Source organism: Sphaeramia orbicularis, chromosome 21 (genome assembly GCF_902148855.1).
Source record: "Sphaeramia orbicularis chromosome 21, fSphaOr1.1, whole genome shotgun sequence".
NCBI classification, from domain to species: domain Eukaryota; kingdom Metazoa; phylum Chordata; class Actinopteri; order Kurtiformes; family Apogonidae; genus Sphaeramia; species Sphaeramia orbicularis.
The window spans coordinates 29,363,598-29,635,598 of NC_043977.1; the positions used below are offsets into that span (position 1 = coordinate 29,363,598).

Below are 272,001 nucleotides of genomic sequence, written 5' to 3' on the forward strand. Positions count from 1 at the left end.
TGAACTCATCCACAGTTCTTGGTCGAGTCGTGTACACTTTACTCTTGAGATAGCCCCACAAGAAAAAATCACAAACGGACAAATCCGGCGATCTAGGGGGCCAGGGAACGTTACCGAATCTTGAGATCACACGGTTACCGAACAATTCTCGCACAGCCGCCAATGGTTACTAAAACGGGGGTATGTTTATTTGCTCAAGGTCACTGTCTCGCAGTGCTGCCACTTGCTCATGTCTGCCAATACGCACTTCAAAAATTCCCGTTTATTTGGGTGACCCTGTAATTTAAGAAAAATGAAAATTCCATCATTGTTTCTTAAATGGCATGTTTTAAGGTTTCAATTACTATGAATAAAATATTTTTCTTCCATCACTCTTGGTTTTATTGGATTGTTAAAAAGTTCCCGTTTTTTTTGTCACCCTGTACTTTGACATAATTTCTAAGGTATTTTCAATCACAGTAGATGTTTCTCCTCATGTTGGCGTATTTGGCTGTCCAGAAGATTCCAACAGATATAATTCTAACCAGTTGGAGGTTATCGCTTTCACCTCATTATTGGCAAGACGCCACCTTCTCCTCCATTGGAAATCCACAAGGAGTCCCTCCAGTACTCAGTGGCTTAAAGATATTATGTCTTTCTTAAAAATTGAAAAGATTGGGTATTCTTTGAAAGCCATCCCTTCTAAGTCCTATAATAAATGGCAGCCCTTCTTAATTTTCTTTGAATCACTTCCTTCCTTTTCTTGTGATTGATGGACCCCCCCCCCCCTTTTTGTGTGTGTGGGTGTGGGTGTGGGTGTGTCTAGCTTTTTGTTTTTGTTTTGTTTGTTTTTTGTTTTTTGGTATTTATATATATATATATATGTATATATTCTTTGCATGGAGTCTATCCCAACTGCAGGTTCAAAAAATGAATGAATAAAAGAACACATATCCGTTTTACAACAAAATTTCCTTTCCTGTACATATGTGATTTTACTTCTGGGTTTCAGGGTAATGTTTTTTGTTTTTTGTTTTTTTTGTTTTTTTCATTGTGGGTTTGGTTTTTGTACACTTTATTCTAAAAAAAAAAAAAAAAAGAAAGAAAAAAAAGAAAAATGCTAAGTGTGGCTCTGAATTCAGGGTTTTTTTTTGTTGTTGTTGTTTTTCTTTTTTTGACAGGACAGTGACTATTATATTTTTCTGTCAGATTTGTACTGTCTGAATTGTTGAGTTTGTCTTTGTTGTGCCATAATTTTCAATAAAAAAAACCCAAAACAAAACAAAACAAACTTAAGTCTTGATTTTCTTTAGTCTTATGGATGACTTTTACAAAATTTTTAAATTTTATGTAATAATAATGTAATGATAATTTGATGCAGTGATTCTTTATTCATTGTCCTAAAAGTAGCTGAAGTCCTGCAGACTGTTTCCAAAGAGCAGACTGAGGCTTACAGAGTCTAGGTGAACGTGTCCTCAGCCGACCTCCACATCAAGTCCTGCGTTTTTGTGATTTCAATCAATCCAAGTGAGTGATTAGGACAAACTGCGGCCTGAACACGGCATTTTACTGTTGCATAATCCCATAGCATTACCCTGTGAAAAAGGAGGCTCTGCTGACTGAGGGCAACTCTTTAGTTTTTTGGGTCTGAATACAGATCTTATGTTACCTCAGTTGCCACTAGCATACTGGAATGAGGTGAATACCAATACACAGACAGAAGGGCTGATGGGAAAATGCCTCAAAAAACTAGCCACAAAATTCTTACTTTTTAAAAAATTTTATTAGATCTTTCAAGCAAAATCCAAATGAAAAAAATCCACCGTATCATTTTGTTTGTTATATATCTTTGTATCACATTTGATAAGCCTACATCCCGTTATACTGTATAGCCAACCTGCATTTTTAACACAATTTAACTGTACTATAAAGAATCAATAATCAAGTAACTATGCATTGTTTTAGTACATGAAGTAGTTATTTCAAAAGATTAATAACAATATAAATTTCCTCAACATAACTTTTTGAAAATTACAAAAGATTTTCCTGCAAAAAGTGTGTAGATGATTTAACAAGCGGCCATATTTAAAGAGACAAAAAAAAGCCCATCCACTGGCTACAGTAGGATGATAATCCACCAGGGGACAGAAAACATGTATTGGGTCATATGCAACAGGTTTTTAAAGAAGGTATTCATTTTGTTAATAAGATAGAGGTCTCAGAAACTGGTGTAGTAAATATGATCTAAATGGTTTCATAAGGTTGATATACAAACACTGCCTTATTTTAATACTGATGATAGTTCATGTTGTTTTAATAAATCTCCCTTGTGAAAATACAGTTACTGAAACTTTAAATCAGGGGTCTCAAACATACGGTCCGGGGGCCAATTGCGGCCCGCCAAAGGTTCCAATCCAGCCCGTGGGATGTTTTTGCCAAGTGCAAAAATTCCACAGTCTTGAATTGAATTAAGCAAAAAAATAATAATTAGCTTGACTTAAGGAAAAAATTTAAGTAAGCCAAAAAAAATAAAAATAAAATCTTGAATTAAGTTAAAAAAAAAAAAAAAAAAATCTTGAGTTAAGCCAAAAAAATCTTCAATTAAGTAAAAAAAAAAAAATCTTCAATCAAGCCAGAAAAAATTCTCAAATTTAGCAAAAAAGCTTGAATTAACAAAAAAAAAAAATTTAAATTAAGTAAAAAAAAAAATAAATCTTGAATTAAGCCAAAAAAATAAAATCTAGAATTAACAACTTCAATTTTGTTTTCTTTGTTTTAGTGCAAAAAATAACATTAAATTATGAAAAAAATATATTTACAACCTATCCTGTAAAAATAAAATGTGAATAACCTGAACAAATATGAACAACCTAAAATGTCTAAAGAAAATTAAGCACAGTTTTAACTATTTTCTGCCTGTTACTAAGTGTTTAGTGTCTTTGAAGATCCGATCCATAATGCACATGTAGAAATGATAAGTTGAGGCATAATATTGTTAAAATTGCACTAAATAAATCTCAGTTTTTTTTTTTTTTTTTTTTTTTGTTTTTTTTTTAAATAGTTTATAAAAGCAAGTATTTTCATAATTTATTGGGTTGGGTTTTTTTTTTTTTTTTTTTTTACACTAAAACAAAGACAAAAAATTTGGAGTTGTCATTATTCATAGGTTATTCTGTTATTATTTTACTGGTCCGGCCCACTTTAAATCAAATCAGGCTGAATGTGGCCCCTGAAAAAAAATGAGTTTGAGACCCCTGCTTTAAATAGAGCCATAGCGAGTTTAAGTTGACTGTTAAGTTAAATATCACATTATTGTTAAATTAATCAAATGTGTGGGACTTCAGCATTTGTGCACTGCAACTGCTGGTCACTTATGTGCAAATAACAAGCAACAAGTAAATGATTAAATTTATAATGTAGGCCATTATAAACAAGAGATAAGATAAGATAAGATAAGATAAGATAAGATAAGATAAGATAAGATAAGATAAGATAAGATAAGATAAGATAAGATACATACAGTTATACATAGTACAATACACAGTGAAAAGTAGTTTTGTACCAGCAGCCAATAGTAACATAAAATAATAATTACACATGCAGCACACTGGATAAAAATAGAAATTATAGCTAAATATAGACTGATCACAATATTCTTGAAACTACATGAACGGCTGAAAGACTTATGTGTTAACATTAAATCATTGTTTGGTCTACTTCTAGAATGTGCAATCAGTGATCACAACATTCATTGTTGGTTTACCAATTGAATTAAAAAAAAAAAAAACACGCTTCACATGTTGCTTTTTACAGACTGCAATACTGTTTTTAACCACACAAACACTGGGGGCGCTGTTTCTTCAATGTGAGGAGACTCCTGCAGAGAGCCATCAGGATCTCCCAGCTCTCCATATAATCCTGATAATCCTTTTTTTTTTTTTAAAGCAACATATTAACACCCTGGTTATCACTGAAGAAGTCATGAAATATGTAACTGAGCTGAGCATGACCTCCGTCTTTAATTTTATCCAATGAATCTTAATAAATGCCTCTGTGTTTCCAGCTTATCACACCCATCCTTCATCAGTTTAGTAATTGGTGTTTTATTTTACGTCCTGTTTTGATGTTGGAAGTCCGTAATACATGTGGTCAAAGTGAAAAACGTGAGGTGAACGTGTATTGAAGTAATCCATGCGGGAAAAGCTCCTAACAAAGGGAAATATTGCAGCTTCTCTTTAAAAGGATAAATCCACCATTATGTCACACAAAAGGGGGGAAGTATATAATATTTACCCAATGGATTTATCCTGTTGTAATCTTTGTTACTGATGATGTTTATGTTGGTCACTTATAAATTCCTGGTCTAATTCAGGTTCTCACGTGAGGTTTGGTGGTAGACCTGTCCATTTGGGACAAAAAAACAGAAAAAAGAAATCAGATTTTACTACTGTTGAGTGGTTTTAAATGGTAGAAGTTGAGAATGAAGTACTAGAATGAAAACAATGATGTACAATTTGCACAATAGCTCCCTTTTATAATAGTATTTCATATCCTTAATGCAAGAAAACCTTTAAAAATCTCATTAACCCTTAAAGAGAAAAATACCTGCCAATGACCAAAAGCAGCTATTGATCTAAAATGTCTCATACCTGTTGAACTCTTAATCTTACCAATACATTTGAATAATTCAGGTAAAATGCAGTTTCTCAGCTTTCAGCAGCATTAGATGTGTCTTTGATGGACGTTCAGAATCAAAAAAGTAAACGTGGAAATATTGTAATTTTATGTAACATTAAAACATCAGTAAAACACATGTAATTTATTTAAATATTATATCATTATTAAGTGTTATGGTCATAGAACAGTTCTTGGTCATCAAGCTTTAAAGTAATATAACCTGCTCATTTTGTAATTGTTTCACAAAATATGTATTTTTCCTGTCATTACTTAGATTTTCTCAACACCATCAAATTCAACAAGAAATTAATTATTCCTATTTCTTAAGTCTTATATGAATTTTGAGCTTTAAAATAATTGCGTGCAAAACCATATGTACATATAGATACATGCTACTAAATGTTGAATATTCAGTTTTGTTTATTTTTTTACTAGTTCACTTGGTCTCCTTAACCATGACACTTTCATCTTTAGCTTTAAACAGAAAAAGACATCAATTAGTCACAGGTGAGGTATTTCAGACTTTTTAAACCATTTTTAAGGGGGTAATTTTTGACCACCGGTGAAAAAAATCCTAAGGGCGCGCGATATGAACAAAAAATAGATTTTGGTCCAAAATTTTCTTTGCTTAAAAATACTTCTAAACAATCCCAAAGGCATCAATTAGTCACATGTGAGGTATTTTAGACATTTTGAAAACACTTTGAAGAGGGTCATTTTCTACCACCAATACAAAAAATTGTAAGGGTGCAGAATGAAAAAAACCTAGATTTTGGTCCAAAATTTTTTATGCTTAAAAATACTTCTAAACAATCCCAAAGGCATCAATTAGTCACATGTGACGTATTTCAGATGTTTTGAAATCATTTTTCAGGGGGCCATTTTTTTACTACCGGTATTAAAAATCGTAAAGGCGCGATATGAAAAAAAATGTGATTTTGGTCCAAAATTTTTTTTCTTAAAAATACTTCTAAACAATCCCAAAACCATAAATAAGTCACATGTGAGGTATTTCAGATGTTTTGAAACCATTTTTCAGGGGGCCATTTTTTTTACTACCGATATAAAAAATCGTAAGGGCTCGATATGAAAAAAAAAAAACCCGATTTTGGTCCAAAATTTTTTATGCTTAAAAATACTTCTAAATAATCCCAAAGGCATCAATTAGTCACATGTGACGTATTTAAGATGTTTTGAAATCATTTTTTAGGGGGCCATTTTTTTACTACTGGTATAAAAAATCGTAAGGGTGCGATATAAAAAAAAAAACGCCATTTTGTTCCAAATTTTTTTTTGCTTAAAAATACTTCTAAACAATCCCAAAGGCATCAATTAGTCACATGTGAGGCATTAAAGACTGTTTGAAAGAATTTTAAAGGGGGTCCTTTTTACCACCGGTATTAAAAATCGTAAGGGCGCGATATGAAAAAAAACGCGATTTTCGTCCAAATTTTTTTTTGCTTAAAAATACTTCTAAACAATCCCAAAGGCATCAATTAGTCACATGTGAGGTATTTCAGATGTTTTGAAACCGTTTTCAGGGGGGCCATTTTTTTACTACCGGTATAAAAAATTGTAAGGGCGCGATATGAAAAAAAACGCGATTTTGGTCCAAAATTTTTTTTGCTTAAAAATACTTCTAAACAATCCAAAAGGCATCAATTAGTCACATGTGAGGTATTTCAGATGTTTTGAAACCGTTTTTCAGGGGGCCATTTTTTTACTACCGGTATAAAAAATCGTAAGGGTGCGATATAAAAAAAAAAAACGCGATTTTGGTCCAAAATGTTTTTTACTTAAAAATACTTCTAAACAATCCCAAAGGCATCAATTAGTCACATGTGAGGTATTTCAGATGTTTTCAAACCCTTTTTGAGGGGGGCATTTTTTTACTACCGCTTTAAAAAATCGTAAGGGCGCGATATGTTAAAAAAACGCGATTTTGGTCCAAAATTTTTTTTTCTTAAAAATACTTCTAAAAAATCCTAAAGGCATCAATTAGTCACATGTGAGGTATTTCAGATGTTTTGAAACCCTTTTTGAGGGGGCCGTTTTTTTTACTACCGCTTTAAAAAATTGTAAAGGCGCGATATGTTAAAAAAAACGCGATTTTGGTCCAAAATTTTTTTTGCTTAAAAATACTTCTAAACAATCCCAAAGGCATCAATTAGTCACATGTGAGGTATTTCAGATGTTTTGAAACCCTTTTTCAGGGGGCCATTTTTTTTACTACCGGTATAAAAAATCATAAGGGCGCGATATAAAAAAAAACGCGATTTTGGTCCAAAATGTTTTTTACTTAAAAATATTTCTAAACAATCCCAAAGGCATCAATTAGTCACATGTGAGGTATTTCAGATGTTTTGAAACCCTTTTTGAGGAGGCCATTTTTTTACTACCGCTTTAAAAAATCGTAAGGGCGCGATATGTTAAAAAAACGCGATTTTGGTCCAAAATTTTTTTTTCTTAAAAATACTTCTAAAAAATCCCAAAGGCATCAATTAGTCACATGTGAGGTATTTCAGACTTTTTGAAACCATTTTTCAGGGGGCCATTTTTTTACTACCGCTTTAAAAAATCATAAGGGCGCGATATGAAAAAATACGCGATTTTGGTCCAAAATTTTTTTTTCCTTAAAAATACTTCTAAACAATCCCAAAGGCATCAATTAGTCACATGTGAGGTATTTCAGATGTTTTGAAACCCTTTTTGAGGGGGCCATTTTTTTTACTACCGCTTTAAAAAATCGTAAAGGCGCGATATATTAAAAAAAACGCGATTTTGGTCCAAAATTCTTTTTGTTTAAAAATACTTCTAAACAATCCCAAAGGCATCAATTAGTCACATGTGAGGTATTTCAGATGTTTTGAAACCGTTTTTCAGGGGGCCATTTTTTTACTACCGACATAAAAAATCATAAGGGCGCGATATGAAAAAAAAAGCGATTTTGGTCCAAAATTTTTTTTCCTTAAAAATACTTCTAAACAATCCCAAAGGCATCAATTAGTCACATGTGAGGTATTTCAGATGTTTTGAAACCATTTTTCAGGGGGCCATTTTTTTACTACCGGTATAAAAAATCATAAGGGCGCGATATGAAAAAAAAAAGCGATTTTGGTCCAAAATTTTTTTTCCTTAAAAATACTTCTAAAAAATCCTAAAGGCATCAATTAGTCACATGTGAGGTATTTCAGATGTTTTGAAACCATTTTTCAGGGGGCCATTTTTTTACTATGGCTTTAAAAAATCGTAAGGGCGCGACATAAAAAAAAAACGCGATTTTGGTCCAAAATGTTTTTTACTTAAAAATACTTCTAAACAATCCCAAAGGCATCAATTACTCACATGTGAGGTATTTCAGATGTTTTGAAACCCTTTTTGAGGGGGCCATTTTTTTACTACCGCTTTAAAAAATCGTAAGGGCGCGATATGTTAAAAAAAAGCGATTTTGGTCCAAATTTTTTTTTGCTTAAAAATAATTCTAAAAAATCCCAAAGGCATCAATTAGTCACATGTGAGGTATTTCAGATGTTTTGAAACCATTTTTCAGGGGGCCATTTTTTTACTACCGCTTTAAAAAATCGTAAGGGCGCGATATGTTAAAAAAACGCGATTTTGGTCCAAATTTTTTTTTGCTTAAAAATACTTCTAAAAAATCCCAAAGGCATCAATTAGTCACATGTGAGGTATTTCAGATGTTTTGAAACCATTTTTCAGGGGGCCATTTTTTTACTACCGCTTTAAAAAATCGTAAGGGCGCGATATGAAAAAAAAAAACGCGATTTTTGTCCAAAATTTTTTTTGCTTAAAAATACTTCTAAACAATCCCAAAGGCATCAATTAGTCACATGTGAGGTATTTCAGATGTTTTGAAACCCTTTTTGAGGGGGCCATTTTTTTTACTACCGCTTTAAAAAATTGTAAAGGCGCGATATGTTAAAAAAAACGCGATTTTGGTCCAAAATTTTTTTTGCTTAAAAATACTTCTAAACAATCCCAAAGGCATCAATTAGTCACATGTGAGGTATTTCAGATGTTTTGAAACCCTTTTTCAGGTGGCCATTTTTCCGTACCGGTATCAAACATCGTAAGGGCTCGATTTGAAAGAAAAACGCGATTTTGGTCCAAAATTTTTTTTGCTTAAAAGTACTTCTAAATGAAACCAAAGGCATCAATTAGTCACATGCGAGGTATTTCAGATGTTTTGAAACCATTTTGAAGAGGGTCATTTTTGACCACTGGTTAAAAAAAAAAATCGTAAGGACCCGATATGAAAAAAAATGAGACTTTGGTCCAAAATTTATTTTGCTTAAAAATACTTCTAAAAGATACCAAAGGAATCATTTAGTCAAATGTGAGGTATTTCAGACATTTTGAAACCTTTTTGAAGAGGGTTCATTTTCGACCACCAGTAAAAAATATCGTGGAAAAAAATGAGATTTTGTTCCAAATTTTGTTTTGCTTAAACATACTTCTAAATGATACCAAAGGCATCAATTAGTCACCTGTGAGGTATTTAAGACATTTTGAAACAATTTTGAAGAGGGTCATTTTCAACTACTGGTTAAAAAAAAAATCGTAAGGACGCGGTAAAGAAAAAAATGAGATTTTTTTCCAAAATTTTTTTTGCTTAAAAATTCTTCTAAACAATTCCAAAGGCATCAATTCGTCACATGTGAGGTTTTTCAGACATTTTGAAACCATTTTGAGGAGGGTCATTTTTGACCACTGGTGAAAAAAAACGTAAGGACGCGGGATGAAAAAAAATGAGATTTTGGTCCAAAATTTTTTTTGCTTAAAAATACTTCTAAAATATCCCAAAGGCATCAATTAGTCACATGTGAGGTATTTCAGACATTTTGAAACCATTTTGAAGAGGGTCATTTTCGACCACCGGTACAAAAAATCGTAAGGGCGCGTAGTATGAAAAAAAATGAGATTTTGGTCCAAAATTTTTTTTGCTTAAAAATACTTCTAAATGATACCAAAGGCATCAATTAGTCACCTGTGAGGTATTTCAGACATTTTGAAACCATTTTGAAGAGGGTCATTTTTGACAACAGATACAAAAAATTGTAAGGGCGCCGTAGGAAAAAAAATGAGATTTTGGTCTTAAGTCTTTTTGGCTTAAAAATACTTCTAAATGATCCTAACGGCTTCAATTAGTCACAGGTGAGGTATTTCAGACATTTTGAAACAATTTTCAAGGGGGTCATTTTTGACCACCGGTACAAAAAATCGTAAGGACGCGGGATGAAAAAAAAATAAGATTTTGGTCCAAAATTTTTTTTGCTTAAAAATTCTTCTAAATGATACCAAAGGCATCAGTCACCTTTTAGGTATTTCAGACATTTTGAAACCATTTTGAAGAGGATCATTTTCGACAACCGGAATGAAAAATCGTCAGGAAATCGTTTGAAAGAAAAACGAGATTTTGGACCAAAATTTTTTTTGCTTAAAAATACTTCTAAACAATCCCAACGGCATCAATTAGTCACATGTGAGGTATTTCAGACTTTTTGAAAACTTGTTTTAAAGTGGTCATTTTGGATCACTGATATGAATAATCGTAATGCCGTGGTATAAAAAACTCAAGATTTTGGTCAAAAAGTTTTTTTGCTTTAAAATACTTCTGAACAATCCCAAAGGCATCAATTAGTCACATGTGAGGTATTTCAGACTTTTTGAAACCACTTTGAAGAGGGTCATTTTGTACCACCGGTACGAAAAATCGTATGGGCGCTGTATGAAAAAAAACAAGATTTTGTACCAAAAATTTTTTTGCTTAGAAATACTTCTAAACAATCCCAAAGGCATCAATTAGTCACATGTGAGGTTTTTCAGACCTTTTGAAACCATTTTTTAAGGGGGTCATTTTAGACCACTGGTACGAAAATCGTAAGTAATCGTACGAAAAAAAAACGCGATTTTGGTCCAAAATTTTTTTTGCTTAAAAATACTTCTAAACAATCCCAAAGGCATCAATTAGTGGAACACACTTTGGTACCATACCATTGAGAGCATTATTCTAACAGTATTGTACTGCAGACGGTAGCGTGTTACAATAAAAATGGCGAGGAAAAGGCAGTTCATGATAGAAGAGAGACAGACCATCTTAACACTTAAAAATTAGGTCTTTCCCACAGAGAAATTGCCAAGAAAGTCAAGGTGTCCATAAGTCCAGTTTCCTTCACCATCAAAATGCACTCAGAAACTGGGGGAAATGCTGACAGGAAGCAGTCTGGCAGAGCCAAAGCCACAACAGAATCAGAAGACAAGTTTCTGAGAGTCACCAGCTTGTGTGATAGGAGACCCACAGGACAACAGCTTCAAGCGTTTGGATGACCAGGATGACCAGGATGACCAGGATGACTGTTGCTGCTGCATACATCAGCCGACTGGTCTTGGCACTTTTCTTAGTGGAACATTTTTTTCCAAAGTTTTTATAATCAGTTAAAATTAAAATTACATTATTAAAATGTTTACATCTGTAAATGATTCTTTTAAAAATGTGAATAACATGAACAATGAACAACCTGAAATTTCTCAAAGAAAAATAAATGAAATTTTAGCAATATTATGCTTAAACTTATTTAAACATGTGCATTTTAACTTACAGATCACAGCGGAGTTACAAATACACAAAATATTTAGTAACAGGCATAACATTGTTAAAATTGCACTCACTTCTCTTACGACATTTCAAGATGTACATATTTGCTCAAGTTATTCACATTTTTTTGTGGAAGGATGGTTTGTGTATGTTAACATTTTCATGTAATTTTGTGTAATAACGTGAAAGCGAGTCTTACTTAACCTTTAAAACAGAGTGTTACTGGGTCTTTATCACATTACAGCTGCGATACTCACAGCTCAACAAGCTGTTCCGATGAGCATAAAACACGGCTTTCATTTGATCTGCTCCTGATAAATTACCGATGTTCTGAACTTTATTACATTTCTGCAGCGGTCCAGGATAAAACCAGCTACATGTGAACGGTGGTAAATGAGGCGGATGAGATGCAGCATCCAGCCTCCCAGTTGTCTTAAAAAATCCCAACCTAATCCCACATTAAAGGGTGAACAGGGCAGAGCACAGATTAACTGGTGTTCAGTTCACCGCTACGACAGAGCTGAGGCTGAAAGGACCAGCGGTGGAAGAAGGATCCAGATACCAGAAACCTCATTTATGGATAATCAATGAAATGCACCTAAGGTATGGAAAGTAAAATGTGGATGGGTTTTATTGATGCATTTAGGCTGAGCTTGTGTAACTGTTGGATTCATGTACAGCAATGCAGTAATCTGAAACAGTAAAACACACATGAAAACCTGTCCAACAAGCACAGAGCTATACTACTGCAAACAAACCAGAAGAAAACACTTCATGTAGCAGTTATTGATTATCTAATTTAGTTTGACATATACAGTACTGTGCAAAAGTCTTAGGCCACCTCTAGGTTTGTTGTCTTTGAAGGGATAAAATGAGCACGCATATTTATTTCTCATTTTCTTTTCTTCAAATACAACACGGAAATAAAGAAAATACATGCACAGCCTTAAAAGACAAACAAAAAACTGAACTACATACGTTCTAAAAGTCACTATGACCTCTGACCCCATGGCAAGAAGGAGCACGAACAGTAAGAAACATCTGACATGTGTTGAATGAAACCTGGAATAAAACATCAGAAATGGAATGTAGTAAATATTATTGTCTGAACAAAAGGATTTAGGTTAAGAGAGGCTGTTTTTTTTTTTCGCTGAAACTTTTGCTTTTACTGCTGTACATACTTCACATATCCAGATTAGATTTTAATACAGAGACTGAGAAACGTATATGTGGTCATTAGAACTTTATTAAACGAACAAACCTAACGTTGGACTTTTGCACAGTTCTGTATGCCAAATATTGTCCAAATTGATCATTTTTTCACCAGATTTGCAGGTTGGAGGGAGATGAAAACCTGCAATTTGTAAAGTAAATAAAGCAGTGAAACCAATGCAATGGAATATAAAGTGTAATATTTGCCTGAGATGTAGCAGAGAAGTTGCTGAGCTTAAATATCTTCTGTTTGTAGACATTTGGTCCCGACTTCACAAAGAACAAGTGAATCATATCATATCAAATCTGTTTTTATGTGTGAGTTTTCCTTCTTTGACTTTTTCTAACATTTTTTCTTACATTCTGTATTAATCTATACTGAAGAGGCAGCAACATCCAAAGAATTCCTTGTATGTGTTTACTTATTTGGAAAATAAAGCTGATTCTGATTTTGAAATCCAAATTGATAACACTTTTGAACACTTCAACATTTTGCCGTCATTGTTGCAGGCTGAATCCCATTCTTACTTGGTCCATCTATAAAAATGTGAAGCCTCTACACAGAACTCTTTATTTTTTTTCCAACATTGTATCAACCACAATGCAACATTAGGACTTAGTGCCTTTTTCCTTTGCAAAACTCAGTTTGCATTTGTTTATAATATCTGCTCCAACACATGCCAGTGGATTGCTTTGTTGTTGTTTTTTTTAATTACACAATGAATCAGTTCTGTAAGTTTTGGGGAAAAACTCTTAGCTGTTTTCTTGTACTTGCATAATTTCATAAATGCACCAAATATTACATTATTGTAATGGGAATGCTAAGTTAACAAACCAAATAATATTACTGTGGAGTAACAGAAGGGGTGAAAAAAAAGAATCTATTTTAATTTTGTTATTTTTTTGGGTCAAAAATGTCTTTTCAGATTGTGAAGTTCGCTGACCACTGGGTTAGATGAATTAGGTTCACCACAAAATTGTACAATCAACTCATCAGCATGATATTCATATTAATACCCAAGTATTAATGTGTTTTACAGCTTGTTGTAAGTTTTGCTCTGAAATAACTTACAGTTAATGAGTGAAGTTGTTTTATGAAATTGCATAAAATAGAAAATACCCAAAAAGGAGAATTTCAAATTAAGTACATTCCACTGCTGTAAATAAGTTTAAAATGACAAAGTTCATACATTTTTATTTAGAAAAAATATAATGTGACAGAGCTTCATGTCTAATAACACTCCACTGAACTGGATCACTGGCTGTTCATCAAACTACGTACATTCAGAGTAAAAAGCAGTGGTTGTGTTGGAACAGGGAAATTATTTGACACAAAAGACGCCATTGTATATCTATATATATATATATATGAACCAGTACATGGAATATACTGTAAATTAAAAACAGCTCAGATGTGTAAGCATTTGTACCTGAAAGCTTTTTTTTATCCCCACTATTGCCTCCTCAATCCACGACTGGACATATGGCGGTCACACCTACAGCAGCCGCCTGTACGGACAGAGATCATGTCCAGAACAGAAAACACTCCATCCATAGGAGGCCGAGGCAGTGACAATCCCTCCATTACATCGTCCCACACACCCACAAGGGCGGCACTGAGCTGCATGCAATAAGAAGATTAATGCATTTATGGAAAAGCTGCAGAACCTACATTTAGAGTTGTTGAATAAAAATGAGCAGCGAGGACATCTGCTTAGGAGATAACTACAGGAGCAACTGCTCTTATCCCCTTTAACTTTACACATAGATGTGAATGACAATTCACAACACTGGCAACAGACTATGTAATGCTATGAGTATTACATAATATTAATTAAAATTGAGCATTATGCAACAAAAGGTAGAACTTTACATATACATTTTCATCACATTGCCACGCTAATCCACAGCTTTAAAATCGACACCAGCCTCATAAACTGTAGAAATGAAATTTGCAAATGATATATAGCTTCATGAACCAGGAGAAGAGATACAGCAAATGGACAAAAATACCAGGACACATTAAATCTACAGTTAGCAGGATGCCCTATTCCCACTGAATGGGAATATTATCATGATAAAATATATAATTATTACAATAAATATCAAATCAGTATTTCAAGTATAATAGTTTAAAAGATGATTTTTCTTGTTGAGTGAGAACTGAGGAAACCAGACGGTGACATGTGCTTTCAAATGATTATTTACAGACAGAATGTGACAGAAGCCTCGAGGTTAGACATTACAGACTTTTATAATGATACAATATTTCAACATTAAAATTAATTAAAACCAAACTCTGATGCATTTTGTGCAGACTACCATGTAAACATAGTTAACCCTAAAAACATGTATTGCAACAATATTTATTACAGTATGAATTTATATCATGACATTTGTTCAGCCTCCTGTATTCAATATGTCCCAATACTTTTGTCCATATAGTGTATGTCTTTGTGATTCTTAAAGTTGATTTTGCAATATATCAGGTTACAGATACTAATTAACATGTTAAAAGATGCAATATACTGTATAAGTATTATATTATTTGGCTTTTTGATTAGTTTTCTGAGATTTTTTAAATTGGTTAATAAATATGAAAAGTCCTAAAAATGTAAATTTAATACAGTAATCTTCGATGTTGATTTGAATGAAAAAAATATAGAATTTCCATCTGTGAAAGACATTTTTATCCAAAATGTTCTCTGTTCAGTTGTAAATATAAGCCTTGTATGTCAGAAAACATCATCACTGGATTATCATCAATCACTGAATCACTAACAGTTTTAATAAAAATGTTTCTGAATCAGTCAGTTTCTTGTTTAATAAAGCGGTGCTCTTCCATGTGACTAGTTAGTCCTTGACACTGATGAATACACAGATTGAGTTTACGTCACAGAAGCAGCTCAAGTGAAAATAAAAACGGCCATGTCATTGTCACTGTTGCTGTTCTTTACAGATTACTGAAACAATCAGTTTGACGTACTGGTATTTCAATAGAAAAATATCCCAAATCCTGTATTTGGCAGAGCAGACTCACACCAGAAACCACATAGGTCATCCTTGGCGCTCCTCTGGAAAAAAAAAAAACATCTCATCGGCATTTTAAAAACCTACTCGCTGGTTCCGCAGTTTCATGTGCAAGACACGTCGTAGACATTCATATCTGACAGGAGAACTAAACCAATAATGAGCCACAGCACGAGGAAGCAGAAGAACGACTGGTCTGCCAGAGCTCTTTGACCTCTGACCCCTGACAGCTCTACTTCCTCAGAGTCCAGCAGGGTCCCGTTGCGGAGGCTCTCGGTCCCGTTCCCTATCTCCTCTCGAAGCTCTTGTTGGAGCAGTTTAGAAATGAGGCTGTTGAAGCGGTTCTCCGTGGTGGAGGCGATATCCGAGGAAGCGGTGGTCAGGTTCAGCTCCGCGGGGTCTATGCATGTGCCATTGACCTTGGCGAAGACCACCTCGCTCAGATCCAGCCCCGCCACGGAAGAAGGCGAGGCACAGGGGACGTCCCGCACCAGCTTGTAGCTCTCCATCCAGTCCTTCAGCCACTCCAGACCGCAGTCACACTCCCAGGGGTTCTTGAAGAGGAACAGGCGGCCCAGGAAGTAAATGGGCTGGAAAACCGGGAACGGAAGCGTGGTGAGGTTGTTACTGTTCAGATGAAGCGTGATCAGGCTGGTCAGGTTCTCAAACGCACCCTCCTCAATATTCACCAGCTGGTTCCGGTCCAGGTACAGGATCTCCAGCTCAACCAGGTCGCTGAACCAGGTCCTGGATACGTTGGTCAGCTGATTTCCTCCCAGGTTCAGCATCTTGAGGCGGGTCAGGCCTTTGAAAGCCAGTCTCGGCAGCTCGGACAGGAGGTTGTCATTGAGGTAGAAGTTCTCCAGCCGCACGAGGTCCTGGAAGGCCTGGTCATGGATCACGTTGATGCGGTTCTCTTGCAGGTTCAGGTACCTCAGATGAGACAGAAAAACATATATTAACCCTGTCATGCATGAATTGTGAGAACCTTAGTCAAGATTTTTTTCTTCAGTGTTTTTATTCCTCCTTAGGCATGAAAAAAAACAATGCGATCGAGTTTTTTTTTTTTCCTATGGAGTTACAAAAATATCCATGTACTTAATTTCTGAAGTAAAGAAACATGTTTAAAACCCAATATCAGAAAGTGATACGAAAACAATGAAATAAAAACATTTTTAATGCTGCTAATCTGATGTCTTCTCACATTTTAACATGTTCTAATGCTAGTAATTACTCACTTCATGGAGATAATATGCAAAAAAAAACCTTCTTGTCTAACAAATAGCAATTGATTTACACTTAAACATGTTAGTGCAGATCAGGTTTATCAAGAACGGCAAAGTTCTTGGTCTGAATGTGGTCTGAATGTCAGTGTATGGGATGGTGCGTAAGTGTCCACTGTGTTGGCAGATATGGAACTAAAACAACAAAACCCATGAATATACAAGAGAACAGCTGGAGAAGAACTGTCCACTGGAGTGACCTATGCATGAAAGGGTTAAAGGAGTGATACTTCACTTTTTTGAATGGAATTATGCATTTTAAAAACATTTCCCTGTGGTCTACATAAACTGTAAATGCTATACTTGGGTCTGAATTCTTCATTAATTCAACTCCACAGGTCCATCTTCAACAATATTTCTGACTAATGACACCAGAAAGGTCCTTTTTAGCGCTGGCCCTTTAAATGCAAATGAGCCACATCCTGCCCCACCCCCTCCAGGTTGTTGACCGTCCCGTTCAGCCACTTGTGTTCGTTAATACAACCAACAAATGAACATTTTAGGTAATCGACTCAAAATTTGGACATATTTTCAGTACGGACTACAACCGCTGCTGCTGACAAACAATTATGGCGTACTCAGAGAAATGTTCATCTTGGCCTTATATGTGCAAATGTTGAGACGGAACTAGTTATAAAACGTAACAAATTTAAAAAACGGAATTGTAATGAGTTGTAGAAATCCACTCAATTTTTGCCGGAATGGGTGGGGTGTCCAATCCTGGTCCTCGAGAGCCACTATCCTGCATGTTTTAGATGTTTCCCTCTTCCATCACACCTGACGGTCATTATCAGGCTTCTGCAGAGCTTGGTGATAGGCTTATCATTTGAATCAGGTGTGTTGGAAGAGGGATACATCTAAAACATGCAGGAGAGTGGCTCTCAAGGACCAGGACTGGACACCCCTGGAATATAAAGATAGCTTTGCAGCACCTGGAGGGTTCAAATTCAAACTTTTTGAACTATTAGGGTCCAAATACACAAATAAATATAATAAAAGTGGGTTTAGGAAAATACTAATATTAATATTTAAAGTTATTTTTTGCCATTATCACCATATTCTCCCAGGCTAAGGTGGTTCCTGATGACATAATCCTACCACAGTAATCCATGTGGATCCAGTAGCTATAGATGAATGACAAGTCTATGGTATCACAGATCAGAGATCAAATTCAGCTTAAGCTTGAATCCTTGCCCTTTACGCACTGAAAAACATCCGCATTCCTTGAACCTTCTAAATCTGTCCCGCAACACGAGGCTGAAATATAGACAGGAATATCCCTCCTGATCTTTATTTAAGGTACGATGATTAAAAACATTTCAATAATTCTCTCACACACTAACAAACTGATGATTCTCAGTCTGGTTTTGCTCATGAAGGACTGGACTTTTCATTCATGCTTCTTGTACTATGACCGGTCACTGGGTGTTCTAATGATGTACAAGTATGTGGTAAGTGTGTGTAAATGTATGTATAGGTGTGTATGTGTGTGTGTATATATGTAGGTGTATATGTGTGTATAGATCTGTGTATGAATATGTATTTACATATATGTGTTATTGTATTATGTGTTTATGTAAATCATATTATATTTGTTCATAATAATATAAAACCAGAAACCTAATTATTTACTAGTAAGTACCAGTCATATTATAGTATATAGTATAGATATGCTTAGACTAGGAAGGTTATTGTTGTTATTAATTATATAAGGAGAAGGGGTGGGAGTTTATAAGTTGTACTTCTTCTCACTCCTTTTCGAATATGTATTATATGTCTTATGTTTAAGTGTTTTGTTTATTTATTTTCTTCTGTTTGACATTCATGTTCGAAATAAATACATCAACCAATCAATCAATCAATCAATCAATCAATCAATCAATCAATCAATCAATCAGACCGGTCCACATGACCTATTTCATATCACAGTTTTATTATGTTTATTCTATTATTTTAACTCATTATTACCACTAAAGTACTATTGCCTCAACTTTTTCTTGATTGTGTTGCAGCCTGAATGTGATGAACGGTCATATGATGTTGAAGTATACGGTGAAAACAGATTTGGATGAAATTTTCAGGGTTTGTTGGAAATGGGATAAGGAAGAAATGATTAAATTTTGGTGGTGATCGGGGGTGGGGGGGGGCCCACGGGGGGGCCCATTTCCAACAAACCCTGAAAATTTCATCCAAATCTGTCCATAACTTTTTGAGTTATGTTGCACACTAACGGACAGACAAACAGACAGACAGACAAACAAACAAACAAACCCTGGCAAAAACATAACCTCCTTGGCATGGGGGGGGGGCCCACAGGGGGGGCCACTGATCAGCCTTGGCGGAGGTCTGCGCTCTCCGAGTGCTTCTAGTTTTAAATGTCATTTTCTGCTTTGTTTTTGTTTTTGAGGAGATTTATTGATAACACTGGTCAACAACAAATTTATTGTTTAAGTTTTTTGAGCTGATTTAGGATCATTTTGGTGTGCTGAATCCAAAAATCACATTAATTTTGCTCAATCAGGTCAACTTTCTGAACTATGCTACATATTGTTTTTTTTTTTAACATTTTTGCTTACATTTATGCACATTTTCACATCATATGATACAAAATTCTTTCATATTTCTTGCAATAAACGAGTTCTGAAGATTTTACTTTTGCCAATTTATGATTAATGTTTTTTTTAATATTACAGGTGAATGAAATGGCTTCGACTAGAAGATCTTGCAAAAATAAGTCTGACGTATTCTGCTACATCTGCGGTGAATACACCATTGTACCTAACAGGAATCCTGTTAGAAAATGATTTTTTTTTCTCTTAAAACCTATTTTGGGTGAGAACTATATAAAAATTCAACTGATAAAGTCACAAAAATGTAATCAATTTTGTGAGGAGACCAAATTTTTCAAAATCAAATTAGCAAAAAAACCTGACCTGATTGAGAAAAACAGATGTCATTTTTGGATTTAGTGGTGCAAAATGGTCCTAATTCAGTTGAAAAATCCTAGACAACTTGCAAAAAACATTTTTTTGTAACCCAGTGTTATTTGCTACAGTCTTTTTGCATTTCATTCAATCTATCCTTTTCCTTAAGGAACGCCTGATTATTTTTTTCACATGTACATCATCACTTTTTTTTTTTTTTTGCTTTTGACATTCTGTAGGGCCCACCAATAAAGATTTTTTCTGTAAAATATGCTGTATTCATTCTGTTTACAATGAAAAACTGTTTTTTTTTCTCTATTACTGTGCCAACTATTTGCTATAGAGGACAGTATAAAGGCTTAATTTATATTTCACATATATGAACCAGGTTTCTATCTTTATCAGCCATAAATTAAACCTGATTTATCTGGATTTTTACCTCCGCCAAGGAGGTTATGTTTTTTGCCAGGGTTTGTTTGTTTGTTTGTCTGTCCGTTAGTGTGCAACATAACTCAAAAAGTTATGGACAGATTTGGATGAAATTTTCAGGGTTTGTTGGAAATGGGCTAAGGAAGAAATGATTAAATTTTGGTGGTGATCGGGGGGCCCACGGGGGGGGCCCACTGATCAGCCTTGGCGGAGGTCTGCGCTCTCCGAGTGCTTCTAGTTACTTTTTTTTAATGTTTATTAAATATGTATCACTTCTAGTTTCTTTGTTTATATTAAAGCTGTAGAATCCAAATTTTTCTAAATGTGATTTTCAGTTACAACACTAAACTTCTTCTACATTTTTATTGTTACACAGACCATCAGTACTGATTTAGCACCAGTTACAGTCTGTGACTCACTTGAGGCTGCCCAGACCCAGTAGGGAGTTGTAAGCCACCGCCTCGATCTTGTTCCTCTCCAGGTAGATGTGCGTCAGGTTCTCCATGCCTCTGATGGCTCCAGGGATCCTTCGGAAGTTGTTTTGGAAGCAGAGCAGCTCCTTGAGTGCAATCTGCTCGATGAAGATACGGTCAGGGATGCTGAACAGGTTACAGTCCGATAAATCGAGGCGAACCAGCTTTTTCAGGCCCGTGAAGGTCCGCGTGTGAAGGTAGCTGATGTACTCGTTATGGGCCATTTTCAGCTCCACTAGGTTTGAGAGGCCCTGCAGACAGAGAGGACATGAATACTGAAAGAGGAGAAGAGGCCTGATGGGGTTCACACACAGACCTGTTTGATGTACCAGATCAAGGGTGTCAAACATGTGGCTCGTGGGCCGAATGTGGCCTGTGGAATGAATTTATAAAGTGCAAAACTGACACTGAAGACATTAACCCTTTCATGCATGAACTATGAGAACCTTAAAGGGTCAAAACACAGTAGTATCCAGTCAGAGAGCGAACTTTAATCGATTGCCATTCCAACATTTATTTCAATATAAAGTACAAGGGGTTGGACAAAATAATGGAAACACCTTCACCTCAAGATGATAATGCCCCAATCCATACAGCTAGAATTGTTAAAGAATGGCATGAGGAACATTCTAATGAAGTTGAGCATCTCGTATGGCCGGCACAGTCCCCAGACCTCAACATTATTGAGCATTTATGGTCAGTTTTAGAGATTCAAGTAAGACGTCAATTTCCACCGCCGTCGTCTCTAAAAGAGTTGGAGGGTATTCTAACTGAAGAATGGCTTAAAATTCCTTTGGAAACAATTCACAAGTTGTATGAATCAATACCTCGGAGAATTGAGGCTGTAATTGCCGCAAAAGGCGGACCTACACCATATTAAATTATATTTTGTTGATTTTTTTAAGGTGTTTCCATTATTTTGTCCAACCCCTGTAGCTCCTTGTTTTGGATAATCCCTTATGGTCCAACTAAAGCAAAAATGAATGTAAAAGTAAAAATGTGGGTCAAATTGTCTCTAAAATGTCCCGTCAGAGAGATTTTGAATACCGCGTTTTGACCCTAATCAAGATATTGAGTGTTTTTATTTTTCTTTAGGCATGAAAAAAGCAATGCGATTGAAAAAATTTTTATGTACCTATTTTTCATGGAGTTGCAAAAATATCCACTCAGCTTGACATCATGCATTTAATTTTTTAAGCAAAGAAACGTGTATTTACTGATATACAGGGTGTCCCATAAGTCTCCATACATAGGAGACATAATACATTCCATACATATATGGTTCTAACATGTATTTCTTTATATTTCTTCTTTATAGTTCTTCAGCAGACACGCATTGAAATGTGTTCCTGACAAAATGGCAGTCATATAGAGCATATTATATAAATAAAAATGGTTTATGTCAAGAAACGTTTATTTTTTCCTATGTATGGAGACTTATGGGACACCCTGTACTGAGTGAAAACTACAAAATAATTTTTGTAAATGCTGCTAATCTGGTGTTTTGTCACATATTAACATACTGTAATATTAGTTATTACTCACTTTATAAAGATAATGTGCAAAAAAAAAAACTTTTTGTTTAAGAAAAATGGTTATTTACAGTCTATTAACAATAACAAGCAATTGATTTACACTCAAACATGTTAGTGCAGATCAGGTTTATCAAGAACAGCAAAGTTACAGTAATGGTGTGAATTGCAATGCATGGGATGATGCATAGGTGTCCACTGTGTTGGCTGATTTGGAACTAAAACAACAAAATCCATGAATACACAAGAGAACAGCTGTGGAATAGATGTCTACTGTAGTAGCCAGTGTGCATGAAAGGGTTAAATGTTAAGGCTGTTTTATGTTGTTTTAGTTCAGGGACCTAATGCGATCTCAAGTAAAATAATAACCTATAAATAATGACAACTCCAAATATTCTCCTTGGTTTAATGTGAAAAAAGTAAAAAATGACATTATGAAAATAAAACTCTGTTCACAATAAAATGTAATTAACCTGAACAAATATGAACAACCTGAAATTGCGAAAAATAAAAAAAGTGAAATTTTAACCATATTATATTACATTATATGTTACCAATTGTTTCGTGCATTTGTACATCCACTATGAGCTATAATTTGTGTTAATAATAAACTAAGATGTAATGTTATTAAAAGAAATTTCAAATTGTACACAGTTGTTCAGGTTATCCACATTTTCATATGTGATTTTACTTTTTTCACACTAAAACAAAGAGGAAATATTTTTGAGTTATTATTTATAGGTTATTATGCCTATGGTTTAACTTTTCAGGCCCACTTGAGATCATATTGGGCTGAATGTGGCTCCTGAACTAAAATGAGTCTGATACCCCAGTCCCAAATAACACTACCTTCAGCTAAACAAAACAAAAAACAAAAAAAATTTCATACTTCAGCATCACAAAGACATAATATTTTACCATAGTGGTTTCTAATTATTCACATTATGTTGTTATTAGATCAAATTTTCTATTTAGATTTTATTTTTAATCAGTCTTGGGGAAAGACATGATGTACACCTGCAAAAAAGTAAAGAAAACATCAATCATTGTTTATTAAAGATCCAGTTTTCTGCAAAGACATTTTATTCTTGTTCACGATGAACTCAAAACATGGCTCAAAACTAGGCGCTAACAGCAGAAATTAGAAATAAAATCAAATTAAAACTGATGGAATTTTAGATTGTGTTACACTGTTCACTGTACTTTCTCTTCAGTTCAGAAAGCTCTTCTTATTTATTTACGTATTTATTTATTTATCCATTTATTTATTTATGGCTGTCAAAATTATTTTTTTTCACTGTTAGTTTTAGTTTCAGTCTTAGCTTTTGTTAATAAGAAGAACCTAGAGTTTTATTTTTGCAACTTTGGAATTATTCATCACAAAATATTATTTTTATATAAATTACTAAGAAAGTTTTTAAACCCTCCACCAGAGCAACTTATTCATTCTGATTAAAAAGGATAAAACATTACTATTTTATTACTTTTTAAAATTACTTTATTAATTTATTTTATTACTATATTATTTATGTCAGATGTAGTTGTTTGCGTTAAAACCAGCAGAGATCTAAATCAGTAAATAAATTCCAGAAGTGGACACTAGAGGAAAAGGGTGATGTTTGTTCTGGATATAAATGTGAATATGTTATGTAATGTAAACTAGACACTAGGATTCAGGGTTATCATATATTAAAACTAAATAAAAACTACTATAAACAATGTAATACAAACTAATAGAATTGCACATAACATCAGCTTTTCAGATTAGCAGGTATTTCCCCAGCGTTAATGGTTCATGGTATTCAGGAATGGAATGGGATCTATTTTTAGAAATCATACATTCATATAACATTTATGTAACTTATGTATCATTTACTATCTTTTATTATATCTTTTTCAGGTTTTCTAAATCTACAATTCAAAATAAATGGAAGAAAACCTGAAAACTACATAAAAATGTAAATAATTTATTCCTCAAAATGAAAATAGAAGCACCTCCGCACACACAAAAGTAAACTGGAATGAAAGACCTTAAATATATGAACTGCATCCTTCAGACATCCCCAGTGTTCTGTGCAATCATGCGGGGAGATGGATGTTGACCATTCTCATGTTTTTTGGAAATGTTCAAAACTTTCAGAATATTGGGAAATGATCTACAATATCCTATGTCAAGTATTAGGGTACACAATTCCAAAGAAACCTGAAATTCTTTATTTGTGCAACTTTAGCGATGGCACTATATATGAATGCGATAAGTATTTGGTAAAGGTGATGTTGATAGCTGCAAAAAAATGTATAACAAGGAAATGGGGGAAGATGAAAGGATCAATGGATAACTACAATTGAGGACATATTTCTAACGGAAAAACTACCACACAGATTGAGACTACAAGAACCACAAATGAGCAAAAAGTGGAAAAAATGGACATTATATAAGCAAAATAATTGGTAAGACTGTGCTACCCAGACATGTTCAGGTTGTTGTGTTTTCATTTTGATGTTTTTTTTTAATTACAGGGTGGAGAAGCAAAATTTACAATATTTTTAGGCAGGGATTGAAAGACAGTGTATGACCAATTAGTTTATTGAAAGTCATGGGAATTTATTTGCCACAAGAAAATGTACATAATAGAAAATGTTTTTATTCTATGTGTCCTCCTTCTTTCTCAATAACTGCCTTCACACACTTCCTGAAACTTGCGCAAGTGTTCCTCAAATATTCGGGTGACAACTTCTCCCATTCTTCTTTAACAGTATCTTCCAGACTTTCTCCTAATAGTTTTGCTCATAGTCATTCTCTTCTTTCCATTATAAACAGTCTTTATGGACACTCCAACTATTTTTGAAATCTCCTTTGGTGTGACGAGTGCATTCAGCAAATCACACACTCTTTGACGTTTGCTTTCCTGATTACTCATATGGGCAAAAGTTTCTGAAAAGGTATGGATAATAGTGTTAGGTATGATTATGACATCAGTATATGTTTGGTTTCAAAACAGTTGACGTAGTGCCTGCTGAGAAAAAACAACTAAATGTTCATTGTAAGTTTTGCTTCCCCACCCTGTAATAAAATATAAGTTACAAAAAAAAACAAAAACAAATGAGTGACAGAGGAGGTGCATGGAGCCGGACCGGGCCAGACCTTGAACGCTCCGGGGGTGATGAAGGAGATGTTGTTGTGGTCCAGGGACAGAGACTTGAGGGACGGCAGGGTCCCGAAGGCCCGTTCTGACAGGAACTTGAGTCTGTTCTTGTCCAGGTTGATGGCGGAGGCCTCGCAGGGGAACTCTTTGGGCAGCTCAGCCATGCTGGAGCGGTCGCACAGCACGCTGCAGCTCCTCTCCTGGGTGCAGGAGCAGGAGGCGGGACAGGCCCGGACACAGGCCCAGCGGGACAGCACCGCCTGGGGCAGCAGACACAGGACAGAGACTGGAAGAGACGCAGAGGGACGCATCAGAACCACTGAGTCCAGAAGACACGTCTGAAATAGTCAGGAGTTCACCGTTTAAGTCTGCCAGGTTATCAATATGAGTATTAGTAGTATTGTTAGTATTAGTTGTAGTGGTAGTAGTAGAGTTATTATCATGTTTTTGTTAAATTTGTGTTTCAGTAGTTTTATACTGTTTATAGGAATTGGCTAATTTTAGCTGTTATTTAATTTTTCATGTTAGTTTTAGTTGGAGCAGGATGAAGAAAACCCTTAACTCAGGGGTGTCAAACTCATGTTAGTTCAGGGACCACATGAAGCCCAATATGACCTGCAGTGGGCCGGACCATTAAAATAATAACATAATAATACATAAATAGTATCAATTCCAAAATCTGTATGTCTAATTTCTATGTTTTAGAGTGAAAAAAGTAAGATTATATTATCAAAATTTCTATATCTACAAACTATCTTTTAAAAAAATATGGAAAAACATGAACCATGACCAAAATGAAATTTATTACGAAAAAAAAAGGGCAATTTTAACAATTTATGCCATTATTTGGCCTCAGCTTCTCATTTTTACATGTTCATTACAACATACAGATCACAGTGGATCTACAAATGCACAAAATATGAAATAATAGACAGAATATTGGTAAAATTACTCTTAATTCTCTTCAGACATTTCAGATTGTTCATATTTGTTCAAGTTTTTCACATTTTTTATAAAAGGCTAGTTTGTAAATGTTAACATTTTTGTGTAGTTTTACTTTTTTTACACTAAAACAAAGAGAAAAATATGTGGTTTTCATTATTTATACTTTATTATAATAGTATTTTACTGGTCTGACCACTTTAGATGGAATTGAACTAAATTTATTTTGACATCCTTGATTGTTAACATCTTCAGTGTAAATTTTGTATTTCACTAATTCATCCCAGGGGCCGGATTTGGCCCCTGGGACACATGTTTGAAACCCCTGCCTTAACCCATAAAGACCCAGTGTTGCTTTTGTGGCAGTTCAATTTTTTTTTCTCTATATTTAACTCTGAAGTGATTTATCACAATTTATTATGCCATAATCCTCTGTATGTTGTGTTTTTTCAGTGAACATCAGGTATTTTTCTATATTTAATTTACTGACCATGTAGATGTTCATAAAAGCTCAAATTAAACTTGAGGGTGATTAAATCAAAAACAGAGAAAACTGAAGAAAAATTGACTTTTTCAGCAACATGTATCACTAACTGAACATAAACTTCAGATTCAGATTCAGACAATTTTATTTATCCCATATGGGCAATTCATATGCAGCTTACCACAGACATCAGCCCACATCCAAAGTGCAATGTAACAATGCAATGTAAAGTCCTGGTGCATCTATAGCCTGTCCGTCCATGGGAGTGGATCTCTCCTTCACTGTGGTTCTCCCCGAGGTTTCTCCCTTTTCCCACTGGGTTTTGAGTTTTTCCTTGCCGAGAAGGAGGGTCTAAGGACGGGGGATGCCCTGGACACTACTCATTTTCTTGCTGTTCATTTGACTGTTGTTTACTCTAACTGACTCTGTAAAGCCCTTTGAGATAACCTTGTTGTGATATTGGGATATACAAATAAAGTTGAATTGAATTGAATTGAATTAACAAACATAAATAAATCAGTGCACAAATACAGGACTATTGAAAGCAACTACGAATAAATGCATTTAAATAATCAACAATAAATAATCAATAAATACCAATGCAGACTAAAAGACTAAAAGACCCTATTGGTTCTGCTAATATTTAAAAAAAGAAAAAAACAACAACAAAAATCATATAAAATGACTAAAATCCAGTGTCTTCATCCACTGTTATTTATCAAACTGTGTGGGTTTTACTAGTGAATCAATGTTGTAGAAGATGACGGTGTTTCCACAATAACTACGAAGCCTCTGAACATCCAAATGGGTCATATCTGATGACCATAAAAGATGGCAAACTGCATTTTACACCAATTATTTACATGTATTGATAGGATTAGTGGATCAGACGTTATTAAACATTTTAGATCAGTAGATGGTTTTGGTCGTCGGTGGCTGTTTGGGTCTTTATGGGCTAAGACTGAGTCATTTGTATACAATTAAACTTTAATTTCACTGCATCAGTTGTTTAATATGATAATTTCCATAATTATATTTAATGGTTGTATGGTTTTATTGCCTTGACTTTCATTGATTTCATTATCATTATCCTTTTTTTTTTTTTTTTTTTTTTTAATCTTTCTTTGCCACTCAATCAAGCAATTAATGAGTATTTTTGAGAAATTATGAGGAAAGCTCCAGTGAGAAATTTTAAGATACCCCCTCTGTCAAATTAATGTAAATCCAGTGTTTGAAGCTACATAACGTCCACAGCTGTAGTTGGTCCTCAGTGGGCATCTGCAAATTTTATTTTTAAGCTTCTTGTTCTTGATTTACTATGTTTGTTTTTTTTTGTTTTTGTTTTTTTTTTGCATTTTTGCGCATAAAAACTACATTATTGTTCTATTTTAAAAGTTTTGTTATGAGAGGATTCACAAAACACCACCTGTGACTTGAGTCTTTAACAAACTTGGCCTAAAATAATGTACCTTTTGTAGACATTTAAAAACACAATTAAGAAACATGGAGAACACCCTGAATTTAACATGCATGCAGTGTTTTGAAAGGTGTTCAACTCACTTATTATTTTTTATTTTTTGTTTTTACTTTGATTAAAAAATGGAAGCTAAAACTAACATTTTTATCTTATGTTACACGCTGTTGCAGTTGCAGATGAACAGAACAGAGACACTGATGAACTCATGAGCAAACGAAAGCATTTTTGCAGAAAAACTGGCATAAGTTCTCTAAATGGACATTGGTATATTGAAGCTGTTGTCATGGATGTCAGCAGTAATGCAAACAGAAAACAGCACAAAACACACTACAACACAAGCTACACATAAGTACATGAACATACAGAAGTATTAAATGTTGATTTTATTGCAGAAAATAATAATAGTTACCCTAATTAATGTTTTTTTTCTTTAACCCATAAAGACCCAAACGTCCACTTGTGACCAAAATCATGTAGTGATATACAAAGTTAAATAACTGTTGATCCATTAATGTTATCAGTACGTGTAAATAATTGGTGTAAAATACAGTTTGTCTTCTTTTCATGGTCATCAGATATGACCCATTTGGACATTCAGAGGCTCCGTAGTTACCGTGGAAACACTGTCATCTTCTACAACACAGGTGTCAATCAAACATGCGGCCCGGGGGCCAAAACCGGCCCGCCAAAGGGTCCAATCCGGCCCATGGGATGAATTTGCAAAATGCAAGTTAGGGCATCAAACTCAAAAATAATATCCTAATAACCTTTAAATAATGACAACACCAATTTTTTCTCTTTGATTTAGTGCAAAAAAAATAAAATTATGAAAATGTTTACATTAACAAATTATCCTTTAATAAAATGTGAATACCCTAAAATGCCTGAAGTAAATTAAGTGCAATTTTAACAATACTCTGCCTGTTACTGAATGTTTTGCGCCTTTGTAAAATCTGATCTGTAAAATGCATATGTAGAAATGATAAGTCGAGGCAGAATATTGATAAAATTGTAATCACATTTCTTAACAAATTTCTTTTTTTTTTCAGGTTATTCACATCCTTTTTGTTTGGATAGTTTGTAAATGTAAATATTGGCATAACTGAATGTTTTTTTTTGCACTAAAATAATTTGGAGTTGTCATTATTTATTGGCTATCATGCTATTATTTTACTGGTCCAACCCACTTCAGATTAAATTGGGCTGAATGTGGCCCCCAGAAGAAAATTAGCTTGACACCCCTGTTCTACAACCAGTAAAACCCATGGAGTTGGATCAATGACAGTGGATGGAGATGGGTTTTTTTTCTGTTCAGTTGATATATTTTACTGAAAAAGTTACATTTTCTTACATTTTCTCTGTTTTTGATAAAATAACTCTTCACTTTAATATAAGCTTTTATGGACATCAATGATAATCAGCAAATTAAATCTAGGAAAATACCTGATTTTCATTTAAGAATGCAAAAATACTGAACATAATATTAGAATAAATGGTGGTAAATCACTTAAGAAAAGTAAAAAAAAAAAGAGAAAAAATAATTTAGGAACTGCCACAAACGTAACACTGGGTCGTTATGGGTTAAAGGGTGCAGAGGTTGAATTTTAAACCCTCAAAGTCAAAAATTCAGCAAAAACGTACTGAAATAAGTGAATGAAGTAAATCAATATGCATTTAGTGCAGTTTCCCAGACTGTAATGATTGAATGTTTGCAGTAAGGACGTCGGCGGAGTAATAATTTGATGCCAGAGTCACGTTGACTGGCAGGTTGAGGACTAAACTGCCTCTTTTCCAGCTGCTGCTGAAACGATGATGTGATTAAGAAAGGACAGCTTACACAGAGATTAGCTCCACAACAATAGGTATTGTCTAGGGCTGCCTGGGATTTCACAGTTCATGTCAACTCCAGTTTGAACCAGACTTCGATCGATCGGTCTGAAGTTTTCTATGAAGACAAAGCTGCTGTTTTTTTCCAGTTGTTTCACTGGAAAAAGCTCTTATTTTGCAGAAGAAACCAGTCTTAACTATGGGATTGAGTGATGACTGACAGAGAAGTGAAATTCCTTATGTAGGCCAACTGTGAGGCAGTTTTTACAGCTGAAGAGGGAAAAGAGAACAGTAAAGCAAAGAGATTGACACTGACCAGTGAAAGTGATGGCGGTCATTACTGTTGTCTCTCATGTGGGACATGCCAGGATTAACGGGCTGAAATGGCACAAAAAAGAGCACTTGTGATAAGCTACAGCATTATTATGAATTACAGCTCTGGAAAAAAATAAATAAATAAAGAGACTCTTTTACTCCACAGAAATATGTGTCATTTTGAGTCAATTTTGGCTCATTTTAAAATCTACAACCATATTTCTTCCAAATTCCAAGTGAATATATAGACATTTAGAACATTTATTTGCAGTAAATGACAACTGTGATACCTTGAATAGCTTGTTTGACTTTGGAAAAGTTCAGAAATAACTGTTTGGTGGAATTTTTATTCAGTTTTCATGCATTTTTTCATGCTCTAATCCAGTCTTTGACAATTTATTCCACTTGTGGCACATTAGTTTTCCTCTTGATCACATTCCAGGGGATTCCCATGAGAGCCAGGTCTCTACATGTCAAATTGTTTTTTTCCAGAGCTGCGTATAAAAACATGATACACCCAGTTATTGGAGTTATCTACAACTGATCTAACTTCAAAGATGTCATTTTCATTTTGCTTATAAATGATACAAATGTCTTTATTTAACCAAGTCATAGTCTCACTGAGATGTGAATGGACAAGAGAGCAGCTAAGACATGGCTACAACAATAAAATAATAATAATAATAATAAAGACAGCATCCACATCTCACAAATGTCTAGTTATGTGCAATAAAAGCTGATGAACTAATTAGGCAACATCTAAATATAGGAACAATTTCACTGACCAAGACTACTTTGTTCTCCAAAAAAAATTACATTCCCCCAAGGTAAAGAGCTCAGACAGTTTCAGGTCATTCTATGAAGTATATGAGGAAGACGGTAGGAGACATATTGGACATTTTGTCTCAGGGCATCGATATTTATAGCACAGACCAGACTGAATTAGACTTTTACACACACACACACACACACACACACACACACACATATATATATACAGTTAGAAAGGAATTAACCAAAGTAGAGGTTGATAGATATATGCAAAAGAGGAAAAAGAAATGGGTATAGTGTATGTGAAGGTTGTGATAAAGCTGGAGTCAGCAGAAATTTAATGCAAAGTGTAAAACGTCACCTTTTCATGACGTTTAAATGAGATATTAACATGCAAAATATACAAGCACAGCGATCTGACATTCTCTGCAATATGCTGAGTGGTTGTTATGGAATTGGAAGTGGAAGAATGCCTACCCCAGCTTTAATCCAGCACCTACATACTGTACGTGCGAATAAACAAACATACCTGCAGATCTTTCCAGACAGTTGCATCCATGTGTGTTGAAAGCCACTTTCGACATATTGCATGGGTCCATCCTGCTCATCCCATATCAGTCCACACAGAGCACCTCCAGCGACATAACTGACTCCTCCAGAAGACCCGTACGAGGCCGTGTTTGTGCGTTCAATCCCTCTCCGCCGTTGCTGATTTTGCCGTGTTTCTGTGTGTTCAACATAAACACACACCCAGAAAAGCCATCTCTTAATGGCAGTCAAATCCCCTGGATGGAGAGATGGAGCGAGGGATGGATGAATGGATGGATGGATGGATGGAGATGGGCGGTTGGCGGGATTACAGAAGTAATGCGAAGCTCTCAGCCCCAACGACTGAGGCGGAGCAGTAACTTAGAAACACACAGATTACACCCCGAGCAATACACACATGCACACACAAAGCATGAAGTTAAATATAAAAGTTGTCAGAAATGCAGATGTTGAAATGGATTAGGGGATGAGTGGGCCATCAGTGGTGTGATCTGATGTGAGAGATGATCGATACAATTTGCAGAATGAGATTAGTTTGAGTCTTGAAGCTGTATGGACCAGTTCTGCACTCAGCACATCCAAATGCCCTAAAAACCCTATTTTATAAAAGAAAGAAAAAAATGACACAGAAATTATACAACAAGGCTCTAATGGGTGTCACTGGCTCGGTTGTTACGAAACAGCACATTAGGGACCATGTGACCTTTCGGGAGTAACATGCAGACCTCCCAAAATCTAGGTAAACATGGCTTTCACGCAGGATGAGAGATGTAACCACTGTTCCCCCCCCATGTCTGTGTCTAAAAGGCTTCTAAGTACACGCCATCTGTGGAGGCATAAAATACAGGTCAGCATTCACTTCATAATTGTACCCATTTTATCAGAAAATCTTGACAAAAAAGGAGATCGGTCTTTTACAATGTTCAATGTTGAGAAAACACGGAAAAATCTTGTCTACAGAGTACTTTTAGAGGCGTCTATTATGTGTTATTGTTTGGTTTGAGCACTTCAAGGCTCTAAAATCAGGTCATCTAAGAGACAAAGTGCGATGAACTCAAAACCAAGGCTACAATTCCTCCATTTTACACAGCTGTGCTCATTTGCCATAAAGGATTAAAATGTCAAAAATTCTCCTTCTGTAGTAAAATGAATTCTAGAAACGTCCTGATGGATTTGCTGGAAAATGCATTGTCATAAAATAAAAGCTGAAAACAGGCCTGATCTCATGAAAAGTTTATGATACAGAGATAAGTAGTTGTCACTGGAAAGCAATGCCGCAACCATATGATCTTATAGAATATGACGCATTATTGTAGATTAAAGTACCAACAGTGGATAAAGTAGTTCAGATGAGCTCAGACTTAAACATATGCAGCAGTGAAGTGCAACATACACATTAGTGCATCAGTAATATGAACACAAAGAGCATAACAGTGACATGGATCACATTACTGCACCATGAATACTTTACTTTTGCATTTTATTGATAGTACTTGAATATTTTTTTTACTTCAATGAGGTTTTCAGTGCAGATCTCTGTTGGATGTTCAAACATATCCAATAGTGATTCTGTGGATTGTGGTACTAACTTGTCCTTATCAACCATATTTGTTACTGTACACAACATACTCCACATTACCACCACTGGTCTACAATTTACAAATCATCTGACTCGGGGATTAAATGTGTTAAGTCTTACATTAACATGAATTGGAAAACCAATGACAAAAGTACTGGTTAGCTAATGTTTTCTATGTATATAATAGATTACATATATATATATATGGGTTTAAGTACATTTATACAATAGATTTATAAATCTGAGTGAACGTATTGTAAAGTGCAGACTGTTTTGAAGTTGATGTGAAAACTCCAAAGATAAACATTCCTTATGAGTAAAACCCATTCCCATTAGGTCTCAGTATTCCACATTTTAACCCAAAACTGTATTTTGTAAACTACAGCCAACTAACATGGCTAATTTCTTTACTTTTTGCATTTTACTTGTAGACCAGTACAATTTGAAACAAAACGGAGAAAAGTCCAACATCTTGCCGCTTAAAAACTAATTAAATCAGAGGTTTGGGGGGAAAAAAAAAGACCACTGACACAGTTGAATGTACAAATGAAATCTTTATATTTTTTCTTTCAAAAGAAACGAAGCCCATCCAACCAATATCAAATTGAATTTTGCTGCCTGTCGGCCATGTATCCACACAAGGAGGCAGGCTGCTTGCTACAGGTCGTTTCTGCACAACTACAGTAAACAAGTCTTCATGAAACATGCTTGATTTTGCCAGGTACTTTTGCATTCAAACATTTTATTTTGGTAAAACCATACAATTGCACAGCTGAGTATTTCCCATGCAGTGCAGTAGCCTATAAGCTAATACATAAAGCAAAGTCTACATCTAAAGAGCTCTAGGGTTCTCAGGTGGACGTGGAACAAGTCTCTGGGTCTGCCCGCACAGAACCGAACGCTCACCGCGGCTGCAGACCCGCTCCACATTCAAGGAGAACTCGAGAGCCGTCATATATGCAAATACAACAATGAGAATAAACCACATGTTTGTTTCTTTAAGGATTGCCATGTGCCAGACATTCACTGGAGAAAAACAATTCAGGTCAAATTAGAGTAAAGAATCAATAATGCACACAATTGGAGAATCTGAACACTTCTGCACTGATATGCTTAGGAATTTTACTTGCTTTTTGACAGCTTTATTCCAAACCTTGGCATGATTGATCAAACTTTTTTTTTTTTTCCTTTTTCAAATTTTGTTGACCAATTGGTTTTATCTAATCGAGATGACAGGCCCTGAGGAGGCCCTGAAACAGCTGTGGATATTATTTACCGAGTCCAATGTATCTTAAACATTTAAAAAGCTCACACTACCCCGAAATATATAAATTTCACGCATACAGGTGACATTCAACATTCAAGTGCCAGTGTTTTTGTACTGTCTTTTGGTCAAGTTTCTGAAACTTTCAAAGAATCACTTTGAGGCTTACAAAAATAAATATTTGTCAAAAATGCTTAATAAATTACACAAAACTAGCAGCAAAAGTAGAATCTAGAAATCTGTGCAAATGGCTAAATTCCCCCGACTGCTAAATCCCCTGGTCCCAAATAAATCCTGGTTAAACGTTGAGAACCCTTCCCCTTTGTAAACAAGCTGCGTTTTTCCACAATCTCCTCACACACAATATTTGGAAGCTTAAGGACACATATCCAAGACATCTATATAAAACTCTAGATGTGCAATAAAATAACTTTTGTAAAACTTGATGGGCACGACGTACAAGGGCCTACACACCTAAATCAAGTAGCACCATTCAATCTCAAGTTCTCAACACTGTCAGTGCATCTGCTTTTAGATCAATTTCTTAAAAAAAAGGTTTCAAGGCACAACACACCCAATGAGAAAACTGGGGCATCAAGGTTTGACGCCCCACGTCTCCTCCTCTCGATGGCTACTCCTCTTCGAGAGGAAGAGCCTGCTCTGGCTTCATGAAGCCACAGATTTTATAAACACGTCTGAGCAGATGAACTCCCAGAGGACCTGCCAGTACTCATGTCCTGTAAAGGAAGTGGACGACCCCCCCCCCCCCCCCCCCCCCCCCCCCAACCCAACCCAACCCCCAAATCTTTGGCCACCTCCACAGTTAGACTACGCAGCAATGGAAACCAAAGCCACTGACAATAGTGGTGCACTGAAATCCGCGCCCCACGCCTACCCTCTGTCCCCCAACCCCAGTGGTCGGAGTGCTGCTCTACCCTTGCTCTGTTCCGTTTAATTGATAAACCTCAGTGATCGTTCAAATGCCTGTCTCTTAAAGATGAACCATGCCTCCAACGCAGCTTGAAAAGAGAAAACGTTTGTAATTAAGTTAAGCCTGCGACTCAGTTCACATGTCCTTCCTTCTTGACCAAAAAACAAAACACTTGCAAGCGTAGAATACCATCTGGGCCTTGTGGTTGTCTGCTGATTCAGTAAACACTAATGCCACAGTATGCCCTCCCGATGCTGTGGTCCTTTATGCAGCCATTTTGAACTTCACTTTCAAGATGGCAGGCATTTTTTGTTTTGATACATATTTGTAGAGAAACAATTCAAAAATCAAAAAACTGACTCAGTTTTTCAATTTTGTACACACCTGCACCAAAAATGTCTCAAGTAAAAAGAAACCAAAAACACCGCCCACTTAATGTAGCTAGCACTTGGTAACATACTAGCTGCCGTAACACTGTCAAGTCAATTGAAAAAACGTGGAGTAACAAGTTCCAGCATTGAATATTCGGTTTCAGTCTCAGCGAGTGTTGGCACTGAGCTTAATGACTTCTGTGTTTCTTAAGATTACAATAGGAATGGCTATTTTGAAGACTACCATATCCATAAAAAGGAGCCTGTCCAGGATAGAGTGAGCAAAAAACAAAGAAAAAAAACAAATGTAACTTTGTCCCTTAGGATTAAAATACGGTTGCTTCACAGAGTGGCCCAGGTTATATTAGACATAGTAATGGCTCCATTAGCTGTTTGACTGTAGAAAACGCTACGTTATGTTCCTGCAATAAATTTGAAGTTCAAATGGAATCATGACTCTGAGAGCCACAATACCCCAGTGTTTGCCAAGGTTTGATCAAGTCCAAGCTTAGTTTACCTTTAATATTTTTCAACAAACAAAATAATAAAAACAAATTTAGAGCTCTTGGCCATGTTCATCTGGTGAAATGAAAACACAGATTTCCTGTTTAAATTCAAAAGGCACAGTACATTAACATACAAATGATCCTCAGGTTATTCGATTGGGTTTTTCCACAAAAAGAACAAAAATACTTTTAACAATGAAAGTCCGAGGTTGCTATCGGACAATGCATGTCAGCATCCATGCTCACTCTGAGGTGTGCGAATCTCTGCGGTCTCCAGTGCTTTGCACGTGCTGGTGACTTTCCTTTGCGTCGTGCTGCACTTCCATTTAGAGAGAAGCGAATGGCAGAGAACCAGGGTTGGTAATGTACTGTGTGTCAGTGAAGCTACACAGGGAGGGTTGTTATGGTCTGGCTTAAGTTAACATGTGGTTTCCATTGGGTTGGGTTGACGTGGCAACCTATTCCTATGGCGACTAATTGCCCCACCAATCCACACTACCAGAGTGGCTGTAATTTCCTCCATAGCCGTCATTGCTGTAGAAGTTGCCACCAAAGCCACCTGTAAAGAGAATGGTCAGATCTTAGCACTAAATGTAAAATTAAAGTTTAAACATATTAAACTGTTTAAAGGATGAACAGAATTTTTCTGTCTGCTCTTAAATTTAATAAAACTGAACCAGAATGTGTAGAAATCTATGTTACATTACCTCCGCCAAAACCACGGTTTCCTCCGGTGTTGCGCCCTGCACGGTTGGCACTGAAGTTTCCAGAACCAGACGTCTGACGGTAGTCTCTGGCTCCAAAACCGCCAGAGAACCTATACCACAAAAACTGTGACTTTAGTTTACACAAGCATTTTAAGTTTCAAAATGTACTCTAAGCAATATAAATTTTTCTTTTAGTCAAAACTACACATTGTGTTTGTGTATGGACTGGATCTCTGTTAGATGTAGATTCGCATCAGAAGAGCTAGATCTGATAAAACATTCTCAGTCATAATTACTTAAACAGGCTTACGAGGTACAGTTCCTGTTCATCTGGCAGATCAGATTGTAATGATGTGGCAATGGGAGCCAACAAAAAGACTAAAACTCTGAAGAACTGCTTGTAAAATTCTGAACAAAACTCTAAGCAGACTGCGAGAATTTGGGAACAGTTGGACATTACCTTCATTTTTACTTTTTAATAAATGGATGAACGGGTCATTTGGGTTTTAATTCAACATGTGATGGTTTTACATTTATAAAATTTGCTTTTAAATGTATGCAGATGTTGGAAAGTGACTGCATTTCCCTTTCAAAAAGCACATTGTTAAAATGTATTTTATCCAAGGGTGACAATTACCTCTTGGAGCGTCCACGGTTGCTGCTTTTGTGCTGGTGCTCATAGGCCAGGCTCTCAAGCCAGGAGGGAACCTCCTGCTTGGCCTCCACCAAAATGTCCAGCAAATCTTTGGTTATGTTGCTGTTTTTGTCGTTAAAGAACGACGTGGCCAGACCTGCACAACATTGGAGAGCAAGAGTGAGATTATAGCGTAACAAGTTGACAATGAACGCACATTAAAGGATTCACAAGTCTGACATCTTCATACCGAGGTTGCCCACACGTCCCGTACGGCCAATACGATGGACATATTCCTCAATGTCACTGGGCAAATCAAAGTTTATCACATGCTTCACATTGCTGATGTCCAGACCTCTAGCAGCCACCTGGCAATGGTAAGAAAAAATATGATCAGGGATGTAAATTTGAAGAAAACATAAATGACAGCAGCCTTGAGTTTTTTGTCAACTGGCCAAGATAACTACATTAATAATTTGCTGCAGTCAAGTCTGCCGGTTCTGTTACACAGGTCTGGCAGTCTCTCTATGACCCATTTGCAAGATTCCTCCTGAGCTTTTTCAAAACCATGGCTACAAATAATTAGTGCTCCACCCTAGATATTTTGAAAAAGGTGGTATTTCTGAGTTTGCAGTCACGTACTGCTGTAGCCACCAGGATGGGGCAGCGTCCGGACCGGAACTGATGCAGAGCCTCTTCTCTGTCTCTCTGGGAGCGATCCCCATGGATGCTGGTGCAGGCATACCCTTCATGGTAAAGGAAGTCTTCCAAAGCATCTGCTCCTTTCTTGGTTTCCACAAACACCAAAGTCAGCGAATCCTTACCTACACAGCCACAAGAAAAGAGCATGATGAGCAAAATTGAAGGGGGGGGACTCACACTGACAAACAAGGAAGTAGATGGTTTTCAGAACTGAAAAGAGATGGGAGCAAAATTAAAAACGGTCATAACAACAAGTCCAGAAACGGCAATATCATGAAGTCAAAACAAGCAAAATGACAAAACTGAGAAATGGAGACAGGGGTTGCATAAAAAGCTTTGCATTCACTGACAACCATTAATTGACAATCGGTTCAGTTTTAATGTACATAGCACTCAAGATAATAACTATATAACTACAATGTATAAACCACAATTAAAATGGATTACACTTAGAATTCACATATTTTCACATTAATGGCCATCAGAATAAAAGCTTGACATAATAAAAAAAAGGCTAAGGGGTGATGGGGTAGGACAGGCCATTCAAGTCAACAGTGGTTATACCCTGCTAACCCTGCAACTGATTGCCAATGCACTCTGGTACAAGCCAGGGAAAAGAAAAGATACATCCAAAGCTCCATCCTTTCCTTATTCCTTCAACCTACAAGTCTGACTACCAAAACTAGTTTAACCCTCTTTAGTATGGGCTGGATTAGAGCTCTACAACATCAAGCTAACATCTACAATCCTCTTTATCACCTTGGAGTCTTTACATTGTTGTTAATGTGCAAGTGTGAATTTGAGCAATGCTGCTCCTGACATAAATTACATCTTGTTGTAGTTTCTGAAGAGGTAGCTGCACAAGTCACCATGGAAACATTACAGAGGCAGGGAGACAGAATGAAAAAGTCAAATTAATACTTTCACTGTATGTAAAGACATCTCTGGCAATTTATTTCATTTCAACTTAAAAAGCAGGTTTTTGGTTTTTTATGGGCTTAGTTGCAATGATGATTCAGCTAAATACCATGCACTTCTGCAGTTTTGGATGACATGCATTTCTGCAGAGATAAAGGACCCACTAATTCAGACACACTTCCAAAAACTCCACTAGTAATAGATGTAATCATATCTTTTAAAAATAGCTATGTTTTCCCCACATTTATTCACGCTAGGTGCCTTTTGCCCAAGTCCTCTAATGGTAGGGAATTCCCAGTGCAGTTGTAAACAGTTGTATTCTGTCCACTGAACAAACACGTCGGTGGCATTTTATCTGTCACAACCACCTGACTCATGGAAACTAAATGCTCTATGACAACCAGCCAACATCATGTCCAGCCAGCTGACTTGTGTTGACAATGGATCACTACATTCAAAAGGCCTCTTTAATGAGAAGAAATTAAACTGTACTCAACATTTAGTGCAAGGCAACCGTTTCTGTTGGTCCTACAAGTTCTTATAGGAAATGACAGGAAAAAATAAACTGAGGCAGCATGTCAGCTTGGGAGCAGAGGGACAGGATGAGCTGTGGGATGTGATGTTTCTGGCTTGTGGGTCAGAGTGAAGTATGGTGTTCTCACACTTACCCGGCTTCTCTGGGGGCTCTGCCACATTTTCCTGAACCTCACTGGGAATAACTGAGATAAAACCAAACCAGCCAGTAAACTTAAGGCTGCTTCAGTTCACAACTTTCACAGCTTTACATCATTATTTTTACAGAGACCACAAGAGAATTTAAGGCCTTTAATATGGAAACTTATTTCAGTGTTTGTTCAGCCCTGCATGATATTTTACCTTCCACTCGAAAATCCTAATATTAGGAACAACATTTTTATGCAGAGATGTAGCAAGTCAATATTAGCTCGGTATGGGGCACACTGACAAACACAGAATGATGGGTTAGAGCCCAATGTGACCTGCATGAGAGAAAACAAGCATTTGTACCCAAATGGTATTTTGCATCCGCTTCTCACCTGTGGCATTGAGCAGGTCAAGGAGGAAGGACCTCTTATCAGTCTCTTCGACCCAGACAACCTTCTGGGTGATGTTCTCTGAAGTGGAACCAACACGTCCAACAGCCAGGAAAATGTAATCTTCCAGGAAATCACGAGCAAGGATCTACAGTCAAAGCAGAATATGAGTATATGTCACTGTGAACAGCAGCCATTTAAAGGGGTCATATTTTGCTAAACCCACTTCTATTAGTCTTAATAACTACATTTACTTGTGTATTTGGGGACGCTAATAGTTCAAGAAGTTTGAATTTGAACCCTCCAGGTGCTGCAAAGCTATCTTTATATTCATTTTGGCAAAAATCAAGTGTATTTCTACAAACCGTTTTAATTCCTTCCTAATTAGTTGTGTCTGTAACTAGTTACGTCACAACATTTGCACATATAAGGTCAAGATGAACATTTCTCTGAGTACGCCATAATTGTCAGCGGTTGTAGTCCATACTGAAAATATGTCCAATCTTTGAGACGATTACCTAACATGTTCATGTTGTATTAGTGAACACAAGTGGCTAAACGGGACTGAGCAGCACAGTCAACAAGCTGGAGGGGGTGGGGTGTGAGGTGGCTCATTTGCATTTAAAAGACCAGCACTAAAAACGTCCTTTCAGTGTCACTACTCAGAAATAGGGTTGGAGATGGGCCTGCTGAGTTTAATTAATGAAGAATTCAGACCCAAACATAGCATTTACAGTTTATGTAGACCAGAGGGAAATGTTTTAAAATGCATAACTCCATTTTAAAAAAAGCAAAGTATCAGTCCTCTAACACTAAAAGTAATGATTATTTTGTAAACATCCATATAATATTTTAATGCCAAACAAATTAGTCTTGTATACTTAACTACAATTTTACTGTACATTCACAGTGTACAGTTTTTACAGTTAAATTTTACTGCTGGTGTTGTGTAAGTATGCATTCAGATCCTAAATGTTGAAAGGTTTTATGAGTATGAGAGATGACCGAACATTCTGTTTCAGGGTAGCAGCAAATCTTGTTTTCCAATCAATGGATGATTTGTGTTTTGAAAATTGCTGATCATTTCCCAAAGAGGAATAAAGAACCCAGACAATGTTCATATTTCACAACCTACAATCAGATAATTCTGTTGTATATTTGGTTATTGTTTCATTGTACCTGAATTTCCTTGGGGAAAGTCGCGCTGAACATCATTGTCTGACGAATGCCTTTAGGTGGCATTGTATCCTGCTCCACAATACGTCTGATCTGTGGCTCAAAACCCATGTCCAACATGCGATCTGCCTCATCCAGGACTAAGTAGCTACAGAGACATTTCAAATTTAGTCGACATATCAAATAGATGTTGGGGTCGATTCTTTAGATATGGAATCCTGGTGCTGCACTCACTTGCAGTAGTCCAGGCCGATCTTGCCCCTCTCCATCATATCAACCAGACGTCCAGGTGTGGCTACGAGCAGGTGACAGCCTCTCTCCAAGTCCCTGATCTGCTGGCCAATATCTGCACCTCCGTACACTACGCAGGGACGCACACGAGAACGATAGGCGAACTAGATGGGGAGGAAAAAAGTAAAACAAACCAATGTCAGTGGTGAAGCAAAAATGTTACTATGCTATACAGTGGTGTCAGATTCTGGTGTAAATTAGCTCACCTTTCTTGCCTCATCATAGATCTGCAATGCCAGCTCTCTGGTGGGAGCCAGGACAAGCGAGATTGGGTACTGCTTGCGACGACCGTATCTTCCATTCTCCTGAAGATTTAAGAAAAAAAAAAAAAAAATGCGGTGCATATCAGCGTCAATTTGATTATTATACATTTTTGCAAATGCACAGTTCAAACAAAACTTGTGTATTTAGACTGTATTTCTGATATGCATTTCATTATTCATTATCCCATTTGTATTTTGTTACTGCTGATACATCTCATCTTACCTGTCCACTGTTTTTGACGGCCTGAAGAGCATCTCCTGGCCCATCAGTGTAGATCTGACTCAGCACTGGCAGCAAGAAAGCAGCAGTCTTTCCAGAGCCTGAAAAAAAAAAAACAAAACCAAACAAAAAACCCCAAAACATAAAAATTAGATCTTAAATACAAAGATATGGAGCTACAACTGATGCATTAAACATTCACAAAGTAGAGATAAACCTGTCAAAATAAGACCTTAAAGTCAAAGGTAGAAAGGGCACACATTAACTATTAAGAACTCACCAGTCTGGGCACAGGCCATCAGGTCTCTCTTGGACTTGATGATGGGGATAGCATGCTTCTGGACAGGTGTGGGCCGAGTGTAACGACTCAGGGTGATGTTGCCCATGATAATCTCCCCCATGTCCACATCATGGAACTACAGATTGATTGAATGAGGAATATTTAAGTATGACACATATTCTCATCTCAGTTTGGAAAATTAAAAAATGATTTGAGCTCTGCAAAGTTTACAGACGTACACTTTCGATGTGGGGTGGGCAGTTGCTTCCTGTGGCCTCCACAGGAATGTCATCATATTTCTCAAAGTTTATCCCAGTGTTGCTTCCAGAGAAAAGCTCACTAAAAAAGACATTTACACAAGATTAAGTACTATGTTAAAGTGATTTAATGTCTTATTACAATTAGAGTACCAGTAGGTGCCTTACTGTTCCAAGCGCTCGTTGGGGGCAGTGGGCTTAGACCAATCATCATCTCTGGCGTCTTCCACCCAGCGGCTGTTTCCTCCACCTGAAAACCCCCCGCGCTCATACCTGTATTGACAGAGTGTTTACAGTTTTCAGGTTGAACAAGTAATGAGTCAATGCAAGTTATTTAGAGACTTAATTTCAGTCTGAAAGGTCAGTTTGAGTGACTGCCTTTACATGAATCCTGAAACGCATAATTTATTACTTCATGTACACACCTTCCCCGTGAGCCTGCCCCACGGTCATTGAAGAAGGAAGACTTGTTCCGATCTGTACGTCCTCCAAAGCTGTTGTAGGCAGCATCTCTGGGAGCGCCTCCCCATCCGCCATCTTTGTTTTCATAGGTTCCAAACCCTGCAATAAAAACATGCAGAGTCAATATTACGAACCGAGGTAAATGCAAATAAGCCATCACCAAGAGCTGGTCAGACATTACCAGGTCTTTAAGACCAGGAGCACCACGGTCACTTTCCTGTCAAAACGATACCTTGGGTTGTTACATTTTTATTGATCAAGTACACAGCTAATGTAGTTAATGACTTTTTACACTATTGAAAACTAAATCATACATATGTAGCATGAAATGGCACTGATATAATTATATGAAAAAGGGTGGGGATGGTAGAATTTAACACTACACTGCAAAAATCTATGGTTCAAGTCTAAGTTGAATATCTTAAAGCATGACAGGATTTCCCCACCTGCATTTTGTAATGGTTGATTAAACGAGCCTCCACCCCTGTTACCACGGTAGGCGCCACGCCCACCTCTATCATTGCGAGGGGGTCCACGTCCTCCAAAGCCCCCATTAGAGCGGTTGTCATGGTAACCATTCACAAATCCATTGCTGCGTCCGTTGTCCCATCCAGGTGAATCTTCAATTGGGGAAAAAAGAAAATGAGCCGTGTGAAGACAAATATGGTGCTACTTATTATAGTCATATCTGTGAAGATGAACAATTAGACTAATTTTTGTCCTCTGTACTGACTAACAGTAAGTTTCTTCCAATTATTTTAATCCAATACAAAGAAAATATTTAGGCCATAAACACTTCTACAGTTGACTTGGACCGAAACTATGATCTTGTATATTTTATCTAACAATCTGTGCCACTGATGCCCAATACAAACAACTAGGCAGTGCACAACAGCAAAGCACATTTTTTGATCTGCAGAATCAAATGCAGTAGAATCAAGCATTGTAAGATTACAAAAGTCTAACCTGTCATCTTTAAAATTAACCACCAAATCAATTACCATCTTAGACCCACTAAACCACATCTCTGCCTGTTGAGGACATTTACCACAACGATCTGCCCAGCTTTGGACACTGGCTGTGTCATCGTTCCCATCGGTGGCCACACTATTATCAGTGCAGGCTGATGATGAGGCTGGTGGGGCACAATGGACAGTTAGCGCTGCCATGGTACGGGCTCGCCAAGTAGCTTAATCTACGCAGCCATAGTAGCAAAAAAAGGGGCAGACCACCCACAGATCTAGGCTCATATTAGTCCTACTGGTGAGGGAAGTTAGACTTCACTATTGTGGCCATCACTAGATCTGTGGTGAGAATGATCCAACTTGTACCTGTTTAACAGGTAAATGCCCCCGCCAAAGACAAAGCTCCACACAGACACTCATCTATGTATTTCAGAACAGTCCATACGATATACAACCAACAAAAGATGCCAGATTTTGTCTTAGATACTAATCTGAGTAAATTATCAAAGAAAAAAAAAAGTGTAAATTAATTTGCAATTTGTGATACTTTACTACCTTGATGGAAGTAGGATTCACCTGTAAGGACTTGTGTATAATGCTCTTCCCTTTAGTGTACCACGCAGATACGTCTATACTCTGGATTTCATTTCCACCACGGGTATGGAACATCAAATAATTTTCCACAAACTACAACAGTAACAGAGTTGGGTCTTGGTACAGTTTAGCAACTCAGACTGGTATCTGACAAAACAGCTCTTATGTGCACTCTGTGGACATGGCTGAACACACCATGCAGAAGTGGCACAGCCTGTTGGTCTGACAAAGTAATGCAATGTCTTCAAATCAAACCAAACCACCAAGATAAACAAAAGCAAAAACTTCCCTTTGATCCAATCTTAAAATACACCACATCAGTGATGGTTTGAAATAAAAGGCAAAATGCTTATCCTTTCAAAAACAGTTACTGCACATTATGGTGGGACTGGTTGAAATGCAAAAAAGGCCAGGACAGCACTGACACATTTCTGTGTGCCTGATAATTTCTCAACACCAACAATATAAAACTCAATATTTTGAGGCTAAAAGGCGTGTGCACATTGTGTAAGTAATGACTGAGACATTTTCACTTAAAAGTACAGCTAAACTGACTGGTTTGGTGAAAACAAGTCAGAAAAGGAGGATTAACTGCACTAACACTGTCTTATGCTTGTAAGTGCTTTGGATTCACTATTTGATCACGCCTTTATCTGCACCAGCACAGAAAACATTGTAACAGCTGATTTTTAAATTGCCAATTGTGCAGTAATATGAACAAGAAGACGTGTTGCAGGGTTCCTTAGAATTTTATCAGAGACATGTTAAATCATCAGCCTAAATAGCTCTACTGTAACAATGCCCAAACATCCCATGCTAGTGATCTTAAGACAACAATACGCACCAACTCAATATCAAATGCTAAAGACGACGCCAAGTTGAAAACCCAGCAACCATTGTGGAAAAAACCCACAGATGCAAGTCATCCCTTAACAAAGTAAATAATGTGCCCAGGGCAGGTTTCGGTTTTGCCACTACATGAACCATTCAGTTTTACTTAACATACTCAATGTGCAGAACTTGCAGTAAATGCAGTCTGCATTTATTCAATATCTTAACACACTAGTCAATAATCAGTCATCTTAAGTACTTCTATTGATAGCATAACACTTGACCAACATGTTGTAAAATCTTAAGTAGAATAGAAAGGTTTGTGTTTTTAATAATGAATGTGACAGTTATACCAACACAGCAATGTGAAGCACTGCTCCAAAGCCAAACAAAAACCCTGTTTTTATTGCACAAATGCAACCAATGGCAGATATTGATTCATTAGTTAGACAGCCACACTAGTGATGCAGTGCAGTGTATTCAACGCACCATCACCATGCATCAAAAGCAACTTCATTTGCAAGCTTTGACAAACACTGGGTTAGGCCCACATTTCTGCTGCCATTTTCAAGTGACCATGACAAAGCAAGGACACATTGATTCTGTTCCAGTGTTCAACTATATACACCATGAAACTCTGCCAACAAGTAGATGGCATGCAGGTAGAGGTCAAGGTATACCACATCTGTTTCGCCAACCCCCACTGTAGGCATGGTAAAAGGCAAGCTCTTGAGAGGCCAGTCTTGGGTAACCTGAGCAAAGGTAGGGAAGCAGGCTATAAAAAGACTCTCCCATAATTACTGGCTCATGCAATATGAGTGTTGGGCTTGACTTTACACTAATAGTTACCAATCTTACAGTCATCCCATCCTGAAGTATAGTTATTTCTTTGTCTTTGCTGACACTCTGCCTGCCATGGTTGTGGGCACTGCTTAGAAGAAACTTGGGGGACATTGCAGGTAAAATACGGGCTTGAATAAACAATGAAATTGTTCTTTTTCAATCACAAAACCTTCAAGAAATTAAATGACAATGAACACGTAATTGTTACATCGAATTGCCTTTTATCACTAACATCTTGCTCTCATTTTGACTGCAAGCATCCCAGCAAAGAGAAGCACATAAATTAATCATTAGCCCATCATCAAAAATAAATGAATATATATATATATGTATAACTCTAACCCTCTACCCCTTCGCACTGGCTTTGCTGGTGTGTAAATGGCTATTTCATGCATCTGAAAATGCAGGTTGCCCTCAGCGAAAGCAGACAGAAGGGACTTACAGAGATTTACTGGTGCCACTGAATAACCGCACTGTCTACCAGCGGAATAAGCATTTCCTGCTGTGGAATAAGAAAACAGCAAAACGAGAAAAACGTCAAGTGTGCAATGACACAGTGCCATAATTAAAATATATAAAATGTAAAATGATCTGAGTATGCCAAAACCACCTACTAAACATTGTAGTAAGTCTAAATGTGTCTGATACAAGCACCAACCCACCCCCCACCCACAATTCCCTTTATCAGAGCCGTCAACAGCTAGCACTCACCAGCCAAAAACACTCATGAATTGGGCAGTTATAAAAAATTTGCCACATTCTCATTCATCTCATTGGTTATGGGTATCTTAGGCAGAAATTTTGAGGCTACAGATGTTTTCTAGAAGTGTTTGTCCCACTTAATCAGTGCCAAAATAAGCCGTCATGCACAGACACAGAAACCATTCAACATGGCTCTCTCACGTCTTCTGTGCACCAGCAAAGATGAAACCACTGCTATTGTGGTTCAAAGTGCAGCAAATTTACTGCAAAATACCATCTTTATCTTGACAGATAATGTCCAATGTGTCAAGAAATATATGGTTAAAGCCTCACCAATTTCTATACCGTGCTTGCTTTTACCGTGCTCTGATGGGTTTCAAGATAATGAAAAACCACCAGTAGTAAAACCTGTGAAAAACAGTGTGGCTGTGGCTCAGGGATGAAATGAAGACTCACCATTTTTGGAAGCATCTTTGTTCCTCAAGTGAGGCGGAATGTAACGCCCTGAAAGAAGGGAAACCAATGTTATAAGCCAAATATAAATACACAATTTATTCTAGAGATTAATTTTGCATACACACCTAAAAACAAAAAAGTGTGATCATTCAAGGAACATAAGTGTACTACATGGTATACAGTCATTATGCAACTTCCCAGACATGTTAACAGCAGCTACATACAAGTAAAATATGATGCACTACTTACTGCCGGTTCCTCCGCCTTGACCGTCAGCAGAGTTTAAGTCTAGGGCAGCAAGCTACAAAAAAAAGAAAAAAAAATCAATGTGTATATTTAATCAGGTGAGCAACGACAAAAGGATTAAATTAGACCCAAAACAACAACGCCATTTGACAAAAAAGGCCCGTAACGTATTTTTCGTTTAAATACTATTATCAACTCATTTGCATGCCTGCCAGGTGCATTTAAGATGGTGTTAAACCTGTATCCTTCATGGTTAAAGTATAACACGACGCTAAGTCATCACATAATTATGGCCATTAAACAACAGACGACATCGCATAGCAGTGATGGTGAACCGAGAAAATGCTGACAAACGAAAAAGAAGTAGAGTATAAGGCATGTTTAAGTCGGTTACGATAGGATATTTTAATGAATTAGGAGGATGTAATAATCGAGTGGGTAAGTTTAAAGTAACATTATAGGTTTGTAAAAGCCGCTGCCAACACTTTTTTTTCTCCTGCGCCACGTTTCAGGTTGAGAAGGCCCGACGTTAGCCGGCTAAGATACCAGGATACCGGCCGGGTAGTTACTGTTAGGTAACATTCGAAACCGCTTTTAATACCAGCACAAAAATCAAATTAAATAGTTTGTCTGTTACTGATATGCGAATTTGTTGTGTTCTCAGCCTACTCTGAAACACACAAAGACGTGAACCGGCTGGATGGTTCACTTCGCTGGCACAACGAAGTGGCGAGCTCCGCCATCACAATCTCTCAACGGCGACATCATCACCTCCATTTTAGCAGCACCAACGTTAGCATGGCTCCAGGCTAGCACACACAGCGTCTTTTTCTACCGAAACTACATGTGCCTAATAGCAAAATGTCACGTTAAAATGCGGGAAATGAGAATGAAATAGCTAAAAGTACTTACCTGCTGATCTAGACCGTGTGGATTATCAACGACCACATGACTCATAACTAAAGAGAGTAGTGGGGGGATTATTTCTGAAGAGAAAGGATTTTCTTTGTTAGCACGACCGGCTATGCTGAAACGATAATTTAGCTCTTCTTTTCTATATAAATTACGATCCAAGTCCAGCGGCTGCCGATGAAGTTAGTAAGACTGCTACGTTTACTTCAAATAAATAAAAGTGCGGTGTCTTATAAATATAAATTCCGTTCAAGTTTCCAAATTAAATTATTTCTGTGGAGCTGTTGAACAAAAACCCCCTCCCGGCAGGCTTGACCGTGGTGGAATGAGACACCGAGTGCTCAGGTAGCGCGAGATATCGCCTGTGTAACCCCGACCAGTGGTCCGGTGACTAAATATCGCGATGTTTCTCTTAATCTCGGATTGGTATGAGCAAAAAGAGAAACAAAGTACAAATTGTACGTTTGAAAAACGAAGGAAATTTTCTTTCACTAGCAGTACCTCAATCCTGTCATAAAATATTGCATAAATATTCCTAATTACAAAATACACTGATGTTGTTCCTTGGTCCTGGCATTAATTTAATATTAATATTCTTTAATGCAAAATAAACGGATGTTGTCCCTTGGTCCTGACATTAAATATTATATTAATATTCTTTAATGCAAAATAAACGGATGTTGTTCTTTGGTCCTGGCATTAAGCATTGTATTAATATTCCTAAATACAAAATAAACTGATTTTGTTCCTTAGTCCTGGTATTATGCATAGTATTAATATTCCTAAATACAAAATAAACTGATTTTGTTCCTTGGTCCTGGCATTAAGCATTATATTAACCCTTTCATGCACAAATTATGAGAACCTTAATCAAATTTTTTTCCTGAGTGTTTTTATTCCTCTTTAGGCATGAAAAAAACAATGCAATTGAAAAATTTCATCTGAAAAATAAATTTAATAATTTTTTTTTTTTTAAATTAAAAAATACATTAAAAAAAATAACAATGGAAAAAAAAAAAAAAAAAAAAGATGAACCTATTTTTCATGAAGCTGCAAAAATGTCCACTCAGCTGGACACCACATGATTAATTTTTGATGCACAGAAACATGTATTTACTGATAAATTCTGTGAAAACTATGAGGAGGGCTTGTGATTCTGGGGATTTATGCTCAGGAGAGATCTACATAATGTTACCAATTCATGTCAGAAAAGATATGTAGTGTCTTAAAACTTTAATAAAGATTTGTGTGGGGAAAAAAAGCAAACAAACAAAAAAAAAAACCCAGAACAAAATCCATGAATATACAAGAGAACAGCTGGAGAATAGCTGTCCACTGTAGTGACCAGTATGCATGAAAGGGTTAATATTCCTAAATCCAAAATAAACTGATTTTGTTCCTTGGTCTTGGCATTAAATGTTCTATTAATATTCCTAAATACAAAATAAACTGATTTTGTTCCTTAGTCCCGGTATTATACATAGTATAAATATTCCTAAATACAAAATAAACTGATTTTGTTCCTTGGTCCTGGCATTACACATTGTATTAATATTCCTAAATACAAAATAAACTGATTTTGTTCCTTGGTCTTGTCATTAAATGTTGTATTAATATTCCTAAATGCAAAATAAATTGATGTTGTTCCTTAGTCCTGGCATCAAACAGTGTATTAATATTCCAAAATCCAAAATAAACTGATTTTGTTCCTTGGTCTTGGCATTAAATGTTTTATTAATATTCCTAAATACAAAATAAACTGATTTTGTTCCTTGGTCCTGGCATTACACATTGTATTAATATTCCTAAATACAAAACGAACTAATTTTGTTCCTTAGTCCTGGCATTAAACATTGTGTTAATATTCCTAAATAAAAAAAACAAACAAACAAACTGATTTTGTTCCTTAGTCCTGGCATTAAACATTGTATTAATATTCCTAAATACATAATAAACTCATTTTGTTTCTTGGTCCTGGTATTAAACGTTGTATTAATATTCCTATACTGGGGTTTTTGGTCCCATGAAAAACTATAACTTTGAACCCCACCACTTCAATACCGCAGACCATGCAACCCCTAAAAACATAAGACTGATCAATATTCTGCTTACAATAGATTATATGATTTTATGCAAGACTGGTGAGAAAGGTGTAAACCATCTTTTACAAATGAATAATATTTTTAATGACAGTTTTATAATTATTTTTTTTTACATTGATATAAAATTACAGATAAAATATAGTTTTACTCCTTGGATGGATGTATATTTACTAGAATCATCTAGGAGCTCTGGCACTTGGAACAAATCATATTGTGAAATAAGGAGGAGGAGGCAGGGGTCAGGCTGGATTTTATTTACCCCCCCCCCCCCCCCCCAAGCAAATGTACTGCACAGAACTAATATGTTTAATGTGCATTGTGAAGCAAACATTCTTTTATGGTTATAAATTAACTAATGTTCTGCTATTCTCCCCTGTCAGTCATGGGCCTTTAGAATCATCATCATTTTCTCCCCATTATGGAGCCCCTGTCCCTAAAATAAAATAAAATAAAATAAAATAAAATAAAATAAAATGATTTATAGTGTGAGAATATACATGTTTAAAATTAACTCTCAAGTTATTGGAACATTACATGTGAAAAAAAGGAATGAATTTTCTGTTGTTAAATTAAGAACAGGGTTATGTGACAACCTTTATTTCTGGAGATGATGGAAATTAGACAATTCTCTCTTTTCTATTCCATCACCTTTACTTTAACTCTGTATAAACCCTTATGTATTAATTGGAAAATGCTTTGTCACCAAATTGAAAACAGATCTCTTTTTTTCTTAGCCCATGCAATGATACAATGATATGATGCCTTGATGTAAATTAAACCACACAGAAATATACAAAGTAGTTAAAATGAGCTCAGCTTTAAATATCTACAGCAGTGAAGTCCAACATGCACAATAACAGTTATATGAATCCAAAAATATCATATATACAATCATCATCATATCTGTACATTTTACTGACAATATATAGATACTTTTAGATGCAGAACTTACTTAAAGTGTGATATTAGTTATTTTTCTGAAGTAAAGGAGCTGAATATCGATATTTAGACCAGTAATCAACAAAGAAAATGTAAGAAATAGAGGTGGGATTTAACTGATCACTAGATTACACTGGACAGTTATAATGTATAAGGTAAAACAAGAATAAACATAAAGAATACAGACAGGAAAATACCGAGCAACTGCAGTACAAAATAAACTCCAGCATGATCTTCCTCATCTTCCTCCACCACAAAGGCACTAAGGCAGTGGTACACATACACAAAAAAGGTTAAACTCCAGAATAGTAAATAAAACAAATGAAGATGAGACATGCAGCTGATTCTTCTGTTTGAGCATGAAGATCCAGATTAGAAATCTGTATTTATTACATGTTTTCCAGAAAGGAAGATGTGACATCTGGAGTGGAAGACTATGACCTAATCTTATGGATTCAAATGTCCTTCGAAGGTCAGGCTGGGTCAGGCTTTAGCTTAGCCAAAGCCCTCCCGCATCCTATACCCTTTGCCTCCACTTCTCATCCCACCCGTGCCCCTCTGTCTTTTCTCTGACGTTAAGCCTTCTGTCCTGCATACAGTGCACAGTGTGTTCTTTGGCCATTTATCCCTTGCTTTGTGCTGTGCTGAGAGGCTGAACACTGAGGAGACCATATGTTGTCGTTTGAAGGTTCACCATAGTGTAATTAGCTACTGGGAGAAAGGTCAAGTAGAGGGAGATTTACAAAATGAGACACGTGAAGTGAAAGACCCCCAGATGAATGCTCCAGCAGAGGTTTCACAGATTATGTTTATAGTGTAACTACATGTCCCAGAGGTGACAGTTTCATGGAAAATTTAACCTACTTCTCAGACTGTCTGTAAATCATGAGTAAACACCTTCTATATTAGTCAATAGCTATGAGTCATTCACTGACTGGGCATTTACACGGCAAGTACATGAGTGCACCTACCTAATGAAAAAATGTTGCTCAACTTGTTGATACAATTGATAGAAAAGGGTGTGAAGTGGAAACCAGTTACGTATATATTGTACCGGCGTTTGTGTTCCTCATCTATCTCTGCCAGAGATTATGTAACAACCTGCAGTTAGTTGGTTTATTTGACTCTCAACATGATTACGCAAAAACACTACTGCACTGATATTCAGGAAACGTGGTGGAAGCGGAAGGACATGATAGGACAAGGACAAACTCCTTACATTTTGAAGCAGATATCATAAAATGCCTAATCTAGTTTGCTTGTGTGGATATTTAAAGTTGCTTATGTCTTTGAATATAAAAAAAATTATGACACAAAGTACATGAGTTCTACTCTGTATGTATCCTACTTCAACATAATTGTTGTTGTACTTTATGATGCTAGAAATCTGGCTCCATCTACTGGGGAAAATAATATTCCACACTTAATTAACATTAAAAAATAAATAGAAATCAGCAGAACAGACAGAACGCAAAATAATGGACAGGAGAAGGCTAAATATGAATCATTTTTGTCAAAGAAACATCCTCTAATATTTGGATTATTTTCTCTAAAAGCAGAGGATTGAGACAACAAAAACTAATCACTAATGTTTTTGTAAATCACTTGAAAAAAAAAAATTCTGATGTTTTGTAACCTTTTAGTATGTCTTACTCCTGTTTCACGATTGTGTTAAAATAAATAAATAAATAAATAAATAAATAAAAAAATTTAATTAATTAATAAAAAAAAAAAAAAAAAAAAAAATATATATATATATATATATATATATATATATATATATATATATATATATATTTTTTTTTATTTTTTTTTCCTATACTTCTGTCTTATATGTGTTAAAATGTGAAGACCTTGTTGCAAGTGTGTAACACTCCTCTAACAGTTATTTGTAACCAAAAACAAAAAACAGAAAATCAACATTAATAGGTAGAATAAATAATAAAATACAATGTAATGTAAAGACAAACAAATTAACCTTTATATTTCTTGCCATAAATTTAAAGGAACGTGGTTTAATTCATATTTATCTAAAACTAGAGCAATCGATTACTCTTGGTAGCTTACTCAAATGTCTGCCTACAATTCCCATCATCCACTTCGGCCATTTCTCCGGAAGAAAACCTCCGCTTTTCCCCTGAACTTCCTCTTTCCGTCAACGGAGTTTAGGTAGGGCAGCTTCTGTGTTATTCCCTTCCCAAAATCTGCTTTAAATCATGGTTTTAGCAGGCCATCCACTCTACAGCACCGTTTATAAATATACAGCATTTACAAAAGAATGTGATATAATGACTATTTTGACAAATGACCGTAATTTTGATGCCTTTTGGTAGTTGTGTGTAGCTTATTGGTGACATGGCGCTGAGAGCGGTGTGTAGCGGCTAAAGGCCGGCTGCCGCATAGAGACACGGTCTTCTTAATGTAAGCCACTGAGTGATTTTAGACGTAAATTTCGAATTGATGTTTAATGTCAACCAGTTACGCAGTCAAACTTGAGTATTTCTAGTAGAGTGTTTCTGTGAAAGAGTGAAATTGGAAGTCTCGTTAGCTTGCTAGCAGGAGCTAAAGCTGAGAACTAAAAGTAACTGGTCAACTCATACTCATCACTTACATTATTTGTAATCCTCAAGGATATCCATTTACGTTGTTTGATGTTGGTGGAAACGTGCTAAACATGTAACATCAGCTGACATAAAGAGTCCTCATTCACATGTTGTGGTCTATAACGTGACCTGTCTTGTATTTCAGTACACGATGGGACGTGTGATCAGGGGACAGAGAAAAGGTGCGGGCTCAGTGTTCAAAGCCCACGTCAAGCACAGGAAAGGTGCTGCTAAACTCCGTCATATTGACTTCGCTGAACGTCATGGTTACATCAAGGGGATTGTGAAGGTGTGTAACATCTCCCTCTGGTCTGAGTATAAAGGCCAGTGTCTGTTTCAGCAGCTGGTGCTTGTACATTGTCACTTTGTGATCCTCTGGTGGTGTTCTCCCCTGTAGGACATTATCCATGACCCTGGCCGTGGTGCTCCCCTGGCTAAGGTGGCCTTCCGTGACCCATACCGCTTCAAGAAGAGGACAGAGCTCTTCATTGCTGCTGAGGGCATCCACACTGGACAGTTCATCTACTGCGGCAAGAAGGGTAAGAGACTTTTTTGAAGTATGGCATCACTTGCTCTAAGAAAAAAAATGTCTATCATCACTGTGTTGATTTTACGCTGCTCTGAAGTCTGCTGTAGTGCATCATTTCATCCTTACTGGAAACTAATCTTGTTACCTGATATTGCATACTTGTGCAGATGTGTTTGCATTTAGAATTGAAATGAGGATTGATGTGCTTATTAAGCCGTGATTCCAATAGAAGAGTGTTCTTCTGATGAGGCTTTTTTATTCAGATTGAGACATTTACTTTAGGTTTATTTACTCTGATTGTGCAGTTCTTCTGTATTATTGTAATTTTAGGACCCAAATCAATTGTGACTTTGCACAAAACTTTAATATTTTGTGGATACTAGAGAATAAGATATCTTGATGTAACATTTCAATATCAGCAACAGTGCGTATAGTAGGCTACATATTCATATTACACAATATGCATTATTCATATATACGTGTTCATGTTTGGTAAACTACTTTGTGTGGAATGTCAGGAAAGTTTAGTAGAGGAAGAGATGCTGAATCATATTGTATTGCACATATGTATGTTAATCTGTATAAAAATGTCTGCTAGGTCTTAAGATAACATAATTTTTGTTCAAGAACCTTCAGTATCAAAAGCAATTATCTCCAGCAACCCAGCCTTGATGTCAATGCCATTTTTGTGATATTCATGTGTATCAAAGCCCTTTAACCAGGTTGTGTTGTAATTGGACTGATGTTTGATGCATCAGTGTGAGGCTACTGCAGCTAACAAGGGTTCATCTTTCCTCTCACAGCTCAGCTCAACATCGGCAATGTCCTGCCTGTGGGCACAATGCCTGAGGGAACCATCATCTGCTGCGTGGAGGAGAAGCCAGGAGACAGAGGCAAACTGGCCCGTGCTTCAGGAAACTATGCCACAGTAATCTCTCACAACCCAGAGACTAGGAAGTCCAGAGTCAAGCTTCCCTCCGGCTCCAAGAAAGTCATCTCCTCTGCCAACAGAGCCGTTGTTGGTGAGTAGAGCTGGGATTTGCAACCATTGCCACTGAGACACCCTCTTAAAATGTCTTTATAAAGTAAGGGAACTTAAGATTTGACGGCTCTATCTTGTTTCAAGGTGTTGTTGCTGGAGGTGGTCGTATTGACAAACCCATCCTGAAGGCCGGTCGCGCTTACCACAAGTACAAGGCCAAGAGGAACTGCTGGCCACGTGTCCGTGGTGTGGCTATGAACGTAAGTGCATGGGAACATGATGAAACTGACTGTATTAACAAACCCAAGACAGGCTGGATAATGAGATGGATTGGGGGTAATGAATGCAGTGGACATTGTTTTATGTTTAATTGTAAATGGCTGTCTAATAGGTCATGTTATTTCTCCCTCTGACAGCCTGTTCATTTTAGTGAGTGGTTTCTTATTGAACAGTATGTGAGAAACTGAAAGAACTTGTAAATAGATCTCAGTCCTGTTTAATTGGAGCAGAGGAAGGGTACAGACATGTCAAACAGATGGATAACTGTCCAGCTTATTCTCCATGTAATGTCAGCAGATCCTCAGTACATGTGGAAATGTCTGTGTTGGAGTTGTGATTCTATCTGTAGAATCCCAGTGTTTTTTTAGTGGTCAGGATGTATCTTGAATATTGAAAATTGCACTGAGGATTTCTGGGGTGGATTTTCATTTTGGATGTTCACTACGAAATCTTACTTGGATTATGAGTGACGGAGTTATACCATGCAAGAATGTAATTGCAGAGAAAGGTAGACCTGTGTCTGAAAGTGAAACCCAATACACTACCAATACAATGACCGAAATTACATCTAAAGCTGCATAATTAATGGTGTCACAATGTTGATTAGTGCAACTACGTAACTGCGAAAGGATGTGATGTTCAAGTGGAGTGTATATGGTGATGTTTTGGGTTTAGTGTTAAACAACATGCACAATTTCATTTTTAAGACTATTTTTTAAATGCTAGTTTATCATTTCACAATGATCAGTAAACTGAGTTTTCCTTCACAACCAAGCAAGTAGAGTTGAATCCAAACATTGTCCAGTGATTTCAGTGTGACTCACAATATCACATACAGCCTGAATGACACAATTTAATCAAAGAATGATATTGGTATGCGAAGTGACTGGTACACAGGAAGAATGCTATTTTGTACGTCTGAAATGCTCACTTTTACTAGAAGAATGTGTATTTATCTTAACATAGGTTGCACATGTTGTGTCATTAAGTGGACAGAACATGCAGAGTTGTTTGTGTGGATGCTTATAGTGGTTTTATTATCAAGGCCATTTAATCTCAGAATGGACAAGGTTGGGGATTTTGACTGAAATTCAAGCTAGTCAATACTCTTAATTGTTCAATATTTTAGACAAATTCTTCGCACTTCAAGTCCACATGAATTGAGCAAACAGTTTGTTTGGCTGGTATGAAATGAGAGCTGATGTTGTAGAAGGGGTTAATATAAAAGAAGTGTAAGGCACTGCATTATCAGTGCTGAGACTATATATGTTATAGAGCAGGATGAGGAGCAAGAAGTTGGTTTTTTAGTGTTATAATTTTGTCATCTGTCCATTCGTCCATCTCTGTTCATTCAACGACATAATCGCATTATCTGAAGACTCTTGAGATATCTGCTCCAAATTTACACAAAGACAGTAATGTAAATTATAGGGCAGTAACTTTCAATGGAATCTTACACTATATTTGGCCGAGGGGTATTAAAAGTGTGTGGCACGTTATGTTATGGGTCTTGTATTGATGCATTTTCATCACATTTCTGGTGTTGAGACTGACACGTCTTTGTCTCTCTACAGCCCGTTGAGCATCCCTTCGGTGGTGGTAACCATCAGCATATTGGCAAACCCTCAACAATCAGGAGGGATGCACCTGCTGGTCGCAAGGTCGGTCTTATCGCTGCCCGTCGTACAGGCAGACTGCGTGGAACAAAGACCGTCCAGGAGAAGGAGAACTAGGTCTGAGCTTCTTGATAATAAAATGTGTTCTAAAAGAAAATGACCTGTTTTTGCCTTTTTATTTTTTACGTTTCTATAAAAATCAGGCTGTAAAACATGGTCTAAATTAGAGGTTTATGTTGGTTGATAGTTCTGTCAGAGTACAGATTTATTTTCACAGCTAATATGAAATTAGATAATTTTAATTTTGGACCCTTCTAAACATGTTGTAATTGATAAAACAATGTTTTAAAATCTTGGATATCAAACAGGAAAACCTTGGTTCCAGATGTAATGTCTAATCTAAACCTACAGAAAGCGGTGACATTGAAAACTAATAATTACAGTAAGTGCCATGTTTTCCATCACCTGTCAACTATCAAACCCTCTTGAATTGGCTTAGGTATATTGTCTAAGTAGAATAAACACCTTTTAAGAGATTTGTGCTTCTTACAGAAAAGAGATGATATAAACGCGCTACCAGATTTTATAGACCGATGCGTTTCAGTATCTCAAACCAGATGCAAATTTGATCACATGAGCTCAACCTGTGATGTGCAGCTGTAAAATGGAACATCAGCTATGAACAGGAAATATCTTATTGCTTAGTATTGATGGCTTTTCATACTCTATGTTTTGCTGATAGACTAATTGATGTTTCTTGAGGTTTTAAAAACAACTGGTAGCTGAACTGGGCTTATTTTCAGTGTGATGTTTGTGATTCGAGTAAAATAACCGAATATTAATCCGTTCACAAAATCAGGCCCAGTTTGACTACAATGAGGTCACATGAGGTAATGTCTTTAGAATTTCATTCACCATGCAATAAACGTCTAAATGTCACTGAGATTCATCATTCAAGAGCCATAGATGTCCAGCTCCCAAAACTGAAAACACCTGATGTAGCACATTTTATACACTAGGGGGCACATGCATCACAGTTGTAATAGTTGCTGTCAGGCCTGAACATGAAACTGCTTAAATAATTGTCCAAATGGGTACATAAAAATGCCCTTAAGGAGGTATTGGTGAAAATTTTGCAGTACCTAGGGAGCGACTTTTTATGAATCAAACATCTTTTAGATTTCCAAATGTATCCCTTGTAAGTTCTTGTGTTCATGAAGCAGGTCAGAATTGCTTCAAATTCAGGATTAACAGATTTTTTGAAACTAAAAAAACAAGGCTAAAACCTCCCAGAACTGTTAACTATCTGACATTTACTTTCAAGAAGGGTGTTAACTTTCAAGATATTTTACCAACAGAATTCTTTACTTTTATTAGTAATCTAGACAAGAATACAGCCACCAAAAACAGGATTTAAAAAACATTTTCTCCTTTTCTACATTATTAAACCACCAACCATCCACAGGTCATGACCCATGTTTGTTGTCCTCTGGGTCACTTGGTGCTACTGGTGGGTGTAAATGATTGTTACCATGGTAACAAAGATCTTTGCTCTGAATTAGGTTGGGATTCTGGGCTCTTAACTTGGAATATTAGACCTACCAAATTTGGTTCACAGGCCACTTTAACCCTGATCTGGTTTAGAACACCTTCATGAAACCAGAACTCCATGGGTGGGAGTGTACATGAGTCGTGACCAAATGACAATGACATTTATCTTCAGAAGTTGTTTCATATGAAGATCACCAGCTGTAGTTTACCTAATGCCAGTCATGCACATAATAATAGTAACAAGTTATTTAATCACATCATATTTGATGAAAACACACCTGATACTCAGAGGTTTACACGTCCACAATGAAAAAGACACAGGCAAGATTCCATGTTCTTTATTTGCTAAGGGCGCAATGCTTTTTTTTTGTTATACTTCTGTGCACAAAAAACCTCACAAAGTGAAAGTCCACATCGCGACTGTAGCTCCAGAATTCAACGTCACACCATGGCCAAAACAAAAGTCGGCAAAAAACAGGGCGCAGAACTCTGTACAGTCAATATCTTCTTTAAAAATAACACAAGGACAAAAATGTTCCTCTTAAATCAAATTCTATTTTTAGTGAAATACAACAAAATAAATTCTATAAAATAAGAGCAAAATATTTAAATATAATACGGTGGGCAGAATATTTTCATTTGCAGGAGTATTTGGTATGTTTTGACAAAAAAAAAAAAAAAAAAGAAATTCAAAAAATACACGCATTCAAGTTACCAATTAAATACAGTATTTACTGATGTTTACCTTTACTCCTACAGAATTACAAGTTAGCTCAAGTTGCAACATGACTAACCAGCCGCTATTCTTACGGTATAACCCTGCTGAGGAACCTATTCTCCATCGAGGGACAGGGCGGGAGGCCCCGCTGCTGCCCAGGATTCTGTCATCCCAAGCTGCAGCCAGACGCCAACCCCAGCCAGCTCCATGGCAGAATGGAGGCCGATGGGCAACAAGTCTGTCTAAGACTAGGCTCTATTGAAGAGACAGAAGCAAACCACACAGTCTATATTACACCAGATAGCCCAGTGCAGCAATTCTGTTGCATATGTGTTTCATTTTTCAGAATTCCTATAGATGAAAAGCTAAGCTGTCTATCCCACCAAAACTGACTGCCAAATGTGAAGTTGGAGGATTATAATGTGCAATTGAAAAGCCACTTATTCATACATTGGTTCAAAATATCGCCCTCATCATAGATAGGGTAGATGAGTAGAAAAAGAACAAAAACAAAAAACCTAAGGGTAACACCCCTCTGGAGATGTGGATTAAGAACAGCTTTAGGTTGTTATGATCACAAGTCTTCCCTTGGGCTACACTATTCTGGTGAGAAGCCATGCTAAATGTTACAGCATATTAACTAGAGCTTCAAAAAGGATTGAATTAATTACCAGAACAAACAAAAAAGAAAAAAAAAGAAAGGCAATGAGTTTCAGAACAATGTTGCATCACTGCTTTTTCACATCAACCAAACACCGTAAAAGTCCACCCAACCATTCCATATCTCACACTAAAACCAACCACAGCTCGTGAGTTGATTTGGCATGGGTCATAAGGTTGCCAAGGAGCTTAAGAATAATAATATAATTATGATAATAACAATGCGTCCTTCTACAGTTGAATGACCAGTAACCGTCCGATGGTAGAACAAACTTTACTGCTGAGCATGGGTGATAAAACAAAGAGGTGTTGTCTTCTTACAGTTTTTTTTGGGCATTTTTATTATTTATAATATCCATTTTGTTTTTCATAATATCTGCAACATCTCCCAACAGCAAACCACACGGAGTTATGCTACTGGAGGATTTAAACAGTCAAAAACATTAACATACTATGTACACCTTTTCGTCGTGTAGACAAGCGCATCAGCATCGTCAGCTCCGGGTAAATTTGTTTTTCTGTTAGAACTCTGATCCACTCCCTCGCCTCTGCAGCTGCCAGCAGGCCCCTGTCACACGTCAGGCAGCCCCAGGCCAGGGGAGAGCGCCTCCATCAGGCTGACGGGACAGAATCTTACAAGTGGCCTGGAGAGGGGGGTGGGAGGCCTGGCTCTGCCCTGCCCTGGGGCCAGAGAGAGAGAGAGAGAGAGGCCCGATGAGGAGCTCTGTTGACCAAAGGATGAGAGGAGGAAGAGCGGGACGATGGAGGCTCGAGGCACAGCAGAGGGGGGAGGGGACGTTACTCCTTAGGTGGGGCAGGCGCTGGGGTAGAGGTGGGGGCGGGGGCGACCTCCTCAGTGCTCTCCCAGTTCTCTTGTGCTCGCGGGCCTGGGCCAGGAGTGGGACCGGGGCCTGGGGTGGGGGTGGGGGTCTGGGTCTGGGTAGGACCTGGAGTCGGGGCCGAGGCGGGACCGGGACGCTGGGGGTTGTTCATGTGCTGAGCAGCGGGTCCAGTGTACGGCTGCCCATGGGGGTGGTTGTTCTGTGTGGGGGGAGAAACATCGAAAACTTAGCAAAAATAAGTTCAAAGGGAAACTGATCCGAGTGACGCATTGTTCTATAGATTCACGTCACCTCTTTGTCTGCAAAATAAAATGAGGCACATACAGATGTAGTAGTTTGTAGCCTTCCTGCTACAGGTTTACCACCATTTTTGTCTGATAAACAAAACAACAGATTGACACTTATTTAATCTTCATGGACATGTAGAATCCATTTTACCTCAACCAGCCAATATAGAACTCACTTCAGCTAATATGGTTATGGCTAACCTAGTAACCAGTCTGGCAACTCAACCACTGCACATTGCATTATTTAGGATACATTTTTTTTTTTTTTTTTTTTGTCCTGTGATATTCATAGTACATGATCGTTCTTATTTACCAGGTCGATAGAATACTAAAGGAAGCCACTTCATATTCACCCATTTCACTTGTTCAGGTTCGTTCTTTGTTTTCTTTGTTACACCAGGCAGTACGACTGCAAATTCCAATGATGTGACTGTGATAAGTGTTATTTGTTGCCAAAAAAGTGGCAAGCAGACCAGTGGGTGCAACAGCATTTGCAGTTTTCCTGAGTATTGGTGAAAATGTCACTTTTTCTGATGTAGAAAGTGAAAATGGCATGTGCCTCAGTTTTCATCACAGAGGAAGAAGTGAAACACAATCAGCCACTTTTTTTTGTCTCTGTTTTCCTAAATTTTGTAGCTGATATTAAACTTGTGAAGTGTTCACACACTCATGCAGGAGTTATTGCCAGTTTCTCTGGCTGCACTGCATCTCTGTTCCTTTGGTCTGTGACAAACTAAAAGAGGATTTTAAAGATGTGTAAATCACTCCTATCTGACTTTATAAACAGATGACCATTGGCTTTATTTGCCTCAGGTATATTCTCCATGTATAATTGTTGGTGTTGTGAATATAAGTAAAAACAATACGGTGTTACTGACAAGAAAATTTATTTAATCACTTGGATGTACAATATCCAGGGGCCTAAATCTGTGTTCCTATAGTTACTGCTCCACGTCATGGGTGAAACTAGGTATGGGGATTGACACCACTTCCATGGTTTATGTTTCTACTTTATTTACAGTAAATGCAAACATGAGAGGCTGTGACGCTCTTTCCTAAATCACGGTGAATTATTGATTACCTGCTGAAACTGTGTAGTTCCAGGAGAATGTGGGTACAGAGATGTGTCCTCGGGCGGTGAGGAGTCTTGATCATCAGGTGCTTCCTGTTCATCTGGCTCCTGGGAGATGAGACATAAATGTAATTAAACATAAATTCATTCCGACAGACACAGAAGTATATGAGACTAATGTGATATATCAATTCATAAATTATTTGGGAAGAAAACACTGCATATGATGTTAAGCTTTGGCATTTCAATGTGAAACAAGTAGGTTGCGTGGGTAAAGTCAAGTGTCCTGCTGTGTTTCGTTATCAAGTAAATTAAGATTAAATGAGATCTGAGTGTGTGTGTGGGTGGATTCTGCACTTGAGAGCATCCTGTCAGCAAGAGAGCTGCTAGTTATTCTCTACAAAACAAAACATCTCTAATGCGAATGTTAACTCCATATTTTAACTGTTGATGCGTTTGCAGCATGGAAAGTTAAATAATCACAATGTAAAGTGTAAACTGATAATAACACATACCATCCTCAGGTTATTTATTCATTTATTTTTTAATCACAGGAAGTTAGCTATTATTAACACTCAAAATTTACTGGCTACTAATTTTTATTCAACATAATGGAAATACAGAATTGGTGACAATGTGTGCTAGTGGTTGTTTTCTCAAACTGTCTCTATAAAAATAAAAGCTGCGTCACCAACTCTAATGTCACCTAATGAGGAGTACAGCGCTACTTTTACTGTAAAATAGTGTCATTCTAACTAGAGGCTGAAATAAAGCTGGAGGTCAGAGTTTTAATCAAATGCAAGTGGCTGGCAGCACCGCAGTTGGAGCTGAAGAGGAAGCAAACATTGGCATGGGTTGTTAAAAGAGCACTAGACTTGGATGAAGAGTAGCTGTATCAGTGCTGATGCTTTGGCAAATTGCTGTGACTGGGCGACAAGACAGGAAGGGAACAAAGGACTGTTCACTCTGTGCAGCTGCTTAAGATGATTTCTAATGCCAGTAACACTACAGCGTCTCGTGTCTTACCAACAGACTGCCTGTCTACCTTGCCTTTCACTATTCTATTGGGGTGGAGGATGGCAATTTTTAGTTTCTATTTTGCTAACAATGTCACAAAGGGGTGATATACTGAAATAAAACTAAGAAAACTAACAACTCAGTGTTACTACATCATTAATTTCAGAAAACCACATTGTAGCCAGTTTTGTAAAGACACTCATATTGTTTCCTTCATTCTCTTACACAGTACATGTTTTATCCTGAATGAACTGAATTGGTGTTATACATTGGAAGCCATGATAAAGGCTGTTACTTCTCTGCAGTTTCATGAGATAAATTACATTTTTTTTCCTTCCTTTATGTTGTGTTGCCTGGAATACTGACCTTCCCTGGGCTTCCCTGTGTACACTTGAGCTGTGTATGGAACATTACAGGAGAAGTGTGTCATTTGACTGGATTTTTTCAACATTACAAAAGTACAAGTAACTTAGTTTAAGTGACACAAAAATTGCTTGTATTCATCGTGTATGGCAGCCAGCATGGACAAAATTCTTGATCAACATTTGTCATACAATTGTAATTTCCTGGATTTGCAACAGGATCAAAAGGAGCTAAAATGTGTAGTCTGAATACAGATTTTAACTCAACTAAACAATTAGAAACATTGGTGCACATGAACTACTACAGCAGCTGCTGTTTGTGCACATATTCACATTTAATAGCATGTTTCAAAGACGAGAAGTTAAAAGGGTCCAATTAGTTAAAAATTAAGTCTTATCAGAAATATTTTTAATTTCCTTATTAGAAAAATGGAAATCTTGAAAATTTAACAGAATATGAAATGATTTGTATTAATGGTAATTCTACGCACAGTAATTATGACTAAAAGCATATATTTTTAACATTTTTGTGTCTTGCAGAAGGATGTGATGTTAATATCTTTACCTCTTCGGGACAGAGTTCACAGGCCTTGGCCAGTGTCATACGTGCACTGTGTGAACGCTCCAGGAAATAGCCGTTGGAGGTCTCGTTGCTCTGGACCGGAGGGGACCAGTTGTTGTAGGTGTACTGAGGGTTTCCTGTGTATGGCCTCCTCTCTAGCTCATCCCCTAACCACTCAACTGCCCATGTCCACTTTCGTTTCAGGTCACCGTTACTCTGTATCCACACAAACACAGCACAGATTAGCAACAGACTTCACACGATAGAGCCATGAATGACATTTGATTTTGAAGTGACTGTAAACGTGTTGTATTTAGATCAGTGTACTAAAGTAAAAGTATCAATACAGCAATGTAAAAATATTCCACTGTAAGTCAAAGTCCCTCATGAAAATTATATTTAAGTAAAAGTAAACAAGTAGAAAAGAAAGTATGACAAATGTTTTGGTGAGTTTGACTGATTTTGTATTATTAGATTATTTTTACTAACACATCAATATTGTATTTACTTCTGCTGGAACTGAAGCTAGTTTGACCTAAATCATATCCAGGGATACAAAACCTAAATGGCTGAGTGGGTTTCTAGCTGCTCCACCAACTAAATAATGACAAATGGACACACAGGCTGATTTCTATACTCTTGTCATTATATTCCGGGGGGATGAAAATGTTCATTATGTAAAACAAATTATGTAATTACATCTGTAATGTAACAACTAACTCAGAGCCTCTGAAATGTACTTAGTAAAGTTACACAAAATAGAAACACTCAAGTTACGTATAAGTATCTCAAAATTAGACTTCAGTATAGTACTAGAGTGTTTATACATAGTTTTTTATCACTTATATCACTGTATGTCTAAAGTACCACTGGCATGTAACCTGTGTGATATGGGAATTATTTTATGCTATTTCACTGTAAACAAGTGTTTATTTGCCTTTCACTGTTTTACTCATTGTTATGCCAATCTTATATTTTGAACCATGTGGTTTATATTTGCCTGTTTAATGACGGCAACAATAAAGATGTGTCAGTTCCAACTAGGAGGCATTAAGATACAGTGCTACATTTAGTTTCATCAGTATGTGTACCTGTAAGATCTGGTAGGCCACAGAGCAGTTGCTGAACAGGGCTACCATGCATTTGATGCACTGGTAGGCTCGTTTCTGGTAGTGGTTCTTGGAGCGCTGGATGGTATCAAAAAGCCCATCTCTGTCATCAGGAATGCCTTTCAGCACATTGTGGATCCTACAAAACCAAATCACACACACATAAAAAACTCATTTTAGCTACAAATAATTAGAAACAACAGACCAGTTACAGTTTACACAATGGCCAATCAGTCTGACCTGTGTGTCTGCCAGGAATCCTCGATGAGCAGAATCTGTAGCAGCAAGTCCAAGTAAGGCCTCAGCTCATAGGTGTAGGAGTATGCCACCTGCAAACACAAAATATATACTTTCTGAAAACTGACTTCAAGAAATACACAAGTATACAGGGGCTTCTGTGAAAAATATAAACTTTAACACTGTGCACTGCAGACCTATTTTGAGCTTTTTTGGGAGTTGTACTTAAGTTCTGGCCTCAGTGGAGAAATGGGAGGGGAACCTCCACATCAGCTATAAATGTCAGTGCTCCATTTATTAGACATGAACATGCTGTATTACAGACTCCCTAAAACAGTGCATCACTGAGACATTTCACACAGTCTGTGTTGAATTCATTTTTCCTTTGAACAATTTGTGATCCATTTTCCCACCACTGGTTGCTTTATGATACTCAGGAGATGAGAAGTAGAACACCTCTAATGTAAGGAAAAATGCTAATGTGATATAGGGTGTTTACAAAGACAAGGGCCACTATGTACAGAATTGCATTCTGGAATATTATTAAAGTACAAAAATGCTTTAAAGCCACTCAAGAGGAGGACAGACTTATCCGAGTGAATATGATGAAATTTAAATCATTGATATACGTGTGCGATGTACTTTTTGTAAAACTGTCCTACATTTGTTTTTTTCTTTCAGTTGGAAAACAATACTTTGTTAAAGACAGAGCTGTAAAGAACCACTATAAAGGGACTGGTTATTCCTTACATTCACTAAAGTGTGGATGTAAGGAGTAAAAAAAAAAAAAAAAAAAAAAAAAAAAAAAAAAAAAAAAAAATATATATATATATATATATATATATATATATATATATATATATATATATATATATATATATATATATATATATATGATAATGTTCCTCATAACGCATTAGAAGATGCCTCAAACATTTACCTGCCAGAGCAGCTCACTAAGCACAGTGGAGGAGAACTGGGGATTCTCCCAGCAGCTGAAGCGAAGCAGCTTCACCGTCTCTTCAGAGTTGCTGCAGTCCTCAATAATCTTCTTCACGTAGCTGGTCCTTACAAAGAGGATCTCTGCAACCAGCTGCTGGACAGGCATCACCGGGGCTGTCAGGTTGGTGTCACCATATGGATTTGGGAGAGGAGGGTTACCTGGAGTACAGAGGGGCAAGACATTTAGAGCAGTGCAAATGAAATGCATCACTGCATGTAGTTAAAATACATATGGATACCTTAACATGTACGATTTATGCATGTTTGTATACTTTGCATGTCTGTGAAGCTTCTGTTGGGAGTTTATTTTGTGCTGTGAGCTTGTTGCTTAACTCAATTTCTAACCATTTGACAATAGCCTGAAAAACTGAGTTCTACATAAAGAACTGGGATTATTTTGTCATCTATTCCTTTGTTTGTACAATACTAGCCACTGTGGGCTTACAAATGAAGGCTGGCTGTCAGCACAGCACAAATTCCAACATAAACTTCATTTGAACATACAAGAAATGTTACATATTTAACCTCTAAGTCACACTCATTTGTTTTGAGATGAAAGCCCTCAGCTCCAAGCTCCGCCTACACAGCAAAGCTCAGAGTGGCTAGTTTGTCAGTCACTAGATCCTGAGCAAGGATGAAAGTCGTCATCGGGCTCTGATTCCTTTATTATAAGAATTAACAAATCTTATGTAGCTAACGAGACAAATACTCACCATTGATGGAGGACTGCATGCGTGAGGAGACGTCACAGCAGCGAACGAGCTGGGACACCACAGTGTAAAGTTTGCCCAGTTCAGCATACTGGTACTTAATTGGAGGACCGGGACCCTCATCCAGAGCGACCAACATGAAAGTGGCAGGGACATTCAGCTTCAGCAGCTGGGTTTTCTCTGCAAGGCCTGTGAGTGTACAAATTGTGCAGGGGTAAGAGGAAAGAAAGGCCAAACAAGTTGTATTTTGTAAAATCTATCAGTTCATCTTTAAAGTCAGACTGAGGAGCAGCTGAACATGACAGGTGGGTGACATCTGTGTGCTCCTTACCCAGATTGGCATACATGACAAAGAGGTTGAAGTACTGCTGCAGGTGACGGCCATGTTCAGAAACCTCTCTTCTGAGCAAGTTGAGTACAGCTCTCAACAGGTGGTCACTTAGACTGAGGTTATCACAGCCCTGATATACATACATAGAAAACAAGCCAGCCCGTCAGTCACAGGACAGACAGTAAGATGACGTTATCTAAATTAAAGCTGAAACTCAAGTGTATCTTAAACTCCTACGAAAGCCTGTTGTTTTTTTTTTTTTTCTATAAATCAAATGGTAGCTGCAGAATTGTACCAACCTGAGCAGAGGGTCCTGGAGAGGCAGTGGGTGAGGGGCAAGGGCCATCTTGCAGGGAGAAGTGAGCAATGAAGACAATGAGCTTGGCAAATGCACCACGGACCTCAGCGCTCGGGCACTCAAGCAGGTACTCAGAGAACCGGTTAGGGTAAGCAAACAGGACGTTGTGTGCAAACCAGTAGCGTACATTCTTACTGTGTCTCAGCAGGATGCAGAGGGCGTCATACCTAAAGGAAAGTACAAGATCATTTAGCTCTAAAGAAACAAAGAGAGAAATGGCTTTCAAACCAGACAGAAACAGATCTTACCAGTCACTGGCAGGACCTCGTACGACTTTCTTGGTGTGGAAACCTGTGCTGAAGAGGAACCTAGCAGCCAGCTGAGCACTTATCATAGCAATCTCTTCTGCCTCAGGCAGAAGATGGTCTTGTCCTGGTGAAAAGCAATAAGATATGAGAAAAGCACAGTAGGAATTTTCAAAGTAATCTGCATGGGTTTTTCTAATTGGCAAACGACCAATAAAGCTTCATCTAAGTGCCACTTAAAAAAACATTTTGTCACCATGTACATATTTTGTCAGTTAATCATACATGTATGTATGTGTGTGTGTGTATATATATATGTGTAAATTTTAAGAAAAATAACTGCACTGTATGCTCATCTCATATATATATATATATATATATATATATATATATATATATATATATATATATATATTATAAGAAAAATAACTGCACTGTATGCTCATCTATAGACAGGATACAATCCACAAGTAAGAGATAGTTACTCTTTTTAGTTTTATATTTGTGCTCCACATGAATACTAATATCTAACAACTGCAAAATGCAATGCCTCACATTTTACAGATATGAGTTAGGCAATTCCGCAGCTGTCACATGTTAAATGACAATGATGACTTGCTGCTCACTAGTTAGAGTATATTATGTAGGGAGTACTGAATGAGAGAGAGATTTCAGACCAAATCAAAGAAATATGAAACACAAAATAAAATATAGTTGTAGTGTCCACAGTCTAGTACATCCCAGCTATTATACAGGGTCAATTTGTCTAGTCAGTAAGTAGAGTATTTCTAAATCTAGGTTCAGAAAAAAAAAATCACTTTGATGTTACTAACAAAGATTTTGTAAAGTGTTATATTAATATCTACTGGTACATTAGTCCCCTGATGGTATAAAATAGAGAAAAAACATTATGGGCATCAATAACTCGTACTTTGAATGATCTGAATCATTCAGTCTCAATCAAGTTCATATGAAGGGATGGCTGCCCTCAAAAATTAAGTTTCTTGCAAAATAGTACTGGCTCCATTAATAATACACTGGTGCCTTTAATAGCTGATGCACAAACAGTGCAGTTCTCGGCAATCCAAGCGGAATACAATCAATTGATTCTCTCGACAGGGACATGATGTACTTTGAAAAATAAATTCATTAGATGATCGGGTCTAAAATCAGTGACAAAATGATAAAAGCAGCCTGTATATCTTCCAGAAAGAAATTTAGAGTAGAGATATGACTAATCACCATTCAAAAGAACAAATAAGCCTTCCCAGGGCGTTTCACTGCAAAATAATGTGGTATTGTATATCTATAAGAGATCATATGACTCACATTTTGTCACACTCATAATCACACATACCCAAAGGGCTGAACAACTACATGAACCACTGTCAATCACTTCTTATGAGGTACATTCTAGGTTTAAGTGCAAATCCGTAGTATGAGGAATATAGAACTGCATTACATAACATCTTACTAATGGAGATGGTCTAATTTTTTGTTTAAGGCGCATACAGTGTGGTTTGAAAACCTCCAAAACAACTTAGTTGGAAGATCAGTGGCTAACATACCTAGACACAAATTCAAATAATGAAAACTTTAGCATAACAATACAGTCAATAACAACACCAAACTAGTTCTTAATTTCAAAATGGAAATTAAACCCCAGTTCGGACCAAAGATTCACAACAAAATGAAGCCAATCTGGGATGCTGTAAGAGGGTTGCAGTGATGGGACCTGGCTTGTGTCAGCTTGTCTGACAGCGTCCTCTGGGACTCAGCAAGTCAAGTTGCCGGCAGCTGATTTTAGAACCAAGTGTTACACGGGTTGCTTTTTCCTCAGTATTTATCACCAAGAAGCTGATCATTATCAGCCTTTGCCATGGTGAAATGATGTCTCGTTTGCGATTGGTTTCTTTGCTTGTTGTAAGTGATACTCCTCTAAACAATGTAAAATCTCCAGGAATAGATTGGAGAAATTCTTATATCTTGTAATTTCATCAATACTGTGCTCATCGTCACTATCCTCATTCATATTATAATATGCTGCAAATTATATCTTGAGACAACAAAGCCTGAATACCAGTAGTTAGAGACTAAATACAGAGAGCTTTTGTTATGGAAATAATATACCAGTTTGTCTGCAGACTAGTGCAGTGCATGTGGATTCAAGTTTCAACTGATCTCATTGTGAATCTTTGGTCTCAAGAGGGTTTTAGTACCACAGAGACACATTTGCGTACCTGGAGGAGGATTTAAATAGACACTGTTACAGGTCAGAAGTTTCTTAATGAACTGGAAATATTCCAGGCTGTATTGCATTCGGTTGTGCATGAATTGGACGTTCTGCTTGCGGACGCTGCACTCAATGACACCAGGCATCTTGACCTGATGTGGTTTGGTGGAAGAGATGGTCAACTCAGAGATGTATTTGACAAGCTCGCTGTCCTTGTCCAGTGAGTCCATTCGCTCATAGAATAGGATGTAGGCGTTCCACCAACGCTTCTGCCTCCGGTATGACATCCTTTTCATCATATGATCAAACACCTCGCCCATGTACTCTCCTCCAAAGCACTGGTTCTTCATCTCCTCCTCATCATCCATCTTGCACTCTGTCACATCCCCATCATCGAACTTATACCAGCGGTTCTTCTCTCCATCACCCCCATTCCTCTGGATTATGTAGGAATAATAGTGTCCGCCACTGGCTTGGCCCGAGTGAACTAGCACACCCACCAGACGGTACTTGGAGCTGCCTTGTGGCGTGGGGTCCGAGGGCTCATTTTGTTGGATCACCTGGTTTTCTGGGTTAACATCATCCCCTTCTAATTTGGCCACACCTGCTACGGTGTATGGCTCCATGTCCAGCTCCCTGGGGAACTCAAAGTAGTCATTGAACTTGATGGCACACTCCCTCTCCCAGTCATAGTCAAAGCGTTTGAGCTGTATGGCCAGGACAGGTGGCAGCTTCTTGATCAGCAGGCGCTTCACTGTATCCACCTTGACAGAGAGAGTAAACACACACACACACACACACATACATTACATTACAACTTATTTTAAGGAGATGAATCTTGTGCACAGTAATGATGCCAGTTATTTTGACTAGAATGATTTCTGAAATAGGACAGGATGATCTAGCCAAACACACCGTACGACAACAGTTTTGGGAAGAATCATAATTTGTGATCTGAATCACAATTTATCACCTCTTGTACACGGTAGGCTTGGTACAACCAAACTATAACAGTTTATCTCTACATTTGTGCTCACTGATGAACACTGTAAAGTGGGACATCTACAGCCACCAGCAGCTTCCCAAGTTCCTACAGGAAGTTGAGTTCTCTGTTTCTGACAGTCTGTTGTTTTCACTCAGTCTTTCAGAGCTCATCATCTATGATCTCTAGTTTCTTCATTTCTGCAGTGAAGATGTTGCTACAGATACATTTCAGTCATCATGACTACATTTCCTTAGTATCAGGAAAACAAACTCCTGCAGATCAAAGTGAAATAATTTAATAAAGAATCACTACATTTAATATTAGTAGAGGAGGAAAGTGATTTTTAATAAAATGATCTGTACAAAAGCAGATCATATGCCAAATTAAAATCATCCTTTGTTCCACCATGAGTCTAAAGTGGCAGTACATGCATCTCAACACAGGCTGATAACCAGGTGTGTGCTCTATTCTCACCTTCTTATTACACTTCTCACAGTGGTAGGCATTGGCTCCCTCCAGAAGATCACCTTTGACATACTGTTCCATAGAGTCTAGCAGATTCTGGTGGTTTCTAATGTCTACATTGAGTGTTGTGAATGATTCTTCACACTCATACCTGACAACACATAGCATACAGTTATTAGACATCAGGCCAGTTCAAGTCAACACCTCAATATTAATTTCCTCTAACTTGGAGCAAAAATACACTCAGATACTGACCTGTGGGGGCACCCTTGACAGATCTTTTGGTCAGCAAAGGATCCTCCCAGCACCTTGCTGAGCATGGCTGGGTGGCCCAAGGCTTTCAAAGCTTCATCCAGACTATCCACCAAAGAGTTGAAAAACTCTAGTGCATCATGCTGCTCCCGCAAGTTCACTGGCTCACCCCATAACCTAAGAGAAACAGAATGGATGGAAACCACAAACAATCAAACGAGACACGATCAACTGATGACAATGAAAATGAATGAAAGAACTCAAATGACAGCCTTTAAAATACCTGAACTGTTTCCAGAATCCCCTAGGGACATAGTACTGCAGTCTGGATGCAGCCAGATGTCCAAATATAACCTGAAGGTGACGCAGTACACCTATGTTGTACTCTTTCCTGTCCTCTGACTTACTGGAGGGTTTATCATCAAACTGGTGGTGGTAACTAAACACCTCATCACGAGGATCCACATTACTCTGTGGAGACAATAGACAAAACACATTTGGCCTAAATTGCAACATTTTTAGATGTGTCATAGTGCACTGTTATTGTAGAAACATTACTTAAAACAATGAATATCAGATTGGAAACTAAAATACAGTTCCAAAATGCCATTTATCACATATCCTTTAGGAGTTTTTGTCTTCTTCTTTTTTTGATTCCTTTGATTAAACCTTCATAATGTAAAACAACAGCTGCCTATCCGCAATGATGTAAACAACTATCTGCCAGACCTCTGACATTACATCACACATCAACTGCAATTTCTTTAGATGAGTGAATATGCATGACTAACAAGAAAAAGACATGGACCACGGTGTTGTTTCACTCCAGAGAGGAAAGCATAAGAGGCCAGGGTTCATTTCAGTTAGTTCTAAGTCATTAGGTAATTTTAAGTGTGAAAAAAAGGTGTTTTCTTCATCGTCGGGGAGCTGTTTGTTGACTGTGGAAGATGTGTGTGAAGTTCAGAAGAGGGAGAGGGAGTGGAGACTGTCCCGTAGTTCATATGAAAACACTATTTACTTTGTCAAAGTTTACCTGATAATGACACCTAACCACACATGAAGGGAACTCTGGACCTTCATTTTAAAACTTGGAAAAGGTTTTTTTTTTTGGTAAGATGCCCTCAGCTCCAAGATTTAAAGACAAAGCCTAAAGCCTGGAGTAAAACAATTTTTCAGTCACTGAATGATGAGTAAGAATGAAAATCTTCATTAATTTCACAACATAAATTCTGATAGTACCTCATTCTCTTGCTTCTCATCCCCTGACATGTCATCGTCCACATCAGTGCCTGTGCCCTCAATGGCCAGGATGCCGTTGCGAATTGGAGGGATCATGTACAGCTGCTGAATGACAGAGTTCATATAACAGGTGGCCCCAGCATTCTTCAAACCTACAAAGCCTTTGTTGGGACGTGGCCCTACTGGAGGCAGGTACTCCCACTCTGTCAGTGTGTCACACCCTGGAAATATGAGGAAGGAAAAACAGTCATGTAAGCTGTACTTTGTAAACTGTCTGTAGGAAAGCATTTCTGAAATTTTGTGTGACGTTTCCTTACCCAGGTAGTACATGTCAGTCAGAGTGTCGACTATTTGTTTGAGGTTTCTGACACAACCAACAGCCAGGGCCACCAGGAGCTCAAAGCCAGCATTGATGGAAGCAGGAGTGCTACAAACTGGGATTGCCTGCTCGGTGGGGAACTCCCCACTCTTCATGTACTGCAGGTAAACATTAGATGCTGGGAAGATGAAGTCATCGATCAGCTCCTAATTAAAGGAAAAGGAGAAATTATGGCTTAGAGAGGAAGAAACAAACGAGTGGGTGGTTTTACAATTTTTGTTCAGTTAAAATTCAGTTTTTAAAAGCATTTTAAGAGAAGGGAGCAGCTTTGAAAGATGCAACATTCAAAACGTAGGATTCTCTGACAAAATGGTCAGTCTTGGTTTTTATGTCCCACTGACCACAAATCTGAGATACTGTTGCTTTATTTGATTTGTCAGAATGAAGGCATCTCAACTGTTTTGTGGAGTTACTAAAAAAACTGATACTAAGCTTTTCATTTTATCAGTTTTAATAATTTCATTAGTATTGACCTAGCGGGGGAAAAAAAAAAAAAGAGTACAGTTTAAGAGCCACTTAATGCTCCATCGCAGTGGTGAAAGATTCTGAAAAGTCCTGACAATTGAATTTTAGACTTTTCAAGCATTTGTGAAGAGCTCTTTCCTTTGTTATTATTAGATTAGTCGTTTCTAACTTGTTTTGCCTGCTGTACCTTGATGAGGTTTGCGCCTCCTTTCTCACAGCCGATGTAATACTTCTTCTCTGGTGTTTGGAAGGCTAGAAGCTCTTTGGTGACCCCAAGGTGGCCCTCCAGAATAGTTTCTTCCACACCAGTCTCCCCTGTCCTCTTAACCTCATCCTAGAGAATGGAAACACAGTGTGCTATAAACTCAGAGGACATAATACACATAGTGTTTAAGATGACAAAGGTTAAACCAATAAACAGTGTGAAAATACTGGTTTGTTTTTTTACCCTTATTCGTTTGAGCCAGTCAATCTCATTGTTAAGCAGCACCTCAGCATTTGGCAAGTTAATGTTGCTGTTATAGGCATAATTCAAGAGATGCCTGAGCAGAGTGAAGTAATCCCCAGCGTGTTTGGCTCGCTCCTTGGCTGTACTCTGGACAGACACATTGAAAAATTGAAATGAGCCTTTTATGAAAAGTGCACTGGTTTGTATTTCTGAGTCTGACACTGTTTGAGATGTACTCAATTTTTAATACAATCAAAAATAAAAGAAGAGCAGCAACATTTCAAGACTGCATCTCATTACTTACTTCCATACACTATATACTGTTGACACATTACAATTGAAATAAATAAAATGAGTGAAAAGTCATATTTAACAAAAAGGAGCACATGTCCACTCACCCCGAGCACTGTAAAGAGGAGGGTGATAAAGAAGAGGAGGGGTCGATGGCCCATGCAGCACCTAGTTGCCATCAGGAAAAACTGCTCTTGTGCCATCTGACGCACAGATCTGTTCAAGTAACATTTGATCATGAGGATCGTTACATTCAGATTAAACACTAAGAGAGGAGGAGGAAAACTTAACCAACTAAAGATAGTTCATTTATGCTTTGGTAATTTGTGAACTCACTTGCTGTGGCAGTGTAGCAGCAAGTCTATGATGAAGGTCTGCCATGCCTTCTCTTTACTGAGTGTGTCCAGAGCTGTCGGCATGAGGGCAAAACACAGTGTCATCACTTCCAGGGCCTCACAGCACACCTGCTCATCTTCCCCATCTGGTTCCTTAGCTGCATTTGTCTAAGAGGAAGACATAAGAAAATATTAAGACACACAGATAAAACAAATTAAAACATGAACCAACCGACAAATAATAACATGAATATTTACCTTCTCGTATATCTTGCTGATTTCTTCATTTGAACTGAAGACAAGCTGCACGGTACCACAGCCTGATGCCCACACGATCTTCTGTACCGCTCGGATCACGCAGATATCTGGGATATACTTAGAGGCTTGGAAAAAGTTCTGATGGAAAAAGAAAGGTTTTGTTAAAGTCATTATTGAAGACTGTATCAATCAAAAGAATTAACATCTTTTTCCACATTTGAATAAACATTGTTACCTTTACTTATATTGTGATTGTTTAGTGTTAAATTTATACAGTGTCTCATATAAAAGTTATTTGTAAAATCATTCCTCTGTAGTTCCTAGTAAAATAATTACAAAGGCTCTGTTACCTCATCAGAAATCTGCTGAGCCAGACGGATGGCTACGTTGCGCAACATGCATTCTGAGGCAGGGTTCGGGATATTTTGCAGAGCACTCTGTAGGACCAGGGCCTGGTCATGAGTAGCCTGATTTATCTGTGGACAATGAAGGTATGTAATGGGGTTGTGGAGAAAGAAAGAAAACCCATTAGAGGAAGTATGTGAAGAAATCAGATAAACCAGTTTTGATGTCATGTCTCTGAGTGAGTTATGTGTGTAGCCTAACCGGTGAGACTGGAATATTTCCCTCAGCGTTTGGTTGGCAGGCCTCTGCCACAGCCTTCACGTGTCCGAAGCCCACAGCAGTGAGGAGGAGCTTGGCGATCTTCAGTGCATTGAGGTAAGCTCCACGCCGAGTCTCCATGTCTGCTGATGGCAAGAAGTTGTTCCTGGTGAGCATACTCAACACTAGGGGCAACCCACCACTCTTAAGGAAGTTGTACTGGAAATCACTGGCATCTTCTCCCAGAGTGGCGCTGGCTGGCATCAGCAAAGCATACACAACCTAAAACAAGGACAAATAGTGTCAAACATATAGATTTTTGTAGATTAAAATACCATATATAAATACCTATCACTGGGTTTTAGACATCTTTGCTGCACTGGAATTCCCACACTAACCAAAAATCAGATGTTATCCAACCCTCAAAAATAAATGCATGACAATGACAAAAAAGTAAACAAATCAGTAAAATTATGATTATTTATGTCAGTGTATTTATGTCAGCATTGGGCTATATTACAGTGAGTAGATCTTGTCAGCATATGGAAGACTGGTGGCTAACCAACACCACCAACTCTGTTACAGTCAGACTACTATACCAGATTCTAATTAGGATAATAATGGCAAGAATGTGGTTATTAGGACACAAAAAATAAACTTATATCACATAGGGACACGGAGACTCACCTCGATGAGGTAGAGCACTTGTGAGGGTGAGGGGCCAAAGAAACGTGAGTCCAGTGAAGGACTGAGGCTGTTCTCACCAAGCTTGGCATGGTCCAAACACACCGCTCGCAAATTCTCCACTGTAGTGTTATCTAAACACAAAAACGACACGAAGAGGACATTAAGCCAAAACTACATTTATCTGTTTTTGTAGGCAAATGTTTTCATCAAGTTAACTAGCTGAATATATCTCCGTGGGAACACAGGGTAGTGCTTACCTGGGGGCATGAGTTTCATGAGAACACGGGCTCCATCTCTAAGAAGAGGCATGTTGAGGTTGCAGCCCAGGTCAGCCACCTGCCACAGGAAGGAGATGTATCGCAGGTGCAGCGACATAATCTGTAAAATAGGGTAGAGGGGGTAAGAAGAATGGTGTTCAAAGACACACAGAAACACTAACATATTTTACGTACAGAACTAAACAACACGTTCTCATACATTGTTTGGAGTTGATAATACATCACAATAAAACGTTTTATTTCAGGTGATATTGATAATTACTCATGATTTTTAATAATGTTTTCATGAAAGACCAAGGTGGAAAAAAACAGAAATGTACCACTTAACATGTAAACTAAATAATGGAGCATGCATACTACCCCTACACATATTGTGCTGAGTTGACAGTTCTGTGCGAGAATGAAATACGAGTATAATATACTGTATACACCTACTTTATCTACCACATACCTTAACTTTCAAAGCATTCAGACTTTGTGTATTTATCATCTGCTTTCATGCCAATTTCCATTTTATACAATTAAGTGTGACTATTATTTGGCTTTAACATGGCAGCTGTCTTCTGTGCAGAATGAATAAAGTATCAGTACTGCAGACTCACCACACCAGGAAGACAACTCTCCACTTCAGGGTTGGGACCATCACTGTAGTGGTTGCCATGGTTACCAGGGGAGCCAGTGGATGAGTCAGAAGAACTGTCTGGGCTTGAGGGCATGTTGGCACTCACCTGGGTCAGCTTGGCGGTTATCAGCTGTACACGAAAGTAAATTAATGGACGGGAAAATTAACTATGGTGTACATCAACAAGAGAAATAGAAATGTTACTTTTGATAAAGACACAACTGGTTAGATGAAATCAGTTCACGGATTACTGATTAGCATTAAAACGTAAAGCATCAATTACACATACACCAGCACCGCACAAATATTTTTTGATGCAAAAAATAAGCTCTATTGTAATTTCCTCACCGTTTTGTCTTTCAAATTGAGCTGACCAATCAGCTTCCTGTCATCAGCTGGATCAACGACCTCTCCACCAATGAAGAGCTCTATCTTGGTATGTGCGGCATTAGCTTTGATCCGGTTTAAGATGCCACGCCTAACTGACCCGATTGTGTCATTGGTGTGTGACCAGATATCCAGGTCATCTACCTGACGCCCCTGGTTGGGGAAACGTACGATCAGTGTGATATGCTTCCCTCGGAACGCTCTGTAAAAGAAGAATGAGGATAAGACAAGTGAAAAAGTGTAGCATCATTTGCATACTACATTTGCACGCCATCCAGAGAGGTTCTTCACTGGAAAGAAAGGCACTTTTGAAGCATCTGTGACTTGTCCAACATATTTATGATACATTTATCACACAGGTATTGCAACTGTACCTGGACATGGGCAGTATGGTCCTCTCCTCATGGTAGTCACTGTCACACTCATTTATGTATTCCTTGAGCACAGTGAGAACTCGCACCATGCGAATAGCCTCCTGACGGGCACAGTTGATACTGTCTTTGTCTCCATCTAACACACAGAGGGTGTCATAGGATGCCTTCAGACGATCAAAACACGACTGGATGAAGTCTTCATGAATTTCCACCTATGGCAGAGGAAAAGAACCATTATGAAGAAAGGCATGTTCTTATTACACTACAGTTACAAATTATTTTAAAAGACTGATTTGGCTTCTAAAGCAGGAAAGAGAATAGAAGAAACAAAATAGTTACAAGCAGACTAGAATGCTGCCCTTACTGACAGAAACAGTCTTTGTACCTGATTGACTTGTAGTTTTGGTCCAAGGTTTGTATAGATCTCTTTGAGCAAATCAATGGCTCGACTGGCAATGTCATCACTTCCTTGGATTACCACCTAGAGAAGGCAGACAGTAAAATAATTTTTTTTCCACAAGAAAAAAACCTCATTCTCATAGTTGAATATATTTTTTCATTGACCTTAAGTTATTCAAGCATGATACAAACATATTCTTTAATCCACAGATGGTAGAAAAGGAAGGAATATTAGTCGTCTATTAATAGTAGAAATGTAGTTTGTGTTCAAAGTTATACATAAAAATGTTACAGTTTTGGAATGTTGTAATAAAACACTTACTAAACACTTTCTGAGAAAAGCTACAAAAGGCAAAAACTTCTGTCACTGTATGCCAGTTGCCACGAATCCCCTTACCCTCCAGAGGTAGTCCAAGCCTATTAGTTCCAGATCATCCATCATGTAGGCCCGGCGTTTTGCTACCAATTTGCCCTCCCTGCAGTTGACAGCCTTGAAGAACCTCTCAAAACACTTCATGCCATTCTCTGTCAGCAAAGATGGGTCCAACTGCAGAACGTTGTTTTCAAAGAAGTCCTTGTTGATGTCTGGGTCCAGGTCTGGCTCATCGCCCATCAGTTTTGAGTACCTATTGGATGGAAGGATAGAGACATCAATTAGAGCAAAAATGCATGTCAAATAACAAAAACAGAAGCAATGAACTTTATTTAAGTCAAGAGCAAGAAGAACTCAAACCATTTGAAGCAGGCTTCACGGTCACAGAGGAAGACCGCGTTTTCAGCCAGACATTTCCAGATCTGCTTTGCCTGAGGGGCACACAGCCACAGCTGGCCATCTTTCAGCAGGAACCTGGCAAAAAATGGGATGGAGTGGGTGAGCTGGTGGCCTGAAGGATACAGAAACGTATCTGAGAAGGGCAGTTGGGTTCAAATCTTGCATTATAATTAATGGTGGTGGTGGTGGTGGGAGGGGGGGGGGGGGGGTGTCCACTGGGTAGCACCTGATCCTCTCTAATTACCCAAAAGCGTCATTCAACAAGGAACTTAAATGGAGTGTCTACGAGTAGTCGGTTGCTGCCTTTGCATGAACACTTCAGCCTCATTAGCTGAAGTTCAGTCTGAATTGTATTTGTCCTATTTACATTAAAATACAGGGGCTGGACAAAATAATGGAAACACCTTAACCTCAAGATGATAATGCCCCAATCCATACAGCTAGAATTGTTAAAGAATGGCATGAGGAACATTCTAATGAAGTTGAGCATCTCGTATGGCCGGCACAGTCCCCAGACCTCAACATTATTGAGCATTTATGGTCAGTTTTAGAGATTCAAGTAAGACGTCGATTTCCACCGCCATCGTCTCTAAAAGAGTTGGAGGGTATTCTAACTGAAGAATGGCTAAAAATTCCTTTGGAAACAATTCACAAGTTGTATGAATCAATACCTTGGAGAATTGAGGCTGTAATTGCCGCAAAAGGCGGACCTACACCATATTAAATTATATTTTGTTGATTTTTTTAAGGTGTTTCCATTATTTTGTCCAACCCCTGTACATCTATGCATTTTTCACCTGTGGTTTTACAGTCTTGTTAATTAAACCGGGATCAGCCCAGCAACTAACAACTGTTGTAAAGCATCAGACACTAGTACTCCAACAGCTCACACCTCTCAACTATCCTTCTGCTATTAGAGCGTGTGTGTGTGGGTTCACACACACTTTACTAGTATTTTTCCATGACTTTCTGTTAGACTTCTAGGAAATTATCAAGACCATGTATTATCTGAAATGCCTGTATATACATGAAAAGTAAGAATGAGGGGTGGAGGGGTTGAGAGCTGATTTGCATGCTGCAACAAAGCTTACCTCATGGCTAGACAGTGCTGCCTCTACCATGTTCAAATTGTTGGACATTTAATTCCAAGTCCAGATTTTGCCCCTCTGCGCTTTTGGTTTTTCTCAAGCTATGACTTCAACTTGTTCAACTGAAGATAGACATTCTCATAATCTTGTTAAAATACAAGCTGCAATTTATTTCTCTAGGTGGAGTGACATTACCTCACCTAAAGCAAGTGCACTGCAATTTAATATTTACTTTTTTATCTATTACTTTAACCTATTTTTTTTAACACCTGTGGTTTCAGAACAGTTATGGTTCATTTTAATACCCTTGTCTTTGAATGTGATATATTTACCTCAGGAAGTTGAGTCGTTCCTGTACTTCCTGGACGTGACTGTACCGGCTTCCTGGCCTGACAGTCTGGGGGTCAAACTCAGCTTGTTCTTCTGTCAAAGCACACATACAACCAGTCAGACTACAGATGGCAGTGATTCCTCATCATTACTGCATTATGATTAAAAACCAAAGAGTCCAGGTTGCCATTTCTGGCTCTGATAACCTACCTTTGGAGAACTGCCTCATGGTCTCCATGTAGGCTGAAAGGTTCTCAGCCACCAGAGTGACCAGAGCGTGGTTATGCTGCAGCTGGTTGATCAGATCATGGCGGTAGAACACATGAGGACTTCTCTGGGTTTGACTAAAGAAAGAATAGCAGGAAGAGTGTTGGGCAGGTGAGAGGGGACAAAAATAGAAATTAAGTGAGGGTGCCAAAGGCTGAAAATGTTACAAGCCAATGAAGCTGGTATTACAAACTTCCAAAAAAAAAAAAAAAAATTCTGATTAGCATTACTGATTTTTTTCTTTCTTTCTTTGAGGTACATCAACAAAGCAGCTTTTGATACATCTCTATGTGATATGCATGTCATAGAATAACCAGCAGAAGAAATATCAATAATGGCCATTTCCTGCCTTGTTTCCACATACAGTGTCATTCACTGGAGGACCAAAACTTGGACCAAAATGTGACCATAATGCACGGATTTGTAATAGCTACTATTCTTGGATTTTTCAGCTTTCAAAAACAGAAATGAGAAATAGTCATCAGTGGTGAAAAATAGTGATGATATCATGTAAGAACCAAAATACTTCTTAATTGCAAATTAATAGTATTCCAAATAGAAGAGATTTTGGCTCAGATGATATCTGATGTAAGCATCAGTCTGATTAAGTTGGGACCAAGGCATGAAATGACCGTGATATTTTGCATTGAATGATTTGAGCTGAAAGGAGCTGGCATTAAGAGACATTGGGCTCCATCTCAAAGGACCTTTCATTTTTCAACTGAAATACAGTCCTGACTCTTAGAGTTATGTTGTTCAGACATGAGAAGAAAAACCACACCTTGTGCACTGATTCAGTTTCACATTTATTGAGTAAATTTGGAGTTTTGAATAACCTGAACTGCCATTTTCTCTAATTTTTATGTCAAAGGACTAGACGTCATACAGCAAAGAATGAGCTGGAAGAATGTTAGTAGAAGCCTCGGCAATCAACATTATCATTAATGTTTCAATTTGAATTCCCACTGCACCATGGCATTTAAGGTAACATCCTTCACTATTCGTAAGAATACAAATATGTCTTAACAGTGCCTAAGGCTGTGAATGAAGAACATTTTGGATGTGAGCTTCAATGAAGCTTGAAAGTCATTTGAGATGAAACCCAAGAAAGAACTGCTCAAGCAGAGATTAACATTGTATAATAGTACATTATAATACATGTCAGAGAGAAAGTTAGACATGACGTAACACAGAAATAGGTAGAACCCTGAAATTAGCTCTCAACTTACCCCACTAAGTTCGTTTGAATGTTAATTGGCATTTTCCTTCTGAAAAACAACAGGCATGTGTGCTACACATTTTCTATAATGACTAGGTAAAAAATGACTTATAGTCAAAATAATTTATGGTTAATGCTGAAAAACAGGCACTTATAATCAATGTAAAGCAAATTCCAAAGATAACTATTGTTTTGTTTGACAGGGTTGCAGAGCCTGATTAAAGATTGTTTGTCTACTACACATCTAAAACTTTAGGTCCATGTACCATAAATCATAGACTGAAATGATTTTAAATTTTACAAAAAAAATATACCTGTACTTATCAGTATGCACACTATAAGTAACAGGACCTTTTTTCTAACAGACAATACTCAAAATAAGAAAGGTACAGATAAAACTAATATAATTATTAGTCATTTCAATTTCCAGGTCCTGTATTATTATTTTTTATATAACAATAACAACATTAAAAATATATTCTGAACAACAAGGTATATTTACTAAGTATTTAGCTGCAGATCGATTACATTTGAACAGGTTTGATATGATTGGCTGGTTGCATTTATGCAAGGTGGTGATTAAGATAGAAATGCTATTTTTTCAACTGCATTTACAGTTTACCTCATTATTGTGTAACAAAGCTTGTGCCTGTTTCAGCTACTAAAAGAAGAACCCCTGGAACCAAAACTATTCAACTGGAAAATTAGCTAGCAAACACCTAGAATGCTTAATTTAACTGGCTGTTAAAAATGCACCACACTGTGGGGCATCCTTTAATAGCATAAAAATATGGTTGTAAGTAGGCAACCCAGTATAAAATTATGCTGTGTTTCCACTTCGTGGTACTGGCTCGACTCAACCTTTTTGCATTGCTATTACGTAAAAGAACCTTAAATCTGGCCCCTGGTACTATCTTTTTAGTACTTTCTTGGCCGAGGTTCCAAAACAGGTGAAGAGATACTAAAATGTGACGTGTAAACGCTGCATCATTGCGTCATCAATGTGCAGACCTTCCTTTAAAAAATTAACAGATTCAGAAGTCTACAGTAAATATACCGGTGGGCTAATCCATGATGACAGCCCACAAAACGACACTGCGGTCAGTCGAGGAGTTTCAGAGATTTCTGTCCTTGGTGGCTCGTGAAAAGATTCAGCGTGAGCTTGACAGGGCAACACACAATGAGCGAGTTTATCAGCAACTCTCTGAGCAGATGTCACGGAAGTTAAGCGGTGTTGCTATGATGACCAGGTACTCTAAAGTCAGTAGTAACCTGTAATGGAAATTGTCTCCAGGAATAGTACCAGGTACCAGAGTTGAGTCAAGCCAGTGCCACGTAGAGGAAATGTGGTATAAGTACATGTGAGAAGATTTATAACACTGGTGTCAGAAAGTTATGAGTGTTTCACCCTAATCTGCTGGTTAACAATGATGTTTAATGCACAGAAATAAATCAGGAAAATTGTTATCACTGCATAAAAATGATCTGCTACTCTGATGCTAGCTAGATCTGTTATTTTTCTCTACTGAGCAGGTTGCATACCTCAGCCCTTGTGCAAATGTGATTAAAATGCCAGGGATGTAAGCTGGTCAGAGCTAAAGGTCTTGGTTTTTTTTGTGGAGATGTTTGTGTAGTATATGTGGAGATCATGCAACATGCACTAATCTCACAAGGGATAACATACTTAACACCAAATTATCTGTTTTTTTTTTGTTTTTTTTTACAAACACTGTGATGTATACCACTCTGTTACCTTAGGTTCTGGGGAGCTTCTCCAAAGAGGCTACAGATTTCTCTGATCTGCTTCAAGGCAGGGATCACCCATTTGTCATTGGTTCGTAGCTCCTCTATGAAGCGATCTATCCACTGGATTTTCTGTGTGTCTCTGTCCTGTGAGTAAGAATAATCACCAACAAAATCAGTCTCTTCTGAGTTAGTTAAGACTTCCCTCTGGTATCTAACAAGCTACTATTTTTTAAGAAGCAAACAAAAGCCCAGTGTGTACCTGTGAGCAACTGTAATCCAGTATTTTGATGTGAGCACTAAGGGCCTGGTCCATGATATCTACCGGCACATCATCGCTGTGAGCAAGGTTCCACAGTAAGTTCAGAACCTTGTGGGCCATCACACCATCCTTATCATCTTCAGCCAAACGCCTGATAAGTTCCAGCAGTTTTTCACGCTGCTTCTTACTGGCATTGGTCCAGCTTGCCTGCACCAAGAGGAACAATTACATCAAGCGGTTATGGTAATGGATACAAATTGTGTTAGGGAGATGCAAAACAGAAACTGTACTGCGATTAAGCTAGAACCTGCTGGAAACACATGCTGTGAAGCAAAAGCACTCTGATGTGAGACTGACTTAGTAACATCAGTCATAAATACCTTGAAACAGTCAAAAAGGTGATCGAGCTGCTCAGGTGAGAAGTCCCATGCCAGCTTGGCCAGAAGGTCATGGACATTTTTCACAATGGCTTCATGTTTACCAGCCTGCAGGTATACAAAGACAACAACCAGACTGCTGGGTTACCCGCTGACAGACACTGCTCAAGCATCTCAACTGATTATGACGACTGTCACAAAAGTCAGTTTCTTCTACATATACTGTAGGTAAAACAACTGCTTTTAACCACATCCAAGCGTTTGAGTAAAAAGGGTGTTTCATCTTATTCCTGACAACATTTTCCTAGATTACAAATATCTTGTCATATACAGCACTTATTTGCAGAAAATGGCATTTAAATTGGAAATATTTCATGCTTTTGGCATGCTCTCCACTACCCTTTCACATTATTGTTGCATGATTTATGTCACTACTGGTGCATGCAGCACAGCTTTGATAGCTTGTGATCATCTATTTCCCTCTCAATCACATTACAGGATCAGTTCTAGAAATTTCAATGATCTCTTAATTTTTTTTTCCAGAGCTGCAGCGCTACACTTGTTATTAGATAATCTTCTGTATCAACATGCCTATATTTATTTGAAATAATTCAAGATGAATATTTGACCCAAAATCAATTTGAACAGTCCAATAAATCTTTCACCCTTATTTAGATACACACTTCTATAGACTGACACAAAGAATTAAAAAGAGATTTGTTGCGTCGCACCTGTGCAGCCCAAATGTTGTCCAAATCCTGCATGGTAAGAGCTTTTTCCTTGATGACGAAGCGAAGGATCTTCTCCAGTTTTTCAACATACTGTGGCTGATGCAAACTGTCCCTCAGCACAATGGACAGAATGTGGTTCTGCTGGATCCACTCCTAAGGTAGGACAGGACAACAAAAAGGGAACCATTCACACCTCTAGTTAAGTGAAATGAAAGACGTAAAAAACTAAACTAGAATGGGCAAGAACTTACTGCCATGCGCTCTGCTGTCAGCCACTCCTCCTCCTCAGGGTTATGTCGGTGAGTGTAGTAAGATACACTGGAGATCACCTTGTTAACTTCATTTAGTGCATTCATTTTGCCGTTAAAAGATGAAATTTGCAATAACCTGGGAAAAAAGTAGTGAGAACTTTAACATGGTAATAAAACAAGAGCTTACAAAGTTTTGTTAACAACAATCTGATGCAAAGAACATCCAAAAAAAACAGTCTATCAAACTTACCTAAGAATCATTTTTAATCTAAAAATCTCTAAATTCTTCACGGTCTCCTCCTGCCCTGGTACACGAGAAGCCAGATTCTTCAGAGACTTGATTATCATGGATAGTGCGTCGTTTTTGGCTTCATTTTTGGCCTCTTTCTTCAGCTCCTCATCTGTGAGATTCTCCAAAAACTGTGGAACCATCTCGATGACTGGAAGGAAGTACTTCTTTACTGTGTGCAATGTGAGGAACTCGTAACACTGGCCAAAAGGCCTGTAAGGCAGAAGACACAAAGTTAATTCAAAGAAAAACATAACAACATGATCATTACACCAACTGAACTCTGCTATCTAGGCAAGTAGTAATAATAGATATTAACATATTGTAAAATGTTGTGCAACTACATTAACAATCTCACTTGATAAGTGCAGCAATGATCTGGACGTTCAGTGCTTGGCCGCTCATGAAGCGATCGTGCAACATTTGAAACCCGTTTAACGTCCCAAACTTATTTATTAAGTCCACCAACCAGCCCTGTGAATTAAAAAAAACAAAGACAAAAACACAATGACTACAGAGTTATCAGTTTCAGAAGTAATTTATAACTCTACTGTTGTTAAATGCATAAGCAAAGACTTTGGAATACAAACATGCTAATTCCTTTGCATAAAAAATCATGTTTGGTGAAATTTTCTTGCAACAGAGTATGTAGTTACAAGCTTAACACCATTTTAGGGCATCACATAATTGGGGGCTGAAGGCCAAATGGGAGACTGACACAAAACATAACTGTGACATTTTAGCTAATCAGTAGCTAACTAAAAACAGCAAAGGATAAATAAATGAGTGAAAAAAGTTTTTAGCAAAAGGGTTAAATATATAGTAATAACTCAAAAATAAATTTAGCAAAATGAGCCTTAACACTTGCATAGTGGATACACAAGTAGTGGGCCTTTTGCCAAATGCAGAAAGGCAGGCAAATAGTGCAGCAGTTCACTCCATCCTGACCCCTTGCCCACGCTGTATTCATCACTCTTTTATTGTGAAATTCTTATTCCCTTGTGTATCCACCTTCTGCTTTATATAATATGCTTTCTGACACACCAAGTGTTCTGTGGACTTGGACTTCCATTTTTTTCATTATCAGACCACTCCAGAGAGGGATTCTCTTTGTTTTGAAGCATACCCTTGAGGCATGACTATGATGCCACTCCATGGTTTTTGTCTAGAAGGAAAAAAGGCAAGCAGCTATCCTTCACAGGAGAATAAAGTTTGTTTTGATGAATGTGGAACAATTTATATATTTTTTTACTTCCCTGGAGATACTATAAAGGAATGTGCGACGTAAAATCACACAAGATTGAAAGTAATTAGTTCATTTTAGACATTCAGTTATATCAGAATACTGGAAATAATGAAGTACATCAGGTGAGGCACGACAGATTAATGACTTTTTGAAGCACTTAATGACAATAATTTGATAACCTTCATTACTGATTTAAATGATAAATATTAATATTAATGATAAATATTAAGTGACTTTCATCACCAATTTTTCATCAAATCTGTAAAACCTGAGTCATAGCCTAAGTATCACGAATCCCTTTGTCTTTTCATGATTACTCACCTGAATCTCTTCCATCATGGTGAACAATTTCAAAGTGTACTCCACCATAAACACTGTATGTGTTTACAAACAGAGCCGGTAGGTCACGTGGGCATCTTCCAAAATTTGTCGCGATGTGCTTTTTGGGAAATGGAGTTCCACGCACCCATTTTCGCTTGGTCGACATGTTTGTTGTTGCTGCTACTGCGGCTGCATGGAGCTCCGCTTCCCGCAATGCACATCGTGACAAATTTCCGGAAATACCCAAGTGACCTACCAGCTCCGTTTGTAAACAAATGGATTGTTTATGGTCGAGTACACTTCGAAATTGTTCACTGTGAGGTAAGACATTCACAGAAAGACTTACAGATTCATGATACTTAGGCCCAATCCCAGTTCACCCCTTGGCCCTCCTCCTTACCCCTACCCCTTGAAATGGAGCTGCAAGGGGTAGGGGTTGAAACATTCCCCTATAAAATGGGACAACCCTTCGAGACCTGGTATCCAGTAATCGATCCCACTATGAACAGATGCGACAACTTTGTATCCAAAAGTATTCCCCATGCTGTCAGTAGCTGTAACATCTCTGTTGCATGGGCTTTGGTCATCTTTTTGCAGCTATCAACTATAAATTGCAGAAATGCTACCTTTAACACATTAAAACGGCATTGAATGGTTGATCAAATGATTAAGTTGTTTACGAAGAAAATACGCACATTTGTGCATTTCTTTCATCACACTGCAGCACTTTTTGGCTGTGTTTACCTCTATCTTGCCAACGATTCAAACTGAATTATGGGAAATTTGTCCTACCCGTCTGTTTGTAGTGTGGTCCTGAAATATCTCTATTTTGAGGGCTATACAGCCCTCTGCCTTTGCCCTTCCCCTCCGTCTAATTGAGAATCAGGATAACACTACCCCTTCACGTGTATGTGCAAAACTGAGGGGCAGGGGTGGGGTGGGGGGCAAGGGGTGAAGTGGGATTCCGCCTTAGCCTATGACTCAGGCTTTACAGATCTGATGAAAACTTGGTGACGGAAGTCATATGCAGCTTTAAGTGCAAGTCAAGACATTCAAATCTGAAGTAGTGGCCGACTGAACAACACTGTCGTCACAAAGTTTGAGGATTTTATAATTTGCTTGATAAATTTTGATGAACATGATTCCAACCGTATCTGCTAACAGTTGGTGTTATTTATTTATTTTTTACCTTAGGAGATCGTGGGTCTGGAGGTCGGGCGAAGAGCTCATCGTCGGCCAGCTGTGCTCCAGCGGGGACGGTCTCAGAGGGCCGCGTGCCATTGTAAATATGAAACTTGCAGTGAGGGTTGGTGGCCATGGCCAGGAGCTCTAGTAGAGGGAACCAGTCCTGAGAGAGCTTGGCCACACACAGCTCCACCAACCGATGTGTGTTATTGATGATGCACCTCTGTGAAACAAATTTAGAGTAAAGAATCAATAAATGAACCTTAAGTGAACAAAACACAGAAATAAAGAACATAATAGGGTGGAGCACAGAATTATGAAGCCAAATAGATAATGTTCTTCCTCAGGAATGTAGGGATCTACATCTGGTTTAGTGAGACTCTGCTTTACGTCGTCCCCGAGTATCACACAGGTTAAAATACAATTCACTCTCAATTCCCAGACCTATTTCTCTCAAACCTGCACACTGATATAGCCCATTGTGTGCTATTCTTTTCAATTCAAACAGAATGATGAAACCATTGCAGAGAAAACTGCAAAAAGCTACAAAATCTACAAAGTTGGAAAGCATTAACTGGTACCAAGCTCTTGTGTCGTCTTGTTCTTTATAGGTCTCATTTTAGAGTCACGACTTTAAATATTTATGGTATATTATGTCTTGTTTTTCATTAGTAATGGATATTTTTTTTAAATACTTAAAAAATAATTTCTAAATAGCAAGTGAAATTACAAGACATAGTATATGACTCATTATGACAGTATTAATAGTACAACTGCCACAGAATTAAACTCCAAATTTTGACTGCATACATCATGTGTTACTTTAAGACTAATCTTTGTACCAATATTTTACAATACACATCTGTGAAATTAAAGACTACGGCCATGTTAAGTGTCAAGCAACTGATTATACAGTTATATACAGAGATATAATTTACATAAGGTTTAAATTAGCAGTTTACAACTATCTGGCTGCTTCTTAACCTTTTGAGTGGCTTGGTTTAGGTAAAACTGCATTTATGTAACATTTTCAAGTAATACAGAGTAAAAAATGACAGCAATGGTGGCAGGAGAAACATAGACCTTTAGCTCCTTTAAGTCTTTGTCTCTTCACTAGTTGTGAAAAGGTTCCAGTAATCAATCTCAGCTAATACAACACAATAGCCAACATTAGTTTCTTCTAACAAAAGACCATTGATTGCTGTTGGCACCACATTTTATCCTTTGAAGAAAACTTTGAAGAAAACTCTGAAAAAAAAAATCTATTTAGAAGCAAGACTTCTATTTGAACAATGAATATGACCATTAAAACAAAGATTTCCGTTCAGAGAGAAAAAAACATGATGGCTATGCTGAATCATGTGACTTCACAATATGCCAAATTGCTGTAAAATGCTCCATAAAACCACATATCCCTTTGAATATTCTTTTGTAGCATAACCTCTAAAAAGGTAGCATTTTTGATGCGCCAGCTCTTTTTATTCACTATTAAAGACAGACTATTTTCCCATGGGTGGTGGCTTGTTTACACTAAAGAAAAAAGTGTGATTGAAGACTCACATGAATCTCAAACTTCCAGCCGCTGACTGCCTCGTCTGTCAGAATCTTGGTAAAGGATATGGTAAGACCATCTCGGAAAAACCTCTGACATGCCTCACACTTAACATCCAATCCTGCAAAAACGGGCACCAGTAATTTAATTACATCTACACACATTAACCAGCCCACAAAATGAAATACAATTAACAGAAGAAAACATTTTTTAACAAAGTGGTAAAAACATCAGAGCATTTTTAACATCAAACAGAATGAAATTAAAAGCATGGCACTAAGAGGAGGCTGTTTTAAATCTGGCTTAGTTGTCTTGACACTGCTGTCAAAACTTGGTTAATATCTAGTATGCAACACCAATTTCCCAGTGATGTTTGGTATTACTACACATTACCTTTTAATTTTTGATCACTGACAAGATTAATACCCAACAAAGGAAATGACTAAAAAAAGTGTGATGTTCTAATTAAATTTTATCTTTACTGTACTGTGTGATTAAATATAAAGTGTTTAGTCAAACAACACAATTAGCTTGAAAGTGTAAAGATTTTGTGTCCTATGTTCAGTGTAATTATTCACAATAATCATATATGATAGAAATTTTCTTGTATTTAATCGTTGCAAGGTTTTGCGGCTTCTCAAATGAAAAAGACACTAGTATTTAATGTTTCGCATTAATGAAATCTGGACACAGTTTTCTCAACAGAGAGTTATTTAAAAACAAAAACAATAAAGACCCTTCTCACTATTTTCTAGATTTTACTCACTAATAAACTATCTATCAGTTAGTTCTAGAAATACATGACGGATGACCAAACATTTTATTGAGACAAGTAAAAATGCAAGAAACACTTCATATCTGGGCAACTACATACAATGATTTAGCTTCCATGGAACACAGATTAAACCTAATCAAACTCTTCTCCTTCCAATGGGGGTCTTCACTAAATTTGTATTTTAGTCTCAGTCTCTTCATTCATGTCTGGCAAAGTGGCAGTATAAATGTACCACAGGATGTAATAACTATGTGAACAGTTTTTCTTGTCAATTCACGACTCTATACAAAAAATACCCTATCAAAAACAAAATCTGTGCATTCCTACCTTTTTTACTCAGATCTATAGCAGCTTCCAAGAGGACTTCTAACTCTCCTTTTGGCAAAACTGGAACAACCCAACGAGGCCTTGGAAGAAAAAAAACAAAAAAGAACACATGAATCAACAAAAAAAAAACAAAAACAAAAACTAAATGCACTTGTAAGTCTCATTAGTAGCACTGTAATGGTAAAGGGGACAAATAGCAGAGGATGAGACTGCCATCTTGTAAAGCTGAACAGTAACTGTGCAATAGAAGAAAACACTTACTTTCAAGAGAACTAAACCAGGTAGTTAGTTCTTTAGAGCAAACACTGCAAGCTGTCACTGGTAAGCAAGGGAGGCAACGAAATAACACAGGATACAGCTTGTCTGTCAGCATGTGAGTAAATACCTGTTGATCATGTCATCCAGCTTGGCTAGGTCAGTGTGAGGGAAGGCAGGCTCCTCCTCTTCCAGTTGAGGGGGTCCGTCCCCCTGGCCCTGCTCATCTGGTGGGCTCACTGGAGAGTTCTCATTAGATGAGTTAGGAGATGAAGTCTGGAAATATCAAAGAAACATAAGAAGAAATGCTGCTTCAGTCAAAATGTCAAAAACTACAAGGCGCAAAGTATCCCAACGTGTTAAAAAATATATATGCAGACAAGTAAAATTCAATTAAATTAAAACACCTATAGGCTGTAATGTAAATGGCAGGATGCTTGCCATACACATTTTGACAAATGACTTCTGTCTTCTACAGTATCATAAGAAAACCCAGTTAGGCAGCACCGCTCAACAAACCAGAAACAACTTTAATGTTATACAGTACTTTACAGCCTGAGGGGCATAATATGTAAAGCTTGGCCTCAGGGTGGCACCACGGTAACAGCTGCAGAATTTGTCCTTGAATTTTCTTTTTTTAATGATTTGATTCATTTCATAATCCATTAACATTAAAAATGACTTCTCTGAATGTGAAAAATGCAGGGTCTTGCAAAATGTCTTCAGCAAACATTCTTATTGTCAGCTGCAGAAATTCTGGCAATCCCACAGATCACTGTAGGTCATGACAACAATCTGAAACTGCAGGTTGAAATTCTACTCACTCTTCTGGTTACTTGTAAAACTATGCAGTTTCTGAATTTTTCATTTAAACCCAGTCCATCTTATATTATCAAGCAAAATAAAAATCCATCCATGACAATCAACCAGAGGTGCACAGTATGACTATATATACGGTATCTTGTAGCACTAGAAAAATTTATCTGGTTTTATGTCATGCTTAATTGTTGAAAAATGCACTTTTCATGGCAGTATTCTTTGACATTTAGGAGGTTTATATTTTTGTACACAGATGCAGGCAGGACATTTGCATCAAAGCAAAAAATATTATGATTCAGAAGAAGCAATTCTGAATAGGAAATATTTGTATGCAAGTTTGAAAAACAGAGGAAGATCAAATGTGCATATTATCATATTGTCGATAAGATGCAAAATGGCAATGTTACTGTCACTGAACTGTGACACACAATATGCACAAGAAATGCGTCTTAAATATTTTTTTCAGGCTCTGGAAATTTAAAAAAAAATGTTAAACTCTATAGACAAACAGAGCAGCCAAAAAAACCCTATTGACTAAAAAAAAAAAGAGTAACTTGTTAATCTGCAAGTGAGAGTGGAACTTAAATTGTGTTTTTAATTCTCTTGTTTCTATAGTGACTTATATCCATATAAAAGTAAGGCACACTTCTTTCATGGGGGTGGGGTTTCTATTGTTCAGGTCACCAAGTGTACATGGATGCAGGTGCAAAGGCAGGTGGTTCTTCTTAACAGGCCTTTAAACAAAGCCACCAAAGTCAATTAAATTGTAGCACTGTATATGGCATAGAACACAGAACAATGTTATAACAATCTTTTTGTTCTTAGAGGAACCAAAACGTAGACATGCTTGTATTAGAAGTATACTTGAGTTGGTATGCTGGTTTATAACAGTGTGGGCAAATAGCCTCACAAAAAAATGTATTTTAGACTGAGGAGAGTTAGAACAACAAGTACAAGGATAGTGTTAAATTAAGCACCAAAGTGACCGACCCTTTTTCAAATCCTTGCCTTTTCCAGGGTGTGTATGAGCATCATTGGTGGTATGAGCAGATGTGTATAAGAGATTAATGGGGGATCCACATTGACAGGAGAGATGCATAAATGAGAACTATGAAATGTGGGGGTGTGTGGTGAAGGCTCCTTCTGCTTGGCTGACCTACATAGGCAGCTTGCCTCTCACGTCTCACTACGGCTCATCTCGAACCAACACTGGGCTGCACAAGCACACACACAAAGACACACACACACATCCTTTATCCATCGCTCAGGAGGCTCTGTTCATTGATGCCTCCCCTTTACTCTCTTTCTCCCTCTTTTCCGCTCCCTTCCTTCCTCCCTCCCATCCTCCTTCCCTTTTCATCCCCTTGGGCATCTGTGTGTGGTTAGGTACGAGCAATATCTGTTAAAAACTGCTGCAGTGTCTGGACTAACACAAAGGGGATATCAAGACACTCACAGTTCCTTCTCCTGTCATAGGTTAATTTAATTACAAGTGTCTACTTAAAAAAAATACAAGAGGGATTTGGATGAAGGCAGAAGCCAGCAGAGGGATGGAAACATTACAAATATTCTGCATAAAGGAAAAAAAAAACACAGTCAGGACACTGAAAGATTGTCAAAGGTCATGTTATGGTTTTGCTGGAAAGTAGATACTAACCTGGTTCTGTGGCAGAGGGGGTTGGCTCTGAGCATCAGGTGCCTGGCCCTGGCCCTGACTGTCATTGCCCCCCACCGGAGAGCCACGCGTGGTGGCCGTCATGCTCGCCACAGGGCAGATCTTGGCAATCTTGGCCTCTTAGGGAGCGCTGGCCAGGAGGGAAATCACAGCCACCTCAGCTGTAGAGCAGAGGGAAGAGAGCCCGAACACACGAGAGAGGGACACAAGCACCTGGAGATCTGGATGTGCCGCTGAGACCATTGCATAACCTGAAGCAGAGATGAGGGGTAAAGGTCAGAATTATCAGCAGACTGACATAGTGACTTATGATATTCAAGCAAACTAGATTTACAGATGGTTTAAGACTTGTACTGGGGAAAGACACCCATCTATAGCATGCATAATGGTGTAGTGGGTGACTGACCACTAGTGTGTGCCCAAACAAATGTTCAGAGTCCAGTGACTAAGTACATGTCATTGAAAAAGCCACATTTGAAAGCCTGACACAGGAGAAAATGTGAATGATTTTAGATTTAAAACTGCATCACCATAACTTTAAATGTTCTTACATTTCTATAAGTAAAAATGCATAACATTTATGACCAATGTAATTATAATTTATGACCCATTTTATTTTCTAAGTTCCTCATTTGACTGTTTTCTTACAATGTGGCAAGCTTCAAATCCTTTTTCAACAGACTTCAACAAAGGACTAAATTTGCCAGATTTTTCTGAACTTGCATTTAACCTATCAGATTAAACAATTTATATCTTATTTTAGGGTGCAATAATAACAATTACAACAACAATAAAAATAAAAATAATAATAATTATTATTAGGTTTAGAGTAGGGAGCAAAGTCCATGCTTGCAACATGTTGGTAGTTTTCCAAGACTGATTTTACTGCAACTACAGAACAGTAATGGGAATTTTATTCAATTTTAAGAACTGTCAAATCCATTTCTGATATTTAAGTCCTAAAATTCAGATCACTGGATTGAAGATGTTTCAAGAACCTGCAGAAATCCTGTCCCCCATAATTCCTAGTGGCCAGAGTAAATCAAAAATCAAATGAAATTAAAGGAAGACACCGAATAAATAAACACACAAGAAAACAAAAGATCTCATCTCATGTTTTGGTTTCACTGTAACTACTGAAATTGATTAACTGTGGCTATAAACACCTCATTATCTTACACTATAACTATGGCCTAAATCCTCTGACCCATAGAAGACTTTTACAAACCTGCCAGCAGTAAACAAAGAGTGGCCTTAATGCATCTGTACACCCACCACAAACAACACCACCATCTAATGCTGCGTTTCCACTATGTGGTATCGGCTCGACCTGACCTTTTTGCATTTCCATTATGTAAAAGAACCAATAATCTGGTACCTGGTACTAGTTTTTTGGTATCTGCGCGGCCGAGGTTCCAAAATGGGTGAAGAGATACTAAAACATGACGTGTAAACACTACAGACCACTAATTGGTCAGAGAGTTGTCTCTGCATCATTGCGTCATCGATGTGCGACCCCCCATTTCTTAAAAAACAAAAACAAAAACACAGATTCAGAACTTTACAATAAATATACCGGTAGACTAATCCACATGATGGCAGTCCACAAAACTACATTGGGGTCGGTCGAGGAGGTTCACACATTTCTGTTCTTGGTGGCCGACGAAAAAAATTCAGTGTGAACTTGACGGGGCAACATGCAACAATCAAGTTTATCAGCAAATCTCTGAGCAGATGTCACGGAAGTTATGCAAAGTATCACTATGACGACCACGTACTCTAAAGTCAGGAGTATCCTGTAAACGGTCTCCAGGAATAGTACCTGGTACCCGAGTTGAGTCAGTTCCACATAGTGGAAACAAGGCATAACTGCTGGAGCTCCCTGCCACTCCTGACATAAAGATGGCTAATAAACAAGTCTCTAATGCCACGTTTCCACTACATGGAACCAGCCCAACTTGGCTCGGCTCAACTCAGGTACCAGGTCCTATTCCTGGAGACCATTTCCATTACAGGATACTACCGACTTTACAGTACCTGGACGTCATAGTGATGCGGTGTGTTACTTCCATGTCGTCTGTTCAGAGAGTTGCTGATAAACTCGCTCGTTGTGTGTTGTCTTCTCAAGCTCATGCTGAATTTTTACGCCTGAACCTCCTCGACAAACCATGGTGTAGTTTTGCAGGCTGTCATCATGTGGATTAACCTACCGCTATTTTTACTGGAAACTTGCGCATCTGTTTTTTGTAAAACGGCGGGTCACAGAGACGACTCTCTGACCAATCAGTGGTCTGCAGTGTTTACACGTCACGTTTTGGTATCTGGTCCCCAGTCCTGGAACCTCAGCAGAGATGATACCAAAAAACTCGTACCGGGTACCAGATTCCAGGTCCTTTTCATAATGAAAACACAAAAAGGCTGAGTCGAGTCGAGACCACGTAGTGGAAACGTGGCGTAAGTAAGGAATTGGCTCCACACATCACCAGAATAGCATTAATGCATCTTGACAATGATTCAACATATTCATCCAAAAGATATTCATTCATTCTGTGTTCTGATGATGGTGGTAGAGAGTTCAGTCAAATAAATCCAAAAACCTCTCACAGGGGTTCAAGCTGGGTTGAGTTCTGGTGACTCCAAAGGTATAGGACATGATTTACATCTTTCATGTTCATTCAACCTTTCAGAAGGCCCTATAGAAGGGGCACTGGCATCCTGGAGGAATCTACTCCTCATCAGCTTTTTCCTTTGTCACAATTTTCTTATTAGTGATGATGCCATATTACCACCTGTCCAATTAATTTGAGTACCAACTTCAACAAATGAGATAGCTTGTACAAAATTCAATTTCAGTAAAACAGTCACTAAAATATTATACTTGAGGCAAGTATAGAACTCATAAATTCTAGTATCTGTGCAATATGTGACATGCAGTATATCATATTGTGGAAACATTCTGTAAATAATCTTTATTAAATTATCTTAATTGACATCAATATTTCAAAACGGACAAGAATAAAAGATAGCTTTCAGACCAAACTATATTAATATTTCTGCTTCAATAGATAGCAGCCACATATTTAGACATTAAATGAGGACAGATAAGTAACAGTCTGATGATTCTCAAATTAATCTGCCTCTCTCTATGGCTGGTAAAAAATAGTCTCTGAATATACATCTTTGAGGTATAAGTATAAACAGTAAAGTGTGAGCTCTTAATGTCTATTTGTCTGTAATTTCCCAGAGGACTACAATCAAATAATAATGTTTGAAAATCAAGAATGTTGGTAAAACATCAACAACCACCAATGTCAAGGCAAACAATGTGACACTTGAACCATTCAGACATTTAAAATGGTATTTTGGCCCAAGTTGATATGAAAAAGAGAGATGTCACCTGCACTGAAGTCATATAGTTCCACAGCAACTACTGTAATCAAAGTAAATAAAATGCAGGTCATCACTAGATGCCGATGATTTTATGTTTTCAAAGTGAGATATCAAAAAGACAAACAACACATCCTCTAGACTGTGCAACCAGCAGAAAGCTTCAGTAAAACAGACAATCCCAATATGAAGTCTGACCCTTTGTGAACTCCAGAGGATGGAGGACTGTGAGTCATTATGACCGTCTTCATTCCTTTATATCTGTTTAACTGGTTTTGCTGCCTCCAATGTCCACGCATTCATAATTTACCAAAATCAACATATTTGAGTACAATGAATGATACGCTGCATATCCAAATCTGCACTTAAGATATTAAACGTCAATAATTACAGTCAGGGTCATAAAACTTGTTTATAACTTGTATTCATGTATTCTTGTTAAAATGTATTCAGGCAAAGGAACCATTTCAAAGGAAGGCTTTTTTGTATCTGTGCATATCACAAATGGCCATGAACTGAACTGAGATAGCTAATCAGACATCCTGGAGAAGAATGGTTGGATGCAAGCAATGCATGCTTATTGGCAAGTTAACACAGTTGTAACATCAAGGGTGTGTGGGCTTTCATCCATCATGCATTTTTATTAAGCATTAAACAAAAACGTTGTTTGAGTAGCACAATCCACAGTTACGACGGATGTGTGAGTACTTTCAGTAATTAAGGGTAGTGAAACTAGTTTATTTTCGATTTTGCAGGTGGGACATAATATGTACCTAATAATAAGCAGAGTGGACCAGAGCACTCATTACAAATACAGTGATCAAAATTTGACAAGTGTCGTTGGTTTGTTGCTAGTAGCGTGATATAACAGTAATACATGTCTTTATCTACTAATGTGGGTAAAGGGTGGGTTAGTTTAATGACGCACAAGACCACTGTGTTGAGTTACATTAATTGTAAAAGTATCATAAAATGACACAGAGTGATAACCACTCTAGAGGCGAGATTTAAGTGCCACTGCGGCCCTTGGGTATGAACCGGCTTTATAACCTTAGCGTTAGAGGTATTTTAAAACATCTTCGAAACGGTGAAGTCAATAACGTAATATTTCGTGGGCTACTGTGGAATACATTCAAAATATAAATAATATTTGGACAAATGGAGCAAGCGGTGACCTTACGTAACAACTAGCACAAACTAGCGCCATTAACTACCGTTAACAGCTGGTGGTTTAGGTAGTTAACGCCTGCTGCTAGCTAGCTGCGGCAACTAACGTTAGGTTAGCCTGCAAGGCGATCCGCCCAGACAGACAGCAGAGCAATGAAGGCCTTGTCCAAAGCCCATTGCGCTGAGACATGCAGGCCTCATTATTCGTTCGGGCCTCACGTTATACTTGTCTCGCAAACCTTTGCAACATTACTGACAGGCTTAACCATCAGGGTTCTGGTCAATAACTAAAACCATTATCGATCGACCACTACCTTCCCTGGCATTAACGTTAATCAACTATGTCCCTGTAACGCCATTTACAATGAACATCTGTCATGCTAACTACGAGCAATCTAGATAAACAGTTGAAGCTAGCAGTTAGCTTCCATGCGAGTAAATACCCTACGGTTCGTTTAGCTAACATTTCTATTTTGACAAGTAGCTTGTTGATGTGACTCGACAACCAACTACTTCCCTTATATGCCAAGAGATTATTACGATTTAAGTTTCATTTTCGTTTGCAGCCGTTTTCAACGTTAAAAATAAACCAACCGGACGACAGTTCGCTATCATAGATAACGTAAAAATGTTAGTGACAGGGGAGTCGTCTATTTCCTGAAATTTGACTGAGTGCTCTGACCTGCATCGTTTATCGCCAAGTTATAACTTAACTAAAACAAACACATTAAAATTTTGGCACTTAAGTGATACGAAATTGTAAAAGGAAAGTGTTTGTGATCGAGCTATTGTGGGTAAAACGCAAAGCCACGAAACTCATAGACAACTACATTTCGGTTAACTTGTAAACATGTAGCGTTTTAAGGAAATGTAAATGCTCAGTCTGTAGACACCGTCGAAGCCCTTTGCGGGTAGCTAGCGCTAGCGTTGCTTCAGTGAATCTATCGTGGTAGGCTGTGCTCAGACTGCACGTACCATAAAAACAGAAATATCTGTTTAATTGCGTTGACACTGCATATTGTTCGAACAACAGTAGCTGAAAGAGAAATGGCCGTTAAGCACTGAACAACACAAGGCAGCTAACATCAGTTATGTTACCTTGCATCCACCGCCAGCTGACGCTATGTTAGCAGTAGCCGGCTAACAATCAGCAGCCAGCGAACCGAGCTAGCGTTAGTTAGCTAACAACTCACCAGGAATTTGATATGACTTCCCCCTCTATTTACGGGCTACGTCCAGCCTTGAACGATGGTGTCGTCGAATATTACATAAACGTGGCCTATATCGGTGACAGTTTCGCAGGACACAAACCTGTTACTAGAAAGATCTAATTCCTACGTTTTTCTTCTGCTTCTGGGTGTTTTTCCTGCGTCACCGGCGCGGTAACAGCCCCCTAACTCTATCTAGTCCGATTTCTGGGGCTTGTCACTTCGGTCCCAGCAGTCACTCACAACTTGAATCAGTTCAACATGGCGGAAGCGCAGTCGGACACAAATGCTGCTCAATAAAACACACCAGACGACAACGTGAAGTCCAACAGTCAGCGTTGTCTGTGAGCTCGTTTGCACCGCAACCGAGTGGACCTCGGCAAACACACCAGCCGCTGAATGGAAAGGGCATAAAACCCCTCTGATTCTGATAAGTCACTCCGGCTCCGGGAAAGGATGATCAACTCCGTATATTAAAACAAACCGGAGGAAAAAGCCGAGCAAATTGACGCACTTGACTATATCGCCTCCTATAGCATGGGGTGATCATACAATGAATAGTTGACGATTATATTAAAAAAATAATAAAACAAGTCATATTCACGCAGTAGTACTCACATAGACATTCTACTTCAGTAGCAACACCACACTTCAAAAACACCCTGATTCAAAACTATATAAAGGATTTTACATTACCAAAAGTTTGTAATAACCCAGAATTATTGGCAAAATATTACTGAGTGTTTATTATTAATGCGCCAAAGCATACAGGTGGTGATGATGGGGCTCATTGTAATTACTGGGTGCAGCTATACTATAATAATACATCTGAATGAGTAAGACTTGAATGAAGAAGAATGCAGAGTAAAATATCTTGCTCAAAGATAAACTTAAAAAAAAGTCAACAACTACATAAATAGTTTTATTAAAGGAGAGTTCTTAAGTACAATATGGAAGTACTTCACCAGTGCATACAAACAAGTTCAGAGCAGGTATGGTTGAAAGAGACTCTAAGCACAGGGTCTAAGAGCATCCAAAACAGGATTTTGTGATTGTAAACATTAATCAATCAAATTTTATTTATATAGCGCTAAATCATAACAAAAGTTATCTCATGACACTTTACATATAGAGCTGGTCGAAACAAGACTCTCAAGACAATTTACAGAAACCCAACAGAATTCTTCAGGAGGAAACATTTGTGACTGGTGACAATGGTGAGGAAAAACATCCTTTAAGGAAGTTTAATATTTTTTATTAATGAATTAGAACTTCATAAGTGTATTTATGGTCAGGTCCATGGCTAGAATGTGGAGGTAAAAGGAGGAAAAACTAGCGATTTAGGGGATATAGGCAAGTTTCAAGGGAAAGAAGGAAAAAATTATTTTGACTGAAAATTTAAATGAATATGTAGAGCATTTCTCAGCTCTTTAATCTTACAATATATGTATCTGAAAGCCTACCTCTTTGGGTCTCAAGCAACAAATTTTAGGATGATAAAAGTCTAAAATGTTGAATCAATAACACTACTCTCTGCTTTGTCCTAATGGGTCACAATCCAGGAAGTTTGGAATTATGGGTGGTATGTTATGGATTATTACATAGTTTTAATATTTGTCAGTTCTGCTACACCCTGTATGTTCCTTGTCCTTCTAGGTCACAGGTGTCAAACATGTGGCCATGTGGGCCAAATCCGGCCCGTCAAAGGGTTCAATCAGGCCCCTGGGATGAATTTGTGAAATGCAAAAATTACACTGAAGATATTAACAATCAAGGATGTTAAAATCCTTTTAGGTCATTTCAGTCTAAAATGGATCAGACCAGTAAAAAACTATTATAATAACCTATAAATAATGACAACTGTAAATTTGTCTCTTTGTTTTAGTGTAAAAAAAGGTAAAATTACACAAAAATGTTTACATTTACAGACTAGCCTTTTACAAAAATGTGAATATCTGAAATGTCTTATGAGAAGTATGTGGAATTTTAATAATATTCTCCCTGTTATTTAATGTTTTATGTATTTGTAGATAAACTGTGATCTCTAAGTTGTGATTCACATGTATAAATGATAAACTAAGGCCTAATATTTTTAACATTGCACTTACCTTACTAAAGAATTTTCAGGTTGTTCATATTTGACTCTGCCAAGGAGGTTATATTTTTGCCGGTGTTGGTTTGTCTGTTTGTTTGTCTGTCTGTGTGCAAGATAACTCAAAAAGTTATGGACGGATTTGGATGAAAATTTCAGGAAATGTTGATACTGGCACAAGGAACAAATTAAATTTTGGTGGTGATCGGGGTGGGGGAGGTAGGAGGGCTGATCTGCCTTGGCGGAGGTCTGCGCTCTCTGAGTGCTCTTCTAGTTGTTCATGTTATGTTCAAGTACAATTCGTAGATGTAAACACTTTCATTACGCAATTTACTTTTTTCACTCAAACATTCTTATCCTATTATTTATATTATTTTACTGGTCTGGCCCACTTTATATCATATTAGGCTGTATGTGGCCCCTGAACTAAAATGAGTTTGACACCCCTATTCTAGGTCCTCAAATTAGTGATGTTAATCGAAACATCAAAATAAGATTACAGATCTTCTCTGAAATAAATATGTGATATTACTGACCCATGTACATGTACAAAAGTGTGTTTGAGCTTTACACACACAAATACCTTTTAAAGAGCATTTTTGGCAACATCTTTATGGTATCACACTAACAGAATGAGTCACAAGACATGTTAAAGTGAGAATACAGAAAGTAAAGCACAAGTAAAACACCCCCTTGCTGTATGGCTTTTCTAGGATTATACAGCTCCTCATTATCATGGTACAGAGGAGGTTAAGAGGAAAAAAAGGAAGAAAAACAAAGTGGTGACATCACTATGTATAGATAAGAGAGCAAACACAAATCTTACTAGATCTAAGGAATGCACTCAATGAATCTATTAGCAATATATTCTTTTTAGTTTTGTTGTCTTTACCCTGAACCAAACCATGACACAGATCTACATTATTGGTCCAGATCTGAAAGGGGGTGTAGTATGGAAGAAGATTAAAGCCACTGGAAAAAAAAAAAAAAAAAAAAAAAAATTAAGGTCCAACCTATTTTTATTGGTAGTAGTAGTAGTATTTTGAGAAAAAAGTCAGAATTCTGAGATTAAAGTCAGAATTCTGCGTAAAAAGTCACCTACATCCGTTATTATGTCAGCCTGCTCTACTCCTCCTGCATGCCATAAAGCATAAGTAACACTCTCCCTGAATGTCAGAAAAAAACAAACAAACCTGAATTCTGAGGAAAAAAGTCAGAATTCTGACTATAATCTCAGAATATATAGATTTGAATTCCCCCCCCCCCCCCCCCCCAGTGGCCCTAATCCTCTTCCATAGGTTTAGCTACACATTGCAGTAAACAGAAAAGCTAAACTTTAATCACATCACTGGTAGAAATTAATCTAGGATTCCTAACTCTTGAATCACAGTTTGTTTTTTTTTGTTTTTTTTAACATTTAAATGCTTCTCAAAGATAAATGTGAATATTTCACAGAAATCTCTAAATAGTCATTAACAGTTGTCAAACCATAACATATTAACCCATAAATACCAGAATAATTTGTTTGGTAAATTTCAAATATTTTTTTCTCTACATTTGACCATTAACTAGCAATTTATCACCATTAATTATTCTATTATTCTTTGCATTTCCTCAGGGAAAATCTGTTATTTGCCTAAGTTTAATATACTTACTGTGTAGGTGATCATAAAATCTCAGCGTAAATTCGAAAGTTGTTATATCAAAACAGATGCCTTGTTGAACCAATGTTGCAGATGACTGTGTTACCATGTTTATTAGAGAGACTATGGATTCATCTGAAAAAGACTGATCTGATGCAGCAGAAAAACTAACTTACTATATTTTACATCAATTATTTCACTATATTGGATTAGTGGTTCAATAATTATTCAGCATTTTAGATCCATAGATGCCTTTGGGTGTTTGAGGGTTAAATATATTTCTTTTTCATTGAATCTTGAATTATGCCCTACACTTATGAGGTTATTTTTTTGTTTTCATTTAGGGTTTTAATGGCTTATTTTTAATGCTGTTGCACCAAATGGCTTGCAAAGCTCCATACCTACACCCACTTCTTGGGAACTGTGCACCTGACATTAAATAATAGTGTTCTGGGAAGCAGTAATTTGTCGTTAAACCCAGTTGTACATGGAGCTGTTTGTGAGTGTGCTCCTCCAGATTCCTGTCTGGGTTTTCTTTCCCTCCTCTATAATCACTCCCGACAGCAAAGATGGCGGCCGAGCGGCATTGAGTCCGTCTCCGTCATGAGTTACCAGTTTTTTGTATTAGTTTAAGTTTTCCGCTGAAAAGGAAGCCAAGTTCCTGCGAAGAAATTCATTTCAAGAAAGAAATGTTGAGACCGTAAAAAGTGTATTTTCGTGAGGAGTTAGCTAATACGGCTCAGTAGTTTTTCGTTGTAGCTTCGGGTGTGCATCGCCGTAGCTACCCGGTCTGTATCCTCTTTGTAAAATGGCCCCGGTGCAGATTGGGTCAGATGGGCAACTCGTCCCGCTCGGAGGTCCAGTTGTCTCGGGTCCACAACAACCGCCACCCGGGGCACCGGCCACGCAGGGGGTCCGATTGAGTATGCTCATCGACTTCCTGCTCCAAAGAACCTACCATGAAATCACCCTGTTGGCGGAACTGTAAGTATTATTTTAGCGTCACAGGCCTTAAAGCTAACTTAGCAGCTACTAGCCAGCTAGGTAAATCGGCTAAAGTTTGTAGACTAGAGTGAATGCAATACTTTCGGACAGTACAGTAAAATTTGGGGATTAACAAAGATGTAGAAAATCTTACATTGATGCAGAGATTAATTTAGTATTTAGTCTAACTTAATAGATAGCGCTAATGTCAAAGCTCGGTGTGATGTGAGGGGGCGTACCGGTGTAGTGCTCAAATCCAACCCCCTGTGGTATTAAGCATTATTTACATTACTGCAACCTCCTCTAACCTCTGTCCTAACTCTGACCGAGGGCTTTTATCCTTGAACCTAACCATTTCAGGGGTATATGGTGTAGGCCTGTCCTGTTGCTACTGATAGACCCACTTGAAGAAGTCGACTCCCTTGTGTGAAATGCTGCTGGGGTTCGGATTTCGGCACTACACCGGTTATCATCAGTCACTTCATCATTCTTCCAGTGTGAACCCACAAAGCTATCCAGTATAAGTGGTGACCACATTAGTATTTCAGGTTGATGATGGACCACTTGCATTAGTTTTCTATACCAGGCGTCTAGCTTTTTTCCTCGTTTACAAATTTAGATTTATATCAGGGTATCACATGATAACCTAATGCCAGTTTTAGACTATTCCTATCCTGCAAGATTGGATACAGTGTGAAACTAAAATATGTAATATTTTTCTTTCAGACTTCCCAGGAAAACCGATATGGAAAGGTAAATATCCCCCAGTCACCTCTAAAGCAACCTTAAAACATAATTATTTTAATCACTGGTTTTGACAAACTTTGTTTTAACTTAAAAATTGCATTCCTTTTCCAGAAAAATAGAGATTGTACAATTTGCCAGTCGTACCAGACAGTTATTTGTGCGTCTCCTAGCACTGGTGAAGTGGGCAAGCAATGCAGGAAAAGTGGAGAAGTGTGCGGTAAGTTGTGTGAATAAACATATAGGTGACATTCTGTAAAGGCGGACTTCAGTAATACAAATGTTTAGTCTCATCATAAACCACACTAACCTACTACTTACTTCTTTCCCATGGTCACAGATGATCTCCAGCTTCTTGGACCAGCAGACAATCCTGTTTGTAGATACAGCCGATAGGCTAGCCTCACTAGCCAGAGATGCCTTAGTGCATGCCCGTTTGCCCAGCTTTGCCATCCCCTTTGCCATTGATGTGCTGACCACAGGTTCATACCCACGCTTACCCACGTGCATTCGAGTAAGTTTGTCTATAAATTTACTTTCCTGCTTGATAAAGCAACAAATTTGTAGTCAGTCCAACAGGACCTCAACACTTTAATCAACTCGTTGTTATATATCTTCCCCACCTAATTGTTTGTTTGCTTTGTCTATTTGTGAAGGATAAGATCATTCCTCCAGACCCAATTACCAAGACAGAGAAGCAGACCACCCTGAACCAGCTTAATCAGATTTTACGGCATCGTCTTGTCACCACAGATTTACCTCCACAGTTAGCGAACCTCACAGTTGGTAAGCAGCTTCTTTAAGCACATTTTAGTGGGTGTAAATCGACTTAAGAGTTTGTTAACTGCTTTCTGTTTTTACACTTTTATTAGCTTGTTTTTAGTCGTCTTTGTCTCAATAGGATCTTAACCTTAAACTTTTGTTTGCTTGTGTGCATGTTTGTGTAGCTAATGGGCGTGTAAAGTTTCGTGTGGAAGGAGAGTTTGAGGCCACATTGACCGTAATGGGAGATGACCCTGATATTCCTTGGAGGTTGCTGAAGTTGGAGATTCTGGTGGAGGACAAGGAAACTGGAGGTAAGACATGCACATATCAACTCCTGGAGCTTTCAGTTGAGAAGCACATGTACACACCTGATCAAAATTTTAAGACCAGTTGAAAAATTGCATGAATTTACAATTTGCACTATTGGATCTTAAGAATGTGCTAAGTAGAGTTTCAAAATGCAAAAAGAAGAAATGGGAGTGAGACAAAAAAAAAAAAAAAAATTGAGTAAGCAATTTATTGAAAGCAACAATTAAACTGAAATAGGCTGTTCATCAGCTGGTCAAAAGTTTAAAACTACAGCGTTTAAAAGTCAAAATCTGTGCGAAAATGTGGATTCAATGTCATTTTCTGTCAGGTATTCACACTATCATGACCTCCTGATGACAAAGGCAAAAAAGCTTTCTCTCTTTGGTCTTAAACTTTTGATTGGCTGATGAACAGCCTATTTCAGTGTAATTGTTTTCAATAAATTCCTTACTCAGTTTTTTTTTTTTGTCTCACTCCGTTGTCTTCATTTTGCATTTTGAAACTCTACTTCGAACCTTATTAAGGTCCAACAGTGCAAAATGTAAATTCTTGCAATTTTTCAACTGGTCTTAAAATTTTGATCAGGATTGTATAAGACCTGTTTGACAAAGGTGTCCTTCAGAGAACAGATTAACTGTTTGCAGATGATCTTGCAGTAATCAGAAATGTAGCAAAAACATTGACCACTGATCAAACTTAAATTGACGTTTTAACAGAGATGGCTTTTAAAGTATTTAAAGGTGAAGGGAGACACCATTAAGATACTATGCCGATAGAGATTGCTGAAAGATTGTCAAAATATTGTCTAAATTGTCTTTATCAAATCTTTGAATATTATTGCTTATTTTTTTTATTTATTTTTTTTTATAGTTCTTTATAAAAGCAAGAAAATATATGGTCAAGCAGTGGAAGGAAAAACCTGTATTAAATGTTTAAAACAGAAATTTGTGTAACTAGTTTGTATTTATTGAAAACTCATAGGTATGTCAAAGCTGTAGAAATTTGTTTGCCTTGTTAGAAAATGGAATATCACATTACGTTGGTTATCAAATAGGGCATCTCTTAAGATTTTTGTACTGTTGAAGATCACAGCAAATACCGTACAAGTAATTTAACTGCATACTTAATTGTTATTTCTTGTGTTTTCATCGTTGTCATCCTGGCCCACTCTTAATGTTTCTTTGTCTGTTATTTCTTTCCCACGCTTCTTTCGCTCCTCTCTCCCTCAACACTGACAGATGGCCGAACCTTGGTCCACAGTTTGCAGGTGAACTTCATCCATGAACTGGTCCAGGCTCGTCTATGTGCAGATGAAAAACCCCTACAGGACATGTACAACTGTTTGCGTATCCTTTTCTGGTCTGTGTGTTCATATATCTGTGCAGATCCATGTGACTTTGGTGTACCACCTTCCTGCAACCACTTGGCTTATATCCCAGTCTGCTGTGAACTACTGCAGTAGGGCAGGAGTGTGTGCTGGAGCATATAGAGTATTGACTGGTCAAGCAAATGCATGGTGCATTTTAATGAGAAACACAGCTGCAGAATTGCATTCTTCTTGCCCTCCTTCCCTCTTTAATTCTCAAACAACACAACCATGTTTTGTTACTGTTTAGGGAAAGGCACCACTTTTTGCACTACAGCCTGTCACATTGCAAATCTTGTGAGATGGAATTCTTTTCTTGTTGATGGTCATGTGTGAAAATACATGGTTCAATCCCATTTCTGCTAACGCACAGGGGCGTCATTTGCAATGCATGTTCTAATCCATGTAACGAAGAGGCAAAAGGATTTGTTCTGACCAGACAATTCCATGTCTACGACATACATCCACACTGAGAAACAACAGCTTGGTAGCATTTCTAACATCAAAGATCCTAATCATGGATGCAAGTTAGGTGCGACAATGCTAATCAGTATATCTCTGCTCTGCCTTTCCAAAACCTAAGCTAGCAATGCAGCTCACCAAGTCAAAGAGAGGTTTGTTTTGGGCACAAATGCCCCTTTTACCCAGAAAGTGCATGTGTCTTGAGGGTATGTGTGTGTTATGAATGTTAATGGAAAGATGTTTCTGATACTCATCTCAGTTCATTTGGACTTTCCCACAATGTATTTTCTTAACTGCATTGTTTCCAGACTCCTTCTGTTTATCACTACAGCTAGAGGTGCTCCACTCTCAGACACTGATGCTGATCAGAGAACGCTGGGGAGACCTGGTGCAGGAGGAGAGATATGTTCCTGCAAAATACCTCACCCTCACTGTTTGGAAGTAAGACAAAGTCAAATTGAAAAACAAGGCAAATTACACACACATAGACATTGTGCAGAATTTTAGACCTTGAAATGTCTTAAAATGTATTTCTGATTTTTGACAGCACCTGTCAAACAAAACATAAGGTGCTGTGCACTTTTAATACCCCTCAGCCAAATACAGTGTAAGATTCTGTTGAAAGTTAAGGCCCTATAATTTAGATTAGATTGTCTTTGTGTAAAACTTATTACATACATATTTATATTTGAAAGTACTCAGTTATTATAACTGCACAAGACCGTTTCAAGCAAACATATCACTCCAACAAAGGGGTCATATTTTCATTTGATGCCATTTGACCTGGGAAAAGTTGGTAAAGGTGACCGATTTTCAGTAGGCTTCTGCTCCATGCAAAGATGCATCCACAGTATAAATTTGGTGCTGATATCTGAATGCATTCTTCAGGTAATGCGATTACGTTGTTGAATGGACAGACAGATGGACAGACAGACGAGAAAACGATTACAGTACCCCTTCAGCCAGAAGTTGGCCGAGGGGTAAAACCAGTTACTATGCAATAGTGATGAACAAGAATTTTCAAGGAACATAATAAGTTTATTTAATAAAATCATAGAATTATGTTCTAATGTTGCTTTACCTACTTCTTTCTACTATTTTCATTTTATTGCAGTTTAGTACAAGGCACCTCGTGTGGCCCTGAAACCTTGTATTGAAACTGAACGGGTTTGTTTTTAATGCCAATATGCAGTTCTAGTTTCCTTATTTTCTTTGTATCATTCCAGCCAACAGGTTCTTGGTAGGAAAACAGGGACAGCCTCAGTTCATAAAGTCACTATAAGGATTGATGAATCTGATGGATCCAAGCCATTGCAAATATCTCATGAGCCTCCGCTTCCAGCCTGTGACTCTAAATTAATGGAGAGAGCTATGAAGGTAAGGCACACATGAAATTGTCTTCAGTGTAATACACAATATAGAGCAATATAACTTTACAGTATATTTATGTTAATGTGCTCTCTCATTTAGATTGACCATCTGTCAGTGGAGAAACTCTTGATTGACAGTGTGCATGCCAGATCACATCAAAAGCTACAGGAACTGAAGGCCATCCTGAAGGCCAGCAATCCCAGTGACAACTGTATGTATTATTGGACCTTTTATATGAGAAAATATACTCACTGTACTGAACAAATCCATGTTGTCTTCTGTAGCCTCATGCTAATGAATGATAACAGATAAGAAATAGACACTTTCCTGTCTTTTTTTAATGGTTTCAAAAGTTACATTTCCTAATTAGTTCCGACTTTTTCCATATTGTTCAGTGTTGCGTGATCCATTGTGGGGACACACCTGTTTATAAGTCTCTTCTTTTCAGCGTTCATCGAGACTGCTTTACCTACACTAGTTATTCCAATACTTGAGCCCTGTGGTCGCTCAGAATGCCTTCACATTTTCGTTGACCTGCACTCTGGCATGTTCCAGCCAATGCTCTATGGATTAGGTAAGTAACTGTATTTCAGTATAAGCAGGAACATGGTTAGTTTTTTGTTTGACAGGAATATGGTTTTAGTGACATTTGAGTAAAAAAAAAATCTAACAACATTGTGAAACATAGTGAATCATCATCTGAGAATCTAAAACTGGTGTGTTTTCTCTCCAGATCAGTCCATGCTGGATGATATTGAAAAGACCATCAATGATGATATGAAGCGCATCATATCCTGGCTCCAACAGCTGAAGTAAAAAATATATACTAGACAATCATTTGACATTAGTGTGACTGGTAGATTGAATAGGATAAAGACAGTAGGAGTCAACAGTCTCATATGCCTAGTGCTGCCTAATTGTAGTTTTATTATTTTTTGGATACCAAACTGAAAATCTCACAAATTGTGCTGATGCACAGAATACCAGAGCTGTGAGACTCATGAACTAGTAAACAGAGTGAGAGCAGTAAGAGTGTTGCTGTGATTTCATGCAGCTTAGGTTTCATTGCTGGACTGACTCCTCTCTTTCTCTCTTGCCAGGTTCTGGTTGGGGGAGCAGCGATGTCGACAGTCTGTGAAACACCTCCCTACTGTGTGCACTGACGTCCTTCATCTCTCTAACTCAGCTTCTCACCCTGTTGGCAGCTTGTCCAAACACAAGCTCTTCATCAAGCTCACACGTCTACCACAGTACTATATTGTGAGTTTCTACCACTGATTACTACACCACTAGGAAGCACTCTGTCTATAGTGCCCTTTATTTAATTTCTCTGATCTCTTACTTAAATGTGTCGTTAGAGCTGCTCTCTACAATGATCTATATAATTTTATAGGTGGTGGAAATGCTCGACGTGCCCAGCAGCCCCACTGCAATACAGTATAAATACTCATTCCTATCGGTATCTCAGCTGGAAGGAGAGGACGGGCCCATGTGTGCCCAGCTCCTCCAGCAATTCAAACCCAACCTGGAACAGCTTGTCCAGGACACCACAGGGAGAGGAGCCCGCCCTGGGACTAAGAGAAAGGTAGTCAATCCCAGAAGAATTGTACTGTATTCTGTCATGCATAAACATGTTTGGATAAAATCTCCCCAACATGATTGGCCATAGTATATCAGTCACATTATGACCTAGATGTTGGTAGTTCTCTGTTTTCAATTTTATGTATCTAGCTTGGATAAAGTCACACTTCTACAGATATAAATAAAGTTAAATAAATGTATTCTTTGTCGCTGTGTAGATATCTGGAGAACAAGGAGATCTGGAGCCAAAGAAGCCGAAGCGGTCTGGGGAAATGTGTGCCTTCAACAAAGAGCTGGCTCACCTGGTAGCGATGTGTGACACAAACATGCCCTTTATTGGCCTGAGGACAGAGGTTAGTTGCTGTTCTTTGGTAGTTTTACTGTTTAATGTCAAGGCAGCGTGCTTTATTCAGCATTGGATTCTATTCAAAATTAGTTCAGTAAGGGCAATTTCAGTTGAAATATAATTTGTGGATGGAAGTGAAAGACATACTGTGTTAAATAATGCTGTAAATGTGTTGTTATCGCCACAAAGATGTCAGACTAATATACCTTTAATTTACCATGACCAGCAGGTGCCAATGCTTTTTTTTCTTGGGGTTGCTAATGAACTTTACTCATCCAAGTGAAACGGCATATGTTAAAAAAAGTCTCTGGATGTTACCAAAAGATATCAGATGAGTCAAATCCAGAATTCATGCATGTTTAAAAACAAAAAGAACTGAAATTATTGTTTTTTAAAAGTTATTGTCCTATTTGTGTATTACAACGCAATTCAGCCTTCATCTGTATGTATTTTCCCAGCCCTCATCTGTATAAAACTTCTGTGTTTATACAGTTTCATTATAATGTTTTATTTCTTTGTCTCTGTCTTTGAGTAGCTGTCCAATATGGAGATCCCAAACCAGGGTGTCCAAGTGGAGGGAGATGGCAGCAGTCACGCAATACGGCTACTCAAGTAAATCACACTGCCCTGATACATACATTCATCTACATACATGACAGCACACAAAAGTGTTTATTCAGACTATAATAAACCATTGTAACGTCAGTTTGCTTTCCACAGGATTCCCCCTTGTAATGGAGTAGGAGAAGAGACCAGAAGAGCCTTAGAGCGCTCTCTACTGGACTGTACGTTCCGATTGCAGGGCAGGAACAACCGCACCTGGGTGGCTGAACTGGTGCTGGCTAACTGCCCTCTCAACAGCACACACTGCAAAGAGCATGGTAGAGGCCTCATCTGTGTAGATACTCATGATATCCAAACTCCTATAGAATTCTAAAGATTTGTTGTAGAAATTGCATAATAAGTTTCAACACCGTATGTTGTGCCATTTGTCGTAGGTTTGTGTGATCGTCTTACCATATGGTGTTCATATAAATAATAAAAACAAGGTCCAGACTGAAAATAAACTTATCTTTCCACTGTTACTAGCTTCGACGCGGCATGTGTATCTGACGTATGAAAACCCTCTCTCTGAGCCGGTGGGTGGTCGGAAGGTGGTAGAGATGTTCCTTAATGACTGGAACGCCATCAGTCAGCTCTATCAGTGTGTCCTCAACTTTTCCCGAGCACTGCCAGGTATGCACACCTTCAAAAACACTAATCTTAGACTTGTCAATGTCTAAGATCATAAGACATTTTATTCTTGTAGTGGGCTAGTTTTGTTTTTGTTCTGTAAACAGTTCTATAGCCTGGGCCGTGTAATGTATCCCTACTTTCTGATTTCTCACCCTCTAGAGATGCCATCTTATCTGAGTGTGTTCTCAGAGGTGCGATTGTATAACTACCGCAAGTTAGTGCTGTGTTACGGCAGCACCAAGGGCAGTTCTGTCACCATCCAGTGGAACTCCAGCAGCCAACGTTTCCATCTTGCCCTGGGCACTGTTGGGCCAAACTCTGGCTGCTCCAACTGCCATAACATCATTCTCCACCAGCTACAGGAGATGTTCAACAAGAACCCTAATGTGATGCAGCTGCTGCAGGTGCCAAGTAGCATTGTTTTGAAAATAGCAGGCATTAACAGACACGATGCACCCATTCTGCCAGTCTCAAGTGGTGTTTGCTGTGTTTTATAAGTGGTTTAAAAAAGTTTTAAAAGTATATGAACAAACGAGGCACCTCATGTGGCCTTTAAGTCGTTTGAAAAAAATGCTACTCTTTCCACTCTATCTAATAGGATCTACTCATACTTCATTGTTTGTGAGTTGTTCCTTGTGAGCATAATTTTTTGTTCTTTGTTTTCCTAGGTACTTTCTGACACACAGGCCCCCCTGAATGCAATCAATAAGCTACCTACAGTGCCCATGCTTGGCCTTACCCAGCGCACAAACACTGCCTACCAGTGCTTCTCCATCCTGCCCCAGTCCCCTACGCACATCCGCCTGGCATTTCGAAACATGTACTGCATTGACATTTACTGTCGCAGTCGCGGTGTGGTAGCCATCAGAGATGGAGCTTACAGTCTCTTTGACAACACAAAGATTGTAGAAGGCTTCTATCCTGCACCAGGACTCAAAGTAAGTTAGGCTTAAGGGGAAAGGGGATTTTCTTAAGTGTGTGTCTTGGATACTGGGTGTCTGCTGCTCCTCAAAGTCAAAATACCAGTCATCTGAATTTTCTCCTTTTTATGTTTTAGACTGTCCTAAATGTGATTTTTGACAGGTTTGAAAAATTGATTAGAAGTGATACTAACTTCAGTTTAGCTTTTAAGTGTGTTCTTGGGGAAATTTGAATTGATGTTGTAATGAAACTACAAAATTAAACAAATAATCACAAATGTAAACTGCATAGCCTGGTCCGAATTTATCAGCACACACCCAGCTACTGTTTCACACTACAGTGTATGATATGCATGGCAACTCAACATAGCCACTTCTAGAAGTAGTAATGAAAATAGTTGCTGTTAATGTTCAATTTGTAAAATATGGGTATTTCATGTTGAATGAAATCTGGCTTGGAAATACAGAAAGTTTGTAAACTGTATTCATGAAGATCTTAAAGTCTTACATTTAAGTTATTGAAAGAAGCAGAAACCCTATATAAAAAATAATTTGAAAAGTTTACATTTCTAGTGAGATATAAGTAACGGTGATGCACAATGCTAACATCAGCAGCCGGGATGTTTTTGTCCCAGATTTCTACATTAAATCCTGTCTTTGGTTTCTTTTCCCCTCGTAGACTTTTCTCAACATGTTTGTAGACAGCAACCAGGATGCTCGCAGACGATCTGTCAATGAAGATGATAACCCACCATCTCCAGTGGGAGTAGATGTCGTGGACAGTCTGATGAATCAACTGCAAGCTCCACAGCAACCGCAGACAATGAGGGCAGGTGCAGGAGGGGTATATCCTCCCCTTACCTCACCACCACCAAACTACCACCCCAACGTAACTCCATCTCCATCCATGATGCCCACCCAGTCACCAGGTATTAAGACGTGTTACACTTTGCTGTGTGATTGAATGATATATTGTATTGTTTCATCTGTGCTTGTCAGCTCTCCATACAGCACGACGACCAAGACATCATTGTAAATATACTGCATCGCTCTCATCAACCCTTCTGCCAAGTTGTGTTTTTGTTTGGATCGCAAGTTGTTGTTTTTTTTTTTTGTTTGACAGAGAACATGAATAAGAGCAACCACGTGTGCCCATTTTTTGATCCCATGAGATCAGTTGTGTTTCTCATACAGTGTACGCACACCTCCTCCCAACCAAGAGGGGAATCAGTGTGCTTTCAGTCTTCTGCTGTTAGTCTTGCTCTTGCCATTTTCCTCCATCTGAGCCCGCCAGCCAGAGACAAAAGCCCTTCCGCCCAGCTTTAGCATGTACACATCCGTGTGTTTGCGTGTGTGTTAGGAGAACTGGTCGCCCTGACAAGCCCTTTGGTGTATATATGTGTGTGTGTGCAGGGAACATCCATGCCTCTGGCTCCCCTAGTGGAGCTCTGAGGGCACCCTCTCCTTTTGGGCCCACCCCGTCTCCGTCTTCTCTGGGGATAGCCATGGGCCAGACCAGCTTTGCCAGTCCCCACGGTAAGGAGCAGGGGTGCCGTAAATAGTGGCCTGATGGTGTTGATTCTGGTCTGTAATTCTGGTCTGGAACGGGCTCAAGTATGATCATTAAGCACTTGAGACCGTTGACATAAACAATCAAGTGACGGTCTGTAAAATAACACAAAGGAGGGCACATAGTGGTGCATTCATTGCACTGTGTTTTTTGTTATAAGATAAGACATGCTTTTATTAGTCCCACAAGGGGAAATTCCAGTCTGCACATGAAGGTTTGTGTGTGGCTGACTGCTTCTCTTCTGCCCTAGGTGCTCTGGATCCCAGCTCTCCATACGCCATGGTGTCTCCCAGTCATAGAGGTCAGTGGCCAGGCTCACCTCAGGTTTCAGGGCCTTCTCCTGGGGCTAGGATCCACGGCATGTCCCCGGGTAACCCTTCTCTGCACTCCCCAATCCCTGATCCTCATTCTCCTCGTGCTGGGACCAGTAAGTACTGCTTTCTCAGAGTTGTGTTATGTTATAAAAAGTGACTTTAAACTGAACATATAACAAGTCAAATAAACCTATTTAATTTTTGAGTTATTTCCCCCTGACAGCAACAAAGAAAAGTTGCTGCCCAGGGAAAGTTGCTCATGCTTTTGAAAGGCTTCCAATAAAGTCTGTTGTTGTAGTTCACCTTTCATCTTTCTGTTGCTGCTTAGATTTATCATTCCTCCATGTATTGTTTTGTGAGGGTTGTTGAAGCTTTCGGTGTAGGTGCCACCCTTAGAGACACTGAAATTGATTACATTACATTGTCTTGTTTTTCGGTCAGTGAGCTTGTAAAAACGTCCTTGCCACTAACTTCCAGGGCAGTTCTCATGTGACTGCTGCTGGTTTATAGCATGTTGTCAAAAATACATTTATAACCTTTTCAGGCTAGATTGCCCAATATATCAATCTGTACTATAGTTTAAATACTGTCCAATGCTGTGTTTTGTTTTTTGTTTTTTTTTTTTTAAATTTTTATTTTTTATCATGGCTGGACAGATTCTGAATTTTAAATTGCATCTCTGATTTATATTCTCTCTGACTTCAGCTGTACTTCTTTGGTGAATTTCTCTCTAATTTAGGTTCCCAAGTCATGCCTTCCAGTATGCCTCCACCCCGCACTCTACCTCAACGCCCCTGGGCTGCCTCCATACCCACCATCCTCACCCATAGTGCCCTGCATGTTCTTCTGCTCCCATCACCCACTCCCTGCCTGGTACCAGGCCTGGCAGGAAGCTACCTCTGCTCGCCACTTGAGCGCTTCTTGGGTTCAGTTATCATGAGACGCCACCTTCAGAGGATCATTCAGCAGGAGGCCAATGTGAGTGTTGGAAAAAATATACTTCTTCTGATTCATTGTCTGTTCTGAACACCAATAACCTTCTGCTCTTGTTGTCTTTTCTCAAGTTGACCATTGTAAACTCCAATGAGCCAGGTGTAATCATGTTCAAGACGGATGTGCTCAAGTGCCGTGTTGCTCTCAACCCAAAGAACTATCAGACATTGCAGCTCAAGGTCACTCCAGAAAATGCAGGACCCTGGTCGCAAGAGGAGCTTCAGGTGTTGGAGAAGTTTTTTGAGACACGGGTCAGTACAGGAAACATGCACAACAAAGCTAGAGGCAGAGGATGTAGCATTTTGTTGGATTAAATTCTCCTCATGTTCCAACCATAAACAAACTGCTTCAGAGTTCATCTATTGAGACCAGCTCTTCTAAAGGGTCTTCAGTTTTCTGTCCTGAGATATCCAACCACAAGTGGCCATTTCAGCTTGCATTAGAATACATCACCAGATGCATCTTGACTGACCACCTCTGTTCAGATTTGACTAGCCTACTCTATATGCAAATAGAAAACCTCATCTCTGACCTAAAACGCAGTGAGCATGTTCATTTCTATTCTAAAGAGGTTGCCTTAGTAATATTTCTTTGCAACTTGAATTCAGTGTGCTGCTTGAAGGCAACCAATGGCAGATTTGAAGGAGTATTTTTTTCCCGTTACTCATTGCATGAGCTGAATGTTAATCACTCAGTACACTTTAAGTATTGATATAAAAACCTTGACTGGTCATTTATTTGTACTGGCTCTTTTGTCATGACATGCAGTAGGGATGATTGTAAGTGCTTAAAACATATTAATGAATTTCTACTAAATTATGTGATTTGTGGATGTTGTGTCTTTACGATGTGGAAAAAAAGAGGAATGTGGAGCATCATTTAATATGTCAGTGGTGTACTTCATAGAACGTGATGGATAAGTAGCAAGGACACATTCCTGTTGAGACTGATATAAAAATGTAGACAGGTGCATCTTGAGTGACTGGATAGGAATGCGTCCTGCAATTTTCTCTCTGTTCTGATTGTGTTCAGACCTTGGATTACTGCTGACAGCATGTGATCAGATTTGCAAGGACAGATGTTAACACTGGGCCTGAACAGGGCGTGATTAAACTGGGTGAACTTATCAAACTCATTTTAACACCATAATTGTCTTCTGAAATTAAGGTTGCTTACAGTACATACACCCATTGTTTATTATATTGAATTATACATTGGAATACTAGCCTAATCTTGTGTTTGCAGGCATTTGTATTAGGTTTGTGTTTAAATGGCAACTTCAGTCAACATTTGTCTGCATCCATGTGATTTGTCTGTTCTACCTTTATTTCAGGTTGCTGGTCCTCCTTTCAAATCCAACACTCTGAATGCTTTCACAAAGCTACTGGGTGCACCCACTAACATCCTCAGAGACTGTGTCCGGATCATGAAGCTTGAGCTGGTGGGTTGCTGTGTCTTTATAAGAGACACACGTATCATATTCAGTGTCATTTTTAAAAATTTGTTCTACAAAGATATTTTTGAACCTTCTCATTGCTGTAAACTATGTACCTGCACCCTCTCCAGTTCCCTGACCAGGCTGCTCAGCTGAAGTGGAACGTTCAGTTCTGTCTCACCATCCCTCCCAGTGCTCCCCCCATCGCCCCTCCAGGAACCATCGCTGTGGTGCTGAAGTCCAAAATGCTCTTCTTCGTAAGTCACTGCATTGCTCCACCAGCAGTCCTTGGAGCACAAAGCGAAGCCCTCAGTAGGTTTAGTAGTGTCACTAATCACTAACCTGACCTATTGTCTGGTGTGCTTTATACCACAGCTGCAGCTGACCCAGCGCATCCCAGTGCCCCAGGAGCCAGTGAGCATCATCGTACCCATTGTGTACGACATGGCAACAGGCCTCACCCAGCAGGCTGACATTCCCAGACAGCACAGCTCCTCTGGGGCTGCAGCACTCATGGTTTCTAATATTCTAAAGAGGTTCAATGAGGTGCACCCCGCCAGACAGGGTGAGACACAAACCCAGAATAGTCATAAGACCTGTTCAAACCAAGGATTCACAACAAGAAGAGTTTTTAAACTTGGATCTTCTTGCAGTCTGCTGAGCTTCAGCATCTAGAAAACCTGCCTGGTGACATCAATAAAATAAGACATTGTATTGCTTTCATATAGAACTTCACAATACATAATTTCAGTAGCTGTCAAATTACCACATGCACAATAGTCCCAAAGCTGTTAGACACAATGGCAAATTAACATAACCCTAATGTGAAAAGTGAGAATAATTAAAACAAAAATAAAAAAATATGAGTGTGTGGCAAAAATAAAAGTAATGCCTATTGCAACACATTATTCCCACTACAGAAAGGAACAGGTTCTTTGTTGGCCCAAGGTAATTCAACTAGTTTTAAATTGCCTAATTTTCGTATAAAAATCACATTTTTGTTAAGTTTATTGAAGCTATTCATTTGTACACAATTGAAGTCATTTTTCAGCATTTCAGTGTATTATTTTCTTTGTGGAAAAAAAACAGTTTTTTTTTTTTGTTATGTTGTGCCAACATATTTGCTCATTGCTTGTGTTTTCAGGCTTTTTTGTGCTGAGTATTTTTTATTGTGTCTTAAAATATGACAGATGACCGTGATAGTTGTAGTTTTTGAGTTCGACTTTTGATGAAAAAGTAAAATTGCACAAAAAATGCAGAGGGTTGGATTCCTCACATCTCATGGTGTGGTTCTGTTGTGTTGAGGAGTTGGTATAATAAACAGAGAAAGCAATAAACACTGGGACAGGATTTCACAAGGGAACAGTGAAATATAATGTTAGGTGAGATCCAGCCCATAAATACTGAGAAATACAAACACTATTTAATGCTACCGTCTAAAACCAGCCACTGGAGATTTGATAGTGTTAGATACAGGTGATGCCATCAGGTAGCTGCAGTTGGACTGAGAAGGACCACTGTTAAAAAGCACTGAAATGTTGTGAATTCTGGTCTGAATTGGGCCCTACATACTAAAGAAGTAGTAAACTATTCATGTGTGTCATGTAGACTTGGTTCAGACTTCCTTTACTAACAGTGGGTGTTTTCTTTACCCAGGTGAATGTACTATATTTGCTTCTGTTCACGAGTTGATGGCCAGCCTCACCTTACCTCCAGGCACTCGACAGTAGAAACAAGAAATTCAGAAGCTCATACTGGAACGCGTTTGGAGTCACTTTGATACTAAGGATGTCTCCATCACAGAACAAAGAACTGTGGTCCTAACATCTAGCATGTGTCCTGTCTTCTCTTCTCTGGAATTCTGACTTGCTATACAATTGCAATTACAAAGGGGAGTAAAATATGTACAGTCGTGGACCACAGTGTTTAATCTTGATTGACATGTGAGCTCCGTCAGAGGGAGGAATTTGATGCAAAAGGATGTTATTTTTGTCTCCAGGTGCACTTGTAAACAGAGGATTATCTATTGAAATTATGGTTGTTTACAAAAAAATATGTACAATAATGTATATTTGAGTGTTAAAGAATTGGGTGAGGTAGATTTTTTGCTAGGAAACTGTCTTCAGTCTTTTTTAACAGTGCCAAACTCATATTCTAGGACCAGGAGATGTATTCTTTAGCACACTATTTAAATGTCTTCTTGCTTTACGTTTTTATTTCAGACTTTCACTTTGGATACTGTAAAACTGTGACAAATGTTAAAAGCCAGTTGTATTTTATTAAGACCTGTTTTTGAGTCCTGATTGAAGACATCGAGACTTCCTGTCTGACTTTGCTATTTAATAAACCAAGCCCAGAGTTGGTTTGTGCTTCCACTGACAGTGCAAAAACATGTAGGCTTTGCTTGAAGCTGCATCTCCACCTAGTGATGCTGCGATTCTCATCCCTAAAACATGACATCATTGAGAAAGGCTGCTCCTCAGTCTGTGTGTGTGGGGGGGTGAGGGGCGTTCACTGCACGTCTGTTGTTATGAAGGGCGTGGGCTTCGGTTTATTTTGCAAAGCTTTCACCGGCTTCATGGATCCCCCGGAGGAAGAGGATGCATCTTCACTATGCCGCTGCGTGTGAGCAACCGAACCCGAGAAGAAACGACGAGTTACGGACGGATGCATATTGTGTCTGGGTTTATCCGCGGCGTCTGAACGGTGGACACGTAAACGCAGCACCTGCCTTACATAGTTCCGACCAGATGCGAATCAGTCAAGAAATATACAGGGCCTTTTCAGTTTTTCTACAGCTTCACTTAGGAATCTGTTGTCTCCATATGGCTTTTGTTAGCTAGTCAACATTTAGAGAATAGTGTGAAAGCCGCTGTAATAATAATGGCAGTAAGCACATCAGAGCCGCTGTGTAACCCGTGTGTTTACCATGACGCGTTTAAAGGTAAGTCTGAAAACTGACATTTGTGTTTTGTTTTTATCAAACACTATTTTTCCAATGTGTACTTTCCTTTGTTTTAATCTAACTGCATTATGTAGGAGAAAATGTACCCGCCTCATTTCAGTACACTGATAACTCCCCCTCTGTCCTCACTCCATCATATTATCTCTTAGTGTTTGTCCTGGATTATTGGTTGGCAAGGAAAATGGGTTATTGATTTGGTGAGGTTTTTTTTTTTTTTTTTTTTTTTTTTTTTTTTTTTTAAATATATATATCAGTGGAGCTACAGGTGAGGAGACCCCTGATGCCCGTCCATCTGAGTCCAGAGCAGGTGGGCTTGGAGATGCTGTGTCTATGTGGGCAGCTGGACCTCCTCATCAGGGCACAGACTCAGCAGGTAGACTCACCTGAACAGGACAGGTGGCTCCTACTGCCACTGACAAACCATGCATCACATCTCTGGTTTTTACCTTTTATTTATTTATTTAAAGGGACAGTGCACATTAATGTAAATGTAAATTTGCCAGAACTAGTAAAAGGCTATTTTCTATCCGCAGTCCCTGGCAGGTCAGAGGAAATAACATTATAAATATGTAAGATAATATATCTTAGTTTAGGGGTGTTAAATATATAAGATAATATATCTTAGTTTAGGGGTGTTAAACATGTCACCGTGGGCCAAACAGTCCAATCCGGCCCATGGGATGCATTTGTGAATTGCAAAAATTACACTGAAGATATCAACAGTCAAAGGTGTCAAAGTCATTTTAGTTCAGGGGCCACATACAGCCCACTGTGATCTCAAGTGATCTGTAAAATACCATTATAATAACCTAGAAATAATGACAACTCCAATTTTTTGTCTTTGTTTTCGTGTAAAAAAGGAAAATTACATGAAAATGTTTACATTTACTAACTATCCTTTCACAAAAAATGTGAATAACATGAACAACCATGTACAATCTGAAATGTCTTAAGAAAAATAAATAAAATTTTAACAATATTATGCCTGTTACTCAATGTTGTGTGAATTTGTAGATCCACCCTGAGCTGTACTGCACATGTGTGTGTTGAAATTGCACTTATTTTTCTCAAGAAGTTTCGGGTTGTTCATGGTTATTCCCATTTTTTTAAAGCTTACTTTGTAGATGTAAACATTTTCATAATGTGATTTTTTTTTTTCCATTATTTTACTAGTCCAGTACACTTGAGATCATATTGAGCTGTATGTGGCCCCTGGACTAAAATGAGTTTGACATCCCTGTCTTAGTTGTTTTGATCTGTAAAGGTGTAAAAGTGACATGTTCCCATCAGTTGATATACTGGCTCTTAACATATATCTAGACAAAAGGCAAAATTAGAAAATGAATTCATGAAAAATTTCATTGGTACAGATGAATCTTGCCATACTCTCAAAACACAGCAGTTAAGAGCAGCAAAGCAGCACTTAAACACAGAGTGATTTTGCACAATTAGAAATAAGGGCATCTTACTGGAAAACTGTTATCTGCAGATGAGGTCAATAAAGGTATATTAATTGCCAGTCAACTGTATATGTAGATAAAGAACAGAAGGATCCTTAAATATGCCAGTGGACGATGCTGGATATATAGAGGATGTTGAGACTTAAATCACTTCATTGTGTAATGTATTAAACCACTGTGTAGTGAGTGTCAGCTGTCAAATTGTTTTGCAAAATACACGTATTGGTGAAATGTGCCTCTATATATTTGAGATTAAAAATGATATTGTGATTAAAGTATTCATAGTAAAAAACAAACAAGCATATTTTAATACATTTATTTGAAATACTGTCTATTTCTGGATTTAGTAGATAATGTACAGGACATGCCATCGCTGTCCAGATAGTTTTGGACCTGAAGGTTCATTTGACTTACTCAAATTCACACTCTGTACTGTTTTACTGTTACATCTTAGAACACGATTGTGTGTCTGTGTCATATTTCAGACGTTTACATCAGCCCTCAAAGGTGGCATCACACTAAGGGAAATTATTGCACACATGAATAGGATATGCTAATACATCCACAGCCAAGATAGAGGAACTGGTTGAAAATGCTCTACATACTATTTAATCCTGTTAACTTGTAATTTCTATTGAAAAGTTCCAGGAGCAGTTAGGGCATGGCTGTAGCCCAGAGGAGTCAGACACTTTCCAGGCTCAAGGTATGTGTGGCAGGGTAACAGAAAATTGGACAACAGGACAGTTCCTGTAAACCTGACTTTTCCAACTTGTTTACTTGTTAAAGGATCAGAGATTCTTGACCAAATGCTGCAGTGCCTTGAACATCTACCAAAGCCAATGCCACAGCTAGAGGTATTGCATCTAATTTTGCTATCAAAATTAATTGTATGTGCAGTGCAATATCCTTTACTCCCCTGCACTAAAAAAAAAAAAAAAACAGTTCTTAAAATAAGAAAGTGTGCACCACAACTAAGTGGGTGTTCATGTGTTTCTTCAGGACTACCTGGACATGGTGGGTCTGTCAGCTATGTTTCCCCGTGTAGAGGTGTTCTTGATTCAAGGCAGTCCTGTAGACATGCTTGAGAGGCCACCGATGGATGGTGAGACATCCTGCAAGAGGAAAACACAAATGTATCTCTTATTGTTTTGCTTACAGGATGTAAATCAGAGTCCAAGAAATATATTATTACTATTGGCCTACCTCAGATATATTGGATACTGGTATATGCTCTCTGATATCAGCATATATGTAAGCCGTTACATATAATGCAGGAAAAAAAAATCTAACATTTTTTATTCAACTATGCACAAATGACTGCATTAATGTTTATGGGACTTGGTTGAAAGGCTGGACATGGGCCAAGCAGATCTATCAAAAGAGGCAGGAGCTAGAAATGGTTTTCACTTCACTGAAGAGCTCCAACTAATGTAGAGCTTTGAACTGTAACAGATAAATAATTAGGAATAAAAGATGAAAAAATCAACACTAGCTGAAGGAGCACAATAGCCTCGAAACATCAAGGCAGAAATAAAAGCTAATATAGGAACTATACCAATGTACAGATGTTTTCTTATTTTACTTCTGTTACACTGATTGATCTGACTCCCAGCAAGGTTGTACTCAAGGGCAATATGCATGTTCATTTGCAGCTAAATAATTAATAAAAACCTTTAAAAACTCATCAACCACCAACAACAGTCACCAAAGAAGCAGAAATTTGTTACAGCAGTAAGAGTCCAATCCAATCCAACTTTATTTGTAAAGCAGTTTTAAACAACTGCAGTGGACCAAAGTGCTGTACAGAAGAATAATTAAAACCAAAACAGAAGAATAAAATACAGAATAGATTTAACGACATAGAAACTGTACAAAAAAGAAAAAGTGCTATACAGAAGAATAAATAAAACCCAAATAAAAGAATAAAATACAAGATAGATTAAACAGCCATACAATTAAAAACAACAACATAAATAAATAAATAAAATAGATAAATAAGAACAATAAACCACTACCAAATAAAAACAATAGAATAAAGATAGTACCTTCAAACATCTCACATGGTTTCAAAAGCCAAGGAGAAAAAGTCGTTTAAAGTGATCCATTTGACAAAAACGAGGAAAACATAGATCAGTCGTAATTTGTAGTTTGTTTGCTTTTTAATAACATTGGAAGAAGGGGTACACTGGACTATTGGTCCAACATAGACTAAGTTATGTTAACTTCGCCTAGTGTTTAGATTGTCTGTTTTGTTTCATTTTAATCTTGTCTTCTTTTACAGTCCCATTTTCCCTCTCCCTCAAAAGGTCCTGCCTTTTGCCAGGCCACAGTTGTAAATAAGATTGTGTTCTTAATCTGTCCTACCTGGTTAAATAAAGGTTTAAACAAACATAAATAACATAACTGGCCTTGGCCGAGGTTTGCGCTTAAGGGTGGTTGTTAAGCAACCTTAAGATTTTGATAATATTGTCACATTACATATCTTTGTCACAAGTGTTTGGATAACCGCATATAAGGGATCATTGTAAAAACTGTTTATTTAGATGAACTTTGATAAACTCCCAGATAGTGGTGTCGGCATTAGCCTCCAAAACCCAGCATTTGTTGGATTGCAGTGTAAATAGCTTTAAGACAGAGAAAACTCAATAAACTACTGAAAATCATGTGAGTTGGAATTTAACACGAATCATAGTTAATGTTTGTTGTGGAAAAATACATGCAATCCTCAAACACATTTATAAGTGTACAGTTGACGTCAGCCAGTGCTGTGTTTGCAGAATACTTCTCCTATATTGCCAAACTGAACCAGCTCCTGGTGTTGAGCCAACAGCTAGAAGAGGACATCCGGCACCTTGGAAGTCACAAATACATTGCCCACCAGCTCTCGGTTATATATGTAAGCAAAATGAGTCACAGCTCTCCTGGTTTCAGACGATTCTTCTGACATGCTTTAAGCTGGGTGTTTATTTCATTCCTCTATTTTTGTGCTTTAAAATACACTTTGCAGCAAGTCATCAGCTCTTTCAGAGGAATTCGTACTTTCTCTGAAATAAAGAAAGAGATTGAAGCCAACTTCAAACAGATGAAACAGTCTCTGGCAGTTGAGGAAGGCTCCAGGCATGAACCTCAGCTGGCTGCTCACTATATCACCTGGTGAGTCAAAGTCTACATGAATTGAAGTTATTAAAGCAACAACACTCTGGTTGCTACCATGTGCTCCTCTTTATGTAGGATATTAGAAATTACTCACAGCTTGACATCGGTGGTACTGTCGCTGCCAGAGGAGTTAACAGACGATCTTCATCCAGCCATGACCTTCATGTCCCAGTTCCTGTCCTGATGCACCAGGTTTCTTCAGTCTCCTGCATCCAAATGAACTGATACTGATGAGATGACTGCGAAAGGTGCTACACATTTCAGTTCATACAAATGACTGATACTGGGATACTGCAATGTAAATCATTAACATATTATGTGTGTTTTTATATTGTCCTTCTGAATGTGGCCCATATTAATACCTATGGCAAGTTGTCTGGAAATGAATATAAGTGTGTTCATCCCCTCCTTGCACTACTGTTGTAATTTTTTAAAATTAAGTTAAAGCGGAACAATAAATTATATGCAATATTGAGATGATTTCTTTGACAGTTTGGACTGTTTCACTTCTTTGTGTCTGTATGTTGTTTTTTATGAGATCATAAAAGTTATTACTGCAGCTTTTATTATTGTTAGTAATTTTTGCCAGACTTTGCAAAAACTGGGTACTGGATACTTGTGTGTTTTTTTAGTTTTTTTTTTTTTCAACTTTATATTTAAGCTCCACTGCTAACAAAAAATAGTCTATAATTTAAGTATCTTTTTATACATTAGTTAGTTGGTCAGGTTTAAACCCTGACGTGTCATCGCTGACACACCCTGCACATATGCAGTTTGGATGGTTGTAACTCTTTCGCTGTTTGTGTAATTGGAAATATTCCAATGGTTTCTGAAAACTGAGACGTTGTACTTTATAGGTTTTATTGGGTCATTACGGTAATTTCACTCACACCTGTACAAGAGGCTGGAGAAGAAGCCATTTTAGCAGTATTATAACATGCAGTAAATTGTAAATGATTTCCAGATTCGGAAAGATCTGGATCAAAAGTGCTCTGGAAAAATGGGCAAACAGACTCATTCACAACCTATTTTCTAACCTTTTCGATAGTCAAAATTAGAAAAAAGGTAGAGGGCATTTTAGACTTAGAGTTTATGGGGTTAAGTAACTTTAATATAGTAACAGGTCATCTTTGTTTTATTTTAGCATGGCATATAAATTAGAGTAAAAGTTAATTATGTGAATAATATTGCCAACTACACTAATACACTACACAACACTACTTGATTTTTCTTATCTGTTGTCAAAATTACAGTCAGAAATATCGCGAGATTTGTCCATTATGTTATTCTGTTTTACGCAGTAACAGTTTTCGCCGATCTCTGAACTTATCAAAGAAGACGGAAGTTGCTATTTACGTCTGTATTTCCTTTCCTTTCTCGAGTAAATGGCTCCTCCTGCTGTTAAAGTCTTGTAAAATGTTCAAGCAATGGGAATACAAGTCCCCCCTGAATTATCCAGTTTAATGTGTCTGTTAATTAAAATGCTCAAGAAGCATCAACAATAAAGTCAATTTCACGTATTACACGGTAATGACAGCAAGAATGAGCAATACGGTTAGCTGTATTTACGTTTTTTAGTGCTTTTTAAGACCTGGACTTTAATATATAACATGAATATACGACTAATAGGAGCTGAAATGTGTGGAAAGTGTGACGTGTTGTGGCAGTTGTCAGTGCTGAAGTATGCAGTGAAAACCAAACCTGACGGCGTCTGTCTGTCACAGTCGCCAGAGGAGGGACAAAGTAATGAGTGACGTTTACGCAGAACCAATCAAATCATTGCATTGCAGTTTTTATCCAATAGGGACGGGTTAGGCTGTCCGGCAACTTGACTATGAGAGCTGGTATACAGAAGCAGGATGTCAGTGGAAACAGTAGACTTAGACTAATCTGACAGCTTTCATTTTTCAAATCACTCCTTATTGGACATAAACAGAAGGATGAATCAACGTAAAGGGGTAAGCTGGAAAAGTTTAAAGGCTAACGAGCTACCTGTGAAGCAGTTTTATTCTTTGTGTCTTTGTTTTATTGTAGACACCAGATGTCCACTTCATGTAGCATTATGACAGGGCATTAGAGTGATTAATCTCACCTGTGTTTGGTTAGCTGTCATTGGGCTAGTATAAGGACTACAATCACGTATCTTTGTACAGAAATGTCATTCTCACCTAACTCCTCCCTTTATGGGGATTGTTGGGATATTATTCTGGTCCATGTGGTTGCAAAAAGTTTCCTGTTTTTTCCTCAGAGCAAAAGTGCATCATATCTTCTAATGCTGAACCCTGTTTAAAGATCTGAGGAGGAGGACATGATACCAGATCCCTCAGCTGCAGCTGCATCCAGGCTCTCAGAGCAGAAGTAGGAATCTGCAGATGATTTACTACAATAGAGGATGACTGATGGTTTAATGCATGAAATAATATAACATATATCATGAGTGACTGTGTCTCACTACTGATCAAGTCACTATGGCTTTACATTATTACTTGCATAATCGACAACAGAGGAATGTGCAAGGTCAATCATAACATTATGAATATTAGTGAAGTGGCAATAGTGTTGATTATTTCGCTGCAATGGCACTTCAACCCTTTCATGCATACTGGTCACTACAATGGACAGTTCTTCTCCAGCTGTCCTCTGGTATATTCATGGATTTGTTGTTTTAGTTCCATATCAGCCAACACAGTGGACACTTATGCACCATCCCATACACTGACATTCATACTATTACTGTAACTTTATGCTCTTGATAAACCTGATCTGCAGTAACATGATTGAGTGTAAATCAATTGTTAGTTGTTATTAGACTGAAATTAACAGTTTTGTTAAACAAAAAGGTTTTTTTTTTTTTTTTTTTTTTTTAAATATTATCTCCATAAAGTGAGTAAGAACTAGTATTAGAGTATGAGAAAACATCAGATTAGCTACATTAAAAATGCTTTTTTTCCCCATATTTTTCCACACAGTATATCACTTTGATATTGCGTTTTAAATACATGTTTCTTTGCTTCAAAAATTAAACATATGGTGTCCAGTTGAGTGGAGATTTTTGTAACTCTGTGAAAAATAGGTTAATTAAGAAAAAAAAATCATTCTCATTGTTTTTTCATGCCTAAAGAGGAATAAAAACAGTCAGGAAAAAAATCTTGATTAAGGTTTTCATAATTCATGCATCAAAGGGTTAAATTTGGTGGGATATATTTGTCTGCAAGTGAACATTTAATCCTTAAAGTTGATGTTTTGGAAGCAGCAAAAAGCTATTATTGTCCCCAAAGCTGTTACAGCCAAAATGGACAGTGTAAGGGCCTAAGCGACATTGACAAGGGTCAAATTGTAATGACTAGATGTCTGGATTCGAGCATCCTCAAAACGGCAGGTATGGTTGAGTGTCACATATTTATATAGATGTCATTCAGTCTGTTTATTCTTATTCAAAGCTGAAGTGTAATATGGTGATTTCAGCATTAATTTATGTCTTAAATCATCTGTGTCATAATTTGCATCAAGCATCACTGAATTATGTGATTTTAACCTTACCTTTGATATAGGCCTAGTATTAATGTAACTCAGCTTCATTTTATTTGACTATCTAGGAAGAACTCTTGTGATGGAGAAAATTCCACTGGAGCCATCAGTCATTCAGGAGATGAATCTGGGAATGAGAACAGACGAAAGAGTGTGGTAGGTATTTTCTGTTGATGATATGTTGGTAAATAGTTTTTGTTTAGGTAATGTTTCCTGCAGAAATGCCGTGTTACTTCTGTTTACTGTTTTTCACAACATTAAAATCCACAGAGAAGAAGAAAAAGACCACATGATGGCTCGGAGAATGTCAAGCGCACAAACACCAAAGCGAGTTGCAGCAGTGTGAGCAGAGCAAGAGGCAGTCACAGAAAACAAAGGCATGTGGAGGCGGTTACTCTGTTTGAGGTGGTCACCATGGGCAGAAGTGCAATGCAGGTGAGAGCTCATGTTTTATTTAACACTTTTGTCTAAAAATGAGCATTATGAGTTGCTCCCTCAGACTGTGGCCTTTGTAAAATAAGGAATATGTGCAATGTGCAGTGAAATTGTCAATAATTTGATAACCTTATGAATGCAATAAATACTAGTGTGTAGATAATAGCTTTACAGGGTTTTTTTTTTTCATCATTATCACGAGTCCTGCCCTCGTTTATTTTTCTGTGGTGGTTTGGTGTCCAACATAAGGAGACACTCTTGCAAGATTCTGAGTAATGGAGTGCATGTGAATATATTTTTTCTTATTCATTGTGTCTCCAGCTGCCTTTTGTGATGTGTTTTTATTGCAATAATGATGAAAGTGGGACTTATTGCTCAGGGCTACTGTGTATTGTTGTGATTTGGAGGCTTAAACCATGTGGTGTGTCAACCCCTCCGTGTCAGAGAGACTTATACCGTTACTTCCAGCTATGGTCAGGACATTGACATATTCCGCTGAGGAGTATTTATACACCAGACAGGGATGAGCCCATGTCCTGATTTACATCTGAAAGTGCAGCTAATGTTACAAATCAACATTACAACTCTTGTGATTTTTTTGGAATGTCAGTATTCATGTAAACTCTCTCTTTGATCTTGGCGTCATGGTTGACCAGGAGGTGATAGATGACTGGATTGAGGCGTATGTGATGGACAGAGACTCCTCCCTCCTTGACCTCATCAGTTTCTTTATCCAGTGTTCTGGGTGCAAAGGTCAGCAGCTGCCACACATGTACAAACACCTATCAAACACAGAATATACACAGCAGATGGTTTAGTTTCCTTTTGTTTTTGTTTTTTTTGCACCAGGTGTGGTAACAGCAGAGATGTGTCAGACCAAAGAAAACAGCGATGTCATGAGTAAAATGGTTGAGAAATTGGATGAGGTATGAGATCTTTAATCTGGATCCCTCCTTTATTGTCTCTCACAGACACAAGTTTCAATGCTTTATACTAAAACTGCATAAATGTGTATTTCAGATTGCTGGTTTGCAGTATAAGAAGTTTCTGGCCTTTCCTTGGATCCTCACAGTCACATGGCCCATGGATACGGTCAGTAATGTATTCACATTTATATTTCCTCATTAATCAAAGCATATTTATCCCTCATCTTCAAGTTTTTAGCAATAATCAACATATAATTCTTATATAATATTCCATTTTGTATTTGTATTGAATGTTATGTTATTAAACAGAAGTGTATTTTATCATTATGCATGTTATATGACAGTGTTGCAAAACTCTTAACAACTCATTCACACTCATTTCTAATCCTATTCATAAGAATCATTTGGGCACTTTCCAGTTAATTAAGTATGAGACGTGAATACTTCATGTATGGTTATTTCAAGTTGTGTCTAATTCTTTTTTGGCAGCAGAAATTATTTTAGGTTTGTGTTGAAATTTGTATGAATTGGGATTCCATTTCAGACAGTTAAAATAATAAAATGGCTGCTAGTAAGTAAGTCTGCATGGAAACACATCTGAGTTAGGATGAACCTGTTCTGCAGGATCATTGTGTTTTAAGTTTCTAAGATACTGACAGTCATATCAGGAAGTGCCACAGAGCTGTACTATATCATTCTAAAAACTGTAAATCAAATGATACTAACTATTTTAATCCATCATTGGACTAATTGGACAGTTTTATTTAAAGCTCAGTTTATATCAGTTTACTGTGTCATACCACTTAAAACTATAATTGTTTTATTCCTATATGTATACTTCAAGCTGTCTGTTTCTTTATTGTGTAACTGGTTGGATGAAGAATAGGTACAAATTCTCATACAACTGTGATCAGAATGATTAAATTACTTCTTTGACTATCAAGAAATGTTTCATACAAAAAAAAAATCTTGTAGTTTCAGCACCTCATAAAGCTTATACTACTTTCTCTGAAGAGTATAACAATGTTTTGTTTTGTTTTTTTCTTTGAACGTTTCCAGAAATAAAACAAGTTTATTCCTTTCTCTCTCCCTGATAAAATTTAAACCTAGACCCCACTGGTTTAAGCCTCTGAGTGATCTCTTTTTGTGTTCTTTCTTGCCCCAAAATACTGATTAAGCTGAAAATATATCCCTCAGGTCATTGCTGCTGTCTTCTGTCTCTGATTTAGGACAGTGTGGAGTATCCTCTGATACAGTCCGGACCGTACGGCCGCTGGTTCCACTCAGAGTTCTGTGACTTTGTGTCTGTCCTGGTGGCTCAGTGTCAGCACAGTGTCATATTTGACAGTTACCTGATGAATACCCTCATCTCTCTGCTCACAGAGCTATCGAACTCTTATATCCGAGCCTTTAGACACACTTGCACACTGGCTGGTAAGCGTTAAAAAAACATGCATTCACACACAGAGAGTCTTAGATATATTTATTAAGTTAATCTACTCTCTGGGTTTTTATCTGGACATCCCTGTTAAGCGCTGAAGCTGCTGAGCTCGCTGGTTGGTGTGGCTCTGAGTCTGAGCGTTGGCATCGAAAACAATCAGAAACTCTACAAGGTCCAGAAGACAAAGAATATGAGACAGAGAAGCACACCACAACTGGAGAGAATACAGAAGACAATTACTGAGGTTTGAGTGCTTTTCTCTTACTGGTAGTTACTACTAGAATTTACAGGATTTTGTCTTTTGTAAAGGCAAGTAAGTGTTATGTTCCTCATTCTGTGGCCTTTTTCATTTGGTTCAAGCTTCAGGAGAAGAGAGCTGAGATAGAAAGTATGATGGACATCATCTTTAAAGGGGTTTTCCTGAAGAGATATCGGTACATTTAACTGTTCCTGTCATTGTTGATTTGAGAGTTTATCACAGTTATATCAAATTATCAAATTAAATTCAGAACTTACCTGTGTGTGTGTGTGTGTGTGTGTGTGTTTGCTCTGAGGCAGTGATGTGCTACCAGAAATACGCTCCCTTTGTATGGAGGAGTTGGGTTTATGGATGAAGCTCTACAACTTGGTGTTTCTCAATGACAGTTACCTCAAGTATATGGGCTGGATGATGAATGACAAGGTAAACCACAGCAAAAAAATGTAACATAACGTGAAGTGTTGTGGAAAAACTAAGCTAATTATAACAAGTGGTGCTAGGCACAACAAACCCCACCCCTCGCGCATATTGTAGCTTATTTTGGCATAGATCCAGCTGATGTCATCATGTGTATGCGTGTGCTGATGTCAGCATATCAGTTGCCTCTGTATATGTGCCAAGTTTGAAGTAAATTTAAACAAAATGTATGTTTTTGTAGACATTTGGAATTTCACCCATTATAAGTAAATGGGGAAAAAAAAGATTTAAAAAAGGAATAAAAAATTCAAACTTTGACCTACTTTTCCCAAAATATTATGGCATCTGTTCTTGGTCACTGGCAATCTATAAGCCAAATTTGGTATGAATCCAACCAATAGTTTTGCTGCTACAGACATTTGACATTTTGCCCATTATAAGTAAATGGGGAAAATTAAAAAAAAAAAAAAAAAAAAAAAAAAAAATCATAAAAAATTTGAACTTTGACCTGCTGTTCCCAAAATGTAATGAGATCTATTCTGGGTCACTGGTAATCTAAAAGCCCAATTTGGTATGAATTCAACCAAATAGTTTTGCTGCTAGAGTGTTAACACCAAAGAAACAAAGAAACAAGCAAACTGAACCAAAAACAATGCCCCTTGCCTCCCTTTCAGGGGGCGGGGTAATTATAACCATTACAACAAAACTGATGATGTCAGAAATGACCTAAGAGACAAGCTATATGCTTTGTATGTTGCCTCTTCAATAACATGTATGTCGTTTTTCAGATACCTGATGTGCGTCTCAAGTGTGTGTTAGCTCTGCAAGATTTGTATGGAGATGCTCAGCTCCTGCCTAAACTAGACCTGTTCATGAGCCGGTTCAAGGTAACTGAGCTGAAAGAGGCTTACGAGGTGTAGATGTGCAGAGGTGAAATGTAATAAGTGCAGACATTATCTTGAATAATTTATCGTTTACTGGGTCTTCTTCAGGACCGGCTGATCTCCATGACTCTGGATAAGGACAATGAAGTGGCAGTGCAGACCATGAAGCTACTGGTTCTCATCTCCCGGTGGGTCACCTGGTAGTTTTGACTGATTGAGGATTTCAGTCTTGAAATAAATAAAAAGTAAAAGCACAAAGAAAAGGAAATGTATATATACTTTTCTACATACATACAGCATGCATGGATATCTATTTAAACATTAACTGTTGAAGACAACGGCTCACAACAAGCCAAACAACCAAACAAAACACAGTATTGATTGAAAAGGTGTAGGCTGAAGCCCAAATTCATTACTCCCATATGTTTTTATTATGCACTAGTTATGTGTCAAACTCCTTCTGACTCCTCAGGAAGTCTGATGATGCACTTAGTTCAGACGATTACAGGCAGCTTCTCCAGTTTGTTTACTCTTCACAGCGCCCTCTTGCAGTCACTGCAGGGGAGCTGCTCTACTCAAGGTAGGCCATCCTAATGTCAAAACTGAACAGACCAAAGAAATTAAAGCAGCATTCACCTGCATGATGTGGGTCTCTTCCAGGCTCCTAAACCCCTTATCCCCTGAATCTGAGGCTTTGGGTGAATCGAATGCAGAGGAGGTTCATAAACAACAAACATACGCCAGACTGAAGGCTCTACTAAAGTTTTACCAAGAGTCTGAGGTGAACAACACAAGCTCTTTCAATTCAAAACACTGGTTGTAGCAAGCTGCTGGCTGAACCCTCATATGTGTGTCCTGTGTGCATCTACAGCTGCACCAGCATGTGGTCTACCTCGTGGACAGTCTGTGGGACTGTGCTGGAGTCCTGCTGAAGGACTGGCCCACATTCACATCCATACTGCTGCAGAACTCTTCATACACTCCAGGTCGGGAAATATGTGTGTGTTGTTACATCACTTCAAATTGAAATTTGTCACAATTCTGTGCTGAAAGGACAGGGTTCCTGCGGGGTCTTAAAAGTCTTGAATTTACAAATCTGTATTTAATACCTTAAAAAAAGTCTTTAAAGCGTATTACATTTGATAAGGTAAGTCTTAAGTTACGGTATGTTGTCATTAACTTGTTGGCTGTATTGTGTTTAAATGTGTTTGGGAAATGTTCAAGCTGCAAAGAAAGTAACATTGATCTACTCAGTTCCAACCTGACAATTCATATTGAAATTAGGAACCAATTATTTATTGCTAACTTTGCAGCCCTGGTGAGAAATGATTACAGAACATTCAGCCCAACACACGTGCAGCCATTGGTTGCATGCGGCACCCGAGAAAGCTGATTTCTGGGAACTTTAAGGGACAGCTCACAAGCCAAAGTAAGCATGAGGAAGGGCCAAATTAATGCCTGGTTGGAGAAAAGATCATTCCAGACCTGGCTGACACAAGTGGAAGGGAATGGCTGTGAAATGGGCATTAAATACTGTTCCATGTAGACTTAAAAAGGTCTTAGAAAGTCTTAAAGGGGTCATATTTTGCTAAAACCACTTTTATTAGTCTTTGGTACATTTATTTGTGTGTTTGGACCCTAATAGTTCAAAAAGTTTGAATTTGAACCCTCCAGGTCTTGCAAAGCTATCTTTATATTAATTTTGGCAAAAATTGAGTGGATTTCTACTACCCGTTTTATTTCCTGCTCTATTTGTTATGTCTATAACTAGTTATGTCACGACATTTGCACAAGACTTCTGATGAACATTTCTCCGAGTGCGACATAATTGTTTGTCAGCAGCAGTGGTTGTAGTAAAAACTGAAAATATGTCCAAACTTTGAGCCGATTACCTAATATATTCAGTTGTTGGTTGAACAGGACAGAGCAGCACAGCCAACAGCCTGAAGGGGGTGTGGTGTGAAGTGGCTCATTTGCATTTAAAGGGCCAGCGCTCAAAACGACCTTTCTGGTGTCATTATTAAGAAATATTGTTGAAGATGGACCTGTGGAGTTTAATTAATGAAGAATTCAGACCCAAGCATAGCATTTACAGTTTATGCAGACCACAGAGAAATGTTTTAAAATGCATAATTCGATTAAAAAAATAAAAAAAAGCAAAATATCACTCCTTTAAATTTAACTTGAAGAAACCTGTAGGAACCCTGGAAGGAGTCAATCAGTCATCATGTCATTTGGTTGCATCCCCCGCTCATCACCTTAGAAATGAAACTGTAAATGCTTGCTTCAGTGAGTGGCCTCCGTGTTTATTTTTGCTGCTGTCAAAGCAAACTTGATGAATAAATCTGAGCACCAAACTTGGCCGTATGAACATGGCCATATAGTGTACTTTTGTGTTGTGTGCAGGTCTTGCTCGCTCAGAAGAAGCGGTGCTTGTGGAGATCATGGTGGCCTCAGTGCGTCAGGCCTCAGAGGGACCAGCGCTGGTAGGGAGGACTGGAGTGAAAAAGGTGGGAGGTTATTCTAGTGAAGACAAGAATATAACATCGCTCAGACAACCACACCAAATTTCTTAAAATATGGGGTCCCTTTTATTGATTTTATCAACACAGACAAAGATACAGTGTCAAGCTAGGCACACACTGCAAAAATCAAAATCTTACCAAGTTTACTTTTCTCATTTCTAGTCAAACTATCTCATCACGCTTAAAATAGGATATAATCACCTAAAGAGTAACTTTTCAGTGAGATACAATAACTTATTTTTAGACAACAGATGTTGAAAATCTTATTTCAAGAAATCTTACCAAGATAATTTTCACTTGTTTCATTGGCAGATTTGTTTTTGGCTTAATTCAAGATTTTTTTGCTTAATTCAAGCATCTAGTTTTTTTCTAGTGCATCAAACTATTCTGTGCTGTACCTCTCTGCTGTTTGTTTTCTTGCTTTGTCCTCTGGATATAGATGGCACTTTAGGACCTTCCTTTGGACACTCAGTGTCCATTTGCAGTCTTCACCTCATGGATAGCTCCTGACACTTAATGAACACTTTTACTACCTGATGGACTGACTTACTGAAATCTTTTATGAACTGGCAGTCTTTGTGTTTATTTTGTTGTCTTGTTTTGGTCTATGTTTGGACCATGTCTACTGTGTCATATCTGTACTTGAATTTTATGTTATCAACAAAAATCCTCCAAAATAAAATACTTACAAAAAATATATAACATCGCCTCAAATCTAATGCAATATCAATACTAAACACCCAACCTAAGTATCACATTGTGTTTGACTTGTTCCAGGTAATGAGCGCCAGAGAAAAGAAACAGCAGACTGATGACTGTGCAAAACTCACTGAACATTTCCTTGTGGTGCTTCCTAAGTTACTGTCTAAGGTATTTATTCCATTCAGTTGATGTTATAAAATGTTTATGTTTATGTTTATGTTTACGCATTTGGCAGACGCTTTTTTCCAAAGCGACTTACAGGGGAAAACCAATTAAATCACTCAATCAATCAAATTTTATTTATATAGCGCCAGATCACAAGAAAGTTATCTCTTGACATTTTATATATAGAGTTGGTCAGAACCAGACTCTAAGTCAATTCTACAGAAACCCAACAGAATCCTCCAGGAGCAAACACTTGTGACTGGTGACAGTGGCGAGGAAAAACTTCCCTTTAACAGGCAGAAACCTCGAGCAGACCCAGACTCCTGGAGGATGGCCGTCTGCCTTGACCAGTTGGGGTTAAAGAGAGAGAGTAGAGAAGGGGAAAAAGAGAGAGCGATAGAGATAGGGACTGGGGGAGAGGGGGAGAAGGGGGGAGTAGGGGGAGACACATGGAGGCGGTTGAGGATAAGTGAGTGGTGATGATGAGGGCAGGGAAGAGGCCGGACCACCGCAGCAGGTCCAGAGGTAATCGTGAAAGAATCTGTGGTTGTCCTGGGAAAAACCTTATTAGAATATTTAAAATGGAATGTTTGAAAGTGCTAGGACAGGAGGTGCTCTCGGAAGAGCTGGGTCTTCAGGAGCTTCTTGAAGATAGGCAGGGATGACTCTGTTCTTGTAGCACTTGGTAGAGCGTTCCACCAACGTGGAACGACCCATGAAAAGAGCCTGGATTGTCTTGTACAAGGTCTGGGGACCACCAGACTACGTTCCCCAGACGAGCGGAGTGGTCGTGGGGCGACATAAGCTTTTATTAGTGCACCTAAGTAGACAGGAGCAGACCCTGTCTACTTATGACAAAATGTGTCATATTGAATCCTTATTAAAGCATTCAGATGTCTGTTTATCACTGTGTCTCCGTAACGTCTCCCATTATATTGCATTTGGACAGTTTTCACATAGCTGGGACATCGTGGTCTCTCTGATGAAGATTCCTCAGTACTTCAATCCTGAATGCCCCGAGGCTGAAAACACACAGGTCTGCATCCCAGAGTTTCAACTTCTGCCAGAAACAAAGGAAAATAAATGATGCGAATCCTTTTGATTACAAATGAGTTCTATGTACTCTTGTAATGACAAGTCCAAATTGACTTCTTTTAAAAAAAAAAAGCAGTTGAGAAGCAATAACACGAATTTGGCATTTAACTAGATTTGTTTTATTTTATCAGTGTATTTATAGAGCATTTCTAAAATTAAGTTACCAAGTTCTTTCCAATAAAGCACTACAAAATGAGTAAAATCCAAAACTTTAGACAAAAACAACATAATATAAAGAATTAGATCAAATTCCAAAAAATTTGAGATTTAGAAGAAAATACTGAGTTACCTTGTGTGAGATCCTTTCGCAGGTCTTTTAATAGATTATGTAAATGCATTCAATCCTCAGGGACAGTCAGTGACAAACTTGCAAATAATTCTTTTTCAATGAGATTTAACAATTTTTTGACCAAGAACTAACTCCAGTATCTTCAACAAAGTAGAGAAAGGAATAAAAACTTTTCAACTGAAATGTTCCAAATTGATTTCATTTCTAAAATAAACATTATTTTACAGAAATTAAAATAAATTAATTCATTCATTCATGTCAGCCCTTCGATGAACTGGCGACATGTCCAGGGTGTACCCAACCTTCGCTCATAAGTAGCTGGGATAGGCTCCAGCGACCCCCGTGACCCTAGTGAGGATGAAGCGGGTTCAGACGATGAATGAATGATTGAATAGAATAAATTCTAGAGTCATTTTTCTAAAGTTCAAGTGAACACTGAATGAGTTTTCTTGTTGGGATGGATAATTAACGGTTCACTCTGCACGTATGGTTCCATCTCCTTCAGGTGGTGTCCAGCCTGTTGGCAGAGGTGGGGGCTGTCCTGGAGCTCCACTCAGGCCCTGATGTTCTGGAAGCTGCAGCCCGCTCATACCTCAGTCTGTGTGCGGACGGGGCATCCTGGTGCTCTGTCGCTCAAACTGCCAGAGACTCCATGATCCAACAGTGGGTTGACAAACTCAAAGTACTGCTGGAGGATTCAGTCAAGGTCTGGTGGACAAGACTGCTGAGGTTTCTGTGGTAGTTTAGGAAAGGATGCGTTTAACTTCATTTTGTTAATTTTGTTTCCTCATATTTTGGGGCTGGATTTAAAAACAACCTCTGATTTCTATCTATTTTCATTAGAATGATGAATACAATCTGATATTTATTGCATTTTTCTATGGATGAGTATACACTACTACTGTTAGTCACATGTGTACTAAAAAAGCACTTTTGGGGCTTCTTTGCTAAATAAAATGTACAGTTATCGTAGTTGTCAATATAAAAATTAAGATTTTCAATGATGCTCCAAGTTAGAAGGTTCTTTGTACAGTTTAAAGTATTGTTTTGCTGAGAGTCATTGATTTCAAAGCAAAGTTAGTGTTTAACTGAAATATCATTAACTGAACTAATACTTGATTGGATGGAATCAGAATAGAATTTTTGGAAGTCTGTGGTGAGTCCTGAAACCACAGCACTATCGTTTATGCATTTAGCGAAAAGAACAAAACAGAATTTTTTACTTATAATCCCAACTTTATATTCTTGATCTGTATTTGTGCATGTATTTATTTGTGTGACCTGTGATTTAGAGACGCAAAACAATTAATTTCATACTTAGATTTTTCATCCAGGACACCTGCGCAGCAAAAGATACTGGACATTTGTAGCCGTTAGATTATATTCAATATAGAGTGTTAGGACATAGTGAGGTGTCACAAGATGCATATGCTAGTAAAATAATGATTACATTTGTTTTTTTTTAATTTACTTTGTTAATCTAATAGGAATATAAGTAAAGATGCTAACATGCTGCATTACCGCAAAAATTGCTAATCTATATCCTCAGACTCTAGGGAAGTAAAAAAAAAAAAACGACATAACAGATAATAACATACAAAAACAAATAAGTGATACATCATACGATAGATTTCCTTTGGTTTTAAAAGGGACTTATGCACCTCTGTGGACTCTTCTGGTTGGTCTTCCAGAGCCTGTGGTACGACAATATTATATTAACACTTTTAGGAAAGAAGGTAAACATTGACCTCTGCCTCTTTGTCACAGGAGGACAGTTTCTCTGCCGACGAGGAAAAAACAGGAGAGATTTTAACCACACTGAGGAAACTCAGAGCATTTCACAAGTAAGTGTACTGACAGTTCACAGTAACATGTGAATATTCTTCTGGTGACACGTATTTATTGTCTGTATGTTCTTGTTTCCCTCTATGTCGTTGTAGTTGTCATGACCTGTCTCAGTGGAGTCTGTTCGAGCTGCTGTCTCCTCTCCTGTCAATAGAGAGTGTTCAGGGAGGACCACCCCCTCAGGTAAGATAAGATAAGATATTCCTTTATTAGTCCCACAACTGGAAATTCCAAATTCACAGCAGCAAGAGTGGAGCACAAACAAAGCACATGAGAGCAAAATCAAAAATAAAGACCAAAACAAAAAAGGTATAAATACTGTTTACAGTTGTGCACATGCTGAACATACCACAGGTTGGACAGGGGAGACACTCATGTACACCTATATACACATATCTACACACAAAATTATATATACAGTAACGTCACCGATGAACCCAGAGAACCACTGGAAGCATTATTCACATCCTTTCTTTATGCACTGTGCAGGGTTGTCAAACATACATTCTGTGATCCAAAACCAGTCCACAAAAGGGTTCAAGCCTGCTCATGGGATGAATTTGTAAATTGCTAAAATGACTGAATACATTAACATATTATTAAAATTACACTTATTTTCCTTTAGAAATTTCAGGTTCATAGTTACTCGTGTTATTCAGATTTTTTCTAAAGGATAGCTGGTAGATGTAAATATTTTCATAATGTAATTTTATTTTTTTCACTCTAAAACAAAGACAAAAGTTTGTAGTTGTCATTATTTATAGGTTATTATTTTACTGGTCTGATCCACTTGAGATCATATTGGGCTGTTTGTGGCCCCTGAACTAAATGAGCTTGACACCCCTGTTGTACTGGGATCTACTGGCAGAAATGGAGTATTCAGAATTATGTTTTCTTTAGAATGTAATTACTTGAGGATAGAAATAATTGTGTTTTTGATGCCTTAGGGAGAGTGTCCTTTTCCATGAAGTCTTCCATGTTACACAGTTATATGTAAAGTCTCTACATTAGCAAAGAAAGGACAACCCAGACATTCAAGAGAGGACCTTTTTGATTTTTTTTTTTTTTTAACATTTTTAGTTTACTATAAATAACCATCCAGCAAATCCTGGATGGTTTTTATAGTTTATTTATTTCAAGGAGGAAGAGAATTTTCTCCATCCACAAAGGAAACACTTAAACTTTTCAGTTCACTGGAGAGGGAGTGGGTGAAAACCTCAATATATAAAGTATCCAACTCTTTCAGATAAATGTAGTGGGAAAACATCAAAATACTCAAGTACAGGAACTCCAAATTTGTACTGTACTTGAGTGAAATTACTGATATTGCTGTTTAAATTTTACCACTGCATCAAAGTATAAGCTCTGCTGATTTATCTTCACCAAAAGTTTGTACAAATTTTATCTACTGTACATTTATTCAGTGTTTCATAAATCTCAAACTCTTCTTTTTTTCTTCTGTCTGAAGGTTCTACTGGAGCTACTGCAGTGTCTGTGTTATTCTATGCTCTGGTCTCTCAGCACAAGCACTGAAACTAGAGTAAGTTGCCTCTATTTATTTCTCAGTGTACTAAGATGAATTTAATCTGATTCATTGAGAACCTGAACAACATATTTGATGCAGGATTTTTACACCAGTAAAGAAATGTAATTAATTTAAGAAATATCTTTTGGTTTTATTTGGCTGCAAAGCATAGATTTATGCATAAAATTCTTATTTTCTTGTAGAAGTACATGTGTTATTGATAGTGATGTATTTAAACTATGATATATTTTAGCTTCAACATTCATTCAGTGTCAAATGTGTCAAAATGGATACATAATGATGAACAGACTGGCAAAGAAGTGTGTCATTATCCTTCACTTAAATTGCTTTGTATATAAACAAGACAGTATATTGCTAAGTGAAATACATAAAAAATAATATAGCATATAGATTTATTTTATGAGGTTAAATGGTAGAGGATGGTTCTTCTCTTTGTCTAAATGGTCACTTATATGAAATGCAGAGGAGAGGTAAGACATCTGACAAAAACAACATGAAAGACTCAACAAGATGAAATAATATAAAGAGCCCAAAACAAAAACTACTGGGCTCAAATTCAAATACTTGTTACTTATTTTATTCTTTATTTTTACTTCATTTTAGTCAGATTTTTTTTTTTAAATATTTTTTCATGTTATTTATTATTTTGTAAATATTTTATTTTTTGTTCATTTAGTTGCTTATTTTGTTTATTTTCCTACATTTTTTTTTTTATTTTTTTTATTTTGTTTTATTTTTTCTTCAGTTTTGTTCAGTTTGTGGCTTTTTTAAATTCACGTTACTTTTTTTTGGTTTATTATTCATTTTTGTTCATTTTATTGGTCACTTTGGCTGTTTTTGATCATTTGTTGTTTAGTTTATTCTTTTTTTTTAACAACAAGGTATGAAATGTGTGAAAAACTGGCTTTCGGATGGTGATGGTGGAAGAGTCTGTAAAAATGTAGAGAATATAACAATTTAATATGTATTTTTGTAAATTTCCAGAGGAGACATAAAATCTTGAGCTGAAAAGATTTGGGATTATGATAATAATGATGATAATGGATTAGATTTCTATAGTGCTTTTCAAGGCAACCAAAGTACTTTACATTATTGATCCATTATTTATTCACTCTCACATTCACACTCTGGTGGATTCACTTATATAATGTATAACCTGTATTGTTTGTTTTCATTTCATATTACCTCCATGTTCATCTCCTGCTACTCTCTAAAAACACTATAACATGTTTTATGTTGTATTTTTAGGAGAAAGCTGTGGTCCAGAGGCTGCAGCTACGTCTGTTCTGTGAGAGATGTCATCACTGTCTGACCCACTCCGACCACAGTGTGAGGCAACAGGTACGACAGGAAACACAGACCGATGCCTCTGGCCAAAAGGTTAAATGGTTTGGTAAATATAAAAAAACAAAACAAAAAACAACTCACTATATTTCATTTTTAGGCGTTTCTGGGCATCTGTGATGTCCTGACAGCTCATTCCTACCAGTTACAAGTGTGGGACCCCACCTCCTGTGGTCCACTGCTCTACACTCCCAGCCCCAAACTGCAGAGGGCGCTGCTGACCTTTGTATGCACACACACATTTGTCGGCTCAGACTTCGATGGCCAAAGCAGGGGTGAGACTGTAATCACACTCTCAGTACATCTAGATCAGGGGTGGGCATTCTTTGGCTCCCAGGAGATTTGGCTCTTGGGCCCTTCTCAAGTGGCTCCATGTGGCTTTGTCAAAAAACATGGAAACACTACTTTTTTTTTTTTTTTTTTTTTTTAAACACATTCTGCTATTATTTTCACAACCATAAAGTTATTCTGATGTTATGCAGTTATCAAAATGTAAACTACACTCCAAATGAATCAAAGAGTAGTTGTAATAGTAAAAAAAATTAGACTATTTTACATTTTTTGACACTGAAGGTATTCATCTGTTTATTCAGTTGCAAAGAAAGCATTCACCTACCAGTCAATGTTTGCCGCTCAACTCAATAATGACGAATTTCACAGTTTCTTTAGTTTAGTTGTGTAATGTATTTGTAGTTCTACACATGCACTGAAACTTTGATTAAGGTAAAACACATAAGGATATCTTTTGGCTCCAGGCAGATTTTTTTTTCTATTTCTGTCCTAAAATGGCTCTTAAGATAGCAATGGTTGCTGACCCATGATCTAGATTTATACCTTCACTATTAATTCCAATAATTTTATGCCACTGATTTATGTCTGGGGCGACAACTAGGACTCAGATCAGAAACATTAAAAAAAAAAAAAAAAAAAAAACAGTTTTAAGGTGTGTTATTTTAGCCAATATAAAGTCAGTGTGGGGTCAGAGTAGACAATTATGGAATTATGGAGGGAAAAAATGTGTAGAGATGCATCAATGAGCATGACTTCAGCAGTAAAAATTGTGTGAATATACTCAAAAAACAATGTAAACTGCATAAGTAACATCATCCATAATGGTCACATCATTCAGTTTCAGTTTGTTCACCAGCAATTAAAATAGGAGTGAAATATAAAGGAGTTATTTTAGATGGAGAGTGAGAATAGGAGCTCACAATAAGTATATGACAGTATATAAAAAATATGGATTCACTAACACGTATGTTTGGAAAAGTACATGTGTTATATAGTAATAACATGTTCCAGCCCACATAAATAAGAGGTAACCTAAACTATATCTAAAATATACGACTTAACACATCCTACCTTTGTTACATCACATTTGTTTCATTAGTTAAATAGCGAAGAGACAATAAATAGACACAGTAAATAGAAATAACAGTCCATTTCAAAAGGTTTTTGAGTGCAGTGAGTGTTGAAATCTCCACCACTTTAGAGCTCTGAACTTGGATACATATATTTCAATAATAACAGTGACCTTAAGCTTTCAAACCTTTCGAGTGTTTTCCTTAATTTAAGAGTGAGACCACTTACACAACTTCCCAATTTAAGAATATTGTGTTTTCATTACTTTAATAAGCACAACTTACTACAACTTTGGCAGTTTTTATTTAATTTTATAAGGGTTAAGGAATCCAGCCAAGGAAAATGTGCTTATCCTACTGGCAGATTGTTTTGCTTACTATAATACAACTCAATTTAGTTTTATTTCAGAATATTTGACTTCCTTCCAGTAGGGCTGTTGGTGCAGTGTTTGTATCATCATATTGCACGGACGAAAACCTGCAAATGTGGAAACCGGAGGTCGACCGATACTGGATTTTTAAAAGCCAGTGTAATAAGAATAGTTTGGAGCAGGAAAAAGCATTAGTCATGTCAGGAATTATCTATTTTTGACTGTATAAGAAACAGGATGAAGTGTTGAAATGAAAATCTCCATCAAACAAATAAGTTAAAAGGAACTAATCAACTGTTTCTGGAACTGAACATCAACAACAACTGTAAAAATCCGTCTGTTTATTAATATTTAAGCAATTATTTTTCTTCAAAGTAAGTGATTCCAGTTGTGATGCCTAATATTAGCCATCAGCCTCTATCGGAGCCAAGTTGAACAAACAAAACACACTGAAATATTCTGAAATATAACCCAATTTTCTTGTATTATAGTAATCAAGACAATCTGACAATAGGATAAGCAAATGGTGCTAGGTTAGATGTGTTACATAGTCCTCTAAGCACCGATCAGATCTGATTAATGTGTGTGATTTAATTGCGGATCTAGATAAAGGGTGTGTAATGGTGTTGAAAAGTCCACCTCCAGTCTTGAGTCTTTTCACATTTAGCAGGATCACAGCTCAAACTCTGTGAATCTGTTTCCCCCATTTGGAACAAACTTCTCTCCAGGCAGCAGGTTTGACTCTTCCACAGTAGATGGCACTGTCACTCTGTCAGTTCTCTGCACATTCTGGGGTTTTAACATAGTGAGTGAAGCCTGGACTGACTGAAGCAGCTTACAGTGGTAAAAAGATGCAGATATTAAATGCACGGACACACATTTGGCTTAATAACCCACCACAGAGCCTGCCTGCTGTCTGTAAAAGTGATTTTCAACCTGACCTGACAATTGACCCGCAATTACAAAGGTCACGCTGTTAACATCCTTAGACTGAAACTGGGCTGATTAATTTATATGAAAGCACGATTGACTTTGTAATGCAAAGTGGTGCAGCCTGTAAATTGATGTTTCCAGTTCGTTCCTGTCTGTTCTAAATGCGAAAAACAAGACTGACATGTTGGAAATGCATATGGGTGTTGTCTGCGCAAAGTCCTGACGGTAAACTTATGAATTCATTCATGGCTGACTACAACTAAAACATTTTATTATCTTTACAATAACTTCTACTTTCAGAGACATATTACATCCAAATAAAGCATAGTCCAGAGAAGTCAATAACTGTCCTGGTGGGAATCTCTTAAATGTTCAACCAAATACGATATGGGATTATTGGTTTTTGAACATGTAATAAAAAGCTATTGTTTTATTGGATTTGCCTGGTAACGGTTTTGTTATATAGACAGTGTTTTCTATTAGCTGCTGGATCAGAGATCACTCAGAGGGCAAGGGCACTGAGTTAAATCATAAAATCAGGGCAATCTCTTTCCGTGAGAAAATTCCATTAACTCTGGCTCACCTCCGAGCCTATTTTATTAGCCTTGTGAAAGATTGAAGCCACATGGTGTCACAACCATAACTCTACTCTTATGTTATCTTTGATTTCCACCTGCTAAAGCCATTGTCCTCAAAGTGACTGAAACACTCTTTCCCGCCTCAGCTTTGTTCTTTCCGTTCTGTTTTATGATTTCTCATGATTAATCACTCCTCTTTACTTTACCCCATTTTCCCTTCTTTCCCTCTCAACCACTTCACATCTTTACTCCCTTTTCCCCTTCCTTTTCAACGTGCATCAATTCCATCTGGCTCCGTCAGACAGCGAAAACTCCGAGGTGGAGATGAAGCTGGAGGATCTGCACAAACGAAGAAATCTGCTGGCAGCATACTGTAAACTCATAGTACACGGGGTACTGGAGATGAGTATGGCAGCTGAGGTCTTCATGTACTACATGAAGGTAAAAGTTGAAGGAATTGTTTGTTCTAAATTCAGGAAAATCCACTTGGATAGAAATGAGACCAATTAATTCCCTACATTCATGCACGTCAAACAGGAGATGGATACCCAGTAGTGGAAGGTGTGAGAAATACTAAATAAAAGTATGTAAGAATTATAGAATAGAATAGAATAGAATAGAATAGAATGCCTTTATTGTCATTATACATATGTACAACGAAATTAAAAGAGACAACTCTCTTGTGGTGCATAGTGCAAAACGGTTGCAAAAAAAAGTGTAAATATATATACAGAATAAAAACAAGCATGTCAACCAACCAAGAAACGGTAGAGATAAATATATATTGCACTTTGACCCTGGCTGGACACTGAGGTTATATATTAAATGTATATCCTTATTTGAGGTACTGTCACTGTAATGTGTTCAGTATCCATATTGCACTTGGGTAAAACATGCTGCTAAATCTGGAAATTATTATTATTATGAAAAATATAAGTAGTCACTGTGCAGCAGATGTTTTTGGACTCATTCTCCTGCTGCATATGTTTAAGTTTGAGCTCATTGGACCGACTTTACATACTGATGGTAGTTTAATCTACAGACATGCATCATATTCTATTAGATCATCATTTGAGATATGATCATGGATGATCTAAAGGTAAAGACAAATGCCAGAGTTTTTTTTTTTTTTTTTTTAATTTGAGGAGAATTTCATCAGCTGATAAAGGAATTAATCCCTCAGTTCTTCACAAACTGACCTGAACCTGAAAAGTGATATTTTCCTCTGAGATATATTGAAGTAGTATAAACAGTATAACAGTATGAGTGTAAAGAACCATGAAATAGAAATACTCAAGGAAAGCTCAGATTTATTATTGTGTGCAGTTAAATAATTTTTGCTGTTCTTTGCTGTTTGCTTTGAGTGTCAGCTGAAGTATTAATATAAAAATACACAAATTTGCACATATACTAATACGAATAATACTACTAATAATAATAATCATCATCATTATCATCATCATTATCATAACAATATTGAAAAATTGCCTTTATAAACACTTTTCATTCAATGGAATCTCAAAGTGCTACAGAGAAAAGAAAGTCCTACATTAAGAATAAATCAATCAATAAATAAAATACTACATTAAAATAAAATACTACATGTAAAACGAAACATTATGGTGGGCCATAAAGAGCCTGTCTAAACAGGAAAGTCTTCAGTCCCTATAAATATGTAAATTTATTTCACACAAAGCCAAGTACAAGTTCCTTGATTTGTACTTGTGCATTTCAATAAAAGTATGTGTAACTGAGCAGACTGTCAAAAACACAAACAAATCTCCTTTTATCAACTGAAGCTATAATGCAAAAATGAAAATACAGTGATGTCATGGTCCCGAAGTTGTGGAATTCATAAGTTCTCTGTAAACTGCAAGTTTTGTATATAGTATATTAACAATTAGATGATGTTGTTTCATATTTAGCAGCTAGATATGGAGGTGGCATTGATTTTTTTTTTTTTTTTTTTTTTTCGTGTGTGTGTGTAATTCTGAACAAGAAAGAAAAAATAAGCAACTGTCATTCTCAAAATGTCAAACATTTCCTATAGATAGATAGATAGGAACAACATGACAGACAGCAAAAATAGAATATAAGCTCAACAATAGAATACAAGAGCAAACACACTATACATAATAAATTAGAGGTATAAAAAAAAAAGAAATGGTAGAAAAACAGCAAGGTGCAACAATGAACTGTAATGTGCAAAGTAAAATGGAATTGTTCAGTAACATGGACAGTAAAGTGCGTAGTGGGAATATGTTTATATTAAATGTATTATATATTAAATATGTTTATGACCAGGTCTGAGCATCAGGCAGAGGTGAGTTTATTGTGCAGTGAAATGACATGTGGCAGGAAAAGGAAGGAACTGTTTAATGTTTTCATGTAGAGTATTTAACATGTCCTTGCTCTTACTTCTTCAGTATTATAACGACTTTGGGGACATTATCAAGGAGACCATGTACAGGACCAGACAGATCGATAAGATAGAGAGCGCTCGTACGCTGGTGCTGTGTCTGCAACAGGTACCGTCACTCACAACACACAAAAAACGGTACGTTTTACGTTGTTAAGGAGCTAACAGATGCTGATAGATTTTTGTCTGCACTTCCCAGCTGTTTACACGTCTGAGGCGAGAGCAGGAGAGTGGAGGCGGAGCCCACCCAGGGGTGCAGACCTTCACCAGCATCAAAGAGCTGGCCCGCCGCTTCGCCCTGACCTTTGGGGACCTCGTCAAGTTTCGAGAATGTGTCGTCACGATACACAGGTAAGCACGGACGTATTACCTGAAAACCGGAACATTTACTTTAAAATGTTATCACTATTCTATTTTTACACATGCATTTGTAGTTATTCCACACTTAATTTACTCAAGTAGAAGTTTAGACACTCACATAAAAATGACTGAAAGTGATTCTGCTTTACTCAAATAAAACTGCAAAAGTACAGTCTGTCAAATGTATTCAGAGTCAGTCAAGTCAGTGTTTTTCAACCTTGGGGTTGCCTGAAATTTCCAGTAATTGATAAAAAAAAATTATGAAAGAAGGTCAACGACACGCACATCCAAAAATAGGACGTGTGCAGGATCCCAAAAAAACTTACCATGAAAAAAATGAAGGAAGGTCCGCACAACCTGTGAGCTCCCAAACCATTTATATGTTTCGGGCCAAGGCCCTTCATCAGTCTGATGAAGGGCCTTGGCCCGAAACGTCACAGAATAAATGGTTTGGGAGCTCACAGGTTGTGCGGACCTTCCTTTATTTTTTTCAGAAAAAAAAAAATTACTTATAAAATATTTTTTAATGATTCAGTGTATATTTCATTATAAGTAAAACACCACACACTTTTCCTAATAAAAATCAAGTTCAAATATAATGCAGGATCTAATATCTGAGAGGGCATATCTTGATTGACCCGGTCATGTGACCTTGTGTGCGCTACTACACTTGAACCTGCCTGGACACAGTTGCAGTCAGAAAACCGGACCGAACAGAGAATGGAAAGATTTCTTCGCCCACCTGGCCCCGCTAAGACATCTCCAAGAGAAACTGAGAAGCAGACACTAAACGTTTATTTGCAACATAATATAGCAAACTATTACATGATCAAAAACAAATTAATTTTAGCAAAAAAAATGTCTTCGTTTCAGATGTCGGGGGTCGTCAGAAATTTGTGATGTTAAAATGGGGTCATGAGCCAAAAAAGGTTGGGAACCACTGGTCTAAGTATTTCCAGTAGCTGCTGTGTAAAGCTACTGAACATCACATGATTTCTGTCTGTAGTAGTTCCTCTGGTCTCATCCAGTAGATGACACCTTGTCTCTGTCTTCTTATGTCTTTTGCATTACTATGTCATTTATCACATGCACTGCTTTGTTATTGCATGTGTTATTGTCCCATTCATTAAAGCTGAAATTTGTCCAGATGTTTGGAAAGTGCACCATGATGCAAAATATGAAATAATCAATTAGCCCCGAAAAAACATTAAAAAGGAGTCTGTTTTGGAAAGTAAAGAGTATAAAGTACAGATGTTTGTGTTAAAATGTAAGGAGTAAAAATAAAGACATATTTAAAAAAAAGTTCACATGAGTACAGATACTTGACCAGTACAGTAATGTGGTATTTGTACTTTGTTACCTCCTACCTCTGTGCATCTTCATCATCATGGATCATGAGTAAAATTAGTCTGTTATCGATGTATAATTCATACATAGGATGATTCATCACTAATTCACTTTAATAAAGACACCGCACGCATCAGCATCAAACTTTGGCATCGCAGTATCATAGAATTTACTCATGTCAACTCAAAATTTACTCTTAATAAAAATGAAACTGATAAAAAAAAAAGCTAAATCAAGTCATTTCTGACCATGTTTTCAGAAACACAAATTAGGAATGAAAATGGAATAGTGATTAAATTTCAAAGTCCATTTTTTGGTGCACATACATCATTTATAAAGGACTTGATTTTCCTTCTTAAAAAATAATATTTCTGTTTGAGGATATTTTCTATCAGCAGTAAAGTGTAGTTCTTTTATTATAGAAATAAACAGCATCTGCCTCCCAGTGCCTCACTTGTGCTGAGCACAGCAGCCAAAGCAGCAACCGTTTTCTACTGTTAATATTCTCAACAGAAATAATGATACATGGATACATTTATGGATCTGTCTGTCTTTGTGACCATAACAAAAGTCAGATCCCCTGAGTTGTACGCCGTTCATGTTTCTGTCATTATTATTATTATTATTATTATTATTATTATTATTATTATTATTATTATTATTTTATTTATTTATTTATTTATTTATTTTTGCAGGAGTGGAATAGAGTTTGTCTTCCAAGGGTTTAACCAAATGCCAGAGACGCCCACACCGCTGTACCTGTCCTACCTGACCATCCTCAGCGAGTTCTCCAGCAAACTGCTCAAACCAGATAAGAAGACAGTGTAAGTGCAAACATGCAAATCAGAAAAACACAACTGGGACGGGCTGAAAAATGAAGGTAAAACAGAAAGCAGTGACTTATGAATGTACTTAGCCTGTGTTTCCTTTGCAGATGGTATGAAAATAATTCATAAAAAAGTTGGAACAGGAGATGATTCAGATTACACTTCCAATGTTTATGTGGTTTTGAGACGAGCTGATTTCAGCAAATAATAAAATACAAAATAAAATACAAAGAGTCACCAAAGTAATCCTGAGCCCTTGTGGTTTTATCTCTTATTTTTATGAAAATGTTTACATAAAGATAAAAATTCTGGCAAAATCAGTTTGATTTTTGCAATGCCACAGTACAGATACTATGACAATAAAATGGTTTGGCACAGTATGTGACCTTTAACCCTCAAAGACCACCAGTGACCAAAAGCATCAGCTGATCTAAAAAACTTTTGAGCCACTAATTCTATCAAAATAATTAAGTCATTCCCATAAAATGTGGTTTCTCAGCTGTTCAGCAGCATCAGATGGGTGTCATTTGGACGTTCAGAGGCTCCACAGTGAAGCGACAGTGGTTGTAAATGCTTGTTTTTATGTTCATTTATTTATATATTTTGCTGAAAAAGTCACTCTCAGTTTTGATACAATAATCTTTGAATTTACTCTAAGCTTATATGAATATCTGCATGATCAGTGAATTAAAAATAGATTTTCACTGAAAAATGTCAAGGGTAAAAAAATAAATGGTGATAGTTAGCATAAGAAAGGTTAAATATATAGAAAAAAGAAATTCACTGAAGTTGCTACAAAAGTAGTTTTAGGTCTTCCATGGTTAATAAACAATGGTTTTGTAAGTCACATATTCTTTTATTCCACTTTTCAACTTCTATAAATCAGCGCTTTCCTCAAAAAAAATGAGAATAACTAACACCAAGAGTCAAACTGAAGAAGTAGAAATATTTATGTACTTGTAAAATGAATTGAAAATGAACTCAAAAAACAACTGAAAGACTGAAAACGAGGAACTTATGAAAATGTGAGAACTGTACCATCTGTGGTCTGAGTGACAGACATTTGTCCTTCCATTTGACCCACAGGAATTCCTGCAGATTCCTTGAATCTTTTCATTCGGATCTATACAGAGGAATGTTTATAAATACTTCATATTTTCTTACATATTTGAGGGTGATCCTCAGTCCTTCTGTTCTCATAGAAGACTAGTCCAGGGTCAGTAGCTTATTAAATATACAAAGAACATGTACACATAATAGTATTCAGTTTTATGGCCCAAAGTCACATAGTAAACCTGTTTTAATGATTCCAATCAAAATCCCTAAAAACAGCGCCCACAACTGAATATTATTCAAGCAGCTTTTAATTAAACATGTTCTGCTGCTGAAATGTTTATTAAGTCACAGATGTTGTAACATTAAGCAAAGTCAGCTGACCACCAAGCCCACAACACCTTTAATAACACTGTAGAAAATAACCAGGTCCATACACGGCAAAGAAATACACTATTCCCATGAGGATTGAGAAGTAGTGTTGCATAATTTTCCCAGATATGTGAGTTATAAGTGTGTGTGTGTGTGTGTTTTGTTTGGGAGCATGTCAGTCAGTTAAAGGTGTAACACTGAGCACCAAAATCCACAGTAACTTCTTATTGGACGACAGGTTACCGTTTACTTGTGCTGCTTTGAGATCAGTCACATGAATCATTGAACCTCATACATGAAACTACATATGAACCAATTTTGTGTTATTTTTTTCATATCCATAGATTTGTGGGATTCACCAATGAAAACACAATTTTTAAGTTTCATAAGTATTTGCTCAGTGCACAGAAACACATAATATAATCTAATTCAGATCATTTTATATTTTAGAGGAATTTCTATGATTTATTATTAAATTTGTGGTTGAGAAATATTTTATTGGTCAATTGAAGTGATGCGTCTGACTGGACACTTTTGTATCAGAAATAAAAAAAACATCTTTGGGGACAGTGGAAAGAAATATTTTTCACTTTAAGATGTTATCCCTCAGATTTATATTTGTCATGACAACTCATAAATAAATACAAAAAAGGGGGAAAAATAAGAGGAATCATCCTGGAGTTGATTTCTATCATTGTTTCTCATAATGAAAAAATAAGGGAAAATATAAGAGAAACTTACGATGATGTTGCTGCGTGAGGCCCAGTGTTCGTAATAATGAGCTCCTGCTTTTTGCTCCAATTTTCAAAGTTTTTGTCTCATAATAGCCCTAAATTTTCCCACACCAGTTCTTTTTGTAATACATTACAGACCTCAGTGGACATTTATTACAAATCAAACACACTGTCTGCAATGAAAAACAAGGCAGAATAAATGTAGAAATCACTGCTCTCTGTTTTCATACCGTCATATATATGAAACGTTGATTGAAGTTTTGCAAACATGGCTTTCTGGAATTTCTGAAAGTCCGTCTTCATGTCCTTCAGGCTGTGTTACCTGCAGAAACACACCGCAGAGCACATCGTCAACCTCAGGGAGGAGAGCTGGCAGCCGCTTGTCTACTATCGTGCGTCCTTATTGGCTGTCGCTGAAGGGGAGGATGCAGCGTCCTACGTTAGCTCTGACAGGAAGCCCCACCCACCCAATCGCTCACCCTTCTCCAGGCAAAAACTGGAAGGTACAGCACGTAAACTAAGTCAAGCTCTCAGTTATGTATTGATTATAGCTAAATCAGTTTTATTTGTGACTTTACAGGAAATAAATCTCCCTGCCCGTTCAGCCCGACTGAGTCCAAAATGAGTAAAATGCAAAGACCCAGTTTTATCCCAAGGTAAGACTCTTAACAGTATCATCGGCCTTCTCAGTTCTCGAAGAATTTGCTCATATTCTTTGAGAACTAAGAATTCTGGGGAAGCTGGAAAGTCCCACCCCCCCTTCGAGGAATTTTTTTTCAGGGAAACAGAAAAAAGAAACGTGATGAGGTTTTTCAAAATCCCGGGTAAGGTTAAAGTTCTAATGGATAAAATGTTCAAGTCATGACGTGTGACGTTATAGACTGTAAGTAAAGATGGACGGAGGGCAGAGGAACTGTGACGCCACCCTTTGGTTTTTTAACTGTTGCTTGGAAGCTGAGATACTAGAGCAGGGGTGTCAAGCTCATTTTCTTCCGGGGGCCACATTCAGCCCAATTTAATCTGAAGTGGGCCAGACCAGTAAAATAATAGCATGATAGCCAAGAAATAATGACAACTCCAAATTGTTTTAGTGCAAAAAATAACATTCAATTATACCAATATTTATATTAAAAAACTATCCAAACAAAAAGGATGTGAATAACCTGAAAAAAATGGAATTTGTTAAGAAATATAAGTACAATTTGATCAATGTTCTGCCTCGACTTCTCATTTATACATATGCATTATAGGTTAGATCTACAAAGGCACAAAACGTTCAGTAACAAGCTGAATATTGTTAAAATTGCACTTAATTTTCTTCAGACATTTCAGGTTGTTCATATTTGTTCAAGTTATTCACATTTTAAAGGATAGTTTGTTAATGGAAACGTTTTCATAATTTAATGTTTTTTTGTACTAAATCAAAGAGAAAAAATTGGTGCTGTCATTATTTATAGGTTATTATGATATTATTTTTGAGTTTGATGCCCTATCTTGCACTTTGCAAATTAAAATCCCGCGGGCTGGATCGGAACCTTTGGCGAGCCGGTTTTGGCTCCTGGGCCGCATGATTGACACCTGTGTACTAGAGGATTATTTTACTATCTCGTTGGTGTAACTCACTGAACACATTACTATCAAGATGTCTGTGGAAAAAAAAAAAAAAAAAAAAAAAAATGAGAGAGTTTAACCTTAATTCAACAGAAGCAAGTGAATTGTCAATCACATGCCTGCCAATTAGTGCCTAACAGGGCAGACTTTAAATCCAGTTATTAACCATAAAATCTAATTTAAAGGCGGAGATGGAGAACAGTCATTATATGGTCAAGAAAACTATTTTTAATGGTAAATCTGATCTAAGTCAATGGGAGCCATGTCGTATCAGAGGAGCATCTAGTGGCCATTAGTGGTATTACACTTGAAGATATATTAAAAAATAATGTAGCTTCACTATGGATCCAGATTTTTAACCCTTGAAGCGGATACAGTGACAGTTCCTTAAAAATGAAGCCAAAACCTTGGTCATATTCAGCAGGACTTCAGACAAATGACCAATAAACATCTCTATATAGTATTCTCTTTTTAGTCATTTACATTACATCAATTTATGCTCAAATCTTCATCCTTCTGATCAGTTATGTGAAAACTGACCAAACCTAGTCCAGAATATGTCATAAACATGGCTGAAAACCATGTGCATCATGGCAGCTCCTGAATTACTTCATTTTTACTCAATGGCGTCCACTTTATTCATATACAATCTATGTTTTATATACAAAACATCAAAGGTCGACTTCACTGTGACATTAATGTTCTGTAAAAACACTTCATGGCCATTATTCACCTCCACACTGCTCTGTAAAAGACATGTTTCTCACTGGAACTGATTCATGATGTTGGAAAAACTGACATTGCGATTTTTTTTTTAAACCCTGTGATATATATTGCGATATGAAAAAATACTCAGGAGTATATAATAGTTGTGTGGTGCTGATGTAAAGGGTCAAACAAATTAGTTGTGTTTCCTCTCGTTGTGGGAACCAAGGCTATAATAGTTTTGGATTTTTCATTATAGTTTAGTTTTATTTAGTTTTGACTTTTTTTTTTCTCTAATTCAGTTAGTTTTAATTAGTTTTTAGAGCAGATTTGCCAGTGTTTATTAGTTTTTGTTATTTTCTAAATGCTTAGTTTTAGTTTCTTTATGTCTTTTATCTTCTTCACTGTCGTAATCAAATAAATCCCAGACAGGACTCTGCTGCTTTCTCCCAACTTTAGTTTCCATGTTTCCAGGTAGAGTGGGGATGAGAAGACGACTCTAAACCACAAGTGACCACAAGTGACGGACTCTTAAATATCATATGGTGCCACTAGCTAAAATTGCTTGAGGAAAATAAATTGATTTCATATCAATTCGACATTGACTAAAACATAAACGAAGGGAATTTTATCTGTTTTAGTTAGTTTTGTAAACACACAATATAGTTTCGGTTAGTTATCATTTTTTTCTTTTAATTATACTTTTTATTTATTTCAGTTAACGAAAATGTTTTTACAATTCTAGTTTTCATCATTTCGTTAGTTTTTGTTAATAACCTTGGTGGGAACAGGTGTAAGGCACTAATGACACAGAACACGTATTTCAGTATCATCCTTCTTGTAACTAAAATAATTCCAGATAACTGATGTTGATTTTCTTCTTGGCACCAAGTCTTCATTTTCGGGGATTTTCTCTTGTTCGTTGCTCATTTTTCAATATTTTCAGTATTTTTATTATAACAGTGAATCACCCCGAAGTGATTAAGAACGTTTGTGATTGGTGGATCCCTGCGTGCAGTGTGTGTCAGGTACCCTTAAAATTAAATGAGAGCACGCTGAGTTCATGTGCCTCCTACGTTGCAGGACCTGCGATGTGACTGTCGCACACACGTACTTCGCAATGTCAATGCTGAAACGATATATTGTGCAGCTCTATTTACCACCTTTTTCATTAAATTCCTACCAAGTATTCACTATATTTGAGCATCTGGTTCTAACCAGCTCTGTATGTAAAGTGTCATGAGGTGACTTTTTTGTTATGATTTGGTGCTATATAAATAAAATTTGATTTGATATTTATACAGGATGGGGAAGCAAAATTTACAATGAACATTTAGTTGTTTTTTCTCAGCAGGCACTACGTCAATTGTTTTGAAACCAAACATATATTGATGTCATAATCATACCTAACACTATTATCCATACCTTTTCAGAAACTTTTGCCCATATGAGTAATCAGGAAAGCAAACGTCAAAGAGTGTGTGATTTGCTGAATGCACTCGTCACACCAAAGGAGATTTCGAAAATAGTTGGAGTGTCCATAAAGACTGTTTATAATGGAAAGAAGAGAATGACTATGAGCAAAACTATTAGGAGAAAGTCTGGAAGATACAATTAAAGAAGAATGGGAGAAGTTGTCACCCGAATATTTGAGGAACACTTGCGCAAGTTTCAGGAAGCGTGTGAAGGCAGTTATTGAGAAAGAAGGAGGACACATAGAATAAAAACATTTTCTATTATGTACATTTTCTTGTGGCAAATAAATTGTCATGACTTTCAATAAACTATTTGGTCATACACTGTCTTTCAATCCCTGCCTCAAAATACTGTAAATTTTGCTTCCCCACCCTGTATACTCATGTGGGTCTGAAAAGAAATGAATGTAAACTGCAGTTTCACCGGTCAGCAAAAACGAACAACCACTGATTCCAGATCTGTGTGAATAGTCAGTTATAACTTAGTCACTGTTTAAAGATGTTTTCAGGTGACTCATACTCATATACATCTGATTTTCATGAACTACACTCCAGCCTTTTCTGCTTCTTTCTGTTATTAGTTTATACCATTTATCTGACATTAACCCTTTCATGCACAAATTATGAGAACCTTAATCAGAATTTTTTCTTGAGTGTTTTTATTCCTCTTTAGGCATGAAACAAACAATGCGATTGAAAATTTTCTTCTGAAAAATAAATAAATAAAAATAAAAATAATTGAAAAAATTTAAAAAATACATAAAAAAAAGAAAAAAAAAAAAAATCTTATTAACCTATTTTTCATGAAGTTGCAAAAATGTCCACTCAGCTGGACACCACACATTTAATTTTTGACGCACAGAAACATGTATTTACTGATAAATTGTGTGAAAACTCTGGGGAGGGCTTGTGATTCTGGGGGTTTATGCTCAGGAGAGATCTACATAATGTTACCAATTCATGTCAGAAAAGATATGTAGTGTCTTAAAACTTTAATAAAGATATGTGTAAAAAAAAAAAAAAAAGAAAAACAACAAAAAGAACAACAAATCCATGAATATACAAGAGAACAGCAGTAGAATAGCTGTCCACTGTAGTGACCAGTATGCATGAGGGTTAAAGTCACATCTTTACATTTCAAGTGACAACATGATAGGATTAACTTTTGACTCATGCATAATCATTTAATATCTCTTCTAATATTTTCTGCATCTTCATCCCACCCCTCAGCAACCAGACGACTGAGGTGGATCCGTTTTCTGTCCCCGTGGAACCGCCTGCAAAAAGACTCCGCACTGACGGATCCGTCCTCAGCACCAACAACGACGTGGACGACGACGACACTGTGGAGGTTGAACTGTAAGGACCTTCGTTTTCCTGTGAATTGGACCTGATTTAAAGAAAAAACAGCTTTATCTTTTGCACCTTTTATAACTCGTCTTCTCTGTCTGTGTAGTGTGATTATGTAAGACATAGATGGAGAATGTAATCTTGACGGTGAAGTCTGTTAATTATTGCTCACAAATCACATGAAAAGAACTAAACCGATCATTAGTGTATTACGTTCTGCTTTAAACGTCTTCAGTGACATCGACAGTTCTTTATCAACATTAGTTTTTAATCACTGTCTGTTGTAAACGTGCCAAATTGATTCACACCTGAAAACAACATAAGCTATTTAAACTCTGGTATGAACTGTCTCTAAAAGCGACAGTGCCAAGCTGAGTGGAATTTTAATATTTTTCACATATTTTCAGGGGAATAGGATCAAAGAGAAAAAGGGAAATCTAAAGTATAAATATTGCGAGAAACACTGAACTGTTGGTTTTAGACGTTTCATGGGATTTGTTAACAGTAAGAAAAATAATGTCATGCCTTTTACAACAATAGTAGCGTTTTACTAATGTTAAATACATTTAATTCAGACCATTTTTGAAAAGCATCTGTATTTCTGTCCGTGTACGCTTTCCTCTTTGTTTGCACTTTGATCAAACCTTTACAAAGCTGTTAGAAGAATAAGCTCCAGTTTCCTGCTTGAGATTTTATTATGTACTTTATAAGTTAAAATGAGCTCAACAGTAAATATATATGTAATATAAATGTCCCTTTTTTTATAATTGCCTTTAACCCTCACACCTTATACAAAGGAGAGAAAAGTATTTCATTATTTATTATTTTTATATCATTTGGGTTGTTTTAACCCAACTCAAACTCCTCCAACTCAAAACACTAAATTTATTGTATTTAAACTCATTTTTTGGGCCTTTTCAGCACAAACCTACACATCGTATCAGGGTTTCAATTCATAGAACTGGAATCTGAATTGTAGAAATTATACTTTTGTAATTAGAAGCATGGAGCGTCACATCACAAATGACTTTAAAGGGTTAAAATTGTGACGATTGATCATGACTCATATTGATGTAAACTCTGAAAGAGGAAAATAATATTTATACATCATGATTTTAAAGTGGTTTTCGGGACCTATAAGGTAAAAAACATGGGTGCTTTCTTGACTTGATGCTGTTTAAAAAATAAAAATGCATCATAAACATTGTTGTTGCTTATTATTGACATATCTCAGACTCTGATAATGTTAAAACTGTCACTGGTGTTTAGTACAGAGAATTTTATTTGTTTATTTATTTTTTATAATAGTACCACTTTACAAACTGGCATTTAAAAGGCTATATGTTGTGAATTTGAAAGATATGATCGAGAATGGATGTAGTTAAGGTTGAACTGAGTGACTAATTTTATATATATTTTTTTATAACTTTAGAAACAAAACAGTACTGTATGGAGTCTACATCTAGTGTCTGAATGCATCACTGTGGGTAAGAATTAATCTGTAATAATATGGACATACAGTATGTGAAATAAAATTCAAAGGCACATGTTGGTTTTATTAATATTCCATTAAGGCTTTATTATTTATCTAAAGAAAAGGCAAAACATTTAAAGTTGGTTCCTCTTTCTGTCAAAATACAATCAAATTAAGTATTTTATAACATAGAAAACGACTTTAATACACTTGTCCAAATCATTTACAACACAGCAAGCACCAAATAAATATTTACAGCTATTAGAAACTCAGCTCTAAAAATGTATAACCCATCTCACACATATGTCCATGTCATCATGAAACAGAGCTGTACAACATTCGCTGTGTATGAACTGTGCTTTGTGTTTACAGCAGGCTCGTCCGTGACGTTTTTGGCATTTACAGTAACTGAACTTAGAGTTTTCTAGAGAACCTTCAGTTCTGATCACTGGAATGTACGATTCGCCAATGACTTCAAATAATCATCGAATCAAAACCTGAACGATTTATCTGTTTGTGACTCCAGTGTGTGACATGATGTAGCTTATGTGAATATGATAATTCTGATGTTTACATGGCACGATACCCACCCCCAAACCTGACCGTTGGCACAGCATTACATGCAAAACACAACGTCTCTTGGTGTAAACATGTGGGAAAGATCTACAATGTGTGGCTTAGAGTATTAAAACATCTGGCAGCGGGAGGAACTACCTTCTGCTCCAGCTACTTTTAAATCTGCTTCACATTTCGTGTTAGTCAAATGTGTATTAACACCATTTCTCAAGCTGTTTACAGCACATCTGATCCCACCGCCTTCTGGTTTTTTTGCGCTCACTTTCCGCTTGGTTACGTGGATCCCGTTGAGCAGGATGGGAGCTGGGGTTGGACCGGCGCGTCTGAGCTCGGTTTCAGGGAGTGCACGGTGCTCGGCTGGCAGAAAATGCCGCAAGGGTGGTGGGTCATTCGAAGTCGTCTTCATATTCGTATTCGTCCAGATCCAGGTTGCAGTGTGGGCTGGGGATCTCGAAGAAGTGTCTCTTTGTCAGCCCCAGCTCGTCTGTGATGTGTTGCCCTAGAGGGCTCAAAGGATTATCATACCTACACAGACACACGGAGAAAACCATCAGTGAAAGACACATGTATATGAAAGACAACCTGGGTTCAGAACCAAAGAATCCAGGCATTCTCTGGAAAATGTGATAAAGGTGCCCTGCCACACGCATGACATTACTTTTGTGGTCATGTCCGAAGTTCTACCATGGACTCTGTAACATTTTAGTGGAAAAAATGTCTTGGTTACCAAGTTTCAAGCCATTCTAACGTGCCATAGAAAGCCTGCTGGAAGACTCAGCCTGATTTGTGCCATTTCTCATGAATATTCAACATGCTAATCTGCTTGACTCTGATTGGCTAACAGCTAGCCGATGACAGCCTGGCTTTTCAGCATCTTTACCCTGCAACAAGTAGAGGAACTGGTGGAAACCGAAAGTGAAACTTAACATGCTTTGAACTAGGGATGTAAACAATTAATCGACTAATGATTGTCGATAAGAATCTGCTCGATTAAATTGTTCATTGCCCTTTTCCGCCCGTCCACACCTGTCCGAAGGCTGCTGGTTTGTCTGCGCTGCGACGCCGTGGCTGGGATAGCCGGTCATTGAACCGGATTATGGCGTTGATGAGTTAGAATGGCTGTATGGACGTGGTGGAGCCACACACAGACCGGCCCGTCTGTTTGTTGGAGCAGTGCACCCCTGAATAAATACACACACAAATGCGGGGTCTGTATCGGAGCGTTTTCTCTGGAGGTTTGTCTAGTCCACAGTCAATGAGACAGAAGTTGAAAACATCCTCCAGGCTCCTGATTCGGGCCACAGATATGTGATGCATTTGTGAAGCTTCAGGAGGGGGAGAAAAGATAAATGAGCGAAAAGATTCACTTCCACTTCTGCAGGGGCACGGACTGCACCGTACCCCCATAGTATTGGAAGTAGGACGGAAAGTGACGCATGCATGCGGTTACCAACCAACCAACCAACGCATCCCCCGGCTGTACTGTGCGCGTGTGAGCATCCCCCCCACCCCCCCCACCCCACCACATCAACAGGTGAATTCCACAGGAAACCCTGACTGTATCCAATGGTTTAATAAATCAATCATTAAGGAATATGACATGCTTTTGTCATGAAGTGTATTTAGCTTTTATTCTTATAGACCGAACTGAAAAAGAAATTCAGGTTCTCAGAAAAATCGCCGCAGATCAATTAATCGTAAATTGATTGACAAGGGCAACCAACTAACGATTAATGAATTAATCAATAATTTGAACATCCGACTCCAGGCTTCTATGCCTCTCATGTACGGCGGACCTTACATGGAATTTTCACACCCTCTAACCTGTATCCACTGTGCCCCCTCCACTGCTCTATGGGCCCCCCGGGAATGCTAGGCCTCATGAATTTGTCATGTTTAACCCCCCTTTACGGTGCCCCAGGTTGCTGTATATGAAAGCTGTCACTGAGCTAGATGAATTCTGTGGGCGTGGTCTCACCCGGGTGAGCTCGTGAATAGTAATGAGCTCAGGCATTAACATGCCACACTGACCAGCTTTTCTAATTCACCTGATTTCTCTGCTTATTTCTTTTCAGTGTCAATAGCAGACAGAGGAGGTAGCGGTTCATTTTCAAATTCACAACATAACACAAACACCTATGGACCGAACATATTAAAAAAAATACAAGTAAAAACGGTTTTGTGTGGCAGAGCACCTCTAAAAGAAGCATTTTACAGAAACAGGAGAACTCTGATGTGACTGGAAAAGACAGAGGAACACATGAAGGAACAGATAACTGAGTATTAAGGGCACACCACATTAAAAAAAAAAAAAAAAAAAAAAAAAAAAAAAGAAAAGCAGAGAGTTTTTTTAATTTGAGAATAAAGTTGATTTTTAAAAAAGATTAACATCTGTAGCTAAAACAGGGAAATGTACTTCAGAATCAGTTTTAGTAACAAGGAATTATTTTCTCAGACATACACATGGAAGACAAATGGAAGGGTGTTGATGGTTATATCGGAGTGCAATATAGAGGATTTGTTGTATCACAAGAAACAAAAAGAAAATAGGTCAAGTTGATTAATTCTGAAGGTTTGAAGCTAAAACTGCAATGCTGTCGTGATGCAGACTTTACGGCAGGGGTGTCGAACAGAATGAATTTGTGAAATTCCAAAATTACACTGAAAATATTAATAATTAAGGGTGTTCTTGATTATTAACACTCATTTAACTTCAGGGGCCACATACAGGGGCCCAGTGTGATCTCAAGTGGATTAGATGAGTAAAATACCATCATAATAATCTATAAGTAGTGACAAATTTTTCCCTTTGTTTTAGTGTAAAAAAAGAATAATTACATGAAAATGTTTACATTTACAAACTATCTATTAACAAAAAAAATGAATAACATGAACAAATATAACTAACCTGAAATGTCTGATGAGAATAAGTGTAATTTGAATATTATGAATGTTTGTAAACGTGCCTTTGTAGATCCACCGCGATCAGTAAGTTGTAATGTTTGTGTAAATGGTAAGCTGAGGCATAAAATTGTTGAAGTTAATTTCAGAAATTTCAGGTTGTTCATGTTATTCACATTTTTTAAAGGATAGTTTGTAGATGTAAACATTTTCATAATGTAATTGTACTTTTTTCCCCTCTCTAAAACAAAGAGAAAACTTTGGTTTGTTATTATTTCACTGGTCCGGCCCATTCCAGATCCTATTGGGCTGTATGTGGACCCTGAACTAAAATGACTGACACCCCTGATTTACTGCGACATGGTCCCAATATGTAACAGTGTATGGATTTATATTGATATAGTTGCACAGCATCACCATTATTGTTGACACCCATAGTTGTAATGGTCGTCATGGTTGTACAGAGCAAATAACATCCCCTTCACAGCCTCTGTCAACGCAGCATTTATTACCCATAGCACTCAGGAGTACAGCCCATGATACTGAATGCACAACAGCAGTGTTTTCATCAGTGTGTTTACTTTTGTTAAAGCCTACCCATCCTTACATAGAACAATATCGATAGCAAAAGCTGAATTAAGTTGCTCAGAGTTTCCCTGAAAGACAGTTCAACTTTTATTCTCATAATTTCAACTTTATTCTCAAAATACAACATAAAACCCCCCTCCTTCCTCTCATGTTGCCTTAACACTCCTGAATAAAGAACAGAGATGGTGCAGGAGCAGAGTTTTATTGTTTTCTACTCTGAAGACAGAGGATAAAAACAAATGGTCTGGTTCAAAAACGGACTCCCAGCCAAGACTGAGCTGCTGTCCATGTCTGGACATGTGCTACGGTGTGAGCCAATCTGCTGTCAGCAGGATTCTCAGACTGCTGATTTCTGAGTGAAAGCTAGGAGTGGGTTTAGGACTAGACGTCTGAGGAAGAGAGAGGAGAACACTTTGTCCCTGGTGGTGGCCTCAGTGTCTTACCTGCTTTGGTCAGCTGCCTGTCTTTAGAAGTCGCTGGTGTTCCTAAAAGCGCCATACAACATGCCTGTCAACAGCCTCATCTATCACTGACTCCTACACGGACAGGCTCAACATAATCCTCCGTCTTAGCAGTGAGACACGAGCTCTGTCTGTTTACGACAATGACCTCGTACATAGAAAACTGCTAGAAATCCATTAGGTTTTAGCTTGTTATTTTATGAAGTTTGATTGTGTTGACACTAGTGAGATTACTACGTAATGTGATGCTTACACGTCATTGCACTGATCGTTGGCGGCCTCTTCAGCCACAAGGATGTCGTACTCCTCTGCGGCGTACTTCTCCCAGTCGGACATCTCCTGGCCGTCCGCCTCCACCTCCTTTACAAACAAAACAAAACAAAAAAAAACCCCATAGATGACCTGCTCAACCTTTGACAGATAAAAAAAAGCATCATGACACAGTTTGGTGTGTTCTTCGATCTTACCCTTATTACAGAGAATGGATCCTTCTGCTCGTGGTCCAGATACTTCTCGATGTTGAAGAACGTGTCAAAGAATATGTGGGACAACTTGCACCTCTTTAGATCCCGCAGGGTGATTTTTCCTGGGATGAAACGAACTTATGACAACTTGCTCACTTCCGTTCTTCATTGAGGTTAAAGAAAGACATTTTGAGATCTCTGTCAAAGCACTTGAAGATGTTACTGGTGTCTGTATAAAGTTCCAAAACAAATTGCGAAGGAGATTTATTTCTTGTACTGACAATAAGACAGAAAATTTTGCTTCTAGCGATAACTGGTGTTATTTTGTAGTTTTGTGACAGTGTGATCGGTCAATATTTTCCCCAAAAACATACTTACAAGTGAGACTGAAGTTTGTGCAACTTTTAGAAAGCTAATGAAATATATATAAAAATTAAATGCCAATGTCATAACTCAACCTAGAACCAAGAACTGCCAGAATCATATTTTAACGTTCAGTTTATTTAATTTCTGACAAAAACTCTGCTGTATCAACTGATTTTTTTGTTTTTATCAATATTCCATGAGTTATATTTACAGTGGACTGATGTGAGTTTTCAAACTACGTAGAGTAAAAACAAAAAACTGCATTTGAGGAGAAAAGAGAAACAGTTTCCATTCCCTGACAGGGCTGTATCAAGGATTAGTTTACAAAAATCTACTACTTTCTCAAATGTATCAGCTCTGTATCAAATGTGTGCATCTATCAAAAACCAGAAATCTCCTTAAAAGTTGGACTGAACTCAAAACAAGTTAACACAGTGTGTAGTTTGGGAGTGTTAGAACTGTTTAGGAAAAACATCCTCCTGAAACACTCTCTAAAAAAGTGAGTGCGTCTCCTCTTACACGTTACATTTCACAGCTCTGCGGGTACAACGTGCCTCCAGGTCGACTATGGGTCACATTCTTGCTGTGGCTATCAATGCTAAGTATGCACCCCCTCACAGCCGACTAGTGTCTTCTAAATGGCACAGTGGTAAAACTAAGTACTGGGGGAATTTTTCAAGGGAGGGGGGGTCTTTCTGCGAATACCACTGAGGAAAAAAGTGGAACCTGTGAGTGTGTTGACTTCTTAGAGTGTGTATAAATGTAAAAAGGGAACTGACCTTCGACCTCGGGCTTGATGAGGTCGAGCATTTGGCAGAGGCAGTCTTCAAAGGGAAGGGGCTCGATGGCCATGGCTTCCAGCTTCTGACACTGGTCTTCGTAGAAGTACTCCAGCTCGTACATGCTGAGGACCCCGTCCCCGTCCAGGTCCATACAGCGGAACCAGTACTCTATACTAGACACAGGTCATGGAAAAGCACACATGAGCAAACTAAGACACAGAGGAAGCACTAGAGCTGGGTCTGAATGTTGACACTTTTAGGGCATTGTTTAAATTGCTTAAATCCTATAGAATATGAAAAACATGTCTTTTTTCACACTGGATTTCAGTTCCTTTGTGGTAAATCTCATGAGTGTTAGTGCACAGAATATGCACAAATGTCGGTTGTGGATCATTAATGATATTATTTTAACAGATAACTGCAGGTTGTGATAAGCAGGTTTGTAGTTTAGGTTGTAGAACTGAAAAAATAAATAAAAAAGCCACAAATGTAAAAATAAACAGATAAAGTAGAAAACTTAAAGCTGTACGAGCCAAAATAAGTGCCTAAAAACCTTGATTTACACTTGAATTACAATATACAGAAGAGAAATTATGGAATTAAATAACTGAAGCATTAAATGGTTTTGAGTTTATAAAAAATAATTACGGAAAAATAATATCCTCCTGAGACTCAGCAATGCATTTTCATTCCTTAAAAGAATAAAAAATGTAACTGAAAAAACTATTGAATCAAGACAACTATTCAATGTAAAAAAGCCAAAACTTTTACTTTCCCGGGTCTCAGGAGGATATGAAAGTAAAGGTTTGTCCTGTAATTTATTTGGTTAAAATGGAAAATTAGAATAGAAGAAAATGATTGCGTACAAACCATTATTGATATTGGCATCGTAAATTTTTGCTCAATACCGTTAAGATGCAGCGGGTATAGATAAATACCTGGTGTCTGTCTTTTTATCCTCTTCGGAGATGAGGAACCAGACAAAATCAGCGTAACTCAGCCGTCCCTCCTTATACACCCGTCTGTCTCTGGAATAAAACACACGATCTGGATTAAAACTAAAACGCAGAATATGTCGTTTCTTTAAAGTCTGTTCACTATTAATGACAAATATCCTGCAAACTGAAGTCAAACCTTTACTAACCTTGTTACTGTTCCTGAAAATATTCTCTCAATCATCTTATGGGAAATGGCTGGAAAACACACAGTTAAGATATAACTTAGAATCCAGACTCAATGTACAATTTTTTCACAACACATGTAATCCATTCTCACAGACTGTAAATTCAGGCTGCGTAGTGTGGCTCTGTTTTATCTTGACAATGCTATAAATCCTCTGGTCATCTTTTTGAGCATGTAGTGGCAAAAATTGTTCCAGACATAGCGTCACTGGGGCAGAGTCTATCCGCTGCTCCCTTATTGATCTTGTGTCTCATTTCCCTTTCCTCACTCAGACCATCAACCAGGAACATGTGGTGTGGAGTGTGTGGGACGAAGGCGTCAAAGACAAGTCCTGAGTGTGTTTGTTATTTGGTTGAAAGTTTACCCCTCCCACATGCACAAATATTATATACTGGTATGTCTAATTTGAGTCGACTTATTGTGGTTTGTCTACAAGTGCTAACAGGAAAGCTCATTTGGTGTACTGGTATTAACGCTTATGTTATTTTTGCACCAGGCATGAAGACATGACTTTCACTGTAACAGGCTACTGAAACAATGAAGCAAAAATAGAAACAGTGCAAACCGGTTACAGTGATCACATCTATTTGGGGCAAATCGATCATTATCAGATGATGGTGGCTGTTTCATATTTTCCAAATGACTGTACTGTGTATGACTCAAACACATTATACATACAAAACAATGAACTGAATGAAGCCGGTCAATACAGTGATAAAAATAAGATAATTTTACATCATATAACGATATCATTTTCATATTATTTATCACATTAAGGTTCAAGGTTCATTTATTGTCATTCATTAAATGTAGCAGATGAAGAGCAAAATTTGTACTCAGGTCCGAGTAATAAGATAAGAATAGGATAAAAAAAAAAAAAAAAGTAAAAATATCTAAAAAAACCCCCCAAAAACAGACACATAAAAACACACATTTTTTAAATTAATTTTCCTTGGAGATCAGTGACTCTTATGTTCACAAGACAATTTTATAATCACAATATTTATATGTAGTAAAACAGAATGGTTCTGTGTTTTGTTGTTTTGCTTAATTTTACTTCATCTGTTAACATGAAGAAATGGTTGTGACATAAAAAAATAAAAAGTCAACCATTAAAACAATAATAAAAAATGACTACATATTACCTTTCCTCAATTTTTACTCAGGACTAAAAATCAGAGAAATAATGATATGATATTTATCCAGATGATTATTCCCATCGACTACTAGAAACACGTTTAATCATCCCATTTTTACCAATATTCCCTACCTCTAGTGCTGTATATAAAATATAGTTTACAGTATTTCCAATTATAATTGGTCTATAATCTGAAACAGGGTTGAGAGGTTTACAAAATACATTACAATTAGTAACTCACAATGGTTTCTGTGCATTTCTGAACATTTAACTGGCTGGAAAACAAAACTGTAAGGCAAGCTATTTATCATGCTATATATCACCCTAAAAGTGGTCACTGTAAGCAATCAACTTAACTAGTTCAAGTAAATCATGTGAACAGAATTTGTCTAAGGATGATTCCGTCACTGGCTGTTTGATCCGTGTGAGCAGCTCATCGCTGTAACTGTGATCATTACGAGTGGCTTCCACTGACTCACTCACTGCATGTGAATGCAAGCTAAAATAACTTCTTTCATGATAATTCTAAATATAATTTCATTGCTTCTCTTGAGTAAACTGAGGTGTGCTGGGTACCTTGGTCATTGTGCCGTGCCAGATCCTTCTGGTCGATGTAGAGGTCGTGGTCGGTGTCCAGCTCCCAGAATTTACAGTAAATTACGTAGAAATGTTCATAGGAAAAGAACTCTGTCAGCTGGTTCACATCTTCTTCCTGCTCCAATAACGCTACATTCTGTAAAAAAAGGAACAAATATACCATTCAAATTTTTTTTGCATAAAAATGATTAAAAAATTGTTACTGTTAATGATAAACTGCTCACTACCAAAGCTATCAAATGTACATATTACAGTTTACAAAAACATTACATTGCATATAAAACCTACTTAGAACAACAGTAGTATATTACCTACACCTATTACACAAAAAGCAAGAAATAGATATGTAATATACAAAGTAAACTAATCAAACTGATCATGAAAACCTTTCATAGTGTTAGTGAGACGTTTAAAGACGTTGTACAAATTTGCAACAAAAAAGTTTAGACATTTCCTTTTGGAGCCAAAACAGAAAACAACACAGAGGTATAGAACATTTGAAGACAATCACCTGGAGGAAGTTACTTTTTCTGAGTTCAGAACATGTTATTTTTCCAGTCCATGACCGGTTCACATTGTAAAATATCCTCTGGATCACCTTAAAAAAAAGTTGACAACATTATCACATATTTTATGGTTTTACTACATGTAATTGTGCAGCACTATTGTTATGTATGGGTTACGATACCGTGGTGATATATCTTGAGTGAAAGTCTGGTGCCTCCTTAAGAAAGGCCAGGCCTGCATGTGAGTTCACCACATCCTGAAAACACAAAAAGCAAAAAGTCAGCTCACTTGGTCTGCGTTGCACATTTCCATCTCTACCATAACAATCCCCACAAAACTTAAAAACACAAATGTGGGATAACATGACAATGACATGCTGTGCCTGATGCAATAAAAATGTGTTCCGTTACAATCTGTAGTTACTTTCAGAGAAAAGCTAAAGGGCAAACCACATGTGTGTGTCTTTTCACCAGACAAAATGGAAGATATTCAGAGAAAGCATATAAATGCAGTTATTTAAACATCAGAAGTTGTCAGTGTCTATCTGCATCACTCTGTCGTGCCATATGTTTTATATGTCATGATCGAGTGATGCAGACAGACACATATTTGTGCAATGTGAAATAAAAGGCTGCAGGCCTAGTTGAGGGAGAGATATAAATGTTTCTTTGAAGTGAGAAAACACTGGGTCAATTGGTTTTGGGATACGCTTACACTAGCTAACGCAAGTAGTAGGAAGGCCAGGGGAAAAACAAAAGACATGTTAGTGACTTCTCTTAACCTTCTCTCCTTTTTCATGCGATAAAGTCACAGAGGGTGTACTGCATTTCAAATGGACTCCAGCTATATTCTTGCCATGAAACTCCCTCATGTCTTTTCTTTATTCGGTCCCCTTCTATTCTACTGGGGGAAAGAATTGTTGACATAAATGCGGAGGTGGCAATGAAATTAAAAGGCCTTATTTCAGGGCAGCCGTCATGCCTCTTTGACTCTTACTGTGAGAAATTAAATCATAGAGAAACACATAAATCACAGGGCAGAGGAAACAGGCGGGGACAGTCAAATCTACTCCACTGCAATCCGCCTTTCATTCATCAAAACAGTCAAAGGCTATTCGCTGAGCACAAGCGTACAAATTAAACAGCGTGTGCCACAAGGCATCTCTGCTGGTATGCTAACGGGCGCTCGGCTCGGCCCAGTCGCTCCTGCCAGCATGAAAATGAATCAGGTGTGGGGTGGGGCCAGTGTGGCGCACAAACAACTTGTCAAGTGCAATGAGAATACAAACAGCCAGCGCAGCAGGTCCACATGGTTGGACTGCCCGAACAATCAACCACACTATTGTACACAGACATTTTAAACAAACTGTCAACATTTTCTGTATTAATTTTGTTGCTCTAATCATAAATCAGACTCAGGGTTTACATTAAGATCAAGTGGTGAAAAACATGAAGGGAAATTTCACTTGTACAGCATTAATGCAGATGTGCATTTTCAGTGTAAGGGGTGAAACTTGAATTCCTGCAGGTCGCCTTCAGCTGTGTTCTATTTGCACAATTCTACAGATCATATATATATATTTACCTCTGAGTCTCTTCATTAAGCTACAGTAGGAAAATACAAGAAATATGCACATAGTATTAAAAACAAATGAAAAGAAAACACGACTAAACTGTTTCTACAGGCAAAAATGTTGAGTATGACCTCTGTTCCCCAAATACACTGAGAAACGCTTGGCATGTACATCTCATATTGTCTCAACAAAAGCATTCAAGACATGTTAAGTACAAACAGAGGTCATGCTACATACTTTACACTTTGATCTGCAGAAACTGTTTTTGTTGCTCTGATTTTTTAGCTTGAATGCCATTTACATACAGCACTTCCTCTATATTCCTGGCTGTAATTTATCATCTTGTGAAAGGACAAACCTAATGGTGGTTTAAGAATTTTGCTCTGTACTATTATGAATTTAACAGCGATGGTTATGTTAAAATCACTGTTTTGTTCAGTACTTATTGATTATAAAAGGAGTATTAGGTCCAGTGGCTTTGAAACATCAGAAATATGGACTGAATTTCAGATAATTTAAAAAGACATATAATAATTAGATAAAGTTGTTAGTTTTTGTTTCAATTAAGGTTTGGTATAAAAACTATTTGATGAATTCTAAGGCTTAAAATTTATAAACCTGAATCTAAGATGTTTTAAGGGCCCACAGATGTCCAGTCTTATTTTACTATTATTAAGAAATGGGCCAACAAGATCAGATTTGTTTCTTTCTATACCCTATTTGGTCATGCATCATGGATAAATAGCTTGGGTTATGATGTATTATTTGTTTTCTAAATTGGTACTGGAAATTATACACTAAAAGGAGCGAAGTACACTGAATCTGAATCTCCCCTTGATTAACTCCCTCACCAGTGGAATCTCCTCGTATCCCTTTTAGCATACTCCCATCATGCTGTGTTACTGGCTCACAGTAACGTCCCTGATTTAGACCACCACATGAAAAAGCCCTGCCTCAGCAGGACAGACCAAAAATTAAGCCCACCACCCAAGCAAATGTAATTTTGCCATCCCGTGTTGCCAAGTCCAGCCTTCTCCCTGGGTGTGCTCTAGCCAGTACCTGCAGGAATGGAATAAAGTCGTCTTGTTCCAGGTAATTACAGCCAGGCTTGGCCAAGAGGTGCACAAATTTAGAAGCGTCATCGTGACAGGTCTGCAGCGTTCTGGAGAAGAAAAGAGAGAACAGATGGTTGCAAGGTTACTTCCTCTTTTTCTTTGTCCTTTTTATCATTGTTTCAGAGAACACAGGTTTAAAAAGAAGGTATAATACATTCTGAAATTAGGATTCAGACTCGCTGTTGGTTGATTATAAATGAGAGTGTGTTACTGTAGCTTCAAGAAAATAATGTAAGCGTCTGTTGTGGCCTCTCATCTAAGAATGGCTCAGTCATGAGCACAAGTCAAAGGCCAGGTCCGTCCAGTTCTCTGGGGGCCTGCACATTAATACAAGAGCATGCCTACAGCATACAACATAATTCAGCACACATCTAAGCACACACTCGCCATTACAAAAGCCTCCTGGTACCCCTTTCAATGTCAAGCAGAAAGATACTGAATGGATGTTTTCATTTATATACTGTATGTGCACAGTCACCATCCCCTTTAGGGTTTCTGAAGGTTTTGCAATCAATGATTTCCGTTCAGAAATGAAAAGGAAAATATCATAATAGCTTAAAGCTGCATGCAGTATCTGTAACCCCCAGCGAGTGGTCATCATTGTTCTGAGGAGAATGTTTAGGCCATTTGGGTGTGAGTTAGTGCACCAGTGAGAATAAGAGAAGCCATTGTCTTACTTTCTCCACATCGCCACAAACTTGTGAACGGACACGAAGCCCGTCCTGTCGCCTCCAGCCAAACAGAACAATGGCACTTTCCAGTAGAGAGGACACTCACAGGCCTAAGGAGACGGGGAAGAGACACAGACAGGGCACTGATAAAGAAAATGGAATCCAAGAAGAAAACTTAAACTATATATCCAACCTTGAAGTAAACACATACTGGGGCAGAAAATATAATCAGAGTCAAAGTAAAAACAGCAATGTGAAAATACTTGAAGTCTTACTTATAGCTCTGATAGCGAATAATTTTTAGCGTCACTGGGAAAAAAATTCTGTAACTATCTGATCTCTTGGTAACTCAAGTGGTCTGAATGGACATAAGACTTTTGCATATATCCCTTGACTGTGTTTTCAAGCTGCAGAAAATGCAGTTTTGGAGATTTTCAGGCAGGTAGGGGAGTGAAATACATGACTGACAGCTGTAATTACTGAGCACTGATCAGATTCAGCCACATGTGGTTTGTCTGCTCGTCAGCTTGGTAAAGTAGCTTCACTTTTCCATAAACAATATGAAACAGGTCATCTAAATTTATAGTCTTTTGATTTGGACTGAGGAGACAGCTGCAGAGGGATGGTGTGTATTTACCTATTATATAATTTCTTCCCTTGATTTTGGCACCTGCCGCTTTAAGTATTTGCAGTAAAATGTAGTTGAAGTATGTAAATAAAAGTGCTGTTTTGTTTCCTCTGACTGGTTGTATTATTATATATAGGATCAACACAGTATTAATACTAAAGTACCAGTGTTCGAGAAGCATGCTTTTGTAGCTACTGGAGGTGGAGCTTGAATGACTTTATATCCACTTTGATACACTATGACATAGGATTAATCTGGGAGCTCACAAGATAATAAATGCAGAAGAAGAAGGAAAAAAAAAACAAAGTTCTGATACACAAATCTGTCTTCAGTTTCAACTTTCCCCCTCTAATATTTGATTTTTTGTGACATATTGGATGATTTGAACATTTACTGAAATGAAACCATATGAGAAGTTTAGAGGGAGAAAAAAATCCCTGTTTTGTGGAGCTGGTAACAACTCATGGACATGTGAAATATGAGCTGACTGCATATTGCTTTTTGTAAGACATCAGAAGCTACAAAAGTTAGGAACCACTGGTTAAAGCTTCATCCATCTGCTGTATTTTAAAAGCTTCTTGTATTAACCACTGTGCAATATGTTGAATTTAAAACTAATTAAAGCTGACAAATAAATGCAGTGGATTAAATACGTACAGCGTTTCCCTCTGAAATGTAGTGAAGTGGAAATAAAAGTTGCATAAAATGGAAATACTCGAGTAAAGTGCAACTCAGAGTGTTTACTCAAAATTATATTTATATGTAACTGAGTAAATCCACTTGTTTATTTCCCACAACTGAATACAAAAAGTATGGACTCCATTTTGGAAAGAAAAGGTATGTTGCATCACATTAAGGATTTTCCTCAGGAAGCGCAGCTGTCATTTCTTTCTACACTCAGGTTCCCCTCAGACCACGTCTCACATTCTTCAGGGAGATGGAGATACTATTTTCCGTGGGGGTTTACAAGGAGCAAACATTTGTAAAGTCAGCAGCTAAATAGCACTAATGAAAATAATTTGCTGGGTGGCAGCTGAACGTCCACACCACAAATCACATTCTCACCTTGGCAACCTGCCCCATGTCCTCAATGGTGGCCCTTTCATTTGGAAACTGCGAAAATATTTTCTCAATTTTGGAAATGAGGCTGTCAATGTTGAGATTGGCTTGAGGCCTGCCCTGTGGGAAGTAAAACTTTGGAATGCTTTCACTCAGCGCTGTGGTGACGGGCTCCTCCGTTCTCACCTGAGCCTGAAAAAAAAAAAGCAAAACAAAACACAGAGATAAACTGTTAGTCACTGATGATAACACCTCAAACATGTCCTGAAGCTTGCTGTGTACAATTCTACTTTTCTAGCACTTAAGTAACCAAACCTCTCAGCATCTCTGGAGTGCAGGAAAGAGTTGTGATTACTCAGCAGCCATAATCATTATCCATTTATCTGTAACAGATACACCTTATAGTAGATTATCACTCTGTAGGTTTCAATTAAGGCGAAGCAACTTTATACGTGAAGCTGATGACTGACAATCACTTCAGGCTGTTTCTAAAATCCAGTGTTTACAATGGTTTAAAGAACCTATAGACCATATTACTTAGTGTATAAACATCTCAAATTTACAGGAGAGTATGATGTGGTCTTTAATACCCTGAACGGATTTACGGCTAAAACAGCACTGGAAAACTACCAAAGAAAACCATTAAATTTCACTTTCTTTGAAGCTCCAAAAATTAATCAAACTGCAGCTGTAATCACATTACCCCGAGAAAGATATATTCACAAAAGACAAGGCAAAACACAGTTTCTGTTCTTTTTTTAATGCTAGTTTAAGTTTGTATGTTTGACCATTTCTATATGCATCATATGTGCTTTGACCTTGTTAATCAAAGAAGTAGGCTCAAATCAAAATCGCAGTCTTGCCCATGATAATCACAATATGCCCTTTTCACCAAATTGTGCTGTCTAGCTGTTTTCTCTTGGGTCTGCTTTGTCAGAAACGTTTCACAGCTACTATCTGAGACTTCTTTTTTGTTTTTCATTTTGTTTTTATTGAAAAAGGTGATAAAAATATCACCAGCATTACCATTCATATAGATATTATCTATTAGAGCCCTTTTTGTATTTCTTATTTTATACATACAAAAGTGTAAAAAAACCCTAACATATGAGCTGGGTGCTAACAGTTTCCATATTTCTCAATTAAAAACAATCATAGCATTACAATACCCCTGGGTTCTTTAAACATTACACATGTTTATGCAGAAAAGCACAAAACGAAGAATAAATACAGGGAGGTTATAAAAAAAGAGGACATTTTTAGAGGAGTGATACAAATTCTGGTCGGCTAGAGGATACAAACTGGATCCATTTGTACCAAATATGATAAAATTTATCTCTCTGGATTCTGATAGTGTAAGTCAATTTTTGGGTTGGGGTGAACCACCTTCTTGTATCTGAGACTTCTTTACATGTACACAGTTTTGTTACAGTGGCAAATAAATAAACAAATAATAATTTGATGTTCAGGAAGATCATTTTAACACAACCCGCTGAATGACCGCTTTAGTGCTGAAGAAACATACTGATTTAACTTGTCAAAGTATGTCACTGGTGGAGATAATGACACCTCTGTTCTATTTATGTGTCTTAGTGTCCTTCTCCACTGAGCCATCATTGTAAAATCAGGACCCTGGAACTAGCATTTCCACACTATTAATTAATGCTTTTTTATAAAATGTACTATGCCATTACATACCAAAATGTCTGCACTGTATTGATAAAAACATGTCGTCATCATCAGCTAATATTCTCAAGTGTACGGAATCTTTAATAAACGTTTAGGTGTCTTTGTTGGCATAAAGCAGGAATATGTGTACCTCAAAAAGCAGGACTGAGTAAGCAAAAGAGCAAACTGAATGAGCAGAGCCACCTCAGATATGTTTAAACCACATACCTGATTACAGGCAGCATTAGCTGTCAATGACAGCCCTAGACATAGAGGCAAGGAAGGCATGTGATGTGTGTGTAAAGTTTTAACTGCTGACATGTGATACAGTAGGAGTCTCAAGTCTGTTAGCTTTGACCCTGGTCTTTTAAAACCTCTAATCTTTGTGCATCTTAATTCTGACAGGTTCCAATGGATGTTACTCAAAAGTACCAAAATCCTTGTTGACAAACAGCCATGCAGCTTCAGTATAACTGTACACTAAGGTATTTCCTCATAGCTTTAGGTGTTATTAAACTGTACTGACAATAACAGTGTATCATTCAAGTCATGCAGCATTCAGCCAGGCCTTCATGTGATCATAAATATGATGACAAACTAGTATGAGGAAGTACTTTACTAATTACTAAAAACTTCTCTTCAAGTGCTGAAGATAACATATATACATATTAAAAGGTGATACTTGATAGCCAGAAAGTCTTGGAATCCAAATACTGAATATACATCTACTTAAAAACAACTTGGGCATTGCCAAGTTTACTCTTCATAATTTTGTCACACTCAAAGCCTATTTATATGGCTCAAGACTTTGCCAACTGGATAATGGCCTTTAATAATCACACAAACATTCCCACACAGTCTACTGCTAAGAGATAAAAAGCACTACTATGAGGTTGTTTTGGTCCTATGTGACATATGCAATGCCTTGTACTGTATGTATATTGTATAACCTTTCAAAAATGTTCAGCATCATATTGGTTTATTTTATTGTGTTACAAAATGAGCTCTTTGGGAACATGAAACAAGGCATTCAACTAGGCTATAACTGACAAGTATTTTCTATTTACCTTTTCATACTTATATATATTGTTATATTTTATTAGATGTAATTGAAAATTTGGTTAGAAATTAAAGAAGGAAAAATTATTTAAAAGTTAAAGTTTTTACTTTTTGAGCATATAATTCAGAATCTAAGAAAGCAATCTATTTCAGAAAATGCTCTATTTTGCAGTATGTAACTGTCTAAATATAAAATAATTTCTATTAGGATAAGAAATTCTGGTAATATCACACATCCCTTTTAGATTACAAACCCAGGTTTCATTAAGGCTGCAAAACTTTTAATATTATCAATGTGGTCCCAAACCTTAGCTGTCATAAACACGTAAACAGTGTTCTGTGTCAGAGTAATGATTGTTGCTTGCTATAATCTGCTGTTTAACCTGCCACTTCATAAATGCTGCTCTTCAGTCCTGTGTGTTGGTGTCAGCTATGGCTATAAAAGGACATAAACATCTCCTGTTGCCCTGCCCTGTACGATCAGTCTCTCCCTCTCTCGCTCTCACCTCATGCTAACTGCTAGCAGAGCTCTTGAGCACAACTGCTAAGCCCTGTGACATTTTGCACAGAGATAATGATGGAGCCTGAAAGGGACAGTAAAGCAGCTGGTCACAACACACTGAATGGAAGATCACCAAATGGGTAAGCCTCTCAGTGCTTTAAAGTTAAAACACCATCCACTCAAAACAAGCAAAAAAGTCGTTCTGTAAAATAAAACATCATGCAATCGTATGGAGCCAATCAGAAACTTCTCAGTGTTCATATCTATATCCCAATGCAATGTAAATTAACAAAACATTGAGCCCATATTAATGGACCTGTCCCCTGGCTGACAGGCCAGCACAACCTGTGAGGTAGAGATACAGCCACCTGCCTGTCCTTGTTGGAAGGCTTTCAGCCTCTTCTTGAATCGAGAGGGCAGAACAAAGTCGCAGCCGCGTGCCAGCAGAGCCAACTCCTTCCTCAGGTCAGGGTCCTGACGTAGAGACAGCTCCCTCATCCTCATCCTTGCTCCAGACAGGATGGGGAACACATAAACAAACACAACACTCAATCCAGTGTTCTCCTCCTGACTGGATGAATCACTTAGTTGCAGTCAGCACTGTAAGTGGAAGGCAGTGGCAGCAGAAAGATGTCCTCTGGGTCTGTGTCCCTGTGATTGTCCTCTGTCAGAGTGAGAGCCTCTTAATGCGAGAGAGCAGCTGCTACTGTGACTCTCTCGACCATTTCTGGTCGCACAATCTCAGCTCTGCTTTCTGCTGTCCCAGTGTCTACAAAACATGCACATACACACTGCACAGGGTCAGGGAGCCCTTGCCTCAAAGCTGCTGGGGAGATAAGGAGTGACGAGCTGTATGTGTGTGGGAGTCACTCGGTGTATCGTGTGGGGCGGGAGGGGTGTGTGCAATAGATCTGCCCTTTCCAGTTTGCATTCCTCTGTGCTCATAGAAGGTTATGTAAAGAGACAGACCTGTTGTTGCAGCTTGCAGCCACCACAGAAGCTGATAGATGCACTTCAATACCACAATGAAATACAGCTCATGTTCCCCGGCTCACTCTCTACAAAGCTCCTACACTTAAATACTCTTCAAAGAAACCTTACTTTAGCTTTCAAAACTTTCAGTTGTACATTCAACCACTAATGGAAAAATTGTCAAAGAAGTTGCTTTAGTCTGATGTGACTTTACGAAATGAGACTCCAAGTATAAATCAAGGCACTGGCAACTAGAAAATAAACTTTAAAAATCATGGAAAAATAAAGACCTCTACAAGGAAAGCACTTAGTTTCTTTAAGAGACAATATTTTAAAGGCAGAAGTGTAGGTGAAATCATCACATGAAACACAACAACAAAAAACACACAAAATTAACTAATTGCCTCATATCTTGTGGTGGGCTTGTATTGCCTTTGCACACAGGGCTGCCATCCATTCCTTGTCTTATTATAGTGGATGGCAATGAAGGGGGAGGGGACATGTCAAATTCAAAGAATGATGACTGAACCAGTCTGTGCCTATTAAAAGCATTGCCAAGCACTGTTTGGGCAATCCAAGAAACTAGATCTGGAGAAACAAGGGTGTATCTTTAGTTCCCAAACAAACATCCAGTTCTGGTCACTGGGGTCTCAGAGTTATGGTAATTACATCAATTCTCCATAAATACACTGATCTAACAGATCTGGGGTTGCCATCGTAGGGAAAGCCCAACACCTACATGACTGCTGTTGTTAACATTAATTGAAGAGACATACTATAGAGACGCCTGCATTACAACATTATGTGCACAAGCCTATATTTAAACCTAATTACTGTTATCACACACAGAAAGTGAAAGCACAACATGAGTATATTTAGATGACAGGATCACAGAGTCCACATTTTTCCACTGGTTTTGGTCATACCCAGTTCCTGTTATCCTCCACACAGGACACTGCACAGGCTTGATAAGCTGTTTGTATGATGGCTTCTCACACGAGGCACTTTTGTTCTATCTCATCAAATCAAACCAAATATGGGAAGGAAAACATGAAGGCCAAAATGCAAGAGAGAGAGAGAGATCACACAAAACTGTCAACTAACACTATATTCTTTGGTATATTTTTGTGTTAAAGCACACAAAATCAGTAGTTGGTTCAATCTCGATAGAGCAGAGATAATGATGTGTTAGTTTACATGTGAGGCAACAGCTCTGCTGATGTTGAAAAATACGGGACTTGGTGTGAATGGTAATTCGTTGAGTAAACATCACATACACAACAAGGTTGTGCAAGATGACATACAACATGTCATGTGACAGAAGAAAATGTATTACTTAATTTTCTTCATATTATGCTCTTCATAGTGCTATACAACACACTCTTTATGGTAATATTTCTGATGACATAGACTGTCTTCTTCCATGTAGTATGGATTTTGTTTAAATTCAGATTTATGTATTCATACTCTGAATCTGATAGCTTTCTTTGTTTGCCTTTAGTATATTACATACAAATATCCGTTGCTGCTATTAAACATAAATATTTGCAGTTCAGTGCATCTGTTTAAGTATATCAAATCATGCCAATTCATATTGACATTTCATGCCAATATTCATTTTCTAATGTATTAAGAAATAACCCTTCCCTGTTGTGATATGCATTGTTGTAGATCAGGATATTGTATTAGGCATGCACCATTAAAACAAGTGATGTGCAAGCTCCAACAAGATTCACCACAGTCCAAATCCTCTTGCTGGCAGGTTGTCACTGTCAGAAGCTAGTATAACTCAGACAAGCTGCTAAAGAAGTATGTCCACACTTTAACTGGTCACTGTGACAGACAGAAAAGCACGAGACCGCCAGTTCACCCTACGGTATGTTTAATTTGTAAACTACTAAATCAGGTCTGCACAGAAACATGTGTCCAATCATGTTCAGTTTATTACATAAGGGATGAGATTATGAAACATGCTGTCTGGAGTTAGAGACTACTTGGCAGGTCTAGATGTTAGAAACCCCTGAAGTCAGAGGATTATTCACAAGGTTTGATTTCAATCTATGCGACATTTGTGTGACTGCTGCTTTCAGACTGAGCTTGACGGGCAGCCTGCAGCCAAATTGGAGAGAAATACACTATAGAGGCATCAGGAAAACCTAAACAAATCCTCCTTGAAGGTTGTCCCAAACAGTCAATACTAGCATGAATGGAATCCCACAAATACTGTGCTATAGCGGAATAAGCGTAGTATCACTATCATAATCGAACAAATAACACACACTGATGATTTGTCCATATGGGGAGTATAGTGGAGCCATATCTGGTTCATACCATGGTACAGTACTGGTAAAATCCAGAAAGCCCCAGCTCAATCCAGCTCAATCTGATGTCTGAGACCAGGATTTGGGATGCATATGAACATGGGCCAAAAATAGATTGCCTGATTGACTGACAACATGGTGGGCTGAGGGGGGACCAACAAGTAAAACATGATGTGAGCAGATCAGCCAGCTTGCATAAGAGTGACAATGCAATAGCAGCATCTATCTATCTGGTATCGTGGATGTCTGTTGAAAAATCCATCTTGCCTACATGGCAGCGGAAGTGGAGTAAAGGGTCACAAGAAAGATGCTACAGATAACACGGTCAAGCACATAAAGCCCCTCACACTTACATAATAGTACAATCATTAACTACAACACCAACTTGTTAGAGAGTAAACACTGCAAATCAAACTTGAACTTTAGGTAGAGAGATCAGGTTTTGCATTTAACCATGCTATACTTTGGTATCATAATTTTACTGTATGTGATATAAGGTATATAAGGTGCTTGACCTTTTTAACATCTTTTGGATTCCAACAAATACAAAAAGGCTCAAATTAAATGGCATAAGCATTTTCAAAATAGTTATTACTGTGAGAGCCCAAATTATGATTGTATGATGAGAAGTCAATGCATGTGTAAATAGGTCAGTTGAGGTTAACAACATCGTAAGAATGACATGATGATCTAAATATGCAGTACAAAAGAGGCCAGGTCAGATGACAACGGAAAAAGTGGTGCTTGAGATATTCTCAGATGCAAAGGTTTTCATTTTGTTATGACTTTATCAGTATGTTGGAGCATTATCATTCTTGATGAGCTCAGTTTTTGAATCACTACACTTTATGCTCCCAAGTCACCATGTATCCTTAATAAAAGCACTCATGAGAAACAGTTTAGCACCTGGTTCTCTCTGACAGGTCGTGCAACTGATAACATGACCCTAGACCCTTGCTTCAAATAGCTTCCATGTTGCTGAGTGCAACCAGCATGTTATAAAAAGGCATCTTGAGAAATAACCAGCAATCATTATTGCAAAGGTATGCAACAGAGGAAAACATCAATTTGGAAATAAACTTTTCTCCTACCACTGTGTTGGTGTGTCACATAAACACCTAACATAAGTATTGGGCTGCACAGCAGAAATGAAAGCTAAAACTCTACAGGAAATTAATATGCACTGTAGTTAGTGAAAATAAATTATCTATGACTACATACTGGTAATGAGCACTATCTAATAGATGTCGTTTCAGAGTAAATTACACAGAGGTTGACTGTGCTGCCACACCTCATTTCACTGGCAGAGTTCTGGGTATCTAATGCCAACACAAGGGAACCAGGGCTATCTATATCAGTGTCTGATGTCAAAGTCAGACCAGCTGTTCCAGGCCGCATCACTGTGACATACATTGAATTTTTAAGTAATCCTCTGAAGAATGCATCTGTATGCAGGAATTCATTTTGTTGTCTTAAAATAGAAGTATTACTTTATTCCTCCCACAATCCTTTTAATATGAAATGACACGGAGCGACCACATGCCACGACACATCACAGCAGAATACACAAGCAGCTGTTTTATATTAATCTGGGGTTAGAGGGTTGCAATGAGGGCCAAAGATCACTAGGACTGAAGAGACAAATAATGAAATGAAACATTTACACATATCCACCATAACATTTACTGTATATTGTGAGCTCTCATGGTCAAAGAGAAAGAATGTTATTGGCTACGTTTCAAAGCCAACTGATCATTTATGAAAATTTAGTATGATAAACCCACAAAACAGACCAGCAAGATGTTGCTATTACATTATCTTCAAACCCTGTTCAGGCTTTCTTTGCAGGGACAACAAGGTTTAATGGTCTCTGACTATAATTTTAATAGGTTACAATCACGTGTGCAATATCAATAATCTATGAGTTTCCCTACAGACATGAAAATGTGATGTAAATTGTGAAACAAAATGGGATCTTAATGTTTGTTCTCTGATAAAATCCTCCATAATCATTATTTAAAAACAGAAATGCCTTGTTAATGTCTCTTACAAGTCCAGTCTTGAGTGTAGTTCTTCAGCCTCAATCCTGAATTCACCCGTGTGTATTTGAACACGCCTTCATGCTGTCGCTTAGCATGTCAACAACATGTAGAAGGAAAAACCTCTCACAGCACGTGCCCACAGCTGTCTGGGTGTCTCACTGTCATCCCACACACTATTGTAAATAATATGCCACCATCTGCCTATGCTTTCACTTCTTTTCCTGGGCAGAAGTCCTCAAACTGTCATATAGTACATTTTTAAACCTTTAACTGTGTCTTACTTGTACATCATGCTTCCATATACCCAAAAGAGAATAAGCACAAAACATAAACTAAACAGTGTAATCAGAGTGCCAGGGATAGGCTCAATTCAGACACTCCCATATCTCATACCACATTAATTCATGGGTGAGGCCTCAGCATTTGGAAAGTATTTGACTAATAATGACTACATATGTCTACAGACATGGAGGCTCCACTGTGATAGTTCAGTGAACAATCCCTCAAAGCCTTTGCTCCTGTAAGCTACTCAGCTACCCCTTGTGGCCAGACAAGGAAAATGAACATCCCCAAAGGATAGTAGAGGTACAAGAGTAAATAAAATTCTTTTGAGTCTTAGCTTAAAAACAACAACAGCTAACATTGCTAAACGTTGAGACCTCAGTCAAAGGACATTCTATAAAATGAATATTAAGGTAACAAAATTAAATTGGGAAACTAATTCATTTCTGGCAGTTTATTTATGTTGTAACACATAGGCTACAGCACTTGCCAGTCGTCGGCTTCCTGATAAAACCTGCTAAGTGACATTTTTGGTTGGGAATAAAAACCTGCTATCTCCCCTATTATAGCTTCAAATTTCAGTCTCCTGTGAAAGTTGTTTACATTCCATCATAAGTACCAACGTTAAAGGAACAGATATTTTTTTGTCATATTTCACAGTTTCCTGTTAAATAAAAAGTTTATTGTTACTCCTGTAAAATTTGCCAAAAGTCACATCGCAGGTTTTATCAGGAAGCCGACGAAGTACTGTTGCTCCAGGTTACATGGTTTATCCAAATAGACTTTGAATTTCCATGAGAACATAATTAGCCCATGTGATCTCAGACTTGAGTAAGGATGACATTAACATTAATGTGGTTTCCTGAAATACTTGGAAATGACATTTTTTAGTTTATGGCCAACAGTAATATGTTTATATTAAACTCTACTATTTTAAATAAATGCAAATATGATCAGACATTAATGATCTTCATAAGAACTTAACATGTTTACTAACCTACCATCACAAATAACGAAGGAATTTCAAAGCTATTACATTGAATTGCAACAGATTTAAGTACACAATCAATTCAGTGTAAACTTCTAAAATACATTGGAATATAAAAAATATCTCAAAATGTCATGTATGTTTAGATAATGTATTTTATAATCTCTTAATGCACTAGTTGGTAAGTGCTGGCAGGACATATAGGTGATTTTGGAACACACCTTTCACAGATACCTCAGGTGGATTCAGGAAGAGGGCTGAAACTGACACACCAAGTTTTTATATTTTCAGCCGTAACCTTTGGTGAAAGCCTTCTGGTATAACAGCATCTTAATAGTTTACTAAGCTTGTTACAACACGTAAATCTGTTTTATAAGGCAGTTTTAATAATAAATACCAATAGAAACAGGTTGCACAGTTGTAGTGACACATTTAGATGTTGGTCAGTCAAATAACTAAGTCTAATTAAGACCATTTACCTTCTTTGTGCTAACAGATCTTCGCAGTACTCTTCCACTGGGTCCGCTCACCCTGGTATTACTGCTGCTACCAGAGGGCAGCGTACTGGCAGAGGGGTGACTGGAGGGAGTACTGAGGGGAGCAGGCTTCTTCTCTGCCAGGTGTTTCTGGGATGCCACATTGTTGTTCTCATTGAAGCTCAGCAACCTTTTTTCCTTGGCATCCCCATTGCTAAAATCAATGCGTTGCCCACTTTTGATCTGGTCAAGATAATCTTTAAGTAGTGACTGTGTTGCAGGCTCACTCAACCAGGTGAGAAACAGCTCATCCACTTTCATTTTAAGTACAGGCTGCAGGACTTGAGGAGATGGCATTTTGATAAGAATTAGTTACTGGCGTCTGATGAACCTGTGTAGAAACAAGAAACAAGTTCATATTTATGCATATTAGCAAAAACGTCAACAAATATAGCACCACAGCATGACTTATGAGCCGACAAGTCTCCTAAATTACATGTGTGGAAAAAAAAACAAAACATTTCACAGAGATTAGAATAGATGCCCCTGTTTTGAGCACACACAAAACACTGTAGTTCCTTTATTGAATTTTAGCGCGAACTGTCAATGCCGGAGCCCAGAGGCAAAAATAAACATGAACCCGTATTGACCTCGGTAACATTAGCTACATTCAACCTCAATATAGCACATACGCCCGCTTAAACCAGTATTTACTTACCTGTCGTTACATCAAGGGCCACGGTATTTAAGCAAAGAGAAGCGCTGTTTGACAAGTGTTGGTAAAGTTTATGTTAGCTAGCTAAACCTCAGGAACACAAACAGCAATCAAAACCACTTGATAGCTTCGGTAGCTTTAGCAGGCTAACGTTAGCGGGCTAAACACCACACCGGGATTGGGGTGAAAAGACACTAATGCTACAGACAGTTAGTTTCTTCATTAACGAATGTGGTGCACGTATGTCTACTTACCAAGGAATTACAGAGGAGTCTGTGTATCTCCGGTTCTCATCCTGTGGGGAAGATGCAAACGATAGACAAGTGACAACTTTCCACAATCTCGTTCCCCCGGTAACATAAAAGTCAGGAAATAACGCGAGACTTCAGTCAGGTCGAGGGTTCAGCCCATATAATTTAGCACATTTTTCTAAGTAGTAGCGCTGTTTTGCAAGAGAAATAAGCGCAGTTCTTGACTAAAGTTAACTCTGTTGCATGTAAGTAAATGTGGTTTATGTAGGGTACCAACAAAAATGTAATAAAAGTTATCATTAAGATTAATTATACGTAATTAATAAGCTCCATTATGCCTACCTAGTCTGTTCATGTCTAAATTCTGTTAGTAATGAATATAACCTGTTGGATCTAGTTATTGATAGTTTTGTCTTTTAACACCTCAAATTTGCATTTTCAATAATCAAGTCATGCATGTTTAATTAAACCTCCTAATTTGATCATGACTCTTCCAGGAGTAACCTCTGTGCACTATCCCAATGTCTTTTCTTTTTTCTCTTCAGAGGTATTTCAGGTGCAGTTATGCTGAGCACCTGGAAAGTGCATGGAGCTGGATGCCTTTGCTTCATTATTGATACTAGAGATGGATGCAAACTTTGTGGTTTCCTTACTGTATCCTCAGGACAGAAAGCCAGCAACACAAGGAAAGGTCAGTTTAAATAATAGGGCCCATATATGACACTAAGACAAAAAAATATGGTGTTGATTGTTTTCAGCAGGAAGGGGCTTGTCAATTCTGCATTTTGTACCGGACCTAACAAGCAGGCAAGAGTTGGCAGAAACACAGCTGGGTTACACTTGAGTGGCTAAAATGTAAGAAGTCAAACGTATTGCACAGACTGGCATTATTTGTACAATGAATCTCACAGCTTCACTAGGTATTATTTTTTATTTACACAATAATTCCAGCCAAGAACAACAAATAAGTTCCAGGGAATACAGTAATGGTGGACAATTACAGTATAAGAAACACATGTTATTTAATCCGCTCCTTTTGGTAAAGACAAATATAATATATATATTTATATGGTTCTGTTGTGTCATTTTTAATGTAATTGCTTATTTGTAATTCTTGCTCATACTTAATTTTTTTATGAGCATTATTCTTGATGACATACAGTATGGGCTGTTACTTCAGGTATTTTTAAATCTTGTTTTTAAGCAAACAAAACATTGATTCTTTACACAGTTGTACTGGCTTGCCAAAACTTACCTGACATTGTTATGTTCCAGTGTATTTTCTTCATGAAGACTGTTAGGGGCACCTATCACCCTAAACCTCCATCTCGTTAATAACCACACTCAAAAAGCCTGTAGCCTTTTTCTTAAGAGCAAATTAATGGTGGTTCTACGGTTGTGAAAATTATTGACTGAATTCTCCTGATTGCTTCCCTTGATAACACCAGTAAATCAAATCTGAAACATTCAAAGTTGTCTGAGGCACAGCACGTAATGAGAAACCTCTTTGTTCTTTAGAACTGCAAGCCTTACATGTGTTTAGAGCCTAATCAATATCAGAAATGAGAAGAGAAAAAGTGAAGGTCTTGAAACTTTAAACTTTGCAACTTTTCAAAGTGTAATTACAGTGTACAAATAGGATTTTACCCAAAGCAATGTGCATGTTGTTTTTTCATGCCTTGAAGGACATTTCAAAGGTTTGGCCGAGCCTGAAACCACAGGGGGACAGCTGGTTAGTGTAGGAAAGTGTTAGAGAGGAGTTCATGTGTACGGCTCTCCCTTACTGCTGTCAGCTATGCTATATGGGTGCTCTGTGAAGAAGGCGATAAGCAATCTGCTCTAATAAGGAGAGTGAATAAAGTTGAAAGTGTTTTGTTGCAGACATGCACCATAGAGGGTTATTTGGACCATATTATAGTCTATGCACATAGTAGAATAGGCAATAAACTATGGTTGTTTTAAGGTTTAAAGTTGTTTTGGATTATTAAGTTGAGCTAAAACTTTGTTCTCTTAGCTTCTTGTAAGTTTTTTTTTTTTTTTTTTTTTTTTAAGATTATTTTTGGACATTATATGCCATAGTTTGCCAATGGCGGTGGAAAGAGACAGGAAATGTGGGCAAAGAGAGCAGGGAATGACATGCAGCCTGTAGTCAAACTGCAGGCTCACCGCTCAGGGCGTTTGCACTCATGTGGTATGAACCCTAACCATTTGGCTATCAGGTTTCCCCTTGTGAACTGTGATATCCAAAAAATGCTTGTAATATCTGTCCTTGTATAATAGTTTTAATAGTTTTTAAACCGACAAATTATTTAAGAATAGGCGGTAAGGCTTGAATTCTTACTGTGGAACAAAGATATATTTAAAAAAATCTGTTGGGAGTTTGGAAATGTCGCTGTGTGATTTACATCTGCTGTCTGTATTTTTATATTTCTCTATTTTTTTTTTATCCAAGGCATCTGGCAATATTGAGTTATTCAGTGCTTGAAAAAAAGTCAAATATTTAGTTAATGATATTAATATTGTCTGTAATAAGTATATAACAGAAAGACATTTCTCGCAAAATATCCTGTAGCAAGATCTGAAGTAGGGTTTTTTGTTATGATATTGGAAAACCAATGTTGTTAAAGATTTTTTTTCCCCTGACTAACCACGCAAGTAATGTTTCCATTGTTTCAAAGTATCAGCAAATTATATGTTTTATTGCTGTTAGGATAAAACCCAAAATACACTGTGAGGAATATTGGCAGCAGAGCTAAACATGCATATATTCAAAGATTCAAAGACTTTTATTGTCATTTCACTAGATGCACAGAACATACAGAGAACTAAGATACCGTTTCTCTATATAGAGAGAGCTGTAACAATTAATCGATTAACTGAATAAATAATTAACAAAGAAAATAATGATTAGTTGCAGCTCTCAATGTATGCTCAGAGACATCTTTTAAGGGGTTTCAACAGTTATGGTCCATATGGATGTTCTCATCCCGTCTAGTTATACTTTGTTTTAATCAAGGCTGTGGGGAAAAATATCTTTGGCTTCCAATGAAAAAGAAAGTAAGAAATGTCAAACTGAATGGGATCCATTATTAAAGTTAGAAAACAATTTTAAGGTAGCTGTTGAATTATAAATAACATTTTATATTGTTACCTAGAATAGTGCTTTAGGTTTTTAACACCATGTTCCATCACTTCTACTTAAAATGTCCTGATAGTTATATTTGGAAATTATTTTGATGTGCAGTTTGCGGGGAGGATTGAATTGTTAAATAATTGAATATTTATCTGCTCATTTTGTGTGCTGATTAAATTATTATTATCCTTTACTTTTTGAATTAGACGTTGTTTGTTGTTTCAGGTGGTTTTTTTTATAACTAGAAGTTGCTAAAAAATAATTAAGAAAATATTTCACTGCCATTTACCTGTTTAAAAATGCTTATGCCACAACACATATCAAATTATGTTTCACAACCTTATTCTCATTACATTTCAACTTTTGAATCTGGTATAGAGGAGTGAGTGGATGATGCAGACTGAACCGAGCCTTTAGATGTTTCCTCTGGTACCTGAGCAAATGTCACTTTAGTGTATGTTTTGTACCTGACCTACAGTCAGTGTGCGCCACCGCTTTGAAGTTAAGAGTAAGGATAATTTTGTAGATATTTCTTCTCTTAGGTTGTCTGATTTCCAATAATAGTCAAGCATGTTTGAAATAACTGCTAGCATAAAGTAACAATTTTACAAGAATGCTGCTCATCTAGCGATATTTTTGACCATGAATCGCTTTGATCTTAGTCTTAAACATTCTCCGTTTGATATGGCTTTCAAATGAACTGTGGTATGAACTTCACTTTCTGCCTCCCAAAATGGCATCGGGTAGTGATGAGCCTTCTCATAGCTCTTTCATGGCTACACTGTAAACACGCTACACTGTTTTTATTCCTTAAGAAAATCACAGACAGAGAATCAAACTGTCTTCAGTCAACATTTAGATTCCTAATACGCTGTGCGAAATGGAGACGCAGAGGAGGAGACTTCTTTCATTAGGCACATCACTAACGCTCTGAAGTTTGCTTCTTCCATCTGAGATGACTTTAAAAGAGAAACAATGCCTCTGCCTATTGAGGCCTTTGGAGATTTTCTCTCTCATCACATATTAATGAAAGAGGTGGCATGGTGTTGGAGAGCTCAAACAGGAAAACCTGGTAGTGAGCATGCCAAGGAAAGCTGTCTTTATGCTTAGGTATATGACAGACTTGTATATTGTTGTATATAGGCTAGATATGTTGACTTTAAAATTGATGTATTTTGCAACATCCACACATTTTGGAACTACCATTCAATAGTAATGGTATTGTAGTAATAGCAATAGTATCAATAATGTTCAGCATGTACTCTAGGTGCAGTACACAAAATGTTTTAGTGTTGAACAGCTGCCTGTAGAGGGCACACTTCACCTGGAATGATTCAGGATTACACCTTTCAAACACACGCATGCACACACACATGAAACATTCGTTCAAGTATAATCACCATATATCAGGCACACAGGCAGCATAAATTAAAGGTGAGTTCATGCCAGTTATTCAGATGAATGGACTGTACATCAGTTTTCAACATTGGCCTCCATTTCTCCTTTAATGAGACAGACCCATCAAGACGGAGCGGGAGCTTTTTGATATCCTCAGAGGGGCATGGTGCAGAAACATTAATGCTCATAATTCATAGCAAATCAAGAAAGATTTTGTTGGAACAGAGGATCACACCAATTACCAGTTGTTTATTGTTTGCTATTGTTGTGTTTACTGCAGTCTAATCATATTTGGAGGTCGGCCACAGCTCTACATCAGCTCCAAGTGGAAAAGCTCTTTTGAAGCCTTTCATTTCGTTGTGCCATATTAGCTGCACTGAGCAGCCCTAGACAACATGCTGCCTTTGCTTTCAAGATAAAACAGAAACAAGCATTACATCACGTTTGAAATAACTTCATGAATTAAGGAAATTGCACATAAATTGGTCACCTAAAAAAAAAAAGACCAGCCCATTAAGAAAAATGTGTTTCATGTATTAATTTGCCTCAAGATAATAATCGTTTACATAATGACTTGAACATGGGAACAAGAGTTTGCGTTCAATTCCGAGCTAATGTTGTGTCTGCTTATGTTTGGCCAGACAAAGCTCCCTCTTTTCCTTTTTGCCCCTCCTATGGAATTACAGATTCGTGGCATGAAAGCAAGAAAATCATGGAAATCAGCAAGGCCTTCATTATACCAAGGTCATTACAGCTGGCTTTTATCCTCCTCTGTACTTATAGGAGGTAAGGGAATCCTATTCTCCATCACCCAAGGCCTCACCTTTGAACACACACAAGCTTACACTAGGGCCGGCATTTGCGCATACATGCACACACACACACAAACACACATCGGTTTCTCTTTCATTTGGCCTCCTTGAATTTCATCATTCATTTTTACATCACATTAGTGCGGTGTGTTAGTGGTCGACGTGTCTGCTTGTAGAGGGCTGCTGTTACTTCAGGAAAAGACTGAATAATGCACGGGAAAAGGCAGGGGAAGACTTGAAGAGAGTCGACAGCAATGCAGTTGATCATCTACTTATACCATATATATTAAACAGTAAGAGTATACACGGACAAGAGTGAAGAGATCATAGAGTTTCCTAGATTTTTGCATTCATAGACAAATATAAGGCTAATCATATTGTGCAGTAATGGCTTTAATTACTATATATGCTGTTATCTTTTCTCTAAGTGTGTCCATCACAAAATAATTTGTAGATCACTTGGATAAGATGAACCAAATGTGCAAAGCGTGCCACAGTTTTTTTTTTTTTTTTTCCATAATCTTATATAATTGAACTATAAAAGCAGCAGATTGTGTTTTCATAGATCTACACAGGAATTGGAAACAAAGCAGTCATTTTAGACCTCTCCTTTGCTGGATTACTATAATAATGCAATAAGTTGCTATAATTAGACCAGTACTTTCAAAGTATCACAATTCCACAATTAAAGCCAAAAAAACCTCTCAACATTTAAAGTTAATATTTTTAATGAGCATCACAAGACAGTTGAGTCGTAGTCAATGGCTCCATCAAAAAATGAACTGTGATCTTGAGGGGAAGGAAAGTGTTCTCTTAATGTGCGCCAAAGATGGTCTCTTCCGTCTGTCTCAGCGGCTGTGTCTGATTTGAAACTCCCCATTGATCTGATACCACCAAGAACTGGCCTGCATATTAAACTGAAGCTGCGATACAGCTCCTCAGAGACAGATGATTTGTGTGTGTGTGTGAGAGTGAGCGCTAAGACTAGGCTCATGGCTTTAGTCCAGGTTCAATGTATTCCAAAAAAAGCCCAAGAAAATGTTTCAGAGTTATGTGCTGTCCATTGATAGTCATACAAACTGTAATATCCCTCAGAAGTCCAGCTCAGCGCTTGCCAACACACATTGGCCTTCACTTACGATGTTGACATCATATAATCTTTAGGAGGAGATTGGGTTTTCTGTCCAAAATCCTTGATCTGGCTCATTTTTAAGGATGAGCCATACTGTCTGTTCTCCAAAATAAACAAAGACTCATTACTGTACTGTTTTCCAAGATATACAGACCCACTTCCTGTCTTTAAGTAATGAAGCCTCTTTGTGTTGCAACATGTCTATGATGCAGTAAATTTATTTAAAGCTTCAAAATTAACGCAAACGTCGTCATCTGGTCAGCACGGGAACTGATAACAAGCCAGGAGATATCGTATTTCGTGCAAGTACTCGTGCAGAAACATACTGGCAAATGTTCTCCTCGTAGTGTTTTCAACAGAGTGTGGAAACAAATCCTCCGCTGTCCTGGTGTTTCTGTGTCTTCTGTGTGTTATGAGTTCAGAAAAGGATGCACGTTTCCTCTCAGATCAGGACTGGCAGACATGCGTGGGAGACAGCGCTGGAAAAGGATGAACATTAGGCACCTGATCGGACAGGATCAATGAAAGGCAATTAGATGACAAAGCTGTGGGAGCAGGCCTGCATGAGCATTAGTCCAGGGGTTGAAACCTATACAGCAGCGAGGGAAGAGGGCCAGTAATGCGAGGGGAAAGCTGGAAACGGAGGCGTTAATTCAGATAGAATTAAATCTTCAAATGTGAGGAGTGACAGAGTCTATGAAACTGTGATGACATGCGTACTGCACTGTGTTTATGTGTTTGTCTGCATGTGCCTCTGTCTCCTCGTGTGATTTGTGCATGCCTTATGTGTTTTGCCTAACATCTATTGTCATAATGATGTGCGATTATTAAGGGAGCAGGGTTTTCGCAGCAGGGAAAAAAGGGGCTGAGTTAACAACAGGTTGGGCCTCCCTTTGTGTCTTTGTTTGAACGCTCAGCAAATACATATTCATGCTCCCAATATGCACACAATAGCACACATTTGTTTATAATCTTTGTTTATTTGGGTTGAATACATTAACAGGAATACACTTTTTGCAGCTGAAATGCAAACAGGGCAACAACATAATAGGAAAGAAAGGTTCCTCGTAAAAGAGGTGGACACGGCCACCAGAAGCCGATGCCTTGTTATTCCAGTAGTGTCCCTGGGAGAGGTTAAGCTCTCGCAGCAGGCTAGCTATTAGGCTAAACCAGGGTGTGCTGTGTTCTGTGTAGGCTGAAAAGCCAAGTTCCAACCATTAGTATATCTCCTGAGCCTGGATCCAGAGTACAAAAGCGCCTGAGAGTTTCCCTTCCAATATGTGGGAGTAATCATGACTCATAATGTATAATTCAGTGTGTAATCCAGGTTTTGGTAGCTTACTTTAGTGTTATCCGGTTTATATTTTCTGCTAAAACCTTCCTCCCTGCCCCTTACAATAAAACAAAGGCATAAACACTGTGTATAGGTCAGAATCAAGTATCCTTTCCTTTCACTGGATTGATGCATTTGCTCATTTCTAACACTAGATGGCTGTGTGTCCTGTGCATGCTCTGCATCAGCACAAGTACAGCCTCCTCGTGCTGTTTTATTGGCCCTAGAAATGCAAGGCTGAGCAAAAGATTTTTGTTAATAATGCTTTGAGACACTTGGGTTATGAAAACACACAGCTACACAGACATAGCACCCAACTTAATGTTTTGATGTTTGATATTGCCAACCCTTCGTTTTCTTTTTTTTATGAAGTCAGGAACAATGGATTAAATATACTGTCATCATAAAAGTCAGGTGCAGATACACTCTCCCTGAGGTCAAAGTGCATTTCAGTAGATTTAAAAATAAACTCTATGCAATGTCAATATTAATTTATATTCCATAATTCTGTATTTTCCTTGTGGGTCAGAAAAACTTCAATTAAAATGACAGATTTCAAAACAAGTCAAGAGTTCTATTAGTGTCAAAAGAAACCACTGAACACTTTATTTGTCTTTCCAATTATTGTGTAATTATTCTGACTACAGTGCATTTCCATGCCTTTCCTTTAAATTAATGTATCCACTGTGTGTTTTCTATAAGAAGCTATTTGTTGTTTCATTATATGCAGGAAATGCGACCGCATAGAGCACTCGCAGTATTGACTTTGAAGATTGCCTTTCTTCTTCTTCTTCTTCTTCAGAGGCCGTCCATCTCTTTAGCCTGAAGCGCAGCCGGCCAGTTCATGGTGGCCTTTTATTATGATGTCAGCACTTCGCTTAAAGAGCATTCAATATCTCCAGGACAGCCGTTGGTGGAACATCAATAGGATAATACAGACACACACTGGATAGCTATTCCTCATAGGCGGTCAGTTTATTTGCTCATTGATTTATTGGTAGCTGACAGTGTAATGGAATTAAGTAGCAGTGATTATTACAAACAAACAGGTTGTTTTTTCTCCATCTGTCCAATGTGGTATACAAAGTTTTATCACTTGCTAGGTAGATGTACATGAAGGCACTGACTCTGACTATTTATCATAATGTATATAATATAGTCTTACATCATCCCTCATAATATTTTATATTTCTAGCTACATACATTTTATGCTGCTATGTAGAGAGGATTGCCGCATTTAAAAAAAAAAAAAAAAAAAAAAATGTAATGACATGTCTTTCTATGTCCATACATGTATTCAAATCTGAAAATGCACTCATACAAGTGCATAAAATTAGTATTTCTGAATTGTTTGAAAAAAGAAAGTAAGATCTTTAAAAGCAGCAAGGAAAAAAATGATAAAAGCAGTGCAGGCTATTAGGCCCAGCCTATTAAACGATGGTGATTTAGAAAAAAAGCACAGATTTGTAAGACAGTTGTACCAAAATCACCCACATAAATCAGGGTGTGATTACTTCAGGAGCTGCAGTTATTGGGTGCTAACACTGCTGCACACAGTCTTTAACATTATTAACACTCTTAATGGTGAGCGACAGCTTGTAACAGACACCTTGCTTAACCCCAGTCTCCCTATTACGATTCCAACAGCTGGATAATGAAACAAAAGGAAATTATAGATCAGTCATTCAACTGGTGTTGGCCTGTTTCATCTTGTTGCTGTGGTGCTGAAATTAAATTCCTATAAGATTTAAGAAAGAGTTTGATGATTCAGTGTTCATTGCTTTGTCTGCTTTGTGTACATGTGCTCATTCTTACCTCCCCATTGCAATCTACTACCGCATCTCAGTAATTCATGCAAAATGAAATAAAAAACCTTCTTAGCAATATGCAGATTTCTTTATGCAAAACAGCATTACCTATGGTGCACGGACGGCAGCTAATGCCTTTGATCAGTCTCTCTGACATTCTCTAACTACTGAGAAGAAAAGAACTTAAAAATTGTAAAGGCTCTTAATTGAAGTGAACATAAAAGAAGATACATGGTGTTAATTGGTATACGCTAAGAATAATCTAGACCTTGGAGACCACTGTCCCTTACCGGCCCCCCTGCCAAAGTGTCAGGATTTACATCTTTAATTCAAGATTTCCCCACATTAATTACCTCGCAGGCAGTGAAATGCGGATCACTTCATTTTAAAGTATAATAAACATCCAAATAGTTTCTCCCCCCTTCCCATCCATGAATATCAATTTTTGTTAGTGTGCTAAAGCCTGGCTCCCCTGTTCTCAAGGAGGATGTGCAGAGAGAAGCGAGTGGTGAATGTGATGCAGAAAAGCATGTTACAGTAATTGAGATACAGTAAGCACATAATTAAAGGGAACAACACTGGATAGAAACTTTAATGATATTTATTAAGAAAAAGCTCTAAGTAGATAAAGATTTAAAAAGCATATACAGAGAGTTCATTCAAATACGCTGAGTGTGCCATCTTCTTTGTGCTTATTCTGCTGTGCATTGTTACGGGAAATAAGACTGAAGTGATGCTACTTTGAGAGCAACATATTTGGATTGGCATAATTTTGACATGACAACCAATCTATATATGTGTGTGTGTGTGTGCATGTGTCTGCTTTGCAGTGAAGTAAAGCAATTTGAGCACTGGGCCTCAGTATGACCTTTGATTATGAGAGGAATATAGCAGTGCTCACATCCCAGGCCTCTCCGTTCCCTCCCAACATGATGAATGGGACACCCTGAGCTGCAGGACAAAACAACCATTTGAGCATCCAGGGTGGGACACACACACACACACACACACACACACACACACACACACACACACACACACACACACACACACACACACACACACAGCAGATGCGTGTCCATGCACGTTCACACACATAGAAATGCTGACAGACAAATGACACTCTGATGGAAAGTGAAGCACTTTTAAGTCGTTAAATGCCACCAGTGCGCGCGCGCACACACACACACACACACACACACACAGTCTGTAATATTACAACACCTACACTTCTGTTTAAAGCACATTTAACACTGTACTGCCCTTGGAAATAACCAGCTAAGCTCAGTCTTTTATCCTGTGAACTGGTTCATGTATAGATTTATTAGTAGAAAATAGAAACATCTATTATGGCTTATTGAAACAGTTTCAAACGCGCCCCAATGTGGTTAATATTATGCAGTTTATTAAGCAACAATAAGCAATTTATGTAAACACAGTTCAAACGAGTGCTGCTCCTGTACACCTTAAAACCCTCCTTTTTTTGAAGTGGTTTTATTTTGGGGCTGCATTGTAATTTATTGGCTCAAAGTGCATGATACAGTGTTAAAGCTGATTTGATATGGAAACCTGCAGGGACATATTAATTAAAATAGCAATCTAATTAGCATTCCACTGTGACCTAAAAGTTGAATATTATTAGAGCTGCAACCGTCGGCTGTGATGAAAAGAGCTTACATGACAGTGAAATTGAAATTCAAAGAGCTGCAGATAATGTACACACAGATCAAAAGAACAAACGGTGGGGAGAAAAATAACACACTAAGAAGTTTTACATTTCCTCACAAGGGGCAAACCAGTGTACACACACTCTATTTCTACATACACACACAGGTCCATGTGCACAAGAACAAACACTCACCCAGTATTAGGTAGTTTGGTGTAATTCAATAAGAACATCTGCCTATATGACACAGATGGCACCAGGAATACCCACTTCATGACACTTTATGACAAATCTTTTCTCATGATGTCAGCCACTTAAATACATTTTGTGAATGTGTGTTCATATGTTGAAAAAAATACAGATGGGTAAAAAAAAAAATGAGAGCAATCAATTATAAAGAAGAAAATTTTCTACCCAGTGAAGAGAACATAATTGTGCCAAGGCCCCACAGCCCACCTGTATGTTAGAAAAAGTGGGGGGAAATAATCCAGAATCTGCCCCTTTTTATAGATCTGCTTCAAAATTTAAAAGCCCCCTTTGCCTTACCCTTCTGGTTTCATGAAAATCTGCATTGCTGTTTATGTGTAATCCCTCTGACGGTCAAATACACAAACAAGCACATACATGTGGGTGATCGCATAACCTCGCAACCAGTTATTTGTACCAAATATAGCTTCTCTATCGCAGGACATAATGGAAGGTTAATTGTTGTGATTGACCATTTTGTGGCCGAAGACTTAACCCATGTTGTCAGTCGAATACAGGTGGACAACGCAGAAAATAATTGCATTGTTTTCAGTCGGTCAGTATGTTTACATGCGTGCTAGCATTTCACTATTATTCCAAATGGGATCTGTAAATTAGATCTTATTCTGAATGTAGCATGTTTTGATGTAAATATGTGGAATATGCTGATAGTATTTGGGCTTTAGGAGCAGTTGTTTGATATATGCAGCACATTCAGATTGTCTGGCTTTATTTTGTTATCACTCATCCTCTTTCCTGTTTAAAGTCAGCTCTGTGTGTTGTACATCAACCAGTTAGTCTACAGTTTTTAAGGTTGGGGTAGAAATAGATGTCCAGAGGAAAAGCCCACATTTCTGATCAGAGGAAGCACCTATTTCAACCGTTACAAGGAGCTTTTATAGCAACAGGTTTTGGAATATCCACAAATATTACAATGCTGGTCTTTTCAAGACAGTGGTTGAAGGAATGAAGGGGGATGCGTTGCAAGTCCATGCAGTGGTGGAAAACGGAATATTACTATTTTTGATTGCAGAGTGAATGGCTCTGGGCACCATTGGAGTATAGGTGGAATAATGATTTTCAGATTAGTGGGAAATAGGGCTGTCAAAATTAACACATTAACACAGATTAATCCACCATCATGATTAATCTTATAAAAAATTTTAATGCAGTTAACCCATCTGCAGTGCAGAATGACTCTGAATGTCTCTGGCAACGCATTTTGGGCATTTTGTTCAAGTAGAGTTACCATCACACATGTGCAAATGGGCAGTTGATCCGGTAGTGACAGGCAGCAGAACCAACCTATAAAGATGGAAGATGCTAAACAGCATGTTGGCCCTCTGGATGGGATATTTGAGTACAAAAACCCCCCAAGATGGAACAGTTTTTTTTTGTTGAAACTGCTGAAGGTGTTTAATAAACACGTTAAGTACATATATATTCCCTTCATTCTTGAATCTGTTTGCTCATGCAAACTGAAACAATTAATGATTAAAAATGAATGATATTTAATTGTAATTAATCAAAATTAATCCACAGTAACTCAAACGATTTAAAAAATTTTAATCGTTTGACAGCACTAGTAGGAATATTGTCTGTTTTGAAATAAGGTTTTGTAGTCAGTGATATCACATCTGAGCTGAATGTTTTCTGTTTTCACCAAAGGAGCTGCACTTCAAAATCCCTCCTTATAACCTATAAACTCCCACAACATGTCCTGATATACATTAAGCCCTACTCTGGCCACATAATCCAAACATTTCTTCCAGAGGTCGGCGTTCTTCAGTCAGCTCAGTGTTACTTTAGTTTAACCTTGAGAGTTTCTATGCTTCCTCTGCATCCCTCCGGGGAGAGTTGCATATTTCTGTATAGCCTTGTGTGCAAGCTCAGTTGCCTGTTTTCTTGGGCCTCTACGCTTCTCCTACAGCTCTAAAAGCGGGTGTGTTAACATGTGTCCCTGCAGTGGGTTGGCACGCCAGCCAGCCAGTGATAATTATTCATTAGTATTCATTAGTGTGAGGTGCTGGCCGGTGCGGGGCTCATGTTGAATCAGTGTTCTGACGAGGCCTCGGCCTGGCGCGGGTCAGCGAAGAGCCAGTAATTAGGCCCACCAGTCAGGAGGCATTTTCCTAAGCACAACACGTGAGGTTGGGAGAGAGAAGATGCAAGCATCAGGAGAGGGTCTGCAGAGAAAGAGCAGAGGGAAGCTGAGAGAGGGTGTGTATGTGTGTGTGTGTTTTTTTTTTTTAAAGAAATCTAACCTTGGCCTCCTTGCTTCCTGTCTGGGTGCTGTTGAATACCTTAACCTTTCTTCATCGCTCACTCCATCAGCTGTAAAAATGTGAAATAACCTTGCTTGTCTACTTTGTTTGTCTAGTGCCCTTTCACTTTTTTCTGCTTCTCGTACTTCTCTTTAAAGCCCTTTTGTGAAAATCTTCAGTCTAGCTTTTTCTACCCAGTGTCTCCTCTTTTCAATCAAAAATGTGCCCGTTGTGGCAGAAGTATTCAGATTCTTTACTTCTTTAGCAAAAGTACAAATGCTACACTGTAAAAATGCTCCACTCCAAGTACAAACCCTTAAAGCCTCACTTAAATACAAGTAAATATATTATCATATATATCAGCACAGAGTAAAAAATAGTCTTTGTTTAGTAAAATGTTCTCTATCAGTGTTTTACTATTATTTATGACGTTTTTGGATTAATATAAGGAATGGACTTGGATATGTGTAGCACTTTTCTACCTTCAGTGGTTTTTACAATGTGTCACATTCACCCATTCACACACACATTCACACACCAGTGAAAACAGTCACTGGCAGCAACCAGCATTGTGCTCAAGGACACTTCAACATATGGACCAGAGCCAGGGATCGAACCTTGTAAAGAGTTTATTACAGTAGGAGGAGAATTTTCTCAACCCGTAAAAGAACACTTTATCCTTGAGTTTATCACAAATGTTAAAAATCAACACATTTGGAAGCACGTTATAAGAAGATGAATAAATATTGCTGTAACTAAAGCTGTAAAAAATGTAAGAAGTAAAACGTGTTTATGTCTGAAACAAAGAAGAAGTGAAGTACAAAAAAAGTACATTAGTTGAGTAAAAGTACTTAGTTACATTCTGATACTGTTTGTTTCATTGTAGTGTGTCTTTCTTTTGTTGCACACGTTTATTTATGGGTCTTTGAATGTCGCATGGTTGATAATAAGAGCACTTATTATCACTTACAGACATAATTGTGTAATGGTTAACATGACAGAGTGGTTGCCTCCGAGGAATGCTGTTAGTATTGTAAATGGGACTGAGGCCTAACTGAATTAATCTAATCGGAAGATAATTACACTGGCTGGAACAAAGCTGGACCAGATTTATCAAACTGTTTCCTGCCCCCGTGAGCCATTAAAGGAGGAGATCTGCAAACCTAGTCAGGTTAAAGGCGTCCTGCACACCTCAAAGCTGGTGGTGCCACAGCTGTCAGTACATATCTGACACAGAAAAGGGTCTTGACGTTGACTGACAGCAATTGAGAAAACAAGGGGTCAAGTGTTGAGCTGTTGTGAGACGGGTAGAGGGAAAGACACGAACCCCCCAGATCCAAATCCCTGTGGAGGACAGCAGAATCCAAGGAGATGATAGCTTGTCCTGTCAACACATAACATCAGTTTACCTTGAATTAAAACAAAGAGTGTAAGACACTGACAACCTTTCTATTTCTTTCTATCTTCCTGTTTTTTTCCCCGTCTTATTCACTCGTGTACAAACGCGGATACACATGGGAGGGGGAGAGGGAGTGCCTTGCATAGCCTCGCCGTATCCTGACATGATTCCAGATTAGACAAATTCCTTAAACTACAAGCGGATACCATGACACCCTCCTCTTCCCCAACAACCCCTTCCCCTTCTCTCTTTTTTCCCCTCCCCTTCTTCTCCTCTTTCCCCTTGGTCTCCGGTGAGCACATTTTTCTCCTTCAGATTTATGACACCGGCATATAGGTGCACTTGACAGCTCTCAGATTGGCGCTGTAGAAGAGGGAGATCCCAAAGTGAGACGGGTTTGCTGGGTAAATCTATCAGGGGTCCGTCCTGGAGGAGGAGGAGGAAGAGGAGGAGGAGGAGGAGGAGGAGGAGGGGAGAGAAGGATGAAGAGCGTAGGGGGGAGAAGCCAAGGGAGAGGTAGAGAGGGGGAGAATGGGAGAGAGGCTTGGTAGGGCCCCGCTGAGCACATAAGCTTCCATGCTGAGCACAACCGTGGCTGGCTGACAGTTGTGCTCAGCCTTCACTGTAATAATGAATAAAAGGAAACTCCCTGCAGATTACACATCTTCCGTGTTTTGACATTGACCTTAATACATAATTTAACCACAAAGCCTGAAGAGTGTGTAACGAGATAAGAGAGGACCAGAGGATAGAAAAAAGATGCCCAGGCTAAAACATACAGGCCAAAAAAAAAAAAAAAAAGAATTGAGAGAGAGAGTGAGCGAGAGAGGGAGAGAGATGCCTCAGCTGTAATGGGCCTAATATGATCAAGCCTGGAAGGACTCTTGCCACCAGTAAGAGTTTTTCTTAACAGCATGGATAAAATTTAAGGAGAGGACTGAAATATGGAAGGTAGCAGAAGAGGAAAATTGTGGATTTGTGTGTGTGAAAAATGCAGTAATTTTCCTGCTTATCGAATTCCCAGTGGGAGGAGAAGGTAGTGCTGCTAAACCACAATAGAATAGTAATGCGCCAGCCCTGGCTGTTGTGTGTATCACTGTGTGTCTGTGTGCGAATGTGTGTGTGGTGCTTTTTCTATGTTTGTGCGCTTCACCTGGTGTGTGCGGCTGAGTGTGATGTCTGAAAGAGGTATTTGTCACTGTCAGTGTCATTTCTTGGCGTGCGAATGTGTGTGTGTTGAGTGTTTTCCTCCAGGCCTGTGAGTGTTGTGATGTTTTGAGTGACTGTTTAGAGTGGAGTATGCTGAGCCAGCACTCTCTGCCACAGGTTATGTCACTCCAGCTGAGGTCACCATGTCACACACACTGTCAGGAAATGCTTTCCTTAGCCACAGCTGAATTCCTCCAGGAGAAAAATACTAGACTCACAAAGCTCATAGGAATATGTCCACTGCATCCATAAACAGTGTTTGGAGGGTGTATTTTATGACATATTACAGACTACATGCCCTTAAAATTGTGTCATACTCCACTAGTGCGATAATGTAACATATTTTAACCCTATAACACCAAAACATATCATATTTGATACATGAGTTTTGAAGCCCTCTGCATGATCAGTGTCATATTTTTTTTTCTTGAAAAACCTGATGTATACAATTAGATACATGCAATACACGGATAATCCACCAGGAGGGAGGAATTCATTCACCAGAGGCCTTTCCAGTGACACTACAAGATTGTTATTAATGAGGAAAGGGGCAAAACTTTGTCAGTTTTGAAGAGGAATTACCAATTTGTTAGACATGTTTGTGTTATATTCTGTTTTTGTTTGTTAAAAAATAATATTTGAGCATTGAGACCCAATGTATCAAATATGATATAAAATTCAAACTCATACATGGAAATTGATATTTGAAAAAAAATATTTTGGGTTGTTCAGATGGACCAATAAAGGCTCCAGTTTCAAAGAAGTGGAATTTTCAATTGTCAGTGATTTAATGGTTCAGGCTTTACAGGGTTAAGTAAATTACTTCAACATTGTTATTTAGTGTAAATTATCGTGTGTGAATTTTTATCTGGAAAAAATGAAAGAAGGCCCAATTTTTGGCTGACCTTTTCTGAAATGCATTTTGTTTTTTGTGCAAACCAATGTTCGTAAAGTAACAGCACCAGCATTTTGTTTTCAACAGTCTGAAAATTTGGGACGAGCATTTTAATTCCTTTTGTAAGTCAAACAAACAAGACAAATAATCTTAGTCATGACATCAGTGCGTGCACATGTCCTCTACCAAAACCGAAATAATAAAAAACTAGTGTGTTAACCCATAGGGGATCCAGGGGTTCTAGATGTGGTTGTTTTTATGCTGTTGTGTGTTTGTGCATGCTGTACCGCATTTGTCCAGCAGTCACCGCCAAAGTGTTCTGGCTATAGCAACATGATTGTAAGGTTATTGTATTCCAAAATTACTAATATCTCAAAATATTGGTAAACTTGCCATTTTCACTAGTCTCTTCCTTGACCAAAACTACATAAGTATGACAAACTGCAGCAGTCAGCTCTTTCCGGATTTTGTGTGAATCCCCAGACAGACACACACGCACACACACGCACGAACACACGCACACACACACACACACACACACACACACACAGAGGCCACTTGGCTTTTATAATATAGATATAAAAAGAAAAAATTGACCAACCAAAGAGTGGATGAACCACAAGTACACATTGGCAGCGCTCAAACAGAAACTCGGCCATAAAAATGAGTCCTGTGTCTTAATGAAGTATAATGTAAGTCCCCTCCTACTCCCTGGAGAAATTAGTTGACTCATTGAAAAGCTGTCAGATATTCTTAATATTTTGACTGACTAATCGATCATTTGTACGCATCTCTAGTGGAAAAAAAGCACAACGCAATGTAAAGTTATGTAACATAGGGCTCGGTGATGTATCAAAATCAATTAATCACGGTTTTGCTCAATGAAAATCTTACCCAACAAATATTCAACATGCAACCTGTGTGTTTCTTGTAATACCTTAATTGTGAATGTCAGAAATGGCATATGGTGTAAGTATTTTTCCAATCATGTCTTGTCGTTAGTTCTTAGCCAGAAAAAAATTGTGAAGTCATCCATAGCATTGCAAAAAAAAAAAAAAAGAAAAAAAAGAGAAAATTGAGATTAAATTTTTGGCCATATTGCCTAGCTCTCATGTGACGTAAATGATGCAGATGTGCTTATGTATTTTGTTTAAATCCAGAACTTATGAGAAATTATTGATGCTGTTTAACTTTCAGAGCAAATAATGCAGACTTTGAACTCCCCATAAAGGTTCTTTTAAGGTTCTGTGGAGGATTTGCACATGGTTGTGTGCTGTTGATACTGTGAGAAACTAGAGGCTGATCATTAGTATTGTCATTTTCATGTTCACCTGTCATTCAGTGGAGTTACTATTGTCAACACTGGTTCCAAAAATAATGGATACTCCAACAAAAACCTTGTATGATTACATGCAAATTCCCCTGGTTCACCTTTTAATAGTCTATGAATTTTAAAAAAGTAACTGTATTCTCATTGCTGCCAAATTAAACAGTATTTGTAAGTAAATACAGTATCTTAGTGTTTATGCTAAAAAGTTCTCACAGTTTGGACTATAAATACATGTATTCCACCACTACCTAACACTGTTTAAGCAGTTAAAACACATAGTTGAATGGTTTAATACAGAAAAACTGTGCAAAATGTGAATTAAAAAAAATACTCACAATCTATTTATTAAACCAAACTAATTTTTTTCCTTAACCAAAGCACTAAATAATCTGCCATCCATCCATTTGCCTCTTTCCAGTTGAGGAGAGGGACAAAACAGTGGATACTTCAATGACAAATTACAGTATGATTATACATATTGATGGTGTTGTTAAATTATACACTCATAAATCACCATCAATCACCATCATTTCTTTTAATTTGATTGTTTGTGAAGTGTCTTTGAGTGTCCCAAAAAGCGCTATATACAGGGGTTGGACAAAATAATGGAAACACCTTCACCTCAAGATGATAATGCCCCAATCCATACAGCTAGAATTGTTAAAGAATGGCATGAGGAACATTCTAATGAAGTTGAGCATCTCGTATGGCCGGCACAGTCCCCAGACCTCAACATTATTGAGCATTTATGGTCAGTTTTAGAGATTCAAGTAAGACGTCGATTTCCACCGCCATCGTCTCTAAAAGAGTTGGAGGGTATTCTAAGTGAAGAATGGCTTAAATTCCTTTGGAAACAATTCACAAGTTGTATGAATCAATACCTCGGAGAATTGAGGCTGTAATTGCCGCAAAAGGCGGACCTACACCATATTAAATTATATTTTGTTGATTTTTTAAGGTGTTTCCATTATTTTGTCCAACCCCTGTATGTGTGATGTATTATTATTTATTATGACTGCAGACAATACACTTGATTTTTTTAAACATCCTCATCATGATCTGTTTTGTGTTTTGTTACAAATACTTGTACGTTGCTCTGATGGGAAATGTTGCTGCACATGATTCATGCATTAACAATTATTACTACCTAATTAAGGAGGTGATTACGTCAGTGCTGGCCTGCTAGGTACTGTGAAACACAGATGCAGATATTAAATATGAATTACAGAGGCCGTATCTGCCGCCCTCCTCCCCAACTCCCTCTCATCCTCTTAACTCCTCTCAAACCCTTTCGTCTTTGGGCTGTACAAAGACAGGCTGTTCTGTAATTGAAGCAGCATGTCAAAGCCGTCTTCCTGTCCATGTGTAACCCTCTGATTCACACTCTTCTCATTAGTGTCATAATTACTGGTGGTTGAAAAGAAAGGGCCTGAGCTAGCCCCTTGGCGAGCGCTAAGGTGAGAGTGTGAGCCTGTGGTCCTCTCAGCTGGGGGTTGAGGCTGACCTCCAACCCAGTAGGGGGCAGTGGAGATATATCTGATCCCAGTTTGCATGGCATCTGCAGCTGTGCACGTGAGGTTTTTTTTAAAGACTACATGCTGCTTTGCATGGTTAGAAGCTGTTGTGAAGTGAAAACTGATTGGTTAATAAATGAAACATAAGGGTTGCTGGATGGAACTGCTTAGGTCTGCAGTTTTTCTATCTTTTCCATCATCCGTCCTTTTTCTTTATTGTGTGACTCTACTAAGATTCACACACCTGTCAGTCTGCCCCCTGGCCTTGGCCTCTGCTCATGTCTCTGGGCTCTTGGAGCTCTTCAGAGGATTTGCTTGGCTGCTGCTTAACCGGCCCTGAACAGCCTCCAAACTGGTCCAGCTGGGTTGGACATTTACAGCGTACGCTCTTGCCATCATGGCTTGGTTACCACACAGAGCCACAGCTATGACTGTGGTGGCAAAAGTTCTTTGGTGCTTTGCCATCAGGCGTCCCTCCAAGGGCTATGTCAAGACAGGGAGTCTTGGTCTGGGTATGAATGTCTGCATATGTGTATGTGTTGGGTGATGCAGGGCGGTGCTCTACTTCTGCAGCAGTAATCTAATGAGCCTGTAAACACACTCATTTGACATCATTAATTGGAGGGAGATCAGAGATCCGAGAGGGGTGTGTATACAATGTGTGTGTGTGGTAGCAGTTGGAGGGTTCTCCCATCAGAGAGGGTTCTTCCAGATCAAAGATTTAGAGTGTGAAATCCTTGATTATGCGACAGAGAGACACATTAGAGGCAGTTTTCTGCCAAGCTGAGAGAGCTGTAGAGTGTTTGGTCAGTGCCAGCAGCAGGCCTTGATTTCAGCAATGAAAGTGCTAAAGCTACGTACAAAAAGCCACCCTCTGTTTTGTCAATTTTAATGATGAGTGGACAAATTGGAAGACAGAGAGTTGGTGTGGTCCCAGTTTATTGATTTTTCCTACTATTGTAGCAATTTCAGACATATGAAGCAGTATTTTGGACACACTGTGACAAAGCATCTGCTGGCACTTTTGAAAAAGTTTGAGTCCTCTTTCTAACTACCACAAAGTATGATCCATTAGCTCTAATTGTGCTGCCATACTGGTTCAGTCACATTTGTCAGCTGGATCTAAGCTATTGGAAGCAGAGGTGCAGGCTGGAGTTGCTAGCTAGTAGTCCTCTGCTCTGACTGTCACCCAGTCCAGTCCTTAATGATCTATCTGTCTACCACCCGCACAATGGCCCACACTGCTGTTCGCTTTCATTTACAGAGTGGCAGTCTCTGAACTCTCCTCATCAACCCTTTGTTCCTGGCTGTTTCATGTTTTTTGGGGAGTTGAATGGCATAGCTGTGTATGGGATACTTTTGAGTGTGTGGTTGAGAGAGACAGCATGAGCAGGAATTTTCCAGTGCAATACATTATGAAGATTTCACTTTCTCCCTTTGATTTTGCACTGACAGTTATCCTTCAGCCCTCCTTTAAAGTCCCACTTTCAATCCCTAATGGCTGTCATGTCGCTGCGCTCTCTGGACTCTTACTCAAAGTGTCATTGGCATAATGGTCGGCAGCCGTTGGCCTCTTTTGATCATCCATGCTGTGTGCGAGAGGAACTGGAGCCGAAACAGTGAGGTGTATGAGGTGTGTGTGTGTGAGCACTACTTGCACCTCTGCTCAGCTGCCACTCCCAGGCAAAGCTCCACGACCGGAAATCTAAAATTCACTTTCAAATAGTTTTCCTCCTGTTCGTGCCTAATAGCCAAGCAGTGGAAAGTGTGTGTGCATGTGTGTGTGTACTCATTAAAAGGGATAGCGCAGGTTTCTACTGTATCAGCATCTCAGGCTCAGCCCAGTTTGGCACTCCCTCAACGGTTATGCATACTCCAACAAAGGGATGAAGGACTGCAAGGGAGAGAGACCAGGAGCGAGAGTGAAAGCTGGTTTGTGTGTGTGTGTGTGTGACGAGTAGCTGAGGCCTTGAACAGAGCCAAACTGCACTCAAGTTCAAACACCTCGGCCTGCAGTCAAATGTAACAAGCTGGTCCAAGATAAATTCACACTCACCACGCCAGAAAGAACACATCTAAGCAAGATGAACCGGGCCAGAAAACATCCGGAAGAGCTCTGGTGCATTCCAACAGAGACCTGCCTGTAACAAAAGCCAGTATGCATTTAATGGCACTCTGTTTAAACATACAGAGCAGCAGCCCTTGGACCTAAGCAGTGTCACTTTTCCAGGATCTAGCATCCTCTCATTCCCTGCCTGGCTCACCTCTTTGCTCCACAGCTGCTCAGGCTCCATGCAGGTGTTAGCCAGGATGACTCCAGGGTTGTAGAGAACAACACCACAGTTTGGCCGGGGGGCTGATGCACATTAAGATGCATGGTTTTATGGCACAAAACTGAAAGTGAATGTGTTATTCAATTTGGCAAGTTGTATCTACATGGATGATGATATGATATTTTGTGAATTTACTAAATCTTTGATGATGTTTGATGATGTTTGCCTTGTCTCTTTTGTCCTTTGGACCACTTTGTCACAAATCCATGATTTCTGTTTAATTCTTCATCAGTTTTGTTCTGAAAATTGTAGGATCAAATTAAATCAAAGCTCATTTCTTCCCTGTGAGTCTGAACTGTGATCTCAGTACATTTCATGCATATAAAAGGCAGTGTTTACTATCACTATAAAAGGGTTACTCAACATTATTTGAAGTGCAGTTGTGGAAGGTACTTATATTCAGTATATTACCTTCAGTAGGTTGGGGTTGGCTTGTCCCCAGTTTGGACAAGCAGACAGTAGTAAAAATGTCATTTAAGTCATGTAAAAACACTACCCTCAAAAGCCCAATATTATTCTCTCTGTCATGCAGTTCTTTCTGACAGGGAACTGAAGTCGTTTTATCGCCGTCTTGAAAGCCACCAGACTCCTTTGAAAAAAGCGGTAATTTGACCTCACAGAACATGAGAGTTGCTGGTCTACCATCAGTGAAAATATCTTAAAATAAGCAGAATGTCTTTCTCCTTCACCAGTGGTGGTTAAGGAGCAATAGAGGAATAGGGTGAGCGGTGTTATAAAAGAAAAAGAACTGAATTGGAGAAATAAAGCACTATTTTCTTTTAGTTCCATAGTGGTTTTGTTGTAAATCACAACCAATACAACTGTAATGGAAACTTACCAAAGGGTAGACATCCAAAAAACTTTCCAAAATCAGCAAAATAAAAAGAAAAAAGGAAAAGTCAGAGGTCTCTACAGGTAAATATAACTTCACACACTTGTAATGTTACAGAAGTGATAATTGAAATGGATTATTATTGTATGACTGTGTACGTCTTTTCTTAAGTATTACATATTTTGCTTTTAATATAGTGCAGATTGCATTCAGGTTTGCTTCTCCAAACTGAAGGTAACACACTATGGATAAATACCTCAAACAATCTGACTTTTAAAAATCTAAGCTAACCCTGTAATATAGCACTTTTATTGTATGACTCAATATTACTTTTCTTTTTTCCCTAGTTTTCACAGTAAACTTCAACACTTCGCTGTTAATCGATTTGTCTTTGGACTTATTTATTTAATACACACCCTCACTCACATACATGTGCAGATCTCCCCTCCCCTTTATCCACAGAGGATCCAGATCAGAGCGCTTGGCCAAGATCGTGTGTGATGTAAAGTTCTGGAGAATAAAAGATGTCTCTTCCAATAACATATTTCCTGCATGTATCGAAAGACCTGTCAATTTCAGTTACACCTGGCGCAGCAGTTGGAAAACAGAGAGTTCTTTCCTTCTAAAAGACAATGCCATACCAGTCACTCCCCACCTGAATGACTGATACATTAAACATGCAGAAAGCAGCGGGAGGACACTAGGGAAGAGGCGTTCAAAGACGAAAGCAACACATCCAAAAACAAAAAAAAAAAGAAAGTATGTTGCTTACAGTACAATATGATGCAGCTGTCTGGTGCTGCAAACTAGCATCAACATTGAATCGAAGTCTTTTCAGGAACAGATGGTGCTTGACTGAGCAGACAATAACAAAAAAATGGAGAAAATAAGTGCAAGCAAACAGCTGTTAAATTAAAAGCAAATGGTGTATGAATCTGTGGGTAATCTCTGTTATTTTTTAGCTGCCATATGAATCTATTTCTGTATCTTAGTGATATCTCAGCAATGCTTGACATTGCAAAAGTGAGCGTTTCTTAGGTTTTCAGTACACTGAAAGCTATTCCACAGAGGCATCTGATCACACAGGCTTTTGTAAGAGGAGCAGAGGAGCATCTCTACCTTCTAGTTCTCTGACAGGACTGTCAGAGTACACGCAGGCCTATAGACCAGACGTACTAAAATCAGCAGTCCTCGCCGCACTCATGAAATGCTGACACAGCTGCCCTAGGCCTGGCCTGTTGTAGGAAATTAATTCAGGCAAGTCAGAGGACACCTCAGTCAGTGAGACAGACAGACAGAAGGGGTCCTGTAAGGCAATGTGAAGAGGAGTAGAGTCTCTGGTCTTTGTTCGCTGCTGGACATGTTAACACTCCATTAGGAAGCCTGACACACAAGTCTACGCTGTCTCTGTTCTGACTGAGCAAGCAACTTACTGGAGCTTTCTCTCTCTCTGTCTCCAAAAACAACCGCAAAATACATCCCACAACCAGAAACACATACATCAAATCATAGTAAATTAAAGCAAGACATTTGTAAAATTATTTTTGTGTCCTTTAAATAGAAAAGCAACACCACCGTAGTCCTGCAAGTATTGAAAAGCTTCCAAATCCCTAATTTTAGTCTAATATTTCCAGTTCTTAGTCAGTGTTCACCATGCACTCTCATTCTGTAATAGGAGGACCTCTCTGGGCTGTTTGTTTACTTTATATTCCTGTAAATGAATAACACTTATCTATGGTGGCATAAAGTGCAGGACAAAGCAAAAGTGTCTACGTAAAACAGCATCAGGGGAGAAGTTGCTTTAGTGAAACGTTCTCATGTGGAGCTGTGGTATAAACATGATTTAATCCAAAAGAAAACGCCACATGGAAAGATGTACCATTTGTCATTTATAATTTGTAGTTGCAGCTCATGTTGGATGCAGGATGTTGTTCTTTTTTGTAGCGAGGGGAACTTTGAAAATGGTATCATGCAGATAGTAATAGTCAACATTTTAATTCCAGCAGAGTACATCCAGGCTGCAGTATTCTAACACTCATGCCCTGATTACCTTCTTAAAAACTAATAAATAGTCACACCTCTATCCTCTATTTTTTCATTCCTTCTTAAATAAACATGTGTACAGAATTTTTTTAAGAATGAAGGAGGGACACTGCTTTAAAGAACCCTTTAAATGTGGGATAGGTAAGTACTAGGCATCATTCTCAGCCTTTTTTCTACGACAAGAATAAATATAATTCATCTATTAAGCAACAGGAGTCCTAAAAGAGGACATTAATATAGAACATTTCATAAAACATTTAAATGTGGTCTCTGTCTTGGTTTAAGACAACAAAAAATATTCAGCCTTGGATAAGTTTAATATATTTCTCACACAGAAGGCAATGTTAAACAATTGTTAAGGTGAGACTTTCTCCTCTACCCACATTGAAAAAAGTGGTATCTTTAAATATGCACAAGACATTCCCTGCTTCTCTAAAGTCCACTCTTAGGAAGCCATCTTTGTGTACTAATGGCTTCAGGTTTCTACATCACACTATGGCACCATAAGTTTAGTGGTATCCTGGTTCTTCTTAAATACAATCAAAACAATAAGGAAGAAGTGGATGCTTGAAGTAGCACAGCTTTATGGGAGTTGTTGAATCAGACAGAAATAATGTTACCAGGTTATGTTTATTAATGCAGAAATGTATTCACATAATAGTCAATGACATATGTTCTCATTATGTCATTTCATTTAATCAAATAGTTGCAAGTAATGACATTGACAAGTGGCCAAATGAAATGGGGTCATTCAACTAAATGACCTTTTAATATGCAACTATTACACATACCTTTAAATTCAGATTTTTGTTGACCACAGAAAAACTTTCTTTCCACAAAAGATGGATGTAATAAAACCCTCAGACTGTCATACTTTACACCGACATCATTCTGCACAGTGAAAGACAAAGATTAGTGTGAATGGACACTGAAAAATCTTATCTTTGGAGTAGAGGAACTTCACCTAACCTAACGTTAAAAACAGTTTTAGACCTCAGATGTAATAATTACTGGTGTTCTATTGAAGAGTTATGTATAACTGTGTAAGTTGACATTAGAATTTCACTACCACTCCAAGCCAACAATGGCCTCAGGTTTCTATATCCATCAAAATAGCCACAATATAGTTTTGTCATGTGCATTTTACTTTGCGATTCTTCTGCTCCTCTACATCTGCAGCAGTGTATAAGACTTGATACTGTTAGCTTAGAAATAAAGTCAGCTAATGTCAACAGATGTCCACTGCCTACCAGAACAACAGACTGCTACACAAACTTCATGTAAATGCATGCAAATGGGACATAAAGGAACTTAAAAACATTTTTATGTAATATTAATGTTGAAAAATGTATTCGTCTGTCAACAGCAGGGAGCAGTCGTGTACCAGAATGCACCCACAGCTTCCAAAACTCCAAAAAATGAATGCAACATCTTTTCACAGACTGTATTACTCACTGAAGGAAAGTGTGAAGCTTATTATTTAAGCACAAATGTTGTATGATATCATAACGTTTTCTCTTCCAGTCACAAAATCTTAACATGCTGCATCAGCTGATAGTTTACATTACAGCTCTGTTAACTTAGCTCTGTTTTTAGACTGAAAACAGAGTAAAAAAAAAGCCTCCATTTTCTCTACAGTTTGTGTTGTCAATAGTAATATTAAAAATCCATTTAAAATTGTCCAAATAAGGTCAGAACTTCCAGAGTTTAGTCAGTGTCTACAAATGGTGAACTCAGCAGACAATAAAATGATAACTTTATACCTTCATAGCTTTCATAAGCAAACTCACAAGCCCCTTTTGCACAACACTTTTATGGGAATATTTCTCCTTTTTTCTGGAACGACGTCTGTGTAAATGAAATGGTGGGATTATTTGGTCCCATCTTTATCCTGGCTCTGTAACGCCTCTGGAGGTAGTAACAGAGCTGTGATGAAGGTGGAATCATGATTCCAGAACGCTATGTAAAAGGAACACCGCTCATTCTGCAACCAAGGTTTTGATGATTTATTGCGTGTGCAACCCCCATGCCCGGAGGGGATTTAAAAACCATGTACCATGTACCATGGACCATGTACAGTAAACAAACATATCAGCATGACCAGAAAGATGTTGAACTTGGGAGATGCTGAGATCCGCGAGCTGTTGTCACTTCGGGCGGAGGACTCTATCCATGCTAACATTTGTGGAACTGTGAACTACGGGCCAACTCTGGAGAGGTTAGCAACATGGCTATGCTCTGGGTGTTTCCGACTGTCTCACCTCTTCTTCTCCTTTGGCTTGGCTGTGTAAATCGGTCAGTGGTGGAAAAAACGGTAGGATCAGCATCTTGCCTTTTTTGTGGGATCTCTGTGTAGAAGTGGCTACAGAAACTTTGAAGAGAGAAGTAATTTTCTTTGATTCTGAAATGTGTTTCTAACTAGCTCTCAATCGTAATATATTGTCACATTTTGAAACTTTCATAAGACCACTGGTGTTAGTTTTCCATACACGGGGAGACCAGCAAACTCAAGGCTGAAGTGTCTCACTACTCACTCTAGTGGTGAAAGTGAGTATCGACCATCCCTGTGTGAAAATTCAGTGCGATAAAATACACTGACATTTTCGACATACATCAAACCTTTTTTTTTCTTAACACTATAATGATACTTTTAGGTCATCATTGAGTGTTTAAAAGTAGAATTACTACATATAGCACCTTGAACATAAAGAGATCAGTTCCATTATAGCAGATAAGTATCGATCTACAACTGTGTAAACATTTATGTAGAGTATAAGATGAGAAAAAGCAGGATCAATACTTTATTCTTACTCCATATGAATGCAATTCAAGGCCAAAATCCAAACTAAGTCATCATCAACATGAACTTATCATTAGAAATATATATAAATATATTTTTTAATCAGCTAGAAGCTACACTTTAAGAGGCTAGACGAACATTCAGATTCTTAATCTTTAGTCTTTAGTTGGGCCTTGGGGAATCCTTGCTAATAGATCCTCTTGCTTAGGGCCTCTGGCTTAATCCTTGCCATTTACCACTTCCTACGCTAGTTTGCTAAACACTCTCAATTAGGTGGCTGGTGGGGCATTTTGTATCACTCCACGTTCTGACCACTCCTCCTTTTTTTTTCCTGGCATTTTTTTTTTTGAGGTAGGGGCTTGACCTTGGTTCTTATAGGGAAGGCAATGATTGGACCTTGGTGCTTCATCTTCAACATCTCTCTGGATATAATGCTAACTTCATAGTGAAATGATAATTAACTCCCAGCTTCAATTAGCATTCCTCATGTAGAAGGGTAACGAGGAGCCAATTACAAGAAAATATACATAATCAATTATTTATTCATTCTTAATTACAGTGAGTTTTACCCCTTTATGGCGGCGGCAGTTCAATTAATGACCTTCAGCTATCTTCATTTGAAATTGCAGCGGAGCAGAGGAATTTACTCAAACCCCACAGTGAAACAAAGCAGCAGAAACACACAAAAACACACACACACACACTTGCACAAACTCAGAAAAAGAAACTGAACAAGGGAGAGGGAGAGAGGGAGAAGGAACGGCAAAAAAGAAAGATGTAGTGAGAGAGCGAGAGAGAGCGAGCAAAGAGGGAAAGGGACTGGCACTGTCTGTCAGTCAGATGCCCAGAGCTGCGGCGTACACGGTGTCACCCACACGACCGAGCCGTCTGTCGAGGCCACCTGCCTCATTATGGGAAATGTATGCATCTGGGGCAGGCTCTGGCTGGCTCATCCTCAGCATGGGCAGGGAAAATGGCACACTGGCAACTATTACTGCATTATGTTAGCAAGCTGTACACACTGCATGCATACATACTGCACACTGAGAGAAAAAACTAGCCAGCCAAGAGTTTTACTGGGATTTGTTTGGAAGTGACTTGGTGTATGTGTGCATTTCTCATGAGTTCAGACTGGAATAAAAGCAGTAACATTCTTGGACAGGTGGTTTATTGTATATGGCACTATGATACAAAACAATAAAATACATGAAGTGGCTATATTTAGAGCGTCTGATTCCCTATGTTTATACTTTCAAACTGAGTGGAAGGTGCATGATCTTTAAATACGTCTGACAGATAATACAGCAGTTGTGTTTTTATGACCGTGAAATAAAGATAGAGTGAGAAGACAGAGTGTCACTTAGTGAACACATGATTGTGCCTTTGCCCTGTGTAAATGTCCTCCTCTCTGGCCACAGGGTCCTACAGAAACCAACACACACAGACACCAAATAGAACAAACTGATCACAACAGAAAACTTTCTCCCTGTCCATCCCTACTCCCCCCGTCTCCCGCCTTCCGCCCATACCTGGCCTGAATACCATTAGACCTAATGGAGCGCGGTGTGAGGGACAGCCAATCATGATGGCGTCCCGTCAGTGACACCGACATGTATCTTGGTGCTCATTATCATCCTTGAACAGCGCCAATTTACATCTGATGCTCTGACTAATTCTGCTCCAGTGTTGTCAAGAGGCATAGGAAGTGGCCTGGCCGTGATGACAGCGCGGCTGTCAGGAGCCTGTGGATGGAGGATTCCTCGGGGCATGATTTAATGCCCATGTCAAGCCCCGCTGTCAGCCTCTCTCTCTCTCCCCGCTCCCTGCGCTCCTTCTCTCCATCCAGCCATTAAGATTCAGCCAGCGGAGAGATGGAGCGATAGAGCTGGCGATTGGCCTGCTTAGGATTCACACTTTGGGCAAGAAAATAACACGCCCTGTTTCACAAGTGATTACCCTTTCCCTGTAAACTACAATTAAGGCTAAAAAAGAAAGGCAGCAAAGAGGTAATGGAGAAACAAAACGTGTATGACCGCCAAGTGAAGAGGAAAACCTTGAGCATTTTCCCTTGCTGGTTTATGGCTGCTTGTTTGTCTAATTCCCTAAGACAAGTTTTCCGTGGTGTTCATCTAAGTTGTTTTGTTTTCTGTTTAGCTATGTAACAGCCGCAGAATTTTTGAATGTAAAGGTCTATCCAGTGTGAATTTTCGGATTTTTCCCGTGAAGTTAAGGTTAAATCTTTTGTACGCATCTGTGTTTTTGAAGAACAAGACAGACGCTGTCCACTGAAATGTAACAATAGACAAACCTGAGACGCCTGACCTGTGTTGACCTCAGCTAAAGGTCAAAGGTCAGAAGGGCCACAGATGGCTGGAAATGACCAGCTAGGATTGAGAGGACAGACGAACAGGTTGCAGACATTTTACATTTTCACATGCACAGAGGCACAATGTTATATGAGTCTCAAACACAGGTCGGCAAAAATATACATTTGACCTGTCAGCCTGTGTGATGGTATTCCTACAATATGTTGCTGCAATATGCTTCCCGGGCCCTGGTTTCTCCCTACTCTAATGAGGCAGTGATGGATGACCAGAGATTTTTCTGCCTAATGTGCAGAGTGTAAGGACATATGGCTCAGTTCGGTCTGTCCTTGTGAGCTCTCTTTAAGCATGAGCACAGAACCAGAACCACACAACTGCGGCAAAATAGAGACCAGCGTGGATCTCTGTGAGTCATCGGGCTTCAAGATCACAGTGGCAGAAATTAACCTGTCTGTTTCCCCTGCCTTAACTTTTAATAAACATTAATGAGATTTGGTCTGCCTTATGCGTGTTTTGGCTCAGCTTCATATCCTCTTTGGCCACATTTTGCAGCTGCTGATTACAGCTCTCACAACGCTTCAGCTGTGTGGGAAAACACACACACAGCTCACAGCATTTGCAATGGTAACTGGTCAAAAACAAGGAATGTTTGTGTGTAATTTAAGTGATAGATGATAGGCAGTTTTATGAAGTATTTCTTTGGTATCCCTATTAGCCACGGACTAGCAATTGGCAGACACAGTGGCGGACTGTAGGAGGCAGACTGGGGAAGTGGGCTGGACTTCAGTGTGGGGTTTGGACCAGTTAGCATTGGCTCCGGCTGTTAAGTGGCTTGTCTTACCCTTTATGCCCAGATGCCTGTGTAGACACTATCCAAAGAAATAAAGCGTACAAAAGCTATGAACATGGTGGTGTTGGTTATATGTAACAAGACAATAACATCTCAGCAGGTCAAAGGAATAAAACATTACATCAATAAGCAGTTAAAAGCTTAAAGATATTTTTGAGAGCAACAGAAAAGAGATTTTTTAAAAATAGAACAAGCAAAAAAAAAAAAATCAGTCTTTGAATAACATGGACATTTTAAGTTGATTTGACAGAATGGAAAATAACCTGTTTATTTTGATGAACTGTTAACACCAAATCCCCATCTAAATAATACATTTTATATGTGAGTTGAATCTCAGTTTAGTTTAGATTTTCTATTCGCCAACTGCAGAATCTTTTTTCATGACTATATTCAGCTCTTCACCTGACTATGTTATCATTTTATTCCAATGTAAGAAAATATTCAAATATCCTCCAATAATGAGGAAGCAATTAGACATGTTAAGTGAGGCAGAAAGCAAAAAAAAAAGAGCACAGAATATAAATAAATGCTAGTGATATTATTACAGTCTGACACATTTGATTATCCATTTTTAATTTATACTGACCTAAAAACACACGTCTTCTGAAGAAAGCAACATGTGCCTCAGGATGACGGGATTTCCATATAATCAATCAAAGGTTTCCCCTTGTCGGTAACTACTGAGCTATTTTCCCTTTTCCATAACCCGTGAGTAAAGCAAAAAAGATAGATAATGTGTGAAATCATATGCGGGACAGAAAACTGGACAGACACTTACACATTAGCTGTTATGGAATAAGTTTTCAGAGCCTTTACTTTAATAAATGTGTTTGTACCGCACTGTGAAATTATTCAACTAAAGGCCAAAAATGTGATCTTAAAGTATAAATAAAAGTAGTTATTATGGAGTAAAATTGTCCCTGTCATGTTACATTTTACCGCTAATGTAGAACTCATTTGTACTACGTTATACAGTAACCGGTGGTATTTTAATCTACAGTAATGCATCATGTTTTATAAGATCATCATTAGTCTGTTTTTAACTGTTCATGAGCTCAGAAAAGAAGCCCTGATTTCAGCTTGATGACAATGTATTTTCCAGCAAGTTTTGAAAGAGTTTATTTCTATGAAAACAAAGAGTATTCTTGACCCATAAAGAGAAAGGGGATGACACTTTTAATGTAATAGAATTTTATGATATCAGAGAAATGTAGTTAAGTAAAAAGTATGATGTTTGCTTCAGGAGTACATATAGAGTATGAAATAAAAGTATAAAGATGGATAAATGGAAATTCTGAGGTATAGTACAAGTACTTCAAATTTAGAGTCAAATGCTTAAATAAAAGTACTTTCCATCGCGTAAGTATGATGAATCTGAAATGTAATGTGTAATACTCATAGTGTTGGATTTTTCTTAGTAACAAATACTTAAGTCTTTTTGGGTTCAAAATATGAGTATTTTTCCACTACTGCAAGAAAATAAAAAAAGTAATTGGACAAAAAGTTTAATTTTATCCAACTGACTTTTGTTAATATAGTATTTAGTGCTTTCATTGTAGAATAAATACACTTTGGGCACAGATAGTATCACTGGACAGAGTTGTTGTGGCAACAAGGTGCCAACTAACCCATGCAGTTATTATTTTCAGTTTGTGGTTAACTTCCTGTCTGAGGGTGGAGATTGATGGATACCCAGAGTGCTCCTGTGTGTCTTGAAGGGAACTATTGATCGCTGTTGCCGTTGGTTTCAGCCTCCATTTGTTGATCTGCCCATGAAAGCCCAACTGCATGGATCATAGAAATGACCCTGGCTCTTTTTAATGATGTTTGAGCCTCAAAGAAAATACCTGCTGTACCCACTAACAGTCAGACCAGACACACTGCATTTTCTTTCCAATGAACCTATTATGTTTGTTTTCAAGGCTATGAGTTTTTGCGGACGCGGGTGGATAGTGATGCTAAGAAATTGGAAAATACTTATATATTCACAGACGTATGAGCGCACAACAATTGTAGCAATTTTGATAATGAAGCTCTCTGAATTATGACACTTCAGCTCTCTGCTCATTTGTTAAATTGTATTTAGTGTCGTTTTTATTGCAATTTTCATCAGTGCTTTTTTTCTCCGATTTAAGAAGAGAGGGGATCATTAGCCCAGGACTGTTCAACCATGCACAGAGGAAAAATGCCATCAAAGTTGTCACAGAAAATGTCCTTGTTCTCTAATTTATAAACAAAAAACACAGATTTTCCCTTTCATGTGGCTTCTTGGAGATAATTATGACAAGATGAAAGCAGTTAAATTCCTCCCTCTGTTCTCTGCTCCTCAGATGGTTCCCCCATTGTCAAAAATGGAGATGAGATTTCATGTGGCTGTCATTGCCCGTGTCCCTGTCTCTCTGTCTCCCGTTCTCACTCTCTGGTGTCCTTTTCTCCTCCTTTCCTGTCTTTCTCTCTCTTTCTGCCTTGCTGTTTCGCTCCTGTTTGTCAGCTTTTATTGAACTCTGATATCAGAATCTGTAATACGCTTACAACTGTCAATCAATCAGTCAGTATCTGTCTCGGAGGTTGCTGTCCCCTAATGGAAAAGCATGATTAGCTTTTATCAGCTCACTGATTTTTATGGTTTAAAGCTTTTGCCCACAATCAAAGGCATGAAAAACTCTTCTTCTTACTCGCATATGTTTCCGTGCACACTTGCATGCACACACACACACTCATGGTAATGTTGATGGGATGTCTAAAGGCCCCTCCCTCTCTCATACACTCTGAGGCGACGAGCTGGTGCACTGCAAGTGTGTCGTGCCGCGCTAGTGTCTGCTTGTGTGTGTGTGTGTGTGTGTGTGTGTGTGAGTGTGTGCACCCTCCTGGGAGGTAATTACCAGAATAAATACAGTAGAGGCCACGACTGCTAATTTATGCCTGATTGTTGACAGTCAGAGTATTGTTTAACATGCACAGAGAGGGCCCTTGGTGTTGTGTTTCATGATCCTCCTTGTATGTGTGTGCCACTCCGTGTATGTGTGTATCCTTGAGAGTGTGAAAGGGAACACATACACACATTTGTGCGGTGCCACGTTGTTTTCTGTCATCGCCCTCCTCATTGTGTCTCTGACCCTTTTGTTAAGTAACCACATAACAGCTATATAGATTCTGCCTCACGTGTGTGTGACCATAGACTGTATATAAAGTGTGGCCGTAACCACAATGACTCATGTACTGGTTTGTGGACTGCTGTTTTGAAGTCTTGAGTTTGGCGTTTTAGCTGCCGCTTTCCTGGGACTTTTGGATCTAGAAGCAACAGCAGAATTGGGGAAAAATCAGGGGTGAAGCCATGGATGTATTATTAGAACTGGACCCCAAAATGGCATCAGTTCTGTTGAATAGAAAACTACTCAGGTTTCTGTGATACTTTGATGTCATATAGCCCAGTGCACATGTGGACTAGTTTTACCAGATGCACCTGCCTACACCTTCTCACTTCACACAACAGGCACTGCGACCACACACTGCCAACCAAAAATGTAAAAACTGAAAAACAGAGTGCTATTCAACCTTTTGCAGTCTTTTGTTATTGTTGTACATGGAGAGCATGGTTTTTGATTTGCAGAGAATTTTTTTTTCTGCAGTACTGTGAGTGGTCACTAGGGGAAATGCAGTATTTTATTCCCTTAATGTCCTGGTCCTCATTTCTGGTCCTCAAGAGCCACTCTCCTGCATGTTTTAGATGTATCCCTCTTCTAACACACCTGATTCAAATGAAAAGCCTATAATCAAGCTCTGCAGAAGCCTGATAATGACCGTCAGGTGTGTTGGAAGAGGGATACATCTAAAACATGCAGGATAGTGGCTCTCAATGACCAGGAATGAGGACCAGGGCCTTAATGCATCCATAGTTAAAAGTCACCAGGCTAACACTTGTTTAATGTGAACACCAATCACGGTATCTGAAGCTGTTAAGTTCAACAAAACCAAGTAAATTCAGCAAGTTCATAAATGCAACCACTTATGCCTGGCAAAAGTAAAATATGCTTTGTGATAGGGCTGTGCAATTAATCGAAATTCAATTACGATTTCGATTATTACACGCAACAATTACAAAAATTATGTAATCGAGAAAAAACGATTATTAATTTTGAGTCATTTTAATTCACGCGCACGCAAGCTACCATGAGCTGCTCTGCCCTGCCCCCCTCTAAGCTACAGCTGCCTGCTAGCCGGCAGGTCCACCCCAAGAGGAAAGTTGTACCTAGCGGTCTGGACAAATGGCAGGAGAATCACAGCAGAAGTGCTTGGTAAATAACAAAGGCAAGTCAAATTCAATTGTATGGAATCACTTTGGGTTTGATGAAGAAGACGAAGAGCAAAAACACATCACGTGCAAAAAGTGTTTCGTAGTTGTGTCCGCACCGACTGGTAACACAACAAACCTTTTTAACCATCTAAAGTTTAACTACCGCCACCTTTATCATAATCTCATGAAAAACTAAAACACATAAAAACAACTCCGTCTACAACTTCGTCCGCAATGCAATCTTCAGTTTCCAAATCTCTTTACGCTGCAACTCCCGTATTAACGTAACCCTAACCCATATAACCCTAACGTACGTATTCTAGATGGCTGATGTAAACAGAAGGCCTTAACTGAAACCTCTTGGCTCGCCATTGAATTTACTATGTTTCATACTACATTGAACATACTTGAATTATAATTTGCACTTTATGTGAGCTTTTTTTTTTTTTTTTTTTTTTAATTGCTACAGTTCTATGGCAAGTCTATAGCAGTTTAATTACAGTGCGCTATTTATTTACAAAAGGAAACATACTTGAATTTACAGTACACTTATTTGCATTCAAAGATTTTTTTTGTTTCGTACAAAAGTGAACATACTTTGTTTTAGTGGTTAAAAGCTTTATTTATGTTTAAAGAGTATATTTTACATTGTTTTGCAAGAAAAAAATAAACAACATTAAGGTTAACAAATAATCGTTTTTAATAATCGTGATTTCAATTATTGCTAAAATAATCATGATTTTTTTTTTTTTCTATAATCGAGCAGCCCTACTTTGTGATAAACAGAAAAATTACCTGTAGCTGTTCTAAATAAAAGGCTAAACAGAGCTTATAAAACAGTATCAATTTAATGCTAACATTAGAGAATGTGGTATGCTAAATTGCTGAGTTTTGTACTTCAGTAATGGTAGACTTCATGGAGTATTTGTGTGACTAAAACCCTCAAATAGAGCACTCTTGTTAGTGTAACCACATTTATACCTGAGCTTTGTTTTAGGAAAAACAAAACGCTTCTGTTGGTTCAATAAACATAAGCTCTGAAAGTCCAACTTTGCAGGCAGAGAATTGTCAATCAAAATCTACATGGCAGACACAGGCCACACCCATCTGTCACTCAAAGCAGCCATGTATTGAATTATGCATAGCTTTAAGACTTAATACAATGATACATATTCATGCATAATCAGCAAAATTAGCCATAGAAACCAAAGCTGATTTTTTATACCAGGCTCTACCCATGTTTACTGATCATGTGCTGCAGAGTTAGAGCTTTTAATTTGGGGACTAATTCGTATGTGGAGCCAGACCTCCAGTGGCCATTCCAGGAACTGCAGCATTGTTCAGCCCCAGAAGTTACAGCTTGGCATGGACAGCTGACTTCTTTTCTAACAGTGCCTGCTTCCTTGTTTTGAGAGCTAGTTGTTATTGGACTTGCCCATTTTTAATGTATTTAAAAGAGATCCATCAACAGAACAAAATGATGTTCCTCCTCATGTTTATTCCCTAAAGAAACTCTTTAAAAAAAAGTACCTCATAATTAAGAATGAAAAAGGTTGATTCTTTAGTGATTCACAGAGTGACATAAATAACTTTTTGTACATAAGTAACTCTGTAGGTCAGTCGGTTATAGACCATGGAGACAGCAATGCCACTTTTTTTTTTTCAGCTGCGATAATGCCATGATTTAGGTTTGGTTAGGTTTTATTCACAAAAACAGCATGGTTACCGTTAGGAAAAAATGGTGGGTAGCAGCTAGACTAAATGAATTTTTTGCATGTGTACAAACCTATTTCAATATTTTCATGTATTTCTCTAAGAAAAGAAAATACTCAATTCTGACTTTTAAATCACCTTATGACTAACTTTAATCCACAACAATGAGCCGTTCCTGACCTAAAAGAAAGTAAGACTAATAATAATATCCAAATATATTCACAGAAAGAACTAATAGAGCAGTTACTAATAACCAGTTCCTATGTTGTACTACCTCTACTACTACATGTTCAGTAGGTCTACATCACATAGAGTGAGCCATAGTAATGTAAACAGCAAAACAGTAAACGCATCCTCTTACTATGTGTTGAAAACTTTGACCTCTTTAAAACCCAAACTTTCATCCTGGCTCTTTGATGTTTTCCAGTTCCTTGAAGGATCAGATCAATGTCATGGCAGATAGAATATTTCTGGTGAAGGACTTTGCTGTTTTTCTTTCCCTTACCTCATCTGATGCAGATTTAACTCTGCGGGCAGACACACCCTTCTTTTTGCACTCACTGTTCGAAAAGCTGAAAAAAGGAGAAGAATTGAGAAAATATGTTTAGTTGTCAATTCTGGGTTAGTTTTAACAACCTTTTGAAAGGTGACAACCCTTCCATGTCAGCCTCTTTAGCTGTAGCAGCATGGTGGTTTTAAATTAGTGTAACTGTAATGCCATATTTCACCTAACAGACAACTCTGTCATCTGTTGAAGTTCCATAATTCTAACTTCAGCATGAACTTCACTGTAAGCCTGGACAAGTTCAGTTTACTTGAACATTAAAAACTGAGAAAAGTGGTTGCCTTAAAAAAATTAAGTAATGATTAATGAACTTCTTAAGTAAATTTAAATCACACTTAACTAAGATTTAAAGTTAAATGTACTTAAAAAGTTCATTAATCATTACTTTTTATTTTATTTTATTTTATTTTTTTATGGCAACCACTTTTCTCAATTTTTAAAGTAAACTCAACTTATCCGGGCTTACAGTCTCCACCACTGAGAAAAGTAGCAAGTCAGCTAGTGGACATCTAGCTAGGACAAAATGTCTGTGGAACAGGTCGATGGAACTGGTTTTGGACAATAAAAAACCCCCACTCCTCCCACGGTTAAAACAATCGTCAATAGCTGACAGCCGCTTAGAACGTTTTGAATTGTATCTGGTATGATAAGCACCAAAACTCTGATAGCAGCTACTCTTCGACCAAAAAGATTGCCATGTCCAGACATACATGGGCAAGTGACAATATTGCTTGTTTTATACTCTCCTGTTTTACTATACGGTGTCCTTGAGTGCCAAGAAAGGCGCCTATAAATAAAATGTATTATTATTATTATTATTATTATTATTATTATTATTATTATTATTATTATTATTAATGTGGTAAAAAGAAAAAGAAGTGTGGTCCTAACTAAAACTTATTAACTTAAATCCATTTACCTTAAATTTATTCACATATTCGACTATATCTACAAATGAGTTGACTATACTTAATATGTTCTAGTAATGTCATCACACTTATATTTTTAAGTGCATTCTAATTAATTTTTTTGCGTATATTTGACATCTGGGCTTACAATGTTCAGTACTAATGAAATTGTAGGACCAAGACCCAAAAATTTCCTTCCCTGAAAATGTGTGCTTTGCCTGTAAAATCTGTGTGCAGTCTATCAGGCCGGATCCACAGACAACCCTTGGTAATGGCATCAATATTTGCTTTGTATCAGTATGACATTTGTTTGCATATGTGTTAATTATTGCTGCCTGAAACCTAAATCATGACCCATCAATGAAATAATTGCAATCAGAAAATGTGAAATATATTTAATGAATAGAATAACTTCAAATTTCGAACAGTAAAACACATAGTTTGAATGGCTGGAATGTTTTTAATCATTCAGGTTTATTGCTACCGCAGTTTGTGTGTTCTTTAGTTTACATCTTGTGCAGCTTTGGTTACACGGACATGATTATGATCTCCTTGTTCCACTCACTACATCCATGAATACCCACAACCACTTTCTATTGACTTTTTCGCTGCTCCTGAGCCACACAGTTGTTATCAGATAGGCCAGCTGTGGCTCTGTGGTTGCGTAGCTTTAAACGCCTCATAGACACCTCATGAGCTTTATGAACTTAAGAGGACAGAGAGTTCACAGTTCTTCAAGTGAGAAAGCTGCTCGACGTTGCCCAAATTATCTGCAAAGAGCCACTGGAGTGGAAGTTCAGACGGTGCCACACAAATGAGGACTGAATGAAGTTAACTCTCGGTCCAGAACTTTTAACGATAGCCTAGGCCTATCAAAGATATTGGATATTAACTTATTAATAATAGATACTAATGAGCTTTGAAGTGGGTGTACTGGTGGACTTTAGAAGTCCCCAGTGAGTAATGAAGCCTGTGGAAACACCTTTGAGGTGCGGGGGGCTGGGGGGCCTGGCTAGAGGAAACACTAGAAGTCTTTGTATTAGAGCTGATTGAGCTGGTCTGCGCCCAAGCTTCATTACAGCCGACCACTTACACGCCCTGAATTCTACTGAGGAGACCGCTGATGAATTTGTTTAATTGAACGTAAATAATGAATTCCCAAGGAAGAGATTTGGCCCGGTTGTAATTGCCAGAGATCAGAGGGCACAATACCAAACTTCAAAACGCCCGAGCCAGGCGGTCTTAAGAGCCGTAACGATGACTTCCAAGAAAAAAGAAAGGACTGATATGGAAGAGGGGGGACAACAGAGGAGGAGTAACAGAGACAGAGATGGAGAAAAGAAGATGAACTAATGAGGAACAAAGAGCTAACGAGTTTTGCGAGGAAAATGAAGTGTTTCCAAAGTCGTCTTTAAACTTGGTGAGATGAAACGCGGGAGCGGCAGTTGTTTTTGACAGCTCGGGACGAGATGAGCCACAGCTCAGAGAGAGAGGGGTAATTCCCTATTCCTTTATATTACCCGCTCACTCTCTCTCTCTCTCTCTGCTGGGAGCCCCCTCATCCCTCTCTCCGCTTCCCTACATTGATTCTTGAATTAGACTGTTTTATTGAATAATTAATAGGCCTTTTCCCATGATTGATGATTTGCATGGCTTGAATATTAGCTTTTCAATCAAACGCAGCTTGTTCTAATGTAACCATATTGAAAACATGTCAAACACTGTTTACCCACTTTGTGCATGATGTTGTCTTAAGTTCCAGCTGCTGAGGCCTCACAATGCTCAGTGGTGGGGAATGGCCTTGTTGAGCACTCGCCTGCTGCTAATTACAAGGCCCTTGAGTTCTGACACTCATACTGAACACACATACATACATACAAGCAAGCAGAGAAACAGTGTTAAGCATGCTAAGAAACACACTCACACAACTCTAGGCCTACTTCAGTGGGTATATATTTGTACACACACACACATACACATATACAGAGTGCACAGAGATAGGCGCACACACCAACTTACTAACAAAAACATACACAAAAGAACCCTGATAGTTTTCTTCCCACTGAAAAGCCATCAGTTCCCCAAAAGAGCCCATCTAATAGCTTCAGTAGCGCTCTGCTTAGTTTGAGTGGCAGCAAGGCCAGTCTGGGAATAGATTGTCAGGCATATTGCGTCTACCAACTCAGCGCCATATCACAGAGAGAGAACACATCAATGCTGGGAGAGACACATGCATTAAGATTCTCTTTTAATTTGACTGGGATTGAAGTCGAGTGCTAAATTACGCCGTCATCCCCCTGCTCAGGCTCCCCACCCCACCCCACCCAAGCTTGTTTTTTGTTTGTTTCGCTTATTTATTTATTTCCCGCCTTACTTATTCATTCATTCCAAGAGTCCGATTTTCTGAGAGTGTGTCAGAGCGTCGCTCGGCGCATGAAAGCACTTTGCGTGGCGTTGTGTCTGGTGTGTTTAGATGGTTCCAAACATGTGCATGGTTAAATAATTTACAGCAAAACTGACTAATGACAGGCAGTGATCATGTCGAGACGAAGAGGCCTGGGTGACTGCTGATCAGGGAGAGAGCCTGTCTCATCCCTTCACGCTCACTTCTTCTAAATATATGTGTGCGTGTGTTTGTGTCTGAGGCTGTGGATTTGGCTACGTTGTGGCTGTGGGAAGGGAACATGTTTGTGCATGTTTGTGCTGGTGTCTCAATACTGCAGGCAGCTACACAGATTACAGTTCACTCTGCTATATATGGAGTGGAAGGATCCCACCCAGGACATTTGTAGAAAATTGATTTTGAGTTTCATTCATCACTTGGGTTTTGTATTTGACAGTTCATTCAGTGTGTATACAAGGACGCAATGAGCACTGCATACTTTAAGTCCCCAAGACATTTCACTGAAAAATGCATATCAACCCAAGATTGAGTGCTGTGCATAATTTTGTGTGTGTTGATGAATTTGTTTATGACAGTGGTTTGTTGAGCTAGATCACATTTAGACAGAGGATATTTAATGTAAAGTGGTGAAATCATAATGAATCAGGGATAATAACAAAAAAAAAAAAACTTTCAGTGTCAGGCCTCACCTAGTTTATTTTTTCACATCTGAACTGAGATTAATGTTTTTGTTTCATTGTATACATTTGATGTAATTAGTTTAGTTTGTATTGCAAATTTGCAAGAACTAAAGAACTGTGCATGACATCCCTACATCCTCTCATCATGATTTTGATTGGTTTGATGTCAGCATGTTGTCAGTTTGGCTGGAGGCTTGTTATGTTAAAGTGGAAAGAAGAAGCCAAATATTCTTAAAAATAAGCAAATTAAGTGACAAAATGTACACAAGGGGAAAGCAAGTTTTACTAAATTCAAATTTACTTACTATACAATGAAGAAAAACTGTGATGTAGATTGTAATCTGTTCATTTAGTTCTTTCATTTACTTGAAATCATACAGTATGTGGTCACCAAGATAATTTTACTTTTGAATCCAAGTTAATATTTGTGCTAAGACAAAACAAACAAACAAACAAAAAAACACAGTTTATTCCTGAACTATTGTGTTCACAAGACTGAATTTGACCTTTTTAACATGTCATCATATTCACCATATTGACATATTGAATTCAGGTCTTTCATTGTTAACAGGTGCTGGGCTACAAACCATGCAATAAATAAGTATTGCAATATTTTTAATTTGTTTTTAGGTAAATTTGATTTTCTTTGTCATCATCTATGCTTATAACATGTTTCAATGTTGATTTTTTTTGTCATTATAGTTGTTTCAAATGTTTTACCTCTACATGTCTGAAATATTTGTCATGTTCTGACCTTAAATATCCTTTTAAACCTCATGTAACTCTCTGGTATCTTCAGCTCTTACTCAGGGAGAAAAACGAGCCTTTACACTTAACTAACAGAATATTGATTTTTATAATGTTATAATTACTGTCAACAGCTAACATGAACATTTTTATCATAATAATATTCATATCAATGGGAATGAGTAGTCCAACAAGCATGATGTGTCCCATTATTTTTGTCATATAATAATGTGTCACTGAAAAGGCTATTTTTATAAACATGATGTGGAATGATGGACAGACCAGTAGACAAATGCACACATGCATGGGTGCGCATTGAAAAAAAAAAAAATAGGGAAAAAAATGCAAATATTAAAGCAAGTCGCGGTTACTACTATGATAAAACAGACGTATTAATCTTACATTGAGAAGTTGTGCATGTGATCTCAAACAAGGAAAGCAGTCTTCCTCTACTTGGATGAAAATAAAAATCAATGTTTTTGCTTGTCAGCGGTTAAATCTAGAATAATCTTTGCAAAAATATCTTAATAAGACAAAGTTGGAAATGGGTTCTAAAAATAAGGTACCTTTCTTATGATAAAAACATATCTGACAAGATTGTTTTTCTCTTTGGAAAAAAATAAGACTCAAAAAACTTTCCTTCAGTTCCTTTTTTTGTACTGTTTATTTCATTACTACCAGTGGTACCGACTTTAAACTCCATTAAAAATTTCAGCATTTTATGTGCTTCTTCAGGTTGATGTTTTATGACTATGTCGACTGTAGTTCTTTTAAAAGTTTCCTTCTCTCTCCATGTGCTACCACAACTCATTTTTCCCTCTTCCACTTCATTTTCATATCTTTTTGCTTTAATAGCTGATGGCTGCCATAACTTTGGGTTCAGTAGAAACAAACTAAACTATGGTTCAGTTTGATCTGGGTTGAGACCAGGTTTTTTCATTTTTACAGAGTCTTAAACACAGTTAAACTATACTGGGATGTATAGGTGAGCTCAAAACAATCGGTTTATATCATATATGATGAAAATGAGTAAAATCTCAAAAGGATTAGTGTAGTCATTTTGAAGTAGAGCTGGGTGATATGGCCAAAAAATGTAATCTTGGTATGAACAGTTTAGGTTTTTAATCAATTACTGACTGAAGACAAAACATGATTCACTTTCTTTTCTAAAACTTTATGCTATATACAACTGAAGAGACACTTTTATCATTAACCCTTTCATGCATAGTGGTCACTACAGTGGACAGTTACTCTACAGCTTTACTCTTGTATATTCATGGGTTTTGTTGTTTTAGTTCCATATCAACCAACACAGTGGACACTTATGCATCATCTCATAAACTGCAATTCATACCATTATTGTAACTTTGCTGTTCTTGATTGGTTCCTGAGTGGAAATCAATTGTTAATATTTATTTTTTGCATATTATCTCCATGAAGTGAGTAATAACTAGTATTAGAATATGTTAAAATGTGAGAAAACATCAGATTAGCTGCATTAAACATGGTTTCATTTCACTGTTTTCATATCACTTTATGATATTGGATTTTAAATACATGTTTCTTTGCTTCAAGAATAAAATTCCTGGTGTAGCTGAGTGGACATTTGTGTAACTCCATGAAAAACAGGTTGATTTAAAAAAAAAAAATTCAATCACATTGGTTTTTTTTTTTTTTTTCATGCCTAAAGAGGAATAAAAACACTCAGGAAAAAAAATCTTGATTAAGGTTCTCATAATTCTTGCATGAAAGGGTTAATATAAGAATAATATAAGAAGCAAACAGGTTGCATTTTGAGGTTTTGTTGAGCAAGACAGGTCTTCAGAGGAATATTTTTTTTTTTTTTTTTACAATTTTAAGAAATAAAAACCTCAATTAATTGGATTAATTCAGTATGTAGTGCTATACTTACTTGAAAAAAATTGTATTTGCTTGTTGGATAGAAACTTTATGTTTTCATATAATATGGGGGGGCAGCTGTGGCATAGATTGCTGGGGAGTCAGCTTGTGACTGTAGGGTCGCCAGCTCAATTCCCTGAACTGGTGAAGAGTTGTTGGCTGATGTGCCCTTGAGCAAGGCACTTGGGTTAAAGGCAGAAGACAAACTTCAGTGTATGGTACATGTTTATGTGTGTGACAAAATAAAGATTCTATTCTAATATCCTTGTCTAAAAATACAATAAGTAAAATGTGCTTACTGTTAGAAGGTGATATGCACGGGGTAAAATAAGAGTTAGGGAATGCTTAGAATCCTCGGAAACACAAATAATTTCCAGCAGAGACATTTAATACGGCGCTAACCACCTAAAGAAAGAATAGCAGCGAGAAACAGAAACACATATAGCACAATAACAACCTCCCAAACCTTGGCTCCTCTCGCTGTAAAGGCACCTTGAAGAGAAGGGCTGCTCCCTAGGGCTTACCAAGTATCTGATCTATTATGCAAAAAATCATTAGGCTAAATTAAAAAGCTGTTTGAGGGTAACCAGATCCTTTAATGAGGTCAGCGAGCAGAGGAACGACATTAAAACACAACCCTAGAACAGAAACACGAGACAAGAGGAGAGGGAGGCCATCGATTATCAATCAGGCAGGTCATTATCTCGCTGACTCCCCTTCTCAAACACACACACACACATATGCAGACACGCACATAGAAACACACTCAATTACAAACGCTTTCCATTCCTCTCACTTTCTTCGTCTGTCTTTATTTATCACGCAGGTAAACTTTTTAGCGTTTCAGTAATCATCCCTTTTTGCTTCCTCACAACTTCACTGGTCAGCCTCAGACAATTGCGGTAATCAGGATGGATTCTGCGTCTCGTTCTGGCAGGATCATTTGTTTTGAGGTGTGTGAGTGTGTGAGTGTGTGACTACACGTCCTTATTCTGTTTGTGTGTGTTTAGGTTTATGTGACAGTCTTCATAGAGTTCCCGGGAAAAGACATCAGTTTATTTGGCATGGTGAGTGCCTCTGTCTATTTAATTAGTGGTGTTGAATCTCAAGCAGGCTGCAGATCTAAAAATACAACCAAAATGATGTTAAAGAGACAAGATACAGTAAAGGCTGACAATTATGTTAATATATCTCAGGTTTGATAAAGATATACAGTAAGATGTGTCCAACCTGCCTCTAGAAGAAATGCATTAGTGGGTGCAGTGTGAGACAGAAACAACAAAAGCCTGATTTCAACACATTGAGCTATAAACAAAACATATGGTCCTGATTATATTTACATCTCATAATCATGAAACACACACATTATCTGAATCTTAATTGGAAGACAGCCAAAGCTATAAAGCCGTATTCATAACGCTATATTAATTTATACCGTATCAAACAGGACAATTGACCTCGTCATTGCAAAACAAAACTATCTGACTTAAGACAAACACAATAAATGGTTATACTGATGCACTGCAAAAGGGTCATTTAGAGTAATGGTGCATTTGAAAACTGAACATTTTTTTATTCACAATGATTTATAGCAAGGGTGTCAAACATTTGGCCTGCAGGCTAAAACTGGACGCTAAACGGTCCAATCTGACCCATGGGATGAATTTGTGAAATGAACAAATTACACTGAAGATATTAACAATTAAAGGTGTAAAAAAATCCCTTTAGTTCAGGGGCCACATACAGACTAATTTAACCCTTTCATGCATAAGTCACTACAGTGGACAGTTATTCTACAGCTGTTCTCTTGTATATTCATGGGTTTTGTTGTTTTAGTTCCATATCAGCCAACCCAGTGGACACTTATGCATCATCCCATACACTGACATTCATACCATTACTGTAACTGTGCTGTTCTTGATAAACCTGATCTGCACTAACATGTTTGAATGTAAATCAATTGTTAGTTGTTAGACAAAAAGGTTTTTTTTTTTTTTTTTTTTGCATATCATCTCCATTAAGTGAGTAATTACTAGCATTAGAATATGTTAAAATGTGAGAAGACATCAGATTAGCAGCATTAAAAAAGTTTTTATTTCATTGTTTTCATATTACTTTCTGATATTGGGTTTTAAACACGTTTCTTTACTTCAAAAATTAAATGCATGGATATTTTTGTAACGCCATAAAAAAAAAAAAAAAACTCGATCACATAGTTTTTTTCATGGCTAAGGAGAAATAAAAACACTCAAAAAATAAATTTTGACTCAGGTTCTCACAATTCATACATGAAAGGGTTAATCTCAAGTGGCCCAGACCAATAAAATACATAATAACCTATAAATAATGACAACTCCAAAATTTGTTTTTGTTTTAATGTAAATAAGTAAAAATGTGAATAACCTGGAAAAATATGAACAACTTGAAATGTCTTAAGAGAAATAAGTGCAATTTTGACGATATTATACCTGTTACTAAATGTTTTGTGTCTTTGTAGATTTACTGTGATCTGTAAATTGCAATGCAAATGTGTAAGTGATAAATTGAAGTATAAAATTGCACTTACTTTTTTAAAGAAATTTTAGGTTGTTCATGTTCTTCACATTTTTTAAAGGATAGTTTGTAGATGTAAACATTTTCATAACGGAATTTTCATGATTTCACTCTACAACATAAAAAAAGTTAGAGTTGACATTATTTATAAGGTTATTATGCCAATTAATTGTTAATATGTCTGGTCCACTAGAGATCATAGTGGGCTGTATGTGGCCCCTCAAACAAAATGACTGTGACAGCCCTGATTTGTAGTAATAATGGTAAATAACATGTTAGATATTGATAATCCAGCCAATGGTTCAAGTCTTAGTTCTAGTTCTGTTTTAGTTTCTAGTTTCTAGTGCTGGTCCCAAGCCTCAATAAATATAAAGGCTTGCATCTGGAAGGGTATCCGGTATAAAACTTCTGCCAAATTCACCATGCAAATCATGAACATGACAACAGTGAGAGAGGCCAGACTGAGATGGTTTGGACATGTGCAGAAGAGAGATAGTGAATAGTGAATGATGAAGATGGGGTTACCAGGTAGGGGGCAAAGAGGAAGACCAAAGATGGATGTGGTGAAGGAGGATATGCAGGTCGGTTGGTGTGAAAGAAGCTGATTCAGGACACAGGGTCAGATGAGCCACTTTTACACAGAAATTCCGGAAAAAAAAGGTGAGATGGTGATCCCACTTTTTTTCCAACATTGACTGATTTCCAAAGCCAAGCCAAAGGAGTAACAGAGGTGAGACAGGCTGGACTTTTACACAGTGGACCTGCATTCTGGAATCAAAGGGGTGGTGACGCAGTGCAGTGCATAGTGTGACGTATAACTTGTGTCTCAGAAATGCCCCGAGCGTAGCAGTGTTGCTAACCTCTCCAGAGTCAGCCTGTCTTTCCTGTTTAGATATGTTTATTAAATTTCAAATACAGAATACACACAAGTATTCAAGCACATAATAAATAAATAAATAAATAAATAAATAAATGAATGAATGAATGAATGAATGAATGAATGAATACAAAAATCTAACAAAACCCACTTAACCCTCCCAAACCCCTTGCTGTCACCAGATCTATATGCATATACAATATGGCACTGTAAATATAAGTAAAGTCACATATCAAAGTGTTACATACACATATATCTTAACTTGTTAAGGGTCTTTCACCGTTCCACAAATGTTAGCATGGATAGAGTCCTCTGCCCGAAGTGACAACAGCTCATGGATATTGTCTCCCCAGGTTGACATCTTTCTGGTTGCGTTGATATGTTTGTTTACTGTACACGGCCCACGCTCATTTTTAAATCCCCCTGGTGCGGGGGTCGCCGTCATCAAAACGTCACACCTTGGTTGTGGAAAGAGAGGTTTTCCTTTTACATGGTGTTCCAGAATCATGATTCCACCTTTATCACTACTGAAAATACTGAAAATACTGAAAAGAGTAAATGTATGGTGTTGGGGTCAAGACATCTTTTAAAAAACTCCCCTGTTTTGAATTTGTCTGTTGGTGGAACTGACATAGAACAAGTAGCTGAGGCCAGGCTGTTAGGTGTGACTGTTGATAGTATGTTGACTCGGAATTCTCATATAAAGCAAATATTAAATAAAATGGGCAGAAGCATTGGTGCTGTTAAACAATGTAGGAATTGCATACCATATCAAATAAGGAAAACACTAGTGGAATCATTAGTTCTGTCGCATTTAGATTATTGTTCAATCATTTGGTCAAACACATCAGAAATAAATCTAAATAAACTTCAAACTGTGCAAAATAAAGCAGCTCGAATAGTCCTAAACTGTCCATTTAGAACAAGTACTAGTGACACTCACACCTGTCTGGCCTGGTTACATGTTAAAGGCAGAATTAGATATTCTTTAGTTAAATTTATTAGAAACAGCATAATTACAAAAACACCTGAACTTCTTTACAGTAAACTGACTTTCTTCAGTGACATCCATCAACATTCCACACGTCAGTCAGAGGACAGACGTTTCCTGTTGCCTGCTTGTAGGACGAATCAAATACAGGGTAGTGTGCAATACAGGGCAATGGTGGCATGGAATACATTGCCACAATTTTTAATTTCAGAAATTCAAGCGGTTAGTTTTTCTAAAAGGTTTAGAATTTTCATATTTACCCAAGAATAACTGTCTGAGCTATTGTATATCCTATAATGACATCATCTAGATGGTTTGTTTTTTTGTTTGTTGTGGAGCTGTTTTTTATTGGTTTTTTTTGTTTGTTTTTTTTCTGTTGTTGTTGATATTATTATTGTAATTGTTTTGTATTGTGTGCTGTTGCTGATTTTTGGTTTTGTGTTGTTGTGTTGAGTGTATGTACATCCTGTTTGTTGAGTGAGTTGTGGGAAATTGTTGGTGCTTTGTTTTTGTGTTGTTGATGACCCCAGGAAGAGTAGCTGCTGGGGTATGCAGCAGCTAATGGGGATCAAACTAATAAACTAAACTAAACTAATCAGGGCTCTGTTACTACCTCCAGATGCATTACAAAGCTGCAACAAAGGTGGGACCAAATGATCCCTCCATTTTGTTTACACAGATGTCGTTCCAGAATAAAGGTGAAATATGCCCGAAACAGAAGTGCTGTGTTAAAGGGGCTATGGAATCAGATAATTAGCTAAAGCAGCCCTTACAATGAGCAGCTGAAAGTAGTAGTAGTACCATATTACAGTGGGGGGAAAATGTTTTTGTATACCCTATGCGTTTATGAAATATTACATTGAGAATCACTCTTAAGGCATTGAACTCTGCCAAATATTGTTCCATTCTCCAAACCCACATGCTCCCTTCTGCTCATCCTCTGTTCCATCGAGGTCAAAACTGGATGTGTCAGCAAGATATTAAAACACATCCAGGATATGAAATGTTGAAATGATCAAGAATTTAGTTTTGTTACTTTTTCTTGTTAATGATAAACAATAAATAAGTAATTTGTTTGTGTTTGTCAGATGATTTTCTGTTGTGACCCTTACAGAGATGAGCCGAAAGTAGTAGAAGTAGTGGTTAGATATTGATCAGTTTTTCAATCAGAGCTAAGAATAAAAAAGACTTTAAGATTTAATAAGAAATAAAGTAAAATATTTATTTCTTGAAGATAGTCAACACAGGAGCTCACAAGTATCCAGTAACCACACATCTTCATTTTAATACCAATTTTTTCTTACCCATTGATACTTTTCACCATCTTCCAGTACTAATATTATTAGTTCATGTAACATTCCATGTTAATGCACTGGGGTCATTATTACTAATAATGATCCCAGTACTAATATTATTAGTACTGGGATCATTATTAGTAATAATGACCCCAGTGCATTAACATGGAATGTTACATGAAACTTATCTTTTCTATATCGACAACTGGTGTAGGTAACCATACCATTACTTCATAATAATCTAAGTGAGACCATCAGGGCATAAAGCTAGTGTCCCCTTGATAAACTAACTGTGTGTTGTGAATATCAGCAGTGTGTCCTAGTGTTGTGTAAGCACTGTACAGTTTCAGAACATAATACTACCTGGTACTCAGACTTTAGGTACTTCACTTTACATTCATCGCTGTTTGCTGGAGGGTCTGTATGCGCTCTAGTGGTCACATTTTAAGCATTATTGATATCAAACCATGACCAAATGATCTGCCATACTCTCTTGTTGACCTGATTATTTTTTTGCCAATGTTAGGCCAAAGTACACCTGAGATATAGCCCAAAGTTCAAAAATTGATATTTGGCTATAACTTTCGTCAAAATCATCGTATCAAGTTGTTTTTCCATTCTGCATCCGGTGGTATCCATCTTGACATCATAAGGATCATGTCCTTGTTAGCACCCCAGGGTCAATATCAGGGGGTCAGTAAACTCCGTTTTCTGACATTTCAAATGGCTATAATATCGGCAGTATTCATCCGACCATACCAAAATTCAGCATCTGCAACATGCAGCATCTCTGTGCAAGTCTCATCTCATATGCCAAATTTTGCAACTCTAGGTTTTGTGACTTCCGGTTGCTATGGTAACGTATATAAAATTTGTTTTTCATTAATAATATCCATTCTGTTCATCGTATCGATTTTAAACTAACACCAAATTATTGGAAATTTAATTCTCTATCTATTACCTACCTCATTTATCACACACATAGATTTTGAGTTATTAGCATCTAAAGTGACCAGGGCTCAAGTGTCTAATTTGCATATTCACAAAACGGCTTCTTCTTGAAAATTAAGACAGATATCGACTAACTTTGTATTAACGACTTATAGGAAGTTGGCTATGGTTTTCCATTTGCTACCAATTTTGTTGACCTTCAATGACCTTGAAAGGTCAAACTCAAGGTCATGATTTTCAAAATACCCAATTTTGACCGTAACTCACTCAGTTATTGAGATAGAGAAAAACAATTAGTATCAGATTATAAAGCGTGAAAATATAGGCCAAGGTTCTGTGTCGAAGACCTCCGGCAAACGCGGTGCCTATGGCAGTTTTATTTGGAGGTTTGAGGAGAGCTGGATTCATTAATGTAAGTGAATGTTTGCAAATAGTCCATGTAGTGTGATTGTTATATGTCTATGCAACAGTTTTATACAAACCTGCACAACATTAAGATAAGCTGCAATGCATGACACCTTTGTTTAATAAAAGAATTTAACGATATGATTTGGGATTAATACAAACTGCCTAAATTGGACATCATCTGATTGACCAAATGACTGAATGTTTGCATGCTGAGTGAGATTTTGTGCGTAAATAAAATAATTTTTCATATTCACCACATTTCAGACAGTCTTCTGTGGTGTGTTTGTCTTTTATTCTTTATTTTATTTGCCTTTTATTTAGCTGAGAAGGTCCCGCTGAGATACAAGATCTTAGACCTTGTCAAACTACCATCAACAAACATTTTCACAAAGAAAACAATTTCACATGTAACACAAGCAATGTACATAAAAGCTGACATAAGAAAGATAATAAAAGAATTGTAAAAGAAAAGTGAAGAGACTAAGAAGGAGGCATATGGACTGAATGTAAAGTCGAAACATATTTCTCTCATAACAGCACATAAACTACCTTTTAAAGATATTTAAAGACAGAGGTGTTTCCAGTGAAATGATGTGTTAGAGTTGATTCCATAGCTGAGGTACATATTTATTGTGATGATGATGAAAATATGATTTAAAAAAAGCCTGTCAACCCAATCATTTTAGAAGATTTATTTTCCCTTAAAACAAATGAATTTATGTTTTATTAAGAAGAAATATTCTCAATCTTTTTTTTCTATTGTAACTAAATGAGATTTGGTGTACACAAACTCTCTGATCCAAACATTAACTATCAGTATTTTTTGCTTCTGGCAGGGTTCATACGGGTGCTTGAAATCCTTAAAAATGCTTGAATTTCAATGTTATGTTTTCAAGGTCTGGAAAGTGCTTGAATTTTAGTTTTAACTGCTTGAAAGTGCTTGCAATTCTAACTCTATGATGTGATTTATTTATTTATTCTTAATATTAACTCTGCCAGGTTAGATGGCAAGCCAAAGCTACTTACAGAGAGGTGATACATTTTGAAAAATAAAACTTCATGTCAAAAATAAAAAATTAGCGGGTGCTCTCAGGTGGACTCCAGGTACTTTTTTATCTTAATGTTTGACCGTGAGTGTGCCTGAAGAACACCAAGTGGCTTCCCTTTTTGTAGAAAAAACTTTGTGTTCTTTAATTTCTAACCTTTGTGCAATTCTGAAACCTAATTTTAAATGTTTATAGCATAATACAATGTGCATCATTGTAAAAAAAAAGTGAAAAAAAACAAAACAAAAAAAAAACACGTTTACATGTATTCCTGTAGATAAGTGTTTTACCCCAGCGATAACGTGCTGTGCTGGAAAATTTGAAAATGACCCTTAAAAGTGCATGAATTTGATCTTGAAAAATGTGTCTGAACCCTGTTTTCTGCTGTGACATTATTGTCTGTCTGCATGTAAACTGTGTGTGCATGTATTTGTTTCCTTGTGTGGGTTTTGAGAGTCGATTCCAACCTAAAATAGCTACCTGCTGATGTATCCAATCAATCACTCCCTCCCCCTCTGACCTCGCTGACCCATTGTCTCTCCATCCCTCTCTCCCTCTCTGTCCGACTGAATTTTTGCATCTATTTTCTCATCTGGCATCATCTCTCCATCACCTGGCCATGCTCAGGGGACTGTTTGTACGTGTCTGTCTGAGTCAGCTGACCTTTTGACCTCCGGGGAGCTGAGTGAGAGGTCTCAGACTGGTTCTGTATCAAACGGGACAGTTGGCACGGCTCAATCAGATGCAATTACTGCAGCTGTGATTAGTGCTGTCAGTCCATAAAGTGGGGCCACGGTTAGAGGCGAACGCTGTGAATAATAGAGGAGTCTGTGCTCACCGGAGAGCAGCAGCCTTCAAAACATGTATCAGCTCCAACGCTTTGGCCCCGATCGCTCTTTACCTGTGGGGAGGGGTCACCGAGCGTTGTGTTTTGGCTGTTATAATGTTACACACTGTCTTCCTTCACTGACAACTGACAGCTATAGAGGCCGCCAGACAGAGGAGAGCATGACGGATGAAATACTTAAAAGGACACACAGCATTCATTTCACAGGCTGCACTGCTTTGAGAGCAACAGTTGTCAGCTGATCTGAGGACAATTATTAGAACACCTGCTCAGTGTTTTTGGTAATGTGCCCCCCCCCTCTGTCTCATGATCTCTTTCACAAGCCATAGACACACATACTCACACACACACGACAGAGTGTTGTACATAACAAGTTCAAGTTGGCTTTTTCAGACATACATGTATCTATTTATCTGTTGCATATTGACTTTTTTGGGACATATTATATGTCCATATGGCTGCTGCCCAATAGTCAACGAAATGTTAGTCAATGAGAAGAGTATTTAAACCGAGTTTCAATTGGCCAGACAGATGCATGTAACAAAAAAAAGAGAAAAAATATTTCCCCAGGATGTCGTGACACTAAATTATTCAGTCTTTCATGGCTGAATGTACATGGATTAAGATTAATTAGTGACATATGTCGAACAGAAAATCCAAAGTGTAATTTTAAGAGGATAAAGAAAGACCCCAAGAATGTGAAATGCAAACTTTACTGTCAAACATCCACTGTAATTCAGTCTCAGACATGTATCATCTGACACATGTAAGTGGTCTAATGTTAGCCACTTGGCTTGGCGGCCATGTGTTATTAGGTTTGTCTAAGTGTTGGGGGGAACTTTGGAAGCTAAATTATCCCAGTAAGTCCATGTGTGCATAGGAGCATCTATGTGATGTTATTCTGAGATTAATGTTCAGACAGTCTCGTTGCTGGTTGTTCTGAGACAGAATCATTAATGCTTTTTCCAGTGCTAATGACATTTAACTTTTTATTGGACTGCATAGTGGTTAGCACCTCCGCCTCACTGTTAGAAGGTTCCAGGTTTGAGTCTCATGATCTGTGCACTCCTTGCTTCTAGGTTCTTTCTGGTTTCCTCCGCCTTTAAAAACAGTTATATAGTTTAATTCCCCTGTTGGTGCCTCTGATGAAGATCTGGAGATGAAACTGATGCTAATTGCTAATGCGAAAGCTAGTTACTGTGTGTAGACCCCCCCCCGTGCACTCTGTCAAGGGACAATTTGAGTCTCTGGATAATGTGAGTCGTGCAAGCATAGAAGCATTTATCTCTGTCGGCCATCTTTTACAACTCGATACGGAAGCCTCACTAGGACAAACGACTCGTTATGGCAACCTCACAAAGATTGCATCGTTGGCATAGAAGCGATTACCCTTCACCGCTCAGTTTCCTCCAGATTTAGATCAAAATGTTTGTCAGCTGGATAGGCTCTCAGCTGTGGAAGAAACCGAAAGTAGGCATATAACTCCCGAAATCCCTTCTGATTGCTGGAAAGATACTCCTTAAAGGTAAAGTCTCTGTACTTTTACATAATTTGACTCATTCAACACTGATTTGTCCTAGCGAGGTTGCCATAATGAGTCGTAAAAGATGGCCGACAGAGATAAATGCTTCTTTGCATGCATGACTCACATTGTCTGGAGACTCAAATCGTCCCTTGACAGTACCCAATTGGACCTGAAAAAAATAAAATAAAAATTGCACCAATGACGACAGACAAGTTATTTTTGATCCCATTTGAATTGTGTCACTATTTAAACAACATATTATTTATATTGTGTATAATTTTACAAGTTGCAGTTTCAAAACATCTAGTTTTGTTATAATCTGCTCAATGGACTGCATCTCTTATTGAATGTGATACACATCACCAACACCAAACTGCCCTCTACCTTGGCACATTTTCATCAGTCTTAATTATTAATAGAGGTGAAAATCACTACAAGTCTGATCATGGTGAACTTGCAGAGACATCTTTAGCAACTGAACAGGTTTTGGAGAAAGTTAGGATGTCATCACCTCTGCAAATTTTGTGTGTGTGTAGTTTTGTTAATTACATATTTTCCACTTAAAATATAAATTGCCTTTTCAAGTGACAAGCATCATATGTGTAAATGATGGTGTAACTGAAAGGGGTTCAAAAAGTTACTTATCTCTCATCACTGACTGCAATACTTTTTTTTTCCTGAAATAAGGTCCCACTGGGCACAACCAGCTCTCTATTAGGGCAGTTTTCTATTTCTCTGTGGTATTAATAATCTTACTTACAGCTCTGGAATCCAAATGTAGCTCATCTAAAATATATATTTATTTCAATAATTAAATTAATATCATAAATATGCAATAGGTGGCTGCCTAATCACTTGAACTAATGACTTCTAGTTCACTTGGAAAATATTTGTTTGGGGGCATCCCTTGTGAGGTCAGTTCTCTCTCTCTCTCTGCGATTTTGTCTTCACAATATGGTTTAGTCGATTTTGAAATGTTTATGGGATTAGGTTTTTTATGTGAGGTGTGTGTTGCAGAGCACCTTACCCTCACAAGTATGATTGGGCCTGCACACATGCTTTGCGTTCACATGCTACTTGTGTTCTTCATGTTTGAGTGCAGTGGAGCAGTTCGCTATGACCTATAGGTGGTAGGCCTGCAGCTTCATGATTAGAGGGTCACTGGCTCAAACTCTGCTCCAGCTGTTCCCCTTCAATCCCTGTTCAGTCCCAGTCACAAATGGGAACAGTTTCATGACATCACAAGTCACAGAGAGGCCAGTGGGAAGTCCTCCCTGCCCCTTCGCCTCACCTTTGGGATAGTGCTAATGAGGCGTGCTGTGCCTAAGCTCTCTCTCTCTCTCTCTCTCTCTCTCTCTTTCTCTCTCTCTTCTACACTGTCTTCTGTTTCCATTTGCTGTGTCTCTACAGTCCTGCTCAATTTCAGAGTCGTTGCTGGATCAAGCTGTAGACCAGAGACACCCTACAGGTCCTGCTGCTGCAGCTCTCTAATGACTCACACATAGGAGACTGAAAACCCAGCCTGTAGCTCGGCCAGCGAACAGGCCGACCAGCCAGCCTGTTCCAGTCTTTCTTGTCCCTCAGATCTTCTTAAGGCTGCGCAGTAGGAGGTAACCTCCATACACTGTGATCTGAATAACTGGCTCACATGCTAGCTGATTTGTCGGCCAAATGATTCCAACAGGATGCAGGCAAAATTTATTAGTTCATTGTGTGAAAGCAGCATGTCCCTCTTTATTTTCTAGGGGTGAAACATCACTTAGTGCCAGACTCGAGTAGTAATTAGTCACAAGGGACAGTCCATAGTAAAAATAAAAGTACTTGTTTGGTATTGAATTAAATTGAACAATTGCATCTGAAGGCAGGAGCATTAGCAGCAGAGAACAAAAGCCAAATTGCCTCATGTTTTTGTTTCTTGTTTTTTGTTTAAAGCACAAAAGATTTTTTTAGAGTTAGATGCAAGACTATTGGGATAGTCATTAGAAATTCACAAATAAAATAATGATTGGACCATATTTATCAGATGTTGCTATTTATTGCAAGCAAGCTGTATTTTTGTTTTTTTTCCCTTCCCAGTCTGGCAGCTCCACGGAGAGTAGGCCAAGCTGCTCTCCCCTCACATCTACATCTGCCTGTGTACACTGTGTAGTGAATTCACTTTGCCATGATCGAAAGAGCTGCAAGGTTTTGAACTCCAACCACAGTTAAAAGACAATGCAGTTGCGGTTGCGTGTAACTTTGAAAACTCAATCCTTTCTTTTTCTGAAGGGAGCACTGACAAGACAGAGAGTGAGGCTCTCCTTTTTGCAGTTTTGTTTTCCTGTTAAATATCAAAAGACGCATCTTGCTTTACTTGCCCCTAATCAGCATGCGGTTGCTTTGGTGCTAGTTTGTAGAGGTGTAAACCATGCTCTTTTCCTGTATGGTTTTGTACAGCTTCACACATGCCCCACATGTTTAAAAAAAAACAACAGCAACAAAGGAGGAGGCATGTTTTAGAAAGAGACCACAGTTTATTTCCACAAGTCTATATGTTTTATTTTCATCTTTAAGTATGCAAGTGTTTCTCTCCAAGCGTCTCACACATTTGGTAAGCATTTATTATTATGTGGAAAACCAGTTTTTTCTGTGAAATATACCTTTCATGACTTACTAGAAATTAATTCCTCAGCTTACAAACACCTGTGAAATATAGAATCAGCGGTGGATCTGTGGAGAACATGATATATAATTGCTGATGAAAAGGTAAAGACTACTGAAAAAGTGTAATATTTTTTACATCTCCTTATGCTGTGATGAAATGATGGCATATTGACCCAGGATTTTTTATCACTACATTAAACCTGACATCACATGATTTAACCGATGTAATCAGGATATCAGGATGAGCTCAAAGCAGATGGTGTTTTGGCCTTCTTCAAACGGTCTCCCTAACATGACTCATTTGGCAAATCATTTTATTAATAACCAGCTTTCTCCTCCATCTCAGCTCTGTGTCACTGAAAAACATCAGAACATCTTGTCTTGATAAATATAGAACTGCACAGTGTCTTTAGCAATGCAGCTGGACAGAAGAGTGAAGTCAGAAATTGGAGGTGCCCCAGTCGATTTTTTTTTGTAGTCGTTAAATTCACAATGAATGAATGAAACCATTCATCATAATCTTTGGATGATCATATGATGGAGGTAACTGTGATCCATGGTTAGTGTCAGCAGTAATGGACATGGCATTAGGGTGTTTTCTAACTGTTTTTAGTTAAAAGTGCGGTTGCACATGCTACCTATACTCTCTAGTAAAAACACTTGCTGTTGGTGAAATGTAGTATGTGTTCTAGAGACAACTGGAGAGGTAGGGAAAGTGAGGGAAACAGAGCGAGTAGAGTGAAGGCTTTTTGCTTCAGAGCTCCAACTGCGCTGCACATTTTTCATTTCCCACCGAGTTGAAAAGATCAGGTAATTGAAAAGGAGACAATCCAGCAGCCAAGGCTCCACAGATGCCAATGAAAAGCTTCAGAGATATTAGAGTATTACACTTTCGGCTCTGTCTTTGTATTTCTTTCACATGGGCCCTATGGAAAAAATGGCTTTATAATGACAACACCTGAAAAGTGTTTTCCATCAGGCTCATGCATCATTGTCATCGTGGGAGATGAAACCTTTGTTTCCCTTTCAATGGGCGAAGTCAGTGAAGAAACAGCAGGATGGAAAGAGAGAGAAAGGAAAAAAGGATGAATTTAGAGAGGAGGAAAAAATGTAGCATGTTCTCTAAATGCAAAGTACATTGAAATGTAATAAAAATCAGATGTTCACCACCTCTTAACATACACCTCTCCAAATAATAGAAACATGGCCAAGACTTTTATTACTTTTTGGAAATATGCATTTTCTCTGGCCAGTATTCTGATGATTTATACTGCTGACTTGTTCTGCTGTTCTTATCAAAAGTTATGTCCTGCAGTGCAATCTCTACACAGTTAATATTCATTATCTAATAATGAATAACTCAAGCAGCATGAATAAGTCAATTGTCAGATCTGAATACATGAAAGACCAAACGACAACTGATGAGATTAAATCAAAAGTGGATCATTTATATATGAGGTGAATAATAAAAAGTCCGTACACAAGCCTTTAATCGGGTCAGCGTGGGATATCTCATTTATTTGTTTATAAGGAAGGTTAAATGCAAATCTAAACAAATTATATTTTTTTCCCAGCTGCATGCCAGAACACTTAACATGCATGTCATATAGGAATCCCTCATATTTGGATGGATCTCATTTTTCCAAACTCACTGCCCCACGTCAAGCCTTCAGAGAGGGATTTGTCTAAGATTAATAGTTTTATGATTTATAGGCTGGCAGCGTGTGAGCAGCGCCGCACCTCCAAACAGCCAGATATACAATTATCCGCTGCTCTTGCCCTATATGAATGCCATTTCCCCGGCATCCCTCCTTAAAAGAGACATGGGCCATTTGTCTCCCTAGCTGCCTCCTCACCCAGGCCAGTAATAAGCCATCTGCTGGATCTGAACATGAAAGATTAAAATGATATACAGTATGAAAGCTCTCTATTCAGTTGCTAATGTCCAAGATTCAGGGACGCAGAGGCCAAAGCTGTCATCTCTCTCAGGAAGAGGTAATTATCACTCTTCCTCCGAGGGGCGGCCGCTGCCTCCGCCTCAGCCACACGCAGGACCCGGCCCCCATGCCGGCTGCCACCGGCCAAACCTCATTTAGTAGGCCAGAACAATGCCCGACCAAATGTCTGGCTAATCCCCACAATCCTTTGTATTCATTGAGGGCTGGTCGTATGGGCCTGAGGAGAGGGTCCCGCTGCTCGTGTGTACGTGTAGACGTGTATGTGTTTGAGGGCAGGGGGTCAACTTCAAGCCCACAGTGCTACAGGCGAGGCGGGTGATTATTTCACTCACTGTCATTAAGTCTTCGTTTATGTGAGTGTGTGTGGGGGCGTGCTCGTGTATGTGTGTGTGTGTGTGCAAATGTTGGATTGGGGGGTATCCCTTGTAAATAAATGGGAGATTAGAGTTTGTTGTGTGAGTTTGATCTACATCTGAGAAATCGAGCAAAGAGGAGCAAGTTAAATTGGCCGTGTACACGAGGGGGAAAAATGATCGCAAGAAAACTGGCAGGAAGGAGCACATACCGACCAAAGTTTGGACCTTTAAAATTGCATTTTTTTTGGTGTATTATTTAAGATTATTTTTCAATGCAGATCATGTTGGACTGACTTTATCTAAGAAAATCATTTATAAAGCTTAGACAGAAATCACATTAATGCAGCATCAGTCTGAACGATAACTGCATATTACACAGGAGCATAAATGTGTGTTTTTTGTTAATTTTATGGGTCTTATGCAACTGATTCTCTCCCCATAAAGCTTAAGATTGTCTGAAATGATTTTAACTTATTTTGTGAAGTTTAACAACATCTAGATCAGGTTATTTACATTTTTCTCAGGTTTCTTATATTATTTTATTTGAGTTTTCCCGTATAACAGAATAGTTCAAGTGATTTTTTTTAAGAATATATTTATTACATTTTCATTTTTTAAAACAAAACAGAACAAAACAGCTCAGCACCACAGTCAAAACAAAAATAGAGATTTACAGTCAGCATAGAGACAGACTCCAATCACATTCATATCTATATAATATGATAAAAGTCCATTTAAGAGCAGGTGAAAGCTCGAGACAGATTGGGGACACATTTCCTTAGTATAGTCCAAGAAGGATTTCCAAATGGGGCTGAATATGTCGATCTTAGAAGGGATGGGATTTAATTTCTGATGCTCACAGTGTTTAAAAAATACATTTTAAGTAAAGGTTGAACACTGACTTTTGACTTCTATCAGAAAATTAATTCTACAATTAAATATATGAAACAAAAAAACTCTACTAGCCGGAGCTTTTATGGTCTTATATCTAAATCTCCTCTGCCACCTGTTATGGTGAAAAATCGGGCAGACCTGGTTTCACCTGGGGTCATGTGCTCCTCGGACCGCGTTGGTGAGTTTGACGGTTTTCCATTTTATCTTCACTAAGAGGTAAAACAATTGAGTCAGTCTGCTACCATCACAGATTTATATGTCAACTCAAACCTCATCTAGAATTTGCTTAGTGACAGCAAGAGGTGATTTTTGTCTATATTGTAGTTTTCTGTCTTCCGCTGATGTGAATTTTCAGGTTGGTTCATCTGATTATTAGATCACATGATTTGTCTGTTGGGATTGATGATATACCACCATTTTATCAATCACATATAATTCAAGATGATTTTTTGCCACTATATTTTTGTGGTTTTCTGTGATATTTTGACAAGTGGTAATGTGCTATTATTGCATATTGAATATTGTATGGAATAATATCAACAAACACTTACATATTACAATACATATATTTACTGCATGTGTCCATATTAAATTTGTGACAGTATTTATCACAAATATGGCTTAGCTGCAAGCTTTTCACAGCTGTTATAGTGATGTTCAGTTTTCATATGCTGCAATAAATTGATTTTTTTTCTCTTTTTTTTTTTTTTTTTTTTTAATCTATTTGTATACAACCTCAAGCACAAATAGATGCAGTTGTTCCTGTGTATTTTATAGTCATACCATAGATACATATATGTATACATGCAGCTAAAATACTATAAGACAATACCATAGATATTAGACCACACTTAGGCTTGAAATGAGAACTGCAGATGATGTTGAATCTATATATTTACCATAAGATTACACTGATATGGATCTGTTCGGACCTTTTATTGAACAGGTGGTGCAACTGTCTTAAATTTGCATCGCTACTGGTATGAATAGCTGTGATGCGAAACAACAGCAGGACTTCAGTTCCCAGTGAACACATTGCGGTGGAGTTGATGAAGACAAGCCAAATCACACACAAAAATGACTATACAGAGGATGCACAGAAGAATAGTACTTCATCTGTGCTTATATCACAAGTAGTCCCACTGCCAAGGTTGTCCATTAATCTGTTTAGATCTATTCACAGTTTTTAAAAAAAATAATAAACAACATCAGAATACAAACCCATATGTTTACAATTTGGTATTTTAATAGTCATTGAGATAAAACCCACTAGCATCTTGGCGTCTCCAGCCAGAAAATCAGTCAAACTCTGCCACTTCCTCTTTCGCCTGTAGATACTGTAAAGGTATACACAGTGGAAGTATTCACAATAAGTTTTTGGAAAAATGAATAAATGGATGGGTTAGAAAAATAGTATTAGTATATTTTATGAACCTGTTAAACTGTGGCATCATTTCCTGTTTCTGGGTCCGTTTGCATCCATTACTTTGTGTTCAGTCTGCTTTAGTGTCCCTGAATAAAACACATCTAGCTGTCACTCTATAAAGATGATAAAGAGCAGACTAATAAATAAACAAATGAGGAAAAAATGAACATTAGCACATTCGTTCACTAACATTAGTTCCCACTGCATCAGCCTAAGTGGATCTTCATAGATTAGGATAAAGATACAGAATATGGCATTAATGAGGTGTTTCACATGTTCACACTTTGTGTTTCATTTGTCAGCCCTCACGTGCTTATGTCTAGTTCAGGGGAAGATAAATAAAGTAATGATTTATGTCAACACACAGGTCAGCACAGAGGAAAGTGATGCACTGCTGGAAATGGACCAGGAGCTCAAATAGCATTAAACACTCTGGGAAATTGGGATCTACAGCAGGTAAAACACCGACAAAAAACTACACTAATTGCTGCATTTGAGTTTAATGTATTATTTTACACCCTTGTGAACTTTAACTGATGCCTCATTGAAGAAAAAAAGATGTTGTAGTGAGTGAACTTACAGGCGCTGGTGTTGTTGAATGGGTCTAGAGATGAGTTTTATGGCACTGTGACTCTTGTTCAGACTTAATAAGCGGATAATATGTATAGATTTATAAATAATTACATCAATCCTTTACATATCACATTCTGTCTTGCTAGAAAAATCATCAAGACATAAGCGAGGTCTTGGTGGCCGAGACCTACAAAAGCTATGTTAAGTAAAGCAGATGTGAGCACAAATAAACACACAACTGTTTTTCCATTCTATGTGCTGGGTAGGTGATTTAACCGATAAAGACCCAAACATCTACCATCGACCAAAAGCATCTACTGATCTAAAGTGTTGATCCAGTAATCCTATCAATCCATGTAAATAATTAGTGTAAAATACAGTTATTTATCTTTTCATGGTCATCAGATATGACCCATTTGGATGTTCAGAGGCTCTGTAGTTACCATGGAAACACCATCATCTTCTACAACATTGAATCGCCAGTAAAATAAAATCCATGGAGTTGGATCAATGACAGTGGATGGACACACTAGGTTTATGATCAGTTAATGCTATATTTTACAGAAAAGTCACCTTTTCTTCAGTTTTTTCTGTTTTGATACAATAAACTTTGAATTTACTCTGAGTTTTTATGACCATCTTCATGATCTGTCAATTAAACATAGGAAAATAGATGATTTTCACTGGAAAACATGCAAAATTCAGAGGATAATAATAGAATAAATGGTGACAGATCAATTAGGAAAGGTTAAAAAGAGAGAAAAATTCATTTGGGAACTGACACAAAAGTCACACTGGGTCTTTATGGGTTAATTCATAGAATGGTGAACACTAGTCCGTGGACGCCTGTGTATGACTCAATATAACAAGGTATGGGCTAAGACTGACATATTCAGTGATTCAGTTTTGTTTATTTTGGTGTTTTATACTTTGATTTGGTGTCATTTTTTTTCCTTCTATCAGCCCTTACAGATCCACAATTGGTTATTTCCATTGTTTAAAGGCTTTTTGTGCATAAATACATGGTCATCCTCTTTTGTAAGATCGATTTTTTACTGAGTTATGTTGATTTGAGTCACAAGAATATTATCCCTGGAAAACTGTTGTTTCTGTTCCTTGATTTTGCTTTGGTGTGCTTGACAGTCCTAACAACCGAATTATTGGCATGGCTGAAATCCACCAGAAGACATACAGGATATATTATGAGATGGGACAGTCATCCACAACCTTCATGTACATCATCCAATGCCTGATGATGAGGTTTACACAGAAAAAGAAGAGCAGTCACGGTCCAATCTCCTTAAAGTCAAGGAGTCATGTTCTCCTTTTCCGTTTTTCCATTCTCTTCCTCTGACTCAAAATTTCATCTCCCATCCCTCACCAGACTTGTAGTACTTTGGAGTATCAGGCTGTAAGCTGTGAGTGCTGCAGAGATAGTAAATTAATTTTCCACGTAGACCAGAGGGCTTAATTCACTTACAGTCCCCAGAGTTCCTTGCAACCCAGCCTCAGTGGAGGTTGTATGGGGCTCAGTGAGGAGATCCAGCAGAGCTCTTGTCTTTATGTGAGCCTGGCTGTCTACGTTTCCACCCTCCATGCATCAAATATCAGCCTGTCTTTCTTTCTGACACCCCCAACTCTCCTTCGGTGCTTCCTTCCTTCTTCTCCCCCAACGTGTCCCCTGTACTTGGAAGAAACTGCCGCTCTTTTCCTTTTCATTCCAGTTTTCTTCACCCCCCCACTCATCTTCCTTTCAGCCGTAGAGGAAAGACGCTCCTCTCATTCTCTTTTTCGTAATACAAGCCTCAATTATGCATAAACTCGTCAATTTGGCCGTTCAAAGAGGAATGACATGGAATCCAGTGGAGAGGGCTGTCTGAAGATATATCTCAGACGGTGACAATGGGAAGCTTAATGCATGTCTTAGTGACTGTCCTGTCTCTCACACCCACTCCTGCGTTACCTATTCTCACAACCATATTATTAAACAAATTTGATATAACTTAAACCCAGCCAGCAAGTGAAATGCCATGATACACCCCCGTGATTTATTTTTACATCTGCCATCTCTGCTGCTGCTGGGCTTCATCGTTAGTTTGCTTGAATGAAGCTGCCTGTAGGACTTTTCTTGACCTCACTTTTACACCAGCCATTATCTAAAGCTGTGGTGAACCGCTCTGAACCACCATCAAAGATGTTATTATGGTGGTGCAGCAAGTTTGAATCAATATGTTTGGCTCCGAGCTTTACTGCATTTACATTTTTTTGTTTTCTTAGTCTTCACTTCTTACATATTTGAATGAGATTGTGTGAGAGAGACCACCCCAGCCTCTGCTGTCTTGTTCTCTCTATCTTACCTTCTCTTTCTCCCTTTTATCTACTTCCAACTGTACCTTCGTGGTGATACAACATGAGTAAATGGTTCTGTCAGGCCTCCTGAGTGGATTAAAGTGGCCCTCAATTACCTTCATCATTGACCCTATGAAGCTGGTTAACTGCAAAATCCTTAACCCTAAATTCAGTCTTTGTACGCCATAATTCAGTCACTCACACACAGGGCAACAAACACACATTTGTGTTCACAAAATTATAAAGGGGATGAAAATGTGTAAGAAAGATCTATAATGAAAAAATAGGTTAGGGCCAAAATAATTCATTCTGGAAGTTTCCCTTTTTTCCGATTTTGGTTGAGATCAAAGCTTGGTTTCAGGTCTAATTAACCAAACGAATGCAGATCCCAGACCTTCTGGCTGCGGGTAAGGCCTTGGAGGGATCCCTCGCTGAAAATCCACATCAGATTTAAATAATTAATATGACACCTTGAGCTCCGCAGAGAAAGAGGGGCTCCATGTTGGAGTTTAGAACAATGTCACTGCCAAGTGTAATGCTGTTTGTCTCCATGAAAATGAGCAGGGGCGAAAGCAGCCACTCCATTGTGCTGCCTTCTTGGCAGATCAGGGGACTGCTCTCTCCTTTGTCATGCTAACAGGGAGCTTTAAGGGGCTGTTGGTAAAGAAGGCCTGCGGCCTGCGCTCCGTTTCTGACTGGGCCAGGCTGAAGCAAGCTGGGCCTGGCTCTGGGGACCTGGAGCTGGGGTCATTTTATGGTTTTTAATCCTCTTAATCCCCGTTAGAAGGGGCTTGGTGGAGACCAATCCTCTCCCAGAGGTCCTTAGGATTCAAACGCTGCGCTTGAGCAACTGTATCATTTGATAACAACAATGGTTGAGGATAGAGAGAGAAAGGGAGAGGGACAGACGGGAGAGAAATAGGAAGAAAGATAACAATCTACATCATGATTGAGAGATATAGATTTTTATTTTTGCCCTCTGGTTATTAGCATTAGTTGTATTTTTGTCAAAGTTTTAGTCAAGGTAGATACATTGTGGTAGATCTATGACACATGTGTACACTCATAAACATGGTCTGAATCTCATGCTAATGGCCCTTATGTTACTCTGTGGTATAAGAAATGCTGTGCGGTCTGTGTGGACACAGTGGCTCGTCTTGAGTGCTCAGAGAGACTGGGGTGTCAGAGCTAATCCAGAGGGCCCTATTCAAATTAATACACTCCTGTTAACCTCATCTCAGACAAGCTCTCTTCATTATCACTCAATTAAAACTGCATATATGAACAGGCGAGGGCTACAGAGGCCTCAGACTGTCTGAGCTTAGTGACCAAACAGTCAAGCCAGAAGGGAAAGATGCCACAAAGGGACATTAAATACAGATCAGAATGGACAGGAGCTTAACATAGATTAAATACTTTTAAAGAAAATATGAAATTGTGTCAGGATTGGACACACTGTGACAAAGTCATTTAGACTGATTGTGCTGGTGCTATAAAATCTTGCACTGTAAAATAAGTAATTGTGTTTGATTTTTGGCTTGGTTTATTCAAATAATTTGAATGCAGTGCGTATACAATATAAAAAGTGCATTTATATAATATGTACAGGAGATTAGAAATGGGACACATGGTAAGTTTTATGGAACTTGAGCCCAGACACTAAATTACTTTAAAAACATACATTTACACACACTGTAAAATGTAAAATTGATGCAATACATACATAAAACAGGAGCAACATGTTCAAACTACAAGGCCTCTAATGGTGAAAAGCCCAAAAACTGAGAAAAGTAACAACTTGAAATTAAAGATAATCTAAACTATATTACTAAATGGTCCTAATTTTATTTCCTTTAGACTAAAAATGAATTAAAGGGGTAATATAAAACAAAAAGACATAGTACATATGGTAAAAGGAAATCACAGTGGATGGAAATAACTTGAGATGTAAGTCTTCGATTCAGGCACACTTCACCAGTCAGTTATTTGAGTACACAATTATTGCATCTACATGTATTATATCTTCAATTTTCTATATTATTGTGCATGGCTACTACAGATAAAAAAACCCTCCCTTTTATTTAGATAATAATGGTTTCAAAAATCATGCAACTATCTGCAGCGATACAATTTTGTCCTCATAGGGGACAAGAGTTTAACAACTTTATTACAAAAAATATATATGTTTATTTTACAATGCAAAGTACATTACATTAAAATATATTAAAAAGGTCATTTCCTGGGTCTTAGGAGGATAATATAAACATCAGACTTATCAGTTCCAGTGTGTGTGTGACCCACCACAGTAACACAAAACATGACATACCATAATTCTGTAGTGCATTAAAAGTACAGATGTGAAGATTCACAGGTTTCACCATTCAATTTTGATCTCTAACTCACTCTTTAGAATAAAAAAAAAACTCCCACATGAAGTAATAAGAGTAGATTTCAAATGGAAGTGGAGTGAGTGTAGAAGTCTCCAGCTGTTTAGTATATTCAAGCTTTAACATATCTTAGTAATAACAGCTGCCTTAAGCACTTTTTGCAAACAGACACAGATGATGACATTTTTATAGTATTTTCAATCTCACTCCACACCTGTGAAGCTTACAAACCACAATCCAAACCACCTCTGGCTTTATTACTAAAAGATGCTCTTTGAATTAGATCGAGTATGACACATATGAGATTTTAGACCTGATTTTTTATTGCTCATCTTAAATGACAGGTTATGATTGTACATAGTGGCTGGGCAAAGATACAGCATCGTGCTACTGGAAAACACTTCATTGCAGACAACACTCTAGCTTCTCTGTCACTTCTAATTGAGAAAGTTTGGCAGGGGATGGTTAGCTTGAGTCACAATTGCCCGTGGCTCACCGAGGAACCCAAACATAGTTTAGAACGTTCCTTTTGTGGAGAATGACATGAGACAATGCGAGCTTGTGGTCACCCATTTTTCGACGATGAAAACCAACGCATAAAAAGGAACTGAAGAAAAGAAATGCTGATGGAGAGAAAGTGAACTTAAGGACTGATCCTGGAGCTGCGCAACAGAGGTTTAGTTTTAGTTTAGTTCAGACCATATTGAACCATGAAACTGCTTTTAGCCTTCAGTGTAAAACATCTTTCTTTTATTTGATACCCTCTTAACTTCTCCCCTTTTCTTCTTTTTCTGACTTTGCCCATCAGCTCTTTCCTAATAATGAACTCGGAGCAGAGTATGGGCTGGAGCACCTTCAGTGCTGAGCCCTGGTGTGGAAACGGGCTAGCTGTCTGTGTTCTGCATATAGCCTGCAGCCAAAGACTGAGGAGGAGCGAGCAAAACAACAACCACAAGTCTGGCCTGTCTGCAGAATGCCAGGACTGCTTAGTGGTTGGCAGCCTCCAACACACCAGGGGTACACTGCTGTCATTCGCTGGGAAGATATGCTTGAGATCCCAAATTCCACAGACAGGGCACATGTTACTTGGAATGAGGAGAGTAAATTACTCCCCCAGTGTACGTATGTAATCTTAGGCTTGGATGATGATAATTTGCAGGTACTTGCTTCATTGCTAAACCTTCTGAAAATGAATTTATGGCCTTTTATGGTCATTAGTCCCTAATGTTTGGTCACTGATGTATTTTACTCAAAACAAACTAAAAACACTCAAGTATTTATGACACATACAAGCTCTTGTGATTATTGGTATCCTGAATTTATCACAATGCATTTATTCAACTTTTTACTTTACTTATCAGACTTTATTATTCAATACTTAAAGTTTTGTGAGACCAGAGTAGCGCAGGTTTATGACATGTCAATTATTAATATTCAAGGAGAATTCTAATAGATGTGAAGTAAAAATGAAAGTCTGTGTCCAACTTAAAAACAAAAAAACTTTTATTTTAGTGCCTTTAGGCTGGCTGTTAAAAATCTCATATTTTAAAAAGTCATATTTTAGCATTATTTACTGGTGAGTTTTCACCTCTTGAACTGGAGGGTATTGTAAATAACAGGCAAAAGGTCATTATTAAAATGCAATTTACTCATGTTACCCATCAGGTACAAAATGGTGACTGCAGACAGAGGGGCCTGCAATGTAACGTGTTTTTATTTTTTACATCAGATGCTGAAAGAAAAGATGCAGATGATTATTTAAAAAAAAGTAGAATGTCAGACTCTGTAGTAGGTTCAGACAAGAATTAGATGCATACATGATATAAACAAAAAATAAAGCATGTAAGAAATCTCAAATATCTATGCAGACACTTTTACGGTGAGTCATCATGTGACATGGGTGAGGTAAGTATTTATTGACAAAAAAATCACTATAAGTGCTGATATCGATACATTGGCTTTGATACCAGTCCATAAAGGACGTTAAACTTTCATGGAAAAACCTTTAGTTTTATTTTTTATTTTATTTTATTTTACCTTTATTTAACCAGGAAGTCCTGTTGAGATTAGGAATCTCTTTTGCAAGGGAAGACCTAACCAAGGTAGCAGCCATACAAAGTCCAAACAACATAAAACACATACATGATACACAATGAACAATAAAACACAGTAACAACTGTTCAACCATAATGGGATCAAGAAAAACAGTGACATTCCTCCTTCACTGCATTCTCCTATTTTTTTTTTTTTTTTAGCTCATTTGCCTGTTAAATGAAAAATAAAACACATTTACCTCAGCTTCACGTCATTTCTCACAAAATATCCTTCATAAAAATGCATAAAAGCTCTTTGAAAACTGAAAAACTGATGATATTTACTCCCCAGGTATTGAAATTTGCTCTTGTAAAACACCAAACAATACCAGGCATTTTCTAGCATTCCATACAATCTAAGCAATTTGTTCGGTGCTGTTAACAGGGCTTGGGTTTGGTACCCCGTCCTAATCATGAGTGTAGGATCCTTTGAAATTCACACTAATGATTCCTGTGAAATGAATTCCCAGTGTTTCCACAGTTCACAGTGTAAGAGTGACCCTGTTGTCCTCTCCACAGTAACAGCTGAAACTGAAAACACCGTTCAGAGGACCAGACTGTTGTTTCCATCTGGTGAATTTGCCTTGTGACACTGGAAGACATGTGAACATCTTCTGGTAATTGCGGTATTATAAAGAATGGTAGTGTCTTTTGTTGCATTGCTCTCACAGCACACACATTGTTTCACAGTGTGTTTTTTTTCCTTTGTCAGGTCCTAAGTCCTAACTCTATATTCTTTGATCAGAGCTGCGTTCACCACCCTCATGTTTCTATAGCCTTTGAGAAAGACAAACAGGCAAGAAACCTGTTTAATGAGCATAGTGTGCATGCTTGTGTGTATGTGCGCTTTATGAATCAGAGTTTATGTCAAACACTTGGTTCGTACTAGGAGTACAGCTGAGAGCGAAAACACTGCTCGCTGTTGCGCGTGTGTACGTATTGATGTGTGTTTGTGTGTGTGTTGACAGCCTTTGAGCCAGTTCTCGCCTTCACTAAAAACGCTTAGGGCACAAAGCAGCCTTCCCCCCTCTGCTCCTGAGCACAGGCCCTGCTCTCGCTCTCTGACAGGAGCTGAAGGTAAACACCAAAGACATCCTGACACACGCGCGTAAAAGCACTTTTGATGCGGGGAAAATGGACCGCTTTGCAGTGTACAAATAACAGCAAAATGTCAACAGAACGAGGCGAGTCCAACGGGAGGCAACAACACAAGCCAGGTTCAGATGATATTACAGCAAACAAAACATGAGCATCAACCGCCAAAGGCCCTTTGCCTGTCTACCTCGATCTTTGCATTGTTTTGACTATGTCTGTTTATCAAACAGTCCTGTGCTTCCCTCCATCAATCAAAAATATAATACATGAACACAGCACAGTCATGACAGGCATCTATCTATCTATCTATCTATCTATCTATCTATCTATCTATCTATCTATCTATCTATCTATCTATCTATCTATCTATCTATCTATCTATCTATCTATCTATCTATCTATCTATCTATCTATCTATCTATCTATCTATCTATCTATCTATCTATCGTCTTTTTTCTTGTAATTAACAGATTTATGAAGAAAAACAGTCACATATTTGATTTTTTCTTGTTCGTACTCTTACTTTTCCACCAGTTTGGCTGAAAATAACTCCATTTCTTTAATCGTAAAATTAATATTATTACTAATCTGTAAAAGTCTGATGCAGTGGGCAGCATTACTGAAACCACCAACCAGGAAAATAATGTGGAAATATCAAGGTGAGGAGACACACTTACAGAGTCTACTGCCGAATTACACAAAAAACTAACAATCTATTAAACAAAAGAAAAAATAACAAAAAAAAGAGAGTGCCTTACTGTATGTATGAACGGTTTTTGGTAGCAGTGATTTATTTTATTGACACAAATAGCGTCATTTTCATCCATGGATGAATAGTTTGGTTCAGCCTTTTTCAGTCTGCGGTTGTATTTTTACTTTACACACCGCATTTTTTGCACCGTCTGCCTGTCCTGTACAAGGGATTGCCCCTTTCTGGCTTCAGTGTCTTCCATTTTTTTGCTTGTTAAAGTGTTTTTTTTTTTCCTTACTTGATCCAAGTGTCAAAGGACAAAGGGTGTCATATACTGTACAGACTGTAAAGCAAATGTGATTTGTGCTGTTGGACTAAATAAATAAGACCGACCTGACTTGACATTTGCAGCACGCATGAGCTATTTTGGGGAATCTTCGGCACTGAGAGCTTTAAAATGTGCAAAAATTGAGAAAAATGGTAATATTTCACTATATGAAGGCTGCCAGCTTTTCCTTATCCATCTGCGTTTACTTGTCAATATCTCCACACATTCCCTACAGCCTCTTGTATAGTTTTTACCCCGTAACACCTCCCCCATCTGTCTGTCTGTCTGTGCTGGTTTTCCTGTGAGGTGTGTTTGTTGCGGGCCGGGGTCAGGACCCAGTGATGCTCTGGAAGATAAGTGTCTGCTCTAACCCAAGGCTACACCTGTAGGTCACTGCAGGGGGATGCTAATCCCTCATCCGCCTGCTAATACTCATGATCTGCATCTGAGACCCTCTCCCCTGGGAGCGTGTGTGTGTGTGTGTGTGTGTGTGTGTGTGTGCAGAGTATTTTAGTTTATGTGTGTGTTGTGGGCTGACAGATGAGACAACAGGGGACCCAACAACCTGTGTCCTTTTACTATGGGGGATGGGAGAAATGATTTGAGTGTTTATGTATATATATATACAGTGAGGGTAGCAAGGGTGGAGCTGTGTTTAAGTGTGCTGGGAGGGTAACTGGTCCATTTTCCATGGCCTCCACCTTCAGAGAGACTCAAATGCTCAGATCCTGGGCTGAATAATTTGTCACCGATTTACATGGAGCCAAGAACTGGTGAAAAGGCATGAGCAGGTGGCATCTTTCTTTCTGTCTTCCTTGTGTTGCAGACAGATGTGTCTGACTGGAAACATCCCCCATTCCCTTGTCTGCTGCTCTGTCGCTCTATCAAAGCATTTAATATTGTGTGAAGTAAGAAAAATTAGAGATGTTCAGACTTTGTCCTCATGTTTTGCCAAAAGTAACAGTAACATTTATTCAATTATTAGAGGTTTAACACCACGACATAGCTAAGAGTCAATTACAAGAGTGATTCATAATGATAAGATGATGATGCTTGTGTGTCTGAACCTTTAGATAAGACTTAATTTTTTTGTTTAAATTGTGGTATTAATTCCTTTATTCTACACTGTTGCATGTACTGTATGTTTCAGGTTGTATTTTATAAAAACAGCACAGAGAATGGGATGGATTTAGATATTTTGGGTCAGTATTCATAATTACAGGGGTTGGACAAAATAATGGAAACACCTTAAAAAATCAACAAAATATAATTTAATATGGTGTAGGTCCGCCTTTTGCGGCAGTTACAGCCTCAGTTCTCCGAGGTATTGATTCATACAACTTGTGAATTGTTTCCAAAGGAATTTTAAGCCATTCTTCAGTTAGAATACCCTCCAACTCTTTTAGAGACGATGGCGGTGGAAATCGACGTCTTACTTGAATCTCTAAAACTGACCATAAATGCTCAATAATGTTGAGGTCTGGGGACTGTGCCGGCCATACGAGATGCTCAACTTCATTAGAATGTTCCTCATGCCATTCTTTAACAATTCTAGCTGTATGGATTGGGGCATTATCATCTTGAGGTGAAGGTGTTTCCATTATTTTGTCCAACCCCTGTATATCTTCTGATTGCATTTGGTCACCCCTTGAAAAACAGCGTTATTTGGTGATCAAAAGAAATAGAAAACATATAAACACAGTCTTTATTAGATATATAAGAAAGGTCAATATTACCAGCTTCATTAATGCATAGTCACTTTATTAAAAATAAAATAAATACACTATTGTGGCATATGTTAAGGTCTGTGCACTGTTCACTCAATACTTAGTAAAATCCCACTTTGGCAGATATCTCGGCATGCAAATGCTAACAGTCCTTCAGTTCTTGTATTTGGAATTTTTTCCCATTCTCTCTTATAAAAACCTCTGGCTGCATACAACTATATATTTCAAAATTATCTACTTTATGTGAAAAAAAAAAGATTTTTTTCCCCTATTATCTATTATTTTAAGATTTCCTGCCACTTTGTTGTACTCGACCCAGAATTTGTTTCCTTAGGCTTTTGCTTTCAGGCGTAATCATATTTTTTTTTAAGCTTTAAGATGACATTCTATTATTTATTAACCTGTTACTAAAGCTTAAAGCAGATTAAACATTAAAGAGTCCATGTTTTCAAAAGCATTTGAAAAAAAAAAAAATTTCTCAGACTTAAATAATCTTTTCATAAGTTCATGAGTTCGTCTACTAATAGTTCAGAAGTTCATCCACATCATCAACTGCTCATCCGTGAAGTATTTTCTTAGTGGCGTCTTATTATCATCCCAGTATACACCTGAATTCAACCTTAATTTGTTGTAACGTTTCTGCTCTGATATGGATATTTTGTGTTTTGCAGCAAGAAGAAGAAATGTTAGTGAATATACAGTAAGTGCAAAGAAATATTTGGAATGCTGGGGAAAAAAGTTGGAGAGAAGTTACAGTATTATGAGGCAGAAGCCCGGGACTTGTTCAGAAGTGATTTGCTCTGTTTTTAGTCCAGCTAACTCCACATTCAGTCCATGTGGCACACACACACATACACACACACACGCACACACACACTTGCACACACATTTCATCCCAATAACTAAACATGCATTCATATTTGAAGGTTTATCCCAGACGGCTATCTCAAATTATTATGTATGTGATTCCAACCACACAGAGCACAGAAAGTGTTTACTCTCCTCATTGAGGCGCTGGATAAGTTGAGAGCAGAAGCTAAGTGTACTACAGTCTATGGCAGAAGAATAAACATTTTCCTTTATAGCCCGAGGACCCACTTTTCATCTGTCAAGCATGTTTTAATAATTAATCTGTTTAATACACACACAGCATCTGCTGGGTACAACTCCCATCCTCCCATTCAAACTGACTAGCACAGCTGCCACTGTTTGGGTGTACAGTACAGGTCTGGAATATGATAAGATGTTTTTTTTCTTTTGCAATACACAGTCTAAATATTGCTATGCATGCTGACATGCTGTATATAGACAAGTAGGCATGCACAAACTTGTATATGCACACATTTCACACACACTCCTACAAACTAGTTTATGCTGAATAGGTGAAGCCCTCACTATGGGCCTACTTTCCCTATGTATTTCTCCATGGTGAGCAGGCCAAATGGGGATTGTGTAAATTAAATACATTTCTTTTTCCTGCAGCAGAGAGAAATGATGCCAGATTAAGCCCATGAATATATACATGGGCCAGGGCTGACCTGTCTCCAGACGCCTGATTTCCCTGGAGGGGTGCTGACATGGTGAGGGGCTCCAGGGGTGTGTAGGTTTGTATGCGTGCATGTGCATCTGTGCCTTAGCGTGTGTGTGTGTGTTGCACAGCGCACCTCAGACAGAGGTGAGGAGATCTCTTGAACAGGTCCAAATTGAGCTTAATCTCATTCCTCATTGTGCTGGAACAGGAATGAAATTGCACAATTGCACTTTAATCGATGATCGAACACCCTCTACCCCTCCCCACCTCCTCTCTTCCACCTTCTCTCAGTCTCCTTTTCATTTCTGTTGCTCTCTCTCTCTTTTTGTGTCCTTGGCCTTAAATTCCTTACATGGGCTGGTTGGCATGATTGCCTGTTAGCCTCTATTTTCTTCTCTCTTCTTTTTTGTTCCAATGGAAACATCTAATAATGTCTGCTCAAGCAATCAGGAGGTTAATGTGGTTAGGATAAGGGCAATCATAAACCAATAAAGGCCATCCGGATGCCCTGCTTATCTTTCATTCCACGTCTAATCCTGGGAGATTGTGATTTCGGGAATCCTGTGCTGCATCCGTTGCACTGAAGCGCGTCTCCATCATGGACAGGAAGGATTCAGTCAGTCCCCTGGGGATGATTAGAGTCATTTGTGCCACACAGGTGTTTTCTATTTTCCAAGGTAGGAAACCTTTGGTCAGTTTAATATTAGCCATATGAAGAGCATTTGCCTCTTTAGGAGAATAAAGAACAAAAAAAGAAAGAAAAAGAGATTTATTACAAAAACACGCTCAGTCTCACAACCTGTGCAGAGCGATCGCATTCAGCAGTTTGCCTTTTTGGTTGTCTCCCAGAGACCTTGCACTACAAAATCAAACAAACCACAATCTCCAGGAGAGTCTATTTTTGTTATGAGTAAAACAAGCTGAGGACAACATCTGACTCTGCTAAACTAACAACGACTGTGCGCGGATTACAGAGATCCGTGTCAGTAACCACAAAGAAACACTTGCTGTGGTTGAATTCAGCTCAACCCCTAAGTCAACAGTTCTCCATTTACACACTCATGATGATACTGACGGAGGAAAACCTGGGGCAACAACACAAACACAAACACTGACACTATAAAATGTGTAGAATTTAAAAAATTGAACCCAACTAGCTCCAAAAATTGGGTATATTTTTTGCGGGAATAAAAATATTATTAGGCTGCAATTGCAATGGAAGTAATGTGATGTCTTTAATTCCACTCCGCTTTTGTCTTTCTGTTTGTATCTTAGCGCAGTTGTAAACGACACTTTCCTCGCAGTAATTTGACAGTGTTACAGCATTATTTTCATGTGATAATGATTTGTGAACGTCAAAATGTATATGCAAACATAATGAAAGGAAAGTGAGTGAAAATACACCAAGGAAAGATGTGCCCCGGTTACATATTTAGAAAAAAAAATACAAGTACTTGAGCCATGTAAAATGTGTTGATTTGTTGCTCAAGGTGTTGGAACAAAACAATGCAACAAAGGTTCCCTGGCTGTTGTATCTGGGGTGGATGTACTCATTATGGCCCATAATGAAGGGCCCTGCTTACTGCTGTGCATCTACTCAGCAACACTGACGACCTACACAAACGTACACACACACACACACTCACACACACACACACACACACACATACATACACAGGCCAGGCCGCTGCCAGGCTGTCAAGTCCAAAAATAATTAGGCATCAAAATGAGTTTCCCTGTTTTTTTTCCTCCCCTTGTTCATTTTATTCATGTGCTGGAACTCGAGAGACTGGCTAATGCAGTTAACATGCTCTCATCATGAATTTTCATTACACCATTACATGGGTACATTACAAGAGCAGGGGCGCTGTGAGTACAGAGATGCCGTCAACATGCACACACTGACAGCAACACACACACATACACAGAAATCCCAGACACACACGGTACAGCCATGCATTTATTCAGATGCACATACATACCAAGAGAAACTCTATGACTGCTCCAGTGTATGTGATGTATTACCTGTCTGATTTATGCAGCTTTTTACAGTATGATAATAGTACAGATTGCGGCGAGAAATGTGGTTAAAGTGCATTTTTGTACTTAATATTTTGGGTGTTTTTATGCTTTAGGTAGGGACAGTGACGACAGACAGGAGAAGCAGGGGAAAGAGGGGATGACGTGCAACAAAGCGCCCAGGCCAGACTCGATCCAAGGCCGTCGGAGTGTTTCATAGGCAGTCTGCTGGGTGAGCTACTGGGGCGCCTCACAGCATTTTAGTAAATACGCACAGTAAAGTCAGACTATTGATACTATTCTCCAAACTGTTTGTTGACTCTGCAGTTGCTATAGTCACAAAATATTGGCATTGCAGTTCATTTGATGCAAAAAAGAGCATAAAAACTGATAAATTCAAGTTTTTTTTTTAAAGCCATTCCATATCTTGTCATGTCTTATCACAAAAGAAAAGATACTACGCTTTAAAAGTTCATTTTTTACCTTTAATCGGCATCAGGTTACCTGTTTCCTGCTAATTTTCTGATCCTTTGATATATGCTAAACTAATTGTCTGTAGCTTTATCAACAGTATAAAAGTTCAAGGCATTTATTTCTATATGTATTTATGCCAAATTCACTCAGATTTTATTTGCACCAATCTATGCACAACTAGTTTGATGCAAGAAAAGAGAAAGAAAAAGATATTTATTACAAATCATTCTATGCACAACATGATTTCAGTAATGTAAATCTGGTGACTGTGTAACCACAAGATATGCAGATTTTCATTTATTATAAACAAAATTACAAAAACTGTGTTTCTTTTAAAAGCTAGAAACTGTCAATTTTCTTTTTAAACTTATTTGTGTCATAGAATAAACAATATTACTATATATTTATTGCTAATTTAAGTCTTTATTATACATTAAGCTAAATAATTGCTGGCTGCAGCCTCATTTTTAATAGATATGCAGATGCTATTGTTTTTAATAATAAGCATACTTCCCAAAATGTCGGACCACTCTATTAAATAATGTCATTTCTGCTGCGCCCCTACACCTGCCTGTGCCCCCCCACCCTCACCCGCTGATCTCAGGGCACTGCACGTGTCAGTGAGCAACAAGGGTGTGTGTGTATAAATGTTGCTGTACTGGTGTCTCAATACTAGCTAGTCGTGTGTAGCTTTTTGAGGCATGTGTGAATCGGAGAGTAAAATGGGTTTTCTATTGCTGATCTGCTCATGCTCAATTACCCAAAATCTCCTGGGGCTTAGGGAAGGTAAACACACATCAGCTGGGCCTGATTTATTTCACTGTCCCACAGCAGTGTGGAATTAAGTCATGCATGCTCACTCACACATACACACACGCACACACACAAATATACACTGCTCCATAACCGAACTCCCAGCTCAGATTTGTGCATAATTTAGTGACAATTACTTACTTACAGAGTTGATGATAATCATAATTGTTGCTTTGTCACTTGGAGAATTGTACATCTCAACTACCTGCACTACCAGATCAAATAGTTCATTATAATCAAACAGCAATGCTTACACAGCTAACTTATAAAAGTCCTAATGCCCTGACAGATGAGAGAGTGCTGGTGCCTTTGTTACTCTGCCAAAAATCTGCATCCCCTGCAGTCTGACTCTTCTGCTTTCCTTGCTCTCCTTCCTTCCTTCGTATCTCAACGCCTTCAGTCTTCTCCTCTCCCTTTTTTGTTTTTTTTACAGAACAGGTACCTTAATGCACACCTCATCATTCTCTGGCTCTTGTCCACAATATCCTCACTGATTGTTATGAAAAAACAGTCAAAACCTAGTCAGCACAAAGGCCCTGGTTTAACATTTACTGTGTGGACAAAACAGAAATGGAGGGAGAAGGTGAAAAGAGGCGAGGTCAGTCAAATATGTAGAAGTTTTAATTTGTTTTTTTGTAATGTAAAATAGATTACTAGTTACCCTGATAAAATATTTTAAATAATATAAGTATTTCATCCAAGTAACTTGTTAAATTTGATAAAGTGTTTTATGTTATAGCAGTAAAACGGAAAAGGGTTTTTCTGATTTCAGAAAAAAAAAAAAAAAAAAAAAGGTGTTTCTATCCAAAAGCATGGCCTCCAATCTTTTGTGTGGTTGTCTCTTATATTCTAGACTTTGTAGCAGAAAAAAATATATATATGTGACTGTAACCACTAACATTTGTTAACTACAGTCATTAACTGTAATAGATTACAATTACTTTCATTTTTTAATTCAATCACACATACTCTTACATAATGAATAATTTCTCCACAGCTGTTTCATTATGTTTTATATCATCCTGCTATTTTTATTGCATGAAATAAAATATTTTATGTACCTTTAAATTCATGTCAGATGAACTTGATGGAGATGTCTCAGGCTCAGGTTGGAAAATGTATCCAGTTATTTCTTTGATCAGTTCCTACGTGGGCCGTTTCCTTCCACACCTACGATTCATGTCCTCTGTTAGTGTTTTTAGTCACCACTTTTTCAGGGAAACCATCATCTGTAATCTTTTGCAGCTTTTGTGTAAAAAAAAAAAAAAAAAAAACTGACTGTAGAAGAATATTCCAATAAATCTTGCTGCTGTACAAAAATCACAGCAATAAATCAACACAGTAAAAGTTCAAAGCATTAATTCCACAAGTTTGCTAATGGTTGAGAGCTGAATTCACATTTGAGCATACATACTGTATCTACATAAATCTCAGTACTGGCTCTGTTAATAATACATATTCAGAACTTTTTCATGAGTGTAATAATATCTGTATTAATTCCCCCTGCTTCAAGTCACATACTGTATGCACAAGTAAAACTGAACTGACCAGTGGAGCAGTGATCAAAAAAATGAACAGGATTGCCAAACAACATAATAAATGACATTATGATACAAGAGGAGAGAGTAAAAGAGGTGTCACGCAGTGGTAGAATAGGAGGAGCGTAGGGTTTAAACAATCCAACATGCTCCTCCTCTTCTCCTTTCTCCTGCCCATGTGTCCTCCTCCTCTTCTCTTGCCACTTTCAAGCTGTCCTGTGCGATTGTTTGTCTTCAGAGCGTTGCTGTCTGCCAGACAGGACTGTAACATCAATGTTAGGAAGCGTTCCTTTCTCTGGTGTAAGGCTGCAATGACAACGTCTGCCATGTTTCACTCTGATCTCTCCATCAGTGTGAATAAGTGTATTGCCACGCTTCCTCAGACTGTCACTCACTCCTCTGGGGAGACACTCGCACACTGCTCCTTATTATCTCTGCTGAGATGGACGCCTTCAAATGGAAATGCTGCAGATGCAGATGCAGAGGTGTACATGCACAAACACACACGATACAAGTAAATACACATAGCAGTCTGCAGAGAGAGACAGATAAACACATATGGACGCAGATATAAATATATATAAGTTCCTGTAAAAATAGATGCATGGCCTTACACTCTCACAAAAGCACAAACACAGGCACGTACATACACTATAAAAGCCATGTGCTTCGAGCTACTGTTAAATTTCTGTATAATGTCAAATTACACTGTCTTTGGCTAATTTCTTTTATTAAAATAGTATGTATTGGCTTTGTCTATGGGACTTAAGTGAAACAGATTAATGTTTGTTTTTCACACATCACTGGGTCAAGTTATAAAAAACGAGTAAAAGATGGAACAGACAAGGCTGAAGTGTTGTAACGTGTGTGTGTTTGTGCACGTTAATTCATTCGGTGTGTGCAACTGGTTTTGTTGTGTCTGTTTGCATGTGTCGATGTGTGTTTGTGTTGACCTGTAGTGCAGCTGCACAGCTATTGCTGACTACCTTTGTTATATCCCTCTGTCTTCTGTGTCACATCAAAACACCTCATTATCTCCTCCTCTGTCATTGGAATTCTAACTGTTCTTCTTTTACTATTAACCAACGCAGTGTGCTCTCACTCTCTCCTTTCGTTTGTCTCTTGCTTTCTGACTCTGCTCTCTCTGTCATCAGCTGCCGGGACAGTGTTAGGCAAAAATTTCAGAAGAGGACAAGAGAAGAAAGCAGTACATTTTAATGAACTCTAAATTTGGGAGTTAAAGCAGACCACTGTAATATGTGTTTTTAATAAACTTCATAAAGTCTCCAGCTGCCTCTACAGGCAACGGGAGGACATATCTGGTGTTGTGCAGAGGACAGCCTTTCACACTAGGAAAGAGTGGATGGAAGCACACACAAGATTTATTTTTATTTTTTTTTTAAACACATGGAAACTTTACTTTTCCCAGGAGGGAAATTGGTTTGCCACACACAAGGCATTTCATTACCACCAAGTCACCAACTGGCAAACGCACACACATAAATAATAACACATTAACATCATGCATTCTGCTACTTTTTAAAAACTTTGATGGTTTTTTGAACAAATTCAACTTTGGAGAATGTAGTGAATAAACAAGGGCATCATTGTTGTCAAAATGGCAGTGATTCAAATGTAGAGACCCTAAATCCATTTTTTAATCATTCTGTCCCTGTAGCTGTAGTGATGTAAACCCAAACACTTGACATGCTGGTAAGCCTCAATAGTACTCTCGAACCAGCATATAAAGCAGAAGGCCAAAACACTGGAAGACATAAAAGCATAATAAAAGCATCTGGAAGGGTATTGTTATGAACCTTCGGACCAAATTCATGAAAGGGTTGCATGAATTTATGGGTGCAAAATGAGTGCAAATAAATGAAATCTATTACATGTAATTCTAAACGAAACTGCAATGGATGGAATTCACCACAAAATTCACTGCCAAGCAGAGAGCGCCAGTAGCCCCTTTTCCACCAACATTTGAGGAACCAGGTAAATGTAATGATCTTGCAGTTGGAAAAGGAGCTACTGTTGCACCTTTGTCATTTGCATGGATGTAAATTAAGCGATGTTCACACATTTGTTGCAAAATTAGCTAATTTTTATGCAAATATACTTTGGTGCAAAAGCTGTCTAATTCACAAAAGACCAGAGCAGCAGATTGCATGTTGTATGAATGTTATCTCAGAGTTTCAACACTGATGATCAGGCTGCTTTATTACATATTATCACAGTCTGCCCTGCTGTGGTCTCACCTTACCTCACATCATCAACCGGATCAGTTTCACTTGTTGCACCCAGCTGTCCCCAGTCAGCTGGTCTGGAAATCAGTGGGGCAGATTCATTCACCCATTACCAGATTGTCTTGGATTCTACCTCACTCTCCAGTATTTTTTTATTGTTCATGTGTTCCTGTTTCCGACTCTGCCTGTTCTGACTACTTCTCCTCGCCTCAGCCCTGGTAACCCAACCTGCTTTTCAACCTGTGACTACTAGATTGGTGTTTTTGCGTTGGCAAGAGGTGGTTTTTCAGGCATAGTGCAATTGGTATATCACACAGAACTGCAATTGAAAGACCTTTTTTTGCAACTAGAATCACGTGAATAAAAAAAAAGGGACATGTTGACGGACATTACAACAAGTGAAGAAGAAGAGTTTTAAAAGAAACATTGTGCGGTATGTGTGGACACACCAGGAAACCGAATCATTTTTTTAATTCAGTACAGGATAGAGGGGTAATATATAATAATAATAATGAATATATCTGTAAAGCAACATGGCATTTACATTTGTCGTCATGTTTATGGAATGACTTCTCATGTCATCTCGCAATAATAAATAAACATCATCGCATTTGTGATTTAATGGAAAAACTTCTGTTTTTTCAACATTTACTAAATATCTGTAAAGTTTTGCGTCCCGTGGAAAAGTGTCTAGTGACAACAATCAAAGACTTTCATTATTATCTCTGCTGTTGCCTGCCAATTTGTTAAAAAAAACTTTTTTGCTAATGAAGTCTGCTAATCTGCACACCTGAAGAAGTGAGTAGAATTTGGGTTCTCCTTTCTCCACTACCCCTCACACATCCAGTTACAGAATACACAACATCAATTACCATCAAATCTGACTGATCTGCTGTTAATGAAATTACAGGTGCTGCATCCTCCGCTGGGGTTTGGAGGCACTGTGACACACATCCAGCTGTAACACCAAGCATATGAACATTGTGGAGAGCTGTGTGTGTGTGCGTCTGCTTATTATAGATACTCTGACAGTTATCACCAGTTTCATTTATTCATTGGGTCGACCAGTGGCTGAAACAGAGAAACACCCAGAAACTCAGGTAAAACGAGAAAATTGGACTTATGTGCAAAATGTATAGCAAAAGCCTTTATGACTGTGGTTCCCAACCTTTATTGGCTCATGACCCCATTTTAACATCACAAATTTCTGGCGACCCCAGACATTCAGAACAGAGAATTTTTTTTTGGCTAAAATTAACTGGTTTTTGCTCATGTAATAGTTTGCTATACAATGTTGCAAATAAATATAAAGTTTTGACGACATTTAGTCTATATAATGTATATTATTATGGACGGAGGCAGAAAAGCCAGGTGTAGATTACTACACAAAGTGAGAATTTTGTTTTCCTTGGTCAGGATATGTACAGTCAGTCCAGCTTGGATTTACAAGACTGACAATTAATACTGAACAATTAAGGAATTTTGAATCAATAAATACGTACTGGCCACAATGAACATTTGAAATATAAACAGTACCACAGTGCTTCAGTTTCAGCCTCAGAGTTTGTCATGTCTTTAATGTGTTGTCATCGTCTCTCTCAACTCACCATATATTTTTTATTTGTAAGTTTTTATTTTTTATTTTTATCAATTACTAGACATTTCAGGCGACCCCATTTGAATTCCAGGTGACCCCACGTGGGGTCCCAACCCCTAGGTTGAAAAATGCTGCTTTATGACTAGGTAAATTTGATGAACTTGAGGGTGCAAATGGTGTGCTCAGTTTGCAGGTGCATTCCATTTTTTGTGGATCTGACTCTTAAACTCCAACTGCAAATGTATTATTCTATTCTCCAGTACAATTACTACTTTGTTCTGTAGGCTACTACCAATAACGTTAATTCACAAGCATCTTAACACTGTACTCGACTCAGAAGGTAGTTAAACTGCAGTTATACTCACAACAACTTTACACTATAAGCTCTGAATGACAACCATGAAACCGAACTTGAAAATGCATGTTGTATGTCTGTATTTAATGTTGTAAATTAGACTGTGCCCATACGGTTGCAGGGTAAGAATTAATAACCGTACAGATGTCAGTTATTAATAGAGAATTGAAGTACTTCTAAAAAGTCAGCTGTGCTTCAAAAGTACCCGGATGGCCTGTGTTTATCTATTGCTGGAGGCGATTTCTCTTATCATTTGTTTTGGATTTACAGATGGTGATATGTGAAGTCTTGACAGTGCGTTTTTGTAGTGAACATGTCCATAGCGGTACACAGTAATGCAGGCTGCAGTTACTGTAGTCAAGGCCCGGGCCTCTTAATTACAGTACAAGTCAAACAGGAAATAAGAATTACTTGAAACAGGAAATTCATATTACTGAGTGGGCCTGGCTGTGTCAGCGGTGATCACTCTCTCCTCATTAGTGTGTTATTTCACCTCATTGAAACATCCACATTCACACACACTGCACCTGTACACTGTGGGCGCCAGGTGTCCAGAGAATGGATCACTTTCTCCATGCCTCATTTCAAGTAACAGCTGTGTTTAAGAGGAAGTCCAAAGAGCACAGACTTCCTGGAGAAGGATGGGGGGGGTACACAACAAATCCACGTCATATGTCTTCTTTGCTTGGTATGAATATAGGGTATTGGAATTAACTCACTACATCTAACATTTATTTTTAAATAGGAAAATAAATGTACCTGGAATCAAAATTATTAAGCAAAAATATGTTCTTAAATGACATTTGAATTAATTTCTGTAAAATGCTTACTTTATGGAGCTACCATTATGTTTACCATTGGTTTTTAGTCTAAGAAAACAAGAGTTTTGGCCAGAAATGACCATATTTGGACATACAGTTGGGCCTGAGGTAGTGCAAATGGCCATGGGTAGGCTAATGATAAAAGTTAGCATGACCTGGTATACTTCATTAAACCTTTGCATAAAAAATCATCAATACCACAGACATCAACA

At 37.9% G+C, this 272,001-nt stretch overlaps 8 protein-coding genes and 1 long non-coding RNA gene across 21 annotated transcripts; 4 read left to right on the plus strand and 5 right to left on the minus strand.

Annotated features, from left to right (window-relative positions):
• Nucleotides 1–13,645: 13,645 nt before the first annotated feature.
• Nucleotides 13,646–33,123, minus strand: nyx (nyctalopin). The gene is made up of 5 exons (XM_030124791.1): nucleotides 31,644–33,123; nucleotides 30,345–30,406; nucleotides 25,298–25,584; nucleotides 20,567–20,871; nucleotides 13,646–16,444 (listed from the first exon to the last, which is right to left on the minus strand). The coding sequence occupies exons 2-5, from the start codon at nucleotides 30,364–30,366 to the stop codon at nucleotides 15,616–15,618; spliced, it is 1,443 nt and encodes a 480-aa protein (XP_029980651.1). The 5' UTR covers nucleotides 30,367–30,406; nucleotides 31,644–33,123; the 3' UTR covers nucleotides 13,646–15,615.
• Nucleotides 19,936–20,554, minus strand: LOC115412347 (uncharacterized). Its single transcript, XR_003934336.1, has 2 exons — nucleotides 20,390–20,554; nucleotides 19,936–20,157 (listed from the first exon to the last, which is right to left on the minus strand). It is a non-coding gene; the product is annotated as an uncharacterized LOC115412347 (long non-coding RNA).
• Nucleotides 33,124–33,776: 653 nt separating the features above from the next.
• Nucleotides 33,777–49,166, minus strand: ddx3xa (DEAD-box helicase 3 X-linked a). Of its 6 annotated transcripts, none has more exons than XM_030124787.1 (20): nucleotides 48,826–49,166; nucleotides 47,917–47,968; nucleotides 47,668–47,715; nucleotides 46,952–47,011; nucleotides 43,789–43,896; nucleotides 43,240–43,375; nucleotides 42,983–43,087; nucleotides 42,797–42,896; nucleotides 42,558–42,693; nucleotides 42,281–42,378; nucleotides 42,001–42,099; nucleotides 41,738–41,898; nucleotides 41,507–41,651; nucleotides 40,331–40,475; nucleotides 39,944–39,994; nucleotides 38,298–38,479; nucleotides 37,906–38,023; nucleotides 37,659–37,812; nucleotides 37,022–37,131; nucleotides 33,777–36,873 (listed from the first exon to the last, which is right to left on the minus strand). In XM_030124787.1, exons 1-20 carry the CDS (start codon nucleotides 48,868–48,870, stop codon nucleotides 36,788–36,790), a joined length of 2,139 nt encoding a protein of 712 aa, XP_029980647.1. In that variant the 5' UTR covers nucleotides 48,871–49,166; the 3' UTR covers nucleotides 33,777–36,787. The 6 variants fall into 6 exon arrangements, with proteins under 6 accessions (XP_029980647.1, XP_029980643.1, XP_029980649.1 ...); XM_030124783.1 differs by having other exon boundaries at nucleotides 43,723–43,896; XM_030124789.1 differs by lacking the exon at nucleotides 46,952–47,011.
• A 5,416-nt stretch (nucleotides 49,167–54,582) lies between these two features.
• rpl8 (ribosomal protein L8) lies at nucleotides 54,583–58,032 on the plus strand. The gene is made up of 5 exons (XM_030125413.1): nucleotides 54,583–54,758; nucleotides 54,867–55,008; nucleotides 55,802–56,020; nucleotides 56,125–56,240; nucleotides 57,834–58,032. Exons 1-5 carry the CDS (start codon nucleotides 54,621–54,623, stop codon nucleotides 57,990–57,992), a joined length of 774 nt encoding a protein of 257 aa, XP_029981273.1. The 5' UTR covers nucleotides 54,583–54,620; the 3' UTR covers nucleotides 57,993–58,032.
• Nucleotides 58,033–59,748: 1,716 nt separating this feature from the next.
• Nucleotides 59,749–101,337, minus strand: usp9 (ubiquitin specific peptidase 9). Of its 5 annotated transcripts, none has more exons than XM_030124829.1 (48): nucleotides 100,870–101,337; nucleotides 95,105–95,373; nucleotides 92,759–92,904; nucleotides 92,374–92,453; nucleotides 91,280–91,392; nucleotides 89,724–89,942; nucleotides 87,326–87,441; nucleotides 86,929–87,180; nucleotides 86,679–86,814; nucleotides 86,428–86,580; nucleotides 85,700–85,804; nucleotides 85,320–85,526; nucleotides 85,068–85,204; nucleotides 83,325–83,363; nucleotides 82,039–82,172; nucleotides 81,831–81,921; nucleotides 80,372–80,485; nucleotides 80,036–80,264; nucleotides 79,625–79,720; nucleotides 79,240–79,451; nucleotides 78,827–79,067; nucleotides 78,459–78,608; nucleotides 77,836–77,956; nucleotides 77,579–77,709; nucleotides 76,895–77,173; nucleotides 76,639–76,764; nucleotides 76,289–76,426; nucleotides 76,032–76,198; nucleotides 75,803–75,911; nucleotides 75,405–75,551; nucleotides 75,144–75,290; nucleotides 74,430–74,637; nucleotides 74,113–74,333; nucleotides 73,157–73,344; nucleotides 72,877–73,050; nucleotides 72,631–72,772; nucleotides 71,179–71,935; nucleotides 68,942–69,065; nucleotides 68,635–68,860; nucleotides 68,336–68,465; nucleotides 68,008–68,193; nucleotides 67,233–67,453; nucleotides 66,296–66,384; nucleotides 66,038–66,194; nucleotides 64,950–65,162; nucleotides 64,389–64,418; nucleotides 63,015–63,113; nucleotides 59,749–61,845 (listed from the first exon to the last, which is right to left on the minus strand). In XM_030124829.1, exons 2-48 carry the CDS (start codon nucleotides 95,204–95,206, stop codon nucleotides 61,603–61,605), a joined length of 7,845 nt encoding a protein of 2,614 aa, XP_029980689.1. In that variant the 5' UTR covers nucleotides 95,207–95,373; nucleotides 100,870–101,337; the 3' UTR covers nucleotides 59,749–61,602. The 5 variants fall into 5 exon arrangements, with proteins under 5 accessions (XP_029980689.1, XP_029980690.1, XP_029980692.1 ...); XM_030124830.1 differs by lacking the exon at nucleotides 100,870–101,337 and adding an exon at nucleotides 100,775–100,791; XM_030124832.1 differs by lacking the exon at nucleotides 83,325–83,363.
• A 3,843-nt stretch (nucleotides 101,338–105,180) lies between these two features.
• On the plus strand, nucleotides 105,181–121,394 carry med14 (mediator complex subunit 14). Of its 2 annotated transcripts, XM_030124834.1 has the most exons (29): nucleotides 105,181–105,603; nucleotides 106,330–106,356; nucleotides 106,462–106,567; nucleotides 106,688–106,861; nucleotides 107,004–107,133; nucleotides 107,295–107,423; nucleotides 108,660–108,767; nucleotides 109,558–109,690; nucleotides 110,476–110,626; nucleotides 110,720–110,831; nucleotides 111,069–111,194; nucleotides 111,354–111,432; nucleotides 111,721–111,880; nucleotides 112,014–112,205; nucleotides 112,420–112,554; nucleotides 113,083–113,159; nucleotides 113,268–113,428; nucleotides 113,637–113,783; nucleotides 113,943–114,187; nucleotides 114,452–114,721; nucleotides 115,383–115,632; nucleotides 116,117–116,239; nucleotides 116,524–116,700; nucleotides 117,327–117,565; nucleotides 117,652–117,831; nucleotides 118,914–119,021; nucleotides 119,147–119,272; nucleotides 119,391–119,580; nucleotides 120,672–121,394. In XM_030124834.1, exons 1-29 carry the CDS (start codon nucleotides 105,428–105,430, stop codon nucleotides 120,743–120,745), a joined length of 4,305 nt encoding a protein of 1,434 aa, XP_029980694.1. In that variant the 5' UTR covers nucleotides 105,181–105,427; the 3' UTR covers nucleotides 120,746–121,394. The 2 variants fall into 2 exon arrangements, with proteins under 2 accessions (XP_029980694.1, XP_029980695.1); XM_030124835.1 differs by lacking the exon at nucleotides 116,117–116,239.
• A 131-nt stretch (nucleotides 121,395–121,525) lies between these two features.
• On the plus strand, nucleotides 121,526–127,068 carry LOC115412368 (uncharacterized). The gene is made up of 8 exons (XM_030124836.1): nucleotides 121,526–121,959; nucleotides 122,235–122,353; nucleotides 124,083–124,143; nucleotides 124,227–124,294; nucleotides 124,440–124,542; nucleotides 126,218–126,336; nucleotides 126,448–126,593; nucleotides 126,672–127,068. The coding sequence occupies exons 1-8, from the start codon at nucleotides 121,899–121,901 to the stop codon at nucleotides 126,778–126,780; spliced, it is 786 nt and encodes a 261-aa protein (XP_029980696.1). The 5' UTR covers nucleotides 121,526–121,898; the 3' UTR covers nucleotides 126,781–127,068.
• A 1,373-nt stretch (nucleotides 127,069–128,441) lies between these two features.
• Nucleotides 128,442–160,699, plus strand: LOC115412110 (cohesin subunit SA-2). The gene is made up of 32 exons (XM_030124410.1): nucleotides 128,442–128,554; nucleotides 128,845–128,954; nucleotides 130,193–130,280; nucleotides 130,395–130,559; nucleotides 131,216–131,312; nucleotides 131,409–131,485; nucleotides 131,580–131,651; nucleotides 132,715–132,919; nucleotides 133,019–133,170; nucleotides 133,287–133,360; nucleotides 133,485–133,608; nucleotides 134,391–134,489; nucleotides 134,595–134,674; nucleotides 134,959–135,066; nucleotides 135,147–135,267; nucleotides 135,358–135,472; nucleotides 136,893–136,996; nucleotides 137,789–137,881; nucleotides 138,828–138,914; nucleotides 139,768–139,968; nucleotides 141,030–141,106; nucleotides 141,203–141,290; nucleotides 142,576–142,647; nucleotides 143,902–143,994; nucleotides 144,098–144,272; nucleotides 147,542–147,681; nucleotides 149,667–149,768; nucleotides 149,859–150,010; nucleotides 152,062–152,190; nucleotides 154,665–154,855; nucleotides 154,933–155,008; nucleotides 159,374–160,699. Exons 2-32 carry the CDS (start codon nucleotides 128,905–128,907, stop codon nucleotides 159,504–159,506), a joined length of 3,540 nt encoding a protein of 1,179 aa, XP_029980270.1. The 5' UTR covers nucleotides 128,442–128,554; nucleotides 128,845–128,904; the 3' UTR covers nucleotides 159,507–160,699.
• Nucleotides 160,700–161,042: 343 nt separating this feature from the next.
• On the minus strand, nucleotides 161,043–186,954 carry ppp2r3b (protein phosphatase 2, regulatory subunit B'', beta). 3 transcript variants are annotated; one of them, XM_030124412.1, is made up of 15 exons: nucleotides 186,855–186,954; nucleotides 185,889–186,276; nucleotides 175,582–175,767; nucleotides 173,895–173,998; nucleotides 173,162–173,264; nucleotides 170,711–170,785; nucleotides 170,534–170,620; nucleotides 170,002–170,158; nucleotides 168,250–168,298; nucleotides 168,044–168,133; nucleotides 167,103–167,278; nucleotides 165,961–166,079; nucleotides 165,747–165,853; nucleotides 165,476–165,517; nucleotides 161,932–162,068 (listed from the first exon to the last, which is right to left on the minus strand). In XM_030124412.1, exons 2-14 carry the CDS (start codon nucleotides 186,240–186,242, stop codon nucleotides 165,499–165,501), a joined length of 1,626 nt encoding a protein of 541 aa, XP_029980272.1. In that variant the 5' UTR covers nucleotides 186,243–186,276; nucleotides 186,855–186,954; the 3' UTR covers nucleotides 161,932–162,068; nucleotides 165,476–165,498. The 3 variants fall into 3 exon arrangements, with proteins under 3 accessions (XP_029980271.1, XP_029980273.1, XP_029980272.1); XM_030124411.1 differs by lacking the exon at nucleotides 165,476–165,517 and having other exon boundaries at nucleotides 161,043–162,068; XM_030124413.1 differs by lacking the exons at nucleotides 165,476–165,517; nucleotides 185,889–186,276; nucleotides 186,855–186,954 and adding an exon at nucleotides 179,177–179,649 and having other exon boundaries at nucleotides 161,043–162,068.
• Nucleotides 186,955–272,001: the final 85,047 nt, after the last annotated feature.

What these genes read in the sequence shown, in the direction of transcription:
- LOC115412110 (XM_030124410.1), top strand. Translation starts at nt 128,905, where the DNA reads ATGATACCAGATCCCTCAGCTGCAGCTGCATCCAGGCTCTCAGAGCAG. An exon ending in TGCTGGAGGATTCAGTCAAG is followed by an intron (nt 139,969 to 141,029) that starts GTCTGGTGGACA and finishes TCTTTGTCACAG; the next exon opens with GAGGACAGTTTCTCTGCCGA. An exon ending in CTTCGATGGCCAAAGCAGGG is followed by an intron (nt 144,273 to 147,541) that starts GTGAGACTGTAA and finishes TGGCTCCGTCAG; the next exon opens with ACAGCGAAAACTCCGAGGTG.
- med14 (XM_030124834.1), top strand. Translation starts at nt 105,428, where the DNA reads ATGGCCCCGGTGCAGATTGGGTCAGATGGGCAACTCGTCCCGCTCGGA. An exon ending in CAGCAATCCCAGTGACAACT is followed by an intron (nt 110,832 to 111,068) that starts GTATGTATTATT and finishes TCTTCTTTTCAG; the next exon opens with CGTTCATCGAGACTGCTTTA. An exon ending in CTTTTCCCGAGCACTGCCAG is followed by an intron (nt 113,784 to 113,942) that starts GTATGCACACCT and finishes CTCACCCTCTAG; the next exon opens with AGATGCCATCTTATCTGAGT.
- usp9 (XM_030124829.1), bottom strand. Translation starts at nt 95,206, where the DNA reads ATGACGGCCACCACGCGTGGCTCTCCGGTGGGGGGCAATGACAGTCAG. An exon ending in CTGGATGACATGATCAACAG is followed by an intron (nt 92,454 to 92,758) that starts GTATTTACTCAC and finishes TTTTCTTCCAAG; the next exon opens with GCCTCGTTGGGTTGTTCCAG. An exon ending in ATCATTGCTGCACTTATCAA is followed by an intron (nt 87,181 to 87,325) that starts GTGAGATTGTTA and finishes TCTGCCTTACAG; the next exon opens with GCCTTTTGGCCAGTGTTACG.
- LOC115412368 (XM_030124836.1), top strand. Translation starts at nt 121,899, where the DNA reads ATGGCAGTAAGCACATCAGAGCCGCTGTGTAACCCGTGTGTTTACCAT. An exon ending in TTACCATGACGCGTTTAAAG is followed by an intron (nt 121,960 to 122,234) that starts GTAAGTCTGAAA and finishes TATATATATCAG; the next exon opens with TGGAGCTACAGGTGAGGAGA. An exon ending in ACCAGCTCTCGGTTATATAT is followed by an intron (nt 126,337 to 126,447) that starts GTAAGCAAAATG and finishes TACACTTTGCAG; the next exon opens with CAAGTCATCAGCTCTTTCAG.
- ppp2r3b (XM_030124411.1), bottom strand. Translation starts at nt 186,242, where the DNA reads ATGCCATCTCCTCAAGTCCTGCAGCCTGTACTTAAAATGAAAGTGGAT. An exon ending in GATCTGTTAGCACAAAGAAG is followed by an intron (nt 175,768 to 185,888) that starts GTAAATGGTCTT and finishes TTTTTTTTTCAG; the next exon opens with GCTCAGGTGAGAACGGAGGA. An exon ending in GATAAAAAGACAGACACCAG is followed by an intron (nt 167,279 to 168,043) that starts GTATTTATCTAT and finishes ACCTGTGTCTAG; the next exon opens with TATAGAGTACTGGTTCCGCT.
- nyx (XM_030124791.1), bottom strand. Translation starts at nt 30,366, where the DNA reads ATGACCGCCATCACTTTCACTG. An exon ending in GACCGCCATCACTTTCACTG is followed by an intron (nt 25,585 to 30,344) that starts GTCAGTGTCAAT and finishes CGTCTCTTCCAG; the next exon opens with TCTCTGTCCTGTGTCTGCTG. An exon ending in CTGGGTCTGGGCAGCCTCAA is followed by an intron (nt 16,445 to 20,566) that starts GTGAGTCACAGA and finishes GTCTCATCTGAG; the next exon opens with GTACCTGAACCTGCAAGAGA.
- rpl8 (XM_030125413.1), top strand. Translation starts at nt 54,621, where the DNA reads ATGGGACGTGTGATCAGGGGACAGAGAAAAGGTGCGGGCTCAGTGTTC. An exon ending in ACATCAAGGGGATTGTGAAG is followed by an intron (nt 54,759 to 54,866) that starts GTGTGTAACATC and finishes TCTCCCCTGTAG; the next exon opens with GACATTATCCATGACCCTGG. An exon ending in TCCGTGGTGTGGCTATGAAC is followed by an intron (nt 56,241 to 57,833) that starts GTAAGTGCATGG and finishes GTCTCTCTACAG; the next exon opens with CCCGTTGAGCATCCCTTCGG.
- ddx3xa (XM_030124783.1), bottom strand. Translation starts at nt 48,870, where the DNA reads ATGAGTCATGTGGTCGTTGATAATCCACACGGTCTAGATCAGCAG. An exon ending in TGACCTGCTCAATGCCACAG is followed by an intron (nt 39,995 to 40,330) that starts GTGAGAAGCGGA and finishes GTTTTATCTCAG; the next exon opens with TTATTCCCAGTGAGGTTCAG. An exon ending in AACCGTGGACGCTCCAAGAG is followed by an intron (nt 37,132 to 37,658) that starts GTAATTGTCACC and finishes TTTGTGGTATAG; the next exon opens with GTTCTCTGGCGGTTTTGGAG.